The sequence below is a fragment of the Brachycentrus maculatus genome, unplaced genomic scaffold, assembly GCF_059751285.1.
Source record: "Brachycentrus maculatus isolate JH-2025_06_01 unplaced genomic scaffold, ASM5975128v1 h1tg000039l, whole genome shotgun sequence".
NCBI classification, from domain to species: Eukaryota; Metazoa; Arthropoda; class Insecta; order Trichoptera; family Brachycentridae; genus Brachycentrus; species Brachycentrus maculatus.
Window position 1 is genome coordinate 422,011 of NW_028280793.1, and position 253,359 is coordinate 675,369.

The window sequence follows — 253,359 nt, forward strand, 5'->3', positions numbered from 1 at the left end:
CATTCCGCATCCATATAGAGGGAACCTTTTCTTACTTATCATTTGGTAAAGGATATTTTGGTCATTATTTTAATTGGCATTGCTTTTTCACACATTACAGAAACCAATCGCAGCAATGGTAACCATCTCATCCCGCCGACTGAAAAGATAGCTGACGATCCCATGGATCCCACAGAGGTGTTGAATGAGGACGGAGACAAGGACGTGTGCGATAATTTGCAGGAGGAATTGCGAGAAAACATGCCCGAGGACATTCCGGAGAATGTGCGCGGGGATATGAGTGAAAATGTGCACGAGGATATGGGGGAGGATGCGCGCGAGGACATGCAGGAAGACGTGCGCGAGGACACGCAGGAAGACGTGCGCGAGGACACGCAGGAGGTGGTGCCGGAGGGACCGTCCCTGGCCATCAAGCGGGAGAAAGATGACTCCTGCCCCTTGCCGGAACAGGAGTTACCCATGACCCCCAAGAGGGACCCGGAGAGCCCCATGGATACATCCTGTCCCGTTGATCCCCTCAAGGTACTGCACTCCTTATATTTACATTACCACACATTATTTTGTAAAAAAAAAAATCCGACAAGTATTCCATTTCAATTGATATTCTTTTAAATCTCTACAACTGCTTTACAGCGACTAAAACGCAGCGATAGTTCTTTACCCGCCTCTCCCAAGTACCTGTTGGTGGCTGCATGGTAGAGTAGGTCCATTGGTCCATTTAGCTGTTAATAAATCTCTGTCGCAAAAGTAGAATAATTGCTTGTACCGGGGAAAATGAGTTGTGCTCTTGTAATATTAGTGACTTCATCCGATAACTAGTGATTTTATAGTAAGGTTTAAATACTTGAAAGCGGCCGGGTCAGGAGTCATAACAAAAATAAAGCACTATTTTTTTTATATGCAAACTGATACGCAGCAACTTCCTAAGTACATATTTAATTTTTTCTTTAAACAAAATTGGAAAGACATTGAATGAAATCAGAATTTTTATTTAATTATTTTTACAGAAAGGTTTTTTTTACATGTTTTTTTATGTTTTGTATGAAAAATCATTACAGTGACTTAAAATTGGAATTATTTAAAAATTGTAAATAAAGTTGATGAAATGAATGAGATTTGACTGTGACTGTGTATCAGGAGGAGATGAAGGAAGAAGAGAGCATGTGGATCCCGCGCCTGGCGGAGAGTTCGCTGGCGGAGCTTAGCGTGCGCGGCGCGGTGGAGCCGCTGCACTGGGGCCCTCACCACGTGCAGAAGTTCCTCTCCGTCAACGACTGCGAACCGTACGCGCCGCACTTTGGCCACGTGGACGGGCCGCGTATGTTGCAGCTCTCCAAGGACGACATCCTGCAGCTGCTGCAGATGAAGGTCGGGCCCTCGCTCAAGATCTTCCACCTCATTCAGCAGCTCAAATGCAAACTCAAACCCGCCTCCAAGCTGTACTAGTTGCCGTCGGGGAATAATTTGTTACGGTGATGACGCTGAATAAATCCCTATACAATTTGTAAAGCCCGATTGCTGCCATAACACTTTGTATTCCCTGTCCTCCGAGTAACCGGGAACGTGGCCGACCTTCCTATCGGTCCGCTCTGTAAATATGTATCACCGATTGTATTATGTATACCTCTGCGCGGCAAAGTGGCATCGCATTAGTTATATATAATAAAACTGGCTCGAAGAGCGTTACGCCAATTTTTGACAGATTTTAGGTTAATGAATGGACACCGATCCAGATTTACTGTGTTCTGCCACTATATTGCCTGAGAGAGAGGTATTCTTTTGGATTTACCGTAAAGATTTTACTCGTGTCTTAGTGTTTTTTTTTTCTTTTGTATTAAATTTTATTTCAACTCCAAAAAAAATGATCCTTCAAAATATTTATATATTTCTTTCTCGGCCAATGGAGTATAGAAGCAGTCTGCCAAAAATATATTTATCAAGTACACATTCAGACAGTTATACATGCGCATGGTACTACAGTAAAAGCTTTGTTATTCCAAAGTGAAGGGAACAGAATTCAAAAAATGTTTCACATTTTGAATTGGTCAATTTCAAGGAAGAAATTCCCCGTTCCCCAAATTTAATCTGATGGCAAAACAACATTTCAAAACTAATAAGTATTTTATATATCGGTAATTTTCATTTAAAAGAAAAACTTAATGTTTATTTTTAATGCAAATTATATGATCATGAGTCAATTAAAAATACTTTGAAACATTTCATCTTTATTTTTCAAAGATGCGTTCACTAATTACGGGCACTATCAGAGTACATGGTGCAAGCCGTCTAGTAGAGCGGTAATTTGCTTATGATTTTGCATTGAAAATTTTATTTATTGAATTTTTGTGTGTAATTACAGCAAAATGTTTTTTTTTTAACTATCAAAAGTTTTATATAAAATTTATATTAAAGGGACCAGAATTTTGTAATATTTTTTTAATCACTGGCCGAGTTTGTAAGTATGTATTTGGCAGAGTCAAGAATTATATAGACATTTAACATTCGATAGCGTTGATTTTTATAAATAATTTTACACCCAATGAAACATAATCGGAAGGCACATAATGGATCGAAGTTGATTGGAAAATCCTCCTATACCATTTTAAGATTACATAAAATGTCAATAAAACATAGATGACATCAGTCTTACTGTCGATGTTTCTAACTAGAATAAGGATCTCTTTAGAAAGAAGGGATTTTTTAAAGACTTATAAGACTTATTTGATAACTGTCCTGCATGTCCTAATATATAAAACCTATCCGATATAAAGCTCGTGTTTCAGCTGCCAAATACTACATTCATATTATGATATATATATATATCATATCATATCATAGCCTATGGACATGGATGTGTTTCAACATTTCTGGGATTTGCAGTACTGCACCTTATCACCGTAAAGAAAAGAAAATGAAAGAGATTTATCAATATTAAATGCAATAATTTTTCTCAAAACCATAGAACAATGTTTCATCAATGATTGCATTAAAATTGCTTCATCAAATCGACAATGATATCAAAGAAAAACATACCTTTATTACAGTGCCTAAATACTACAGCTTGTTTTAATGACGATGACGTCGCTGACATTCTGCATGTTGTGAAGAATTATTGACTTCTGTACAAATACTAATCTTGAGAAATCGGTACTCCATAGAGGCGATGAAGATGTAAGAAGTGAAACCTTGAGACGGAAATGAATAACATTTGTACAAGCTCGGGATATAATGGACAATTTAGTAGATTTTTTGGAAGCAAAGAGCAGATGAGACTTTTAATGCTTTAAGTACTTTAAGGGAAAAATTTAAAAAAAAGTTAATACTTAAAAACCGTCATTAATTTGTATTTGTGGACATTGTATTATTATTACATAATATTTAATTAAAAATAAAATTATTTTGTATTCCCGTATTTTGTTTCATACACAATCATAATAAAACTTATTTGAATCAAGTAACATATGGGGTAAAGTTAAGTTGGCAGTTTATTTGGATTCCTGGCATATGAATGAGCTAAGTAATAGTTTTTGAGAGCTAAATAGAGTCCCTTATCCATTAAAAAAAATATATCTATTAAATTCACCTTACATCTCATGTAACATAACATAAATGACAATAATTAGAAATTTGGAAAAACTATGATTTCCTTATACTTTTGATCATTTAAAATATATCAGTACGACATTAGCTTTAGTTAAATTGTTATTATTCATCTTTTTTCTTCTTCATTAGAACAAAAAATATTGTTTTATTCTCTGATAATGTGATACACGTTACACCCATATTGAAATGTTTGACGCTCGACATAACAGGGATTAAAAAAAATCAACTTTTATTACATGTAAACGGACTTCATAATGAGTGAATTACCATTACCATTGTAAAGCCAAGTTTGAACGTACATATATTGATATCTATCTACATGAATGAAATCTGATAGACCGTACCACGCATGTATTGTCTAAATCATTCTATAAAAATTTGATAAATATTCATTTTTGGAATCGGGGAGAAGCCTTCTAATACTCCGCAGGTTTGAATACATCTAATCAATCAAAGTCTACCTATTATTGCCTTCAAATTGCAAGCGGAAAATTAATACCTTTTAGTTATTTTAATTTGGCATTAAAATAACTAAAAGAACTACCTTATTACCTTTTGGTATTTGTTATGTGAATATCCAACACTGAGCTATGTTCAATCTGTCTACTGGAAGCAATACCTGTAGCAGCTACGAAATTACCATTTCCACTTGCATCTTTGCATGCCGTTTAATATAATTTAGGTTATGGTATGCTTATTAATATACAATATAGAGATCCTGCCAGTGAGGATGATCACTATTTCCAGGATTCACTATCAAAAGGCTGAATACGTTTTGCAAAGCATACATTTTGGTGATCACTTATACCATTTTGCGTAAGTTACGAATTAATTTATTATTTTTTAAATATTTCACCGAATTACTGGTCCATTGCAAGGATGATTTCTTGCTTTTACTTTCTGTTAAATCACTTTTTTATAATTATAACTTATTAATTTTACAAATTTATTATAGATTAAAATTAATTGTTATCTTGATTACTTATGAAGTGAATGCAAGGATCAGTCCTGCGCTTGAGGTATCTGGTCAAATATGATATTACAGTATAATTATGAATAATAAGTTTTTAAAAATCATGTATTTTGCCCCAGGGCCTTCTTCGCAGTATTTGAAAACACCAACCACTACATACACAGGTGGAAAAGTGCATTAGTTTTGACATTTAAAATTACTATGTTTCATATTCTCGCAATGGACCGTCAATGTAATAATTTTGATATAATTGCTTATTAGGTTTTACTATTTTGCAATTTCTGTAAATTGTATTTTAGAAATAATTTTTAATTTTTGCCATCGTATTTTAAGAAAAATTATGTATATACTCAAAATAATATAATTTCTTAAAAAAATATATAATTGTTTTTCTTACTGAATTTTTGTTTATTTACACTATGGAAGTCGGTTCAACATCAAAAGTTATCCCGATTGCCCGAGGAAATTCACAAATAACTTTATTGTATTTTTTTCCTTAAATATTTTTTATCTAAGTCCAGGGGTAAGTTGAAGGTTTTTTTTTATATAAAAATTCTAGTGGTGTGTTTCTCTCATCGGCGTTCTAGGTCTCTGATGCATGTCTTATATGTATAAAAAATATCAGACATGGGCAAATGCCTATGTCTGATAGTTACCATTTGGCCTCCCGTAACATTGTAAACGTAATACTGCAATAAAGTAAATAATCTGATGCTTAACAGTCCACTCACCAAATTACCTTTGGAGATTATTTTATCAGTCTTAGGTAATTTTGATTTGGTAATTGTAATGAGAGATTTAATCCTCAACTTCTGGTCCACGCCTTACACCATGTATAGTGAATGATACTTTCAAAAGGAAGATTTCAAAAGTATTGCTGCACAGCGGATCCAAAGTGCAGTATTTACCTTTTTTAGGTAAGTTTTAGTCAATTTAAGTGCATAATGCATTCTGAATTGATATGTAGACTCTTTATTCTACCTAATTATAGTATTCTTAATATGTAATTACAAAAATACAGTCCACGATCAAATGGTGACAATATTTTCATTACAAAGTAATAATTTTGAAATTAGATTCTATTATTTTGTAACAGCCATTGTGTTTGTCAGTAAAAATACTCAATGGTTTGTATCACAAGGTTTATTCCCAATATAAGCGCCATACGATTTTATGTATGATCTACATTGGTCTCGATCCAGGGAAGAAGTGCGGGTTGCCGACGGTTGTTTTCTAGTACACATGCTCCAGGCAACATGGCGGGTATCCATTGGCTGACATCATTCCCCACTCAATGTTGTCATGTTACAATTTCATTAATTGATTCGGCAATCCCTCCGTGGTAATACCTATCCATTTTTAATATAAGTTTTACTTGGTAAATACCACTAATACGGTGTTTGCAAACGATGCGGAATGCATAGAAACACGATGATACATTTTAAGAAATAGTGGTATTTACCAAGCAAAACTTAAATTAAAAATAAATTCTATTAATACTACTGATTTCGGGTAGCTAGGAAAAAAGAAAAAAAACAATAGTTTCCTCTGATAACATTTCTTATGTGTATTTAAAATTGATTTCGGGTAGCTAGGAAAAAAGAAAAAAAACAATAGTTTCCTCTGATAACATTTCTTATGTGTATTTAAAATTAATACAATATTTTTATTACAAATAATATATGACACATTTTCTATTTTACAATAAGATTTTCACATACAAAAGTAGCTAAACGAAATGTTCATCATGTTTCGAGGGAATTTATGAAAAACACTGGGAAATAAGGAAATGTTTAATATAAATTCTAAACTATACTTTTAACAGATCTCTTCATATACTATATTTATTTTGCCGAATTGCATAAACAAGTCGGACTTCGCGTGTGCACGGACCTTTGGCGAAAAATGGGGGTGATGGTTGAATGAAACTTTTTTTTTTCCACCTTGTGAGGTGTGCGGAGAAATTTAGTTATCACTCACGGGTTAACTTTTTTTCAATCTATTACTAAAATAAAAATATTATCGTACTATGGAAAATTTTAAGAGCAAATTGATGACAAATTTGTATCTCGTTCTATATGCAAGTACATATTAGACAGCGAAATAACTAATCTGTCTCGACTCCAATTTTAGAGAGCTCTTTCAAATCATGCTAGTTGATAAATGTATCAATACTATGAAACACCAATGGAAGTATATTCTAGTATCAGAAGAAGTAATCCAATTACAGATATACTTTCACTACAAAATATGTATGTAGTTATAGTAATTGTAGAAAGAAAATAAACGTGGTTTAGGTGAAGTCATAAGATTTTAACCCTCCTAAATTATTTTTGTACATTTTTCATATTTGTAAATATGACAGATTAATAAATAGCTCATCAAATTAGGTGGAAACTTACTTTTATATAAATTTAAAACTAAAATATATAATATGAAACAATTTTTATTGGAAAGTTTGAAATATAATTAATATTGCACTAGATTTCCGGTTAATGAATTCCTTTCTACGCTGAAGTCAACCCATAATAGGCAGCAAAAATTAAGGCCCTTACCCCTAGCCTGCATGGTGGTTATTTGTGTTCATAAAAAAATTGATACAAAACACTGTAAAGCATTTTTAAAATTCACAAAGAAAAAAAAACCTTTCCTAATTGTAATTTTACCTGTTATTAAGTAGTTTTTGTTAATTTAACAACTTTCATGAATTTAATCACTCGCTACCCTGTATTGATAACACTGGTCGAAATAAAAATAATAAACAACTTAATGATTATGCGTCTTTTTACAAGATTTAAAAAAAAAAACAATACATTAAAAGAAAGGTCATGACCGTTTTATGACATTCATGTTTTAGGTAATATTTACAAATAGATCTCGCAAATTTAAATATTTGGTAAAAAGTGTAATTCTTTTATCAAGTATTGTAGAGAAGGCTTTGTTTTACTAGTTTAACCTTTTTACTCGAGTGATGAGCTGGATGCTCGAGACCAAGGGTCGCCTACAGGCTCGAGGTTAAATGAGATAACACAATGTGCCAGCTACTGCAGAGGAAATCACACTAAGGTCCCCAAGCATGTCGGCAAAATGCACCAGCTACTGTTCTACAGCGTGGCAAGGTAGTTTCATTAACTGGAGATCCGTATAGAAAATAGGCCACCAAACATGTAGCGCTATTTTTGCAACCTAATGTAAAAAAAAGGTCTGTGAAATTCTAATGACATAATCTTGGATTAAATTATATTTTCCAATAAATGCGAAACAACATAAAAATACATGGCGTAATTATAGAACAAGTAATCGCCATTTCTTTCTCATTTCTATAACCCGCCGATTGGTCCATATGAATAGCCGTCAAATTCACAAAGTAAACAGTTGTGAAAATTGAATTATAATATCCAACTTTATATTATTTATATATTTTTATTATACGTATATCCTTCCATCGCGGGAGAGGTAAAAAAAATGTAAATAATCAAATACACCAGTAACTTATTAAAATTTGAAAAACGTCTCTTATTCTTCTAAAAATTATAAAACTCTTAAAAAATTAAATAAAGCGTTATATTTTTTTTGCATACATCAATGCAAATCACATACAAAATAAAAATAATATTTACATGTTGATTACAATCACATTATGCATTAAGAATCAGTATCTTGAATGAAATGTTCACGGATTTTCTACATTTTCAGTGAGCTATTAGAATATTTGAAGCACACCACTATGACTTAATATAATGCACAGGCACCCCCCGCGAACTCGCCTTGGATTTGCAGCTTGTATTTACCTACCGCATTTAATAAATTATCAAAATCATGTCTATAAATTTGATATTCAGATATATGAACCTATAATACTAAGCAGTGGAGGTCATCCAAAATGCAGACTCTTCACTCAGTCGATTTTAATATTTATTAATTTACTTAGTATTCCATAAAGGTTTCGACCCCCTCCGTAGTGTAGTGGTTAGTGCGTTTGGGCACTGTAAGGGAGGATCAAGTGATTTTCCATTCTTATACTTATTTGATTTTACCTGAAGTGCGGGACTGACTACCTTGTCTCAATGAAATTTAAGATCAAGATAAGGCTCCATTAATATGATGCATTGCCCTGTGCAACATTGGGTAGGAATCAAATGGGACATCCCAAAATTTTAATATTTTAAAATGCAGTGATAAGACAATAGTCAAAATATAAAAAATTGAAAAAAACCTGAGTTACTAAGTGTGTTTATCACATCTTACGATCTATATGTAGATATATTATGAAATATTGCTCTGATCCAGCAGATTTTGATCAGATTCTTTACATTTTAATGCAATGATTATTCCCCTTAATACTTCAATGGATCAATAAATATTCCATTTTAAAGAGTATGGAGTGTAAAAATATACCACTCTACTTTGTTTACCTAGTAGGTACCGTTTAAACTTGCAAATATATACAAAATTGCAGAGTCGAGAGGAGTGTTCCATACTCCATCTCTTTATAGTAAATTCGTGGTAAAAGTGTACAAATAGAAGTCTATGCAATCAAAGGTTTTTATTTCAACCCATTGATCACCCGGGCGGTTGTAGAAATATCAACAACAAATATTTTTTAGAAAATATGGATGTCTAAAATTAATATTTTTGTTTTTAACAATATAAATAAATTCTGAGATATTTATGATAACTAATAGTACTAAAGGTGTAGTACGGTAATATTTTCAATTATAATCGTTAAAATGTTTGCGCAAATTATTTTTCGAAAATAGTACATACAACTGATATATAAAAATGGAGCTAAGAGATTATCCTCAAAGCACACATGTTCCTATTAATTTGGAATACTTTTTAAAATAATTTTTTCATTGCAATCTTAGCGCATGTCAATTACTATGTTGCAGGTTTTCTTGCAACACATATCCTACATCTTGGACAGACAGCGGAAACTTTTAATCGATTAGTACATAATTTCTGTGTAGTCAGATAAATCTACGCATAGTAATCAATGGGTTAAAATATTTTTTAAATAAATAATTTTATAATTTCCATTAAATTTTGTTTACTCAGGTGGAAAAGTTCATTCTCAGATTGAATAAAGCTTTGTTATAACGTAGGGTTAACTAAGATAACCTTAAGTTTTCGGAGATGCAACGAAATAATCGAGGGATGCCTGACATTTCTACAGCACAATACATATTAAGATAATGAAAATTGCACAAACTGATGTGTAATTTGATGAGCTAATACTGAATACACGGACTACTGAAGTAACAACGATTCATGTCGAGAGTGATCATCTCTAAATTTAAATAAGTCACAATTTCTAGAAAAAGAATAGTACAATGATTTACGCCCCGACACAGAGAAGGATCGAAACACGAAACATAATAATACCGACACCGGCAATCTCTCCCTAGTTTTGTTGGGCTAGAATAATAATGGGTAATTTATAAAACACGTAAGACAAACGGTGAGAGCGTAAACACTAGAATATAAATTTAAAACAGATACATACATAATGTATATATTTATCACAATATTGGTACACCTGTGGCGGGTCAGCGAGGGCGCGAAGTCGGCGGTGAGGTAGTCGTGCGCGCCTCCGGCGAGTCGGTACACCTGTGGCGGGTCAGTGGGGGCGCGGGTGCGCCTCAGGCAGGCCGAGCGCCGAGAGCGGCGCGAACACGGGCCAGCACAGCTTGGTGGTGAGGTAGTCGTTGTGCACCTCGAGCGAGTTGGACGCGTAGTGCAGCACGAGGTCCTTGAGCGTGGGGTAGATGTTGTACGGCTCGGCGAACCCGTAGCCCTTGTCGGTCTTGTAGATGATGCAGTGGTACAGGTTGCTCTTGCAGTTGATGGAGAGCGCGAACTGGCCCGTGCTGTTGGGGCGCACGAGGAAGGAGCCCGAGGGCCGGCGGTGCAGCAGCCCCTCGGCCTGCACGCGCGTGCACTCGCGCAGCAGCCACGTGCTCTCCTCCTGGTGCGGCAGCAGCGCGTGGTCCAGCTCCTGCTCCTCCTCCTCGTCCGGCGGCGCGCACAGGTTGCAGATCTCCCAGTCCCTGAGCCCGTGCTTGAGCAGGCACTTCTTGTGGGTGTCCAGCGACTTGTCCAGCGCCCGGATGTCCGGCTTCAGGCTGGCCATGTCGCGCTCCAGGGCGCGCGTGTGGTGCAGCTGCTCCCGCACGTTCTCCTCCAGGCTCGACTTGCTCTCCGACAGCAGCTTCAGCCGCATGCGCAGCAGCTGGCAGTTCCCGATCAGCGCCGCGATCTCGTGAGGCTGAGTCTCCTTCTCCAACTTCTCCTGCAGGCGGATCTGCTCTTCGAAGATCTTCACGCCCTGGTGGAAAGCGTGCAAGGCCTGACTCTTCTGCTTGGTTTCCTCCTGCAGACAGCTGTACATGTAGGAGACGTCGTGATAGCACTTCATTTTGGCCGAGTACTGCTCCTGTATGTCTCGGAAGCGCTCCTTGAGGCTGTGCAGGTCCTCGGTGGCGGATAGTTCTTCTTCGCTGAGGGTGAGAGGGAACAGCAGTTTGACGTCCAGACTGTTGTTGCAGTGTGCCAGGGAATTCTCCCTGTAGTGATTGACGAGTTCCACAACCGAGTTGAAGATGTAGGGTTCGCAGAAGCCATATTTTCCATTGTAGTGAAATATCTTAATGAGTTTGCTGGCGCCGTCCTTCTGCACAGTGAGGGTGTACCCGCTCCCCTTGTTGGACGCATTGCGCACCAGGAATGTGCCATCGCAGGAGTTCAACAGTCTGTCGGCGACCTCTTCCCTGAAAGCGGAACAACAGTGAGCACGGATGCGTATGCACGGATGCAGTAGGCGGTACCGATAGAGTGATTGAACAGTTACCTGGTGATGTCTCCCCAGTACCAGGGCGAGTCCTCTAACTTGACAGTGTCGGCAGAGTAACCCGAGTCTCCTGAGAAAAAGCTGTTAGTTTCCTCGCTCATCCTCCTCTCTCACCTTCGGTATGCAGACTATGCTATGTACTGAAACAAAATAATCATTCTCAATCACTATTATTAATCCATAATCGCTATTATTCTTGGAAAGTTATTACTAAAACCGGACTGCATGGCAAAAATAGTAGACCACGGGATCCTCGATACAGTCAAGGGAGCAAGATAAATGACACAATCAATGTCAAATGTGACGTAAGTGCGAAAGTATCAACTGTGAGCATGTGCAGAAAGTAGGGGGATAAGCCTAAAGACGTTTTATGGCGAAAGCGTGGACAATTATTGGCATACAAATGATACAAACTGAAAGAGATAATTTCCTCAAGAGCTTGTTGCAAATTTAGTAACATCATTGTAAATTGTATGCTGTTCTATTGCCAACTTATGCAAGCAGTTATTATTATTTAGGTCAATCAAACAGTTATCAGCTGCTACCTCAGGTATATGATAACACTTCAGATAATGCTAAATATAAATTTCATTTTCATATCGTCGTATTACGAGCAAAATCATTACACCGAAAATGTTTATTTTCAGATTAGCAGCAATTTTTTTTAACCCTTATCCGCACCCCTACGGTGCATAAGGCACTGCATCATATAAACACAGTGTTATCTTGATTGTTAACACATGAAGGAGAGGTGATCAGCCCTCCGCTTCAGGTACCAGTCCAGGTAATATTGAATAAATACTAGAGTGAAAAAATCACTTTTATTTATTTGACCCCCCTCCCCGGGAATCGACCCCCGGGACTTCCAGAACAGTACGGTAGCCGAGTGTGCTGACCATTGCACTACGGAGGCGGATTTAAAATACTATTTATATATTCAAACATCTTAAATGCACCATTTTGAGATATTTGCATCAGACCAATTATAAAATCAATAAAAAACCAAACATTGCATTCAGTATCTTTTCTTATTTTTTTTATTTTATTTCATTTCTTCGGGAATCGTACAGCTTACATATAAAAAAATTATATAATAAACAATAGTTACACTAACAATTATAAACATAACATTACATTAACAAAAATAGTTACGTTAAAAAAAAGCCAATTAAACAATTCCACATTTATGTTATAAAACTATTAAAAAACATTCAGAGATTTAAAAAAAGGGTATGGTATAAAATAATAGATTTAGCAGGAAGGAGAAGGATTATAAATAAAATATGGAGTTGTAAAGACACTGAATAGGCCAAATTGGTAACTGTCACAAATTATTCATAAGAGCGAATTTGTTCGTCCACCTCCGTAGTGTGATGGCTCGCTCGGCTACCGTTCTGGAGGTCCCGGGTTCGATTCCCAAAGGGGGGGTTCAAATAAATAAAAGTGATTTCACTCTAGTATTTATTCAATATTACTCTGGATTGGTACCTGAAGCGGAGGGCTGATCACCTTTCCTTTATGTGTTAACAATCAAGATAACACTGCGTTTATATGATGCAGTGCCCTATGCACCACTGGAGTGCGGATAAGGGTAAGAAGAAGGAAGAAGAATTTGTTATGCCACAAAGCTGACCCTGTCTGCCCTCATAACTTGCCAAAAACAATTTTTAATTATGCCACAAACTCACAAAAAAAACAGCCATTACTACTATTCTCTTTTCTCCTACCTATTATTCCATTTCTATTCATTTTCCATGTCTTCGCCCTCAACTTCTTCACTTTCTTCATCTATATCCCCTCAAATACATCCTATTCCTTAATTCAAGAATATGGAGCAATCACCTTCATACACAGTCGAAAGCATGTCGACTCGACGCAGTGCCCTATGCACTATCTAGGTGCGGATACGGTTCAAAGAAGATTCACTCAAATTGCTGACAAATTTGGGATAGCTGAAGCATCACAAATCATTTACACAAAACCGGGTGCATTAAATAAAAAAAGCCCGATAAAAACTCATTCATCTGTCCGCCTCCGTGGTGTAAAGGTTAGCGTGTTTAGCTACCATGCTGGAGGTCCCGGGTTCGATTCCCGGGGAAGGTGAAAATAAATATTTGCAATTTTACATTCTAATATTTATTTCATATTACCCTCGACTGGTCCCTGAAGCGCAGGAGTGATTACCTTGCATTCATATAAGCAACAATCAAGATAACATTGTGTCAATATGAGTTCCCTATGCACCATTGGGTGCGGATAAGGGTTAGGAGGAGGGGAGAGGAGAAAAATTCATTTTATAGTTCAGCTAGCTAAAATTCCAATGTTTACATTACTTAATTCATTTATATAAAAAATATATATTTAAAGTTTTATTTTGAATTTATCTGGCTCAAAGTTAAATTTACGTTAGATTTGCGGATGTTAAGAGTTGATTAAGTTTTCCAATGAAGACTGAATATGGAGGACCTTCAGGTGTCACCGTATTTCAGTAGTCAAGTAATTTTACACGAGATGTGTCCTCTTTTATTCGGCCACATATAAGTGGGCTCGTCTACTAAACCGGAAATATTTTGCAAATACATATTTCGAATCTTATAATCCGGCAAATAATGCACACATGTGTTTCTGGGGCAATTTTATCGATATTTCGAGAGCAGTAACCGGCATTAATCAGAGTTATTAGTTATATACGTACCCCATTGACAATTCGCCGTCCATCAAGCCGATACGTGTTAAACAAAGAAACTGCTGTTAATTTTCAATATTTCTTTATAAAACTTACCCAAAATATCATTTTAAATATTACCCGACTATTAGCATACATGCCGATAAAATATAATTGGCCGAGAGAGGCAAAAAGACTAATCTAAAAACCCATTCTCCTTATGTCAGGCACTCCAACTTAGATTATAATATACATCAGCGGTTCCAAACCCTGTATCCACGGATCTAATAGTGTGCGTCCGTGTATCGAACAGCGATAAAATATATCGAATGTATAATTTTAACAATAATATTTTTTACTTAGCATGAATTTATACAATACAAATCAAGATGATTTTAATATTTTTAAATACATTACAATATGAATCGAAATAGAATTTTTGATTTAACACAAACAAATATCACACCTTTTTCGATAGCATTATATCCCTTCCTTCGGTGTAATTACGAGTACTAATTAAACTAAACATGTCATCGTATTTTAAGCTATAACGGATAATTTATTGCTAGTTGTTTGTAACTTACATACATATTTGATTTTCTAATAATGGTAACAAGTAACAATGGTCACTAAGAAAATAAGTTAACAAAATTTTGAGTGTGTCCAAATACTTGTTCACAAATCTGTATTATCTCCAATTATAGGAGTTATTTCATTTTATTTTTTTACATCTCAACAAAGATGAAGAAGAATAAAGTGACCACTCAAACCAGCCTTTGACGGTCGTAAGCCCCGTAAGCGCCCAGACTTCCATATTCTTCTTCATCTTTGTTGAGATGTCAAAAAATAATAAGTAAATAAGTATTATTTTTTGACATCTCATCAAAGATGAAGAAGAATATGGAAGTCTGGGCATTTACGGGGCTTACGACCGTCATAGGCTGGTTTGAGTGATCACTTTACACACGTGTAACATTCACCAATTCTACCCATTATTGACAACCACACTACTCAAATTCTAAAAAAATTCAAATTCGGGGTCGTAAGCCCCGTAAATGCCCAGACTTCCATATTCTTCTTCATCTTTGATGAGATGTCAAAAAATAATATGAAATAACTCCTGTAATTGGAGATAATCCAGATTTTGTGAACAAGTATTTGGACACACTCAAAATGTTGTAAGTAAATAAGTGTTTAAAATAAAATAAAAAAGGAAAATATCGCAATTGCCCCAAGTGTGTAAATGTTACAACTCATTCGAAATGCGCTGATCGGGCTAGATATTTTTCTTCCACATTTTCTTCTTATTGTAATGTAAAGATTTATTGTTACGAAATATGAATGCAAGGCTGAGATAAGAATTAAAATTAAGAAAAGTGCGTTGAGATGGTTTGGGCATGTGAATGAAATGAGTGGAGGAATAACAGTACAACAAATTTATGAGGTGAATGTAGTTGGTAATAGAAACATAAGAAGACCGGAGAATATTTGACTTGATCAAGTATTTGAAATACTTGAAAGTAGTCGGGTCAGGAGTTGAAATAATCGGCGGGTATGTATAAGGAGATGCATGAATGTGGAAGCAGGCGAAGATAGTTTGTAAATAATCGTCTGCGGGGAAGAGGCGTGATGGATAGTTAGTTATTTATCAGTTTTTATTTTAAATGCACATTTAAAAATGCCCTCAGTCCCATAATAGTTGCATTTAAGCCCGTCGCGACGACGCTGAGACCGCTGGCATCGCCTACTGATGTCTCAGTCCAGAATGAATACCACTCAGCACGTATTTATGCGCATATTTATCCGCGAGCGCACCGCACTATTTTCCTCAATGCCAGCGCCGCGCACCGCCCGCCTTGCCCCGCCCGCGCTCTAGACTTCAAAAGGTTTAGAGCCACTGGCGTGCATGGTAAATGTACCTATTGAGGGGTATGGCGAAAAAGTTTGCCTGGAGTGGGGGGGGAGGCGGTGTTCAGAGACAATGTGTATGTAGTACCATAGACGTTGGAATACTACAGAATATAACAAATGTTCTCAGTACCTAAATACCTATCGCACAACTGAAACAGCTTGCTTGTTATTGGGTTGATGCAAAAGTAATGACCGTTTTTTATGATCCCAGGTAAAAAAATTTTTTTCATAAATTATGAATGGTATCTTCTTTTTTTATGATTCCATTGTATAAAGGATGCTTTCCCTCTACTTTCTATTCAGTTTTGGCCTAGCCAGAAAACAGTAATGACCCCTTGTATTTTTTCAAAATGTCGTTCGATAAAGTGCATTTACGTCATTGTTTACTTTATGAATTCCGAAAAGGCAATGCCGCGAGTATGGAAACCAAAAACATTTGTGAAGTGTATGGAGCAGATGTCATCAAAGTTCGACAGGTACGAAGATGGTTTACAAAATTCCGATATGGAGATTTTTCACTCATTGATAAACCACGTACCGGGCGGCCATTGAAGTCTGATGACGACAAGTTAAAAGTCATAATTGACACCAATCCACGTCTAACCATCAGAGAGATTGTGTCAATGATGGGAGTCAACCAAACAACCGTATTAAGACATTTGAAGCGTGTGGAAATGGTTTCGCGGTACGACGTTTGGATACCTCATCATTTGTCGGCTGCCAATTTATTGGATCGTGTTTCAACGCGCGTTGCTTTGAGTGCGAGACAAAAACATGAACCTTTGTTGCATCGTTTGGTGACGGGAGATGAGGAATGGGTCGTGTACAACAACGTGACAAGAAAAAGACATTTGACTATATCTGGACAAGCCCCATTAACAACTTCGAAGGCCGAAATCCATAAAAAAGTTATACTTTGTGTTTGGTGGAATAATAAGGGTATTGTGTATTTTGAACTCTTAGAACACGATAAGACAAGTACAACAGAACGATATTGTCAGCAATTATCCAAATTGAACATGGACCTTCAAAAGGATGGACCAGAATTGGTAAACAGAAAAAGGGCAGTGTTTCATCACGACAACGCACGACCACATGTGGCTTTGATGACCCAACACAAGCTAAATGAGTTAAATTGGGATGTTATCAAGCATCCACTGTATTCTCCAGATCTTGCTCTTTCTGATTTTTATTTATTCCGATCACTGCAAAAAAAAAAAAATGATGAAAAAAATAATTCAATAGAGCAGGTAAAAACATCCCTTACTTCATTTTCGCATCAAAATCCACGGAATTTTATATTACTGGTTTTAATAAGTTGATAGAAAGATGGGAGAAGGTTATAAGAACTGATGGAAATTATAAAATTTATTAAATAAATAAAATACAAAAAAAAAAAAAAAAAAAAAAATATATGTAAAAAACGGTCAAAACTTTTGCATCAACCAATATATATTTTGAAAGGTATTGTGTTATGGAAACAGTCTCTATTGTGACCTAAAAATAAAACGAAGCTTTTCGTCCCAATAAAGGTAAACCTTTTATTTTAAGACCAGCTTAGGTTAGCTCTTTGGGTCAAAAAAGATGGGCGTTGTTTATTTTGTCATTCATACATACAATACAATCTTCAATTCCTGGTGAATCTACATTCATTGTATGATTTGTATCAGTATGTATGCCTGTCGGAATTTACTTTGCGACGTTACACCATCACTTATTCTTCTTCTTTCAACCCTTATCCGATGCCCAATAGTGCAATGGGGTCTGCATCATATAAACGCAGTGTTATCTTAACCGTTAACATATGAAGGAAAGGTGATTAGCCCTCCCTTTAAGGTACCAGTCCATAGTAATGTTTTATAAATATTGTAGTGAGAAATCGCTTTCATTTGTTTGATGCCCCATTGGGAATCGAACCCAGGACCTCCAGAACGGTAACTGAGAGTGCTGATCATTACACTACGGAGGCGGACACATCATCACTTAGAGCCACAAATGTGAACATGCTAACCATTTCAAATTGACATATTCAGTAATTTAATTTAGATTTTTTTTTGTAATTACTAAGTTAGACCCTATTTCAGGATGAAACATTTTTAAAAGCTACGTGAATTTTTTTCTCCGATTGTTTAATTGTCTATGAAAATTAAGTGTATTTCAATCTATTTCTATGCTACCCTTTCTATTTCGTTGATTTCTATAATTCTGTATTTTCTATTGACAAAATAAAAGCAAAAAATAGCCATTTATTTTCGTTTTGCGTATTTCATTCTGTTTTTAATCCCCGTATTTTGCATAAATTGTATTAGAAACGAAGTCAAAAGTTTTCCGGTGTATCGTTAAGATAGTTTAAAAAAATAATGTGACTATCTCGGGATATTGTGTCAGAAGCAGATATAATTAGTGGTCTGTGAGTAGCAGTTTCCTTATTATGATCTTGCTATGAAGTCATGCTAGTCTCATTACTCACTGTCTAAATATTATTATGACTCCTAAAAAGAAATACTATTTATTACTTATAATTGGATTCGTTCGGCTCGTTTACTGCGAAAATTTGGATTCTGAATTTGATTACAACAATGAGAGTTACGAAAGAGAAATAAGACATATTTCCAGCAATGAATCCGAATATTATCTCAAATTCACCAAGGCATTGAGCAATCATACGGAATCTGTCAAAAAAGTATTTACCTTAAAATGCGAAGTTGTCCTGTCGAGTTATTCCACGGATTTGATGAACTCGACCTTAAAGTATGAGGATATTCAAAATACTACGGAGAACATACTTCGTAAGGTAAAAATTCGTTGGTTGAAAAATAAAACGCCGGTCGAGAGCAATAGACGAATCACAAAGAAAAAAGCCGTGGAAAATGGAACTGTTTCTTCTTCTCTCCGGTTTCGGCCTCTGGAAATGAGCGATAAATCGTCGTATTCGTGCATCGCCGCACTCGGCAAGAGTGAAATACAATCTAGCGGTTATCTGGATATTCTGGACAATCTGGAAGATGAAGACAAGGTGCTACCGCCTTACAAACCATTGTTTACAAATGCTAAAACCGATCGAGATACTACATTTCCATCGGGAGTCACCGAAGTATTCTCGGGCTTCGGATTTACAAAACAGCAAAACTTCACCTTGTCACAGTCTGCGGATGATGATAATGCCGATGAGGCCTTGACGAAAATATCCAATATCGATACTTATTCAAAAAAACAAGCCACCGTCTCTTACCCTACCCAAGGTATATGCCAGCTCTATACGGGGCTCACTTGCGCTCAGTTCCTACTCGAGGAATTTGTCTTCATCCCTTATCCCGCTACCCAATCCGCGTTGGAAGAAAAACTAACCATGGCCTTTAAGGTAGTATCGTATTCCAACGAAATAAGTCCCAGTTGTAGGCATTACGCCCTACCTAGTTTGTGTTTCTCCACATTCCCCATCTGCCAATTTCCAAATGAAACTAACACTTTATTTTTCCAACACTTCCAAGAACTGAGCGCTTCGCAAAATAGAATTGTCAAAATGCATCCGAGGATCGGAGAGGAAGATGACGAACTTTCCGTCCTCAATGTGCACTTTGAAAATATGCCCCGCGGCGGTCTGCCTCCGCACCTCCGCCCCGCCGCACCTACACCGAGTTTATCCGAGAAAGACAGAGATTTGGGCTTACGCGGGAAAAGGCACGCCTCTCCGGATATAGAATTTCACATCGACACAAGAACAAAAAAAATAGTGCAACACATAGTACCCGCCGCATCGGACCGGCTCCCGACGCAACCTCCCCGAAAGTTCACCGTCTCCCGATCGACCATTCCGCTCCGTCGAGTCTGCCGAGATGACTGCAATTACCTGGAGAACGAGCTGTGTCAGAAAGAATACGCCATAGCCAAAAGGCACCCCGAGATCGGACAAAAGTTAACTTTAGAGGAATGCGACGACCTTCCGCTGGATTCCAAAGACTGCCTGAAAATCGAAATAGAGGAGGAAATAAGCTCGGAAACTTGTTACTGGGAAAACGGAAAGAGCTTTCGCGGAAATGTAAGCGTTTCCAAATCGGGCCTCGAATGTATCAAATGGTCGGACCAATTTATCCAAAAAATTAGCAATCATCCGGAACTCATACGGGCGCACAATTACTGCCGTAATCCGGGGGGGAAAGAAGCTCAACCTTGGTGTTACGTCGCCGGAATGGACAACATTCACGAACAATTATGCGACATTCCGAAATGTTCCGAGAAAATCTGGCTGTACATCATATTTAGCATGATCGGGGTTTCTCTATCATTTCTGCTCTGTCTCATATATGTCTGTTGTCGGCAGAGAAATTCCAAGCACAATACGGCGGCTATCCGAAACATAAATCTACCGAACGCCGATAAAAATATATACGGAAATTCCAGATTAAATTCTCCCATCGAACTGAACGAATTACTCGCGGGTCAAAATCCAAACTCTCGTTCCAACGGAATATTACGAGTGCCGCAGTTTTCGATTTCGCAGATAAAGCTAGTGGACGAATTAGGGGAAGGGGCTTTTGGGAAAGTTTACAAAGGAGAGTTGTCCAAAGATAATGAGAAAATCTTCGTGGCTGTCAAGGCTCTCAAGGAAAATGCGTCGCACAAGACTCAACAAGATTTTAAGAGGGAGATCGAACTGATTTCCGAGCTACGTCACGAAAACGTCGTTTGCATTCTCGGCGTGGTTTTGAGGGAGGAACCCATGTGTATGCTGTTTGAATTCATGGCCAAAGGAGATCTGCACGAATTCCTGATGAAACAAGCTCCTCCCGAAGGGCCGGGACTGTCTCCTACCCAGTTCCTCTTGATCGCTAAGCACATTGCTTGCGGTATGGAGTACCTGGCGGCCCATCACTACGTGCACCGGGACCTCGCCGCCAGAAACTGTTTAGTGGCTGACAATCTTGTAGTCAAGATATCGGACTTTGGTCTGTCCAGAGACATATATAGTTCCGATTACTACAGGGTGAGTACTTTGATGATAAGTTTAAATATTGTCACTTTACTGAAAGCTCTTGGCCGCTGATTCACGGCACTGATTATACCACGCTACGGATTCATTTCTCATTTCTCTTCTACCAATACTCTTTGTATTATATTTCCCATTCTCTTGTATTATATTCTATAGTACTCTTTGTATTATATTCTTCATCATATTTAAAGGTTCAATCGAAATCGCTGCTTCCTGTTCGCTGGATGCCTCCTGAATCTATTCTGTACGGGAAGTTTACTACCGAGAGTGACGTTTGGTCATTTGGCGTTGTCTTGTGGGAAATCTACAGTTACGGTGTTCAACCTTACTATGGGTATGTATAACCCTCTCTTCTAATTCTCAATACCTGTATTCAGTTTCTATACAGAGCCACTGGTTGCTGTGGCTCAGTCTCGTTAAATAAAAAAGAAAGAAAATAGAAAGCGCACATTTCTAATGTTTAATTTCTCAGTGCTTGTGAAGCAATGGAAATATTATAAATCTTTGAAACAACAAAGCAATTGAAGACATTGAAAATTCCATTGTTGTCGTAGTTGTGATTTCGCAACTATCAAGAATGTTCACCATGAGCAATGTTTAGTTTTCGTTTTACTTTTATGTTTAACAGATGGCGCTGCCATGTAAAGTAAAGCTGTTAAAAAAAAAAACATGTTTTTACCTGTAACAGGTAAAAAACCTGTCGCAGGTATATATAAAAACACGTGCAACGAATGCAATTATTTTGAAAAATTCCTAACCAGTCGGTGAATAGCGTCGGGAGATTTAGGATTTTGAGCATATAAACATTTGCGTTCATATAAAAATTGTTTTTGTTAAAAATTATTGTCAGGCAATTTTTACATCAACCCCGACCCTAAATATAAACAGATAGTCTGCCGCCCGACCTTCAGTATACTAATCACAAGTAACCGCAAACCCGATTCCAATATGTTTTTTGGCGTCTCTCGCGCTCTGCTAAAAGTAAGCAAATATAATTATAAGCGTCTCCCAACAGTATGACGCTTTTAAGCGTATCCGCAAACAATGTGTTAGTTAAATATTGATCTGTAAAATAAAGACAGGCGCCGTGGCATAGTTGGGTAGACGCTCGACTGTGTCGCGGGTTCGATTCCCGTTGCAAAATAAGCTCAAGAAATATTTATTTTCAATTGGTCTGGGTGTTTGTGATGCCTTGTGATGCCACATTTACCTTCCCTGTCCTTACTATCCTACTTGCAGACAAGCCTCTAAAATAGAGGCTTTGCAGGTTATTCCTTTAAAAGTAAAAAAATCTCGTGAAAGTAAATTCAATGGTTATGAAATCTTTGTTTTCAAATTTTAATTAATTTACAACATTTTGAGTGTGTCCAAATACTTGTTCACGAAATCTAGATTATCTCCAATTACAGGAGTTATTTTCATATTATTTTTTGACATCTCATCAAAGATGAAAATAACTCCTGTAATTGGAGATAATCCAGATTTTGTGAACAAGTATTTGGACACACTCAAAATGTTGTAAATAAATTATCGGGTCAAATTTTAAGCTTAAATAATAAAAAATGAAAATGGTATTTTCTGGCATTTCTTATGTGTGTGATTATAATCCAGGATTCGGACCTCACATACTAATATAAGAGTTTCTGCTTAGTAAAAAGCTTCTTTACATCTCACCAATAGATGTCTCTAGTGAAGTTCTAGTAATTCAAGAACAAGGTTTCTAAATTGGTTCAAATATATAGAACTTAAGAGAAGAGTAGTGTGGTCGTCAATAATGGGTAGAATTGGTGAATGTTACACGTGTGTAAAGTGATCACTTAAACCAGCCTATGACGGTGGTCAGCCCCGTAAATGCCCAGACTTCCATATTCTTCTTCATATTTGATGAGATGTCAAAGAATAATATGTTAATCAATGTTTGTTCATGCCCTTCAGTTACAGTAATCAAGAAGTCATATCACTCGTTCGGGGGAGACACTTCTTACCATCCCCCACAGACTGCCCGCCCAATGTGACGGCTCTAATGGCGGAGTGCTGGCACAAGACACCCTCTAAAAGACCCAATTTCACTTTGATAACACAAAGGTAATTTTAAAAAAAAAATAATAATATTCATATCGCTCACTCCTTTCAAGAACGTCATAAACCAAAAATCGTAAATTTTCAGTTGTACATGTTTTCGGAATGCCCAGAAAATGTACTATATCCCAGCAAAAGATATATTAAAAGGCATATTTTTAACTTAATATTTACCCGCTACAGGGCAGAGTGCTGTTTTTACATTTTGAAGAAAATGTATTGCTTAATTTTTTTTTATAAATATACTAAATATTTTTCAAATGGAGAAAAAACCTTCAGGTTTTACCTAAAAAGATCTGTTGCATAGTAAAAAGTTCAATAAGTGACTTGATATTAATTTTAAAAACGTCGTATTATATTTTTAAACTTTAAAAACGTTCTCCTGAAAAATCAAGTATTTTGATTTATGACGTTCTTGAAAGGAGTGAGTGAAAAATATTTTTTTTTAAATACCTGACTTTGCCGTAATTTGGATTCTTGTGTTATTTTGCAAGTCTGCAGGTTTCCACATTATTTTGTTGTTGTTATTATTGAACAGCAGAAATTGCTTTGGGACAATGAATGAAAATTCCTTAGGCAGGGAAAATAATATCAAATAATTATAAAGCATACTAACCTAAAAATAAGGCTGACTTTCGGTCTTTTGAAGGGTTAAATTTGGGTTTATTAGCACACTAAGGACTGGAAAGGTATTTCTACCCGTTCGGTCTGATGCTTAAGGACGGGAAGGGTATTTTTACCTTCTACACCGGCCTCATTTTAAGGTCTGAAAAGAAGGTATTACGTATTTAATGTTTTTATTTGAATATTATTTACCAATCTCTTTGTTAAGGTCTTAACTATATGTACAGAATTATTCATAATTATCAAATCCTGTCGCCAGCGGTCCCCGCAGGCGTAAAAAATAACCGTCCGAAACGTGTTAGGATAGTTAACCATTTTGCGTTGCGCAGATTGTCAGGTTGGCTCCGCCCCCTCGGCGGCGTGTACAGCGACATGACGTCGGAGTCCTCGTGCAGCCAGCGCATGGCGCTGTGCGTGGCGGACCCCCGCGAGCGCGTGCCCCTGGTGGCGGGCGCGCACTCCTCCTCCAACGGGTCCCTGTGCACGCTGCCGCGCAAGCACAGCGCGGCGGGCTCGCTGCGCAGCCACGCCTCCGCCCGCCTCCTCGTCTCCAGCTCCGACGTCACCTCCGGCTCCGACAACTGCGACTCCAAACTGAAGAAGTCCAGCTGCGCCTCTCTTCTCGACCCCTCCCCCTCCTCTTCCCCTTCCGAGCGACCCCAGAGGGATACTATCGTCAAAATTCCCACTCTGTCTCAACCCTTCGATATATAATCAAGTTGTAGCTACAAAACTACAGTGGAACCTCTTATAACATGCTACTCTCATAATGAGTAACTTAACGAGCAATGTTTCGCATAACGAGTTACAGACAAAGGTCAAGTCCCTTTATCACGACATTAACCTGTGAGACAGGAACTCTGCGCCAGTCCAAACAAGAAATGATTAGCATTATGAGTGTTTCCCTTCACGAGTAAGATTCTGGAAATAATTATGCTCATTATGAGAAGTTACATTGTATCTATACTGATAGATTCTAAAAAATATGTTTGCATGTTTGTTATTATATTATACTCTTTTTTTTTTAAACCAAGTGTTTCCGGGAGTTTTTCCTAATATAGGATTATCTCGGTTTTCAATTTCGAATCTTGCTGTATTGTATTAAATATTTTAATATGTTAATGTGTGAAACTTATCGGATGTTGTACAATTTTACGTGTGCAGTATTACCTGTTTATTGCTATCTATCTAGCAACTGTCAACTGGTGTAGCTACCACGTACTATGTAGAAGTTATTTGTAAATACTTCGGCAATTTGTTTTCTCAGCTATAATTTTTATGCTAACTTTTTTGTTAGATTTCTGGTTCATTATAGTGTATGATTTAGTATTTTATATTGTGACAAATATGACAATAACGCCCGCAAACCAAAGTGACTTGATCAGTAATTAATTTCTCAGTCCGTAGATGTTCGAAAGTGTTAACATATTTGTCCAACGTGTTTTTGTAAAATTTCACACACTGACATATTAAAATATTTGATTATGTGTTGTGTCGTAACAATTTGTTCACTTAACACTTACCCGTACTAAAAATGTGAATAATCAGAGTGATTGGTGGAGTTGATCAGTCTTTTCTTGTCTATAAACCGGGGTATGTATTTATTGAACGTGTCGCTGTTCCTTTTTGTACTACTCCAAAGGTTGTTTTTGCTAGTCTGTGTCTATTCTATTATTATTATAAGACAGTTAAAGTGACGTGTACACATCTCTGTGAAAATCTTGTTGATAAAAGATTCTGTAAAAACCTGTATTAATGTAGTTATTTGAGTAATTCATAAATATGACCAATTTCATTCATCTTCAAACTCATCACGCACTGTACAAAATGTCCTATAAGTCCCCAACCCTGTGTACATAATTTGTGAAAAACTAGTATAAATCCAATCTGCCGGTAGTAAAGCCAGTATTTTAATGGACACGTGAGGGATCTTTCACAAAGACTGATTTTCGATGTGTTGCATTATGTATAATATATATTCATGCGTAATACGTAGTTCTCTGAGAAAACTTATAGGACATTTTATAATTTAGTAAAAGTCAGCCAAAGATTTGCGACATTTCATGTCTAGAATAATGTGTATCATCAAAGATAGAATATGAGAAGTTGATTCTCGGCATTTAATATTTGTATTAATGGTTATTATTATTTATATTTTCTGTATTTTAAATATTTTACAAAGCTTTCTTCATTATGTTTGTAAAATAGCTTGCTAATATAATGATAATTTGTTGAGAGAAATACATCAGGATACTTGTAGTGAAATAAATGCATCGACATTCCTTTACAAGGGATCAAACTATTCCTCTGCACTCAACCCGTGCAAACGGAAAGACCGCTAATATGTAATTTTCTACCATTATTAAATATGTGAAAGTCTAAAAATTCCTATTGCTTAATAATACCCGGTGTTGAAAAAAAATTGCGCATATTTGATGAATAAATTTTATATTCAGTATGGCATATCTGAAAATGGAAATTAAAAGAGATGGATGTTTTTTTGACTCATCACAAATACTCAAATTGAAGGGCATTCTGGCCACGATCCCGCTGATAATATGGAGCAGTGGAATAATTAAAGTTCTCGGAAGCAATGCAAGTAATCTCTAGAAGGTCTGTTCACCTAGGCTTTATCTGAACCACCCATTGAGTGTACCGATTTTCATGGATTCAATGCGGTGCCCCTAGCATCACTTGTAAAAGTGCTCTTCATTCCTCAACTCATAAAGGTGCGTAAAATAAATTCCCGCAGCAAGTTCGGATCAAAATCTGATATACAAATAATGTATGTGTATTTTTTGAGACACCCTCTGTCCAGAAGCGTAATGTACAAAATAATATTACATTTTTTTCATGACCTAAAGAAATTTAATTGTTTACCGTCCGTTTTTTTTTAATTATTTTAGTTTAAATATACGAAAACGAAACAAATAATTCCGCAATATTGTGAAGATAATAAAAAAATTGCTCAAATGCAAACATATCTGTATTTTAATTGCAATATTATGTGTATATGATTGCCACCATAACGATAATATTAATAATCCCTAAGGTTTATGTATGTGAAATCACTCAGTTTGTGTTGTGTAATTGGAATAAATATGTGTGTGAGAGATTATGCGCAATATGTTTTGCATTTTCCCTATATGATCACTGTAAATATTACCATTTTATTTTATCTTACACGCTTTAATTTTGCACAAACATTAATCATTGTGGATAAGAAGAGGAATATTTATGTTTGACCTCTAACCAATATCAGTTTATTTTTGTTTATGTTTTCCAATGTCACCATAGTTTTTGAAAAAAATTAACATGTGTCATTATTTATCAGAAATGTTTTTTTTTTTTTTAATAAGTATATGAGGAAAAATAAATCAGGCTCAGAATTGCATTAGTTTCCTAAATGATATATTTTTTTAAGTTGTAAAATGAAAAGTCACAATGTTACTTTTTCAAATATTAGTTATATGATTTATTTTCATATGTTTACTTTAACTAAAAAAGGTTTTTTTACTAATCAAGTTCTTAAACTCGTTGAATGGCTATATTTTCCTTCACATATGGAATCTAGTATTATTTTTAACGTAATTTAATTTAATTAGGTTCTTGTATTAAAAAAGACTGAAAATATTTATTTTTTATTTTTCATCTCGTATTATTATCCATAAAAACCACGAAAATGTGAATTAAATATGTTTTAGTTAAGAAAAATTCTTTACATTGTTATTTAACAAACTTCTATTACGTAACAGTATTCAAACTTGTTCCTTTTTTTTGCCTAAGAAAAATTATCATATATGATTTTTTAAAAGAAATTCACTGGCTATGGAAAGACTATATTTTTAGATATTTTATCAAGATTGAGATTATGTTATTTTTAATTTACGAACTTTTGGATTTCAGCAGAATATGGCTGCAAGTATGCCTTTAAAATTAAAGAAATCAAAATTGACTGCGGTCTTTTTGTGAATCAGAATCTGCAAACTTTTTTTAAATATTTAATCTTAAAAAAATACTAAAATCAAACTTCAGTTGGCCGGGAATTAATACTGTATATATATATTTTTTAATCTAGTACCAGAGTGGAAAAAAGCATTTATTTGTTGTAAGTTTTTTTTTGAATCCCATATCTTAAAACGAAATAAATCAAAATTGTGAAAACTACGTTTAAATATTTATTACTGTTGTAACGTATACTTAGACATTTATTTTGTGTCTAATAAATAATTGTTATTAGTAAGTGTATGAATCATGTGGTTTGATTTGTGTTTTTAGGTGGTATTATTTTAGTATTTATAGTATAATACTCCGACATAGTTTACATATTACTACTTATCTACTATGTATACATGATTAAAATATAAATCATTATGTTCTCACATTCAGTTTTTATACATTTTTATATTAAATTTTTTCCGTACTCACTTTGTTTTATTGTTTTATTTTTTCCTAAAACGGGCACTCCGGGTTTGTGGGTAAATGTTAAACCGTAAACTGTGTTTATTCCTTTTGAAATTATGCCAACTTCTTCATTAGAGACGCCTTATTGCCAATATAATTTTTTGCTGGCATTTTCTGATTTATGAGCTCCTTCACATTTGGTCGATGGATATTTTTCAAGAGACATTTTGCCATTAATTTAAAATCAAGCGTGTCGTTGTAAGCGCAACGTATACCAATTTCTGTTATCCGCCCAGTTGTCGAAGTATCGAGATTTTTTTTAGTGATTTAGCATGCTAGTCACTCGGGTGGATGCTGCTGTTAGAATCGAATCCGAGCCTTATACAAAAGTGACCTTTCCTGTGCGTTAAAACATTATAAGCATTGATGATAATGTTATCTTGTAGGCCTAGAGATAAGTTTTTTTTAAACGCATCCACATCGTAAAAACGAATCTAATAACACTGTTCAAAAAGTCCACAGAGGATCACAAAATGCAAGAGTTTACACTTCTTGTGAGCTTTTCATGTGTACATACTTTGTTTTGTGCCATTTATACCTACATGTTTTTTTTTCAGCATCCCTTCTTAAAACAGTCACATAGTCGAGAGAAAACTCAACATAAGCAATTAGAAATTTCATTCGGTGAAATGTCATCGGTGTCAGTCGAATCGAATCGGTGTCAGTCCCCAAGCTTTGCCTTCTAAAGAGTCAATAATTGGATTTGTATTCACTTTTCCAGTGTTTGAATTTCAAGTATTCCATTTCAAAACAAGTCTTAAAAATATATTTGTGTTTTTTTACAACATTCATTTAAAATAATAAATAAGAAAACAGATTGTCAGCATAAAATACAATTTATTGTTATTTTTTAAAGATTCTTCTTGGATGGATAGCACGTATATAAACATCTGATTCATCAGTAAGCAAATATAAGCTTGTTGAAGTAATTTGAAATAGTTTTACATTCTAAGAAAAGTTTTGCAGAAATTATGAATATAAAACACATTTTATAAATTTTAATGTCAGCTTTTTTTCATACTGATCGTTATCCATTATTTTTATTGCCATAAAACAACCTTATGCAGTAGTTTTTTTGTACTAGAACTTTGTATAAAAAGCACTAAACGGATAGATTCTACTTCCACCATAAAATATATATATTTAAAGACTAACCTTGGTCTTTAAGTCACTTTCGGAACACAGTAGGTTTTTAAAGGTAATTAGTATAGGTAACATAAATAACAATAGTTACATTGATATGTATGCCATTAGAGCGATTTCCAAATATTTTCAATAACCAAGTATTGTGAATATGGCAGCTAGATACGATGTAATTACATTTTACAAATCAATTTTAAATAGTGGAACATTTTAATTAATTGAAATTTACAATTAGTAATCAATCTTTTGGTTTTATTATTTTTACTCAATACTCACTCATTATAGCATATCAAAGTTTAAAGAGTTATGGATCTGTGTTTTTTGTTCCTCGAAAATTACTGTCATTTCGAGTGAAACGTTCAAATAGGCTGAGCAAATATGGCAATGGAATGATTATGATTAATTGTATTACATATATTGATGTAAATAATATAAGAAGATAGATATTATTAAAATAAGCCAATTTCATTTACCAAACATCAATTTCATTAAAAATGCAATTGCATTTTTTAAAGGTGAAATGTTTAGCATTCACACAAATGAATATGTAAAAAATATCAATATTGATACCTAATCATTTCGGTGCCAAAGCACCCTGAGGATGGCCCCGGTAATTGTGGCTGAAATGTTGGAAAGATGTACAATAGCTCTATGGCATAATTACCCGGAAATAAGCTATCAACAGTGGTTAATTTAATGGTACTAAATAAAAAGCTTTGAAGTTTACTGCGGAATATAATACGCTTCTTACAATGATTGAATATTTTAGGTCTTAACCCGATTTGGCCGTACAACATACGGGCAAAACAAATGGGCCTTTGCGAATTTGCCCGTACCTGGTACTGGCACAAAAAGGGGCCTTTTCGGATTTGCCTGTACGTAACATGGGCACCCTGGTGAAGAATTAGCTCAAACTGATTTTACCGTAGTAACAGTGGTAGTAGTAGATTATAATGGGAGTCATGAGCTAAAAAACTAGATGGAAAACCATTACGTATCTAAGATCAATTTTAAAAGTAGTTAAAAATTCTCTTAGATTAAACATTCAATAAAGACATTAAAACTGGTAAATATTGTTATTATTTGTTAATATTGTTTTATCAAGCATTAGCTTAGAAATAATGCATTATTGAATTATCAGAAATAATATAAACCTGCCATTTTTCTAAATGAAATCTCCATTAAAATCAGTCAAAGGGTCAACACGGTTAAGTTTGTACGTAAAGAAAATCATAATTTTATGTAACATAATTATACATGTATGACGGGGTAACACTTATCAATAAGTTATAAGACACATTTAATACACAGCTAATATTTAAAAAAATTGAATTTACATTTTTCAAACATACATATACGTAATATCACAAGTTGTGCTCAAAATTGGCGTGAGGCATACGATAGCTAGAGAAGCACTATGTCCGCATGAAGCTGCACTCTCGTTATCTGGTTCATCAAAGCTGGTCTTCATTGAGAACGTCCTGTTCGTCGTACTTATCGGGAAGGCAAACAAAAAATTCTATCAAATTGAGGATGGGCCCCCTAGAAAAGGGGTTTTGATATCTTCCCCTTTTGTCTCTCAGGTACGGATACCTCTTGTAGTTGAACATTTCATTAGTTGTGAGATTCATACAGGCGTGCAGGATCTGGAATATAAAAATTGTTTTTAAAAAATGTAATAAAAAATATAATATTGGCGTAGAGTTTTTAATCAGTACATAAAACCCGAAAGAATAGGATATTAATTAATAAGGTATTTTTACAATGAATGAGTAAAACAAATTTATGTGGCGAATGTAGTTGGAAATAGGAGCAGAAAAATACCGAGAAAAACCAGATAGTCAAATGTTTGAAAGTAATAAAAAAAATAGTTAGGTCAGGAGGATTTTTTTAATATTTGTGTATATATTATTATAAACACAAAAATCATTCCCGACCGAGTGGAGGCTTATTAAATAAAATAAAGAACACAAATATAGTAAGTAAAAAAAAATATTTATTGAACAAGAACGTATAAAATGTACTTACTGATGTGCATGTCAATATCCAACCTAACCCGCAGAAGACAACTGCTTCCAGGAGTCCCAGAATATACAACAACCCAAATCCTTCAATCATCACGCAGTAGCAGGCAAAATAAATGGTGAAGGAACAATTTATGGCTATGCTCATCACAAATAAGAAGAACCACATTCGGTTTCGCAATCCGACACAGTTGTAGATAAACGGACAGTGGTGATCGAAGTAGGAAACGCAGCGGTTGCAAACTCGGCAATGTTTCGCTCTCAGAGGCCTCAAGCATCGACAGCTGTGGCACAGGCGCGATAGCGTTACGTTTCTCTTCTTCCATTTATCAAAATAAGGAATTTGTTTGATCGCTCTGTAGTAAGTATCCGAGTTTAAAGGAATGTATCCCGGATCTCTTCGGTTGGCGATAATCCAACTCAACCACATCACGATATTCCAATATATGAAGCAATAGTGAGACCTTCTAAGACTGTTCCATGTTATTGGAATGCACTGAAAAAAAAAGAAACAATAATAATATTTTGAATGTAATGCAGAATAGAAGTCCGGTCACTCAAAAGATCTGCGTCAGTGGATTTATATCGTTTACATGATCCATTCACTAGAACAGGATCGATCGAATAATCGATCTTCTGTCAGACAAATTGGCGCCTATAAAGGGGAATTTTTGTCACAAATCTAATCGAGGACAGCCGACAACCAAAAATAAAGATCATCAAGACATTTTGCTATCATAAAACTTAATTTTTTTATAAAAAATTCTTAGCACCTTTTTTAAAAACTTAAACTCGCTTCTCAATTACTGACATCTGAATCTGTGAGCCAATAATATCATTGAATCAGTAAGCCAATGAACAAGTCACAACATTCACTCGAAATAGAGATCCAGCCACTCAATATTTATGAACATATTATTAAGACCTAGTTGTTCACCAACGACCCGTGTCTAAAATATAAATGGGTAATTGAAGATCATGTGACATACCCGAATGATATACATGGGGTAACCCCATAACAGTACAGAGATGAGAAACAATAAAAGTGGTCCTTTGGAGTCTCCGGCACCACCGAAGAGAAGTCCCCAGAGCTCGGATATCGGAGGGAACCATCGACTTTTCTTTTTCATTTCCGATTGCAGCATTTTCACGACTTCCGTATGCCGATGACTTTGGGCCAACATGAGTGGAGTTTTACCATTTTTATCTCGTGGCTCTAATTCTGTTTTAATCTGAAATAAAAAAATTATAGAGATAAAACTTTTTTGTGTGCGAGCATTTAAAATCTCTTGAATTTTAAATGCTCGCAATTTAAAATTCAAGATATATATAAACTGATAATGAAAAATATATAAATCGGCCCCTTGTGGATCACTTTGTCTTCATATAAGCAGGAAACAAGTTAACCCATTGTACCAATAATAAAGATGACATAATTTGTTCATACAACACACTATTAAATTTTGACACATTTTTTTATTACAATAACATTTAGACTAAATTACACAAAAAAAAATATAAAACATAAAAACATTATTTTTTGCTGACTATTACGTTTAATTATGAAATTAGTAACCGAAACATGTCATTTTTATGAATAAAGTAATTGTCATTTAGTTTTACATAATGTAAAAAAAAACACTTCAAAAACAAACCGGCGAATCGCCGGCTTTGCGAGTCAGTGACAAATTGACCTTGGCCGGCGATTCGCCGACTTTGTGTTGCATCAATCTAATGCAGTGCCCTATGCACCATCTGAATACAGATCTGGGTTAAGGAAAGAGTCAATATCTCCTTTACACGGGTGCAGACCATTCACATACAATTTAACCAAGAGAGGGTTTGAGTATTACATATATGTATATGTTTGTATTTTACCTTTTCACACAGTAATTTTACGCATGTCAGATTTCCGGAGAGACAAGCCAAATGGAGAGGAGTAGAACCAAAGTTGTCCGTTTTGTGGAGGTCGACTCCTGAGTACATGAGGAGCCGGATGAGGTCGGCGTGGCCTTTGTAGGCCGCCCAGTGCAGGGCCGTGTCACCATTGATGTCTGTCAGATGAGTCAGGGCTCCCATTCCCAGTAGGTATGCTGCAGTTGCAGTCCGTCCATACATGCATGCCGTCATCAACGGAGTCAACCCTACAAAAAGGAAATCATTAAAAAAAAACAATAATATTAAGGCACTTATAAAAAGGAGCAAACCGTTTTCTCGCTTTGAGTTATTAACAACATTTTTGCATGTTCTAATCCTTGTTCACAAGTGGGGAAACCGGTGTTATTCACATTCGTTTGAAAATGCCATAACAAGGCGAAAAAGGCATAAAATTGTCACAATTATAATTTTTAAGTTTTTTAACAATAAAATACAATTAAGTAGACTCAAAAAATCAGTGTTTGATTTTAACATATAACATAAAAATTAAAATGGAGTTCTACAAACTAGATGCTAAATTTATAAATATGTATGATACTTATAATTATAATTAAAATATAACTTCGTTTTAAAAGCACTTTTTGATTTGTTTATATTGAATTTATAGTGATTTTAAAACAAAGTCATATTTTAATTATAAAATAGAAAATCACAGAGTTATTGCCTCAAATATAAATAATATTTATATAATTATGTTTGACCTATGTCAATGCTATGTGCAGTGTCAGCGCTCTGACGTGTGAGCGTGGAATACCTTTAAAGTCGGCGGCGTTGACGTTGACCCCGGCCTGCAGCAGCACCTGCACGACGGCGGCGTGGCCCTTGCGGCAGGCCCAGTGCACGGGCCGCGGGCCCTGCGTGCCGAGGCAGGACAGATCCACGGGCGCGGCGCGGCCCACGAGCAGGCGCACCACGCCCACGCTGCCATCCAGCGCCGCCCAGTGCGCCGCCGTGTAGCCGTGCCGGTCCCGAGCGCACAGGGCCTCCGCGCCCAGCTTCTCCACGAGGCGCTCCATCTCCGACACATCGCTACAATGCAAATATACTTGGCATATGTGAAAACTGTCTGAGCGTGTTTCTTTACAAGGGAAGACCAGTTACCATGGAAACTAAATTATGTCCTAAGACACAGATATTGTCACAGAGTTTTCTCTTTTTGTTTGTAAAATATATAAAAGCTGTCAACTATATACTCGTAGTATGCATTGTGGATAATTTGTGACAATTTGGTTTAGTAAACCAAATTGTCACTATTTATCCACAACAATTGAAGTTAAGTGAAGTCCTAAGGACCATATCTGGTAAGAGCCAACGAGATAGAATAAGGGATACCCGGATAAGAGAAATATGTAAAATAATCCAGGTTGGGATCTAGCATACAAATAAAAGGGTCTCTGCTAAATAAAGCTTCCTAAATCCAATCATGGATGGCAGTTGTAAACTCAATCACGGAACATCATGAGACGTATCATATATTTTTGACTTCCATAACTTTAGTAGAGCTGCCTAAGACAAGGACAATTACTCTCAAGTGATAGTCGACGTCAGGGGGACCTGACATGACATGAACAGAAGAAGAAGAAATTAAAATTCAATAACACTTACCCCGCCTTGACAGCATCAAACACCAGCTCAGAGGCCTGCGAGCCCAGCAGGTGCGACTCGGCGCAATCTGCATCGTGCGCGGCGAGGCGCTCCGAGTCGGCCACCATGTCGCAGGGCGGGGGCAGCGCCCACACGCCGCGCGCCGCGCCGGGGCTCGGGTGCACCTTGCTGCTCAGGGCCAGCCCGCTGCCGCCCCCACCCCCGCCCCACTCCCCGCCCTCCGCTCCACCCACCTTGACGGGGGATGTCTCCGTGGTCACAATCAAACTACCATTAGAGTCTAAAATATAAACAGTTTTTTATTTTTAATTTTTTTTACAAAAATGTTAGTAATATTAGTATACAATCACTCACCGAGATTTTTATGTCGGGACAATAACTACAACAGGACAAAAAATCGCATGTGATAAATATTTTGTGTAGTTGTAAGTTGTAAGTGTGAATTGTGGTATGGATTTGACGGATAGTATTGTTTGCATGATGCTGTAGTGATTGTCCTGACGAAGAGACAGGTACGTCTTGAAACTGGTAGACATAAAAATCTTGTTGAGTGGTTATAAACTAATATTACTAACATTTTTGTAAAAAATATAAAAGTAAAAATGGCTAACCACAATGTAAATACTTTAAATATTTAAATAATGAGAATATTATATTTTTTTAGTATTTCCGATTCCTAAAATTGCCTCCGTGTCTACCTCCATCGTGTAATAATGGTTAACGTGCTTAACTACCGTGCTGGAGGTCCCGGGCTTAATGCCGGGGGTGGAAGTGAAAATAAATATTAACGATTTTACGCTCTTATATTTATTTAATATTACCCTGGAATGGGTCCTGAAGCGCACGAGTGGTCACCTTGCCTTCATGTAAGTAACAATAGATATTATTAGCAAAGGGCACTGCATCATACTGACACCGTGTCAGTATGATGCAGTGCCCTATGCACCATTAGGTGCGGATAAGGGTTAGAAGAATAATACTTTATAAAAAGCAAAAATATAGCTTTATCAGTATATTGCAAAGTAAGCAAATGAAAATGACTATGTTCTATTTCATATCAAGGTTTAGAATAAATATAGGCAATATTTAAAAACAATCTTTTATAGATTTTATAATCTCCATTGTAATATTTTACTGTAAACGGCCTACCAAAGTATAAGTTAATCAGTTATAGATATAGTATTTTACTTCTTCATGCTTATCTCATTAAATATGAATAAAACCTATATAAACGATACAAAAAATACATTGAGATGGTCCGAGCTCCTAATGATAGAGTTAATATAAGCCTGGTTGTGATTGGTCGCCTGGAGGGGAAGAAAGGGAGAGAAAGATCCCCACACGATGGACCGATCGAGTTAAGACAGTAACAGGCACCTCGGTGGTTGGAGCGCTACGTGCAGCGCAGTCAAGGGATAACTGGAGAAGAGTCATTGCTTCCACAAGGGTCACAACCCTCAGTAATGAGGACTAAGACGGAGAAGAAGAAGAAAATGATTATGTATACATAAAATATTATGATCAGATGAAATATTTTATATTAACACTGCGCAGTTTTATTTGCTTTTAGTCGCTTTAGTTAGAATTCTTTATCAGATCATTATCCTTGACACTGAATTTAGGTCAGCATAAACAAATAAATTATTTGCATCACTTAATAAATAAATAGCTATAGTATTTATTTTTAAAAAGTGTAAATTTGCAAATGCTTATAAAAGTTTTTGTTTATTTTATTAAATGTAGTGAAATAAAAATTACAAAAAAACAAATAACATGCAGAAATATAATTTTATGTACATATTTTTTAATTACCACAAAAAGGATTTAACGATTGCCGTGTTTGAATTATTCTATAAATACGTTAACTTCACTCATTCTGAGTAAACTACGAAACGATTTTTTCAAAACAATTTTCTATTTGGAAATACACTGCCTGCATAAATACTACAACCGGAAATGGAAATATATTGATTTTTCCGCGCGGAATACCATAATGCGTCTTTGTCAACATTTGTTGCCAGTTATATTATTTTTTGTCTTATAATGTTGCAACCACACAAAAATTTGAAGTACCTACTGATACTACATACTTTTTTGTATGTTGTCTATGATATCGTTTTTGTCTCTGGTAATACTGTAAACATAAACATGTCATATGTTTTTGGAAAATATTTTTGTAAATAGAATACAAAAACGGGAAGGAATTTCAAAAACTGTTCCGCGTAGCGCGCGCTGAAGTTGGATTAAGGAATGAAAATAACACGATTATAATGTTTTAATTGAGCCGTTGGGCTTTACTTTTTAATTTATGTTATAATAAATGCTGTAGGGCCGGGTCTCGGAATATTCAAATAGTAACAAATTGTTATCCTTAGTTTATTTTTGCTGAAGGCTTCGGAACTACTCAAATTGTAAAAATACGAGTTTCATAATGACTATTCATATTTTGGCTTTGGTAACAGCGAGCGGGCTCCCTATATTTACTAGAAAGAAAGGTGACAATGAAAGCGTAAGTATTCACAAAATCATTTTTGTACGAAATGTATACACCGATTAGTATATAAAAAATTGCCAAAACAAAACTAACCAACTCTTCTGGACTTTCTTCTGACTAATTTAATAAAAAGGCAGACAAAATATTTATCAGACAGACAGAATTTAAATTTCTATAACGATCTTTAATGTTGGTCGTTGCTTTTCATTTGGAAATCTAGTAAAGAAAAGATCAGCTTAAATAGGTACCATGTTTGTGATCACTTTTTTTTCCAGCTGCCGTTTTCTTCCATGGCATCTTTGAATGGGGTCAGTCTATTCAGTAAATGCCAGGATGTCATTCTAAAAAATACCAAGATTCAAAATGGTATAATTGTTTGGAAAGAATTTCTGGGAAGGTACGTGATCGTTTTATTAATTTAATCTGCAATTCACATAGTTAATTATTTTTTGAATTTAGAATTTTTAGTTAAAACTATAAATTTTCACTGTTTTGTACAGGATTTCCATCATAGAAGCACTAACTTTGTGATTTTCCATTTTATAATTAAAATATAACTTTGTTTTAAAATCACTTTAAATATTTTATTATAACTTAATTATAATGTCTACCGGTTAACTTCGAAACCGGTAGACATTAAAATTAAGTTATAATAAAAAATTTACAGTGATTTTAAAACAAAGTTAAAATTTTAATTATTAATTGGGAAAGAAAGCGGGAAGAATAGGAGATAAAGGAAAATAAAATAGCTGCAATGGCTAGGGGACTCGGGATTGCATACTACAATCTTGTGTAGTGTTGTAAGAGTCCATTGGTCTCTTGTTATAAATACTATTATATTACATTATTTAACCATATATATTTAATATTTTGACAGGCATCATGACGTAGTTGGGTAGACCTTCGACTGCGAAACTGGCGTCGAGGGTTTGATTCCCGCCAATTGCAAAATAAATTGAAGAAAGATTTTCAATTGGTCTGGGTATTTGTGATGTGTTCACGTTTACCTTCCCTTTCCTTACTATCCTACCTGCAGACAAGTCTCTAAAAGAAAAGCCTTTGCGGATTATTCATTTAAAAAAATCCTTTGACTGATGAGTTTTAATGAAAATTTTATTTTGAAAAAGGGCAGTTTTTTTTAATTTTCAGATAATTAAATAATGCATTATTGCAAGGCATCAAGTAATAATATTTTACAGTATTTATTTTTTATGGTTTTTATTGAATGTTTAAACTGAGATCATTATTAACTACTTAACTTAACTACTTATAAAACTTAGATTTTCCATGTAGTTTTTGTAGCCTACAACTAAATCATAATTTACTACTGCAACCGTTATTATGTACGGTACATTCAGTTCATCGTGCTATTTCTTCGCCGGGGTGCCATTGATCGCTTAACCTTTCCGGGAGTATGGATGTAAATGAACGTCGGTGCAAATTTTCCTCAAAGAAGTATCGACGTTAATGAACGTCGATACTATCTGTCAGTTGGTATGGTGTAATTGTACAGTAATGACATTTGTGGATATTTGTATTTAACTTTGTCATAAAATAAAACCAACAGATGGTGAGCTTTATTTTTTATTTAAATTATTTATACATAATGTATGTAATGTATATAATCTAATAATTAAAAAAAAAATAGTATTAAAAAATATATAAAAATTGTATTAACATGTTAGTATTCGGCTCAACACAGGCTATGCCTAAAGAGCCGTAATACATATAGTAAATGTATATATGAAATAAATTTGGATCTATGAATGTATCTATGTATTTATGAAATAAATAAAAAATAAAAGTAATAAATAAATAAATAAAAATTTATATCTTCATAATACAAAGATTTTATTTTTAAAAAGTCGGACATCAATTATTGTACTCCTGGAAAGGTTAAACCAGCCTATGATGGTCGTAAGCCCCGTAATGCACACACTTCCATATTCTTCTTCATCTATTTTGAGATATCAAAAAAAAAAAATGTTAATAATAAGTTTATATATCTTTTTTTTCAGCATCACATTGATAGGCATCGCTAGCGGTGGATTGGAGAGTGATCTGAACTCGCTGTTGATATCAATCTTCAACGCGATGGTCATGTTTGTGGGCCTGGACGAGCTGGAGAGCCCCCGCAACCTGGAGAGGCTGAAGCGGGAGCTGCGGCCCGGCTACCCGCTGGTGGACCGGCTCATGGAGTCGCTGGACTCGCAGAGCGCCTCCGCCGCGCACCCCACCCTCCTGCTCAATGCTGTGGAAGCCATTCTCTGCCCCGAGAGTCTCGTGCTCGAGGTAACCACGCATCGTAAGGCCTAGTGCGCCCTTCAGGCAAGGTCTAGTTAGACTTTAACATAAAAAGTCTCACTTCAGACAAAAAAAGCCCAAAGTTACACTTCATCAAAGTCATATTAAAATAGTTTTTTAATAGCACTCCAGTAAGGAAATCCGCAAAAGGCCAAAATAATTTTTTAATAGATTTTTCTGTCTGGCTTTGCAAATCTAATAACAAAAATGGTAAAAATGTTATTTTGAAAATATAATTTTTTTTTAAAGGTTTTGTGCTGACAGTTCTGGGTGAAACTGCATTTTATAAAATAAAGTAACAACTATGTAATTTTTTCCATATTATTTTTTGACATCTCAACAAAGATGAAGAATATGGATGTCTGGGCATTTACCGGGCTGACGACCGTCATAGGCTGGTTTAAGTGATCACTTTACACACGTGTATCATTCACCAATTTTACCCATTATTGACAACCACACTACTCAAATTCTTGGAAGTTCTATATATATGAACCAATTTTGAAACATTGTTCTTGAATCACTAGAACTTCATTAGAGACATCTATTGGTGAGATGAAAATAAGCTTTTTATTGAGCAGAGACTCTTATATTAGTATGTATATAAAACCCTTACCCGCACCCCAATGATGCATAGGGCACTGTGTCATATAAACGCAGTGTTATCTTGATTGTTTACACATGAAGGAAAGGTGATCAGGCCTCCGCTTCAGGTACCAGTCCATGGTAGTATGTGAGGTCCGAATCCTGACTTCTATATTTTTCTTCATCTTTGATGCGATGTCAAAAAATAATATGAAAAATACTCCTATAATTGGAGATAATCCAGATTTGTGAACAAGTATTTGGACACACTCAAAATGTTTTAAAGTCTAATTAGATTTCACAATAAAGGTTACATTAAGATAAAGTCTAGTTAGACTATGCTGTAAAAAGTTACAGTTCAGCAAAGTCTAGTTAAACTTTACCATAAAAGTGTCCGCCTCCGTGGTGTAATAGTCAGCGTTAACACGGTAACCCGTGCTGGAGGTCTCGGGTTTGATTCCCAGGGTGGGGTTAAAATATATAATAGTTATTTTATACTCTAATATTTATTTAATATTACCCTGGACTGGTTCCTGAAATGCAGGAGTGATCACCTTGCCTTCATGTAATTAACGATCAAGATAACACTGTGTCAATACGATGCAGTGCCCTATGCACCATTGGGTGCGGATAAAAGTTGGAAGAAAAATACTTTATAAAAAGCAAAAACATAACTTCATATACTTACGTATATTGCAAAGTAAGCAGATGAAAAGAGCTATGGTGTATTTCATATCAAAGTTTAGAATAAATAAATAGATAATATTTAAAAACAATCTCCTTACAGATTTTGTAATCACCATTTTAATATTTACCATAAACGGGCTAACAAAGTATTAGTAAATTAACTGAGTAAACTAGTTTTAGACATAGTATTTTACTTCTTCATGCTTATCTCGTTAAATATGAATAAAACTTGTATTAAAAATTATATATATATATATGTATAAAAATTACAAAAAAATACCTTAAAAAGATCAGAGCTCCTAAAGATGATGTTAATATAAACCTAAAGGATTTTCATTCATTGTCCCAAAGCAATTTCTGCTGTTCAATAATAATAACAACAAAATAGTGTTGAATAACTTGCAAAATAATACAAGAATCCAAATTAATTAACAAAGTCAGGTAGAAAACTAAATTTAGATATTTAAAAAAAATATATGAATGTTATTCATTTGTAATATGTAAGACAGAAGGTTTAATTTATGCATTAATTTTAAATCAAACACAGATTTTTTGAGTCTACTAAGTTGTATTTTATTAACAAAAAACACATAAAAAATTATATTGTGACAATTGTTTCGCCTTGTTAGGGCATTATCAAACGAATGTCATTCAAAGACATTCGTTTGATAATGCCCTAACAAGGCGAAACAATTGTCACAATATAATTTTTTATGTGTTTTTTGTTAATAAAATACAACTTAGTAGACTCAAAAATTCTGTGTTTGATTTAAAATTAATACATAAATTAAAATGGAGTTCTACAAATTAAACGCCAAGTCAATAAACAGAAGGTTTAATTCAAATTTGTGTGTAATCAGAATCCATTGGGTGTTTCAGTCCGTGTTGGAGCAGTTCACGTCCCGAATGGGAAGCGTGTTTGGGTGCTTGTGTGTGTGGGGGCGCTACGCCTGCGGCACCACCGGCTGGAGGTCCCTCTCGTCCCACGAGAGACAACTTCTACTGCGGCTCATCTCTCTGGACACTGAAGCGTCGCTGAGAGACACTCCCGTTTATTTATGTCACCGAAGTCCTAGAGTAAGGGCGTTTGTGCACTACATGGAATTTTACTGTCCGGCACTTCAGTTAGCGTGATAAAACAATGATTGGCTTGTGTTTTTGTCCATCTTTCTTCGGATCGGTGCTCTTGATCGGTGCGTGAACACGAAGGGCGTAAATTCGATCACGCTTAACTGCCGTAGTCGCTTTTATCTTTAAAAATCTTTATTTTTTTATCATTACATATAAGAATGATCTCATTTAACTTTTTGAATCATTCACCACGTTAAACGAGGTCTTTCTGTCAATGATTTTTAAATGATAATAAATAATATCTTATTGTAAATAAAAGCTCCCTTGATCATAAAACATGTTTCCTGTTAGGTGGCGTTTCGGGCAGTTATTTGCAAACTCCTGTCGGATGTCCACGTGATAGTTATATGTGGCCCGACTCCGGCATTGTCGGAAGTTGACGCGATAGTCTTGAACTCCTGGCAACAACATTCCGACACTTTGAAAGCGGCTCGTCAACGCTATCCAAGAAATTTTCCTCCGAGTATTCAGTTTCCGTCGGGAGTTTTAGGGTAAGTCGTTGCGCACACCACTGGCCGTATATGTATCACACGTCTTAACACACTATCTGCAGGAAGGGTAATTTTACCGTTTCACTCGACTGATGGTGTTCGGCAGGAAGGGTAATTTTACCTTTTCACTCGAGTCATCGTAAATTGCGTGTAAGTTATTTTTACACATGACTTTTGCGGCTTCTTTTGATCATATATCGATGTATACTGTATGGCTAAATGTTATCACTTCTTTTCAGAGATGTTTATCTCTATTATGAGCGCGAATCCGCCCGCAGATAGTGTGTTAACACATTTCTGACGGGTGTTTTTTTACGCCTGTGGACCGCTAGCGACGGGATTTAATAATTATGTGCATATAGTTAAGACGTTAAGAAAGAGATTGGTACATAATATTCATATAAAAACATTGAATATGTAATTCCTTCTTTTCTGATTTTGAAATGAGGATGGCGCAGAAGGTAAAAATACCCCCTTCCCGTCCTTAAGCATCAATCGACCGGATGAGTACCTTTTCCGTCCGAGTGTGTTAAGATCTATACTGTTTACAATTGATTGAATCAATCACTCGTTCAACCTCTCGGTGTAACCCTTTGCTTCTCGGTGTAAAAATTAAAATGATGCAAATAACTAAAAATCATCAACTAAAAACACCAGGTTTTTTTTTTTACTATTATATTTTTCGCAATTAATTTAATAAATTATTATATTTGAATTGCTATTTTACTGCATTCTAAAATGTTTATTTTCACAGGGTAATGGTTGTACAATGTGATGAGCAAAAATATGTAATTTCAAGATCAGTGCAGCCGATTAGTGGGCGCCGTGCCCTCAGTGGGGCTCACCGACTCGACATATTACGGACATTCTACTTGCAGGCTGTGCAGGTAAAATCATACAAATCGTTTGGAATAACCATTTATCAACAAAAACATCTTCAACAATTTCCTAGTTGAGTTTATTTGCAAATTTTTTTTAGCAAATTCACTTAAAAAAACTTTATAAATTAAAACTAATACTGTTTTTAACCACTTTTATTTTTGGTACTTTTTTCCAACTGAATTCGAAAAGCACCTTGTCATCTTCAGGAATGGATATGTACTAAACTTAAAACTGAGAAATTTTAATAGTTAGGTGAGTAGGCGGAATAAGCAGTGGGTAATTAAGTAAGGTTTAAAGGTTGAAGATTTTTTAGGAATAGATAAAATATTTAAAATCGGGTTATTATTTTAATTTACTTGTCAAAAAAACCATGTCGAGATGGTCTGGACATAAGAAACGAATGAATGATGAAAGAATGGAAAAACAAATACATGAGGCAAATGTAATTGCAACCAGAAGCAGAGAAAAACCTAAAAAAACCTGACACGATCAAGTACTTCAAACACTGGAATGTGGTCAAGTCAGTAGTTGGAATAATCGGCGGCGGGTATGTATGAGGAGATGCATGAACGTGGAAGAGACGAAGAAAGTTTGCAAATACCAGGGGTCGCATTCTATTCTTTCTGCTTATTCCTACAATGAAACTATGTGATGGTTAATCTGTTAGTTTTTATTTTTAAGGCCCAGCATTCGTTAAGTAATTAAGTCATTACTTAATTGATTTTTGTTTGAAAAATACCCCATTTTCGCATTGAAGAAATAACTTTTTCTTTGAAATAATTATTTGGTTTTGATAAGAAAAGAGTTATTGAAAGGTAAGATGTTAAAAAAATGATATTTTTTGTATATTTATTCTAAAAAACAAAAAATATCTAATTTACATTCTTAAAAAAAATTAGGCATGAGCAGACGGTGGTCTCCAGTGGAATGAATGCTGGGCCTTATAGGAGTAGTTCTTTGAAACTCTCCAAAATTATTGATATTTCTTGCCTGTTTTTTTTTAAATTTATGTTCAATTGTGTGCATATTTATTTAAGGATTTCTGTATGGTCAATGAAGAAGTTGAATCATCTGAAACGCCAGATCTTGCCGCCGGTGATAATATATCCCAGAGTGCAGAAGGTGACGGGACCATGTTGGAGACGTATTGGTGCTCGGAATACCACAAGTGTCACGCTTACAGGCAGGACAATAGTGTGTGTTGCGCCTTGTATGCGTCGGTAGTGCCAATGCCCACAATGAGGTAAATCCAATTGACTTTAATTTTTAATAAACATAATTCACTTCTTTCTATTATTATTATTACACACTTATAGTCATGCGAATTTTACCCAAAATTATTTACAAATCAAGACCAAATATTCATTGGCTACAAATGCAGTGCGTGTGTGTGTGTGTGCCCTTTTTTCCAAATAAAATTTTTATTAAAACTCGTCATTCCAAGGGTTAAGGAAAAGTTATTTACTATAACTTAAAATATCACGTGTTTATCTTTAAACTCATAGTTTTTAGATGCTGCATTTCTTATGATGGTCAAATTTGAGGAAATAAATGTTTCGAAATGTATTTAGAATTATGTTTTTTTTTTTTTTCAATAAATAATTTTTTTAATAAAAATTTTAATTAGACACTTTACAAATCAAATCGGGCATTTAACAAAACAAATTGGACGTTATATTGTATTTAAAAAAATTGTTTAAGTAGTACTGAAAATCTTGTCTGAAAACTTTAGTGCACATTGCGCGCACAGACTATGACAGCCTGCCGCGCAGGCTTGCCAACTTGACGACTAACGCACTTGCTAGTCTTAAGAATAAAAGATGTGGACAGGTTTTTCTCACTGACGGTATGTGTAGTACTTTCATGAATATATATTTTGTATACATGTTTACTTTGTGGTATGGTAATACATATAACACTGTCCCTATCATTCATCGTTTACTTTGTGTAATATACCATGTGTTATACAATATTCAAAGTGGTATTTCACAAAGTGAAGGATGAATTATAAGGTTTTATATGAATATATTTTTTAAATTATAACTTATTCATAAAATACAATATAATGTCCAATTTGGTTTGTTAAACATCCAATTTGAAGTGAAAAATCTGTACTTCTTATTTTTATAGATGTAGATAACAAATAGATTCTAATTTTTTTGTTTAAATTCCAGGTTGATTACAAAAAATATCTTACAAGATATTTTGTCAGATAAAAACATTCTATGGTAATGCAGGTATACCTCCTGTGGGGATGTTCTCCTTTCGCTGTGATAAAATTTTGCATCGCCCGTCCAAACATTATGTTATATGTATTTTATTAAAAAAGCATAACTGATTTTTTTTAAATATACTATTTTATATTTTTCTAAATAAAATATTTCTTTACAAAAAGGTTTTTACTTTTAAATATATCCTTAATTTGCCTACCAAATTGTTGAGAAAAATTGTTGTCAGGTGTTGGATTCACTTAACATAGGTACACTGAACTCCTCCCCATCAACACGGTAGATACCAGTGAAAAAAATGTGTAAAGAAAGTATATACTAAACTTACTTCATTATTTTAAAAGTTTAAAAAAATATATTTGGCAGTCACCCAGTGAATCATAAAGGCAATATCATTGTATCTAATTTAATAAAAATATCAATTTTATATTTTAGTTACTATAGTAAAAAAAAAGCATGACAATAATAGGTTGCGATCATCCCCGTTGAAAGAACAAATGTATTGGAAGGTTTTCAAATATGTATCTTCCATTTACAGTACTAATGCCTCCTGAAATTTAGGATGTTACGGGAAGGGCTGATAAAATAGTGTCTTTATTAGCTTTTAAAAACAGTGAAAGGATAATTTTTTTACAGTGATTATTGAATATCTTTGGCCTTCACATTAGATTGGGTTCATAGCACGATACATCTTTGTGATAAGAAAATATTGTATTCTGTAGAAATTATTGTTACAATAAAGTCATTCTTTACAAATTATTTTTAACGTCGTCAAATATATATATTTTTTTTATTGATCTTTTTGCATAATCAATAAAAGTTTATTATTAAGAAGTAATATTTTCCAACCACCTAAATATGATTATTTGACATAAATAAATATAATAATTATTGCGGCGTAAACTACTAGTGTTGTGATTTCTTATACTGGTTTAATGGGGGTGGCCATGTTGATGATGTGTAGGGGGAGTGTGGTGTGGCTGGCTGCCTTTGTAATCGCGGGTGCGGTAGCCCCAGGTAAGTGGTAAGACACGGTGGTCTTCAATCCTTAACCCTGACCCTAATTGAGATCCGGTTCATCTCGATATAAATTTGTGCATATTAAGTCTTTCTTCTCCGTCTTATTCCTCATTGCTGAGGGTTGTGACCCTTGCAGAAGCAATGACTCTTCTCCAGTTATCCCTTGACTGCGCTGCACGTAGCGCTCCAACCACTGAGGTGCCTGCTGCTGCCTTAATTTGATCGGTCCATCGTGTGGGGGATCTTCCTCTCCCTCTCTTTCCCTCCAGGCTACCGATCACAACTAGTCGTTCCAGGCTATCCTCGTTGCCACGCGCAACGTGTCCAAAGAACTGGAGAATCCGTCGGGTACAGATATTGGCCAGAGTCAAGCCATCCAGACATATTAAGTAAAAAGCTTGAATTAATTAAACAAAGTATTTTCTGCAATATTAGCTAAAAAAACATCTTTACTCAGAGATTCATCTTGTGATATTCATTTGTAATTGTGTTACCCAAATGTAAATTTCATTAAACGTCAATTACGATTATTTAAAAATACAGTCGAACTCGGTTATTACGAGCATGGATAAAGCGAGATCTCGGATATAACGAGGAAACATTCGTTGAAATTTTGGTTTTTAATTTTTTCTATACATTTATACACGGTTATAGCAAACTAATTCTCAGGTATGGCGAGCAAAAATATTGCCAAAAATCTTAAAACTGTTAATTCGATTTTTTTAATACATCATTTTCAACCCCAAGCAATAAAATCCGACCGGGTAGGTAACTAGACCGATGCCGCCGGGATCAGATGACGTTTATGATAATAGTTGAAATACTAAGTACCTAATTGGTGTTTTGCCGACAACATTGAAAAAGTATCCGAATATACGATTTAATTTAACGGCTAATAATTTATAATTTATGAACGATTTCTGTCATATTATAATATATTGGCTGTATTTGTAAACTATTCTCAAATTTTATGGTAATTGCTCTAACATTCTCATTTATGGTTTGAAACTATTTTCTTAATATGAAAGCATGATTTGGAATATATTATATAAAATATTCAGCCGTGTCTATTCGATTTGAAATTCTTACGACTAGTCAGTTTACTGCGGTATACTTACAATTGTTTTAATAAGGTTTAGACAAATGACTTAAAAATTGTGTTAGATATTTCTTTTAAACCAGCCTATGTTTAAACATTTCATAAAACCATTTCATAAAAAAGAGTAAAAAAAAAAACAATATTTAAAAAATATGTATATATACTTTAAAATTGGTAAATTTGCTGATAACACTAGAAACATTAGATATCTTTTGACCTTTGTGTGTATCAATATCATTCCTACTATTGCTATTTAGAAATATGTACCAATGTTATCTAATTAGGTTTACGTAATTAAGAAAAAAATTATGTCAAGTTATTGCCAATTTAAATATTATATTTCAACTGACATTTTTTTCCGATCCCCTATCCGCTCCCAACGGTGCATAGGGCACTGCATTGAATTAACATGTTGTTAACTAATCAAATGAGGCGAGGTGATCAGTCGTGTACTTCAGATTCTTGGATTAAGGGTATAAAATATGCAATACAGATGACGTAAGTATAGGAGCTCAGGGTGATACTGCTATATGGAGGAAATAGAGAAGAGTAGGGAAACAGTGGTGAGACTAGGACTCTCGGGGTTTTCTTGCATTATTCCTTTGGTGAGGGAAAACAAAACTAATGCATTTTAGAGTTTTTAAATTATATCACACACCCTCCTACCCCAGTTATTATAAATTGATTTCATATGTGAGTATTATGTGATATTAAACACATTGAAATAATATATTACATCACCCGCATATGTTTGAAGAAAAAAAATGATAATGTCTGACAAAAACGACATATAGTATGGACACATCTTGTATTTTAAACCATCATTCATCAATGATTACAGAAATACGTACAACAAATTTTTATCTCGACGTTCTTGATAAGTCCTGCCGAACTGTTCAACTATCTTGGGCAGCCCCCTTTGATGAAAAATCTCCTATCAAGAAGTACCTGATCGAATACAAGAGGTCCAAGGACTCCTGGGAGAAGAATATAAATCGTATACAGGTTTCTGGAAACACCAGTGAAGCCGGAGTGTTCGGCTTACATCCGGGTACCATCTACAACTTCAGAATCGTTTATGAAAATGATCTAGGATTATCGAAACCTTCTGATGTAGTTACGGTCATTACTTCTGAAGAGGGTAAGTCTTTAATGCAGTTGATTAGATTATTATTTTTTTTAAATACAGTTTGATATTAGTATGCACATATAATTCATTTGTCTCCAGCCCCATCAGCCCCTCCCACTGATCTCAACGTAGAAACCCTGGACCAACATAGCCTGAAGGTTACATGGAAACCTCCCCCCCTCCAGGATTGGAATGGTGATATTCAAGGGTGAGGGTCATTACATAAAACTATATATTAAAATTTCTTAATATTTCACAAAATAATTTGTATTTTTTTCAACAGATACTATGTAGGCTACAAATTGTCATCCAGTAGTGGCCCACATATATTCCAGACCGTTGTTATTTCAAACGATTTTGGAAAAGAACACCATTTGCAGATTACAAATTTAAGGTAAATTTTAGCTATTTGACACCATTATGTAGTAATTTGAATAATTACTTCTCAACAAGTATTGCAGGACCTACACTGAGTACTCTGTGGTCGTCCAGTCGTTCAACAAGATGGGTCCAGGACCACTCTCCGAGGAGATGAAGGCATACACGGCTGAAGGAGTACCGAGCGCCCCTCCGCACGATGCCCTGTGCACCACTCTCACGGCGCAAACCATCCGAGTTTCCTGGGTGAGCCCGCCACTCGCTTCAGCTAGCGGAGTCATCGAGGGATACAAGGTTATCTACGGGCCCAGTGACAGTTGGAATGGTGAGCATTGCTAAACTTAACACAATGAATAAAGAAAACACTTGTTTTTTACCACTTGAGTTTTATTATAGACTACATGTTTCAAGGCCAAATTATGAATTATCTTGAAAATTTAGAAATCCAAAAAAACCTAAATTCTAATAATAAATTATTAAATAATATATTTTTTCAAAATTCTTCACCGTTGCTTTCTATTTTTCCTTTGTTTTCAAACTCCGCCCCTTGACTAACCCTTTCCCTTTACTTTCCCCTCTCCTTATTTATAGAACAATTTTATATTTTAGTTATATTATACAGACCTGAATGATGGAAGTTTAACTTCTGAAAAATGTAGTCTATAATAAAAGTCAAGTGGTAAAAAACAAGTGTTTTCTTTAATCATTGTAACATGTCTTACCACAAAGTTAATGCCGAAACAATAAATAAAATAAACTTAACACGTCGGAGCAACTGTGAATATTCAACTTTGGAGTCATTGCCATAGATATTCTCTTTTATAGATGAGAAATCCAAAGACACAAAAAATACCTCAAGCAGCAAAATCATATTGCACGGTCTCAAGAAATATACCAACTATTCCGTGGAAGTGTTGGCTTTTACATCTAGTGGAGACGGGGTCCGGTCTACTCCCGTCCAATGCCAGACTGAACAAGATGGTAAAAATCTTTTTCTTATTCACAATATTTTGACTCCTTTTGTCCAAATATTTTTGCCCCTCTTAGGACCTATTTATACTAAATAAGACTTCTTTTATATCTTAACATAGAATATTGAAGAAGTAAATGAAGAAGAATGAACAAGAATGAAGAAGTAAATTGAGATGAGAATATAGAAGTTTAGGTATTTTCAGATAATTTTTAGACAATCATAAAACTAAAATTATAAAATATTTTAAATAAAGTCTTACCCATTATAGTGAAATTTCTAGTAAATGAAATAATTTGTAAAAGAATTACAACACAAATGCATTGAAAGAGGATTTTTAGTAATTCCAATCATAGGTGTCGCCTATTCTGATTAAACATGGTTGTCACTTGTGACATATATAGAAATTTTCGAAATTTGAGTAATCTGGTTGTCAATCATGGGTAGAATGGTAAATATTATACTGCGTACAAAATGATCACTTGTAGCATCCTATGTAAACCCAGACTCTATATTCCCATCTCATATCAATCAAAATCATTTTATTTTATTTATATATGTAACTAAATTGTAATTTTTTGCCGTCGCAAAAAGGTATGTTAAACTATTTTATATATGTGTTTATTTTTTAATAGTTCCTGAAGCACCGACAGCTGTGAAAGCCCTTGTTACGGGTCCAGATTCCATTCTAGTTTCATGGAGGGGGCTAACTCACTCAAATGGTATTATTACCCACTACACCGTATACACACAAATGGAAGGATCTGAACCTGTCAAAGTCAAAGTATGCTTTCCTAATATCACCGGAATTTAATGTCAAAAATGTTTTAAAGAAGTCAGTTTATTTTCCAATATTTAAGGTTCCTCCGTTGCAAATGAGCTACTCTGCTACTGAGTTGAAGGCCTCCCGCTATGACTTCTGGGTTACAGCTTCCACAGTCATTGGCGAGGGACAACCTTCACCCACCGTGTCTACAAGCCCAAATACAAAAGGTTATCCATCTATTTTCTGAGATTAACAAAGGTTAGGTTAGGTTAGATGATAGTAAAGACTATCATGATTTAAGTGTTTCACTGATCTAATAAAAGGATTGATTTATAACTTGTAGTTCCCGCCAAGGTAGCGTCGTTCGATGATTCATTCACAGCTTCGTACAAGGAAGATGTAGAGCTCCCGTGCTTGGCCGTGGGAGTTCCGCCACCCACCGTTACATGGAAGGTAGGATCCAAATTATATAAAGATGTCGTAAAAGTTTTTGCTTGTTGATTTCGAATACTTTAGCATTACAATTGAATTGCAGGTTAAAGGTGCACTCCTGGAAACATCGGATCGAGTTCGTCAACTGCCCGATGGATCTCTGCTGGTTGCGGGAATCGCACGGGGTGATGCCGGAGACTACACATGCTTTGTTGAAAACCAGTTCGGCACGGATATTGTTACGTACAAACTCAGTGTAAATGGTAAAACTTTAATCACTTTCTTCAATTATTTCCAAATTATTTTGCATAATACAAAACATCTGAAAATATTATTATTTACACCAGTTGTTTTTATTTACAATATTTTGAGTGTCACCACAGTAGACTTTCACATGCCATGTAAAGGTCGCCATATATAATCATCATCATAAATGTTGCCTATGAAGTTTATTCTAGAAAAAATGTTGTGGATATATCGGTACAACATTCCGAAATTTGAGTAATATGGTAATCATGGGTAAACAAGCAAATCTTATAAAACAATATTTTAAACCAGTGGTCTTCAGCCCCCGGCCGCGAGCCGGTACCAACCACTCTTTGCCTTGTTTAAAAATAAAAATAATGTCACAAAAAAGTTGGGCATTCCCAATAAAAAATTTAATACCTTTGACCATAAACAAAAATACCTTTGACCAAAAATACCAAAAACACCAATACCTTCGAAGTAAAAAACACGACTTATTAAATCAATAAACAATGGACTTCCCTCCTCAGTGGGTAGTGATAAAATTATCAAAAGTTGACCTGTCCGCGGGGATAAAAAGGTTGAGGTCCCTGGCTTTAAACCACCCAATGACAGGTCTTTCATAAACCCTTCTTAATAGACTTTTTCATCAAAGTTAAGATATAAATAAAAATCTTGATGTGAATAACTCCTAAGTGGAGTGGAATAAATTCACCATTTATTTTAGACAAAATATTTGAAATAATGTTAATTGGTTTTTCGTGGTCGCTTGTAAATAAATAATAACTTAATTTATTTATTGTAACTGCAGACAGTAAACAAGGTTTATTTGGTTGAATTCTACATTTATTTATGTATTTGTTAATATGTGATGCGTTTCGTCTTCTCGGTGTTTCGTCTCTTCTTAGCGTTTTGTCTTGCGAGTGTTTGATAATGTAAGAAGACGAAACGCGTCACGTATTAACATATACATAAATAAATGTAGAATCCAACCAAATACACCTTGTTTAATTTTGGATATATTACCCAACAATTTTATAACTTAATTACACGACTATGAGTGTAACACACATTTACTTTGCAGCTCCCCCCCTCCCTCCGGGAGTAGATCTTGTGGATAGAACATTATCTTCACTCACTTTCCTCATTCGGCCAACCAATGGCTCTTCTACTGACAACTACACTATCCACTACAAGCAGAGCAATCTTGCAGATTGGGAATCCTATCCGGTACTCTTATAATCACACTACAACACTCGTGTCTCCATTGTACAAAATAACCATACTTACAATTTAATATACTAATTTTTCAGGTATTAAACGCATTATGTACGTTAGAAAAATTATCCTGCGGATCTAAATATAAAGTGTATGTCACTGCATATAACAAGTAGGTATTTCAATAGCATATTATATTTACAATAATGTTATGCAAACACGACCTTTGAGATTTTCCATTTGTCATTTTAGCATGGGAAGAAGTGAGGCCAGTAGCATTCTCATTGGTCGTACACGCGGATCCAGACCTCACGAACCCGTCTCTGCTGACTTCCTAGGTATACATAGCGCATATGTGACTCTTCGCTTAAAGCAATGGAACGATGGAGGATGTCCCATTGATCATTTCGTCATTGAAAATAAAAAGAAGTAAGAATACTTTTCTCTTCCATTCTTCCCACTTAAACTCACAAGGTGCGTAGTTCTTCACAATTTCGCGAATGAGTCCATATACAATAACATTTTGTTTGATGTCGTAAAATAATTTTGTAGTACAAAAAATATTTGACAAATTACTTTTTTACCAATGAATAAATATAAAATTTAAATAATGAAAAATAACAAGTGTTACAACTGTCAATTTTCCTATCCCTTATCCACACCCAATGGTGCATAGGACATTGCATATGCATATATATATATATATATATATATATATATATATATATATATATATATATATATATATGCATAATATGCAGTGTACTAATCCTGGGTAATATTAAATAATTATTAGGGTAAAAAAAAATGACTTTTTTTTTGGACCCCCCTGGGAATCTACCCCTCCAGCATGGTAGTCAAACGCGCTGACCTCTAGCCTTCTATTTACAGGTATAATTTAAGTACTCATAGCTGAAATATAACTGTCATAACAGGCCTTTGTTCTCTCTAGGGAAGCTGTCAAGTGGAGCATGATCTCTAGCAGTGTGCATCCCGGAGGCAACTTCGTAGTGATAGATTTAGAGCCCGATGCTGAATATATCCTGCGCATCACGGCTCACAACAGTGCTGGATTCAGAAAAGCGCTCTACAAGTTTACCACAGTTACATGACGATAACATCCAGCATTGATACCCAAAATACTTTCTATATATCGACTATGCATGTTATTAAGAATACTTACTAGTTAAATATTTCAAGTCCCGAGATGATAATAAAAAGATTTTTTTTATTAAATAAACGATTTTTTAACAAAACCCTTTTTATTACACAAAATAAGCATTTTTATTTGAATAATTTAATTATAATATTATTGGTGGAACTCGTTAGTGGTTTGACCATGTGAAGAATGAGAAAATAAGGCTATGACGCAGCAATCCATGGCCTCAACTGTCATCAAAAAAAGGCGAATCAGTTATCTCTGGCAGTGGTCCTCTACCTTTTTATCCCTGCAGACCGTTCAATGTTTGATCATTGTACCGCGGCTCGCTGAGGGGGACATTTTTTTATACAGACAGATTTATTATATTTTAGATTATCTAATTGAATATGCCGCCTCCGTAGTGTAATGGTCAGCACGCTTGGCTAGCATACTGAAGGTCCTGGGTTCGATTCCCAGGGAGTGGTCAAATAAATATAAGTGATTTTTTCACTCTAATATTCATTATTACCATTATTTATTAATTAATTCATTATTTATTCAATATTACCCTGGACTGGTACCTGAAGCGGAGGACTTATCACCTTTCCTTCATATAACACTGAGTTTATATGATGCAGTACCCTATGCACTATCGGGTGCAGGTGATGGTTTGAAGAAGAAGAAAAAGATTAAACAGGTTGTGTTTTTTTTTTTTTTACTTTAAAGATATTGTATCGGCTGTAACTTGGTGTGAAGGGGATCTCAGCTGATTTTTTTTTATGATTATTTACATTTTAATTGGGTCTGTTTAATTTTTTTTAACATAATTTTTAAGCGGGGGTTGGGGACCACTGTTCTAACGCGTGTACTTTACATGTCGCTCACTCCTTTCAAGAACGTCATAAATCAAAAAACTTGATTTTTCAGGAGAACGTTTTTAAAGTTTTAAAATAAAATACAATGTATTAAAAATAAATATCAAGCCACTTATTGAACTTTTTACCGTGCAACAGATCTTTTTAGGTAAAACCTATAGGTTTTTTCTCCATTTGAAAAATATTTAGTATATTTAAAATAAATAATTAAACAACACATTTTCTTCAAAATGCAAATCAACACTTTCTGCCCTATAGCGGGTAAATATTAAGTTTAAAATATGCCTCTTTTGGTGGGATATAGTACATTTTCTGGGCATTCCGAAAACATGCATAACTGAAAATTGACGATTTTTGATTTATGACGTTGTTGAAAGGAGTGAGCGATGTATGGAATAGTATGATTTTATCTAAATAAAAATACCAATCAGCAGATAAATACTTTTATTGCGAACACATACATAGTTACAAATCTGGAACTACAGAACCAGCTGGAGTTTACCCAGACTCTAATTACATTAAATATATTTTTATTGTCTTATTGCTATTGTCAACATTATATAACATTAGTCATTGGACATTCATATATTATTGAACAATATATACTTATCATTTTAACAAAAGCAGTAAGGTATAACATCTATATACAACAATACACGGGTTGAAAATCAAGCAAAAAATTAATGAATGAAGATATCGTGGGTGGTACTGGCAAAAAACGTTAACTCGAAAATATGCAATTTTGACTTAATGATGCAGTATTATAACGTTTTCAACGTTCTATTTGATAAGGTAAGAAAAAATATAATAAAATAAAATTGTTTTAAAATGTCCCAAACCACATATGGCTAATAAAAGCGACTATATGTTCTAACAACACACACAACATGTAAGAAATACTGATGCATGTAGGATGAAGAAAAAATTACATCTAAATTAGACTGACGCACACTTGGAATAGATAAACTATCACAGCTTGGTGACAAATACTTGGATATAGGAATGAGAACATTGGAATTATGGTACACAGTCTACATACACCCTTTGTAGTCATTAAATTACCCATAAAACTTGACTCAGTACATAACATTACTCAGAGTAGCAAAAATAGATCTAACTCTTGTTCATTACATACATGTATCAATGCACATATGATCCATTTGATTATCAAAAGTTAAAAAGCTTTAAAACATGAAAATAGTATCAACAGGGTCTTATTGTGTATTTTTTATTTAATTATTTCATCAAAAATAAAACTAAATTTACAATGATGACAGCATTTTTTTACGATGTGAAATCAAATTTCTAAGCGATTTACGTTAAAATATTTCTACCCATTTACAAAAAGATATTTCTACTTGCTACAAATTTTATGAAAAGTCACAATATGTAGTTGTCAGCAGCTGGTGCTATGCAAAAAGAAACCAGTCCATAAATTTAAAAATAAAAATAAAAACTAGTTGAAAATTTAATTTTTATATGCTCTTTCATATTGTTAAACAAATTCAGTTCATTCAATTCAATGCAGGTACGTTTTTTATCCAGAAATTTATATGTAACTTTTATAATGTACAATAATGAAGTTAATATTGTGTGTGAGTCAAATGCAGATTGGTTTGTTTCCGCTTAATGGCAATTATTCAACAATCATATATATACATACGCTTGGGTTTTTAAAATTTGGCCGTAATTTAGTATTTTAAAAAAATAATAACTTGAAATGTCTTCAATAAAGAATTATTTTTTTAACTTCCAATATGACTGCTTAAAGCTTTTGAGAAAGATTTGAATATAATGACAGAGTAACAGAGATGGCCAATGAGGAGCCATTTTTTATTTTCTTATTTTTGAAATTATCAATGAAAATATATTTTTTATACATTCATAGTGACATCGTTCGTATCCTAAAAATGCACTTTAAATGTTCAATACATTTTGAAGACTATTTTTGATTTTTTTTTAAAAGACCCTATTGATAATGCTAAGGGTGAAGACTGACCGGAACCATTTCGTCATAACGTAACACGTTAGGTTGCGAATAATTCGTATAGTCAGTACAGCGAGCCGAGCGTCCATCCATAGTTTCGGATGTTCGCTGATGCTTGCCGCGAGCGATGTTACAACGTTGCGTTACGACGAAATGCTCCGGCCAGTCTTCACCTTAATAAAATTATAAGAACGGTAGAACATTGAGACAACACTAAAATAACAATATTCTATGTAGGAACAAATCATGAATGGGACAATGCAATTAAAAGGTACATATAACCTAAGATAATATACAAGTGTCTACTGCTACGATAGAACCTCTTTTTTAAAGAAATATGACTGTTTTAAATAGCACATATTGACGCAACCAACTAATAGATTTGTGTTTAAATTATGATTAAAATTATTGTATTTTATCGACAATTAAAATATTATAAAGTAGTAATTTGGCAAATTTGGCTTTATTCATTGGACATGTTTTAAACACAATTGATAGACGTTATATATTTAATGAACAAACAAATCAATATAACACTGCCTTTATATGATGCAGTGCCCTATGCACCATCAGGTGCGTATAAGGATTTTGAATTAGAAAATTTTTAAATTACATTATAAAACTCAGAAACGAAGTATGTTATAATTTTTTTTTAAATGTTATATTTTATAATAGTAAAAATCTTTGGCTCAGGTGTATAACATTATTACAATATATTAATAGCAACATACATAAATTTTAAACTAATTTATATAAAAAAATCGATGACAACCCATGGGATTGTAATTAAAATAAAATAAGATACATAGTATAATGAAAAATGTGCAATATGTATTCAAATTATGTACCAGGGAGCGGACTCACGCTAACAGAAAACTTTTTGCTGCCAGTCGTAAATATATTATTATATTAGGTTGGCATTTTTTTATGGCAATTGTGGATATATTTCAACTGGTTTTACTATTTGAATAAGGTTTATATGCATCTTAAATACCAATTGATACATAGAATAAATATAATAAAAACTATATAAATCATAAAAAATTCTAATAATTTGCTACTTACTCTAATAATTCATATGAACATTGAGATAAAAGATGATTTTTTCTCCATTATTTTTTATTCCGGTTGATAATATGATAATACGACAATTCTTTTTTATTGTGACTATAGACCAAATGCAACTTTTGAGACAAAATAACATATTTTTTATACTAATAAGCCTACCTTGACTCATATGCTTAACCCAGATTTACACCACAGTTGGCCACTGCTTATGCTACAAGACAATGAGGCGTACAATAATAATTAAGAGAGCTGAAGCTTTCTAAAGCATTGACTACATATAATCATATGAAACAAACTACCTAATATCAAAGGAAACAAACACATTCAATATCACCAAAATAGTATGACAAGCTCCATAGTTAAAAGTACGCTTCGGATATTGGTAGCAGAATGCACAAGTAAATTGTGAAAACTCATTAACTCTTACCACTCTGTAGGCCAGACATTCTGGCCCGTATGATTCTAGTAGGCAGCTCCGTGGGCCACAATGTCTGGCCCACAGCAGGTATAACTTTAATCACTGATTTCTCCATCACCCAAGTATATTGTACCAAAAAAAATGTTCAGATAAATACAGTTAATCTTAATTAACATGGTCAATAAACGATTTGCCAGACAGAGTGACCCAAAACTAGGGAACCAAAATATTTATTTTATTGGTAGAAAAACATCGCAATGTTTTGTTGTTGATCAGAGTGGCTGATCAGTTATGAGAAAAAATGGTCAGAGTGGAAAGGGTCAATGTGGAGAATCCCAGATTTGCAAACAAGAATTTGGACAGACCCAAAATGTATTTTTGTTGTTTGTTTTGTAATATTTTATTTAATTTTATCACCGACATTCAGTAGAGTGCAGAGAATCGATTAAGGTAGGTAGTAACCTAAGCTAGGCACTACTTACTAGGGTAGGAAGTAGAGGTAGGTAGTAAGGTAAGCTAGGTACTACTTAATATAGGGTAGGTACTGGTTGCGTTTTAATATGTCACGCGGGTAAGTTAGGAGGAAAAGGCTATTCTGCCTATATGGAATGCACGCCCTCCCCAATATCCGATCAATAGTAATAAGCTATGGCAGTAGGTGCTAATACTAAATGACATCACAAATAATAAAGCAAAAAATAAATATTTAAAAATGGCAAAATAAATAACTTAATCTATGTTGTACATATTTTATACGAAAAATATTTTGGGATTTCATAAAATTAACTAAGCATATTAAATGCACGACTATCTTAATTGATTTGATGGTTAAAAACACCGTTAAACAAATTTAATTCATTTGTAATTTCTGTTGCACAGATAGCAATACATACCAAATAATTTTTTAAAAATAAAAAACTTTTAAAACAAACCATTTCAGGCATTGGACTGTTACTGGCCATCATTTTTGATACTAGGCTTAAAGCAGAATATGATTAGATATTATTAATTTTAATTAAATTTCAAACAAAACATATAAAAAAATCTGAATAGATAAATTCTAATATACAAAATTCGTTAAGTTATTATATTACATGAAAATTATTGTCTTTCCAACTCACTCCATTAAAATTAACACATACAAATGGTTTGTATACTTATATAAAATTAACACTATTTACCTTACAGCAATAGATATTAACAAAAACTTAAAATAATGTATCTTTAATTTGCTCACATTATTGTGCAAAAGTATTTTTATTTTGTTCATTTTTAATGATACAAGTAGAGACCAGAAAAATTCACAATATTTTGTAAAAATATGATGATTATTCATGAAATAATTTTAAAACATTAATTGATTTGCGAAATTCGCAACTATAGCAGAAAATATATATAAAATTTCTGAGAAAAAATCAAATTACGAAAAATTCAGGTCTCTTATGTATGTATGTATTACATATAAATTAAATATTATATTTTGTGAGATAACTATGAAATAAGCATGTTTTGTTTGACAAAACTGATAATTAAAATTAAATAAATTTAAATAAAGTTTATAAAAAATAAATAAATGTATTTCTTACACAATAACATCTTTCGATGTTATTTTATCTTTTTTTTAAACAAAGCAAAAATATCAATGATGATATTAATTTTATTCTTTTTGTACGATGTTAAATGAACTTTATAAGCACTTAGCGCGTCTTAAATAATAATATTTAAAATTAAATACAAAAGAACATTCTTGCGTGCTATGGAATCAGTGACATAGCAATCGTTTCATTCAGAATACACACAATCTGACATGCTTGTATGTACTGTCTCATGGCAGTAGCTAATCGTCTCTTTCTCCTAATCTCGACACAGAGCAAGAGAGTAGATTGCAAACTGCATATAAGATAAGGTGCCACGATTGTGTTGCCATTTTTCAAAATACCAAACGATTCATGCCTTATTTTCAAAACAGAAGATTAAGATTTGTATGCATTTATAAATACATCATTAGAATAGTGAAATATGCTTTGTATATTTCATTTGTTCAAAACGTATTCCCAATTTATGTAAAGACCCTATTTACGAATCAATAAAATTATCTCCGCGATACGTATGATTGTCTGGGACAGGGATAGCGAACGAAGGACCCGCGTGACAAGTTGTCTAACCCGAACTTTTATATATTATAGTTTACATTTAAAACTTTCACTTAATAAAAAATAAAAAGAAGCCATCTTGGATCGAATCTCAAGTCTCGCCTCGAAATTTACAATAAAATCTGTTAAATCTAAGCCACAAAGTAAAAAGCAAAAAAAAAATACCGGCTTCAATGGTATTTTTTTACTATACACTGTTCCCATAACAGTGTTTGGAAAACGAATCAAAAAAGCTAACCAACTTTACAGATATGTGTCGCCTACTTTCAAAATCCGCCAGATCCGATTTTATAAAATTTTAAAATAAATACTCTTATTGGAATGCCAATTGTGGGTTTTATTGTTTAAAATATTTATATTCCTGAAAAGCCTGCTAGAAAATACTTAAAAACAGCGTTGTATTTCAAATTGCGCTATATTCATGGAACTTGCCTTCTGACCCATATCGGCCAATCAGAGAGCGGGGATAGGTCAAAAATTAAGATGACGTCATTATCGGTTTGTGTCCTGTGTTTTTTTTAAATACTGAAAAAAAAAACTTAAATTTTTTTCCAATTCTCTATTTCATAATATTTTATCTAAAGATAGATAAATCTTTTAAAAATAAATGTTACTTGGAGAATTTAGCAAGTAGGCGACACATATAATGCAAGTAATAAGTAACATAGCGTGGACTTTTATCACAGATATAATGCAAGTAACATAGCCTTTTTTATTATTATTTTAATTACTCTATTTATGTGACCCGCATGATTCATTTAAAAGTAATAAAATAAATAAAATAATTACCCACTTGCGAAAAAGGTTCGCCATCCCTGGTCTAGGACATACCGAAATGGTGAAACCCTTTAAAAAATATATTTCCTTATTATTACTTTATATTATTATTATTACGACTATATTCGCCGATAGATAGCGTGAATGACTCCAAGTCTTGACTAATATGAACTACAAACAAAATTAAGTAATACAAATCTAATTTGGGCAGATTCTCGACAAAACATCTTTGTTGCCATCCATTTTGCACATGCAAATAATCAAACACATTAGTTTAGACAAGTTTATACATAAAATTATTAACACACTCATATAGGCAAAATATATTGTCGCTGCATATAAAACAGGTGTGTGATAATTTCAGTGAAATCGAGAAATATTAATGTCATGGTAATTTTTGTCCCCTGTTTAAAATACCTTCTTCTAACCCTTCTAACCCAATGATGCATAGGGCACTGCATCGTATTGAAGCAGTTTTATCTCGATCGTTACTTACATGAAGGCAAGGTGATCACTCCTGCGCTTCAGGGACCAGCATAATATTAAATAAATATTAAGGTGTAAAATTACTAATATTTATTTTCACCCCCCCCCCTGGGAATCGAACCCGGGACCTCCAGCACGGTAGCTAAACTCGCTAACCATTACACCACGGAGGCGGATTAAAAATATAGACTATTTATATTTTTTTCAAATAATAAATACTGCTATATGTATTGAAATAGACTATGCAATAAGAATTTTGTACATTAAAAGCATTATCTTTGTGGTATAGTAATATAACACTCTCCTTATCATTCATTGTTCACTTTAAGTGGTATTACACAAAGTGAACGATGAATGATAAGGAGAGTGTTATGCAATAAGTATTTTAATATAATTCTTTTTACTTTATCACGTCGAATTTGTTTCTCATGCAGCGACAGTGGGGGAGATTATTTTTAAATTTGCGGATTCAGAATGTTGGCGAGACTGGCGTAAGTGCCGAATCCGAAGCCCGCGAGGCCGAACAGGATGATGGCGACGTCCTTCCACAGGACCCAGTGGTACTTGCCGAGCCGGTCGGGCCAGAAGGTGATGATCTCGATGATGGGAGGGAATATGAGCGCGAGGGCCGAGCTGCTGACCGCGCCCACCAGTGAGATCACAGCCCCAAGGTTGGGAATCATCGCCGCCAAAACGACTGGAATTTCACATCAAATCCCAATATTATAATTATGCAAGATATGGAATTAAGTCTTGGGGACATTCGACAAAAACAAATTTAAAAATGGTTCAAAATCTGCAATATTACATAATCAAAAAAATTGTGCCAAGTCATTTATGTATAACCAAAGGGACAATCCAATCTTGATATATAAACATTTACTGCCGGTACGTGAAATATTGTGGATGAGTATCATCGTTGAACAACAAACTAGACAAAAATATCGAAGTCCTTTAGTACACAACCATGATACACGATTTACACACAACGAAGGTTTGATAGTCCCAAGAATTAACAATAAATATGGGAGTCAAACACTGCAATATATCGTTCCGAACATTTTTAATTTGTTGTCGACGGATGTTAGAGGTCAAAATAAAATATGGAACAGGCAGAATAAAGGAATGGGTAAATGATCATGAGTTAATTTTATGAAAATTGTAAAATGTTTACATTCTTAATTTTTTTCTCTTTTTTGTGTCTATATTAGGTAAAAATCATTAAAAACAATAAAAAATGTATTAAAAAAGAACTCCACCGACAAGACACACAAGGTGGCTTGGTGGGTCTCTGCAAAAAAAAAAGTTCTAAATATGTATAAATTGTGATTTAAATAAATGTATACAAATAAAAAGTAAAAAAAATAATAAAAACCCTCCCTTCCCGATGTTGTGTACCTTGTACAAATTGCTTCTAATAATTGCTCCATCAATATCTCTATAAATATAATAAATACAAGGCTAAGATTTTAGGTATTCCTCCATAACATATTTACGCATTGATTTAAAAAGAATATTAATAATAATCAGAATTTATTGGGTACATCGGAGGTATTTTGTGAATATCGGAAACAAATATGCGTATAAACAGCGCGTTAAGAGTGTGCGGGAAGCGCTACACTATACTCGCATTTCACTCTTGCATTCTTCACTGTGCGCAAGCGCGAGGAGCTCAACTAGCGACAGTCGGCAGTAGCTCTTGGGCTTGCAACTAGAGTGGACCTACGCTTGTTCCGTGAGAGTTGCCAGATGGTTTTTTAATGTTTTTAGCAAACAAATCTAAATTATTATGATTTTTTAATTCATTTATAATTAATTAAGGGGATTAGCTATGAATGTCCGTATTTTTCCGATTTAAAATCAACACCGGAACGTGCATTTTTATTTTAGCACCGTAAGGGAAAGGTCAAATACTCAACTAAAAGTTAACATATTTTTAACTAGCATATAGCACCTTTTTCTAGGTACTAGATTAAAACATTGTACATGCATTTTGCATCAGGATTGATCCGAACATAATACTAATATAAACACAGAGCTTTTATTTTTTTTTCTAACCCTTTACCGTCTGGCATATCAGTTAGCATATAAAACAGATGATTGGCTTGGATTGGCTTGTGCTTTTGTCCATCTTTCTTCGGATTGATGCGTGAACACGTTGTGCATAAATTCGATTAGGCTAAACTGTCGTAGACGCTTTCATTTTTCAAAACTGGACTGCCAGACGTTATAATTCCATGTAGTGCACAAACGCCCTTATATGTAATGGGGCACTGCATATATAAACAGTGTTATAATGATGAATTACCATGAATCACCAGTTCTAGCAAACCGGTGCGACCAAGCACTGGCTATACCTGTGTAGGATTTTTGCTTATGTCGTAAAAAAAGTACATGCATTATTGCAAAAGTACATTAAAATTTGAAAACAAAAATTAAACAGAAAAAAAAGTACTAAATAAAATTAAAATGAATAAACATAAGAAAGAAGTTGAATTGGTGAAACTTTTTGGTATTGAAATTTTAGTTTTTAAAAATATGAAGTTGTAACTTACATGTAAATAGCACGAGTGAGATTCTCAAAGCGTTTTCTCCGAGTTTTTGAGATTTTTCAGATTCGAACTTTGGTTTCAAAAGGGGCCATATAATGTTCATAGGGACGTAGAACTGCAAACAGTACGACATGAAGATCGCCACGGCCATTATTGCGCGAACACTTTGCGCCATGCTGAAATGTAAAGGCGCATTGTAGAAAACTACATTTCAATCACTGGATGAATTGTTAAAAGGAGAAGTGATATAACATTTGGAGTGTGTCCAAATACTTCATAAATCTGGATTATTAAAAAAAGACATCTCAACATAGGTGAAGGATATGGGAGTCTGGGCATTTACGGGGTTTACGACTGTCATAGGTTGGTTTAAGTGATCATTTTACACACATGTAACATTCACCAATTCTATGATTGACATGATTGACAACCACACTATTCAAATTCTTGGAACCACTAATTATATTAATTAATTTCGAAACAAACTGTTTGAATCAACTAGAATTTCACTGGAGACATCTATTATGAGATGAGAGAAGCTTTTTATTAAGCACAAACTCTTTCATTTGCATGTGAGGCCCGAATCCTGGATTATATTCACATACTCGATACGGACAGTTCAAACAGTTTGTTTCGAAATTAATCAATATAATTAGTGGTTCCAAGAATTTGAGTAGTGTGGTTGTCAAGCATCGGTAGAATTGGTGAATGTTACATGTGTGCAAAGTGATCACTTAAACTAGCGTATGACAGTCGTAAGCCCCATAAATGCCCAGACTTCCATATTCTTCTTCATCTATGTTGAGATGTAAAATAAATAAATAAGAGAAGTGATAGTTGTACTTACAAGTCTCCCGGAGGCAGGTTGAGGGTGATGCTTCCCTTCACGGCATTCCCGTACTTCAAGTAGCCGAAGAATCCGACCGCTGTGTACAGACAGGCCACGATAACCATTCCCGTATTCAACACGCCGTTCCAACCTCCGAAATCTTGCGGAGTCTTCATGTTATTCTCCAAAGGAAGAACCTGCAATATATTAAATACTTTAGATACCCTTAAAAAAATATTCATTTAATACGTGGTGGATATTGTTGTTACTAAGTTTTATTTTATTATGTTTTGAATATTAAAAGTATTAACTTTGTGGATCATATTGATTTATTACTTTGAGAAATAAAAAGACTTTGTTTTTTGATCCACTCACATGTATTTTATTAATTTCATTAATTGATTCGGCAGTCACTTTGTTGTAAAATGTATGCATTTTTAATTAATGTTTTACTTAGTAAATATGTACCATTATTTCTTAAAATCTACTGTGACACGTGTTTCGATGCATTCCGCATCATTTTCAAACATCGTATGTGAAGCTAATGATGCGGAATGCATCAAAACACGTGTCACAGTAGATTTTAAGAAACAGTGGTATTTACTAAGTAAAACATTAATTAAAAATTGTATTTTATTGTTAAAAAACACAAAGTATCAATTTTGTGACAGTTGTTTTGCCTAGTTAAGGAATCTTCAACACTTTCGTTTAAAAATGCCAAAACTAGGCGAAACAACTATCAAAACAAAACAAAAAAATTGTTTTTCAACAATAAAATACAACTTAGTAGTCTCAAAAAATCAATGTTTGATTTTAATATTTAATATATAAATTAAAATGGAGCTCTACAAATTCAACGCCAAATCTATAAATATGGTGGAAGATTATTGGTAAAAGATTGCTAGTTCTTTAACTTTGGTTTATTCTATATATAAGTTGCTAGGTAGCTCTAAGTGAGTAAACTTTCTAGAAGAGACTAATCTAGAATGCTGCTTGCCAGACTAGGTTGGTATCTCTAGGATTGCAGCTATACTGATGGCACCTCTATGTCACCAACATACCCACATTCCTTAGATATAAAATGACTATTATAAATCCATCATCGTGGCCTGTTCAATTAATAGGTAGACTGATGTCATAAAACAAAATGTGTTTATTTAGAAGTTACATGTCACACACAATTATCCCAACGGTGTTTCCACTTTTGGAAACAGTCCTGGAACGCTTCTTTTGTGACGTCCATCAGCTCTTTCGTCGCATTTGCCTTAATCTCAGAAATCGTTTAAAATCTTCTTCCTTTCAAAGATCTTTTGAGTTTGAGGAGCAATAAGAAGTCAGGAGGAGCGAGATCAGGTGAGTAGAGTGGGCAGGAAAGAACAGTGAATGAGCTGAAGCGTTGTTGTGAGCGTTGTCGTTTCATCAGGGATTATTTATATTTTATTTTACCGCCTCCGTAGTGTAATGGTCAGCACGCTAGGCTACCATGCTGGAGATTCCGGGTTAAATTCCCAAGAAAGTCAAAATAAATATTAGTGATTTTTCAGTATAATATTTATTTAACCCAAGATAACTAAACTATATTTGTAGATACAATGCCATTTGTGGATCGCACAATATTGACATATACGTAGTAGCTGTGCGGAATAGTGATTTACTGTTACCAGGGGTGTTAGTTGAAGTTTGCCGGTTTTACTCATAGATGTCGCTAGAGATATGTATACATTTCTATGACTTGGCATCTTTGTCATATTTTTCTATGGACATTAACCTTCAAAAATACACAAGTTACATTCTGCCAAAATAATAGTGTCATAGTTGTTTACCTAAGTGAATATGTCGAGTTTCGTTCCAAGTAAATCGCATTTGCGGCATTCGTTGCTTTTCTTATTTCATCAAAAGAAAAAAGCAGTTGAAGCTCATCAGTTGATATGATGCGGAATGCATTGAAACACGTGTCACAGTACATTTTAAGAAATAGTAGTATTTACTAAGTAAAACATGAATTAAAAATGGATAGATTTTACCACAAAGTGACTGCCGAATCAATTAATGAAATTTAATCAATACTTTTGATTAAGTTTCACATTTTTAATTGCGTAGTCTGCATGCCAGACGAATGTTTAGTTATTAAAGGTTAATATGACCCTGGGTTGGTACCTGAAGCGCAAGGCTGATCACCTTAACACTGCTTCTATTGGATGCAGTGCCCATTTCAGTTGTATGCACCATTGATAAGGGTTAGAAGAAGATTATAGAGCACTCACCACTCCTATTCCTTCGAAGGCATACATGGCAGTGCCGAAGTACAGGGGCAGCTGGCTCCAAGAGGAGAAGGCCTTGACGCTGCTCATGCGGGGCAGGTCCTGCAGCATGTAGTAGAAGGTGATGGCGAGCCCCCACACAGTGAGGATGGCGGCCACGAGCGAGACGGGCGTCAGGTACTTGAGGTTCTTCACCAGGTTCAGTAGGATCATCGGGACCAGTATCACAAACAGGTACCAGTGCACTCCCAGGTCGTAGGACAAGTAGTGCGACGCGACGTCCTGTATGTTGGCGGCCACAAACAGGAAGTATACGCAGCAGAAGCCCAGCTGGGTCACGCACAGGAACACATTTATCACATTTCTGAAAAAATAAAAAATATATTTACTGTTTTGGCGTTTAATTTGTAGAACATCATAATTTATATTTTAAATATTTAAAATCAAACACTGATTTTTAGGTAAGTTGTATTTATTTATTTTTAAAAACACATAAAAATCAAATTCAATACAATTGTTATGTAACTGTTGTATCCACAGTAGTTTGATAATGCCCTAACAAGGCGAAACAATTGTCACAAATTTTATTTTTATATATTTTTAAAAATAAATAGATATAACTTAGTAGACTCTAATAATCAGTATTTGATTTTATTTTTTTTAATATTAATTAATAAACGTAGTTTCTCATATGACAGTATGACTTCCCAACAGCAAGCCTTATAAGAATTTTAGAGAAAGAAAAATTATACATCTTTTTTTATGTTTTTTCAATCACAATGTAAGCTTTTTTTTTAATGATGTGATTGTAAATAATATATATTTTGGTATCAATATATTTTTTTCTGTTTAAAAAAAATATATCTTCACAATTTTCACAATCCTACTTGCAAACATAACACTAAACAGGAGTTATGCGGGTTAATCCATATAAATATAAATGTCATAAACCTCCGAAAATTATTTAATGATTGCTTTGAAATTTTGACACAACGTTACATACGCCTATTTATGTATAGCATAAAAAAACTTACTTGATGACTTTGGAATATTTGCGCAAGTTCTGCGGACCAGTTTCGAACGCAACGCCGACCACATCGGAGAATCCCAGCGATGGCATCTGGCAGCGAATGCACAACTCGTGGGCGCACTTCACCAGCATGTGCATGCAGTGAGTGCATATCACCCCCATGAAAAGGGTCCCTAACAAACCTGCAAGACAATTAAAAAAATTAATAAATTCGTAAATCAATTCCAGCAATCTGTTGCGAATCAAAATGATTTTTGAGTGTGTCCAAACACTCGTTTCACAAATCTGGATTTTCTCTACTTAGGAGCTAATAATAATGAATTTGGTTAATTTATATTTTATAGCGCCATTTTCGTAAAATACTACCTCAAGGGCACTTTACTGTGAATGAAATGGGAAAAAAGATGGTGGAAATTATCCAGCAAACAAATGCATTTTTAGTCTTTTTCTAAAGATTATCTAAGCTTTTCCCATTGCAGTTCACAACCCTCTTACACAATTATTCTTACACTTTGACATCTCAACATAGATGAAGAACAATATGGAAGTCTGGGTATTTGCAGGACTTATGACCTGTCATAGGCTGATAAAGATAGGGTGGTTGGCCACACATTTGATCTAAATATTATTTTATTCTAAAATTTCTAAGTAGATGTGTATATATTGAGCGGAAAATAAAATATTTCTACGACAGAAATGTGCGTCATCAACTGATAACATTAAAGAAACAATAAAATTATTTGTAACACAATTAACCACATATAATTTGTTGTCAATTGAAATGTAAAAACATTATTCGTCATCTTTTTTTTCCAACACTCGCAAAGCTACTACTGCTAATTAAAAGTCTTGTTTCATTAATTGATTCGGCAGTCACTTTGTGGTACAATCTATCCATTTTTAATTAATGTTTTACTTTGTAAATATGTACCACTATTTCTTAAAATCTACTGTGACACGTGTTTCGATGCATTCCGCATCATTTTCAAACACCGTATGTGAAGCTAATTCTAAATTTTAGAGTTGGGTCCTTGGGACGTTGAAGGTTGAAGAGAGTTATCTTGACCTATCTTTAATTTCCAAATTTTTAAAACCCATAACTTTGTTAAAAATCAATTTTTGCTTTCTTTTTAAAAATCATAAATAAGTCTATACTTTTGTGTTTTTAAAACAAATAAAAAAAGAGACAAATCCTAATGTTATTCAACACGACTCCCGTATTGAATGGGTGGCTGCAATATTTGTATGGACACGGGAGCCATGCTCGAAGCACAGAATGCGTTAAGTTAATATAATCTAACAAGGAATTAATTAAGAAATTGAAATGAGTCAATTAGTATTTGATATACTCGTATTGCATATTATATCAAATAGAACTAAATAGACAAAGTGACCGTGATCTATTACAAAAATACTGAAAGAGATAAGAAACTATGTAATGTAGGCCAAGATTGCAGTCCTTTCATGATTTCATATTATGTGTAAATGTTGCTAACTTGTTTATCCTTGATTCATCAACATGTACTTCAAACTAGACTTGTTTGTGGTGAGGCTTTTATTCAAATCAATAAACTCCTAAACTACAGGTAAAATGAACTAAACTCCTAAACTAAACTGTAGGTAGCGAGTACTTATTTGATCTTTTTGAGAGTCAATGCATGCAATTCCGGAAATGCATGCAACAGAACGCCGTCTTTGCTGTTATATAAGTAACCACTGCAGTCCAAAAAAATAAGATGCAAAGGAGTATGTTGCGTTCACGCTTTTATTATTTAAATGCAAATTAAAACATAAAACTTTTTATATCTTAATGGGAATTAAAAAATTAAACTGAAAAAAAAACCTTTTAATTTGAAATGTTTTTAAGAAGTGAAATTTTAAAAAACAACTTGGATAATAACTCATTTTCAGCTGAAATCTCCTGGCATTTTTCCAATTTATAGATTATAAAAAAAATATATCTTCTGATTTCATCAGCACGCAATGGTGCACAAGGCATCAGATTGACATGATGTCTACTTGTTTGTTAATTATATGAAGCCAAGGTGATCCTTCTCCTTACCCTTATCCGAAATCAAAAATGCATAGGGCATATATCAGATTGATGCAATGCTAAGTTGATTGTTAATTATATGAAGGCAAAATGATTAGTTTTACGCTTCGGGTACCAGTACAGGGTGATATTAAATAAATATTTAAGTGAAAACACAATATACTTATTTTGACCCCCCTGGGAATCAAACCTGAGACCTGTAGCATGGTACCCAGACACGGTAACCACTACACTATGGAGGTGAATTATTACTATGACAATTTAAAAGAATCAAATGTGTGAGGAAAGAACAGTAAAACTAATTTACAGGGCGAATCTGGTTGGTTATAGAAGCAGAAAAAAACTTGGCATGATCAAGTATTTTAAATGCTTGAAAGTAGTCAGGTCAGGAGTCGGAATAATCAGCGGGTATGTGTGAGGAGATACATGAATGTCAAAGAGGCAAAGATTATTTCCAAAAACAGATTGGTATGGCGTTTCTCTCTGCCTACCTATGCGGGAAGCAACGTGATGGTTTTATTTTTTTATTTTTTTTATTTAAAAAGTACAGTCACTCACCCACGACCAATCCGGCATTTTTGAAAGCATCCGGCATAGCCAAGATGCCAGTTCCAACATTTCCCTTTAACAGATGTATGAGCGTGTCCACATTGGACGTGGGATGTTCCAAGTTTCGGTCCAGTATTGGATTGTAGTTGTTTTTGCAAGTGCTCTTGAAGCCCTCAGAATCGGAGTCACCAATCTGTTTCTTTTCTTCGGTCGTTGAATCGTTGGTCACTATCCCGTCAAACGGGACTACTTCCGGATTCTCCGGGTCACCCGGCCCAATCAGCAGTGGCTGTCTCTCTTCCTTCATTTTGCTCTGTTGAAAAATAACAGACATTTTTAGAATCTCAAAATACATAGATCAATTGGAAAAATAGAATTTGAGCCATAATATACTAAAGTTCAATCTACGTTCAGTTGAGTCATATTTAAAAGAGAACACTTGTCTTTTACTATATGAGTTATATTTATAATTAATCAGTCTTGATAAAGAAGCGGTTAACTTCGAAACCGGTAGACATTATAATTAAGTTATAATAAAATATTTATAGTGATTTTAAAACAAAGTTTCATTTTAATTATGAGTTATATTTGTTTAATTTTAACGATTTTGGAAGCTACAGATGCTTCCATCTTCGTGTCTGAAATATCAACTATATTAAGCTTTGCTTTATATTTAGACCCGAAGATGGAAGCATGTGTAGCTTTCGAAAATAGTCATTAAAATAAAATAAATATAAATCAAGTGGTAAAAAACAAGTGTTTTCTTTTAAATTTCATCTTATCTTACCACAAAATGAATACCGAATTAATAAATAAAACAGTTAAATCACAGCAAAAAGAGTACTTTTTGCTGTGATGTAAAAAAAATAAAGTAAAAATTTGTATAATTTTGTATGAATTAAAATAGAGAATATGTTTCTAATATTTCTTATTACCTATAATAATTATTACAATGTATTTTAATACATTGTTGTCAGGTTTTTTTTTTCATCAACTCTGACCCTAATTATACTCAGACAGTCTGTCGACCCTCAGTATACTAATCACAGGTTACTTGTGATGCAAACCCAATTCCCATCTGTACAGTGTTTTTTGGCGTCTCTCGCTCCCTACCAACAGTGTGTAAAAGACTTTTTTAGCATTTCATACAAGCAATTTGTTTAGTTCAATCAATGTACAATGAATTTAATAATGCGAAGTTGGCAAATCACAGTGAAAAATGTAGTTTTATAAAAAAATCACATCAAATTAATATATATAATTTTATATAAATTAAAATAGAGAAAAAGTTTTTATATTTTTTATTACCTAATATTATTATTACAATATTCTACCATACTGTATACTTAAACATGTCCGCCTCCGTAGTGTAATGGTCAGCACGCTCGGCTACCGTTCTGGAGGTCCCGGGTTTGATTCCCAAAGGGGGTAAAATAAATATAAGTGATTTTTTCACTGTCATATTTATTCAATATTACCCTGGACTGTGGTACCTGAAGCGGAGGGCTGATCACCTTTCCTTCATGTGTAAAACGATCAAGATAACACTGCGTCAATATGACAAGTGCCCTATGCACCATTGGGGTGCGGATAAGGGTTTTATTATTATTATTATTAAACATATTAGGTTTTTTTGTAAAGACTATTTGAATATTAAAAATGTGCATGAATGGATTACCATTCAATATTTTAAATTGGATACTAAATATCAATAACAATAAGAACATTAGTTTGGTAAGTACCTAATTTACGATTTTAAAATGTTCATATCATATGATAGATACACGCCAAAAATATGTGCGTTGATATAATTGCGACCCAGTTTCTCCAGGGTATGCTTGGCTACAATAGTTTAGAGACTAGAAGGAATGTGTATTTGATTACGCATTTTTATCGATTTTGTGCGGTATGATCGATAATCCTGAAATTATCCAGAGCATTGGTCTGTATGTTCCCGATAGTTACCTAAGACAGCGTCGGCATAGATTGTTTCACATTCCTATACACAGGACCAACCTGCCGATGGTTATGCCTGTAGGAAGAGCTACCGCTATGTTGAACAATATCACATTGGATATTGATCTGTTCCATGTGTCCGAAGGAGTTTTCCGAAGCGAGATTCTTCTACACATTTAACAAGAGTCTTCTTGCGTAATTTTTAATTTGTTTTTTTAATGTATACGCCTTAAATGTTTGTTTGTAATATATATATTAATTATTGAATAAATTGAATTGAATTGAATTGAATTGAATAATGAACACCTATCAATATTTCATATTAACAGGGTGTTCTATTTTCGTGTTTAATATACAAATTCACTAAATGTATAAAAATTTCATACACAGTATCATCATCATAACCAAAGTACTCACCTGACAACAGTCTTAATAACTAAAACGTAAACAAAATTTGTGTCAGAGTTCACCTTATCACAAAAATAATTAAAATTACTACTTTAAATTAGCATCTTAAACCACCAATTTAATCAAATGATACACGTGGCATTCAAATGATAATATATATATATATATATATATATATATATATATATATATATATATATATATATATATATATATATATATATATATACTTATTTATATATATATATATATATATATATATATATATATATATATATATATATATATATATATATATATATATATATATATATATATATATATATATATATATATATATATATATATATATAATACCTAATGTTCCCCAACAACAAATCAAAATATATACAATACAAAGTATTTATTGACTTGGCGTTTAATTTGTAGAACTCCATTTTAATTTATGTATTTATTTTAAATCAAACACAGATTTTTTGAGTCTACTAAGTTGTATTTTATTAACAAAAAACACATAAAAAATTATATTGTGACAATTGTTTCGCATTGTTAGGGCATTATCAAACGAATGTTCGTTTGATAATGCCCTAATGTTCGACATTCGTTTGAAATGCCCTAACAAGGCGAAACAATTGTCACAATATAATTTTTTATGTGTTTTTTGTTAGTAAAATACAACTTAGTAGACTCAAAAAATCTGTGTTTGATTTAAAATAAATACATATATACAATACAAAGTATGTAAATAAAAAGATTACAATAATAGAGATATAGTATAAACTGTGATAAGTCATAGAAAAATATTATAAACATGAGTCATTAATTTTATCTGTCAGAACAATACCATAAAATAATTGACCATAAATATTAAACAACAAATTGTCGTCCACAGTCAAACAGTACTTCAATATGGTCAATTATTATCAATTAAAAAATTATTATCATATCAAAGAATAAAATAGCTCACCACTGAGTAGCCCATTGTGGATGTTATCAAAGTATGTAAATGTTTATTTCTTTATGATTCAACACAGGACATGGAGAATGTGTTCATGCCGGCGGACCAAACACAAATGACATAATCTCAGTCCGAAATACTGACATGTTTGATTACATAGTGACCCGTTGTACCATAGTGTAGAGCCATTGGTCACTGAGTCAATATCTTGGTGCAATGGAAAATTTATTAGGTCAGATAATATATATTTTTTTATAATAAATAAATAAATAAATAAATATATATATATATATATATATATATATATATATATATATATATATATATATATATATATATATATATATATATATATATATATATATATATTTATTTATTTTCCATTTATTAAATGGTGATACTTAGTTTATATTTAATGATAAAAAAGACAGAATATTATTTAAATATCTACTTGAATGCATGCAAATATCTTTTTCTTCTTCAAACCCTTATCTGCACCCCAATGGTGCATAGGGCACTGCATTATATAAACGCGGTTTTATCTTGATCGTTAACACACGAAGGAAAGGTGATCAGCCCTCCGCTTCAGTTACCAGTCTAGGGTAGTATTGAATAAATCACTTATATTTATTTGAACCACCCCTGGGAATCGAACCCGGGACCTCTAGAACGATAGCCGAAACATAACACTATGGAGGCATGTAAAAATAGACCATTCCTTTAAAAAAACATGGTCTTCCTAAAAATTAAAACAAAATCTTGAATATATACATACATTTGTATATTCATTTACATAATACGTAATAAATAATAAAAAAAAATGCAAAGACCCACCAAACCACCTTATGTGATTTATCAAATTATTTGCTTTTAGGCAAAATTTCATTAATTTATTCGGCAGTCACTTTGTGGTAAAATCTATCAATTTTTTATTAATGTTTTACTCAGTTAATACCACTATTTCTTAAAATCTACTGTCACATGTGTTTCGATGCATTCCGCATCATTTTCGCATACGGTGTTTGAAAATGATGCGGGATGCATCGAAACATGTGTCACAGCAGATTTTAAGAAATAGTGGTATTTACTAAGTATAACATTATAATTTTTTTATGTAAATTTTGTTCTGTTTGTGTCTAACCTAACCTGGGAAGGAATAAATTGGTTAAGGATTTTTTTTTAAAAAATAAAGTACTGTTAGAATTAGGAGAAAAATAAATACATATAAAACATAATATTAAGTTTTTTGTTACGAGCACAGTTCATTATTTATTGAGAGATGTCTCCTCAAAAAGATAAGGATGCACAATTTATGTAAAAATTAAAACCATTTTCAACAACCATGCATATGCATTTAGAAATAATACATGGTCTTTTAATAAAAATAACAAAGAAACACATATCGCTCACTCCTTCCAAGAACGTCATAAATCAAAAATCGTCAATTTTCAGTTGTGCATGTTTTCGGATTGCCCAGAAAATGTACTATATCCCAGCAAAAGAGGCATATTTTTAGCATAATATTTACCCCGCTACAGGGCAGAAAGTGTTGTTTTTGCATTTTGAAGAAAAGGTATTGTTTAATTATTTTTTTAAATAAACTAAATATTTTTCAAATGGAGAAAAAACCTTCAGGTTTTACCTAAAAAGATCAGTTGCACAGTAAAAAGTTCAATGAGTGGCTTGATATTTATTTTTTATCCATTGTATTATATTTTTAAACTTTAAAAACGTTCTCCTGAAAAATCAAGTTTTTTGATTTATGACGTTCTTGAAAGGAATGAGCGATATCACAAACAAAAGCTAATAATAATATAATAAAAACATCACTGACATACACAGCAAAACAATGATAAAGTGATATTGTAAAAAAAATATTTTTTAAGTTATGATCTTCTTTAGTAGAAAGCTCGACAAGAAGTGAGCTCCGGTACCTATTTTTAAACACAGACTATAAAAAAATTACATTTAACTCTTGAAAGGCAGGTGCCAAAAAATAGCGCTCTTCATATTTGTCATGCAAAATAAATACAGATCACATTTGACATTCCTCCAGAAAATGAAAATAAATTTATATACGTTCATAACAGTAATTTAATATACGTTTTGTTACAAGTGACACACAGATACACATACACAGCGAGTACTTATTGTCAGGCAGGAGGAACTAACACTCACTTTAATTACCCGCAATGGTGTACCATCAACCATTTCCACTGAAATCAATTATATTCAATTTTCTATGAATCATATTTATCAGTAATAAAAAATAAAAGAATAAAAATAAATAATATTTAATTTTTGTAATTTATTTATTAATTACTACCAACACTACATTATTTTTTATTTACTCAAACGGTAACTGTACGTGCAAGACTCAAAAAAGGAATGCCCCATAATTTGATTTGATTTTTGAGTAGAGTTAAGAAAATGTTGGAATTTTATTGGAACTGATCTTCCAAAAATTACACGTGACCTGAAGTGGAGTACCAAAAGACCCCAGTTCATTTTGTATGGAAATTGCAGTACGTAACTCGAAGCAAGTACCAACTCGCCGCCAGCTGAGTCATAGACGGGACGTCTTTTCCAACACGCAGCCAAGTGCCGACTGAGCGAAAGCGAGAGGCTGGGAATCGGATCAAACAAAACCAGAGTAGTGTGATTGTCTCGCTCTCTCCATGTGGTAATACCACATTTATTAGAATGAAAGAATTAACATGTCGCTAGCAGACAAAAAATTTACGTGCTGATATATAAATGCATTGATTTAGCGGTACCGACTGATTGTGCTTTTTATGAAAAACAATATTTTGAACATTTAACAAATTTAAATTATAAAAATAAAAAAGAGAAAATTTTCTTTAACCGCCCTACACATACGCATCTTTTTTCCGCACCATTGCGCTAACTCTGTGCCAAAAATATTTAATGGAGAGGGAACACGCTAACAAAAAAGTACATCAGCTCCGTTCTAAAAGCACCTATTATGCCAAAAAAAAGGTATGAATACAACAAACATTGATTTCATAATTCTGTAAAAAAAAGAGGAATTTTTTCTACCGAATTAACGGAATTACTATACAGTAAGTAGCTCTTATAATACTTATGTTATGGAATTCAAATTCATATATGGGGGATTTTAATCCACTTGTTTAAGCCATCTAGGTTAATATCGATGATTGGTAAATTTAGGATAAACCGGGATGTAACCGCAGACTACAGAAGTTGTAAGAAAGCTTTGCTTACTCTTCCTTTTTTTCTATTAATTACCATACAAACAGACCAGTAGTATTTTCCGATTGGCAGACTAACTGTGGTTGCTATTCTTCAAAAATAAACATCTTAGATAATCCAAGGTGTTTTACTTTAGTCTACCAGATTTCCCCAAATAATCTTTTTTAGGTTCCAAGTCCGCATGAGACACATAACATATTCTTTATATGAAGCGTTGACTCAAAACGGTTGATTTTTGCTATCGGTGTCTAAAATCAGGGATTACAAAATATAACAAAACATATGAATGCTTGTTCAGTAATTGAATAACAATCAAACTTTTATTTATAAAAATTTACTTAGTGAATGCCACTATTTCTTAAAATCTACTGCGACACGTGTTTCGATGCGTTCCGCATAATTTTCAAACATCAGATTTTACCACAAAGTGACTGCCGAATCAATTGATGAAGCAATAAAACTACTGGAAAAGTGTGAAGAAAGTTAATTTTACAACACATTTACAACATATGGACCCCTTTGTGTAGTATCCTAAGCTACAAATTGACAAATTTGAGTTTTTTAATGTATTTAGCTTCAACTAACAAAACAATGTACTTTGCAATAATTCAAAATAAACACAAAACTCAAACGATTCAGGACAAACGTTTCATTCAAAATATTTTAAAATCCTTCTGTAAAATTGCGTTTTATGGTTACAGATAAGATTATCATAGTTTACTACGTGGTCAATGTATTGCAATTCGTAGACTCTTATTTGACTATTATTTAGGAGCAAATACTGGCTTATATTAACATAATGACTATTTTAAAAAAATCTTATAATCAGGGAGTGATCATTTACTTTCAATTTTATTGGAAATACGAGAAAATAGTAATATGAGAAGATATTATTCTTATAAAACAACCACAAACCGATATAATTTCTCAATTGTATCAACGCAAAGTAAACAACCACAAACGTACCTAAACGATTTCTAAAATGACATTACGAAGAAAATTAAGCCAAAATAATTTTGAATGATGAACTAAACTGTCAACAATATATATGTTTTTACACCAGAATAATCAATAAGTGCAAGATAACATCAGTATATTCATCAATTTTTAAATTAAACATATGTTATTTAAATTAATGCGCCTAAGACGTTTCAACATAAGTGCTTTTTCGTTCAAATGTTGAAAATAATTAACGAAATAGTTAATAATCCTTGCATATTGCGAAAATATAGAGCTTAGAAAAAGGGTGAATCAATATGGACAATATTAGTTTCACTCACCCCTAAAATCCAATGTCAACGAAGCAGTAATTAAGAATCTGCTCGTAAATGATCGCTGCACTTACATATAAGGGTTTCCTCTTTATTTTATTTTTTCAAAAAGAGTATGAAAACGTTGAAAATTTTATTGTAATTTTTATCTGTACAATACCCCGACGGGTGACAGATAGAATTATTTAATTTGACCATAGAAATAGAAAGTAGAAATCTCATAAAACATTGCCAGTATGTTAATGTTTCTATATTATCTCATTAATGACTAGATTTAAGTACTCATCCAATAAAATATTAGGGTAAAGATGTACAAAATAAATAAGAATTAGAGTTCACAAATACGTTTAAAAAAACTGGCACCTTTGAATTTCATTTTATACCATTATTTATGTCGACATGTCATATTTTCCTTTTCCGTTGTTTAAAGTTCGTTTTTGTGTATATTGTTTTGATAAGAGGACCCATAAAATTATTACAGTCTTTTGCAGTCAAAGTTCAAACTTTCGTCCAATTTCATACTGATGAAAGAATTAACGATAGCAAAAAATCGCAGTCCCATAAAATAAAGTATTTGTGTTTGCGTATATATCCAGAGTAGAGTATTTTATTTTCTCGTAGATTTTTTACCCCGAAGAGTCAGGACAACCAGATTTTTTGATCAATTACTATTAGCGCGGAAACCCTTTGGACTTATATTAATCAGACCCTAATAGTAGGGACGTAACGTAACACGTTACGATGTGAGCATTCGTATAGTCAGTACAGCGAGCTGAGCGCTCCATCCATAGTCGGAGCGCTCGCCGCGAGCTATGTACGACGAAATGCTCCGGTCAGTCCCTACTATTAAGGTGGAGACTGATCGGAGGATTTCGTCGTAACATAACGTCGTAACATTGCTCGCGCCGAGCATCAGTGAGCATCCGAAACTATGAATGGAGTGCTTGGCTCGCTGTACTGACTGCCTGAATGCTCGCATCGTAACATGTTACGTTACGACGAAATGCTCCGGTTAGTCTTCTCAATATAGGAAGTGGAGGGGTCTAGAAAAAAAACACAAAGTGGGCGGTGGTCAAAATAAGGTCGGATTTGAGCGTGAATGGGAAATTTTCGGAATGCGGGCCGGATCCGGACCTGTACTACTATTAGCTAATGAAATCTCGCGGGAAATTCAAATATCGTAAAGAAGGTTTTTTTTCTCGTGCTAAACGGTACAATTTCGGAAATGAAGCATCTCTTTCGATTCATTGAAATAGGTAGAAATTTGTCGAACCAATAATATAATATTATGTAATTAAAATGGAAAATCACAAAGTTAGTGGTTCAAATATAATATGTATCAATTATATTTGAAGCAATAACTTTGTGATTTTGCATTTTATTATTTAAATGTAACTTTGTTTTAAAATCACTATAAATATATCATTATTACTTTATTTAACAGGGGAGGTCAAATAAATAAAGTTTTTTTTTAAACTCTAATATTTATACAATATTACTCTGGACCAGTCCAACCTGAAGCGGAGGGCTGATCACCTTTCCTTCATGTGTTAACGATCAAGATAACGCTGCGCTTATATGATGTAGTGCCTTATGCACCATTGGGGTGCGGATAAGGGTTTGGAGAAGATAGACAACAGATCATTGTAATAACTCATAAACCATCACGCCGCTTTTTCACAGGGATAGGCAGAGTGAATATAACGTCACTCTACTCTGTCCTTGGAAGCATTCATCGCCTCTTCCACATTCATGCATCGTATTGATGTTATCTTGTTCGTTACTTACACGAAGGCACTCCTGCGCTTCAGGGACCAGTCCAGGGTAATATTAAATAAATATTAGAGTGTAAAATCACTAATATTTATTTCCCACCCCCCGGAATCGAACCCGGGACCTCCAGCGCAGTAGCTAAACACGCTAACCATTATACCAGAGAGGCGGATTGGATAATATATCCTCATTCATACCTGCCAATTATTCCGACTCCTGGCCTGACCACTTGGCATGTTCGAGTATATAAAATACTTGATCATCCTAAGTTTTCCTCGGTCCTCCTCTGTTTCCATTTCCAACTACATTCGCCTCATAAATTTGTTTTACTGTCTTTTCTTCACTCATCCGTCCTCACTTCACTTAAACTATCTCAATATCTTAATTTTATCGATAATGCTTATCTTAGCCTTGCATTCATTCCTTACATCACCATTCGAACATTTATCATACATTCTTTTGTCGCACAATCGTCTGAGAGACCGCATTTTGACTGCATTCAGTCTATTCGATCCATTGAATTTGTAAAAATAATTTCGATGATTTTTTTACTCTAATACTACTACTACTCTACCATCACGCCGTTTCCCCGCAGAGATAGGCAGAGAGGATGGAACGCCACACTCTTCTGTCCTGACATATAGGGTCCGCCATCTAAAGTTTTTTTTTTCAACTAGTGCTTATTTCGTGAATGGTAACACTTAGCTCATGTCTGATTTGACAGATAATTAGTTTTATCCTTCCGCTGAGCGAATATGGTTGTGTATACGCTTGAACAACGCTGGGAAATATTGCGACATTACTTTGAAAATCATGGTAATGTTGCAGAATGTGTGCGAAAATTGCGTACGGTTTTTGGAAGAAGAGAAGCACCGTCAGCTCCGTATGTTCGTTATCTTGTGAAAAAAGTGAAAGAAACTGGCATCCTCATCGATAAACCAAAGCGTGAAAAGCCAAAAACAGTGCGTACACCCGAGAATATCGATGTTGTGGCAGAAAGTGTGCGTGAAGCGCCATCAACATCAATTCACCGTCGTTCTCAACAATTGAACATTTCGGAGACATCATTGAGACGAATTTTGCATAAAGACCTTGGTATGACGCCATACAAAGTCCAATTGGTTCAGGAGTTGAAGCCAACTGACCATCCAATGCGTTTTCGCTTCGCTGAGTGGGCCTGCGATCGACTTACAGAAGATGCCGATTTTGCCAAAAAAATCATCTTTTCGGATGAAGCTCATTTTGATCTTGGCGGGTATGTAAACAAGCAAAATTGTCGTATTTGGGGCACAGAAAACCCGCACGCATACATTGAAAAGCCGGTACACCCAAAACGAGTCACTGTTTGGTGCGGATTTTGGTCCAGAGGCATAATTGGGCCATTTTTCTTTGAAAATGAGCAAGGAGTGGCCGTTACAGTCAATGGCGATCGTTATCGGGCCATGTTGAACGGATTTTTGTTCACAAAAATTGAAGAGGAGGATATTGGCAACATTTGGTTTCAACAGGACGGCGCTACGTGCCACACAGCCGAAGCTACACTCGATGTTTTGCGCCCTGTTTTAAAAAAAAAAAAGTTATTTGGCGGACCCTTTACACTCCCGCCTCCTTCACATCTATACATCTAGTCATACATGCCCTCCGATTACGCAGACTTTTGTCACCTCAAGATTTTAGACTCTGATTGATCTGATCGTGCCAAGTCTTTTTCGGCCCTCCTCGTTCTGTTCTTTCGCTCACATTCGCCACATATACTTTCTTAGTCATCTCTCACTATCCATTCGCTCCACATGTCCATACCACCTTAAAGAACTCTTTCCAATCTTCTCAAGTATCCTTTGTTCAGCCTTACATTCCTTTCTTATATCTTCGTTTTTAATTCTGTAATGATTTTCGACACATTCGTCTGAGGGGGCGCATTTCAACAGCGTTATATCTGCTTTCGTCCTTCCTTTGCCAGTTCCATGTATCACTTCCATGCATCAGTGTCGGTACCAGCACTCCCCTGTGAACCGCCAGTTTGGCTTCCATGGACATATTTTTATTTGCAATCAGTCTGCTCAAAGCACCATTTATTATATTCCCTGCATTCAATCTTCTCTCAATATTTTTATCCACTTTTCCATCCCTTGTAATCTGCTTCCTAGATATAAAAATACTTATTCACTCTATATAATATTAAATCATTCTAATATGTATCCAATACTACCCTGAAGCCCTCCGATCACCTTTATTTAATTCATGATTTTTTAAAAGAAAACACTTGTTTTTTTACCACTGGAGTTTATTTTATAACGACTAGTTTCAGAAGCTAAGCTTCCATCTTCAGGTATAAATCTGAACATGTGGTAAATGTTTAAATATTTATATTTCGACCTGAATATGGAGCTTAGCTTCCGAAACTAGTCGTCATAAAATAAATTCAAGTGGTAAAAAAAACAAGTGTTTTCTTTAAAAGCTTCATCATGTCTTACCACAAAGTAAATGCCGAAACCTTCTTCTTCTTCTTTTTCTAGATTCTAAGGATCTGTTTGTGCCTCCGCTTGTAGCTCTTGGGATGTTGACTCCCAGCTGTTTTTCCACCTTTTTGGAGGTCTGCGTCATTCAAGGATTCTCTGAAGGAAATGCCGAAATAATAAATAAAATACCTTTACTTCATATGTTAAAGATCAAGATAACACTGTGTTTATATGATGCAGTGACCTATGCATCATCGGATGCGGATAAGGGTTTGAAGAAGAAAATTCGAAAAAAAGTCACACTGGTAAAATCTATGCATTTTTAATTAATGTTTTACTTAGTAAATACCACTATTTCTTAAAATCTACTGTGACACGTATTTCGATGCATTCCGTACCTTTTGATACAGTGTTTGAAAATGATGCGGAATGCATCGAAACGCGTCTCACAGTAGATTTTAAGAAATAGTGGTATTTACTAAGTAATACATTAATAAAAAATAAAAATAAAAACAATTTCAGTTGGCCATCCGACGAACAGATGTGACGCCTACATTTAAAAAAATGCAAAAAGGGTGGCAGAGCTGCGTTCGGATACTTTCGGTCTCAGTTCGGTAGAATTCGAGTCGGAAATTGAGATCATTCATCAGCCGAGCGCTCTAGCGTGAGGTTGTGTCGCCCGTCGCCGCGTCGTGTGCGTATTTCGATCCAGTGTTTACCAAAGTGCATTGTCCATTTTATCTTCGGATAAATTACAGGTATAAAAGATTAAGTTTGTGCATCTGATTTTGTATTAATCTCAGTTTAATTCTGTTGATAATGGTGTATTTTGGTTGTGTTTTGTTCGCGGTAAACGCCCGGCTGTCATCGCCGCACTAAAATCGATATGGTGTCGTGGTGTCGAAAGTGCTCTCGTATTTTATATGTCCTGCAAAATGTCAACGTGCTTTTTGATATGATAAATCTAGAATAAAATTGTCATCCAGATATTTCGGCGTTATACCTTGTTTTGTTTCTCCATATAAATTTGTTTATTTTTTAATTTTTATGTATTTAGTATTTACTTTTATTCAACTATTTTTACTGCACATATTTCAATTTCAATTCCATATTTTAGCTTATTTTTTTCCAAAAATGTTTACACTGTGAATGGTCCCGTCTTACATTAAACATCTGCTACCAACAAGTTTAGCTAATTCGCTATACGCAAAAAATGACAGTCCTACCATCCAACGAAATAAAAATTTGGTGCAATTAATACATTGATGCTTCAAATATAAACAAATTTTGTAAGAGTTTGCCTTCGTAGCGTAGTGATTAGCACGTTTGCCTTTATCCGGGTTTAACGTTCGATGCGAACATGCACATATTAATACTCGATATTTTGCGATAGTTGTTTTCATGAAATTTGTAATCAAGATGACGTCGCATCAATACAGATTAAGACAGTGAGCTATGCATCAATGTGTGTAAATAAGGAAATAAGAAAACAAATAGAATATCTGTTAAAAATAGGGGAGATCGAGGTTGATTGTAACACCGGGCAATTGTATCATTACTCGTAAAATAATTTGGAGTAGCAACGTTACACATAATAATAACAATGGAAAAAATCAAACAAAAATAAACCCTATCATATCCGCTTTCGCGAAAGTAACTCTATTAAATCATATTATTTTGATCTTATCTGATCCTACTACATCCATTGCCTCCCTTGTTTTATAAATTTACATTTTCATTAATACATAATTTTGTAATTACTCGTTCATTCATATTGCAAATGATAGTGTTTTTTTTTCTGTTTATACTTATCTATAAACACTATATGCACTCTTATTTTTAATGTCTGTGTAAGTTTTAAACTGATCTACGTTTGACTAGTATCACTAGTCGGCTTTTGGCCGGTTGGAAGATATTGCTTCTTATTGATATTCTTTACAAGAAGTTTAGCAAACAATTTCGCGTAAAACAAATAAGAGTTAATTCTTTAATTTGCTTTCATTTCACGGCAATTGTAATCGCAAGGCATAGGATTATATTATAATTCAAGTCACACGGAATATGAGTCACGCCATTTTAATTTGGGGCAGCGATATTTTGGGGGTTGAAATTAGGTGAAGTTTTCCCTCGAAGCGATGATCCCGAGTCATTTTTCTCTATCATGGGAAAAACAATGGTGGAAAGTGCCGCACCTCCTACCCACGTGCTGTTTGTTCAATGAATGATGATCTGTACCTTTTTAGGTGTGAAGCTGTTTTCATTTCCACCATGTGCTACGCTAAACCTTGAACCCGAAGGGTCCGCCCTCCCTCGCCCACGTGGGGATGAACTGCGCATGCGTTCCCTAATCGTTCCTTATCACGTGTTTCTCTTCCGCGTGTTTATTCAAAATAAAATAATACATTAAATGTATTATAAATCCTATTCTGCATGATCATTATTTAGAACAGCACGATCGATAGCCGGAACACCAAAATATTCACACATCTCTACGAGAACTTCACTGGTTGAAGTGTCCAGAAAGAAAAAAAATTCAAGCTTCGCTGGACAGTGTTTAGGACAATTCACGAAATTTCACTGGTGTACATCTCAGAGCTCTGTGTATATTAGTGTATATTAATTATTATCATTATTGAAACAGTTTCCCCAAAAAAATTATCTCTATCGAGATCTACCAGGTACTCTTCGAACAGGGATTCTTCAGGTTTAAAAAAATTTAAGTTCTTCTAGTGTATTTTGATTAACTTTCCTTATTAATTATATTAATAAATCAGCCAGTTTCATTGACGTAATGGATATGAGTTATGGGAAGACACGTCCAAGTATATATTTGAGGGGTTCGTAAGTTAGGGGAGACAACCTGCATTCTTTTTGTTACCCTAAGTAAGTTACGACTAGAAACGACTACACTCAAGAGGTCTTTTAGTTACAGTGATGTAAACGATAATTTTTAGATTTATACTTATAAAAAAAATGCGTCAGGAGCTATGAGTGTCACTGATTTATTTCTTTTTGATTTAAATTGTTTTAAGTGTCGAATAAACTATAACATTTGGCAGCAGTTTTTGGAAATTCAAAGAAAAATTATGAGTCCTAAGTCTAAACCTTGAGTTACACCAATTCAATCAATACCCTAATTTAACAAGGAACTAACATTTATAACAGCGAGACAATATTATTTGGCTTTTCTTAAGTAAAAAGTATAACTATCTAAGGGCTAGAATCAAAAGTTGATTTTAATATACAGTGTAGATAACTTAAGATTTATTTCTGAACTATTATTTATAACGACTAAGAGATTTGAAAATGATCAGGATTTTCAGGAAGAAAAATCAACGAATATTTTTTTAAATTCTTTTTTGTACCGGATAGAAGTAAAGTAATATCCCCTAAGTCAAAATATTAATTTTCGTTTGTAATTAATACCCAGAATAAGCTAATTTGTCGTTTTTCTTAAAATGAAGTGCAGAAAAGAAAAACTTCTTGAAATTTTCTAGATGATTTGAATTCATGCATATTGATACTGCACAATCTATTAAATGTGCACAAAAGGTGTACGTTTTTAAATTCAGCAAAGTTGGAAAAAAACTCCGAAAAATAGGTTAAATAATCGTTAATTAAGTATATCAATTTTAAATTTTGGTAAATACCACTTTTTCTCAAAATCTAACGTGGCGTGTTTTCGTTTCCGCATCATTTTCAAACGACGTATGGTGCGTAATATATCGAAACATGTGTCACAATAGATTTCAAGCAAAAGTAGTATTTACCAAGTAAAATTAAAATTAAAAATGGATAGATATTACCACAAAGTGACTGCCGAATCAATTGATGAAAGTTAATTATAATGTCTAAAAATACGGAGTTTGAAGTTGCTTTTTAAAATTTATGCGTAGAATTTTGATATTGAATTTTTGGATACCTACTCTAATAACTCGTTCTTGATAGTATTCTATTATTCATAAATATATTTTACTAGACAATATACATAATCGTTATTCTTCCTGGCTTTATCCCAACATATCGTCTTTACTAGACTATTAGGGTCAGCTCTCCTCGTCCTCAGGTTGTAGGTCCTTCTGTCATGGGCAACGTCACCTAGGCCATGTCTTCGAATCATGGTATCTTTCTACAGCATCCATGAATTCTTCGTTTTTTCTCTAGATGTCTTCGAGGAAGATCCACGGCGATTGTCTGGTTCACAATATGATCAGGTTCTCTGCGTCCTATGTGCCCATACCATATTAATTGCCTTTCTTCCTTACTATAGATACCTGTTACAGCCAGGCATCCACGAATGCGTGAACTCTTTATTTTGTCTCTAAGAGACACTCCAGCTGACCATTTATCTTATATATCTGTTTGCATATCCGTTGTTAAATGTATTTTGTTGTTGCAGTGTTTGGCAGAGTGGTCTCTTCGACCACGCCGCCGGTGGTGCCCTGCGCCTTGTGCCAGTGCGAGAAGTTCTCATACAGTGATATATCGTGTTGTGAAGTGCTCAAGTGTCGTGCCAGTGATCTCCAGTGAGTGGTAGTGGTGGTGGTGGCCATGTGGCTGAACTGGAAGATGAGCGGGGGGAGTGTGGCGTGGCTGTGGCTGACTGCCTTCGTGGTCGCCGGCTCGGTGGCCAATGGTGAGACGTTATTCTTGATCAATATTTGATAGAAACTTGACCAGGCACTTGTAATTACAGATTTTATTAAATAGGATATTTATTATTCGATCAGATAATTTCATCGGATTCGTCGAAAACATATCGAAAAAATTATCAATATTGTTTGTTATTTTATGCTTCATTATGCTTATTAATTAATCAATGAAACAACTAGACACTGTCTAGAACGCTGTTGAAAGATGAACAGTCATCCATGAAAAGAGAAGTGGAATCATGTAAGGTTTTTTCAAATAAAAAAAAAATAAGTTAGCAATATATTGTGTATATACAATACAGGGGCGTGCCTACGATATAGGCAGAAAAGCCGAGCCTATCCTAACTTACCTGCGTGACATATAAAAACGCAACCAGTACCTACCCTACCTTATTAAGTAGTATCTAGCTTTTAATTTTTTTAATGATCACATTTCCTTTTCCTTTAGACTTATCATAAAATTTATTTACAATTTTAATTTTAATGTTTGTATTGCGAACTCCCTCCCTAAACACTAGCAGTGCGCTCCTTTAGAGAGGTAACATGTAATTTAAACATACTGTAAAATGTATGAATATTTGTACCGTAAAATAACATGTAAACATTAAGTGTCGGGTTGTGGTCCCGTGGTTAGTGTCGTGTACTCTTTAATCAGAGTTTCTCGGTTCGAACCCACTCTACCACAATTTGATACCTATTTCTAATGATGAGCCGCTTAGGCTCACAGAAATAGTATGAAATTGAAATATTTGTGTAAATAATAAAAACACAAATATTCGTCTTTTCTTAAAAAAAATTAAATTATAAACAAATAAAACAAACTTTTAGAGAAAAAGGATTTTTAGAGAAGTTTGTAATGTCCTTTCATTTATTTTAATCTCCAAAAAAGTTTCCTAGAATACTTATAATGACCGCCTTTGATGAATCACATAACATTAAAAGAATAAAATAAAATAAAATAAAATAAGCCCAACTATTTTGACATACTACACAATTCCACACGCATCTCGGTAAATATGTTACAAGTACCCAAGTATGGACCGTTTCTCTTTTCTTATTTTATAAGTTTATGAAGTGAAATAAACCTCACCTTTTTGTCTACAAGTAGGCACGATATAATGTATCCACCACTATTATTTTTGAATTTTCGTGACTTGGTAATATACAATTTCGGCTTAGCTGATGAGCGATGTATTGCTTATGTACCCACCGAAGTCCCACGGTTCCGAACATATCGCTCACTCCTTTCAAGAACGTCATAAATCAAAAATCGTCAATTTTCAGTTGTGCGTGCTTTCGGTATGCCCAGGAAATGTACTATATCCCAGCGAAATCGGCATATTTTTAACTTACTATTTACCCGCTACAGGACAGAAAGTGTTGTTTTTGCATTTTGAAGAAAAGGTTCTGTTTAATTATTTTTTTTAATATCCTAAATATTTTTCAAATGGAGAAAAAACCTTCAGGTTTTACCTTAAAATATTTGTTGCACAGTAAAAAGTTGAATAAATGGCTTGATTTTTATTTTTAATACATTGTGTTATATTTTTAAACTTTAAAAACGATCTCCTGAAAAATCAAGTTTTTTGATTTATGACGTTCTTGAAAGGAGTGAGCGATATATGAAACCATTTCAAAATATACTACTACTATCATCACGCCGTTTCACTGCAGGGGGAGGCAGAGAGGATGGAACGCCACACTCTTCCGTCCTCGCATACACTCCTAGCCTCCTTCACGTCCATACATTGAATCACACATGCCCTCCGATTACGTAGACTTTTGACACCACCAGATTTTAGGTTCTGATTGATCTGGTCGTTCCAAGTCTTTTTTGGCCGTCCTCATTCTGTTCTCCCGTTCACATTTGCCGATTATACTTTCTTAGTCATTCTCTCGCCATCAATTTGCTCCGTATGTCCATACCACCTTCAAGAACTTTTCCTAGCAAATCCACCATTTTCAGTATAACTTGATTTTTGTTTATATACTCGTATTTATCTTAAATTTAAGATAAATATGACAATGACTAAAGGCTTCTCCTATTGTCCATGTTCCCACTATATTTTTTTATAAAAAAAATAGCTCCTTCATCCTCCACGGTACTAGACACAACTCTAAAATTTAGACTTAGCTTCACAAACGGTGTTTAACAATGATGCGGAATGCATCGAAACATGTCGCTCACTCCTTTCAAGAACGTCATAAATCAAAAATCGACAATTTTCAGTTGTGCATGTTTTCGGAATGCCCATAAAATGTACTATATCCCAACAAAAATGTCATATTTTTAACTTAATATTTACCCGCTACAGGGCAGAAAGTGTTGTTTTTGCATTTTTAAGAAAAGGTATTGTTTAATTATTATTTTTTTTAAATGTACTAAATATTTTTCAAATGGAGAAAAAACTTTCAGGTTTTACCTAAAAAAATCTGTTGCACAGTAAAAAGTTAAATTAGTGGCTTGATATTTATTTTTAATACATTGTATTTTATTTAAAACTTTAAAAACGTTCTCCTGAAAAATCAAGTTTTTTGATTTATGACGTTCTTGAAAGGAGTGAGCGATGTGTCATAATAGATTTTTAAAATAGTAGTATTTACTATACAAAATTTAAATTATGAATGTGCTTGAAACCTAAAATTCAAAACTCTATTTAATCTACGTGTGTTTTAAACTAAAAAAAAAGCATCCGGAATACGGCAGGATACTGAAAATTTTCCGAACGTTCAATCAGATCAGTCATGAAGTGACCAGTCAGCTTTCAGACTCGCGGCAGATGGTTTTAACGGCCTACTGATGCATTTGAGTGCACTGGTAAACACAATGATTAAAATACTGCAAGAAAAGGAGTGGAATGCCGACTGCAATGTAGCCGTGCCGTCTTCGTCCTTAGCTGCAATGTATCTTTGTCAGACGGGAGGAATATCTAATTTAACATACTCAACCTATAAAGGATTGTATTAGACTCGTTTTGTGTTTACAACAGCCGATATAATTAATATTTTCATTCATCATTTTCTTTTGGAAAACTCGCCTTTGAAAAAACGTCATTTTCGTAAGTTGGCAATGAATGACGTCACAGAAACGATGGAGTTGATTTTATATTGGTAGCATTGCTAAATTATTGGCGGCTCTATTTGTTGATGTCTATGGTCCACCCTCCCATCCCCCCTCCCCTCATATTTGTATAACACAAATGGTAGTGTAGTGGTAAACAAACAACCCATACTACTACTATTACATCTCTATAAACCATAGACAATATACCATATGATGTCATAAAACGTTCGATGACGGAAATTTGATGACGTATGCGAACGCACGTTTTTCGTTTTATTAAAATATCTAAAGTTTAAACCTTCATATCTCCCTTATTTCTCTACATATTTCAATAAGAATGCTACCGATAGTCTTGTGATTTTTTATATTAATTTATTAGCCAAACACGTGATATTTATCCATTCTCTCCTAGCCAGGAGAGATTTTATCGACGCCAAGTTTTCCCGCCAAGTAAACACTGCCGCAGTGACGTCACGGGAGGGCGTCCTGCCACGCCGGAGTCACTGACACAGACGTCCAGACTTGAACCGTGTGCTCTGTCTCATCATCCCGGAGGAACGTGAAGGAGAGGGCCATAGTGAAGTCGGTCGGGAAGCGACGGCGATCGATAGAATCCGCCTGCAGGAAACGTGGACAGTCCCGTTTTGAAATGAACCCAATTTAATATTGAATCGTGGGTGCGCTGAATTCATTCGGATCTATAATCCGTGGTGTTATTTTAACAACGGCTAAATTGCTCCATTTAAGGACGAGTATCAATTGTCTCCTAGCCAAAAGGAACTTGAGAAATATCCAAACCTAATATATAACTAGTCCCTCCTACGTATTGTTTGAAGTATGTTTTCATACTGACGGCTAGTAGCAAGACTGTTCTAGGGACAAAGTTATTTCTTGAACGTTTTTCGCAGATACTTTGTGGCACATTTTATAAACTTAATAAAATAAAAAAACACTTTTTATTGGTACACTTTTTCCAACCGGTTTCGACAAGGACCTTGTCATCATCAGGGTTTATGTATTGTACTAATTCTAAAACATTGAAATACTCATAGTTAAAAAAAAGTTACTTGACAAATTTATTTGAGTTGAGAATTTAAAAGAAAACGCTTATTTTTTTACCACTTTACCACTTGAGTAATATTAATTTTATTTTAACAACTACATTCGGAAGCTATGCTTCCATCTTCAGGTCTAAATATAAGCTAGTTTAAAAATATATAAAATAAAATAAAAATGACTCAAGAGGTAAAAAACAGGTGTTTTCTTTTAAATTTCAACATGTCTTACCACAAAGTGAATGCTGAAAAAATAAATAAAATATGAGTTAATAGAATATGTTTTTCCCGCAATGACAGCGCAATACAATATTAAATCAATATCAATATTAATATGTTGAAATACAATATTAAATCTCCTAAATTTTAAATTTAGAGTCATTCACCGGTTGTTAAACAGTTTTCCCGCAATGGCAGCGCCATCTGTTGAACGTAATAGTATCACACTCAATACCAACCATTTTTCGTGACTGTCAGTGTGCTACTTGACACTGCTGTCATTTTCAATATCATTTTTTCAGCATTTTCAATATCATTTTTTCAGCATTTTCAATATTTTCGATTGCAATGTTGCTTCACTGATTTAATATTTTTATTCCTTTACAAGCATTGTAAAATGACATACTTACTCGTATATTAAAAAATTAAGAATTTCTTTCTTTTCATTTAATCGCATTGACCCGCAGCAACGCGTGGCCATTACAATTAAACGATTAAACATTAAACGATATTAGGATGATAACATTAAAAACGTTTGGGATCTCTCGACCTTTGGGTTTATCGACATCGTTCATATCGAGATCAGCGCGGGATCAACTGTAACTGAACTCCAGAAATACTTTCACTCTTATCCAATTAGGTTTATTATTTAACCCTTATGTAACAATAAATTTGAGCTATTAGGCGGCAAGTAGTCGGCTATTACTAGAACTCCCACTCTATTATGGTCAATCAATACAAAATGGTCATTTAACCTCTGAACGCGAGCGTGATCTTATAATGTATGCCTTCCAAATGAAGCTGTGACGTTTAAAATCTTACAGCTATAATTTTAGATCGTTATTTCTACCAACTAAGCGTGATGGTTCACTAAATTTGTTGTAGTACCTTGAGGAGAATTTAACTTCTTGAATTTTAATTGTAATAAGTCAATTGAATAATATTGATATTTTAATATATTTTTTTCGTAAAAAGCTTGACATGAAGTGAGTCCCGGGACCTTGTTTGTTTAAAAAAAAGCCCTGCTTATGATTACTCAATGAAACAAGGACACTCTCTAGAACACTCTCGAATTATGTAAGGTATTTTCAAATATATGTATATATATATATATATATATATATATATATATATATATATATATATATATATATATATATATATACAGTATATACATACATATATATATATATATATATATATATATATATATATATATATATATATATATATATATATAAAACGGAATAATTGGGGGGGAGGGGGTGTCCGTCAAAGCCTAAAGTCCGTTATATAAAAATAGGCTTAAAATACATATATCAAAAAACATATTTTTTGAGCACCACGCGCTTGCTTTCAATAATCCTGCGTTGAAAAATGAATCATGTTTTGCTTGTACTTTTTGAAGTCGGCTTTTTTTATATAATCGACTCTTTAAAATTACGAAAATGTTTATAATATGTTGAACTTTGTTATTTGACGAATAGTCAATAATGTGACTGGATTTTTGTTCGTTATATCCGAAGTTCGTTAAATAGAGATTCGTTATATCGACGTTTTACTGTATCTACATTACGATATTCTATATTTGTGTTTAAAGTGCCTTTGACGGCTATACGACTCTAACGGTTTCGCCAGATTCGACAAATTTTCCAGAGATTTGTCACTTTACCCAAAAGAAAGTAAACCTTCGACTTAACTTTATGAATGCATTGTCATTGCATGTCCTTAAATTATCATATCATTTCGAAGCAAACCTCCCTTGAGGTAGTGTATGTACTTATTACGAAAATGGCGCTACATAAATTATCCAATTGCACTTAGTACTGTAGAATGGGGCTACTTGAACATTGATGTGTTACTTGAGCCCAGTACAAAAAAAATCTGTTTTTGGTCTACAATAATGAACGTATCGATATGATTCATTGTTTCCCTGACAGGTGACACTTATTGTCGCGATACTTCAATCGATACCACGTTCTAAATATTTTTATGTACTGGGCTCAAGTAACACATCAAAGTTCAAGTAGCCCTGTTCTCAAGTTCTAATGCACTATTTGGATAATTTATGTAGCGCCATTTTCTTCGTTCTACGGTACTTAGTTAAACTATTTTACGGAATTACCTAAAGACTAAGTGACTCTGAATTCTAGGTACGGCTTATCATGTCCCTACTAAGGCTTACTTTGCATATCCGATAAACTAACATACCTGCATTTAACGCCAGATTTATTCGGTCCAACTTCTCCTCTCGAAGCACTCTCGCTTTGTAAAGGAATCGCCACGAAGTAGGTTGCCTCCCCGTTCCCCTCCATCCTTTACTCTATATTTAGCGAACCTCTCTCCCTTTCTTTAGTCTTTTCCTAACAGAACTTGAAGAGCGAGCTCAATGGGTCCTCGGCACGTTCTAGTAAATTCTTAGCGAGATATTTAACGGCTCACTGCTCGTATTCTGGAATCACGTTTAACGACAGATTTTTAACATAACATTTTTTCCGACCTGTCTTAAGTCAGATGTAGAGCTGGCGAATTTCTTAATGGTGCCCGTAAATGTTCGATGTATTGAGAAAATTGTATTTTGGCATCGAATATAACTCAGAAATTAATAAAGGGCTAATAAATATCACTAAATAAAATATGATCACATGAATATTACAATATTTCTCAATTATTAATATGCACATATCGCTCACTTCTTTCAACAACGTCATATATCAAAAATCGTCAATTTTCAGCTGTGCATGTTTTCGGAATGCCCAGAAAATGTACTATATCCCACTAAAAGAGGCATATTTTAAACTTAATATTTACCCGCTACAGGGCAAAAAATGTTGTTTTTGCATTTTGAAGAAAAGGTATTGTTTAATTTTTTTTTTAATATACTAAATATTTTTCAAATGGAGAAAAAAAATTCAGGTTTACCTAAAAAGATCTGTTGCACAGTAAACCGTTCGATAAGTGGCTTGATATTAATTTTTAATACATTTCATTATATTTTTAAACTTTAAAAACGTTCTCCTGAGAAATCAAGTTTTTTGTTTTATGACTTTCTTGAAAGGAGTGAGCGACATGAATATCACAATATTTATTAATTATCAATATGCACATATGTTATGTGTGACTAATGATAAACTGTTATTTTTTCGGTTATCCCGGTTGAGAGAGGATTTGCTCCTTATTCTCGGTTTATATTTCTTTCCGAATTCTATTGTATTTTGAGTGGGACCAATTTTTTGTTCACAAATTCTGGAGTTTGCTCCTCTAAGGAGTTATTTATATCAAGTTTTTATTTGATTTATTGATATCTCAACATAGATGAAAAAAATACAAGTCTCCTTGTACGTGAAATACGGGAAGAATCTTATATAAGTACTTAATTATATTTCATTCAGGTTTTTGCTAATAAAAAAACTTTGACTAATTTCAACCATGGATGTCGCCGAAGAAGTAGCACATGGAATCTATTTTCAATTGAAGCATCATATCTAACTTTCAATATTTTGTGAATGTCACGCGTGTATAAAGTGATCACTTGAAACACCCTATGACGGGTCGTAAACCCTGTAAATCCTTAGACATTCCATTCTCCTTCACGTATATTGAGATAGCAATAAGGTTTTGATATAAAATTTTCATATGTATCAGGAGCTAGAAATACGCAACTAAATTTGTGCACCGTCCTGCACGTCCGTTTGTGCACCGTGCAATTTCGTCCGCCTCCGTAGTGTAATGGTCAGCACGCTCGGCTACCGTTCTGGAGGTCCCGGGTTCGATTCCCAAGGGGGGTAAAAATAAATATAAGTTATTTTTTCACTGTAATATTTATTCAATATTACCATGGACTGGTACCTGAAGCGGAGGGCTGATCACCTTTCCTTCATAAGTAAAACGATCATGATAACACTGCGTTTATAAGACACAGTGCCCTATGCACCATTGGGGTGCGGATAAGGGTTTTATTATTATGATTATTATTAAATTTGTGCACTGATTACCTTTGAATGATCGAATTCATATACCGTGTTTAGTAACGACTTCTTTTAAAGTGTGACTTTTAGAGATAAAATAAAAAGTTCACGCATTCGTTGAAGCCAAGGTGTAGCAGACATCAATTAACAAGGTAGAGGAAAGGCAATTGAGATGGTATGGGCACATAAGACGCAGAAAACCTGATCATATTGTGAACCAGGCAATCGCCATTGATATTCCTCGAAAGAAATCTAGAAGAAGAACGAATATATCATGGATACTGCAGAGACAAAATATGATACGAAAGCCTGGCCTAGGTGACGTTGCCCAAGACATAAGGACATACAGCCTGAGGACGAGGAGAGCTGACTCCGACAGTCTACAAAGTCAATAAGTTTAGATGGAGCCAGGAAAAAGTTATTAAATTAATTTTTTGTTATTTCTGGAATGTTTTTCGCAGATACCTACTTTGTGGCACATTTTATAAACTTTATAAAATAAAACAACTTTGTTTTAACCACTTTTTATTAGCACACTTTATCCAACCAGTTTCGACAAGAACCTTGTCATCATCAGAATTTATGTAGTAAATTCTAAAACATTGAAATTCTTTTCGAACCCTTATCCGCACCCCAATGATGCATAGGGTACTGCATTATATAAACACAGTGTTATCTTGATCGTTAACACACGAAGAAAAGGTACTCATAGTTAATTACCCTTCCCTTACCATATACTCCCACGCACTCCATACACTATATGAAAATACGATTTAAAAAATATGATTTAAAAATTGATTTAAAAAAAACTCCTAATTGTTGTTTTTTATTGCGCATTGCGTAGCGAATACGTCAACTCCGAATGACAACTTGTGAGCTACGAATGGAATCAGTTTTTTAAATTCGATCCGTTATGTCTATTTCAGACTGGGTATGCGTTTTGTTAACCGCGCGATGAGCAAAAGATAGATTTTAGATTGCTTTACTGATTCAAGCAGTATGTTTTCTCTTATACTGAAACCCTGCGAAAGGCATTGCTATTGATACGTTGGCATCTCGCCAGAGTCGCCGAATTGAAGCCGGTATATCGCTCACTCCTTTCAAGAACGTCATAAATCAAAAAACTTGATTTTTCAGGAGAGCGTTTTTAAAGTTTAAAAATATAACACAATGTATTAAAAATAAAAATCAAGCCACTTATTGAACTTTTTACTGTGCAACAAATCTTTTTAGGTAAAACCTGAAGGTTTTTTCTCCATTTGAAAAATGTTTATTATATTTTAAAAAAATAATGAAACAATACCTTTTCTTCAAACTGCAAAAACAACACTTTCTGCCCTGTAGCGGGTAAATGTTAACTTAAAAATATGCCTCTTTTGCTGGGATATAGTACATTTTCTGGGCATTCTGAAAACATCCACAACTGAAAATTGTCAATTTTTGATTTATGACGTTCTTGAAAGGAGTGAGCGATATCTCGGCCTACATGTAAACGTAAAAGCCCGTTTCCTCGCAGGTCTATTACAATTAAGTTATTTTCGGTCGATCCAATCTGGGATTCCCATAGTAAAGTGGATTTGTTTTTCTAATATCATTGGAAAAAATAAAAAAAACACATTCTGGACACGCGAGCGTGAAACGAATAACAGGTTGCTAGGAGTGTTTATTTATTTCTTAACTTTGGTAGGTGTTTTTGTTTTGAAATTAAGTTTTACCCTCCGCCTCCGTGGCGTAATGGTCAGCGTGTTTAGCTACCGTGCTGGAGGTCCCGGGTTCGATTCCCAGGGGGGGTAAAAATAAATATTAGTGGTTTTATATTGTAATATTTATTTAGTATTACCCTGGACTGGTTCCTGAAGCGCAAGAGTGATCACCTTGCCTTCGTGTAAGTAATGATCAAGAGATAACACTGCGTCAATTCGATGCAGTGCCCTATGCACCATTGGGTGCGGAAAAGGGTTATAAGTAAGTAAAATATCACTAAATTTCTTAAAATCCATTGTGATACGGTGTTTGATAATGATGCGGAATGCATCGAAACACGTATCGCAATAGATTTTAAGAAATGGTATATATTATATTTACATCTCCTTACAGTAAACAAAGCATTTATTTTTAAATTCTTTCAGACTCTTTTCATTCTTCATACATTCAGGATTCTCATCATACATTTTCAAACCATTATACAATAAGCAATTACGATTTGCGGTGTATACTGGCTTTGAAATATTACGCTTAAAAATCAAGATTTACAGTACATTTTATCTAAATAATTACATTCTTGAATCTTTCAGAGTAACTAGAATAATCACAACATTTTTGAGTGTGTACAAAATGTAAATAAATGAACTGGTTAAATTATAAGCTAAAATAATAAAAATGAAAGTGATATTTTCTGGCGTTTCTCATGTATGTTATTATAATCCAGGATTCGGACCTTACATACTTATATTAAAAAAATCCGCTCAGTAAAAGGCTTCTTTTCGTCTCACTAATAGATGTCTCTAGTGAAGTTCTACTGATTCAAGAACAATGTTTCGAAATTGGTTCATATATCGCTCACTCCTTTCAAGAACGTCATAAATCAAAAAACTTGATTTTTCAGGAGAACGTTTTTAAAGTTCAAACATAAAATACAATGTATTAAAAATAAATATCAAGCCACTTATTTAACTTTTTACTGTGCAACAGATCTTTTTAGGTAAAACCTGAATATTTTTTCTCCATTTGAAAAATATTTAGTATATTTAAAAAAATAATTAAACAATACCTTTTCTTCAAAATGCAAAAATAACACTTTCTGACCTGTAGCGGGTAAATATTAAGTTAAAAATATGCCTCTTTTGCTGGGATATAGTACATTTTCTGGGCATTACGAAAACATGCACAACTCAAAATTGACGATTTTTGATTTATGACGTTCTTGAAAGGAGTGAGCGATATATAGAACTTCCAAGAATTTAAGTAGTGTGGTTGTCAATAATGGGTAGAGTTGGTGAATGTTAAACGTGAGTAAAGTGATCACTTAAACCAGCTTATGGCGGTCGTCAGCCCCGTGAATGCCCAGACTTCCATATTTTTCTTCGTCTTTGATGAGATCTCAAAAAAAACAACAAAAATAACATGAAAAATAAATTTTCTTTTTCGTTTTGACTCGTTAGCATACCATATTGTATTTGAAAAAAATATATACTATGTTAACCTGTAAAGATATAACGACGAGTTATATAATTATTTTACGAGCTAAATATTACACTTGTCAGATTATTGAATCGACTTTCCGTTATCAGTTGACGCCTTTATCGAAACGTCACTTCGGGAAAAGATAACTGTCTTGATGTTGATTAAACATGCTCCAATATCAATAAATTAATCTGGATTTTTGCATTGATAAGTATGTACCTGCAATTCACAATGTATAAATAAATATTAAACATTGTTCATTTATCAGGTTAGGAGTCGTAACAATCGGCGGGTATGTATGAGGAGATGCATGAACGTGGAAGAGGCGAAGAATGTTTGCAAGGACAGAGTGGTGTGGCGCTCTATTCTCTCTGCCTACCCCTGCGGAGAAGCGGCGTGATGGTTAGTTAGTTAGTTAGTTTTTTTAAACATCGTTCAAATTTATTAAAAAAGGACAACTAAACAAATTTGAACTAAAAGACGCCATATAACAGAAAAATTTGTGTCGGGTGTGGTCCTGTGGTTAGTGTCGCGGACTCTTCAAAATCAGAGTTTCCCGGTTCGAACCCACTCTACCACAATTTGATACCTTTCTTATAATGAGCCGCTTAAGCTCACAGAAATAGTATGAAATTGTAATATTTGTTTAAATAATAAACAAACATTTTTCTTTAAATAAAAATAAATACAATTTCAGTAATTGATTCAGCAGTCATTTTGTGGTAATATTTATCCGTTTTTAATTTAAGCCTCACTTGGTAAATACCACTATTTCTTAAAATCTATTGTGACACGTGTTTCGATGCATTCCACGTCATTTTCAAACACAATGCATTGCATTGGAAACAAAATATGTAATGATTATATTCAGTTCTCTGCGAACGACCGCTTGCTTTTCCATTTTTCGCTACGCTAAGCCGACAAGAACTTGCTAGTAAATGTCATGTGTGTTGGAGTATTTGATTTGAGCATGCTTATTTCCAGCAAAATTCATATAAGTATGTGTGTATTTTATGTCTAACGGTTTCGAGACGTACCCGTCTCTTCGCCAGGATAATTACTACAACAGCATGCAAACAATACTACCCGTCACCACCATAACACTATTCACACACTTTAAACTGCACAAAATGTTTATCACATCGCTCACTCCTTTCAAGAACGTCATAAATCAAAAATCGTCAATTTTCAGTTGTGCACGTTTTCAGAATGCCCAGAAAATTTACTATATCCCAGCAAAAGCGGCATATTTTTAACTTAATATTTACCCGCTACAGGGCGGAAAGTGTTGTTTTTTCATTTTGAAGAAAATGTATTGTTTAATTATTTTTTTCAATAAACTAAATATTTTTCAAAAGGAGAAAAAAACTTCAGATTTTACCTAAAAAGATCTGTTGCACAGTAAAAATTTCAGTAAGTGGCTTGATATATATTTTTAATACATTGTATTATATTTTTAAACTTAAAAAACGTTCTCCTGAAAAATCAAGTATTTTGATTTATGACGTTCTTGAAAGGAGTGAGCGACATGTGATATTGAGATAAAATTTTTGTGTAGTTTGTGTGTGAATAGTGCTATGGGGGTGATGGGTAGTATTATTTGCATGCTGTTGTAGTGATTGTCCTGACGAAGGGACGGGTACGTCTCGAAGCCGGTAGACATAAAAATCTCAGTGAGTGGTTAAGTACTACTACTAAGTACTTATATACTAATATTACTAAAAAAAATGTAAAATATATAGTTGTATAAAAGTAAAAATGACTAACCACAAAGTAAATGCTTTAAATAAATATTAATAATTTTGAGAATATTACTTTCAAAAACTTACATTTAAAATTCATCACATTTGAAGGATTGATTTTAGACAAAATGTATGAATTTTTTCGTTAAATCGTATATTGTGGATGTCGAGGTTCCTGACTGACTGGCGTGCATTTGGAGAGGATATTACTCTCTATAATGAATGGCGCCGGAAGTAGACATTCTGCCTACTACGGGTAGGTACCACCGCGCATATTAAACTCCCAGTTTGGTTCCATAAATATTTTCTCAACTTGCGGGCGCTTGGTGTTTATTAATGATGTAATATTATTGTAGTTCTATTCGATCAGTTAATAAAATACTTGTTAATGTTTCCGCTAATAAAATAATCATAAAAGAAGACTGCGCTGGCACGCTCTTAAATAAATTTTGATACCTACATTCATCTGAAGATTCAAACTCACCAAAGAATACCGCTTCTCGGTATTTGATCACGGTTACCTCAATTTTTAGTTCCAGGATAAATGAAATAATGGAATCTGATTCAGGCATTTCTGGATCGTGTCTCTGATAGACATCTCGCTCACTCCTTTCAACGACATCATAAATAAAAAACTTTTTTCAGGAGAACGTTTTTAAAGTTAAAAAATATAACACAATGTATTAAAAATAAATATCAAGCCACTTACTGAACTTTTTACTGTGCAACAAATCTTTTTAGGTAAAACCTTAAGGTTTTTTCTCCATTTGAAAAATATTTAGTATATTTAAAAAAATAATTAAACAATACCTTTTCTTCAAAATGCAAAAACAACACTTTCTGCCCTGTAGCGGGTAAATATTAAGTTAAAAATATGCCTCTTTTGCTGGGATATAGTACATTTTCTGGGCATTCCGGAATCATGCACAACTGAAAATTGACGATTTTTTATTTATGACGTTCTTGAAAGGAGTGAGCGATAAACGACGGTTAACCCTTGCACCAGTGTTTCACCAATTTGTGATACACAAAGTTGTCATGTTTCGCAAAATAAAATCAATCAGTAAAAAACAATTACGCCAACGACTATTGCCAAAATATAATATATTCTACAGTATGGGATTATTGGTTGGGGTGGTACAAGTAATGCATTGTTAAATAGTATTACTGTTGCCCGAAAATCTTAATGAATTTAATAAATAATGAAAATAATACTTAATCTTGATGATGGACTCCTGCACGGGAAATATTCAACAAATTATAACTTATGGCAGCCAAGCAACTATATGCTGAAACAATCCTTACATACGCATTTAAGAATTTCTCTCACATAACACAAGAAAACACCTCTCAACAAAGCACACAAATCACAAATAACACACTTTATGGAAACATATATAGAACTGCAAGATCTAAATCACAAAAACGCATCAAACAAAATCTAACACATACCTCTTTTGGTCAAAAGAACTTTGATTACTATGCAATAAATCTGTACAACCTGCTACTCTCACATAACACAAGAAAGCACATCCCAGCAAAGCACATACATCACAATTAACACAATATATGGAAACATATGTACATAAAACTGCAAGATTCAAAACACATCAAACAAACCCTACCTACAAAAACATACCTCTTTTATAGCTAAAAATTCCCTTACTTTAAACATTCGATAAAAACATAAAAATCATTAAAACTGAAAGATATTATCATTTAATGCACTACAATAATGCGTTATTTCATCATTAGAAATAAAATGAAAATGACTTCCGTTTTCCAAATAAAATTTTCATCAAAACTCATCATTCAAAGGGTTAAACTCCAAGTTCTCCCGAGGGTGTGATTCGAAACACGGTGGGTACCTACCTATTCCGCCATAATGCTCAACGCCCCACAACATATGAAACACGCTGAAAAATGGTTTCATTTTTTAATTGGCATTAATGGAATTGAGGGCGTGTTGGTTGAAAGCGCTGTCATAAACGATGATATTTTTTTCATACTTCTATTCGTTGTTATATTTGAACTCAACAATAGAGGCTTTAAATTGGTCGTAGTTTGCTTTTTTGCATTGCATTTTTGCTGTATGTACCAAACATACATAATACCGTTGAATTTGTATGCGAAATCATTTTAAATATATGTCTGATGTCATCAGTTCACTTATATAAAGCCATGCATGTGTGAAAAACGGTTGAGTTTTTTTGCTGTGTATTTCGAATTTCTTAGAAATATCGTAGAATCCGAACGCAGCAAAATCCACTCGCTCGAACTAGTTGCATCATTTCATTAATTGATTCGTCAGTCACTTTGTTGTAATATCTATCCATTTTTAATTTAAGTTTTACTCGGTAAATACCACAAATGTAGTAAAATCCATTGTGACACGTGTTTTAATGCATTCCGCATCATTTTCAAACGCCATAAGTTTGAAAATGATACGGAATGAATCAAAACACGTGTCACAATAGATTTTAAGATATAGTGGTGTTTACCAAGTAAAACTTACATTTTTTTGACATCTCAACATAGAGGAAGAAGAATATGGAAGTCTGGGCATATACAGGCCTTCGACCGTCATAGGCTAAGTGATCACTTTAGACACGTATAACATTCACCAATTCTACCCATGATTAACAACCACACTACTTATTTTTTGGAACTCCTAGATATATTGATAAAACTCGTGACATAGTACATGTGAGTTCACAACTGCCATCTATGGTGGGATAGGGAAAGCTTGTATAAGGCAAAGACTCTTTCTATTTGTATGCGAGGTCAGGTTAAATTCACATTCTTGAGACACCCGCCTGAAAACATGTTTTTTATGTAGCTTATAATTTTACCAGTTATTTTATTTACGACATTTTGAGTTCATATTTGTATAAGTATTTGGACCCACTCAAACAAGCTTAAATAAAAATTAAAAACGATATTTTCTTGCGTTTCTCAAGTATGTGAATATAATCCAGGATTCGGACCTCACATACAAATGAAAGAGTTTTTGCTTTATAAAAGCTTTCCTTATCCCACGATAGAGATCACTAGTGAACTCTCGCACACTGTATTTCGAGCTTAATCAATATATCTAGAAGTGTCAAGAATTTGAGTACTGTAGTTAAGTAATTAAATAATTAAGTGTATTAAATTTTTATAAATAAATTATCTGGTGAAATTAAAAGCTAAAATAATAAAATGATAAGGATATTTTTTGGCGTTTCTCATGTATGTAATTATAATCCAGGAATCGACCTCACATACAAATAAAAGTGTTTCTGCTTAATAAAAAAAATCTTAATTTTACCAATACATGTTTCTAGTGAGATTCTAGTTATTCAAGTATAATGTTTCGAAATTGGATCATATATACTACTACTCCCAGCACGCCGTTTCCCCGCAGGGGTAGGCAGAGAGGATGGAACGCCACACTCTTCTGTCCTGACATACACTCCTCGCCTCCTTCACATCCATACATCTAGTCATACATGCCCTCCGATTACGCAGACTTTTGACACCGCTCACATGACAGCGATCATATATATATATATATATATATATATATATATATATATATATATATATATATATATATATATATATATATATATATATATATATATATATATATATATATATATATATATATATATATATATATATATATATAAATATATATATTTCCAAGAATTTGAATAGTATAATTGTCAATCATGGCTAGAATTGGTGAAGTTAAACGTTTGTAAAGTGACCACTTAAACCAGCCTGTGACGGTCGTAAGCCCTGTAAATGCTTAACTGTAAAGCAGAGCTTAAATTAAAAATGATAGTTGCATCATTACTGAAGCCGATGAAAGCATAATTGACGGTCCATGCGTTAGTAGATGATCTTCTCGTATATTATTCAAATAACACATTGTGATTCTAATTTGGTTTTGATGTAACGCTGGTCCTCGGGCCTATTCCTAATGACTTTGCCAGATTAGCGTTATGTTTTCTTCTCATGGACAAGACTGTTAAGAATTGGGTACTTTGTAGATGATTACTCTGTAGTATGATAATGACCTCTTCATTTGAAATTGTGCTTGTTTGCTAGTCTGTATCTAGATCCATAATAATTTCATGTATCAGGTGGACCACGAATTAAACCATTTTTTGTAGTGTCGCATTAAAATGAATATTTTTATTTTAATTAATGTTTTACTTAGTAAATACCACTATTTCTTAAAATCTACTGTGACACGTGTTTCGATGCATTCCGCATCATTTTCAAACACCGTAAATTGAAAATGATGCGGAATGCATCGAAACACGTGTCACAGTAGATTTTAAGAAATAGTGGTATTTACTAAATAAAACATTAATTAAAAATGGATAGATTTTACCACAAAGTGACTGCCGAATCAATTAATGGAATATTTTTTACTCAAATTACAAAATAAAATTGGCATTTATGTATTAAATATTAAATCAAACACTGATTTTTTGAGTCTACTAATTTGTATTATATTGTTAAAAAAAAAAACAAATAAAAATCAATTTTGTGACAATTTTTTCGCCTATTTATGGTATTTACAAACGAATGTATTTTTTTAAACAATAAAATACAACTTAGTAGACTCAAAAAATCAGAATTGATTTAACATTTAATACATAATTTAAAATGGAGTTCTGCAAATTAAACGCCAAATCTATAAATATAATTGCCATCATTATTGCTAACCTTTTTCCATCTATTTTGTAAATTTTCAATACCTTTTTCTTGGTGTAGGCCTTGTGGCCTGTTTTCAAGAGGGATTAGCTGTGAATCCATTGGTGGTTTGCCCGGGAGTCGTCTACCTTCCCGTCGTTGAAGTTGGCGTGGAGTGCGATGTGGGGGAGTCTGGATGGTTCCATTCTCCTCACATGCGCATACCATTGTCTTCTTCGTTGCCTTCCCCACTTAACATCTTTGATCTCGCATAGTTCTCTTGACCTTATACCTTTTTTATAAAATGCCAATTTTTCTTATAATCAAGTAGTTTTGAATTGAAATATTAGATGAGGTAATTTTCAACATCGACTATATTTTGGATATTTTTCATCTTTTGAAAAGTGCTCCATAGGCCGAAATAGATGATAATCAGACGAAGCAAAGTCTGGTGAATATAAAGGGTGATGTATAACCTCCCACTTCACGTCTTGGATTTTTTCACGGGGCATTTTTCCTGATTGATGGCGTGCATTGTCTTGATGCAGTATTGCTCCACTTCGGTTTGCTAATTTTGGCCTTTTTTCTCCAGCTTCACGTCGAGTCTCTCCAATTCTCAACAGTAAACTTTTGACGTTATTGTTGAACCCGAGGATACTTCCATATATTCCACCATACTCACAAAATACCCTTTTTTAGTGTTAAATTTGGCTTTGCTGTTGGAATGGGTTATTGATTTTGCTGAAACCCATTGTTCATTCTCCTTACATTATCAAATTTTTCGTCCCCTGACACAAGTTGTGCCAAAGAACGTTTGTCGTGGTAATAGAGAACTGTAAATGTTCACGCACGGTTCTGTGTTAGCCGCGGGTATTTCGTGAGGAATCCAAATAACCATCTATCCGAATATCACTTTACATATCCGATTTAAATAAAACTTCACTATAGACCAAGAAGATCCAAGTTTCTGGCTTAATTCTTCAATAGTTCAGAGTATTTCGAACGCAAGCTGGTTCAAACCTGACCGTTTCAAAACAATGACACGATTCCTGGCCCACCTAATATCAAGGCGCGACATCGTTTTGCGTTTCTCACCAAAATGGGTTTTATCATCGCCAAGGAAGATACTTGTTGTGAGTCATTATTCCCTGCCGCTAATGGAAGTTCCACGCTAAATAACCATTACTACTTCCTGACACTTGCACTAGCGAGGAGTTAAATTAACTGGCGGTATTTAGAGCCGTGACTGGCGACCACACCACCTGCAAACTGGCTGCTGAGACGATTCATTGGTATTCTGGCACTATAGCCTCATCAGCCTTCGTGACTGTTACTACTTACTACAATAGGCCCAGTGACGAGTATTCGATGTATTATTAAACATAGCTTTTAATTTTTACTACCCATAAATAGTCTCGTGTGCGGATATTAGCAGTCCATAATCATCCATCACCCAAAAAGTTTGTAGGATGTCAAAAATCTACAAAATATAATAGTTTTGGCTGATCGTAAATTGTAGTTCTGTGGTAAAGCTTATTAAGCTTCCGTGGTTAGCTGGTAACACCTTAAAGATATTTAACAGCAGTGTATTTACCATTTTGCAACAACATTTGTAAATAACGGAGCTTTTTCATAGGAGTTACCTCTATTCAAGTGGATGCCGCGTTTGCTTTCAGTCGAACAAAAACAACAAATGCGTCGACGATTTGGAGCGCTTTTTCAATGCAATAAAAAAAACTACGATACGATTTTTAGGTTTTAGGATACCTTTTGAATTATTAACCTTTTGAATGATGAGTTTTCATGAAGATTTTATTTGACGAAATGGAAGGATTTTTAAATTTCAAATAACTATATCTTTTTCTTCTTCTTGGTGTAGGCCTTGTGGCCTGTTAGGGGGGATTAGCCTCTTGCGATGTCCATCTCTTTGGAGGTCTGCCCAGCAGTCGTCTACCTTGGGGTTAGCCGTGCAGTGCAAATACCGAGACTTTTATATTCTTCTTCAACAACGTTGAGATGCCAAAAAAGGTGAAATAGTTTTTTAGGAACGTGTTGACCTAGCGCAGTGACCCCGCCCCCTCGGCAGTGCCGGCTCCACACTGCACGCTGCACACCCCTGGCTCCACCCTCCACCCCCGGCCGGCCCACTGGCCGCCAGACACCCCAGACAGCGCAGTGCACCGCCTGCGACTAGACTCGTAAAACTACGGAGATCTTGAAATCGGAGTCAGAGCTACTTGCACTCTCGTTGCGGTTCAGTTTCCTAAGTAGCGCCATTTACACGTGTACATTATCTTACTATACACACATATCGCTCACTCCTTTCAAGAACGTCATAAATCAAAAATCGTCAATTTTCACTTGTGCATGTTTTCGGAATGCCCAGAAAATGTACTATATCCCAGCAAAAGAGGCATATTTTTAACTTGATATTTACCTGCTAGAGGGCAGAAAATGTTGTTTTTGCATTTTGAAGAAAATGTATTGTTTAATTATTTTTATAAATAAATTAAATATTTTTCAAATGTAGAAAAAACCTTCAGGTTTTACCTAAAAAGATCTGTTGCACAGTAAAAAGTTCAATAAGTGGCTTGATATTTATTTTTAATACATTGTGTTATATTTTTAAACTTTAAAATCGTTCCCCTGAAAAATCAAGTATTTTGATTTATGACGTTCTTGAAAGGAGTGGGCGATATGCAAGTACCGTAGAACGGGGCTTGAGAATGTGTTACTTGAGCCCAGTACAAAAAAAAATAGATCTGTATTTGGTCTACAATAATGAACGTATCGACATGATTCATCGTTTCACCGCTTACCATGACCCTACTTAGGCTTCAACTTTTTAAGTTTTACAGCCTATGCCTACTCGTGAGTGGATTTACTCTTTATTTTTAAAGTTACTATAATCTCATGTAATTCATGAATGAAAATTCTAAGCAAAAAAACTCGAATTTTAAAAGTGTTTAATTTTTAAAATGATTGGTCAAATTCAGCGCCGCAACTTATGATTTTAATAGCATCAAAATGACAGTTATGTCAATTTTTCAGCTGAAGCATACGGTGATCAGAATTTTAATAGCCTGGCGAAGCTTTTTCCGCTCAAAACGTGACGCCACTCGTTGTCATAAACTTGATATTCTTCTAAAGCTCTTTCTGGCATGTCGGCGCTGGGAAATAAAGATGGCATCCAAGCAATCATATTAAACACTCGATGCACGAACGTTGCAATTCTAACTTGATGCATCTCAATGACCAAGTGTCACGTGTCACGCACATTTTGGCTTCCAGAATGGCATAACTGAAAATGTCGCTGATTAACTTATAGCCCATGCGTATGGCGACGAATTTGGAATAGGTTCGCATTCGGCATAGGGGCTATTGAATATGCATTATATTTCATCTGTCCGCCTCCGTAGAGTAATGGTTAGCACGCTCGTCTACCGTTCTGGGGGTCCCGGGTTCGATTCCCATGGGGGAGTCAAATAAGTGATTTTTTCACTCTAACATTTATTCAATATTACCCTGGAATGGTAATTGAAGCGAAGGGCTGATTACATTTTCTTCATGTGTTAAAGATCAAGATAACACTGCGTTTATATGATGCAGTGCTCTATGCACCATTGGGGTGCAGATAAGGGTTTAAATGAAAATATTTTATCTGAATTTTCTTTTCAAATTCCTTATTTTATACCACAATTCTACGCACAAAATAAGTAGCACTACACTATTGTTCAATTTCAAATTCATTCCAAATTCGTTTATTCCATTTTCATTTGAATTATCCGTTAAAAATAGTTTTTTTTTAAATGTTCTTGTATATAATGTACGCATTATTCTATTATACAAAATTCTATTAATGAAGATTTAAAAAAAAACCTTATAATTTTGACTGACAATTCAAATAAAAATGGAATGAACGAATTTGGAATGAATTTGAAATTAAATAATGTACACCTAGAGATGTGACTAATACTTTTTCGGTTATCCGATTGGAATTGTAATCGTTACTTTTTCTCGGTGTACATTGTATATGCTGGAGTTTTTTGTGTTAAATTGTCAAATGTAAATACATATTACAAACTAGAAATTCGCAATACGCCAGCAAATTTTGGCATCGATCTGCGTAGTCATCTAAATCACGAATCAGTAAAACAGAACGGTTTATTTAGGATAATTTTTTTTAATGTTCTTTATAATTGTTTTTTTTTTATTAATATTTATTATTCTGTCGATCGGCGATATTTACTCTTGAATCAGAAAAACTGAACGGGTTATTTTAAATAAATCGTTTTTTTATGTTCTTTTTTATAATGTTTTTTTTGTTATTCTATCAATCCGCGTAATTATCTCTTGAATCAGAAAAACTGAACGGGTTATTTAAAATAATACGTAATTTTTAAAATCTCATGCATACTCCAATTACGTTTTTTGTTTGTTTAAAATTCTGATTTGAATTTATGTTTCCAAATGAAAAATGCTTTGGAATTCATTATCTAAACAAATTTAACCTAGATATTATATCTGTACAGGATTTACTACTGTTTATTATTATTATTATTATTATTATTATTATTATTATTATTATTATTTTAAAACACTTTTAAAAAATTAAAAAAAACTGAACGGGTTCTTTTGATCAGATCGTTATTTTTTAATGTTGTTTTGAATAATTCGTTATTTTCTAAAAATTCTCCCATGTCTACTTTCATTACGTTTTTTGTTTGTTTGTTTAATATTGTGAGTTGAATTGAATATTCCAAATGAATAATGCTTGTCCAATTATTCATTATCTAAACACATCTAACTATTCATTATCTAAGCATATAATATAACCTAGATATTATATCTACTCAGGTTTTACTACTGTTTTTATTTTAAAACACTTTTCAAAGTTGTTTCCACTTACTAAATTTGTTTACTGATAACGTAAACTACCGTCAAGTGGCGTTCTTCTGTTTTGTTTACTGATGCTGTTCTACAATACGCGCCCCTCGCGTTGTTTATAGATTCTGTTTATAACGCTTGGGAACTTCATAAGAATTGATTTGTTTATTTTGTTAGGTTATGGCGTTAAAAGTTCATCGCAACTATGTGTGCGTTATCAGCCCGGGATGGGTTAACCACGGAATCCGGTTGGTCGTAAGTCAGTCATTTCGACGAACTTTGAGTCAGTCGTAACTAAAAAAATCGTCAGCTTTAAACGGAACTTTGATACATTTCAACAAAAAAAAAATACGAGTATAATCACATTATGGTGATTTATGATTTATTAAAAAAAAACAACAAATCATCTTTTATGTCATGTCTCATGTTAAAAGACTATTACTGTTATATTTTTATTATAAAATAAATAAATAAATAATAAACTAATCATTTATTGTTTACCATTTAAGTATTATATTTAAACTAGTTTCAGAAGCTACAGATGCTTCCATCTACGGGTATGAATATAAACTTTTGAATACATAAATATAAATATATATATATATATATATATATATATATATATATATATATATATATATATATATATATATATATATATATATATATATATATATATATATATACATATATATATATACATATATATATATACATATATATATATATATATATATATATATATATATATATATATATATATATATATATATATATATATATATAAATATACATATATATATATATATATATATATATATATATATATATATATATATATATATATATATATATATAAATATATATATATATATATATATATATATATATATATATATATATATATATATATATATATATATATATATATATATATATATATATATATATATATATATATATATATATATATATATATATATATATATATATATATATATAACGTGGTAATATTTTCCTTTTGAAAATTAAGTGTAAATAATATGTAAAGTGGGTGTATAATAATAAAATAAACAATGTGTTGCTTTGTAATTAAAGTTTATTCTTAATTTATCTTTATAATAATTTTATATCTATCTATCTATCTATCTATCTATCTGATTCTGACAGTTAATAATATTATCGGAAGTCTTTTTTTTTATTCTGAGCGACGCATGCGGCATCTGGTGGTAGAACTGTTTTATGTAGGTACTTTTTGTAAGTACTTAATAAAATGAATAGGTAGGTACCTAGTTATTTTATTACATCTCCCCCCTTGGGGAAGAAAATTCATAGTAAAATTTTCACTCGTCCTCCGGATCATCTTCTTGTAGTGAAGGGACTGGTATAAGTTTAGTGTTATGATAGTTTTTTTTTTTTTTTTTTTTTTTCTTTCTTTCTTTTTTTCCTTCTTTTTTTTCTTTTTTTTTTTCTTTCATGTTTTTTTTTCTTTCTTTCTTTTTTTCCGTTCTTTTTTCTTTCTTTCTTTTTTTTGTATTTTTTTTTTCTTGACCCTTTTAAAGTAGACACAGTTTTTTTCAATCCATTTGTTTTTTTTCTTTTGAATTCCTTCATTTTTATTCAGATCTCTTAAAGTATCTTCTAATATAACCAAATGTACAACTTTTAATCGTTCATCTGCATTTTCATTCGATTCTAAAACAGGATTCCTGCTTAGACAATCTACTTCTAAATTCTTCTTTCCTGGAGTATATTTTGTTTTATATTTTGTAGTATTTTTTTCTACTTTATTTTTATTTTCATTCTTCAAGCACTGTTTCTGTGTTATTTGAATGTCTTCATTTTTATTCTGATCTTTTAAAATATCTTCTAATTTAACCAAATTTACAACTTTTAATTGTTCATTTGCATTTTCCTTCGATTCTAATACTGGATTCCTGCTCATACAATCTGCTTCGAAATTTTTCTTTTCTGGAGTATATTTTATTTTATATTTTGTAGAAATTTTTTCCACATTATTTTTATTTTCATTCTTCAAGCACTGTTTCTGTGTAATTTGTAAATCTTCATTTTTATTATTAATCTTATCATCCTCTTTTGTTTTAAACCAGCACGTTGCTTCAGAGTGATATCGAGTTCCCTTATTTAAATTTTCACAAATCTTACATGGACTTTTATCTTTAATTTTATCACTAGTTCTTAGATTTCCACGTCTTCTTTGATTATCTTCTAATCGTTTTCTTTGATCATCTTCTAATTTTTCTCTCTCACTCCGAACATATTGTAGTAATTGTTTTAATACATCTAATGTTTCATCATCCATTTCCAATTAACAAAATTGTCGTTTTATAACGTGGTAATATTTTCCTTTTGAAAATTAAGTGTAAATAATATGTAAAGTGGGTGTATAATAATAAAATAAACAATGTGTTGCTTTGTAATTAAAGTTTATTCTTAATTTATCTTTATAATAATTTTATATCTATCTATCTATCTATCTATCTATCTGATTCTGACAGTTAATAATATTATCGGAAGTCTTTTGTTTTATTCTGAGCGACGCATGCGGCATCTGGTGGTAGAACTGTTTTATGTAGGTACTTTTTGTAAGTACTTAATAAAATGAATAGGTAGGTACCTAGTTATTTTATTACATATATATAAGTATATATATATATATATATATATATATATATGTATATATATATATATATATATATATATATATATATATATATAATATATATATATATATATATATATATATATATATATATATATATATTTTAAGACAGTGGTTTTTACCAATCAAAATTAAAATTTAAAATGAAATTATTTAAACATAATTTCAAATACATCCGTTTAAGCCCGAGGTCTAAAGTTATAGTTGTCATGCGATCCTTAGTGCATTTTGGTCCTCGGGTCGACCAAAAACGCATCTGATCAATATTTTGTCTTGTTGTAAGTATGTGAATAGTGCTATGGTAGTGACGCGTAGTTGTTTGCATGCTGGTGTAATGATTGACCTGACGAAGAGACGGGTTCGTCTCGAAACCAGTAGACTAAAATCTCGGTGAGTGGTTATATACTAACATTTTGTAAAAATGACTAACCACCAAGTAAATGCTATAAATGTTGATTTTATTATTATGGATGTTATCAAGTCAAGTTCGTTGACTTTTAATTTAACAAAAAAAACTTTTGTTATAATCTATTACGTAAGTACGTATGATCTTATTTATATCACAGAATTCTCCCACACGTCGTTTGTATATTATAGACCTAATAGACAAAATATCATATTTGGATAACGAAATAGTTTATAAATAGTATGGAACAAGACCATGTGGTGCTATCATATGTACAAAATGAGCGTTTTAACGTGTTTTTATATCATTTTATCGTGATCCAGTGACTCTGAACCTTTTTGAAGTCAGGGAGCACTTTTGATCAAAACGACTTGCCCTACGTAAAGTGCTCTAACTACATTTTTGTTAATTTTGAGATATTTGGTGTATGTTATCAACTGACCTGTATGTTATCTCAAATATAAACAAACAAAAAATATATAAAAAATAAATTACGCCTAGTTTTCAGGCGTGTAAGACGCTATCTACATCGTATTTTCGAAATGAACTGAACTCCTAAAACGCTTACTACTTAATTTTGACAAAGCATAAAGTTTTTGAACGAATAAATACATTATTTTATATAGTTTAGAATTTCAGATAAAACCGTTAATTAATAAAAAAAATACGTTGAAAAAATCTTCTAAGCTCTTTCCTGTAAAGTAACAGATTTGCAGATAGAGTACTTTACGTAGGGGCCGTCAATAAGGAAAATTTGTTGCTACACCAAAACAATAAAACTGTTTTTTTTATAAGACAAGTTAAAAAGTACATGAAATAAAAAAAAAATCTTGAACACTCCATCAAAATGCCGGCCAAAATTTTTGCGGCAAAAAATTGTCGACTTTTACAAATTTGAGCGGTATTTGGTCTAATATTTGATAAAGCTACTCTCATTTCTTCATCCAAATTGCTAAGTTAAGGTTCACAGATCCTTTCAATGGACCTACCATTGATGGAGCACCGTCTGTACACATTCCTACACATAACTCCCATAAATTTCAATTGTTCTAAGTACATATGATGATATAGAATCAAAGATATCTTGACCGCTGTTGCGAGGTGAGCACACACCACTTTGAAAGGGTGCTGCCATCTAGCCATTCTATTTGCAACTCAAATCGCACAGTAAATGAGCCAACATTAAATTTGGGTTTTCATAATTTCGCGGAGCACTTGCAACAAGCTCGCGGAGCACCGGTTAAGAACCACTGGTTTAATCTCTTTTAAGATGATTCATACTGTTGTTATAGTGTTACTATGTTGACGCCGGAAATGGGGAATAAAAGTAAATTACGCGTAATGTAGGGTAGGCGTATCATTATTGGACACTGGCCTGATTATGGACATCCAAAATAGCAGTAATTAAAACATATTTCTATCGAGTTAAAACAGTTGAATCTGGCAACATTTTATTATTTACTGATTTGGCATTAACTTTGTGGAATATCGTTATGAATTCAATATAAAAATAACACTTGAGTTTATTAATGTAAATACGACTAGTTTAGAGACCTGCGGATGTCCTCATCAAGAGATGAAAATACAATTCATAATGTGTATTTTCTGTTTATTTTGAAAAATTGTGTTTTCACCTGTTAATGAGAACATTTGTAGTTATCAAACTATTCGTGTTTATACATAGTAATAAACTCTGAAATGGTCTTATTCAAGTTTTTCATTTTTGTATTTAAATCTGGAAATATTACGTAAATTGTATTTTTTAACGCAGAAATGCATAACAATTCATTGTAATACATTTTAATTTAAAGTTTTCACATTATTCTTTTTTGGGTTTATTCATTATAAATACTTTGTTGAACACGTATGGTTACCATCCACTGGGTCCCTGGTGCATTTGCCGACTGGGTCAGCACGAGTGAATTTCTACTACAACAATTTGATACTAGCACATAATAGACTGTTGCACGCTAGGTTTTCCCTCGGGCTAACGTTGGATGCGACTACCGTTCGTATGTTTGTCGCGCGTAGACATCTTTATTGACATGGAAATTTCAATACAAACAAGCTTTGACTGCCAATGTTATAGGTTCAAATTCCTATACCCACCGATACCTGTCTGAGCGGACGGATGCATGTTTTTAAAAGTAATAATTGAATGAGGTGAATAAGTGAGATTCAATGAGATGGTTTCTTAGACCGACACCGTAAAATTAAGAAATGCTATCAAAGGAAAGCTTTGGACAATTGAATGTGGGTAAGACAAAGAAAGCCGCCGTATTTTCCATATCTTTTCTTAGCTTCTTTCTTACATCCTTAGTGACAAGCCTTTTTAAAATGGCTTCGCGGATTATTCCTTTGACAAAAATGTTTGTAAATGTAGCATAGAGCGCAAGATAAACTGACAGTATACAACGGAATCCTGGTTCCAACTTTAATGTATGCAAGAGAAGCATGGAGTTGGCAAACGAAGGATTAAATTAGGCTGACTGCAGTCGAAATGCGATCAATCAGACGAATGTGCAATTTATGATAGATGTTCGAATTGTGAAATAAAGAAATAATGTTAACCTTTTTAGGTAAACATTGTCGATCAATTAAGAATGGCATATTGGGATTGTGTAGACACAGGAATAGTAAAACAAATATGCATATGAGTTAAAAATAGAAGCAGAGGAAGTTCGTGGAAAACTGTTCGTGGTACGATCAAGAGCTGCGAATACTTGAAAGGTCGGAAGTTGGAATGTGTGAGGAAATGGATGAATGTGCAAGAAACGATTAAGGTTTGCAAAGACAGAATACTGTGGGGAATGAGTTCTATCCTCTTAACGAAGCGACGTGATACTTAGTTAACTTTTAAAAAAATACTATGTTTAAAAAATGTTGACACCTAATAATGACATGTCATTAAACAGTCCACGATCGGTACAACTCCCCTACTCCGTGTGGTGGTTATTAAGCGCTCATTGAAAAATTAATTCCATGTCTAAAATGGAGAGTTTCACCAGAAATGGGTGATTTCGGTTTCCCGCTACGGTCAGGCGCCCGAAACCGCTGTCAAACGTCACACTACCGCACACAGTCACTGGACACTGGCAGGACATCGCGTGTCATTCGACCGCGGGCGTACAGAGACGGACCAACAAATGGCAATTATATTTGCTATCACCATCTGAGTAATAATGTCGGGTCCTCCTGACGAAAACTATCACTTGAAAGTATTTTCCTAAATTTTCCTTGTCTTGGGCAACTCTAAATAGCGCCTCGACAGTCCTGATCCCCGTCCAGTCTCGTATATTCCGGAGCCAGGAGATCTACCTTCTGCCCACACCTCGTCGACCCTCTATTAAGTGCAATAGTTCGTATATCTCTCTTTTAAGCACATGCCCCATATAGGACACCTTCCGGACTTTGATATTAGTCAGCAACTGTCTTCCTTCTCTTGCTTTTTCGAGCACATTCACGTTGCTGACCAAATCGGTCTATATAAAGTGTAGCATTTTACGATGTAGCCACATTTCGAATGCCTTTTAACTGGTTCATATTGCTGGTCTTGAGAGCCCACGATAGTCTAGATTGGTGTGGCGTTTTATTTCTCTTCCTGTCTAGTTGGCTAGTTAGCTTAGTTACAATCTGCAGAAAAAAATAAAGGAGGAATATTGCCTAAAGAAAAAAATCATAATTCAATTCTAATTTTATTTTGATTAAAAGGATGGGAGATTTGAAAAAGTGATCAGCCTTCAGTTGTGATCAAAACTGGTTAGGATTCTAGATAATCCTCGAATGGGAAGGCAAACAGTTACAGACAAGCAAGTCCCAGTTTTGCATCATAAGGGAGAAGACCGAGATTCAACGAGCTGAGGATTTATTTGATCCTTCAAGATAATCTTCCAATCTTCATTAATTGGAGAGGCACCAGAATATGAAATGGCGATTTAATATGCCGTTGGCGGATGGCATTTACCAGGTTTTCATCCTTATGCCGATGACCTAATATGTAACTCGGGAGTTTTCTCCGAGTGTCTCAGCGGACCCTGTTATTTGTTTTTCATCTTCATGTTGATTTGACCTAAAATGTTTTTTTTTTCTGATGGTTTCTCTGAGATTTTCTCTGGGTTTCTCTGAGGCAGTTGGCTCTGATGGTCTTAGCCTGATCCTCTTGCCGATTTGACCTAATATGTAACTCGGAGTTTGCTGTGAGCGTCTAAGCCGACCCTGTCGCGCTGCTATCTGGTTCTGTTGGTCAGTGATCAGCCGTGACACTTGATCTGACTTAATTTTTACAAAGGAAATTACGTCCAGCAGCCACATACCAATCACCAGCCAGTGGTATGTTCGCGACGTCATACAAATATCATCGCGCATTTTATATATGTAATAAAACAACAAATAAATAGTTTTCCCATTTTTATTTTACTTTATTTATTTCATTTTATTTTATTTTATTTCTACTGGATTTCATCCTTCATGTTAAGGAATGGGTAAATGATCAAGAGTTAATTTTATGAAAATTGTAAAATGTTTATATTCTTAATTTTGCTCTTTTTTTGTGTGTATATAAGGTTAAAATCGTTAAAAACAATAAAAAATGTATTAAAAAAGAACTCCACCGACAAGACACAAGGTGGCTTGGTTCAAAATGTTCTAAATACGTAAAATTGTGATTTAAAATAATGTTTACAAAATATATATATATATATATATATATATATATATATATATATATATATATATATATATATATATATATATATATATATATATATATATATATATATATATATATATATATATATATATATATATATATATATATATATATATATATATATATATATATATATATATATACTTATATATATATACGCAACAATGCATGGTTGAAAACCATGATTTTTTCAGATGGGAGTTGCATTTATTATTTACCTTGCTTATTATGTACAAGGTTTAGATCAATTAGTGGATTTTGGTGACTTCTAGCTTCTTTTGTGCGTGTCATGTCAGGTCCCCGTGACGTCGACTATCACTTGAGAGTAATTATCCTTGTCCTGGGTAGCTCGAAACAGCGCCTCGACGGTCCTGATCCCCGTCCAATCTCGTATATTCTGGACCCAGGAGATTTGCCTTCTGCCCACACCTCGTCGACCCTCTATTTTGTCTTTTATGATTAGGTGAAATGGCTCGTACTTGTCTCCTCTCAGCACATGCCCCAGATAGGACACCTTCCGGACTTTGATATCAGTCGGCAACTGTCTCCCTTAATGATATACTTTAAGTGAGACCAATAAAAACAAGACTAAATAAACAAAAAAAGAAGAAAAAAGTCCCTCTCCAAACACAACAGCTTAATATCTTTTTTGGAGAGGCTCAGCGCAACTAAAATTATAAGATTGTATTAAGTAAAAATGCATAGAAATTGTATTAAATTGTATAAAAAATATTAAATAAAAAAAAATACAAAAAAGCAAAAACCTGTAACACATTGTTATCCCCCACATAAATCTCATCAAAAAACCTGCGTTTCTCGTAGTTCAAATTATAAGTTATTATAAATCAATTTCTAATAAATTGAGTAGGTAATTTTGTGCTATCGTCACGGCATGTTGTACTGAAATACTTCCCACACAAATATTGCAATCAAGTGCCTATTTTAGGTCAAACACACGAACGGTCCCTGTTTCCTACTTATTTGTGCATTATCAGACGTGCATTGTGTCGGGATCTTTGTACAGCATACCTGCTAGACTATTCATCTCCCGCACACCTGGCGTTCTTCACTTTTTTCGTTATACCTTCGCCGTCCCACAGTTCTTTCATAACAACATTTTCAGACCGTCCGTTCCGCACTGCGGTTACGTACGTATTAATATTAATGGTAATATCTATTCATTTAAAATTTAACATTAACTTGGTAAATACCACTAATTAATATGCTCTATACCGTACACGTGTTTCGATGCATTCAACATCATAATCTCAGTTCAGTTCAGTGCCTAAAATCGGCGTTTATTATAGTAAATAATACCTATATTCAATGATTAAACAAAACACTTGTTTTTTACCACTTGTGTTTTATTATAGACTACATGTTTCAGAAGTTAAACTTCCATCATTCAGGTCTGTATAATAATTATTATACAGACCTGAATGATGGAAGTTTAACTTCTGAAACATGTAGTCTATAATAAAACTCAAGTGGTAAAAAACAAGTGTTTTCTTTAATCATTGTAACATGTCTTACCACAAAGGTAATGCCGAAACAATAAATAAAATACCTATATTCTGTTTGCAACAGTGAAAAGAGTATAAAATACAATTAAGTAAAATTTAATAATAATGTAAAAAAAAAGCAAAACACTTCTTAATGACCACATTATTAAAAAAACTGGTCTTATACAAGTGTTTTATTTTTATAAAATCATGTTATTCCACAAAGTTAATGCCAAATTAATAAATAATATTAAAAACCAAATAAGACTCTCACTGTGTATCCTCACTAGATATCGTAAATACCTGTTCTAAGGTAAGTAGCATTTTTTTTATTTATTTATAAAATACAGCATATATGTATATTCAAAGTGATTTCTACAGAAATATGGAAATCTAAAAAAAATACACGATATTTAAAAACATAAAAATTATACAAAAATAAATAATGCTTTGTTATACAAAAATAAACATTGTTTTAACCACTTTTTATTGGTACACTTTTTCTAACCGGTTTCGACAAGAACCTTGTCATCCTCGGGGTTTATGTACTAATTCTAAAACATACTCGTTAAAACAAAGTTGTTTCATTTTATAAAGTTTATAAAATGTGCCACAAAGCTGCGAAAAACATTCAAGAAATGCTTCAAATAATTAAAACTGGCAGTGTATGAAAAAATATGTATGCAGAAAAAATAACAAAATGTATAAACTAATAGAAAATAATATGCAAAATAAAAGAACTTTTATACTGAATGCAAAACGCTGACAAAAAAAACTATCACACACAAACTCTCAATTACTGCTCCAACTGGCTCCGTCCCATTTTCAAAATCTAGCTTTGTTTATAGTTAAATATATTTTATATTTCTGGTGCTTGAAAATGATATTTAGTGCATCGAAACACGTGTCACAATACAGTATAAAGTATAATGATTAATGGTATTTACTCTATTAATGGTATTTAATTGTTGTCCGCCTCCGTAGTGTAATAGTCAGCACGCTCGGCTACCGTTCTGGAGGTCCCGGGTTCGATTCCCAAGGGGGGTAAAATAAATATAAGTGATTTTTTCACTGTCATATTTATTCAATACTACCCTGGACTGGTACCTGAAGCGGAGGGCTGATCACCTTTCCTTCATGTGTAAACGATCAAGATAACACTGCGTTTATATGACGCAGTGCCCTATGCACCATTGGGGTGCGGATGAGGGTTTTATTATTATTATTATTAACATTAATTTTTAAAACAAATCTATTTTATTGCAGGAATAAAAAAACATCGATATTTTTTTTTATACGTCGATAATTTTGCATTATATCTTGAATTTGATAAGAAATGAACACACATTTTAATCATATAGGCACATCTAACGAATAACAAGAAACGTGTTTACTGTAACGTCCAACACTTTTTACTGATTTAAGCTTCGTATTATTTTGTTAATTCTTTATTTACGATTATATTCCAATACAGGTATTTTTTTGTATTTGTATTAAACCCTTATCCGCACCCAATGGTGCATAGGGCACTGCGTCATATAAACGCAGTGTTATCTTGATCGTTTACACATGAAGGAAAGGTGATCAGCCTTCCGCTTCAGGTCCCAGTCCAGGGTAACATTGAATGAATATTACAGTGAAAAAAATCACCTATATTTATTTTACCCCCCTTGGGAATCGAACCCGAGACCTCCAGAACGGTAGCCGAGCGTGCTGACCATTACACTACGGAGGCGGACAAAGTCCAAAACGCAATACAGGTAGCTATAAATTAATATTAGTATCCAGATATTCAAGTTTTAAAACGTTTGTATGTCTAATAAATTATGTTAGCAAATAAAGGCGTTTAGCTATTTTTTGGAACAAAAACAGGATTTTTTTAGTTTGCAGTATTTTATTTATTCGAGAAAACAAACAGGTTTAATTCTTTAAAATAAATACCTCGAACGTTTTTTTCTTAGTTAATACATACCTCGTTTGGTCAAAGCAACACAACAAAGCTATATAACATGCTTCCATTATCCATAAAGTCATTAATAAATATTAATGAAACTTAAAATAAAAGACTATTCACGATTGGATAATGGATGTGCGTAGATTTGAAATATTTCGTATTAATCGGCCATGTCATACATGATTGCATGACTCACTATAGACAAATTAATAATCAATAAAAAAGAAACTTACTTAGCCGTAGACGGTGCCGAGAACTCACGTGTTAAAGAAAGTGTCAATTAAAGGATATAATATACAGCTTCTGAAATTTGAATAGTGTGGTTGTCAATCGTGGGCAGAATAGTTAATGTAACACGTGTATAAAGTGATCACTAAAACCCGACTATGACAAGGTCGTAATCCCTGTAAAAACCCAGACATCCATATTCTTCTTCATCTATGTTGAGATGTCAATATGTGTATGATGAGGAATAAATTAAATGAATATTATTTTCTCAATGGATTCAGCAGTCACTTTTACTTAGTAAATAATACTATTTCTTAAAATTTATTGTGACATATGTTTCGATGCATCCCGCATCATGCGGTGTTTGAAAATGATTGAATTGACAATAGATTTTAAGAAATCATGGCATTTACCAAGTAATACTTAAAAATGAAATAAATACATATCGCTCACTCCTTTCAACGTCACAAATCAAAAATATTGATTTTTCAGGAGATCGTTTTTAAAGTTTAAGATTATAATAAAATGTATTGAAAATAAATATCAAGCCACTTATTGAACTTTTTACTATGCAACTGATCTTTTTTGGTAAACCTGAATGTTTTTTCTCCATTTGAAAAATATTTAGTATATTTAAAAAAATAATTAAACAATACCTTTTCTTCAAAATGCAAAAACAACACTTTCTGCCTTTTCTTCAAAATGCAAAAATAACACTTTCTGCCCTGTAGCGGGTAAATATTAAGTTAAAAATGTGCCGCTTTTGCTGGGATATAGTACATTTTCTGGGCATTCCGAAAACATGAACAACTGAAAATTGACGAATTTTGATTTACGACGTTGTTGAAAGGAGTGAGCGACATGTTTCGATGCATTCCGCATCATACGGTGTTTGAAAATGATTGAATTGACAGTAAGTTTTAAGAAATAATGGCATTTACCAAGTAATACTTAAAAATAAAATAAATACATACTCGCATGTACATTGTTGCTCGAACTGAATACTACTTCCAAACTGAGGCCTAGAGCCTATACACCTGAACCGTGACGGCTTGTTCCGTCGTGTTCGTGTTGATTTATCGGTTTGAGGCTGTCATGGCCGCTCATCCTTCCGCGCCGAATAATGGACGTGACGGGAAACACAAACACTTATGGTGCTCGCTGATATTAGGCCACGTTTACATCGACCCAGTAACTGACTTCAAACACAAGGCAAGTGCTGACTCGGTACTGCTATCGTGTAAATTAATTTCACGTGAGTACAGCACTGTCGCGTCAGTGCCGACTTCAACACAAACAATATAAATACCGTAGAACGGGACTACTTGAACTTTGATGTGTTGCTTGAGTCCAGTACAAAAAAAATGTATTTGGTCTACAATAATGAACGTATCGACATGATTCATTGTTTCCCTGACAGGTGACACTTATTGTCACGATACTTCGATCGATACTACGATCTAAATATTTTTTGTACTGGGCTCAAGTAACACATAAAAGTTCAAGTAGCCCCGTTCTGCGGTAATATAAAAGAAAAAAAAGTATTATATCATTCATAGATAAAACGCATTGATTACAAACCAACTGTCAAATTGACAGTCTTTAGAAACAATGTTGCCAGTTGGCAAACTGGCAACATTGTTTCCATTGTTGCCATTTCACCACGAATAGACTGAATGACCATTATGCGCGTCGTAGGTTCGGTGAATGGGCCGAAAACAATATTCAGCTTGATCCTCTTTTTCAACGCAAAATTTTATTCACCGATGAGGCACATTTTTGGTTAAATGGCAATGTCAATAAGCAGAATTGCCGAATTCGGAGTGGAGAAAACCCAGAAGCCTTTGTCGAAATGCCCTTACATCGTTTAAAAGACACTGTTTGGTGTGCTTTATGGGCAGGTGGAATCAATGGCCCATATTTTTTTTATTTGATATTTAAAATTATTAATATTTTTGATATATTTTGTAGTTATGTACATTATTTTTAAAATCCTCATGTTTATACTCGCTTCGAGAGAAGCGAGTATAAACACGAACCGCGCGTGAATGCTACACACAAAGAGAATAGTGAGTTCTAGTATCTACAAATAGAAATTTCATATAACATATTTCAAAAATTTTAAAATAGTATTAGCGTTTTGAACATTTTTTTTGTCAGCATTTAATGATTATCCGCGATATATTAAACGCAATGAATGTGTCAAAAGCGTGTGGTCACCGTGAAATGAACACATCAGCTGATGACTACTTGTAAACAGTGTCAAGTCAGTTCTCGGCGCCAGTACTGGCGTCAGTAACTAGCTCAATGTAAATCCGCCTTAACGGCTCTGCTACTAAACGAATTATCCAAGACTATAGTGTCTCGCAATCGAGTGAAAATGGAGAATCACTTCCGCCCCGATCCCTTCCTTCACCGTCAAGATTCAATCAGCCGCTTCCGAAAAGGAATCTCCGATCATTATGTCCCAAATTTGTTTTTTAAACGCTGTCAGATGATTGTTTGTCCCGTTTGAGTTTCATTAATATTAATTATCCATTATTTTTAAAATGCGTGATTACAATATTAAACACAAACAACTACAAAACACCCTAACATCCTAAATACAAAAGAATTAATTAAAAAATACTAGGTTTTATTAAGTCTACTCTACAGTGAGGAATTATCGGTTGGGGTGGTACAAGTAATGCATTAATAGTATTATTGTTGCCCAAAAATAAATAATGAAAATAATACTTAAAATTCCGAGATGGACTCCCTTAGAGGAAATATTCAACACATTACTATTTATGACAGTCAAACAACTACATAATATGTTATATATTATATGCTAATAATTATCTTCTTTTTCTTAAATATTGGAATTTTAGCTAGCTAAACTACCTACAAAAAAAATTCTCCTCTCCACCCCCCCTCCTTACCCTTATCCGTACCCAATGATGCATAGGGCACTGCATCGTATTGACGCAGTATTATTTTGATCGTGTCTTACATGAGGGCAAGGTGATCACTCCTGCGTTTCAGGGACCAGTCCAAGGTAATATTTTATAAAAATTAAAGTGTAAAATCACTTATATTTATTTTCACCTCCCCTGGGAATCGAACCTAACCTAAACACGCTAACCATTACACCACGGAAGCGGTCTTAGTAAATACCACTTTTTATTGAAATCACATGTGACATGTGTTTCGATGGATTTAGTGTCATTATTAAATACCTTCGATGTTGATGAATGCATCGAAACGCGTGTCACAATAGGTTTAAAGAAATAGTGGTATTTACCAAGTAAAATTTAAATTAAGAATTGTTCATCTACTCGTATTATGTGATAACGATAAACGTATTAAAATGTTTAAAGTGATTTAAAGTGGACCAAATCCAGCATTCGCGAACAATATTTAGATACTTTCAAAATATGTCGAATAAGTATTATCTTTTAGCACTTAAATATAAGTATTTTTATTCTCAAATCTCAAAATCAAAGGATCTCGGATCTTCCGTTCCTGATTTTGACAGGTATACGAGATCGGCGCGCAGCTGTCGCTTGCCGCCGACCAATGGGGCGACAGGATTTCAAACATCTGTTCGGCTGTGATTGGTCCGCTTGCGTGTGTGTGTGTGCGCCTCCGCGAACAGGTGGCGGCTGCACTGGAATCTCTTCCCACTCGAGTGTAATAATTACAAACTGCAATATCCATTTGTCCGCCTCCGTAGTGTAATGGTCAGCACGCTCGGCTACCGTTCTGGAGGTCCCGGGTTCGATTCCCAAGGGGGGTAAAATAAATATAAGTGATTTTTCACTGTAATATTTATTCAATATTACCATGGACTGGTACCTGAAGCGGAGGGCTGATCACCTTTCCTTCATGTGTAAACGATCAAGATAACACTGCGTTAATATGACACAGTGCCCTATGCACAATTGGGGTGCGGATAAGGGTTTTATTATTATTATTATATCCATTTAGTGGGAGAAGTAAAGTAGTAAATAAAGTAAGAATTGTATTTCACAATGACCTTGTGTCCAAATAATGATATCGTATAGTATAAAGTTACATATACACATATCGCCCACTCCTTTCAAGAACGTCATAAATCAAAAAACGTGATTTTTCGAGAGATCGTTTTTAAAGTTGAAAAATATAATGCAATGTATTAAAAATAAATATGAAGCCACTTACTGAACTTTTTACTATGCAACAGATTTTTTTAGGTAAAACCTGAAGGTTTTTTCTCCATTTGAAAAATATTTATTATATTTTTTAAAAAAATAATTAAACAATGCCTTTTCATCAAAATGTAAAAACAGCATTTTCTGCCCTGTAGCGGGTAAATATCAGGTTTAAAACATGCCTCTTTTGCTGGGATATAATACATTTTCTGGGCATTCCGAAAACATGCCCAACTCAAAATTCACGATTTTTGATTTATGACGTTCTTGAAAGGAGTGAGCGATATCACTAATGAGTATGTTTAACCCTAGATAACTAAACATTCGTCCACGTGACGACGCCCTACTCCGAAAACGTCAAGTGCATTTACTTCCCTGCACCCCGCACCGACATCGTCGATCTCGCATATTTCCCTTATCCTGGTGTTTCTTATTTTGTCTCGTAGACTCTTGCCAGATATGTTTAAACAAATTGTACTTTAGCTTGGAAATGTGAAGGATATTGGTATTGATAAATAACCACTTATTAGTCAACTTCGTTTTATAAAATTCATCCGCCAATTCAGCGATGATTTAAAATATGAAAGTGACGAAACAATTACTGGTATTATGATTAATCATAGCCGATTGTCGTCATAATTTAACCACTTTAGTGCCACACATTTTATTCATAAGATTTTACTTTTATTTTTTAAAAACGCATTAAAAATACAATTTTTTCTATAAAAAATAGTAATTTAACATTCTCCTCACTAGGTCTTAAACTATGACAAAAAAATGTGAACAAGGATTTGATCTATATTGAGATGTCAAAATGTTCATACTGTGGTATTGAAACACAAAAATTCGAAAACTTTGTGTTAGATAAATAAAATTATTTCTTCAATGATGCCAACCACACTTTTAGGTCCTAATAAACGCAGGTGATTTGGGTGAATGCTATGTATTTTGTCACTCCTCATCCCCACCGCCCTGTATTCACCACCCACATATCCAGCTCACCCGCGACCGTGTCATGCACCAGTCAAGTTCACCCGCTTCTCACGGTGACTGATAAATACTACGTTTATACAGGGTGTCACAAAACCGGCTGCCATTTTAAGTTCCAAATTATTTACTATAACATTGAACACTGACATTCGACTGTTATCATCAGCAAGCTTTGAGAATTAATCATTGAGCATTTTTCATACTAAAAAAAAAACTCATTTTCAAAAATTAATTTTGGAGATACGTCGTGTTTTTTGAGTGACTATAATGATATTGAATGCATTGAAACAGGTGTCACAATAGGTTTTTAATGAATAGTGGCATTGACCAAATAAAACACTTTTATGGTTAAAATTGGACGCAATGTTTGTTTGTGGTGTTTTCTTCCAATAATACATAGAAAATTGTCACACTGCGGCCAAGACTTTTCCTGAGGTATGTCATCTCGCAAAAAGGGAGAATCTAAGTGATCACCAAAATCGTATGATTTAACACCATTAGACCTTTTCTCTGTGGACTTTTGAATGTGAATAGTGTACGCAAATAATCCACAGACCATTTCCAGATGAAAACGAAAATTCGACGTGTTTTAGCGAAATTTTGCTGTAATTATCCCAAAATTTTATCAGAAATCAGCAGCAAAAAAAGAGTTCACGTTCGCCAAAATTACTACTACCATCACGCCGTTTCACTACAGGGGTAGACAGAGAGGACTGAACGCCACACTCAAATGTACTGACATACGTTCATAGCTTTTTTCACATCCATACATCTAGTCATACACGCCCTTCGATTACGTAGACTTTTGACACAATTAGATTTTAAGTTCTGATTGATCTGGTCGTGACTTTTTTGGCCATCCTCATATTCTAGAGCATATGTCAAATATTGTATTCCACACGTTACCTCCATATCCATATTCTGTATCAAAATAAAAGCATCTTCACATTTTAATTTTAATATATAGTTACTTATATTTTTTTAAATAAAAGTGGTAGCGTGTTTTAAGACATTTTCTGTCATTGATTCTGTAATCACTTTGTTGTAAAATCTATCCATGTTTAAAGTAAGTTTTACTTAGTAAATACCACTATTTCTTAAAATCTGTTGTGACACAGGTTTCGATGCATTCCGTATTATTTTCAAACAACGTATGTGAAGTAAAATAAATTTTTTTGCTACTACAGTTTTTAAGAAATATTGGTATTTACTTAGTAAAACATAAATAAATGTTTTAAGACACCCTATATATGCGTTAAGTGACACGCAACTAGACTCTGTCGACGTGCATCAGTGATAATACTAGTATTTATGTATGTATCAGGTGTCTGTGAAGGTACGACTATGCTATTGGCGTGAAGACACGACGCGACGTCTACTGTTACTGCATACAAGATATCGATACAGTCCTGTAGTCGTATGCAGTTGGACTAAAAATCAAATGGTAATAAAAGTCTAAAAGTATTAGGTATTTTGATCCCTCTACTGGCAGAATAATTAATTTTTTGATTAAAATTTTACTCGGTAAATACCACTATAAATAATAATAACAATAATAATAAAACCCTTATCCGCACCCAGTGGTGCATAGGGCACTGCTTCATATAAACGCAGTTTTATTTTGATCGTTTACACATGAAGGAAAAGTGATCAGCCCTCCGCTTCAGGTACCAGTCCAGGGTAATATTGAATAAATATTACAGTGAAAGAATCACTTATATTTATTTTACCCCCCCCTGGGAATTGAACCCGGGATCTCTAGAACGGTAGCCGAGCGTGCTGACCATTACACTACGGAGGCGGACATAAATAAACTTGGTAAATATCACTTTAAATGTAAGTGATTTTTTCATTCTAATATTTATTCAATATTACCCTGGACTGGTACCTGAAGCGGACGGCTGATCACCTTTCCTTCGTGTGTTAACGATCAAGATAACACTGTGTATAATTCAGTGCCCTATGCACCATTGGGGTGCGGATAAGGGTTTGAATTGAATTGAAATACCACTATTTCTTAAGATCTATTATGACACGCGTTTCGATGCATTCCGCACCATTTTCTAACACTGTATGGTGTTACTTACGTTTATGTACAAGCACTATCTGCTCATTTATTTAAGACAGCTGTATAAGGAACAAACCTTGACCAATATTACTATATATATATGTCTGTTTTTAGTGGGTTGGTAGATATTGCGTCATGGGCGTAAGGCTGCCAATGTAAATTTAATTTGTAGAGGAAGTTATTTTAATATATTAAGTCTACCTTAGAGTCTATTAGAGTCCATGATTTTGTTTATTAATATTTATATTGTACATAGTTAAGTCATTTTGTTATGTTGTATTTTTTGTCTTCTGGTGCTTTTCCGATTGCTGAAGCTTGTCCGCCATATTGGACTTTGTTGAGAGGATGAGTGTTTTTTTAAAGGAGAAAAAGTCACTACCGACAGACAGGAGGTTGTTGAGATCCACTGATATAAATTTGCATTGTGTGTATATTATTCAATTTCAAATTCATTCCAAATTCGTTTATTCCATTTTCGAGGTTTTTTTCATTCTCCATGTCTGAAATATTATTTTACAAAATTCTATTCATTAAGATAAAAAAGAACGACAATTCACATAAAAATTGTATGAACGAATTTGGAATGAATTTGAAATTGAATAACCTACACACACATTTGAACGAATTTGGAATGAATTTGAAATTGAATAACATACACACACATTTGAACGAAATTGGAATGAATTTGAAATTGAATAATGTACCGCAAACAGTTTAAATCGGTGTTTCTCAACCACCTCGTGTCTGTCGCCAGCCAAATTAAACGTTTATAAAGTACACGGTGTGCTCAGTATTATTCTGTGCATAGCTAGCCTATATATTACAGATCAGATCAGGTTTCTTTAGATGTAAAAGGATTGCTTTGAGTCATCCGATGAAGTATCTTTAGAATTCAATTTGCGTTCTCGCTCTGTTCTGCATACTGATTTAACTAGAATAAATATGGTATTGTACAATAGATTTTTATTTTTAAACAGTAGTGATGTGCAATACGACTACCAATGTGGATGACCGCTTATGGAAATAAACAATCGATAAATTATAGCGTAATCTCTTTTTTATTGGTTAGTAAATTCAAACAGAAAAAACACAAAGTAACCAAACCATTCGCATCTCTGTATGTCAACATGTTATGTATATTATGTTAACAATAGATCTGCTACTGATATTTCAACATACCCGTAGACGAAGAAAAATATGGAAGTCTGGGTATTTATAGAGATTTTGGCCTGTTATAGGCTGGTTTATGTGATCTTTTATACAGTGTAACATTCACAATTCTACCCATGATTGACAACTACATTACTCAAATTTTAGAAGTTATATTTATGCTTCAATTGAATCAACCTTAGCAAAATATAACTTCCGAAATTTGAGTAGTAAGGTTGTCAATCGTGGTTAGAATAGTGAGTTTTACACGTATATTACTTAAATTGGCCAATGACAGGTCGTAAGTCTTGACTTACATATTTTTTACCCATCATTAGGAACCACACTACTTACATTTTGATTTCAAACATAGTGCCGAGAAGTAGCATGTTAATAAAGGTATCAATCGAAGCATAAATATAACTTCGGAAATTAGTTTTTTGTCCGTTTATTTCAAGGCTGATACACACACGTAAACGCACGTGTCTGACTACCCTGTACTTTCAGAATTGCAACCTGACAACCATGAATATAGTATGAATTGCCGATTGCCAACCTGACAAAATCACAGAAAGTTCACTTCACTTCACTTTGGGTCGCCATGATGGTAAACAAAAATAACGAAAAAACGCGACGGCATGATATACGATAGAGATCCAAAACCGATATTGGCCGCAAAATGCACAGCTGACGGAAAACGCTACACACAATAATAACAGACAAAAAACGTATCGTTTATAAACATGCATATCGCTCACTCCTTTCAAGAACGTCATAAATCAAAAAACTTGTTTTTCAGGAGAGCGTTTTAAAATTTTGATAATATAATATAATGTATTAAAAATAGAAATCAAGCCACTTATTCAACTTTTTACTATGCAAAACATCTTTTTAGGTAAAACTTGAAGGTTTTTTCTCCATTTGAAAAATATTTAGTATATTTAAAAAAATAATTAAACAATACCTTTTCTTCAAAATGCAAAAACAACAATTTCTACCCTATAGCGGGTAAATATTAAGTTAAAAATATGCCGCTTTTGCTGGGATAAAGTACATTTTCTGGGCATTTCGAAAGCATACACAACTAAAAAAATTTACGATTTTTGATTTATGACGTTCTTGAAAGGAGTGAGCGATATGTGAAAACATTCGCCTGTGTGTAGAAGCCATAAGACAACATTTTATCACTCAATATATTTATGATGTCATTACTCTAGCTTGGTCAATAAATGCATTCGGCTTCAAGGCTATTTTAACTTATTTAATTGTGAATTGCTTGCAAATTATAAAAGATAGTTTAAGATAATTCAATTCGAGTTTTTCATTCTCAACAAGGTAAAGTTGTTTATTGAGATGTGAATATGAATGTCATTACACAAAGTGAACGAAAAAGGATAGTGTTATATTACCATACCACAAAGTTAACAATGGTTTAAAATGGTTCAAAATCTGCAATTTTCCACAATGAAAAAAATTGTACCCAGGCATATATACAATCAAAGGGACAATCCAAACTTGACATATATACATTTAAAGTTACAACATTTTGAGTGTGTCCAAATACTTGTTCACAAAATCTGGATTATCTCCAATTATAGGAGTAATTTTCATATTATTTTTTGACATCTCATCAAAGGTGAAGAAGAATATGAAAGTCTGGGCATTTAAGGGGGAGACGACCGTCATAAGCCGGTTTAAGTGATCACTTTACACACGTGTAACGTTCACCAATTCTACCCATTATTGACAACCACACTACTCTGGGTAGAATAGGTGAACGTTACACGTGTGTAAAGTGATCACTTAAACCAGCCTATGACGGTCGTCAGCCCCGTAAGTGCCCAGACTTCCATATTCTTCTTCATCTTTGATGAGATGTCAAAAAATAATATTTTATGTTACTTCCGGTACGTTAAACATATTGTGGACGAGTATCTTAGTTGAACAAAAACTAGACAAAACATCGAAATATTCTAGCGTGCTGACCATTACACTACGGAGGCGGACAAGATTCTTAAATTATATCAGGAGATTATTTATTTTGTAAACGAATTTAATCTTTATTTGTAAGACACAATTATAATTTATTTTGAATATATGTATAACATATCGCTCACTCCTTTCAAAAACGTCATAAATAAAAAATCGTCAGTTTTCAGTTGTGCATGTTTTCGGAATGCCTAGAAAATGTACTATATCCCAACAAAAGCGGCATATTTTAACTTAATATTTACCCGCTACGGGGCAGAAAGTGCTGTTTTTGCATTTTGAAGAAAAGGTATTGTGTAATTATTTTTTTAAACATACTAAATATTTTTCAAATGGAGAAAAAACAGTCAGGTTTTACCTAAAAAGATCCTTTGCGCAGTAAAAAGTTCAATAAGTGGCTTGATATTTATTTTTAATACATTGTATTATATTAAACTTTAAAAACGTTCTACTGAAAAATTTATTCTAAAAAATTAATTCTAAAAAAAAAGTTTTTTGATTTATGACGTTCTTGAAAGGAGTGAGCGATATAGGCTATGTATTAAATAATCATGTTAGATTGTTCTTAGAATTTTGACACGGAACCTAACCTTATATCGTCTATTCTATTTGTGTTCACATTACGCCGATTTCTTTATATCAGTGTCTCTCGTAACAGAGCCCCGGCGTAAAACGAAGTTTATCCGTATGTACAAAATTCTACTTAACATTTCAAATGCTCGTTTGGATTGAAACACCATACACCTATGTATCTGTGTATGTATGTATGTGTACATAATAAGATTAAGGTTCGGGCATCCAATTTGGGTAACAATGTAACTTGACAATCATTTTCTTCTCGGATTCAATTCTGTAATATGTTGACTCGCACTTCGCGTGACTCAGGTATGTATAATATAATATGCATTTTTGTGTAAGGCGTGGAATAATTCCAAGGAATCTCAATCACGTTTTAAGTGCTCTGTGAATAGGTTATATACCTCTACAGAATGCCATGGCGTTACATTAATCACCATAGATACTAGTGATCAATCAGATAGTGTAGACTCTACGATCTTCTTTAAAATTATGATATGATGATCTGGATGATCGCAGAAAATCAGCAGATGTGATCCTATTTTATAAATTGCTCAACGTCCTTAGCTGCAATGGATCTTTGTCAGACGGGAGGAATATCTAATTTAACATACTCAACCTATAAAGGATTGTATGAGACTCATTTTGTGTTTATAACAGCCGATATAATCAATATTTTCATTCATCACTTTCTTTTGGAAAATTCGCCTTCGTAAATACGTTGTTTTCGTAAGTTGGTAATGAATGACGTCACAGAAACGATGGACTTATTTTAATATTGGTAACATTGCTAAATTATTGGCGGCTCTATTTGTTGATGTCTATGGTCTTTTAAATTTTACTTCATTTAACAAATTTTAGTATATGTTATTTGAATATATGAAATACAAGTATATATGGAATTTTAACGCTTATTTCAAGTACAAATTCAATCATATCATATATTTTCCAACGAGTTTATAAAATACATAAGAATCATTAAGTGTGACGTATAATATTACAGCGAATTGGGTGTGCAAGTATATCAGAAATTTGCATAAAGTATTCAAGGTTTTACAATTATTTACGAGAAGCCTTTCCTTCTTCCTGGTTCCGATATACTTATTACCTAACAATCTATAAAATAACAAACTGAATGTTCATTTGTTCAAAATCTTAAATCTTCTAAACCTATTCACCGATCGCTGTGAAAATTTGCACCACATTGCATTTAAATACGTGCGTATTTTTATATCTATTTTGTTTTTACGATATATCTGTTGGTGTTTCTGCCTGTGCTAGATAAAAATATTATGTTTTTAAAACATTTTTATTGCGATGGTAGCGCCATTTGTTATCAACACATGCAATACTAACATTGCTCATGGCAGAGAGCGTGCCACTTGACTTTGCTGTCACTAAGCGTTTTCGTTTTTTGCATTTGTTTTTTATTGCATTCTTGTTTTGATAGATTTTTTTAATCTTAATATTATATTTTTTTACAATTTTTTTAGTAATATTAGTATATATATATCCACTCTCAGAGATTTTACCGGTTCTACCTGTTTCGAGACGTACCCGTCTCTTCGTCAGGAAAATCACTACAACAGCATGCAAGCAATACTACACGTCACTACCATTGCACTATTCACACACTTATAACTACATACTTAATAATAACAATCATAAAACCCTTATCCGCATCCCACTGGTGCATAGGGCACTGCTTCATATAAACGCAGTGTTACCTTGATCGTTTACACATGAAGGAAAGGTGATCAGCCCTCCGCTTCAGGTACTAGTCCAGGGTAATATTAAATAAATATTACAGTGAAGAAATGTTGATCACATGCGATTTTGGTCGGCCTAGTGCATGTTGGTCCTCGGGACATTTGCATTATTAATTATTAACACCGCATACAAATGAAATTAATACGGAATACACCAAAACACGTGTCACAATAGATTTTTAGAAATAGTGGTATTTACAATGGATAGATATTACAACAAAGTGCCTGCCGAATCAATTAATGATGTTAATTTTGGGATGGTATTCGTTGCTTTTTATCGGTCAATATTTCTTTCCAGCTAATGTTTTTGATGGCAAATTATCAAATATACTAGACGCTAGACACAGTTATAATTTACAAGCGATATTACGTACAAATAATAGTTATTTTGCACTTTGTTTCATGTTGATGGCTAAAAATTTAATTTTATTCCATTCACTTATACTTAATCGTCCATGAAAACCGTGTCGAAACTAATGTGCTCGTCATTGCATACATAAGCAAGAAGTATGAAATAACGTTATATTTTGAAAATTTGGTCCTAACTTAAAATAAAATTGACACTTAGTAAATTATTTTACCGTATTAATTACGCACTCAGCGTACACCGACTTTGAAATATTTAAATTAATTAATTTTAATTAATTTGGCGACTGGGGCTGTTCTAGCTGCCGGTCATGTAAAAAAAAACTTAAAAAATTGAACGAGACAATTGTGTTTTAAAAAAATATTAAAAAAATATTTTCTAAGTAACTTTAACCGTAGTTTAGGTGAAAATAAGATTCGTTATGTTATTTTTTGACATCTCATCAAAGATGAAGAAGAATATGGAAGTCTGGGCATTTACGGGGCTGACGACCGTCATAGGCTGGTTTGAGTGATCACTTTACACGCGTGTAACATTCACCAATTCTACCCATTATTGACAACCACACACACTACTCAATTTCTTGGAAGTTCTATATGTATGAACCGATTCAGAAACATTGTTATTGAATCACTAGAACTTCACTAGAGACATCAATTTATTGGTGAGATGAAAAAAGGTTTTTATTGAACAGAAACTCTTATATCAGTAATTGGAGATAATCCAGATTTTGTGAACAAGTATTTGAACACACTCAAAATGTTGAAAATAACATAGGTTATGTTAGTAACATCCTGTGTTTTTAAATAATTATTTAAAATTTACAACATTTTGAGTGTGTCCAAATACTTGTTTACAAATCTGGGTTTTCTCGCTTATAAGACTCCTATATTCTTCATCTATGTTGAGATGTCAAATATAAATCAAAATTAAAAAATCAAAAATAAAATGTATACAGGATTAGAGTATGCTCATAAGCATGCTCAATTAGTAGCAAGACTATCTTTACCTTAACCCTTTCCACTCTGATCATTTTTTCTCATAACTGATCAGCTACTCTGATCAAAAAAATGCGACGTTTTTCTACCATCAAAATAAATATTTTGGTTCCCTGATTTTGGGACACCCTGTCTGGCAATTCGTATGACCATGTTAATTAAGATTAACTGTATTTATCTGAAATATTTTTTGGTGGAATATACTTGGGTGATAGAGAAATCAGTGATAAAAGTTATGCCAGACGTTGCCCACGGAGCTGCCTACTAGAATCATACGGGCCAGAATGTCTGGCCTACAGAGTGGTAAGAGTTTACAAATACCACAGGATGCAGTGCCATATCGTTCCGGTATAAGATCAGTATTCCGACATTTCCACGGTTACGCGGTCGGATAGCTTTGTTGACACCTCTCCCGAGTCCCCTTCCCGCGACACTCTGGCCCCGAGGACAATAAATGAAGCATGCATTGTTTAAACACCACTCGTCCCCCCAGTGCGCTGTATGCGCCACTTGTTCGAGTAAATAATGTGCTTTATCATTAAATGAGCAATGCTTTCATAGCTGAGCTATTGTGAGGACATGCCACATACCGAATGCCGACTAGAGGTGTGACTAATGCGTTTCTGTAATTTTTCCCATTTTTTATATTTCTTTCTAGTTCTTAAGGGTGTACTCTCAAATATACAAAATCAGCACGCGACTTTTTTTATTACGCGAAAAACTTGTTTTTTCAGCACAAAAATGGTGTTATAAGGGGGTACTCTTTTAAGTATACAATTCAGTAAGCGACAGACGTGTCTCCGCGCACATTTTTTTTTGAATATATATTAGAATTCGTTTTTTTATAATATACATAAACTGATTTTTTTAAACTCCTTATTTGTGTAACTCTTTTCTTTTCGAAACCATGTATTTATTTCGAAGAAAAATTTATTTTTTCAATACTAAAACGGTGTTTTAAATTACGTCAAATGTTACCAGGATTTAAAGCGTATAAAGAAAATTAAGTTGCGATTTATGGAATACTGGGTTTACTCTCACATATACAAAATTATTACGCGGCACATACACATACGGTGTTTAATAATGAAGCCGAATGCATCGAAACACGTGTCAAAATATATTTTAAGAAATAATGATGCTAACCAAGTAAAATTTTAATTGAAAATGGATAGATAATACAAAAGTGCCGAATCACGTTAAATAATGACATTAAATATGCATAGCTTATTGAATATCGTCTAGAAACGAACTAATATTTTGTTTCTTTTTAAAAGGTTAACTTAGGTTAAACATAAAATGGCTGCAGAGTATCTAAAAGAGCTGTGCATTCCAAACACATTGGTCAATAGACGTCTCACGCTTCGATCGGCTACAACTGATATAGGTAGTGTGATATTGCCTTTGCTGTTGTGGGACCGATGGCATGGAGTGCTCTTCCACCAGTAGTTAGTAACAGTAAGAGTGAGATGATCTTTAAGAAAAAAAAATTAAAAACGCATTGGTTTGCTAAATCCTTTTCACAATGTCCTTTTCCTTAATTAAATTACAATGAAGCGCCCTTGAGGTAGTATTTTACGAAAGTGGCGTTATATAAATTATCTAAAATTATTATCATATAACGTGTATTTGGTTGCAACTTTGTGTATAATTTATAAGCAAGATAATCGTGATTATACTAGATATATATGTATAATTTATGGGAGACAACAGTAGCTAATGGGGGATGTAGGTATGTACCCTTATATTTATTTTCTGGGAAAGGAAGAATTTATTGATATGGCCATATTTTAGAGAATTATTATTTTAAAGCTTAATACAATTGTTGGTAATATTATTTTTAAGAATTTATATAAGTAGATGTAATTATTAGTTTATCCATAACGCATCATTAGCTACTGTTGTCTCCCATAAATTATTGCTGCACGTGTTAAAACTGTCACTTAGAATTGTATAGCTACATAAGGACCGTAGTCCATTTGATCTTCACATTCGTTTGATAATGCCCTAACAAGGCGAAACAATTGTCACAATATAATTTTTTGTGTGTTTTTGTTAATAAAATACAACTTAGTAGACTCAAAAAATCTGTGTTTGATTTAAAATGAATACATAAATTAAAATGGAGTTCTACAAATTAAAAGCCAAATCAATAAATACTAGATATAAATGACCGTCCAGTTTATGCTGCGAATTTTTTATATCCTCAGTAGCCATAAATACATGCTAACGAGGTCGAGCATCGACTTCGCAGTTTTTTTACGCTGGTCGGTTACCTCATTATTTATCTTACGAGTATAGAAACTTTCTTGGACAAACAAACCAACATTCCCATGTATAAAAAAGAAATAAAATAAATTAAAAAATCGCTAGGGAATTATTAACATGAGCAGAAAAAAGCTCTATGTTTGCAAATTTAAAAAATCAGACACTGGTTTACACATTTGTTTGCTAAATCATTTCCACTATCTTCTTTTCCCCAATGGATCATTGTCAGACGGGAGGAATATCTAATTTAAAATATTCAACCTATAAAGAATTGACTCGATGTTTATAACAGCCGATATAATCAATATTTTCATTCATCATTTTCTTTTGGAAAATTCGCCTTCGTAAATACGTTTTTTTCGTAAGTTGAATGACGACGTCACAGAAACGATGGAATTACTTTAATATTGCTATCATTGCTAAATTATTAGCGGCTCTATTTGTTGATTTCTATGGTCGACCTGGTGTAGAGCTTGTGACCTGTTTTTAAGAGGGATTAGCCTCCTGCGATGTTGATTCCCAGCTGTCAATCCATCTCTTTGGTGGTGTGCCCGGGAGTAGTCTACATTGAGGTTGGCCGCGCAGTGCAATGTGGGGGAGTCTGGATGGTTCAATTCTCCTCACATGCGCATACTTGTATATGTACATTGTCTTATTCGTTGCCTTCCCCACCTAACGACATCTCGTGTTTCTTATTCTATCTTGTAAACTCTTGCCAGATATGCTCCTTAGAGTCCTAATCTCTGTAAAGAATGTTGGTATATTGGTGTCAACAACATACTAAAAGCTGTAGAAAGGTATTTTTTCTCCACAGAATATGTGGCCTAAGTATGTGGCTTTTCGTCTTTTGACAGTTAAAATTCCTAAATAAAATAAATAATTAGTAGCGGAATTCATTATAATGTGTGTTTTTTGTTGTGCAGTGTTCGCCGAGGACGAGACGGTGGGGCCGATCTTCGTGAAGGAGCCGCCGAACAGGATCGACTTCTCCAACACCACCGGGGCCGTGGTGGAGTGCCGCGCGCGCGGCTCCCCGGCGCCGGACCTCATCTGGGTGCGCGGCGATGGCAGCGCCGTCGGCGACGTGCCCGGACTGCGCCAGGTACGTTACGTTCCAATCCTGCCGATATTAACTGTACATTATTCTATTTATGAAAATTAAAAAAAGAACCGTTTTACTTTCAACTGACAATTCAAATGAAAATAGAATAAACGAATTTGGAATGAATTTGAAATTGAATATTGCACACATATACAATGCAAGTTTAAATCGGTGTTTCTCAACAAATTTAGTTACTTCTTCTAAAGAAATCCATGCTTCCCGCTCAATAAATTGAGTTATTGGAGAGGCAGTAGAAGAAGACTATGACATAAGAGGTTATTTGGTTAGTTATAATTTAATTAACTAACTAAACATCGCGCCGCTTCGCAGCAGGGGTAGGCAGAGAGAATAGAGTAAATGCTCTTTGTTTGCAAACGTAACAAGTTGTCCTCCTACTGCCACTGTGGTGGCATTTTGATCAAGCAAGTTTTACTTACTTACTAAGCAATTTCGTAAAATAAGTACTTTTTAGCATCTTGGCGGCATTTTTAACTTGGCTCTTTTTAAAACCTCATGGGGGCTAAAATATGGAGAGGGTAAAATAACATAATTCTGTTATGTCGTTCGTCTTCTGTATATCGTCGTATGTTAAATTTGAGTATTTTTAGCATACGTATTGCGCGCATTTGTCGTTTTCGGCATGTAAAACGATATATTTTCATCTACTCGTAACATTGCTCAGGAATTAAAAAAGTTGAACAAAACCGACTGTCAAACTGACATTTCTTGAACGGACGAAAGTAAAGAGAAGGTGCAAGAAATATAGAAAGAAATTTCTCTGTTATTGTCCCTGGAGATTTCGTAAATCTATATTGATTTTAAGTACACAAATACGGAGCGAGGGTAGTTTACGTATTAGATATTTGATAGTTTATATTTTGAATATTAAAATCAGGAAGCGTTTAGGCTTTCCGACAAACCCTTTCTTGCAAAGTATTTTTTTTATGACTAGGTTGCGAAAATTATAGAAAATTAGGAACAAACCTGATATCCCGATTTTACTGTAAATTTACATTTAACAGCTTTTAACGTATTTATTGTTTTGGTGTTTGATTTGTAGAATTCTATAATTTATATTCTTAAATAAAATCAAACACTGATTTTTAAGGTCTACTAAGTTGATAATTTACTTAAAAAAGAAAACAAAAAACATAAAAATATACAAATTGAAAGTTTTAACTGGATGAGGGTAGTATAAAGAGGGTGAAGATCATCCTATCCTCTTTTTTCTTACAAGGTCAAATATTAACGGGATTTCTGAATACGGGTATAAGTACTACAAATTTGTAAGTATTGTCATTTAAATCCACACAATATTTATTATGTTAGGTATATGCATATTCTAACATATGTAATAAATCACGGATGAGCCATGAGTCATTCACAAAACACCTTCTCAAACCTTTGTGTTTTTAAAAATAGTACTTGAGTTATGAATATAAGTTTTTACTTACATATCGTATGCGCAAGTATTACGTTTTCCATGCTTCATTGGTTTTGTGGGCCTTGCCCGTTACCGGCACAATGGCCGCGTCTAAAAAACTGAATTCTTTGGAATATTATCAGATTATCCTACTTCTGGGAATAAACACGGTGTTCCAAAAGTCTTTGACACACTTTTGGTGAATTTTTAAATGGCGTTTAACGATCGGTTTATATGGTAACGAAAAAATAGACTTATAGCAAACGCAACCCTTAACGGCGTGTTATCAGCTGTCACCTTTCGTGTCGTACTAGTCAGGAATTTAAAAAAGATATAAGTATTTATTATATATTTATTTACACATAATTACAAAGTACAATAATGTGCCCTAATAGAGTTTTCTCGCGTTGAGGGCACATTTTGCAATACGTATTTATGAAACTATTATATATGAAAGAAAATTGTTTATGACATGCAATCAAGTACGACATGGCCGAATGATGCGATCTATTTCAAATCTATCCACCTTCATTATCATCCACTTATGAATAGCTTTTGTATACTTAGTTTAGAATTTTAATGACTTTCAACATTGATCATGTATTTCAAATACATAGGAGTCAGGAGTCGGAACAATCGGCTGGTATGTATCAGAAGATGCATGAATGCCAAAGAGGCGAATAATATTTGCAACGATACAGTGTTGTGGCATTGTATCCTCTCTGCTTACCCCTGCGAGGGAACGGCACGATGTTTAGTTAGTTTTTGTTTAAAAACCATTTGGTTTGATATTTGGACTCATCTTAATTCATTGGCTTCTCAATCATCACGAATGCACGAATTTTTGTGTTACCCTGTAATAATCTCTAGAGATCTCTTCATATTTAATGTTCTAACTAAATATTCTGTGATTAATGCTCATTTTACCTTGGCTTTTGACATTAGTTTATTAGGAATGTCCGTTAGCCGTTTGCTTTGAAAATTATTTGACACATGCTTTAAGATACGACATCAGATATGCCTTCGTTCCTCGGAGCTTTTGTTGTGGACTGAAGGATGCTAAACACGTATTTTCCTCCATACAATATGATGGCTTATTAAAAATGCATCTGTGCATAACGTTAAGAATGTTTCTACAGTCTTCTTCTTTGCCAGCCTCTTCTAATTCCTTCCAGACTTCTCTCGTTTGGGCTTTTTCAATCCACTTACTAACCGCGACGGGAACTTTCACATATTTTCTGGGGCCGGCCTATCCCTCTCTTCATGTCCCATGATCTCCACCGCAGAACTCTGAATGCCCATTTGTCCATCCCTGTCTCGCAATATGTCCTGCCCATTGCCATTTTAGTCTGGCAATATGATTCATCACATTGACAATCTTTGTCCGGCGTATGATTTCTTCATTTCTGATATCTCAGACTCCTAGAAATTTTCTCTCCATAGACCACTGTGCACATCTCAATTTATGTATGGCCTCAGTTGTTAACCCTTTGAAATTTTCGAAAGAATTATTGCAGGGTTCCTTCCTAGGCGTGCGAAAAAGCTCATTAAAAAAAACACTCGAAAGATATAAATGGTACAAGAAATACGCAATTTTTAAATGTGTTTTCCCAACAGCAGTGTCAAGACTGGCTTAACATTACCAAAAAAAACAAACAACCATATTTTTTTTTTGTAATCCGTTTGTAGTCGAATACCTATTTTAGAACTTATCTTGAGTGTGTCCAAATACTTGTTGACAAATCTGAATTTCTCCGCTTAGAAGTTATTTTTGCATTTTTGACATCTCAACAAAGAGAAGGAAGAATATGGAAACCTGGGTATTTTCAGTACACTCTAAATGTTGTGAATAAAATAAGTGGACAAATTATAAGCTGCATAATTTGTTTTTAATTATCATGTTTTCAGGTATTTGCCAGTAGGTATGTAAAATAATCCGGTTATAATCTTGCATACATCCTAATACAAGGGGCTAAATAAAAGTTCATTCAGCTAACGAAATGCATTTGATTCTTGCACTGGCTGAGATTTTCTTGGTTTAGAAAGACGGCTTACTGTATTGTGGCTAGAAAGTTCAAGTTTGGATCGAGTTTTTAAGAGGGGTGTTTGACACGCGATCTCACGCTTTTAGGAATTTATAAATAACACGCTGTTTCAGCCACACAAAGATGGATATCTAAAATTAATATTTCACTATCCGACTCTCTTTTGGTGTAGGTTAAATATGGTGCAGTAAATATTATATTAAGTAATTTCAGTAAAACTCACAGTATACTTGCACGCGATGTGTTTAGGTATTCTACTAAAACCATTTTTTAAATTGTGACTGAAAACACTTGTTTTTTACCACTCGAGCTATATTTATTTTAACGACTAGTTTCGGAAGCTACAAATGCTTCCATCTTCTGAATATAAACTAAAGCATAAATAATTATCTGTACCTACTGTAAGTGAGGACTTGTCCGCTTAGGTAGTGTAATGGTCTGCAAGCTCGGCTACCGAACTGGAGGTCCCGGGTTCGATTACCAAAGGGGGGGGTCAAATAAATATAAGTGATATTTATTCAATATTACCCTGGACTGGTACCTGAAGCGGAAGGCTGATCACCTTTCCTTCATGTATAAACGATCAAGATAACACTGCGTTGGTTGGAAGATATTGCTTTTTGGCAATAAGCCTCCCAATGTACTTATTTCTTTTCTATACATGACATTTAAATAAATAAATAATACAAGATAGAAGTAGCATTTTTTTAATTTACTGGTTTATTAAGTAAGTTACGGCGTGGTTTAAATGCTGTAATTGATATGTAACGTGAATATACAAGTTTATTATGATATGTAAAATACCTACATTGTTTTTTCATATGTCGTAACGGTTTTTGGCTGGTGCATTAATAAAACTAATAATGTGAACAAAGTTCCTACGCATAGGAAAATGTATGGTATATGTTCGGGTACAAAGAACACGTTCCATAGACCCCACATACAGTAACGCGATGGGGCATAAGATAATATGGATCCAAAATACCGTCTCGTGTGTACATATGACATGCGTGAACCTCAAAACAAACATTTTAATAATAAAAAATTTAATGTCTCAAACGCTGTGTCAAGAGAGTAAAAGAAGGAGAAATAAACGTATCGCAGGAGTTCTAAAGAAATACATGTTTGGTCTGGAACAGTGTTTCTTAAACAGTGGTCCGCGTAACAGCAGGGGCAGGCGAAGGCGCATAAAGGGGTACGAACAGCAATCTCTTGACTAAAATAATATTAATTTTATTTTATTTATTTGGATTAACAACAGCAACACATATAAAACAAAACATTAAAAAAATATACAGGCGGACCTCAACTTTCGCGCATGATTGGTTCCTGAAAATGTGTGCGAAAGTTAAATGTTCGAAAGTAGAGGGTTAATTTTTTTTTAAAAAACACCAAAAATTGTACATTATAATTTGTTTTTATGAAAAAAACAACTACTAAGTACATATTGAATAAAAATTATATTTTCTTAATAAACTTGTCAGTTGTATTTTACTATTTTTTTTCTTTTCTTTCTTTTGTTTTGAAACAAAACATTTTTGTATTATTGCTAAAAAAAAATTTTTTTAAATGTGCGAAATAGCGAATTGTGCGAAAGTCGAATGTGCGAAAGATGAGGTCCACCTGTACATGAAATAGAGCCAATTACAGTTAACCACAGAAACACAAAAATATTAGTACAAAAGATCTAGTGTAGATCTAGCAAATGAACGCGTATCTATGAGAGGGTGAATGTGCATGTGTGAAGTGTGTAAGAGGGTGTGTGTGTGTGTGTGAGAGAGAGATGTTGATTCTACTGAAGACATACATACAATGCAGAGAAAATTAATCAGTCATATGAATTTTGATGGTTCTTCTTCGTGAGTTATATTCTTTGTTGAAACCGGTGAGAGAAAAAGTGTACCAATAAAAATGTGGTTAAAAACAAAGTTGTTTATTTTATAAAGTTTATAAAATGTGCCACAAAGTATCTGCGAAAAACGTTCAAGAAATTATATTCTTTGTGATGATTAGTTTGCTTCTTTCATGGTCAGTCTTCAACCGTCTCTTCAACTCGGCATACAAGATATCCAAGATAATTTGGTCTATATAGGTTAAGCGGGTCGCCTTCTGTAGTTTGTGCCTTCGCACGTGCCTTCTGAAATCGTTAGAAGCAGGCCTGGATGTCTTACCATATATTATGGCATATCCATTTGGCTCGCTGTTGTGTCACTTTATTTAGTGAGCATCTCTAGACTCCCCAGCCCTGCTTAAAACCTCGTTGTTCCCTACATGAATCCCCAACATGCGACTGTAGCACCACATCTCAAACGCCTCCAGCCGCACCCGTTCTGCCTGCCCGATAGTCCACGTTTCGCTTCCATACAACAGTATGCTCCAGACTAAAGTTTTGATTAAGGTTTTTCTTATTTTTATACTTATATATTATAAGTATATAATTTATATTTGAAGCACTAACTTTGTGATTTTCCATTTTATAATTAAAATGTAACTTTGTTTTAAAATCATCATAAATATTTTATTATAACTTAATTATAATGTCTACCGGTTTCGAAGCTAACCGGTTAAGTTAGTTACATTATATTATTAGATTTAAAAAAAAGTCTTATTGAATGCTCGGGTGTCCAAACTCAAAACACGCTTCTTACTGTGTTCGTGCGATTCTCGCTTGTTTTATCCGGCTATTTCTGATTTTGATCGACCATCGTTAGTAATTTTGCTGCCTAAATAAACAAATTCCTTTACTTGTTTGATATTTTGACTAAAAATTTTCATGGTATTAAATGTTTAAAAACTGATTTTTGTTTGTTTTTTATTTATCATTCCCTCAATAAGGGGTAGGTACGCAAGTTTGAGGTTTTTCTTGAAGTGGTGCACAGGAAAAACTAATTGGGAACCACTGGGCTAGAACAGTGGTCGGCAAACCCATAAGTAAACAGATTCAAATATTCAAAGTACGTTAAATCGGTGAATGTTTACTTTGAGAGCTAAATTTCATTAACTTAAAATTAAATAGGTGGGAACACTGTATATTAACTATTCAAAACTTTTAATAATGTTTTAAATATTAAATTAAGTTTAAGTACATTGAATCAAACTTTATATTATACGGCATACTTATGCTGTACACACTTGTGGTTCGTAGAGTTTTAAAATAGTTTAGAGACTAGAAGGAATGTGTATTTAATTACGCATTTTTATCGATTGTTGCGCGGTATGATCGATAATCCTGAAATTATCCGGAGCATTGGTCTGTATGTTCCCGATAGTTAGCTAAGACAGCGTCGGCATAGATTGTTTCACATTCCTATACACAGGACCAACCTGCCGATGGTTATGCCTGTAGGAAGAGCTACCGCTATGTTGAACAATATCACATTGGATATTGATCTGTTCCATGTGTCCGAAGGAGTTTTCCGAAGCGGGATTCTTCTACACCTTTAAGTCTTCTTGCTTACTTTTACTTTTAATATATACGCCTTGAATATTGTTTGTTATGTATATATTATTTTTATTGAATAAATTGAAAATTGAAATTGAAATTGAAAATGGCTATGAAATTCTTTTTTACAAATATTTTATGACGTCGCTTCCAGAGTTCTTTCAAATACCATACTTTGAGTGTAATTTTCAAACAGATTTGTTTTAAAATAGCATTGAACAGTATCATTAATGTACAGAAAAGAAATCCGAGCGAGCTTCTGAAATTTTCGATGTTTATAGTTTTATAAGATTTATTTTGTTTTCAATGATATTCCGAAAAATTATAAGTCCATTCATAAATCGATGAATCGATAAATCTGTGAATCGGAAACCGGTGAAGGGGTCAGCGTTAGTGAACGAGATTCATTTAAAATTGGAATCCGGTCACTCATCGATGTAAATGAACGGGTCCTTAAGATCCGGTTGTTCGCAAATGACTCACGTCTATATATGTGATCTGAATCAACCGAGATGAATCAGCGAGTGTTTTGCCTAGAATTTTCACTCATGAATTCCATGAAATTATAGTAATTTTAACATAAAGAGTAAATCATTAACAGTTCTTTGACCTTACTTGCAGCGATACGAGTTAGACGGAAAAGGGTCATAGAGATAAGCCCACAGTTAGTGAGATTACATCATAATTGTTTATCTCACATTCTTCTTAAACTATTTTCCTAAGCTAGTTTCATCTTAAAATTCGTGGTGAGCAATGAAGGATTATTTTATTTTATTGTATTAGATCTATCGCTGCTCAAAAGCTATTCGTCGATATTTTCTTATAAATGGTCATTTTTACATGTAACTAATCGACTAACCATCACTCCGCTTCGTGAACGCCACATCAACCTGTCTTTGCAAACCATCCTCACCTCTTCCAAAATCATGCATCTCCTCATACACGCTAATTATTTCGACTCCTAACCTGACCTCTTTCAAGTATTTGACATATCTGATCGTGCCAAGCTTTCCTCTACTTCTATTTTACTAGAAGCCCAAAAGCCCGGCTTGCCTAACAACTCCAAATAAAAATGACTAAATCTAGACCAAATGATTAAAAATACATAATTAATGTATGACTATTTTTAAATTATCGCGCGCTTACATGATTATTAAACACTATGCATGCCATTATATTGTGATGGTACTTATTGGTTATGGTTAATATGTGAAGAAGATATTTTATTGTAGTTAACATTTTCTTTATTTCAAGGTGATGGCTATACCTTACAAAAGTTACATGTTAGCATATTTTTACAATGATTACAATACATTGTTTTTATTTATAATACTTTCTGGGTGATTACTATACTGGGAATGAAATGAGGTGAAGAAATTATAGGTACATCATGTATTCACGAATGTGAAAAATAATGGGCTTGCCTTGCTGGTAAACCCTAGGCACGCCACTGATTACCAACCACATTCGCCTCATATGTGTGTGTTTTTAGATGTGGAAATAATATACCTATTAATAATAACTAATTTAATTTTATTAATTGATTCGGCAGTCATTGTGGTAATATCCAGGTGTTTGAAAATGATGCAGAGTGCATCAAAACACGTGTCACGATAGATTTTAAGGAATAGTGGTATTTACCAAGCAAAATTTAATATATTATTAGATTAAAACCAATATTTTTAGCTTTTTCCACTTTTTTTATTTGACCAGCGACCGGGTTTCGTCGTTACCGACATCATCAGACTGGTGGGAGGCTATACAAATTGTTATGTTATATATAAAACAAGGCAGGAGTTGATAACCATGATTTGATATAATTTTATTGAGAAATTAATTTCTTAATAAGATTATATCAAATCATGGTTATCAACTCCTGCCTTGTTTTATATATAACATAACAATTTGTATAGCCTCCCACCAGTCTGATGATGTCGGTAACGACGAAACCCGGTCGCTGGTCAAATAAAAAAAGTGGAAAAAGCTAAAAATATTGGTTTTAATCTAATAATATATTAAAAATGCAATTCCATCACGAAGTGTCGGTGGATAATATAAATCTATTAAGTAAAATTTAAATTAAAATGCATAGATATTACCACAAAGTGACCGCCAAATCAATTAATGAAATTGAAAAAAATGAAACTTTAATCGTTCGTTTAAAATTATCTTACTTAATAATTAATTTTCTTGTATTTTCAATCATTTAAAAAATATATTAATGAGGATACGATCATAAATGTGTATTTAAATAAAAATTCTTAGTTAAAATCTCGCAATGAATCGAATGTAGAGTGAATGCAGTCGAAATGCGATCTCTCAGAAGAATGTGCGACAAAACGATGTATGATAGATGTTCGAATGGTGAAATAAGGAAAGAATGCAAAGCTGAGACAAGCATAATATCGATAAAATTAAAAAAAGGTGTGTTGAGATGGTTTGGACATGTAGAACGAATGAGTGAGGAAAGAACGGTAAAACAAATTTATGAGGGGAATGTTATTGGAAAAAGGAGCAAAGGAAGACCGACAAAAACTTGGCACGATCAGGTATGCCAAATACTTGAAAGCGGTCAGGTTAGGAGTCGAAACAATCGGCGGGTGTGTATGAGGAGTTGCATTAACGTGGAAGAGGCGAAGAATGTTTGCAAGGACAGAGTGGTATGGCGCTCTATTCTCTCTGCCTACCCCTGCGGGGAAGCGGCGTGATGGTTAGTTAGTTAGTTAAAATCTCCCAGCTTTCGCGATGGCTCGCAACATGGCACGATCAGGTATGCCGAATACTTGAAAGTGGTCAGGTTAGGAGTCGTAACAATCGGCGGGTATGTATGAGGAGATGCATGAACGTGGAAGAGGCGAGGAATGTTTGCAAGGACAGAGTGGTGTGGCGCTCTATTCTCTCTGCCTACCCCTGCGGAGAAGGGGCGTGATGGTTAGTTAGTTAGTTAGTTATTAATAAATAATGCATATTTTTCTCATCACATGCTAATTCTCGCTAGTATCCGTTAACTTATAGTATATGGTCAAGTGAACACAGGGTTTACATTTTCGCCAAAAAAAGAGGCCAATTACATATTTTCTATTCATCGATACTTATAGTATGTATGTATTTCTAAACCCCTCGCGTTTTGGCAATATTGTAAACGTATGTACTCGTATACCATATCCTGCGGTCCGCTTTGTTATTTATTTTGTCCGAGGGGGTGTACATAACATTGTGTGCCTAACCGGTTTTGATTAAAATGATATGCCACGGTAAGAGGGTGAGCGTTATTGTATAATAGACCATGTAACTACATAGTACAAATACATGGTGACGTGGAAATAGGTAGGTGCTGTTTTAAATGCAATTCAGAATAATATAGTATGCGCTGACTCATTATATTCTAATAACAGCGCTATATTGTATTCTAAGGACCATAAGACGCACTTTTTTCTTTAAAAAATTGCACATATTGTGTGTTATAACTTAATCAAAATGAATATAAAATTTATTGACTTGGCGTTTAATTTGTAGAACTCCATTTTAATTTATGTATTAATTTTAAATCAAACACAGATTTTTTGAGTCTACTAAGTAGTATTTTATTAACAAAAAACACATAAAAAATTATATTGTGACAATTGTTTCGCCTTGTTAGGGCATTATCAAACGAATGTGAAGATCAAATGGACTACGGTCCTTATGTAGCTATACAATTCTAAGTGACAGTTTTAACATGTGCAGCAATAATTTATGGGAGACAACAGTAGCTAATGGGGGATGTAGGTATGTACCCTTATATTTGTTTTCTGGGAAAGGAAGAATTTATTGACATGGCCATATTTTAGAGATTTTAATACAATTGTTGGTAATATTATTTTTAAGAATTTTTATATGTAGATGTAATTATTGCTGCACATGTTAAAACTGTCACTTAGAATTGTATAGCTACATAAGGACCGTAGTCCATTTGATCTTCACATTCGTTCGATAATGCCCTAACAAAGTGAAACAATTGTCACAATATAATTTTTTATGTGTTTCTTGTTAATAAAATACAACTTAGTAGACTCAAAAAATCTGTGTTTGATTTAAAATTAATACATGAATATAAAATGTCCAGTGATTGGTTTCAAATTCGCGCCAGACTTAAAAATGGCCATTTATTCGATGCCGCGGGAAACCTATTTCTATCTGGTAACACTGTAGTGATTGGAATCGTACAATAAAAATGTTTTTTTGACATCTCAACATAGATGAAGAAGAATTAGGAAGTTTAAGTATTTACAGGGCATTCGTATACTGGTTAACCAGCCAATGACAGGTCATAAGCTCTGTAAATACTCATATTCTTCTTCATCTATGTTGAGATGTCGTATACTGGCTAACCAGCCTATGACAGGTCATAAGCCCTGTATATACCCATATTCTTCTTCATCTATGTTGAAATGTCAAAAAATGTAAAAATAACTCCTAATTGGGAAAAACCAAGATTTTTGAACTAGTATTTGGACACACTCAAAATGTTGTTGATAAAAATGTAGTTCACAACACGTGCATCTGTGGTACACAAAAACACACTACAATTGTGTAATGTGATGTTTTATGATGATGAAGAGGAAGAAGAAGAAAGTTCCGTGTTTCGCTTCCGTACATTAGGGTTGGTACCAGGACTCCGTTGTTCATTTTTAGTTATTTATTTAATTATTATTATTTTAATCCAAACATGCGTCCTACATAATTAATCTATTACTATGCAATATCCTTCATCATTAGGCCATATTTGTAAATGCTAATGAACAATTAATTTTATTCAAACAGTTGTGTCATCAAATCCGTTCAACTAAATCTACAAAATATCATATTATCATCGTAGGTATTTTTGGAGCAATGGTTTCTTTCTCAAACCTGTTTGTTTTTGTAAAAATGTAGATGTCAAAATTATTTTTATGTCTAGGTTCTGCCAAATGGAAATTTGGTTTTCCCGCCATTCCGCGCCGAAGATTACCGCCAGGAAGTCCACGCTCAGGTTTACATCTGCCTCGCGCGGAGCTCCATGGGATCCATTCACTCCAGGGATGTCAACGTCCGAGCAGGTACTTTCCTTTACGATTTCTTTGGTGTAGCAAGGTTTTGAGAAGATGGCAACATTTATCAATTTGGAATTACATGACTGGAAACAAAAATATTTGAATTTGGAAATGTACGTGTGACTAGAATTGGGCCTAAATTTGGGATCACATGACTAGAAACTTGTTTAAAATCCGATTTACATGACTGGAAATAAATATATTTAAAATGTTCGTATGATTGGAAACGCGTTTAAATTTTGAATTACATGACTAGAAACATGTTGAAATTTAGATTTAAATGACTGAAAATAATCATAAATGTACGTGTGACTGGAAACGAGTTTAAATTTCAAACTACATGACTAGAAACATGTTGAAATTTAGATTTACACGACTGGAAATAAACATATTTAAATTTGTAAATGTACGTGTGACTGGGAACACGATTAAATTTAGAAATGTACCTGTGACTAGAAACACGTTTGAATTTGAAATTACATGACTAGAAAGTGTTATATTTAATTTAGTTAGAAATGACTAGAAACACGTTGAAATTTAGAATTAAGGTAAAGTAAATATGTTTAAATTTGGAAATACACTACTCCAAATATGTACAATGTTAGAAATACGAGTATGTACGCTACTGTACGTACTGTAATGACTAAAAGAGTACATGTATAAACTTCGAAATATCATAAAATAATTGTGAATTTTTTTCTTCTCTTGTGCTAAAAAACATAAACAGCAGTGAACAATTTTTTTATTGCCTTTATAAGGAGCAAAATATCTACCTTTGTTCTGGGTAGATACTCAGTTTTTTGTACCCTCTGTTGCGAAAGTCCAATTAAAGTCGTTCTATAAATACAATAGATACCTAGTTATACTCCCTTTGATAAAATTGTATAATTCTTTTAAATTATGAAAATAGAAGCAGTCCTGGTAACCCGAGACAATGATATTGTTTTATACAATGTAATATTCATAGATTTTTCTCTCATTTACTGATCGATCAGTGCTCGCAGGAATGCAAGCGCGCACTTGATATGGAATAACTTTCTATGAGAACATTTTACTGCCTCATTTCACTTTTTATAATAATGCTATTGTTTCTCCACAGCTCACTTTTGTTCCAGGTCGCCGAAGGTCATTATCGCTATTGTTGTATTACTTGATGTTGAAGATGTTGTATTATGATTAATTTATTGTTGAATAGTTGTGTCCCAGCACTACGACACGGACGTGAACAAAGAGTACGCTATAACCGGGAACAGCGCTATTCTGAAATGCCAGGTCCCGTCATTTGTGGCGGATTTTGTCACCGTTTTGTCCTGGCACACCGATAAGAACGAAGACATTTATCCGGGAGATAACTTCGGTCTGTTCCTTCTACATCCGTCTGGTTTAATCCTCTTCCTCATTCCATCATCGGAAACCTCTCCTTCCCGCGTTGTTTCCTGAACTTGTAGCTATTATTTCAATACCACACGATTTTTCCATCAGTTGTCCAGCAATTCTACGAAGCCGAAGTCAACAACGAGTATGTGATCCGAGGCAATGCCGCCGTCCTGAAATGTTCCATTCCTTCTTTCGTTGCCGACTTTGTGTCTGTATCGTCGTGGCAGGATAACTCCGGGAACACGTTCTCCATGGATTCCGATTCGACTTCTGCAGAGGGTACCTTTCAATATGGGTTATTTTTGTTTAGTCCTTAGTTCCCCGTCCTCTTCGCTTTCCCCGTTCCTTTCTTTATTAAACCCGAGTTTTGATTCTTTAGTGGTTAACCAGTATTACGAGGCCGAGGTGGTATCGGAATACGTGATTCGCGGTAACACGGCCGTTCTGAAGTGCAACATACCTTCGTTTGTGGCCGATTTCGTGAAGGTGGAAGCGTGGGTCGGGTCTGACGCATCTGAGTATTTGCCTACGCAGGATATTGGTAACGCACCTAGTTGCTCGTTTTGTCGTTCCTCTTCCTCGAATCCCATCCACAACTACTCCGATCATTTTTTTAAAACATTTTATTTAAAATTCGCAGTTGTTAACCAGTTCTACGAAGCGGAGATAATGACTGAATACGTTATAAAAGGGAATACAGCTGTGTTGAAGTGTTCCATACCTTCGTTTGTCGCCGATTTCGTAAAAGTAGAGTCTTGGATCGATGAAAAGGGACAAATTCTAACAGTGTCCGACGATCTTGGTAACGACGAATCTTTAAAAAATACTAAATTTTTCCCTCGATTCCTTCCACTTTCATCCTGACTCCTTTTCCCGGATTATCTTGAATAAATATAATTTTGTTATTTCAGTGGTTTCGCAGTTTTTCGTTACCGAAGCCGAGAATGAGTATGTGATCAGGGGCAATGCGGCTGTCATGAAATGTAAAATTCCTTCGTTTGTTGCCGATTTCGTTTACGTGGAATCTTGGATTTCTAACACTAATGATATTTATACTAGATCAGATTCCCAAACGGACTATGGTAATCTTCGTCAGTCGTAATAAAATCCCAGATCCTCTCCAACCTCCCGCGAATCCTTTTGAAGAGAGACAAATGCTTTGAATCCTATTAGAGAAACAAACTATTTGAATCTAGTTTAGATTTGATGTACCTAGGTATTCAGTAATGAGTGTTATGAATCGCAGTGGTCGCTCAGTCGTACGAGGCCGAAGCGGACAATGAGTATGTCATCCGAGGGAATGCGGCTATAATGAAATGCGAGGTGCCGAGTTTCGTCTCGGACTTCGTCAGCGTCGAGATGTGGACGGATTCTCAGGGGGGCACGTACTATCCTGGTGCCGATTATGGTAACACGCGCGCACTTCCAACACCACTCCTCGTTCCCCTTCCAGGACTCTCCTTGTTTGGTTTGTTATTGCGCCAATTAGTCGGGCTGTAATTTATGCAGAGAACGCATTTAGATATTGATTTAGTAACATGTACTCCTGGATTTATTCAGCTGTTCACCAGTTCTACGAAGCGCGTGTTAACGACGAGTTCGTGCTGCGGGGTAACACGGGACTTCTCAAGTGCATCGTCCCTTCCTTCGTGGCCGACTTTGTTCAAGTAACTAGCTGGGAGACCAACGATGGCGCTGTATTTGTGGCTAATGACACTAACGCTGACGATGGTAACACGTGAACTAATCGACACTGACTTCCACCGTCCATTCCGTACTCCTATTCCATGTTTAGTTTTTAGCAAGGCCATTCTGTATCATCGCAATGTACAAAGGCGCGGTTGCCTCCCAAATTGTAATCAGTTTATTATAATTTTTAGTTGTTCATCAAACTTACGAACCTCGCGTTATTGACGAGTACGTCTTAAGGGGTAATACGGCCATCGTGAAATGTCTGATACCATCTTTCGTGGCGGACTATGTGCAAGTAGTGGAGTGGATAATGAGTGATGGAGAAACGTACAGCTCGTCTGCCTCACACGACGGCAAGCCTGATGACGGTAAAATGGCGACATCGACTTTCTTCGTCCATCGTCCTCTTCCTCCATTCCTTGTTCTCCTGTATTTCAGTGTCGGGGCTTTACGGGATACTTGGTGTCTAGCTCTCTAACGGGTTGTAATCTTGGGTTTTTCCAGCCGTAAACCAATATTACGAAGCGCAGGTGTACGATCTGTTCGTTATCAAGGGGAACGCCGCAGTTTTCAAATGTCATATTCCGTCCTTCGTCAGCGATCACGTGGAAATCATTTCCTGGCAGGATACCGCTGGAGGCGAATACTCTAATCCTTCAGACTACGGTAGACGCTGGTTGCTATTTTAAAAATAAAATATCCATCCTACTTTCACTTCCTTTCTTCCTCTTTCGGCTAACCCCTTTTTACGTGGCGCGATCCTACAGCGGAGGTTTTCTCGTTTTTATTTTTAGTATTCGCATTGTTGGCGCCAAATATATTTGGCACATCAATATTTTATATTGGTTTAACAATGTTCTACCTTCTAAAAAATTTATCAAATACTTTAATGTGTTTTTCAACATCGTGAAAATACCTGATTACTTTACTTACATAAAATGCTAGTTTCGTGTTATCTATCATTTTTAATTTCCCTTACGTAAATCATACCATCTTTAAACGCTCTTAAAATTACGTTTTCACTTTTTAGTAATATGAAGCACTCACCGAGATTTTTCTCTACCGGTTTCGAGACGTACCCGTCTCTTCGTCAGGACAATCATTACACCAGCATGCAAACAATACTACACGTTACTACCATAGCACTATTCACACACTTACAACTACACAAAATATTAATGCAATGTATATTCTAAAAAGAAATTGTGCGCGGACAACACGTGCAGCATATCGCGCAGCCGGTCGCGTACTAAATTATATATTTGCAAGTTACACCCTTAATGTATAAAAAAATAGATACCTTGAAATACTGTATAAAAATTAATAAAAGTCAAACTTTGTATTCTATAAAAGTATCCATCCATCCCTGAAGATGGCAAGGTATGTCGAAACTGGTCGGAAAAATAGCACCAAAATAAAACTAGTTGAAAAAAAGGTGTTTGTCGCGTACTGACTTTGTATATTTGAGAGTACACCCTTACGTTGGAGAAAGAGCGCGCGGGGTTGGGCCGTTTCGACCTCACCTGTTTATCTATAGTCCCGAAATATTTCCTTTCCAGTTGTCGCTCAGTCTTACGCCGTAAGCCTCATGGAGGAGTACGTTTTGCGCGGGAATGCTGCCATCTTGAAATGCCATATCCCGAGCTTCGTGGCCGACTACGTGTCTGTGGTTTCGTGGATCGACAGCGAGGGGGGCGTCACTAAGGAAATCTTTCCCGACCCCAAAGCGGATCCTAACGGTTCATTTTATTTGGCTATTTAAAATTAGAGAGCGCAGATCTCCTTTTCATCCCGCTTCCGAGTCGTTCTCGAGTCCTTTCGGGAGCACTTTTCACGAAATTCCTAGTTTCTCTTTTATGTACGTTATTTTTTCAAGCTCGCTTTGTGGCAAAATTACTATTTTCAGCCTCCCTATCGCGTCATTCAAACTCATATAATGATGATCTGATTATTGTTATTGTATTTTGACTGAATGCAGTCGAAATGCGTTCTCTCAGACGAATGTGCAGCAAAACGTTGTATGATGGATGTTCGAACAGTGAAGGAAAGAATGCAAGGCTGAGATAACCATTATTTGTGCCATTAAGCAGTGTGGTCCCGTGGTTAGTGTCGCGGGCTCTCGAGTCAGAGTTTCTCGGTTCGAACCCACTCTACCACTATTTGATACCTATTTCATTAAAAATTATTATTATCATTATTAAATGAGCCGCTTAGGCTCACAGAAATAGTATGAAATTGAAGTATTTTTGTAAATAATAAAAACACAAATATTTCTCTATTTTTTAAAATAAAAATAAAAATAATCACTTAACTTAATAAAAGTGTGTTGAGATGGTTCGGGCATGTGAATCGAACGAGTGAAGAAAGAAAAGTGTAACAGATTTATGAAGCGAATGTGGTTGGTAATAGAAGCAGAAAAAGACCGAGGAAGACTCATCAAGTATTTCAAATACTTGAGCGTGGTCAGGTCAGGAGTCGGAATAATCGGCGGGCATGTATGAGGAGATGCATGAATGCGGAAGGGGCGAAGATTGTTTGCAAAGCCAGATCAGTGTGACATTCTAATCTCTCTGCCTACCCCTGTGGATAAGCGGCGTGATGGTTAGTTAGTTAGCATTTTGATCGATACAATAGTCCAATATATCGAAGTTCTATTATTTTTGGTAACATTGGTATTTATAATCAATATTGAAAGTATAGTTCATATTATTCTATGATTCACATCTAACGATGCATAGGGCACTGTTTATTGTTTCGAAAAATGATGAGATATGTATATTTTTCGCGATGTATCTACAAAATAACATCGGTGGAAGATAGAGGGTTTTATATTGAATAAAGAATTTCGGGCTGTGTAGTTAGCTTTTGGAAGTTAAATTCGGTATTTTTTATTTGGTCTTAGGATTATTCAATTTTTTAGTTCCCAAACACTTATCCAAGATTTCTTTTCGATTCCTCTCTTTCCACGGGCTTCACGGCCTACCTCACTCCTTTCTCCTTTCTTCATTTATTTCTAAGTGCATGCTCTGAAATATTTAAGCTATTCTGTTGTTACGGACGAATGATCTTGTTTACATATTATGCAAATACTATGTGGGTAACAATTCTTTATTCTGAAAGACATTTTCACATCTCAACAAAGATGAAGAAGCTTATGGAAGTCTGAACTCATGACCGTAAATAAAGGCTGGTTAAGTGATCACTTCGCCTCCGTAGTGTAATGGTCATCACGCTCGGCTACCGTTCTGGAGGACCCGGGTTCGATTCCCAGGGGGGGTAGAAAGAAATACGAGTGATTTTTTCACTGTAATATTTATTCAATATTACCCTGGACTGGTACCTGAAGCGGAGGGCTGATCACCTTTCCTTCATGGGTAAACGATCAAGATAACACTGCGTTTATATGACGCAGTGCCCTATGCACCATTGGGGTGCGGATAAGGGTTTTATTAAGTGATCACTTTACACACGTGCATCATTCACCATTCTACCCACGATTGACAACCACACTACTCAAATTTTCGGAACTCCTAGACACAGAGTTCACAACAGCCTTCTATGTTGGACTCAGAAAAGCATTTATTTAGCAGAGACCCTTTAATTAGTATGCTAGATCCGAACCCCGGATTATTTTAACATACTGGGAAACGTCTGATATACAAGCTTATATATAGCATTAATTTTTTAAAATTCCCCCATTAAAAATAGAAATTTGGTGTTTCTTTTAATGTGCCCTAGAGGTAGTGTTTTAAGAAAATGGCGCTGCATAAATTATCCAAAATTATCATTATTACTATTATGTTAATATGTAAATACCATCACAAGTCCTAACAACTTTTTACAATAAATTAAATTAAAAAAAAATGCTTGAGAAATTAAAGTAATTATTTTAAGTGCATTATATATATTTAGACCGTCCAATTTCTCGTGTACTAAATACTATGTTCTTTTACTTCAGAGGGCAAATATTTGGTACTCCCTTCGGGAGAGTTGCATATAAGGGATGTCGGGCCGGAAGACGGCTATAAATCCTACCAATGCCGAACCCGGCACCGCCTCACCGGAGAAACTAGGCTCAGCGCCACCAAGGGCAGGCTAGTCATCACAGGTAAGATTTACTTTCAATACCACACCCCCACACTTGAATTTGATGCGATAATTACTAAAACTGACCAATGGCGGTATACACATTAACCTTTCTCATATGCAGCATAAAACATTGGGAAAATTCCCAAGCGCGTAAAATTTGTCCTTACTTCCTGTTTAACCGTTAGTGCTAAGAATCAAACAAAGATTTGGACGCACTATAAATATTGTGAATCAGTTCTTTTCACTTGAAATAAGGAAGGAATGCAAAGCTAAGATAAGCATTATCGATAAAATGAAGTCACCGTGAGTGTAAGTCCCTCTCCAAGCGCAAGAGCTCAGTCTCTTGTTTGGAGAGGCACAGCAAAACTAAAATTATAAGTTTGCCATATGTATAAATGTAAAGAAATTGTATTAAATTGTATTAAAGAAAAGTTAAGAAAGGTGTGTTGAGATGTTTGGCCATGTGGAACAAATAAGTGAGGAATGAATGGTAAAACGAATTTATGAGGCAAATGTAGTTGGAAAAAGGAGCAAAAGAAGACCGAGAAAAACTTTGCACGATCAGGTATGTATGTCAAATACTTGAAAGCGGTCAAGTTAGGAGTCGAAATAATCAGAGGGTATGTATGAGGAGATTCAAGAATGTGGAAGAGATGAAGAATGTTTGCAAAGACAGAGTGGTGTGGCGTTCTATTCTCTTTGCCTACTCCTGCGGGGAAGTGGCGTGATGATAAGTTAGTTACATCTTTTTACTTGATTCTTGAATTTTAAAAGGTTTTTTTTTCTTCAGAAATAATCAGCCTTTTTTCGTAGTCTTACACAGAATGTTAGTTGAATTTTGTAGGGGCCGCATGGTTCGGCATACCATTCTGAAAACCTGGTATTGGTATCATAGAAGATGGCTAAAGAAATTGTATGTACCGAAATTGTACGTACCAAAATTGTGGCATATTTATCTTTTGTACATCATACATAAATATGGTATCTGTTTGATTTTCCATCCTCATTGAGAGTAAACTTTCACTAATAACATGTCGCTTCATCATAGTATTCATTTAAAGGGGGATAGAAATTTATGGGGTATATAATTGTCACTTATATCATAGTTTGGGGCCACCGGGTCAACTGTCAAGACCAATAGGTTAATCTTTGATAATCGTGTCTCATAATTTACCAAGTGCATTATTTTAACCTTTGGGTGCATTATTTTAACCTTTAATGATTAAAAAAGTGGGTAAAAGTCCCCAGGTTTTTTTTTCATTAGATTTCTCACTTATTAAAATTTAACAGATATAAATATAAATGTCCGCCTCCGTAGTGAAATGGTCAGCAAGCTCGGCTACCATTCTGGAGGTCCCGGGTTTGTTCCTAGGGGGGGGTCAAATAAATATAGGTGATGTTTCACTCTAATATTTATGCAATATTACCCTGGACTGGTACCTGAAGTGGAGGGCTGATCACCTTTCTTTCATGTGTTAACGATCAAGATAACACTGTGTTCATATGATGCAGTGCCCTATGCACCATTGGGGTGCGGATAAGGGTTTGAAATGAAAAAGTATATAAATATTTTTAAACAATAGACCTAATTAATGATTTTTTTTATTGCCTTTGCAAGTTAAAGGCTCTCAATATAAGATGTCGCTGTGTATTTTTTTGTAATAATATCCTATTGAATATATTTACAAATAAATTTTGGAATGTATGTATTGAGAAGTATGCGAGATCGAAGATGTTAGGTGGGGAAGGCAATGAAGAAGACAATGGCATGCGCATGTGAACCGTCCAGACCCCCCCACATTGCACTGCACGGGCAACTTTAAGGTAGATGACTCCCGGGCAAACCACCAGAGAGATGGATTGACAGCTGGGAATCGACATCGCAGAAGGCTAATCCCTCTTAAAAACGGGCCACAAGGCCTACACCAAGAAGAAGAATTTAATATCGCTCACTCCTTTCAAGAACGTCATAAATCAACAAACTTGATTTTTCAGGAGAACGTTTTTAAAGTTTTAAAATATAATACAATGTTTTAAAAATAAATATCAAGCCACTTATTGAACTTTTTACTGTGCAACAAATCTTTTTAGGTAAAACCTAAGGGTTTTTTCTCCATTTGAAAAGTATGTAGTATATTTAAAAAAATAATTAAACAATACCTTTTCTTCAAAATGCAAAAACAACACTTTCTGCCCTGTAGCGGGTAAATATTAAGTTAAAAATATGCCTCTTTTGCTGGGATATAGTACATTTTTTGGGCATTCCGAAAACATGCACAACCGAAAATTGACGACTTTTGATTTATGACGTTCTTGAAAGGAGTGAGCGACATATCAATCAAAATAATCTCGACATATTCCTTAAATGATGTAGCCAGCAATATCAACCTCGAAATATTAAGTGCGCCATATGATGTATTTGTATGCCGTAGGGCGTGTACAATCTGATGTATCACAAACGTTTCTGTGGTTACGTGTATATTTTTTGTGCCTGAACGTATGGGATACAGCTTGTTGCATTCAGACAATAATATAGCCGATGTAAACATACATTCGTATGGGTAGGCTAGTAAATTTGCTAAACTCACGACTTGTTCATACGTTTCTCATAATCCTTTTGAGCTGTGTAACCCATCTTGGTCAGTTTTGATTTGTCGCTTATAATCTTTGTGATAAATGCAATTATATTCATAAAAATCATAATTTTCTTTTGAACTAATTAATTTTTAATGAATTTTGAGTAATTGATTATGAAATGATTGCATTTTGATCGTATTGACATAAGGGAAATGTTCAGTGTTGTCACTATAATACAGTAGAATCTCTCTCATCTGCTCTCGGCTGGTCCGCCACTTCGGTTGATCAGACCGTGCTTGAACCAATATTTTAAAGTAATTTTATGAGACAGGCTACCTTAAATTTTTATACTTATGTATATTTGTACATGTATTGTTATAATAACAGCTTTTGTGTGGTTTATCGCAATGTTTTTAATGTAGAGAACAATACATACAGCAATTTTTGAATTAATAGATTGTTTATTTGACTGTAAATCCATATTTTTCTGTATTTTCTGGTAATCCGACCTTTTTGTGTTCCGACCATAGTCTCAAAGTTGACTGATTAGAGGGTTCTACTGTATTTTAATTCCTTTCATTGATGATAATGACAATTTTTAAAATTATTATTTGTCATATTTTTCCATATTCCATTATTATTCAATATAATTTAATAAAAAATTCAATTATTGAATAAAAAATAAAAAAGCTATAATTATATAAAATATAATTATGTCCAGCTCGATAGTGTAGTGGTTAGTGCATTTGCCTACCATGCTGTAGGTCACGGGTTCGATTCCCAGGGGGGTCAAAATAAATGTACCTGTAAGGGTTTTTTTACTCTTATACTATATTTATTTAATATTACCCCGGACAGCTTTCATAATGTATGAAATGATCAAATTAACATTGCATCAATCTGATGCAGTACCCTATGCACCATTGGGTGAAGATAAGGGTCAGTAAATAAGGAATAAATAATTATTTTTATAATTACATTAAGTTTTTTATAAAGCTGAACATTTACCTTTGATACCAAATTATAATATTTTCTAAACGTTTTATTTTATGCATATTACGTATTTAAAAATCTCTAAGTATACCTTTTTTTGCATAAAGCGTATTATGTGCACAAAATGTAAATGTTTAAAAAAATCAATCACTTATTTATTAAAATTAACACATTTGCTGCATTCCTTTTTTAATACATCTCTCTAAATACAAATATATGATATTTCTATTTAACGAGAATTTATTCAAATTGTAAAATAATGTTTATATATTGTCATTCGTCCGCCTCCGTAGTGTAATGGTCAGCACGCTCGGCTACTGTTCTGGAGGTCCCGGGTTCGATTCCCAGGGGGGTCAAATAAATATAAGTGATTTTTTCACTGTAATATTTATTCAATATTACCTTTCCTTCATGTGTAAACGATCAAGATAACTCTGCGTTTATATGACGCAGTGCCCTATGCACCATTGGGGTGCGAATAAGGGTTTTAAAAAAAAAAAATTGTCAGCAGATTTGTTAATTTTAACTTATACATGTTATTCATTTGAATTTTGAGATTGCGGACTAAAAAAATATTTTAATAACTCTTTGACATCCTATTTTCTATGAATAATATGATTTTTTTTTAAAATAAATCCATATTTGATTAACGTAATATTTTTTTAGTCCGCAACATTTTGAACAAACAAACGTTGCCTGAATGTTGGGATAGGGTACCCTGCAAAATTGACATAATTCAAAAAGTAACATTCTCTCGATACTAAGCAAAGGCTTTATGCCTAGTTTCAATTAAATTTGATCCGAAAATTCTTTGCAATAGTGATTCAAATAGAACAATACAGATCCTTTCCTCCTTTCGAACGCAATCCTTTCTTTGACACGTTGAATTGGTTTAGTCTGGAATGTCGGTCAGTCTCCTTGTCGGGGTGAGTGGTTCTGGAATAGTCGGTAGCCATTTGGTTTAGACAAAGGTAAGTGTTTGTTTTATACTACTGTGGCTTTGTTTTTACCCTCTCCCAACATTTGAACAGAACCAGTCGGCCGAGTTCCCCCGAAATTTCCCAACGCCCAAACGACGAGTGGCTTTCGAAGCCGAATCACTGACAATGTCACGTTACTATGCCCGGCCCAGGCTTTCCCCGTGCCCATGTCTCGGTAAGCCCTGCCACAATTTTCATCTCATCACTTCTAAAACTCTCCTACGGACGATGACTCCTTCCAGTCGAGTTAGGCTCTGCGACTCCGGTACGTTATTTAATTTTCTTTTAATTCTCCTTTACCCTAGAGCCCATGGGACGAGTTTCTCCCAAGTTTGCTTCGGTTTTAACTGGAACGATGTTTAGTGCAAAAGTAACCGAGGCTTTCACGTTACTGTGCCCGGCGCAAGCGTATCCTGTACCCGCATTCAGGTACTAACTCTTAAGTACTAATAAATACGTAAGATGAATTAAAATATTCCCTTAACTGTTTGGTAATTTTTACTCAAGTACTTAATCATGAGAAATTAAGTATTCTTTGTTTTTATTACTGGCAACCCCTTATCAGTATAACTGTGACTGTATTCAAGTTGTTATAAAAATATTGAATGATTCTCTCTCTTTCTACTCGTTAATTCTCATTGGTTGCCTGATCTCTGGATCATTATACTACTTTGACCAAAGTGTTATTATTATAATATATTGGGTGATACCCCAAATTGTCTGTATACACAGTTATGTACAGTTCACATCTGAAGATAAACCATCTCTTGAATCAATCATTGTTTCGTAGGCACGTATCCCTGTGAAACAATTTTATGAATGTGAGTAGCGTCTCAAGATACAAATAATTTTTCCTTCATCCAAATTTCTACACAGAACCAATGGGGAGAGTTTCGCCCAAATTTCCTACAATGGAACGAGGACGGTTGTTTGATTTCCCATTTAACTCAAACGTAACGCTCTTGTGTCCGGCTCAGTCATTCCCTATTCCCGCATTCAGGTAAGAATAATCTATCAGTCTGCGCTGCGCTCATTAGTTAGTATCTCTTACTATCCAGAACCCGTCGGCCGAGTCCCTCCAAAATTTGCTTCGGTATTGAAAACTAGCGGATTTGATACTAAAATTGGCGAAGGGTTGAGTATTCAGTGCCCGGCGCAAGCTTTCCCGGTACCAGCACACAGGTTAGTTGAATTTTTATATAAACCTCTCCACCAATTTGGAACGTCCCATCTTTTTCCGGTAATGTAAGAGTGCGTAAATTATAGCTATTATGTATTCCACCGAGTGTGCCACGACATCGTAATAGAAATAAGCTTCGTCGTTTCCTTTAGAACCAGTCGGCAGAGTCCCACCAAAATTTCCCACCGGAGACACGAGTAGGGCCTTCCGCAGCTCCCAAAATGAAAGCCTCACGCTTATGTGCCCGGCCCAAGCATTCCCGGTTCCGGCATTCAGGTAGCAATTTACAACTTATTTTTGATATTTCAAAAATCTGTGTTTTGGCCAATAGAACCGATGGGTAGAGTCTCGCCGAAATTTCCATCGGTCGAAGTCGGGAGAAGCTATGTTTACGATTACGGCAAGAGTGTAACCTTACTGTGTCCGGCGCAAGCGTTCCCCGTTCCGGCGTACAGGTAACGACTGTTTTATTTAATGGTAAATAGTCTTCGTCCAATCCCAACATTTTGAGTGATGTTTGAATAATCGACTAATTGGATCGAGTTGATTGTGTTTAGAGCCGGTAGGCAGAGTATCGCCAAAGTTTCCTACGATGGACAGAACTCGAGGATTCGACGTGGCGATAGCCAGCAGTCTCACGCTTATATGTCCGGCGCAGGCGTACCCGGTACCAATGTTTAGGTATAGTAACTTTCAAGACCTAAATTTACTCTATTACTCTATTTAGAACCTGTAGGCAGAGTATCGCCAAAGTTTCCCACGATGGACACCACTCGAGGATTCAAAACGGCGATATCCAGTAGTCTCACTCTCATATGTCCGGCGCAGGCGTACCCGGTACCGATGTTTAGGTAGAGTAAAATGCGAGTTTCAAATTTACTTTGTTGCACTATTTAGAACCCATCGGTCGAGTCCCCCCGAAGTTTCCCACAGGAGACAAAAGTCGAACTTTTGACGCAATCGGCGGCAGTAGCTTAACGTTGATTTGTCCGTCTCAGGCCTATCCCGTACCAGCATTCAGGTCAGCATTATACAGTTTATTATCAAAGTCATGTACGTATTTTTGTCACACCGACACTCGCAGAGCCAGTCAGCAGTGCAGCCCCGAAGGTCCCGTCGAGAATAATAGATTTAATAGAACATCCAGTGAACTCCAGTATTCCCGTTTTATGTATGGCGCAAGCTTTTCCTGTTCCAATATTTAGGTAAATTTCCGCAATTAATTTCATCGCAGTTAGCTGTACATCTTCCTTTACAGTCCATCATAACCCCGAGTAATTAATTTGTTAAAATTTCTTTCTCAACCGCAGAACCTGTCGGTTCGAAATCGCCATCATTCACTACGGACTCCAAACTTGCGTGGTTTGTTAAGAACATTAATCAAGGATTTGCGTTATTGTGCCCGGCTCAAGGTTTTCCCGTTCCACTATTTAGGTAATTAAACAATTTATTGCTTTTGTAGAATTAGCCGCATCAGGGTATCCCCGCGAAGTTCAAATGGCAATATATATTTGAAGACATTATTATCGCTATTCCAGAACCGGTAGGCCTAAAATCACCGTCATTTTCGACAGACTTCAAACTTGCATGGTTCGTAAAGAACGTTCATCAAGGATTTGCGTTGCTGTGTCCGGCCCAAGGTTTCCCCGTTCCGCTATTTAGGTAAATTTTAATATAAATTAGAAGTAATTAGTTGAGAAATTCCCGGAACGTAGAAAATGGTTTATTTGGTACTCGAATCCATTTATGCTATTTCAGAACCGGTAGGATTGAAATCGCCGACATTTTCTACAGACGATAAGCTAGCGTGGTTTGTGAGGAATCAAAATCGAGGATTCGCTTTGCTTTGTCCCGCCCAAGGATTCCCTGTTCCTTTGTTTAGGTAACATCGATCTCATAGCCTAAATATTCTTAAACATTCATGTCTGAACTTGTAGAACCGGTTGGCTCAAAATCACCCACATTTTCAACCGACAATAAGTTTTCATGGTTTATGAGAAATTATGGTCAAAGTTTTGCGATACTCTGTCCTGCCCAAGGATTTCCAGTACCCTTATTCAGGTAACTTACTGATCCAGTGCTTTTTTCCTTAAAACACTATATTTATTTCCTATAGAGCCGGTCGGTACAAAATCACCCACATTTTCAAGCGACGTAATGTTTTCGGGAATATCTAGAACACTCGGATATGGTTTTTCCTTATTATGTCAAGCCCAGGCGTTTCCGGTTCCACTATTCAGGTTAGTTCTGTTTGGCCCTCTGTCCTAATTTTGGTAGCATTTTCATACACATTTTTCACCGTTGACCAGAACCCGTGGGGGGCAAGGCACCCACACTGTCCAGTGACGTCAAGCGATCCTGGATAGAAAGGCAACTCGGCCTGACTTTTGCGTTATTTTGCCCGGCTCAAGCGTTCCCTGTCCCTTCATTCAGGTAAAACTCAATCGCAAAGTGAACTTTTAGTAATTTGATTTTATCGTTTTTCTTTAGAACCGATCGGCGCAAAGGCCCCGACATTCTCATCGGAATTTAAAAGCACCGCCTTGTCGAAAGAGCTCGGCCTCAATTTCGTTTTACTTTGTCAAGCTCAGGGATATCCCGTTCCATCTTTCAGGTGACTAACGGTTTTAAAATCTTTCAAATATCCTCTGGTGGAGTTATAGCGCTTATTTAAGATCGCCCATTCTGAAATTGTGCGCAGAGCCGGTAACTGCGCGGGCACCTGCGTTTCCATCTGCAGCCACCTCCTATTCCCAAATGGTCGCCGCCTTCGGTGGTATGTCCCTTTTGTGTCAGGCGCAGGGGTTTCCTGAACCGGCTTTTAGGTGTGCATATTATTTTAATTACATTCTTCCCATATTACATTACATTTGTATTAACTCGAGGTTGTGTCTCTTGATAATCAGATGGATTGTAAAGACTACTATATTTTTTCAAAGGAGGTGGTAACAAGCACTATAAACGATCAATTTTTGTTCAGCTAATGTTGGGTAATAGATAATGGGTAATATCTAGTATATGGGTAATTATAGACAATAATTTGGGTTTTTGTAGAACCCGTTGGTGTTAAAATGCCAACATTTTCATCCGAATCAAAAGGCAGCATTTTTATCAAAGATCGAGGACAAAGCTTCGCATTACTATGTCAAGCGCAGGCTCTTCCTGTCCCCATATTTAGGTAAGAAGCAGTTTATTCCTTTGGCTTTCTACATGTGTCATTGTTCTTGTACCGACCAACAGAGCCCATGGGATCAAAAAAGCCAGCATTTTCAAGTATTTCCTCATCTTTTTCGTATACTTTTGAGTCAAAGTCTGGATTAAACCTATTATGCCAAGCGCAAGCATTCCCCGTTCCCGCATTCAGGTAAGATATACATATTTATTCTTACTTTATTATTACATATTTATAGTTACTGTATGTTCGTGGCGGCCATGATCTACTATATCCCAAATTCATCGGTTAACGTTTGTCTTTTATAATTTTTTAAATAAACAAGTTCAAAGTTATTGTTACATTTTCGTTTAGAGCCCGTTGGAGCTAAGGCACCAACCTTTTCCACCGATTCTTCTCTCTCTCGAATAAGGCGTTTAGAAGGTCAGAGTTTTGGTATGTTGTGTCCGGCTCAGGCGTTTCCTGTCCCTCTATTCAGGCAAGTTATTTGTATATTGGTACGTTATCTTAGATTTTTTTACCCCAGAACCGATCGGCGTTAGGATACCTACATTTTCCACCGAATCCATGGGAAGTATTTTTCGTAAGTCTCAGGGCCAGGGATTCGCTCTCCTGTGTCAAGCTCAAGGATTCCCTACCCCGTCATTTAGGCAAGTTTTAGCTTTTTCTCTGTATTCCAACATGACATTTTGTTATCTTTAGAGCCGATGGGTTCCAAGGCCCCTGCATTTTCCACCGATGCCGCAAGTATCACATTTATACGGTCTGTGAACACTGGATTTGGTTTGTTATGTCAAGCGCAAGGTTTTCCGGTCCCATTGTTCAGGCAAGTCTTCCGACTCACCTTATAATTTTTACATCAAATATTATTTTGGAACAGAACCGGTGGGAGCTAAGAAACCGACATTTTCAACTGATTCTAAAAGTATTACATTCGAGCGTTCAGTAGGACAGAGTTTCGGTTTGCTTTGCCAAGCTCAAGCGTTTCCCGTTCCATTATTCAGGTAATTTTTATATATCTTTAACAGTAGTATTCGCGGAGTCTTTAACCATTTTGAAATATTCAAAATTGTTAAAAAGTGTGATATTCTACTCCCGCATTGAGGCAAGTTGACCGTGTGTTGATCTTTGTAAATTATTTCTTAAGTCTTTGTGACTAAATTTATTTAGAGCCGATGGGGTCTAAGGCTCCGGCATTTTCTACTGATGCCACGAGTATCGCTTTCCTCCGCTCCGTGAAGACTGGTTTTGGATTATTATGTCAAGCGCAAGGGTTCCCTCTACCGCTGTTCAGGCAAGTCCCTTTGGAATCCTTAATATTTAGAACGAGCAATTTGTCTAGTCGCACACAGAGCCGGTGGGAGCGAAGGCGCCGACTTTTTCAACAGATTCAAAGAGTAGTACATTTGTGCGCGCCATTGGACAAAGTTTCGGGCTGTTGTGCCAGGCACAATCATTTCCAGTTCCCTTATTCAGGCAAGTGTTGTTATAATTTAATTTTACTATTTACCGTAATGTCTGCGTATCGAACGGGAAGCAGTAAGATAAAAAGGAAAATAGTATTTCAGGAAAATAGTATTGAAAAAGTTTTGCAGGTTCCTTTTTCCAATGTCATATTTGGGGTAATTACTACAACTATGTAACTTCAAAATTCAAGTTTTCATTATTTTCTGGTATGTATATGTGTCAATTATATATCATGTCATGAAGAATTTATACGTTTATTCTACAGCATAAAAATACAAAATACCGATTTATTAAGCTCACATCTTGGTTGACAATTTCCTAACAAAGCTCAAGCTCTTTATCTGCCGGATGGCATAAATATGGCTGATCTCAGTTTTTTTTTTAAATTTGACAACCCTTTGTATTAGAGACACTTGTTGACTGTCATGCAAAGCCTTTGGGTAAATCTCTTTGAAATCAGTAATATAAATAAACTGTAATATCGTATTATTTATTAATCGTCCTAGTAGATATCTTCCATGTTTTAGATTATTCGAATTTGTACTAGAAATTATTTAAAAACAGACATAAACTGCCGCACAGGAACAGCAACTGAGAGCGAGTAAACTCGCTTAAGACACCTGACCTAATCTTATCTAACCTACCCTAACCAATCAAGGGTTACCTAGTTATAGTTATTACCCCTCAATATATATTCCATTAGATTTTCGATCTGTTTTGTCAAGTGGCCGGATTATTGTTTTCAGAGCCAACAAACAATATTGCTCCTAAGCTTGTCGGGGAGAAGTCTCTAGGAAAAGTGTTGTCCGCTAAGGCCCTTGGTAATATCTACTTGTTGTGTCAGGTTATCGGATACCCTTCGCCTATTTATAGGTTAGTTTATCGCAATTTCATTATTCTACGCTTTGCGGGTACCTTCTCCTATATTTAGCAATATTTAAATGTTCCCTTTTTGCATCTTTTCCTACCCCTGTATTACAGAGCCTACAAACAATATTGCTCCTAAAGCCCTCGGTGATAAATACGAAGGTGGCAAACTAATGAGTCCTCGGCTCGGGGACCAGGTTTTTATGATGTGTCAAGTCGTTGGCCACCCTTCTCCCATTTTCAGGTTGGTACAACTTTGTAGTTTTGATGGACCGAAAGTGTTGAGCAAAATATTTAAAAAGTTTGCTTTGTAAGGTTTGAGAGATGGAGGTATTTTTGCATCCCAACATTCGGTGACTATCGAAGAAATTATTGTCTTCTGACCTTGCGGTTTTATACGGGGTTTTCTTTTTCGCAGAACCAACAAACAACATCGCTCCAAAAAAACAATTGGGCGATGTTTTCCAAGGATGGAAAATTATAAGTACTCCGATATCGAACACGGTTTACTTAACTTGCGAAGTGGTTAGTTATCCGGCGCCGTTGTTTAGGTTTGAGAAATTATTAATTTTTTTTCTTTCTATCCAAAACCGCCAAGTTATCAAAATGAGAATCACCAATTTGCTTATTTGTATCTACATATTTTGAAGGTAAGTTGATACGTACAGATTCAACTACGTTCCCAACATTCAGGTGTGCTTTGTGCCGAAGTCTCTTCATGCAAAGTTGTGCATTTTTGGAGAGTAGAATAGAACCGGTAGTGTTTTGTCATTGCAGAACCGACAGGTAGAACCGCCCCAAAGATAACCGGTGATGGTCTTAATAAGAACGTCGGTCATAATGCAACTCCCATTGTAATGTTGTGCGACGCGCAAGCTTTCCCCGCTCCAAATATGAGGTATTGCGTACGCACTTATCCATTTGATATGTTGAATTTTGAAATACTGCCATTTTCATCCACCTTTCCTTTTTGTTTTGAGCACACGGATGGTTTTTTAAAAACGCCATGCTGTTTGTATTTACCTTCCTGAAAAAAATTGAACCATTTTCCCGTTTTTCCTAAATGATATCACACGCATTCATCTGATCATTACATTTCGTTTGAATAATGTGAAAAGTTTGTTATTTTATTAAGATTTCACACGGTTTTCATAGAGCGTAAATATGATTGCTTTAAATAAAACATTGTGTGGTGTGTTCCAGACACTACCGCGTGATTTGATGAAGGCGTGATGATGTCTCTTCCCTCAGACTATAGCCCTTGGGCTCACCCTTCGGTAAGTGAACGGGTGGTGCTTTAAGCTTTTTTGCCATTTTTAAATTGATTTAGCGATTCTTTGGTGGAAGACTTTTCATCATCATCAGCCTCATACAAATGGTGTTGAAAATACAGTAGTTTCTCATTATTCCCTTTTCTTACACCGAGAGCTTCAATATCAAATAACTTTCCCCTTTTATCATACCGCTTGTAACCCGCTCACTGCTGTATTTTATTTATCACATATTTAATGTTTTATTTTTTAGTTAAAACCCGGTTTGTATATACATTTTGAATTGCTCTAGACAATGGTTCATTTTGTGTTCACGTTTTCTCTAATATAAAATCATAGATTTTTAACATACTCTTACCCCGTAAGTATCTCGAGCTTCTTTAATTATAAGCGCTAGTCTTACCTTCTCAACATTCACGGCATTGTTGCAACAATCTGGTATCACTTCGGCATAAAAATAGTTTTTCCTTTTATGCGTAAAAAGAGCCATCTAGTAGCGTCGGTCCCTCATTGACCGGCGGTCGTCTGCAAGAAGTCGTGATGAGTTTGGGATCGTCCGGAGCGATTCTGAGTCTGAGTCAAGCGTTTCCCGTTCCGAGTTTCAGGTATTTATGTACACGTTTTAGAATTTTTTCATCGCCCCAACAAAGTACAAGAAAGTTACAATAATTTAGACTTTTTTTGCGGTACTCTCCGACATTCAGGTGTGTATTTCTTCTCTTTGATTTTACTTAATTCAATTGGTATTTTAAAGAGCCTACCAGCAGCGTGCCACCTAAATTATCTGGCGATCGACTTCAAGAATTGTCGATAACGGTAAAAGAACCCGGGCCAATTTTATGTCTTAGCCAAGGATTTCCAGTGCCAAGTTTCAGGTAAAAAAATCGCAAACATATAACTATTCATTACATTTCTCAAGAAGTTTGGACCAAATGAATTATAACAAATTTTGTATTTTGTGAATGATTTTCCATTCAATGTCAAAATGATTAATGATTGATGTTATATGTTTGTGTTCGTAAATTGCCTAAAAAAATAACCTCAATGATTTCTGGTGACAGCGAGGTATGTATGCTATATATGTACTTATGTATGTTCCTGTAAACAATGTACTTTAATATTTCTACTAGGAAAAATACATAGATAAATAGACTTATTAACTTGATTTTAACAAAGTAAATTCAATATTATTATAAACTATTAAATAAACAATTATAATCATTTTAAAATCCTCTATTTTTATATTCTTTAAAATACAACTATGAATCCATTTCGATACCCGATTCTTAGTCAATATTTAAATTCATTAATAGAAATTGATACAAAAGCAATTAGATTTCACCATTATGGCATTTTGATTGATTTAATTAATTTTAAATGAGGTTTTCTTTTGTTTCAGGTGGTATAAGTTCATTGAAGGAACATCCAGGAAGCAGCCTGTTACTTTGGATGATCGTGTAAAGCAAGTCTCGGGAACTTTGATTATTAAGGAAGCATTAGTCGACGATTCCGGAAAATACCTTTGCGTTGTTAACAATTCCGTTGGAGGTTAGTAATATCTCACATTACTCCTACAAGCAGGCAAATGTTTTCACAAATGCATACGACGCAGGATACCTTTTGTCTCTATCTTTTGGTATTATCTACAGTGTTTCCTGTTACCCAAGTGGCAGAAATCTGTCTGTCTCTGCCATATGTCATACCGTCATATGTTTTTGTTATTTTTGTTTACAATTCATCATGACGGCTCGAGGTAAAGTGGCCTTTCTGTGATGTCGCCAGTTTGGCATTTTTTACTAAACCCATGATTGCCAGGTTGCAATTCTGAAAAAGCCGGTTGTCCAGCCATATGCATTTGTGTTTATGCAAGAGTTCTTTTTTTTTGTTGCTTTCAGTATATTTTTCACATTCAATGAAAGAAATTTTTAAATGTGCTCACTTAAATTATTGAATCCAATATTATTTGACTATTTTTTTTCTTTCTTTTCTAAATCAACTTAAAATACATTTAACTTTTTGAGATCATCCGGATTGATATTTCTCGGTGTGATTCCATTGTTTATAGCATTCTGTTATCGGAATAAAGATTAATAAATTATATTTTTGATCAGGTGAATCCGTCGAGACTGTTCTTACCGTGACTGCACCATTGAAAACCACCATTGAACCTGCAACCCAAACAGTCGATTTTGGAAGACCAGCTCTTTTTACTTGCCGTTTTGAAGGAAATCCAATCAAGACCATCAACTGGCTTAAGGATGGAAAGGACATCAACCATCACGACGCTATTCTCCGGTAAGTTCATTAATTTTTTAATGAAAAGAAAGGCCCACTGCCTTAAATATTTTTAGTAATTTGAGCTTAATGAACTAGCCCACAGATGGTGATAGTGCATGCTTCAACATAGTTTGAAATGGCACACCTAAAATGTCTTTAAATCGCGTTCACCCAAAAAGTACTGCAGAAAATGTTTGCGTGCATTCAAGATTTAAAAAAAAAATCACTTTATAAGCACTATTATTTTTTAAAATCTATTGTGACATGTGTTTAAATTCATTCATCATCATTTTCATGACCATTAAAAACCACGGTGTTTGAAAATGATGCAGAATTCATCGATACAAGTGTCACAATAGATTTTGAGAAATAGTGGTATTTACTAAGTAAAATTTAAATTTAAAATGGATGGATATTACCACAAAATGATTGTAAATCAATTAATGAAATGTCAAAATTTTCTTACCTGGCTGAACGATGCGATCTATTTCAGATCTACCCACCTTTATTATCCATTTATGAATAACTCTTTTGTACTAAGTTTCGATATTTAGTGACTTTATAGGTAATGGAAATAGCTTGTACGACTTTATTGCATAATAATCAAAGATCTATTGACCAAAAGAGGTACCTATGTGTTTTGTTTGATGTGTTTCTATAATATTAAAATTTCAGTATTGATTCCGTGAAGAAGGAAGATAAGGGAATGTACCAATGTTTCATCCGGAACGATCAAGAAAGTGCAGGAGCCAGTGCGGAACTCAAACTCGGCGGACGATGTATGTAAAATGATGTTATTTTGACATGTTACAAAATATATTTTAAGGATATCGCTTTCTCCTTTCAACAACGTCATATATCAAAAAACTTGATTTTTCAGGAGATCGTTTTTAAAGTTTTGAAATATAATACAATGTATTAAAAATACATATCAAGCCACTTATTGAACTTTTTACTGTGCAACAGTTTTTTTTAGGTAAAACCTGACTTTATTCTCCATTTGAAAAATATTTAGTATATTTAAAAAAATACTTAAACAATACCTTTTCTTCAAAATGCGAAAACAACACTTTCTGCCCTGTAGCGGGTAAATATTAAGTTAAAAATATGCCGCCTTTACTGGGATATAGTACATTTTCTGGGCATTCAGAAAACATGCACAACTGAAAATTGTCGATTTTTGATATATGACGTTATTGAAAGGAGTGAGCGATATGTTCCTAACAGGACAATGTTATTTTAGTTGAGCCGCCACAGATTCGTCACAGCTTTGGAGAGAGGACTCTGAACCCCGGACCCGCCCTTGAACTGAAATGCATCGCCTCCGGAAACCCTACTCCCGAACTGTCCTGGGAACTTGATGGCCGTCGCCTGCAAAATACAGAGAGGTTCCAGGTACAAGGCAGATTTCTTTTTCCAGCCTATGTTACTACATATAACAAACATAACTTACAGTAGAATATAACAATATGTTACTATATTAACCTGCCCGGGAGTGACTTTCTGCTGACAAAACTTTATCTGGGGATAGTTTTTTTTTTAATATTTTTTTTTTACTTTTTGTAATTTCATATCATAGTCAATGCTATAAGCAACATATCGACGTGCCCTACGTAAAGTGCTCTAACTACATTTTTGTCAATTTTGAGATATTTGGTGTACGTTATCAACTGACCGTTATCTACAAATATAAACAAACAAAAAATATATGTAAAATAAATCACGCCTAGTTTTCAGGCGTATAAGACGCTATCTACATCGAATTTTCGAAATGAAATTAACTACTAAAACGCTAACTATTTAATTTTGACAAGGAATGAAGTTTTAAAACGATTTAATACATTATTTAATCGTATTTTTGAATGTATAATACTAGTTTAGAATTTCAGATAAAACCGTTAATTAATAAATAAAAATACGTTGAAAAAATCTTCTAAGCTCTCTCCTGTAAAGTAACAAATTTGCAGATAGTGTACTTTACATAGGGGCCGTCGATATTATCTTGAATAAAAATTTAAAAAAAACATTTATGCCAGTAAACAGGTTTTCTTTGACAATATGATTACGAAGGCGTCACACAAGCATTGTTTTAAGTAAAATGTCGTGGGTGAAACCGAAAAATAATCTGAAACATAGTTTTTGTGTTTCAATGCAACCACAGATGGCAGTACAAGTGCCATTTTATAAATAAATACCACTTGGCTTTAGTTATAAGCACGGCCATTCATGTATGCCAATACTCCTTCTTTGTGTGTCATGTCAGGTCCACTTGACCTCGACTATCACATGAGAGTAATCATCCCCATTTCGAGCAGTTCTGAAAATACTCCTTCTAGGAATGTCTTGGAAAGTGGAGAACCATGTGCGGTCATACTCCCGGACAGGTTAAAGTCACCGCATGTTACCGTGACAAATTCACCATATGTTACTGTAACAAACTTGCCATATGTTATTGTTACTTGCACACTATGTATATAACAAACACAAATCATCACATGTTATTGTAACAAACACATCTATGTATAATATATAATTGTGACAAATACACCGTATTTTACCGTGACAAATCTACATTTAGTTATTATGATAAACTTACCATATACCTTTAACAATCTACCCCATTTTATTGTAATAAATTACCCTTGACACACTCACCCTCTATTACGGTAACAAACTGGTTTCCTGATATTATTGTAATAAACTCATTTTTATTAAATATTCTTTCCTTTTCAGGTTGGCCAATATGTGACCGTTGATGGGAATGTGGTTTCTCATCTGAATATTTCCTCTATTCACACAAACGATGGTGGTTTATACAAATGTATCGCTACTAGCAAGGTAAATATCACTCCGGCATAACCATTAACCCATTGCAACACAAAGCTGGCCAATCGCCGGCCAAGGTCAATTTGTCACTGACTCACAAAGCCGGCGATTCGCCAGATTGTCTTTTAACATCAAAACTAAACAACAATAATTTCCACAACTTTGAACTGAACTACCTGGGGATGAGCCATAATGATCTATCTTACCAACTAACAAAAAATATGCTTATATGTTTTTCAACTCCAAAATTTAATACTAAACACCTTCAAATATTTAGAAATTAAATACTTCAATAAACTCCATAAAGAAATAAACAAATTTAGAAGATATCAAAATTCTTAAGAAAAAATTAATGCCTATTACATGTTAATCTTCAGAAAATATATAAAAGAAAAGAAAAAGACTATTATACCATTAATCAAATAAAACAATAAACCTTGAGTGTAAGTCTCTCTCCAAACACAAGAGCTCAGTCTCTTTTTTGGAGAGGCACAGCGAAACTAAAATTATAAGTTTGTATGTATAAATATACCATATGTATACCATATGTATAAATGTATAGAAATTGTATCAAATTATATTAAAAAATGTAACAAATGTAATAAATGTTTTACCATTTTTATTTTGTGTTTAATTTATTATTATTTTATATTTGGTAAAAAAAAAGTGTCAAAATCAAATAGTTTGAACAAATTATGTCATCTTTATTAGTGGTGCAATGGGATAATTTTGATAAAATTGATTGAAGCTGTTTACCGTCCTTTTTGTATCAAATAGGTTGGAAGCGCCTCGCATTCCGGACGAGTGAACGTGTATGGTCTGCCTTTCATCCGTAAAATGGACAAGCACTCCATCGTTGCCGGAGACACCCTCATTGTGCACTGCCCCGTGGCCGGTTACCCGATCGATTCCATCGTCTGGGAGAGGGACAACAGGGTGCTGCCCATCAACAGGAAGCAGAAGGTCTTCCCCAACGGGACCCTCATCATCGAGAACGTGGAGAGGACGAGCGACCAAGCTACCTACACGTGCGTTGCCAAGAATGCCAAAGGATACAGCGTTCGCGAATCCCTCGAAGTCAAAGTAATGGGTGAGTTAATCCAGTCCATTTAATTCTAATGACTAGTTTTTCTCGGAACATATTGCATCCTTGTAACGCGATGGTGACATGTCCACAAGACCTCATTGTTCAGGGAAGGAACGAAGGGGGGATTTTAAATGGATAATTGAATTGGACATATGGAGTGATTAGATAATGACTTATGTTTGGCAAATGTGAACGGAAGAACAGAACGAGGTTGGCCAAAAAATTTGGCATGACCAGATCAATCAGAATCTGGCCGTGTTAAAAGTCTGCTTAACCAGAGGGCGTGTTCTTAGATGTATAGATGTGAAAGAATTCCATCCTCTCTGCCTAACCCTTCAGGGGAACGGCGTAATGGTAGTAGTAGGATTTTAAAACTTACAACATAATTCAGCTGTTTTAAATACAAAACAAGTAATGAAATATGAAATTAAGTATTATTCAACGGTTTTTGTTTATTACTGTTTTGATTGTATTGTATTTTCAAAATGAAAAGGATATATAAAAAACTTCTAGCTAAATCTTTTGTTTGAATAACGGAAGTTTTATTTGGAAATTACCAATAATCTATATAAGAAAAAAAATAGGAATAAAAGCCGCATTAATAAAATTAATTTTAGACATCTTTTGGACATGTTACTGTTGTGTTTTTACGATGCTTTTGTAAAATATTGATCAAAGTGGTTTTTTTCTTAGATGTCTGTCACGGTTCCAAGTAAATTTTGCATAAACCACTTCTTGTAATGCTTTTTATATTTATTAAAATGGGTTCGATTCCCACTAATTGACGACTCATTGAATTTATAATATGGAATCAACAACATTTTACGAATTAAAAAGTAACTAATTATAATGAAATATATTTGATAACAGCTACAACCAGTTTCAATTCCTGTTTGTGCCTGTTTTTAAACATACTCGAGTTTATTATATAAGTTTAAAACAAGGATGAAGAGAATCATTAACTAAAACATGAGTTTTGTACTGTTTTCTTAAAATTTTTTTTTTTTTAACAGGTACTTTTTATATACTTCCAGCTCTATTGTATTTTTATACTGTAAATTTTTCTATTTCAGATGACTATTTTATTTTCAGATACTTAAATTTTATACAATTTCAGAGGTGCTTCCAGTTTCACAAGAATTGCTTTAAACTGTGCTTTTTTTTACAGATATGGAATAGAATTTAGGTTTTTAAAAAAATACGACAAAAACAAAATTATGTCCCGCCAAAAGTGTATGAATTAGTGAACATTTCGACCACCTACTTTCCAAAATGTAGCGTAATATTTTAGTAGCTAAATACATATGTATATTGTCGAAGTTATTCACAGAAATCCTTCACTCACTACTTGTTTTTGTGCTAGTTCCACCCCAAATCATACCGTTTGAGTTCGGGTCTGAGCCCGTGGATGCTGGAGATATGACCACTGTGCAATGTGCAGTTAACAAGGGAGATATGCCTGTAGACATATCCTGGAGTTTGAATGGAATCGTTATCACGCAAAATAATATACCAGGAATTGTAATAACGAAAACAAATAAGAAAGTTTCTGCTCTGAGCATCGATTCAGTAAAAGCGGAACATCGTGGAATTTACATTTGCGCAGTGAAAAATATTGCCGGAACTGCAAATCAGTCAGCAGTATTAGATGTCAACGGTAGATTCGAATCAATTTAGTTTTATCCATAAGTAGCTTAGTGTTTTGATACAACGTAAAATAACATTACTATAATTTAAATCCCGACATCCCTTAGTTTCTCCTCAGGTCATGCCTTTCTCTTTCGGGGAAGAGGCTTCTAACGCCGGCGACATGGCGGCCGTACAGTGTATGCTCACCAAAGGCGACATGCCGATAGACATAACTTGGATGCACAATGGGAACATACTGAAGTCTGCAACTAGTGGCATAAATATAGTCAAAATGAGTCAAAGGCTGAGCAGCCTCAGTATAGAATCGGTGTCAGCCGCCCACCGAGGAGTGTATACTTGCGTTGCTAAAAATACCGCCGGGTATTCTAACTTCTCTGCGGAACTTTCTGTTAATGGTACTTTTTACAGCCTCGATAGATTAGTGTTTGAGAGTGTATTTTTGTATTATTATTTTATACACATCCTTTTCATTACTGAGGCATCATGCGTGAATTACAATAAACGTGCCACGAGAGAATGCGTAAACAAATATTAATTTACCCCTTTATTTCACATCAGTACCTCCATCAATCCACCATTTCGATTTCGGAGATGATCCTATCAATTCTGGTGACACGGTCTCCGTTCAGTGCACGGTAAAGGGTGACTTGCCACTCTCCATACAGTGGATGATGGAGAATACTCCGCTGAAACACGGAGACTTGGGAATATCCATCAATAAAATCAGTCAAAGAATTTCCACTTTGAGCGTTGACTATGTAAAAGCTGAGCACCGGTCCTCGTACACTTGCGTCGCTTCCAACGGCGCCGGCCGGGCTAATTATTCGGCTAACTTGGCAGTCAACGGTACGGTACAAATTTAATGCGAATGATACATTGATAAACTGATTGCTTAACTTTTTATCCCCATTTTTATTTGTTCCTTTTATTATATTGTTATCGATATGTATATTATATAATGGTTTATTTATTCAGTTGCTCCACAAATCAACCCGTTTAATTTTGGTGATGAGACATTGAACGCCGGTGAAACTGTTTCTCTGACGTGCACAGTCAGCAAGGGCGACCTGCCTTTAGACATTTATTGGGCCTTGAACGGGAACAATATATCCTCTGGAGATAGTATAACGATAGTCAAATCGGGGAAAAGAATTTCTATTCTGAGCGTAGATTCCGTACAGGCGATTCACAAAGGAAGTTATACTTGCATCGCGAGCAATCCGGCGGGCAAGTCGGATCATACGGCGCATCTTTATGTCAACGGTAGTGTAGAATAACCCTCCCATATTGAAACTTTAGCTGTATAATAGTTGGTGCCTTTTCTGTTTTGGTTTATACTATTATTCCTATTATATTTTCCACACTAGAGAACAAGAGTAGTCGAGTTTTCAGTATTATAACAATATGTACTATTCGTTACACGCAGTCGCTCCGCAAATCATGCCTTTTAACTTCGGCGACGAACCCGCAAATCCTGGCGACATGGTGTCTCTGCAGTGCACCGTTAGTAAGGGAGACTTACCCCTGGAAATCAACTGGTATCTGAACGGAATCCAAATTAGCCAACAGCACGAAGGAATTTCCATTATAAGAACGAGTAACCGAGTGAATACAATGAGTATCGAGTCGATCAAAGCGGAACACGGAGGCCTGTTTGCTTGCGTAGCATCCAACAAGGCCGGTTACGCTAATCACACGTCCATGTTGATAGTTAACGGTACAAAGTTGGATAATATGTATTTCAGTTCTTAATTTGATTTACTCCCGTCTTTTTTATTTCCCATCCCTATAGCTTCGCCCCGGATGAAACCAGTTTATTTACATTTCCCATCCCTATAGTTTCACCCCAGATGACACCGTTCGATTTTGGTGAAGAGATTCTCAACGCCGGAGATACGGTATCACTAACGTGTACAGTCAGCAAAGGCGACCTCCCACTCAACATCTCGTGGGAATTGAACGGCCAGGTATTGACTACCGGGAATGGAATAATGATAGCGAGAAGTAGCAAAAGAATTTCCATGCTCAGCATCGACGCAGTCCAAGCGATGCACAGGGGAAATTATACTTGCTTGGCTAAAAATGAGGCAGGAGGCGTGTCGCATACCACACATCTCAATGTCAACGGTACAGATTTAAGAATGCATCGCTTTCAGCGGGACAGTTTTTAGATATATTTTATGTATTTTATTATTATAATTTGTTAACTCTTGTATCGATCCCTCCAGTCGCCCCGCAAATCATCCCCTTTGACTTTGGCCCCGATCCCGTGAATGCGCTGGAAATGGTGCTGGTAACATGTACAGTCAGCAAAGGAGACCTCCCTATCGAAATAGCTTGGTTTCGCGGCGATAACAGAATTCTAAATGGCCAGAATGGCGTATCCATAGCGACGTCCAAACGCTCGAGCCAACTTAGCATCGAGAGCGTAGCCCACGATAATCAAGGCCTATACACGTGCTTCGTTAAAAACGTGGCCGGTTCTGTTAATCATTCGGCAGAACTCGCTGTTAATGGTATTTTTCCCGCTTAATTTTACTGACGTTAAAATTACGTAGCGTATTTAGATTTGTATAATGTTTTCTTAGTTTCCTTTTTCGCATCCCTACCTCTGCAAATTTGGCGGGACATCTGAGACAATTGGCAATTCAGTCGACACGATTTGTTTTATTTTACGCATTGCTAAGGTTTTAACATCATTTATCTCGATTGGACAGGAAGAGGAAATATCTTTAGGTATAGCGTAATGGTACTTTCAAATTGTTCTTCGCAGTCGCTCCCATCATATCGCCCTTTGAGTTTGACGAATCAGTTTTCTACGGCGAATCGGTTCAGGTCAATTGCCATATTCCTAAGGGTGACAAACCGCTGGTGCTCACGTGGAATTTCCACGGAAGGGAGATGTCCTCCCACCTCGGCATATCCACCACCAAGGTGGGGGACCGCTCCTCCGTACTCACTATTTCGTCCGTAATGGCGGGACACAGCGGTAACTACACGTGCTCCGCCGCCAATTCCGTCGGCACCGCCAGCTACACGGCCACTTTAAACGTTCAGGGTATACTGCACTATATTGCTTTTATATCTATATTTATTTATTTATGCTTTTATTATATGTTGTAATTTATTTGCATGACCTTGTTTCAAAGAATTTCGTTCAGTTTTTCCGATACCTTCGACTGAGGGAAATGTTTGCTTAGTTCGCTCGGAATAACACCTTTGACATCATATTTCTCGATCAGTTTTACCGCACATTGTCCCGTTTGAGCTGGAGGACATGGTGTACTCCGGAGAATCCGTGCAACTCCAATGCCACGTATCGAAAGGGGACTTGCCCCTTCAAATTTCTTGGAATTTTCACGGAAGGGAACTGTCGTCTCATCTGGGTATAACGACTATGAAAGCCGGAGATAGAACTTCTTTGCTAAGCATTTCGTCGGTAACGGCTGCTCATAGCGGAATCTACACCTGCACGGCGACCAACAGGGCCGGCGCCACCACCCATTCTGCAGCCGTCCATGTAAATGGTACATCGCACTTAGGCGTCACCACCCCGCTAACTGACTAACCCAGGCTTTGTTAACTGCACTCGCACGCTTCTCACATCCCTATATTATATTCTGTCATACTTGTCACTTTGCAATATTTATCACATTTTCATATACCACAGTTGCACCTTATATCGTCCCGTTCGAAGCCGACGGCTCCGTGTTTGCGGGGGAGTCCGTGCAGTTAAACTGTCACGTGTCAAAAGGCGATACGCCCATAGACATTTCCTGGAATTTCCACGGTCGCGAAATGTCCTCGCATTTAGGAATATCGACGACAAAAATGGGCGATCGGACTTCGTTCCTATCCATATCGACTGTGACTGCCGGACACAGCGGAAACTACACTTGCATCGCCAAAAATAAGGCGGGCTTTATCAGTTACACAACCTCATTACACGTGAATGGTACAAGTATTTGCATATGTGTTCAATTAGTAACGATGTTTTAGTTGTTTTTTATTATTTTGTTATTCAAGGATAGTTTGGTTGACGATTATGTTTTATGCGATCCTGTATTTGATATGCACCTTATGTATTTTCTACAGTTGCACCGAACATATTACCGTTCGACATAGATCAGGCTTTGTTTTCCGGGGAGTCTATTCAGCTCTCCTGTCACATTTCTAAGGGAGATATTCCTCTCGACATATCTTGGAACTTCCACGGTTTGGAAGTATCCTCTAATTTGGGAATCGTAACCACCAAGTTGGGAAGTAGGACGTCCATTTTGACAATTTCCTCCATCACCGGGAGCCACAGTGGAAATTACACTTGTGTCGCTAAGAATAGTGCCGGAACGGCCGCTTACTCTACGACTTTACACGTCCACGGTAGTGTTTCCATTGTCATTACTGCACCTTTATAGGTTTATGATTTTTACGTACTTTTGTTGTTGTTTTAATTATCTTTGCATTCCTCCCCAGTTGCTCCCCACATAATGCCCTTCGAGCTCGAAGAATCGGTATTCTCCGGAGAGTCGGTACAGATGACTTGTCACATAACCAAAGGAGATACGCCGCTCGATATCTCTTGGAACTTTCACGGCCGAGAAATGTCCACCCATTTAGGCATCACCACCACCAAAGTCGGCGACAGAACTTCCCTTCTCGCCATTTCACCAGCGATGGAAAGCCATAGCGGGAATTACACGTGTATTGCTAGAAACCTTGCTGGAATTGCCACTCATACTACGACACTTCGTGTTATTGGTATTTTTGCATATTGAATATTCGTAATATCGCTTATAAAGTCTTATTATAACAGAACACAACCAGAACAGAGAACATTTATTGGTTTGATTCCCCGTATTTTGCACGGGTCACAATAAATAAATACACACAGTACTGTCGTGTGTACATATAACTAATGCTTATCCTTTGCGACCAATGCCGTCACATCCAACCACCAGAACAGATATACATCCACATATCATTCCTCTCACATTTCATCGACGACACTCCGAGGTACATAAGATTGTTCGTTTTGTAATGAATGATTTAGCCAGACTTATGTTTTTATTTTCATTTCTGCAGTTGTTCCTTACATAACTCCGTTCCAATTGGATGAAGCCGTTTTTGCGGGAGAATCCGTCCAGCTAAACTGTTTCGTATCAAAGGGTGATAGCCCTCTTAGCATTAAGTGGGTTTTCAACGACGGTGTGGATCCGGCGAGACTTGACATAGTCACAGCCAAAGTAAATGATAAAACGTCTCTAATCACTATTTATTCGGTGACTGGGAGGCACAGCGGGAATTACACTTGTATTGCGTCCAATGCGGCCGGTGCAACTCAACACACGGCCCATCTTCGTGTCAATGGTATTTGCACTCCCGCCATGTTTAAAACCCCTCCGAACAAGCTTTATTTATGTTTTGCATCGCCCTCCCCGTAACTGATTCATTTTTCCCCCCGCAATATTTTGAGTGAGTCCATCTTAAATCTTTGTTCACAAATCTATTTTGTCCACTTCATAAAGAAGAATATTGAAATCTGGGTATTTACAGGCATAGGCAGGTTTAAATGATCACTTTATACATGTTTAACATTCACCATTCTCCACACATGATTAACAATCACACTGATCAATTTTCGAAAGTTGTATATATATACATACTTGACTCCTTTTTTGATATGCGAGTTCTCAGCAGCGTCTACGGTTGAATTAAGTAAGTTTTATTTTCAGAGGCTAAAAACTAACTAACTAACTAACCATCATGTCGCGTAGGCAGAGAGCCACCTCCTTGTACATACCCAAAGAGTTCGGAGATCTTTATGAAGAAAAAAATTCTAACCCCAACCAAAGATAATGCCGACAACTAGTACGAGTGTCAATTGAAGCATAAATATAATTTCCCAAATTTGAGGAGTGTGGTTGTCAATCATGGGTAGAATGGTGATGTTACACGTGTATAAAGTGATCATTTTAACTAGCTTTTGATAAGTCATAAGCCTCCTGTAAATACCAAGACTCCTCTTCTTCATCTACGGTGAGATATCGATATGAAAAAAGTAATATTTGTTTTTTGTGAGCGCAGTTCCGCCCACACTGCAACCATTTTCGTTCGGAGAGAAGGCCCTCAACCCCGGGCAGGTGGTGACCCAGCCGTGCTCGGTGATAGAAGGCGACCGGCCGCTCAAGCTCTTCTGGCTCTTTAATCACGAGCCCATCAAGCCGCACCTGGGCATCACCGTCATCAATATCGGGGATCGTAGCGCCATTCTGAGCATAGGGTCGGTATCCGACACGCACGCCGGCTATTACACATGCAGGGCAGAAAATATCGCGGGGAAAGCTAACTTCTCTTCGGAATTAATCGTTAATGGTATTTTTACGATTTCATTCATCGATTCGGCAGTCACTTAAAACTTACTTGTGTAAAATATATCTATTTTTAATTTAAGTTTTACTTAGTAAATATTACTACTTAAAATCTATTGTGACACATATGGTGGTTAAAAATGATTAAAACACGTGTCATAATAGTTTTAAGGAATAGTGGTATTTACTAAGCAAAACTTAAATTAAAAATGGTATTTTTACAATTTATTATTTAAAGAGGCTCCGTTAAAATTAGTTTATTTAGTTTTTTAACTGTTCATTTGATCCACTGACAATTCCCAATCCTCTTGTGTTCTTCTTCTTCTCCGTCTTAGTCCTCATAACTGAGGGTTGTGACCCTTGTGGAAGCAATGACTCTTCTCCAGTTATATATTGACTGCGCTGCACATAGCGCCCCAACCACCGAGGTGCCTGCTGCTGTCTTAACTTGGTCGGTCCAACGTGTTGGAGATCTTCCTCTCCCTCTCTTCCCCTCCAGGCACCGATCATAACTAGTCGTTCCAGGCTATCCTCATTGCCACGCGTTACGTGTCAAAAGAACTGAAGAATCCGTCGTGTACAGACATTGGCCAGAGCCTCTAGTGTTATTTTGCAGCTAAAATTGAGAGCGTATACATATTTAAATATCTTATCATTTTTCTTATTATCTGTATGAGAAGAAAGAAGATTAAGCAAATGATTTCTTTTGAAAAAATCCTATAATATATATGGTTCCTAATGTATGGAAGTGAAGCGTGGAGTCGGCAAAAGAAGGATGAAAATAGACTAAATGGAGTCAAAATGCGATCTCTCGAATGAATGTGCGGCAAAATGATGTACGATAGATGTTTGAATGGAAAGAATAAGGAAGGAATGCACGAGTGAGATACTTATATTATTGATACAATTAAGGAAGACATGTTGAGATGGTTTGGGCATGTGAATCGAATGTGTGAAGAAAAAAACAGAAAAACAAATTTATAAGGCGAATGTGGACGTATAGAGGCAGAGGAAGTGGCGATTGTTCCAACACTGCAGATGTACAGCTTTCGTAAATTAATACAATATGGATGTTCAATTATGGGAAGAATGGTGAACGTTGCACAGTGTATAAAGTAATCGTTTTAGCCGGCCAGTGCCAGGTTATAAGTCCTCGGGTATTCGGGCTTCCATATTCCCTTCATTTGTAAATGCTTTGTATCTGTCGAGATACCTTTAATATATATCTGAAAACATTTTACTTGATATTTTAGGTTAGTTTGCTTATTTCTTGTCATGTTTGGCAGTTCCCCCAAAGATTGTCCACTTCTCTTTTGGGGACGACCCCTCCCACCTCGGGGAGTATGTCCAAGCGGCTTGTACCGTGACCCACGGCGACCTTCCCATTAGCATCTCCTGGAGCATAAATGGCAACCTCATATCTTCCCGCAACTCGGCCTATTCCATATCCAATTCCAAAAGAAGCAGCATATTGGTGGTGGATGCCGTCTCGGCCAATCACGCCGGGAATTACACGTGCGTTAGTGAGAACAAGGCCGGCAAGGCAACGTATTCCGCCGTTCTCATCGTTAATGGTTTGTTAGCTTAATACTTAGGTCTTTTATTAGGATTATTACTGATAAGTGTCGCTAGTTTCTCGCAATAATTTATTTTAATGTTTTCTTTTCTTTAGTTCCTCCTAAAATAGCACCGTTCACGGCGGGAACTGATCCCGCATTTCTCGGGGACTTTTTCACGCTCCAGTGCTCTATCACGCACGGAGACCAGCCCGTCAATATTTACTGGTCCATCAACGGCCGAGCTGTCACTGAGACTTCCGGCGTGAACGTAAATCAGATGAGTTCACGGAGCAGCGTCCTTCTAATAGATTCAATAACGGCCGATCACGCCGGCAATTACACTTGCGTCGGAAAAAACAAAGCGGGTCTCGCTACGCACTCGACAAATTTAATAGTAAACGGTTTGAATTTTTCCTTAAAATTTCCACTAATATTTTTTTTAATAATGTTTATAATTTTTTTTTCGTAGTTCCTCCATTGATAGTACCTTTTACGTTCGGGGATGTCGCGTTCAATCCCGGAGACGCCGTTCAGGTTAACTGCCTCGCCACCAAGGGAGACGCCCCCCTAGACATATCTTGGACGTTCAGTAGCGACATAATGGACTCGTCGCTGCCCAAGGACATAGTGACCACTCCGCTGGGTCCGAGGTCTAGCGTGCTGATGATTAACGCGGTGACGGCCAATCATCAGGGGAATTACACGTGCATAGTCAAAAATGTCGCCGGAAGAGCGGAATTCGCTGCGACACTCGTTGTAAATGGCATGTGTTCTATTTAATTAACACGACCCTGACACATTACGACTCATAACCAATATACACCTGTTGATTAACGTCACCTCAGATTTTGTATCCAAAGGGCACATAACCAATTATGGCTGATGTACTAATATTTATGATTTCTCTAAGCACTAATCATCATCGGGGCACAACTCCGCAGTAATAGTTGATCGTTGGCGCATTGTATGAAGCGTGTATTTTCTTCTGTAATCGGGACACTGTTTTGTTTCCAGTGCGCCCCCGAATCGTACCGTTTGAATTTGAATCTCCGATTTTCGCGGGTCAAGCCGCCCAAGTGACTTGCCTCGTTTCCGAGGGTGACCTTCCCATGGACATCAGTTGGAGCTTTCAAGGCTCCCACTCCGGTTCGCAGAACGGAATCACGACTAATAAAATAGGAAACAAAGCTAGTTTGCTCTTGGTAGATCCCGCCAACTGGGGGCACAGTGGAAATTACACGTGTTCCGTGAAAAATCACATCGGGATTGTAAATTATACCGCCAGTCTGGAAATTCACGGTACTCATTTATTCTGAAACATTCGCGGTATCACAAACATATGTATGGCTTAGTAAATGCATGTTAAAGTATTTTTATTTCAAAATTAGGTCTGTTGATGAAATCGAACGAGCCGATGCTGAATGAAATAATAGATCCCTAACATCGGTATAATCCGAAACATCCGTGTTCAGTAGTGTGTTAACCCTGTTTGTTTGTATACTCCAGTGCTGCCAGAAATAGAGCCGTTTAGTTTCCACGCGCAAGGAGTGAATGGCGGAGCCTCGCCGCGCGTGATGTGCACTATTCTGGTGGGCGACCTTCCCCTTCAGATTTATTGGTTAAAGAACGGGGAAATCATCCCGGCCGATTTCAAAGTGACTAAACGCCTCGACGATTATACTTCAATCCTGTCCTTGAGGCAGGTGAGCTTGCTCGATGCGGGGAATTACACTTGTGTCGCTTCCAACGAAGCCGGAGAGTTCCGCTATTCCGCCATGTTAAAAGTCAAGGGTTCGTTTCGTGACAGCTTTCTCGCTTACTTTACCGCACTTCTTTTGTGATTTTGATTTTCGTTCACCGGTAGCTTTATGTGAATAATCATGCTTTGGAAATATGTGTCCCGCCTTCGCAGAGTTGCCTCAGACGCAACCGATGTCCTTTGCGTCGGAATACGCGTCCGAGGGAGATTACGCGCAGTTGACGTGTATCGTGACCAAAGGGGATTTGCCATTAAAGTTCCACTGGTTGCTGAACGACAACGAGATCTCGCCGTCCTCGGGGATAAGCGTCGCGAGCGTCGGTCAGCAGACCAGCTTGCTGATGGTCCAGAGCGTGACCTCGCGCCACGCGGGTCGCTACGCGTGTCGGGCTTCCAACCCGGCCGGCCATTCTGTCTCTACCGCTTCACTAGTCGTGAAGGGTAAAGTTTCTTCATCGTTCCTAGACATTTCTCAAAGTTCACATTTCGTTTCTTTTTGTTATTTTGTTTAACCGGCCGGGGCTGATGTCGCTTCATCTGAAACAGAAGACTTCGGGTTGAATTAGAATATCACCAAAATTAGAATACGATCGATTGCCAGCAAATTGAAAACATATCTTAGTACTGTTGACTTACATGCTACTCATATGATGTCAGGGTTTCCTTCACCTCCTCTTCCCTTTATTTGTGTTGACATTTGTATACTTAATGCTCGCATGCGATTTGTCTATAAACTAACATTAGCCTTTAACAAAGTAGACCTTTATTTACCTTTCACCTAACAATGTGTACGTGTCTCTGTGTCAGTTGATAGACAATAGCTTCTTATTTCTATATCATTTCATTCCCATTATAGTTTATCCCATATTTATTTTTTGGTTTTATTTTTGTTACATATTTGGTGTATGTATTGCAAATAAAACTTTTGAAGTTAAACTATCATCCGATACTTATCAATATTGATAAGACAATATCTATCATTATTGGAATCATGTATGAATAAGTTTTAAATTACATTAATGGAATACACGATTAGTGTGCATTTTTCAGAGTTTGCTGATGTTATTTAAATGTTAACGATGGTGGAAGGATAACTTTGCTTTATTACGTCTTTTAAGTACACCATTCAATGAACACATCTCAGTAGCTTTTTTATAATCTCATTAATATAGCAAAATATCGCTTTGCTTAATTGCCAGAATTCGTATTTAATTTTAAAGTTTTATTTGCAATTTATCTTTTGATGTTTGCAATATATGAAGGGTGACTTATTTTTTATTATTGTCATAGATAATAATACAAATATATATATATATATATATATATATATATATATATATATATATATATATATATATATATATATATATATATATATATATATATATATATATATATATATATATATATATATATATATATATATATATATATATATATATATATATGTATATATATGTATATATATATATATATATATATATATATATATATATATATATATATATATATATATATATATATATATATATATATATATATATATATATATATATATATATATATATATGTATATATATATATATATATATATATATATATATATATATATATATATATATATATATATATATATATATATATATATATATATACATATATATATATATATATATATATATATATTTTTTTTATATATACAGCTGCTAATACAGTCGTAGTCAAAAGATAAACATTTACATATTTTTTTTAAATGGAGGAAATAATAATACATTTTTGTATCAGAAATAAAGTAACAGTCTGCTCCGGGATTTGAATTTGGGACCTTTGAATGTCGCGTCTGTTGTTCAACCAATTGAGCTAAGCAGTTTGTAGAGCAGTGGGCGCAACATCCAAAGATCATGGGTTCGAGTCCCTGAGTAGGCAGTTACTTCATTCTAAGATATATATTTTTTTGTAATTATTTCTCCTATATTTTTTGTTGTTTGCTTATTTTTCGCTAATTAAAGAATCAGTAATCCTTCATAATTGTTTAGTAATTAAATATCTTGTAGCTAGTTCAGGAAACTCAATAATTTTAATATACCGTCCAGTTTTTGAAATCTAATATTTAAAAATAATTATTCACACAGATTTAAAAAATTATTTTAATAGTTTCATGTTTTTCTTTGTAAATTTAACTCATCAAAAATTTTCATTTTCATTAAAAAAATCTTTAAACTTCTAACTAATGGTGCATAAGTCACTGCATCATATTGACACAGTGTTACCTTGACCATTATTATTACATGAAGTGCCACGCTTTAAGTACTAATCCAGGACAATATAAATAAATAACACTGTGATAAATAACTTTCGGGAATCAAACCCGGGACCTCCAGCATGGTAGCCAAACGCGCTTACTTCTACACTATGGAGGCATTATTGTTTTACTATTTTCAACTAATAAATTATTTTAACTGATATATTAAAATCACCAGCTATAGGAATAGGAATCAAATAAAAATATTGACTGATTTATAGAATATAGTTCAAAAATCAGTATCTCGGATTTTGATAATATTACTGAAAAATATAAGATTTTAGTAAATTACTAGAAAAGAAAAATCAGTCAGTATTTTTAATTATGTGCATTACACTGTGTTGAAAAATACGGTTCTCTATAGCATGGTTGAACATTGCAGTGCCACCTCGTTGGATTCTTGAACCGACTGATAAAGCTTTTGCTCAGGGTTCAGACGCCCAGGTGGAATGTAAGGCTGATGGCTTCCCGAGGCCCCAAGTCACATGGAAGAGGGCCGAAGGTATGTTTTTTAAATCTTGTAATATACTAAAATATTAACATATTAAATGTTAAAATCAGTGTTTGATGTTAACACATTGTGTACGGTGTGCACATATTTGTGCGTTTCAGAAACCTTGTGTGGTGGCGGGGTGCACATTTTTGTGCATTTCGGCTACCTTCAATTTAGTATACAAAAAACACGTCATAAACTTCTAATCTCTTGGCCTTTTTGCTTTTGTTATGTAGTGGATAGATGTCGTTGTAATATAAAAAATAATACTGATATTTACTGCTTCAAAACATAGTTAATGGTCGTAATCTGTTTTGAAGGAAATGTTACAAATTAACTTTAAACAATGGATACAGATGGTGCGTTTTTTTCTTTGTCCTAAAATGAAATAAAATACAAAGATCATTGTCCTTTACTTAAGTCGGCAGTTGGTACTTACAAAGCAATAAACGCGTGTGGGGAAAGCCCATAAATCATTTTTTATTCGCAGATTTTGAGTTTTCGGCGGTTGTTAAACTGTGTTGTTATTTTCTAATATTTTATTAGTGTTTTTAACATTTTTTTTACTTTTGTGATTTGTGGACTAACATGATTTTATTTTGAGACGTTAGAGACCATTTAACCGTTTTTGTATTGTTTTCGAGTTCAACCTCAAGTTCAAAATATGAAGTTCACTGACATATTTTATATTTCCGGACAGCTGTCTAATGTCGCCCGCCTCAAGATACAGTTTTATCAAAACATTGCCGTAACTAATGTGTTAACATTTAATATATAAATTAAAATGGAGTTCTACACACGCCAAATTTATAAACTTTTGTGTTAAAATTCCTACTAGTTTAAAATTTATGACCATTTTTCTAAACCAATGCATTTTTGCAGATGTGCAAAATTGCCCCTTCACATTTAGTAATTTTAATACAATTTTACCCGATGCTAAAGTGTTAACATTATTTTGTAACTTTACAGGAGACACGCCTGGAGATTACAAAGATCTGAAGCCAAATAACACAAACATTAAAGTGGAAGATGGTACATTGTCTATTTCCAACATACAAAAAACCAACGAAGGATATTACCTATGCGAAGCCGTTAATGGAATTGGATCCGGCCTGTCCGCTGTTATTTTGATAAGTGTACAAGGTAATAATATATTTATTATTAACAAATCTAATATTATCTTTATATAAAAATAGTATAAAATTGTTTAAGGTAACACTGCGTTATGCTTCAATTGAAAAGATCGAACGTGTGATACTCTCAATATTATTAATATTTAAAGCATTTACTTTGTGGTTAGTCATTTTTACTTATTTATTTTTTTACAAAAATGTTAATAAAATTAGTATATAACCACTCACCGAGATTTTTACGTCTACCGGTTTCGAGACGTACCCGTCTCTTCGTCAGGACAATCACTAACACAGTATTGTTTGCATGCTTCAATTCACATTTAAATTTGAAACTCGTAATAGTAGATGAAAGATATTTCTCTTAAAAAGAGAAGGGTAAAACTAGACTGCAGTCGAAATTTGCTCTATCAGACGAATGTGCGTCAAAACGTTGTATGATATTCAAATTATGATATAATATACATATATGGTATACAAGGATTTGTATTCCATAAAGGTAGAAAAGCAGCACCTATCCTAACGTACTCGCGTGATATATAACAACGCAACCAGTACCTACCCTACCTTACTAAGTAGTACCTAGCTTACCTTACTACCTACCTCTACTTCCTACTCTAGTATGTGGTAACTAGCTTATTTACTATTTGCAATCAATTACGACATAGTCGAATAATGCGATCTATTTCAGACCTATCTATTTTCATTATCCATTTGATAAAAGCTTTTTTATATGAATAATGGAAGCAGGTTGTACAAACTTGTACAAAATCAAAGTTGTTTTAGCAAAAGGTGTATGTGCTAGGTTGTGTTTGATTTTTTTTTTTGAGTTTTGGATTTTATAATTATATGTATGCTTCCATAAAGAGTTTCAAATTGTGAATTGCAAATTTGCATGTTTCAATTCACTAACACAGTATTGTTTGCATGCTGTGTTAGTGATTGTCCTGACGAAGAGACGGGTACTTCTCGAAACCGGTAGACGTAAAAATCTCGGTGAGTGGTTATATACTAATTTTATTAACATTTTTGTAAAAAAATAAATAAGTGTGATACTCTTTCGGCAACATAATGTCGCACAAATATACAACAACTATAGGGTTGAAATAAAAAAATTATATAGCAGTCAATGCTATAAGCAACATATTTTCTTGAATATTTACATCAGTAAACATGATTTATAACAAAATCATCCATGTTTTATTGCCTGCATTTTCTTTGACAGCGTCATTACGATGACGTCACGCAAACTTTAGTGGGTTGAATAGATAAATAATCTGAAGTGTAGTTTAAGTGTTTAATTACAACCACAGATGGCAGTACAAGTGCCATTGTAGAAATAGATGTCTTTAGTTATAAGCACGGCTGTACATGTATGTCCATACTCCTGGACAGGTTAAAAATAAACAATTTGGTTGCTCGCAGCTCCACCCCAGTTCGACATCAAGCAGAGGAACCAGACAGCCCGCCGCAGCGAGCCCGCCGTGCTGCAGTGCGAGGCCCTCGGGGAGAAGCCCATCGGCATCCTGTGGAACATGAACAACAAGCGCCTGGACCCTAAGAGCGACAGCCGCTACACCATCCGCGAGGAGATCCTGCCCGGGGGCGTGCGCTCCGACCTCTCCATCAAGAGGACCGAGCGCGGAGACAGCGCGCTCTTCACCTGCGTCGCCACCAACGCGTTCGGATCCGATGACACCAGCATTAACATGATTATCCAAGGTCAAATTTACATATTTCAATTAATAATTAACCCGATCCCAACGCGAACTATCTTTAGACATTCTGAAAAATGCCCCATATGCGGCAACTGTCTTTAAACATTTTCGACTTTATAGGCTGATACTTTGATAAATCCACAACAGGAGAAATTCGTATTAAAATATTCCCTGAATATTTGTTGATAAGCAACATAAGTGACACAAGGCCTTGCGTTATGTTTGTTTAAATCATAAAAGATTTGAATCAGAGTGACAGTTTTAAAATTCCCGCCCAGCATTGACGTGTCCATTTGCTTGGGTTTTGTATTACCTTGTCTGTATGTAACTGTGAAACGCATGATTTTATTGACTGAGTGTTATTTTTCAGTGTCATAAGTTATATAATTATTGAAGTTAAGATGTAGAGAGATAACAAAACCATAAATTATACGAATAATGGCGTTTAATGGCATATAATCACATAAGCATATCATTCATGATAATAATAATTAAATGCATTTAGATGGTTTGGACCATCCCTTAATTCCTGTGCACCGAATGCTCCGCTCATGCAACACATGGATCAAAGTTTCATTATTGTACATTTTTGACGATTACAGAGGTACCTGAAGCAGCTTATGGTCTTAAAGTTCTGGACAAGTCTGGCCGAACTGTGCAACTGTCGTGGGCGGCTCCCTACGATGGAAACTCTCCCATCAAGAAGTACCTGATCGAATACAAGAGGTCCAAGGGCTCCTGGGAGAAGGATATCGACCGCGTGCTGGTCCCCGGAAGCACCACTGAAGCCGGAGTGTTCAGCCTGCACCCGGCTACCACCTACCACTTGAGGATTGTGGCCGAAAACGAGCTTGGAACTTCCGAACCTTCCGACACAGTCACCATTATCACAGCTGAAGAACGTAAGCATTAGAAGAACATGGTTATCCCTCCTTCCAAAACACAGAATAAATTAAAAAGAGTTTTTAGCTAGAAGTAACCAAAATCCACTAATTGATCCATAAACCTTGTACAGAATAAGCAAGGTAAATAATAAATGCAACTCCTATCTAAAAAATCCTCGATTTGATCACATCTAGTGGAGAATATTTCGATCTCTTCCATGATCATCAACTTATCGAGGCCGAAAATCTGAAGGTCTCTTTTCAATAGTCTGTCATCTATATTTAGCTCGTTTAAGATGGAAATACTTGTCCTTCTCGCGGTCTGGGGAATTTGGAGCAAACGTCTCCAACACCACATCTTGAAGGCGTGAATTCCTTAGTCATTAAGTATTCAGGTTTTATTACTTTGGCATACTGCAATATTTGACTATTTTCTTATGACTCAAGCTTTATAAGGAAATCCATTGTTTATCCGCTATTTTGACTACATGTTGGAATAATTGATAGTCCCTCACAATATTATGTCTTCCATTTCCAGCCCCATCTGCCCCACCCACTGATCTCAAAGTAGAAGCCCTGGACCAACACAGCCTGAAGGTCACATGGAAACCTCCCCCACCCCAGGACTGGAATGGCGACATCCAAGGGTAAGAGTTACACGGTAACAATAGCATTGTAGATTGGGAATTGGTGACTTGATATTATATATCCATCAATCAATTGTCTCATTGATTCACCACCCTATAGTTTGGAGGAGAAAATCGTCGACATTTGTCCGATGTGTAGTCCGATATGTGAACCAATTTCTCAATGATTTCTCAATCTCACTTTAATTTATTTAATTTTGTTTTAAAAAAAAATCTATTATGTATTACTTCAGATATTTTCTTTAATATTAGTTAATTTTTTACTCATTATCTAGTTTCACTTTTTCACTGTATTTCTTGATATTCAACATATTTTCTGGTTTTAAATTAGAATATATTAGATACCCACGTACAGTGGGATACAATATACATATGTACTATGTACTAGTTTTGTTTATGTTATAAATGTATATAACTGAATCCATGTATCATAAAATAATGATATGTGGAATGTAAACAAAAATTTATGCATAAATAAATAAATAACACCTTAATTTATGTATTTATTTTAAATCAAACACAGATTTTTTGAGTCTACTAAGTTGTATTTTATTAACAAAAAACACATAAAAAATTATAATCGTTTGATAATGCCCTAACAAGGCGAAACAATTGTCACAATATAATTTTTTATGTGTTTTTTGTTAATAAAATACAACTTAGTAGACTCAAAAAATCTGTGTTTGATTTAAAATAAATACATAAATTAAAATGGAGTTCTACAAATTAAACGCCAAGTCAATAAATAAATAACACCTTATTTCAAATATCCATTATTTAATTAAAAATAAAGATGAGGTTTGGGTTGATAACAAACTGAAATATTTATTTTCATTTATTTTTTCAGATACTATGTAGGCTACAAACTCTCATCCAGTGACAAGGCATACGTATTCGAGACTGTTGATATTTCAAAGGAAACAGGAAAAGAGCATCATCTGCAGATTGGAAACTTGAAGTAAGTCATCACCACCGATACATTGTAACTTGTACCTCACAAGAACTATTGTATAGTATATAGAGACATTGTAACTCGTACCTCACAAAAACCATTGTATAGTATACACATAAATCATAATATGTACCTCACAAGAACTATTGTATAGTATACAGATACATCGTAACATGTACCTTATAAGAACCATTGTATAAAACATAGATACATCGTAACATGTACCTCACAAGAACCATTGTCTAGATATATCGTAACTTATACCTCACAATATTCATTTAATAATTATCCATCAAATAATTATTGCAGGACCTACACTCAGTACTCCGTGGTCGCCCAGTCATTCAACAAGATGGGTCCAGGACCAATATCCGAGGAAATGAAAGCATACACGGCTGAAGGAGTACCGAGCGCCCCTCCGCACGATGCCCTGTGCACCACTCTCACGGCGCAAACCATCCGAGTTTCCTGGGTGAGCCCACCACTCGCTTCTGCTAACGGAGTCATCAAGGGATACAAGGTTATCTATGGGCCCAGTGACAGCTGGTATGGTGGGTATCGCTAAACTTGACACATCGGAACAACTGTGAATATGCAACTTTGGAGTCATTACTATAGGCATTCTCTTTTGTAGATGAGAAATCCAAGGATACAAAAATTACCTCTAGCAGCGAAACTATATTGCACGGCCTCAAGAAATATACTAACTATTCCATGGAAGTGTTGGCTACTACATCCGGAGGAGACGGAGTCCGGTCCACTCCCATCCACTGCCAGACTGAACAAGATGGTAGGATTCTTATGTTTATCATACGTGTCTCAAGTTGAGATGAAGCATCTATCGTTTTTATATCGCTCACTCCTTTCAAGAACGTCATAAATCAAAAAACTTGATTTTTCAGGAAAACGTTTTTAAAGTATAAAGATATAACACGATATATTAAAAATAAATATCAAGCCACTTATTGAACTTTTTACTGTGCAACAGATCTTTTTAGATAAAACCTGAAGGTTTTTTCTCCATTTGAAAAATATTTAGTACCTATATTTAAAAAAAATAATTAAACAATACCTTTTCTTCAAAATGAAAAACAATATTTTCTGCCCTGTAGCGGGTAAATATTAAGTTAAAAATATGCCTCTTCTGCTGAGATATAGTACTTTTTGTGGACATTCCGAAAACATGCACAACTGAAAATTGACGATTTTTTATTTATGACGTTCTTGAAAGGAGTGAGCGATATGGAATAAAACATAAGTCTAAGCATCCCAGGCCTTACGACCTGGCATTTGGCTGGCCTAAGTGATAACTTCTGCCCATTCATTTTTTTGGAACTTGTATATATGCAATGGTCTTAGAACTAGTATATATGCAATGCCTTTCACATGTAAGTAGCAGTTCAATAGATTTTGAAGTATGGCTAATTGTGGTGCCATCGCTTGAGAAATTTGCGAAGTATATATTGCTCACTTTATTTAAACATAGATGAAATTCATTCCGAATTAGTACAAATATTTTATTTCCCTTTAGGACAGAGCCCGAAATAATGTTTTTATTAAATTTTTTTATACTTCTATTTGATTAGTTGATTATTAAAAACTTTATTAAAAAGTGTTCTTATATTTATCCCAACGCATATCATATTGCATTACTCGTTTTATAAACTATTTGCATCTGATTCTTTCAATATTTTTCTATAGTTCCTGAAGCTCCGACAGCAGTGAAAGCCCTTGTTATGAGCCTGGATGCTATTCTCGTTTCATGGAGAGCCCCCACCCAACCTAATGGTATTGTTACCCACTACACTGTGTACACACAAATGCAAGGATCTGAGCCTGTCAGCACCAAAGTATGTATAACTTTTATAAGTCACCTCTATCACCTCTTACTTTGTCCATTGCCAAGCCAAAGCGCGGCTGTCGATATACCGACAATGAGATCAGTGTATTTTGGCAGTTTTTGGCATATATTTGAGAAAAATATTGTTCAATTCGTAATTAAAACCACACCTAATTAATAGAGCCATTTTTACAAAAAAAATCTTCAGTAATTTTAGCATACATATAAGAAAAAAAATCTCAGCACTAAAACCGTTAATGGTGAATCATTTTTAGAAATCATAACACATATTTTTATAATTTAAGGTACCCGCACTGCAAATGAGCTATTCCGCTACCGAGTTGAAGGCCTCCCGTTACGACTTCTGGGTTACAGCTTCCACAGTCATTGGCGAGGGACAACCTTCACCCACCGTGTCTACGAGCCCAAATACAAAAGGTCATCTATCTGTTTTGTGTGATTAACCTTTACTATCATGATTTAAGTATTTCACCGATCTAATGAAACAATTGTTTTATAACTTGTAGTTCCCGCTAAGGTAGCGTCGTTCGACGATTCATTCACGGCTTCATATAAAGAAGATGTAAAGCTCCCGTGCTTGGCTGTGGGAGTTCCTCCACCCACCATTACATGGAAGGTAGGATCCACATTGTATAAAGATGACTGAAAACTTGTTGCTTGTTGACTTTGAATACTTTAGCATTACAATTGAATTTTAGGTTAAAGGTGCACCCTTGGAAACATCTGACCGAGTTCGTCAACTGCCCGAAGGATCTCTGCTGATTGCGGGAGTCGCGCGGGATGATGCTGGAGACTACACATGCTTTGTTGAAAACCAGTTTGGCACAGATACTGTTACCCACAAACTCACTGTTCACGGTATGATAATAGCATTACATGATACAGTTTTACTTGTTTTTAACCCGATGGTTGCCAGAGACGAGATATCTCGGCAAATGGCGGAGTGCCCGTATGGCCAGAGACGAGATATCTCGTCAGTACTTTTGATGACGTATTACTCCGCAGTTTTAACTCATATTGACAATCTGTCAAAAACGGAACATACATTGCCATCAGTTGAAGTTGTCACAAAATATTTTATAAAGTTTTTAAATACTTTTAAGTGATTTATCGGTATCACTTTCAGCTGACAGTTGACAGATGTCATTAGGGCTACCACTCAAACCACTTGAAATATTGATTATTTTAATCGATTGTTTTGAACGCCAGGGGTTTTTATTTTGCTCAATTTTTTTGTGTTTTTCTTATTATTTTAAAATATTCCATTGATAAATAATAGTTGTGTGTTAATATTAAATTTAATAAAAACTTGCGTGTGCGACTTAGTGTGACAACCCTGAAAATTTGAAACTGGTTTAACTTCAAGAATAAAACTCTAACAATCGATGCGGGATATAATATTTGGTAAGTAAATTATAATTTAATAAAAACAACAAAAAAAAAATCTTTAGACAACTTTTTTTTTTCAAAAAAATACTCGGCCTGTTGAGCACTGCGGCGTAATTTATTTGCGGCTATGAAAAGGTTAATATCTTATGTAATGTGAACAAGTCGAAACACGCGAGCTGTGCCCGAGTTAGAGCAACACATACGCCGTCTGGGAACAATGCTCGTTCAAAAGCATTAAGATACTTACGCATTTTTTGCGGGAAATGCTTAAAAGCGCTTTTACCTACTGTTAGTAGAGCGCGAGAGATGCCAATAAACATTGGACAGATTGGAATTGAGTTTGCGGTCACTTGAGATTAGTATACGACCTATAACTATGTCCTGTATAGTCAGAGTTGATGAAAAAACCGCCCAACAACAATGTGTTAAGACTTATATCATGAAATAACAATATAAAGTGATGGTATAAAAATTTATTTATGGTAATTTGTTTGTCTTACAGCTCCGCCCTTCCCTCCGGCCGTAGCTCTCGCTTCCAGCAGCGTATCTTCCCTCTCTCTCCGACTTCGTCCTGTCAATGGCACTCCTACTCACGGCTACACTATCCACTACAAACAAGAGTTCGGAGACTGGGAAACTGTTCCGGTATGCTCAAACTCACACTCAAATGTTTCATGATCATTTTACCTAAGTACAAAACAAGTTAACTGCATTTGTTCTGATTTTTCAGGTATCCAGTCAGGCAACAACGTACACACTGGAAAATCTGTACTGTGGATCTAGATACCAAGTGTATGTTACTGCATACAACAGGTATATCATTTTTGTACTTAGCTATTATTATACGTACATCTTTTAGTGATTCATATAACAATACATATATGTATTGTTTTATATATTACAACAATACATATACTAGACAGTTTTTTCTACCATTATTTTATTTGATCAGTGACCAGGGTTTCGTTGTTACCGACATCATTATACTGACGGAAGGCTAGACAAAATTGTATGCTGTATACACAACAATGCAGGGGTTGAAGACCATGATTTTATATAATTTTGCTGACAAAATGATTTTAAATTGAATGAATTTAAGTAGTAACACCTGGCTCCTGTGTCCAAATATTGCAGCCACGCGTTGACGGGAGTCATGTTGAATAAAGACAAGGATTTGTAGGCAGTTTTATGTGTTTTAAAAACACAAAGGAATACTCTTATTTATGATGTTTAAATAGAAAGTAGAATTTGATTTTGAACAAAGTTATGGGATTTGAAAAATTCGCTAATTTAAGTATATCTGTATGACATTATTTTATACGCAGTGAACGTGTTAAACAAGATTTTATAGAAATGAATTTTTGCAGCTACTTTTAAATCATGTACTTATGTTTCTAGAACTATTGATTGATAACTCCTATTGTATATGTATTAGTTTTTATAAATATCTATCTATAAATATTGTTTCTTGTACCTTTTCAGCATTGGAACTGGTGAGGCGAGTGATGTCCTCAATGCCCGTACTCGCGGATCCAAGCCCATAGTACCCAGAGCCGCCGACTTCATGGAAGTATCCAGCGGAAGTGTGACTCTGCACCTCAAGCAATGGCAAGATGGAGGATGTCCCATGACCCATTTCGTTGTTGAAAATAAGAAGAAGTATGTGCCTATCCTTCATATGGAAGAATTTCTTTATTTCATAAGCCCATATTCAACATGGAAGAGTTTCCTTATTTTATCAGCCCATATTCAACATGGAAGAGTTTCTTTATTTCATGATAAACATACATAATAACAAATAACATATTACAATATTGTTGCCGTTAGTTTTCCCTTACCAAGGCCACATTTTACAATATTTCTTTACAAAATCATAGTTAAAGAAAATTATTTTTGTAACCAAATACGACATGGCCGAATGATATAATCTATTTCAGATGTACCCACTTCCATTATCCAATAGTAAAGTGTTTATTATTAATGTGTATGATGCTCTCTTCAGGGGTGCAGCCGAATGGAACCAAATCTCCAACAGCGTGAAGCCCGGAGGCAACTTTGTCGTATTAGATTTGGAGCCAGCCACTTGGTATCTTCTGCGAATCACCGCACACAATAATGCCGGATTCAATGTTGCCGAATACGAATTTGCCACTTTGACCGTCACCGGAGGTTAGTGCACAATAACGATTAAACGCACCTTATTTCCAAACGAAAAATAGTTATAATTTTTCAATTTACACGATGTTGAGTTAGTTTTATATCAGATTGTTGTATAATCCAATCTTTGTCACGCAACCGTACCTGAATGAATTCATTTCCGATAACCGCAAGCATTATCATTCGGCATGGACCCTTTATATCCATTTTTAATTTGGATTCAGGTGCCGTTCGAGATTGAAATGTTGTTGTTGTTTAGCTAATGCGGTGTGAATGAATTTCAGGTACGGTTGCACCGGCTCGCGATTCTCCCTCCCTGACTACGGAGGAGACCATACGGATACTCCTTTCCAACCTTAACCTGATCGTGCCCGTCGTAGCGGCCGTGGTGGTCATCATAATAGCCATAGTGGTGATCTGCGTCGTGCGCGGCGGCCGGGACCCGGGCAAAGGTTAGAGGCTTACTTACTTGTTTAGGGACTATCTCCCCGCTTCCCGGCGGCGGGATCGCGGGCATCGCGGAGGGGCAGATCCCCGTGTGGCTCAAGGCGTGGCTGGAACCCGAGGTGCTGGTGCCCATTCTGGCCACCATCGTGGTGCTCGTGGTGGGGATAGTGGTGATCTGCGTGACCCTGGCCCGGAGACACCAGCCGCACCGCCTGCGAGGTCAGAAGGACGTGTACTGTATGTATGCTGTCGCATGGCGCCTGCAGCTTTTTCTTCCTTTATTCATCATTCACCGTGTTCATCCGTACATGAGAATATTAATATCAAACTAAATATTGTTTTTCTTCTAATTAACACATTTCGGATGGGTGTTTTTTTACGCCTGCGGACCACTAGCAACGGGATTTGATAATTACATACATATAGTTAAGAACTTAAAGAGATTGGTACATAATGTTCATTCAAAAACATTAAATATGTTATTCCTTCTTTTCTGCCTTTGAAATGAGACCGGCGCAGAAGGTAAAAATACGCTTCCCCTCCTTATGCATTAATTGACCGAATGGGTAGAAAAACCTTTCCCGTTTGAAGTGTGTTAATTGTTATCCATGTTTTATTCAAATCTAATTTCTATTAAACCTGTCCAGGAGTGAGTTTTTTTTAAAAAATTTCTTTAACTTTTTAGAATTTTTCATCATGGCCAATGCTAAAAGCAACACATTTTCTTGAATAATAAAAAAATACACCAGGAAACATGTTTTATAACAAAATTATCAATGTTTTATGTCATGGGTTTTCTTTGACAGCGTCATTACGATGACGTCACACAAACCTTGTTTTGAGTAAAATGACATGGGTAAAACAGAAATCTGTGGTTTTAATGTTTAAATACATCCACATGGCAGTACAAGTGCCCTTTTAGAAATAAATATCACCAGGCTTTATTTTTATAACCGCTGATGTTCATGTACGCCTATACTCCTTTGAGGAATGTTTTGTTTAAACGACCATGTGCGGCCATACTCCCGGACAGGTTAGTCATGGTATAAATATTCTCATAACATCATTTTACTATATGAGAAAAATCTAATGCAAAATTTATTTAAAAAAAATGAATAATCACCATTAATGATTTTGGACATAAATATTTAAATATTAATGCAACGGATGTTACAAAATTTATGTTATTCCGCATTCGTTAAATTGTCAAATTTATTAATATAAAAGATCAAGAACTATACATTTTTAAACAAGTATGTATTATTATTTTTGCTGCTTCCTCCATAGTCCAGTGATTAATTTATTTGACTGCCATGCTGGAGGAGCGGGGTTCGATTCCCACAGGGGTGAAAACAAATGCAGTGATTTTCCACCATAATATTGATTTAATATCACTGATACCTATGGCGCAAGACTGTTCACTGTTAGGACGCAGTCTCCTATGCACCATTGGGTCCACGTAAGAGTTAGAAAAATAAAAACACTACTTGTTATATTTTGATAAGGAATTGAAAAGAAATTCAAATAACCGTGGCTTTTTTAAAAACAGTTTTTAGTTCTATTTTCCGAAATTTTTATTTTTAAAAAGAGTAATAAAATTAATAAATTTTGCATTAGGTTTATGAGCACTTATTATTCTGTATGAATTATTTTTATAAATTAATATGAAATAATTTAGTTCAATTAAATCAACGTAATATACAGTCATTATTATTATTATTATTGGTATACATACATGACATGTGGAGTGAATGGACAACGAGAGAATGACTAAGAGAGCATATTTGCCTAATGTGATTAGGAGAACAGAACGAGGACGGTTAAGAATGACTTGCTACAACATAATCAATCAGGTCTTCGTAGTCTGAGATTGTGTATGACTGTTTATAAATATATGGATGGATGTTAAGAAAGCTAGGAGTGTAAGCCAGGACGGATGAGTGTGACTCCACCCTCTCTGCCCGCCCCCGCAGTGGAACTGCGTGATGTTAGTAATGGTGGTCATTTACAAAATGTCTAAATTTAACCCTTCACTGCATAGTGTATCAAATTTGTTACATACCCAAAAGTTAGTGTTAAAACATTCTTTAAAAATATATAAGCAACCATTATTTGTTGTTACTGATTAGATACATTCATAACTCAAGTATATAGTTTATAATTTAGCCAAAAGACGCGCTATGAACGCCTAAATAATAACATCACTTGTCTCTCGAAGACGAACTGTCATGCAGTCATGTAAAAAAAAGTCATGCAGTGAAGGGTTAATTTCATAAATTAATCCGCCATTCACTGTGTGGTAATAATATCCGTCCATTTTTAATTTAAATTATATGTACTTGGTAATTACCACTTTTTCTTAAAACCGAAATGTGATCTCTCAGAAGAATGTGCGACAAAACGATGTATGATAGATGTGCGAATAGTGAAATAAGGAAGGAATGCAAAGCATTATCGATAAAATTAAGAAAGGTGTGTTGAGATGGTTTGGACATGTAGAACGAATAAGTGAGGAAAGAATTTTATGAGGCGAATGTTAGCGGGAAAAGAAGCAGAGGAAGACCGAGAAAAACATGGCACGATCAGGTATGCCAAATACTTGAAAGTGGTCGAAAGAGTCGTAACAATCGGCGGGTATGTATGAGGAGATGCATGAACGTGGAAGAGGCGAAGAATGTTTGCAAGGACAGAGTGGTGTGGCGCTCTATTCTCTCTGCCTACCCCTGCGGGGAAGCGGCGTGATGGTTAGTTAGTTAGTTAGTTCTTAAAACCTACTGTGACACTCAAATCCAACTCTCTACGATAATGGTGCTGAATGCATCAAAACACGTGTCACAATAGATTTTAGATAATAAATTTTTTAATTAAAAACGTAGAAAATTTATTTACATTGCTTTTTTTATCATTATTATATTAATTTAAGAATAATCAGTGCCCATTCTCATGTTTAACCATTAACATTTTAAAATCTAAGTGTCTAAAATTTCATTTTTCTATGTGTTAGTTGTTTTAATACATCAATTGTACTTACAAAGTTACTCAAATTTAACATTATCTTGAAGAAGGATTTTTAGTTAAACCAAGATAAAATCAGACAGTTTAGTTATTATAAAAAAAATTAAGGAATAAAATTTATTGAATTATTTTTTAGCATATTCAACTTCCACTCTATAAATATTCAGTAATTTACATTTCTATGTTCCGTCGTATTTTATTTACTGTCCAAAAAAAAAGTATGCTCATGCAAAAATTAGGGAAATAAATTGGCAACAATTTTTAACTTATTGTATGTTTAATTTGAGAAATAAATAGATTACTTTGCAAAGCTCTCAACAGATGGCAGCACCATCTGTCAAAATTTCACATAAAATACAAATGGTATGTCAACACTGCATATATGCAAGTTTCGAAAATGAATACAATATGGACAGAATAGTGAACGTTATACAAGTGTAAAAATTAATCACTTAAGCCAGCCAGTGCCAGGTTGTAAGAACCATGAGATGCTCAGACTTCCATCATCTCTTCGTATATAAAAAAAATACATGCTTTATCTCTGTCGGACACCTATTATATATATCTAAATAAATCAATATTTTAAAGTACATAACGCAACTTAAAGTTTAAACATGACAAAAACAACATCGTCAGATAAAACACTCAGCATTACGCAATAAGTATATATATTTTTACTGTTGAAACTGATTTTAAGGTAAATACAAATTACGTTAAATAATTGTGGTTTTCCATTTTATAACTTACAAAATTACATTGTTATAAAATCACCATAATTTTATTATAACAGAATTACATATTTTGTACGTTATAAACTCGAGTTGTTTGTAGAGAAATTGCAATTCAGTTTTCTTTTCATCATAATTTTTCTTTAGTGATCGTTTCTCTTCATCCTAACTGTTTTGCTGCATTTAACCCATTGTCTCTAAATGTTTAATATTATTTCAATGTAATTAACATCTAACCTTTTTATTATTTGTAAATAACCTCTCTGTTAATGTGGTATAGTTTCAAATAGAGTTTTGTTGGTTCCATTCAACTCTTTCTCATTTTAGAAATCTTAGATTTTTTTCATAAAATTGTTACTTTCAAATAGCGTTTATTTCAACGTAGGTAGTTTTACGTTACTATCTAGTTTTTTTTATTTTTAAATAGGTGTCATAGTTTAATTTTTTCTAGGAAACATTATTTTAATGTGGATATGACAGTTAATAGATATTTCTGTAATTTCATTGATATATTAGTTTTCTGATGGTTTTAGTTATTTAATGTTGTGAAAAAGTTCCAAAATGATTATTTTTACAGGTATATTTATACTTACTAGAACTCCATGGATGTTTAAATATTGATTGTGGGATCTTTTGAGGTATTAAACTGTATGAAGCTTAATAAAACCAGAAAAATACTATCATATTGCCATTTGTCATTCTAATGCATTTGTAATAAACTCATTATAACTGTTAATAGCTATTTTTCTCACCCTAATGTGATGACCTTCAGATGATGTTGTGTACAACCAATCTATGATGAACCCTTCGGGAACTCTGGACAAGAGGAACCAGTCCCTGCGAGATGAGCTGGGATACATCGCTCCCCCCAACCGCAAGCTGCCTCCCGTTCCCGGATCCAACTACAATACTTGCGACAGAATCAAGCGCGGAGCTGTCATCAGTAAGCTGCTAACTTAACAATTTGCCTTGTCCTGTTCAATTAACCAATCCTCATTTTAGGTTAGGTTATTTTAGAATCGAATCAATCGTGGAGTTACTACTAACCACAAACATTATGCATCTCTTTTTCATAGAGTAAAAAGTGACAAACCTACATTTGACCGTTTGAAAAAAAAAATTTAGACTTTTTTTTTCCTTCTAAATTTGAATAGTATTTATAAGTAGATACTTAAAGCATTTTCAGTAACTAAATATTGTAAAAGGAGATAAATTATAGTTCATATTTTTTCCACTTTCGCGTCTTTTACAAATTGTATTAAAATTACTACTGTGACGAGGGTTTTCTTTTCGTAAAAAATCCATTGTTATTAAAAAAACTACCACTTCTATGAATTTTAGAACAAAAGTTTGAGACATATTTTTTTTATAACCTCAAGTATTTAAATAAAATATTTTTATAGAGGTCCTTCATTTGTATTCCTTATATTCTGGGTCACATGTTATCTTGATCTGGTTGATAATATCCTTCTAATGGCATCTGTGGGCAAAATCTTAAAGTAATATTGCTCTGATCTTTTTTACATTCAAAATACAACATACAGTTGACCTGATAATGGAGTGGTTGTTCCGAAACCGGTATTCATGATGTAGTATTACACAAATAAAACATGAATGATAAGGAGAGTGTTATACATATTAACTTTATTTTACGCATTTGTAAAATTGTCATCAGTGGTCTTTTAGATAAGTGATTGTAAAATTGTATTATTTTATTGTATATTATATATTTTAAACTAACCATTTTGTATAACATAATGCTTATACTAACAAAATTAAAATGTCACTATACATATGGATTGTGGTTTGTGACATTATATATTATAGATTTAGATAAAAATCTACTGGATTACATTTATTCAAAATGTAAAAATAGTCAGCTGATTTTACACTATTTTTATTTTTTCTGTTAATTTTTTCATTATACATACTTGTTGTGACTGTAGTTCTAATTTAATAAAAATCATATATAGTAATATATAGCCCACTAACTATTGTTGATGGATGAAATCGCAAATAAGGTAAAATGCATGATATAATATTTTTTGGTTTTTAAAATACATTGTATATTCTATTAAAGTAGTCTTTTTTTTAGATTAACATGTAGTTATTCAGTATTATTCCATTAATTCGGTATTTTTTTTTATATCAATATGTATGTTAGCCCTTACAGTTACCCTTAGCTATATGTAGGCCAAAAAAAAACTAAAAATATTTTTTTTAGTTTTTAGTTATCTGTTTTATTTAAATTTATGTAGTATACTATAATAATTATAAAAAAAATTAATGCAGAATTTTATATCAATTTTATGACAAAAATGGGATGTTTACATATACATATATTTATATATGTTTATTTGTACATATTTTTACACCCATCTGTTGAAAATTCTTTGAAAGATTTTTGTAATTTTTTTATTTTCATTCTTCTTACCGTATGTAAAAATTAGATTTCATTCACCTTTTTTTACACAAAGTATAAGAACTTCTTTTTTCTTTATTTCTGCTAAATAGAACTATTTTATCCTATTCTTTTTACATTTCAAAAGTGTGGCAACATGGCTTTTTTTATTTTCAAAATGTCCATCTGTTTATTTGTTACCTATGAGCTGTGAGTAATGTCAATGTCATGTGATTTCACTTGAGGCGGTTTTCACAAAACGCTTGTGAAATTTTCTTGTGACAGACAGACTTACAGACAAATTGTTACTACTCATGTTAAAATCTGTGAAAAAAAATGAGGCACTTTTAAATTATACTATCTTTTTAATTGTAAGAGAGAAAAATATAATTTGTGACATCATCAAGTGAGATCTCATTACTTGTTTGGACTGCAAGAGTCGGCATCGCAAAACTTGCGACCTTTGCTACCGCAGAGTTCTACATACAATCTTGACAAATGACGTACTGCATATCAGCATTCAGCTATGATATGAAGTATTTAAAATAGAAACTAAAAGAAGCCATGTTGTTATATTATCCTTTTGGTATGTAATTCCCATATTATTGATGTTGTGTTGCCTGTTATTTAGTTTTGGTTGCTCTGATAATTGTGGCATTAGGTAACTCTATGAGGTCTCCTCACTCCACTTGGGATCCGAGAAGGCATCATTACGAAGATCTCCGCAGCTCCGGAAGGAATATGAGGAAAGGACCCGGTGATTGTAGACCAGGTGATGCTTATCATTTTACAAAGTTTAAAACTTTACTTTTGAATTAAAAAATATACAGTTGGTTCCGCTTAATGGGGACAAACTGGCTCTGGCACATTTGGCCCAATTAACTGAAGAATTTTAAATAACTATAATGTAAAATAAGTGGTCAAATTACAAGCTGCATAAAATTAAAAATTATAGTTTCTGTTCTTGAAATTTTGACTGTCCCAATCAACCAGTGTCTCTATTACGCGAAATTGTCTGTATATTGAATGCATGATGATGATGATCAGGTTAATGCTATCTGGAAATGTTTGGTGTCCTAGAATTTTCATTTTTTAACTGAACAAAAATGTGTTATTCAAAATATGTTTATCTATATAGCTGATGAGAACTTTTAACAAAGCTTTATATGCATATCTAAACGTATAAACTTTGTATTCTTTTTCAATTGAAAATAACCGTACATCTGGACAATTGTATTTTCATACAAGTAAGTGGATTTTCATACTGTAGCATAGTACAATTTTTATCATATTATTTTTGATTTTTTACCCTTTACCTTTCAAATACACGGCTTAATGTAGTATATTCCATGTATTGTATTCATAATCATCATCACCTCATCATTTATTTTGTTCTTGTCTTTAAGCTGACTATTTTTGCAATAGTACCATAACTATGTATAATGGACACCATCCAACCTTAAAGCCACATCAATTCATAATATTATTATATACAGTTTGTAAGACCTATCAAGTGGTCATTTAGGCCATTTTGAAATTCTCATGACTCTAGAAACATCTTCGGTTTTGAAACTTTGTACATTATGTTTTCCTTCAGTTGCAAGGTATTGTTCTGATATTAACTTGATTTTGTTAAATCATACTCTTAAACTCTTAATTAATCTGTGTGCGTGATATAACAGCAGGTATGGAAGATGAGATCTGCCCGTATGCCACTTTCCATCTGCTTGGTTTCCGAGAGGAAATGGACCCCGCCAAGGCCGGCTTGAACTTCCAGACTTTCCCCCACGGTAACGGAATGCCCCACGCTGGCACCATGGGCCCCACACACCACAACTCCCATAACATCCACTCTCGCTCCGGATCCCAAAGCATGGTAATTACTTCACCAACCTCCTAATCGTACTGTGACAACATGGATCCGATCTGACTATCAATTATTGATTTTCTAAACGTCATGAGAGGTCAAAGAGTATCATGCTGATTCCCAGTGTTCAAATTGAGGTGAAACATTTTAAAATATGCATTTTATCCCTTTGTAGACTGGTGGGTAAATATTTAGTCTTTGAATATGACCACTGGTGCTCTAAAGTGACATGTTAACTCTTGGATGCTGGTTTGTCCCTGGACCATTAGAAAAAAATATTTGTTAAAGGTTTTTTCAAAGAAATTTTCACTATTCAATCCAAAGCATTTGCTTATGAAAGGCGTTGATAGTATTTATATGATAGTTTTATACATACACAAATATTTCAGATTTAAGAGTGAAAAATGCCTTAAATTTTTTTTGGTTTATGGGAGAAACAAGTACTCAGATTATGTGTTAAATTTACGAAGACGGTCAGTAAACTATACAATTCTCATGTCATTGATGCAATCACCATGTTGGCAGAGGTAATTCCAGCGATTTCTTTTTCGTGACTTATTGTTAGTGAATGATAAAAATTTTGAATATTCATATTCATTATATTCACACACTTGATACATTTGACAAATGACTTAGTATTTAACAGGGAACACTGATTTCTTGAACTGCTGGTCAATACTTCTCTTAGAGCTAGTGATGGCTGATCAGCGCGTCGCCCCCTAGATGCCTGTGATGATGTTGTCACTTGTGAAATCTTTTGTAATAGTGTTATCTCTGATTTAGGGGTGGCAGTGTGCTTACAAACAAGCTCGGAGGGTCTGAAATATATTTAGACTTGTTTTTTTAGATTTATATTTTTTCTCATATTTTAATGTTCATATAATTTATGCTTTAAAAGTTTTATACTGGTGAGTAATCATATCTCTGATGTTGTTGACAGAAATACTGTATAGTACATGCGGTTTCTCAGTATGTGCATATGTGCAATACACTACTTTGAGACACACAATTAAATTTACCAATATCTGTGATTCTGTTTTGACATCCAGTATTTTTTGTATAAAGAAAGGTTCCTTCTAAAATTATAGCCAACTATTTTCTTTACCTCCGGGCACGCCCAAATGAGTTACCGTGCATATTTTAATTTGCACCTAATTCTGTACTCTATCTGAGAATCTTTCCATTACTCGAGACGGTGACACGAGGGAGACAGACTACGCTGGAAGGGGATAAATCATGCATTAGAACAGTGAAGAAAATACATCTCATAGAAGTGCCTTGGCACAAGTCACTTTAAAGTGCACAACATAATCTCTGATGCGTAAGCAATGCATTATGGAATTTAATAAATGTAATGTGTCATGTTAGCGCTACTAACGGACAGTAAACGCACCCACACATATCAATGTGACTGGACTATCTCGGGAAATTCAAAATTAAATGGTTATTTAAAAATGTGTGGAACAGAAAATATTGCAATGAACGTCGATTGAGCTATAAGAGGGTAAAGTGAAAACAACTATTTTCGAAGGTGTTTCTTAGAAAAACCAAAACGATTAATTGGATACGATTTTATATGTTTGTCACGTGAGAATTTTATAGTAAAAATTTGAAGCAGACCTATTTATGAAGTGAAATGCACTGCCAGCAATTTCAGTCACTGGGCGCCTCTGCTGCCTAGCATTTGTATTCAGTAAGCTTGCTTTAAAATAATGAAACATTACATCATAATCATATTTAGATGGCTTTTTTTTGCGTAGAATATTTTTTTAGTTTGTTCGTATCGTTTGATTCAAGGATTGATTAATTTTTCATTTTCCAGCCGCGACAGAACAATCGTTATGCTCGTAAGAATTCCCAAGGCGGTAATAGCTCCATTTATACCCCCGCTCCTGAATATGACGATCCCGCTAACTGTGCCGAAGAAGATCAATACGTGAGATTTTCCGCTTTCTCTTTTTCCAATTTAGTATAAAGAAGACAGAGATGTTATGATTTCTTTTTCAAATTAGACATGTCGTGTGTTTATGTTTGTATTTATTAAGTGTTTTATAAATTGTTACTTTAAACGTAAAACTCACTCTGTTAACTTTTGGGGTCACCCGTCAGGATACAGTCATGAGACTTTTTCTCGATTAATTTAATTATTAACTTAATAACTTGTCCGTGACTTATTGATGGGATGCCTGACATTAGACTGGATAATGGAGGTAAATATTTGCAAGATCCAAACCATATACAGGATCTTACAATAACTAATTATTTTTTGGAATATTACGCCATGTTATCATGGACTAATTCTATTGCATTGCCAGATAGTCAAAAAACAATTTCATTTTTTCGCTGTAATAATTGAATATCTTTGAGTTGACTATAAGATGAAGCGTTATAATGATTACATTACCTCAAGTAAGTAATGAAAAAGATAAAACTGTTAATCCAATGCAATAAAGTGTGATGAGAAAATCGGATAGTAAAGATTTGATAAGATCTAATTTTCTTTAATGAATTCTCTCTCTTATTGTACATTAAATGCAAATAATGATAAAGGATACTGGTAAAATATATTCCAGAAACGCCATAGTTTTTAACATAGTCAGTTTTACTTTTAAACTCTCAATATTATCTTTAGGTTGTTGTGTGGATTGTAACACTACATCAACTAAAATTAACAATTTGCTAAGTGAAAATGATTGGAACTCCGTGAAGCTGCGCAAATGTTAATTTTAGTCGGTAGTACTTAGTAATATGTGTTTGTACTTCCCCATTTTTGTTCAGTCCAAAATCACCATAAGACACAGCGCCAAAAATATTTTGAAAACACAAACAATGACATCCACAAACTGGTTGCCAAAACAAAAATATTATCTGTTTATTTGTTTTTTTTCTTACTGTAAGTTATAAAGCGCTATTACGGCACATTTGTCCAATGGTGATTTTAGCCTGAATGGGGTGATATGTTTGTGAATGAAGTTGATAGTCGGTGTGTTGTGTATAATCAGATAGGTGTTTGTGATTTACGTTGAATTATATTGTATATTTGCAGCGCAACCGTTACTCTCGCCCCGCATATGGCCGCGCCGGAGGACCCGAATACGATGACCCCGCATCTTGCGCCCCGGAAGATGATCAATACACCGGACAGTATGGCACCCCCTACGAGCACTATGGATCCAGACCTAGCTTCGGTGAGTGTGGAAGACAGTACTCTCGAGAGACCATTAGCTGAATTCTTTAGTTTGAAAATGTTTGATTGAACAAGAACAGTATGTAGTGAACACAGGATTTGTTTTCAACTCTGTTAATTTTCTTAAAAATATTGTTTTTATGCATGTTTGGCAATTTAATTAATTATGTCAAAAAAGGAGTAAGATACTTACAAATATACAAAAAAGGAGTGAGATATACTTAAAAGGTCAGGTCAGAAGTCGGAATAATCGGCGGGTATGTATGAGGAGGTGCATGAATGCGAAGAATGTTTGCAAAGACAGAGAGTGTGGCGTAAAAGGAATTAAATTGCGATAAAATCATGTCCATTTTTATTCAGGAGCAAGCGTCTCTAAATGTCTAAATATTTCAGAAGGAAAACCGCATCATTTTATTAACTTTAAATAAATATTGTAGCATAAACAGTATTTTAATAAATAAAAAAATACATTTTTGTCGGGCAATTTTTTCATCAACCATCAACTAATCACAAGGAACCACAGCTCAATTCCGACCTGTACAATGTTTTTTGGCATCTCTCGCGCTGTACCAAAAGTAAGCAAATATATATAAGCGTCTCCGGCTTTCCACCAACAGTATGTAAAAAACGCTTGTTTCCCGTAAACAACACATGTTCATTTTAAATAAATACTGTAGTAAAAACATTATTTTAATTAATTTTTCAGTTTTAAAAAAGAAAATCCTTCACATGTTGTCTTCATTTGTAAATGTGTCACCTTCCATTATTTCTTCTCCGGTCGTTTCCCTCATTGCTGAGGATCGTGACCCCCCTGCTGGCTTCCTGTGGAACCTCGGACAACAATCCGCCATTGGTCCCTGCATTGTACCTTACATTACAAATCACCATTATTTGTAAATATGTCACCGGGTGATCAATTGTTGACCTTCCAGCCGGATCCGGCCGCAACCTGAGCGCCTCCCCCGAGCCCCCACCGCCGCCCCCCCGCAACCAGCACCCCACTCCCGGCGGCGACCCCAACGGCTCCTCCTTCAACGACTCCAAGGACTCCAACGAGATCTCCGAGGCCGAGTGCGATCAGCCGCGCGCGCTCTCAGGTAACCAGACTGCCGGGGATACGGACACTGCCACTTATGACCATTTCTGGCATTTATCCTACCAGTCCATCGCGGTTATTGCGCCGCAAGCTTAGGAGTTCAAATCTATCACATTTTTAGAATTTTTTTAAAGAAAATCATTGAGACAAGAGCTACATAAAATAACAAAAAATTGGTTTATATTTATACTAAACCTTTTTGCTGTTGTTCATGTGTGTATCTCGTTTGCTAAGCACAGTTTGATAATGTCCTTGCAAGACAAAACAGCTGTCATAGAAATAAAAACCCAGTATAATAATAAATCATGTTTCGATTCACGTTAAAAATTAAAGACAGTAATGTAGAGGTGTAACTGCCAATAAGTAACTGCTATTTTTTCGGTTACTCTATTAATATAGTATTCATTACTTTTTCTTTTTTCTATTGTTTATATTTGTATCCACCTTAGATGTCAAATTGTCAAATATATTAAGAGCTAGATATACACAACTAAATTTGTGCACTGATTAGCTTCGAGTGATTGAATCCAAAAACCAAATTAAGTAACAACTTTTTTTAGAGAAGTCATTATTTAATTTAGTTTTTTAATTCAATCGCCCATGTCTAGTTGATAGTATAAATTGGCAGTTATTTTTTTTATATGATAACTAAAAATGCTAATAATTTTACTTTTGTGGAATAACAACGATTTAAATATAAAAATAAAACACTTGTATAAGGCCACTTTTGAGTTTATTAATGTAAATACAAATATTTTTGAGAACTGCAGATATTCTCATTATATTATATCTCAAACGGTAAAAATACAAACTGTTTAACAATGTGCATTTATAAACTCCAAAGTGGACTAATACAAATGTTTTACTTTGTACTTAAATAATAAAAAAAACTTTTTTTTTTAATTATTTTATTTTTTGCATAATTACTTACGATTTTATATGATTAATGACTGGCTTATTTAATTTATGAAATATATTATTTCATATATATACCATACTCAACACACACATTTTATTATAACATCAGAGTGCTTTTATATTTTATTCTAAAATTATATATTTTTTATGATTTCTATTGGGAAATATTACTATTAATTATTTCTTAATGATAGTAGCATTTTATATGTGTTTGTGACTAATGCATGGATTTCTCAGGCGCAGGTTAAGTAAGTGTTTATTTTACTTAACAAAAATCCTTTTTTAGGGCTTTTTCCACTTACATATCTGTGCCTGCTATTGTGTTTTCTAAAACTACATTATTAAAGAGCAACATTTTCATACTAAGTTATGTTAAATTATTAGTGTTTGTTTTTGGTTAATAGGAACGATTTGTATTGTTTTTGTTGGCTTTTTGTAAAAGTGAAAATGCTATTTTTTTTTATTTTTGTGTCATGTGTCATTTTTTCATGAAAAGTACACAATAAAAATAAGCTTCTTGGCCTTCTTTTATACTTTGATAAGTACATACAAGAAAGATTTTCTTGCTTTATTGTGAAATATTTTCAAGGTAAGATGCTCAAATTGTGTCTTTTTTGAGACTAGAATAGAACTGAGCATTTTGTAAGTGACATTCACAAAAACCATGCGTGGTCCTTATGTGTCGCCTGATAGTAGGATGAAAAATATATGAATTATGAGGTCAGTCATAATAAAGCCAGACTTACAGGGGCCATCTTTAGAAAACCAACTATGTACATATAACAACTACCGCTGACCGCAGTCACTGCTCTCAGCTTTAATGCCGAGGTTGTGATATATTTCTAGCTAGCGATCCTGATGAATTTTATCATCAGAATTTTTTTCATTAATGGATGGAAGTCTGTTTGTAGTAATATATATCCATTTTTGATTTAAGTTTTACTTGGTAAGTACCACAATTTCTTAAAATGTAAACTTATATTAAATCCTATTTTCCAACAAACAACGGTCAAATCTTCTTTACACCTTTTTGTATTTCGTCAATAAACCTATTTTTGTCGTGTACTGTAATTATTATACGTCTTAAGGTAGCTAAAATCTCAAAATGATTGCTTTGAGAACAATATTCATAAATATATAATATTACATTTCAGTAACCTTACCAATTCATCAACGTTATCTATGTATGTCAACATTTTATTATTATTGACATTTCAATATAGATGAAAAAGAATATGAAACTACGGGCGTTTACAGGGCTTACAACCTGTCGTAGGTTGGTTTGAGCGATCAATTTAAACATGTGTAATATTCACTATTCTACCCACGATTGGCAACCACACTATTTAAAATTCTGAAGTTATATTTATGTTTCAATGTGCTACTTCTTCGGCGACATCTGTGGTTGAAGTTTTTTTATTAACAGTTTAACAACCATCAAAGTGATCTATTAAACCGGCCTATTACAGGTTGTAAGCCATGGAAATACCCAGACTTCAATATTTTTCTTTATCTATAAAAATAAATGGTCCTGTCGGGTTGTGGTCCCGTGGTTAGTGTCGCGGACTCTTAAGTCAGAGTTTCTTGGTTCAAATCCACTACACGACAATTTGATACCTATTTCTAATAGTAAGCCGCTTATGCTCACGGAAATAGAAGGAAATTGAAATACTTGTTTAATAATAAAAACACAAATATTTCTCTTTATTTAAAAAAATATATATTATCCATTATATCAATAAATAAAAAAATAAAAACTTGATAGAAATAACTCCTAACCAGAGCAAAATCAAAAATTTGTGAACATATATGCACTGTTGTTGTATAAATACAATTCCAACACAAGCAAAAATAATTTTTGAAATAATTAGAATTTAAAAAATATTTATATGTACTTTTTAAATTCTAAATATTTTCGCCATTAGTATTATATTTAAGCAGTGATATTTAGTAAAAAAAATATATAAACTGTTTTAGTGTATTAGTTTTGGCAAAGTAAACTGCAGTCGATATATGGATTCTCAGTACGGTACTAGAGTACGGCTAGAGCGGGTATTACCACTAAATTACAATAAAATTACCATTAAACACGTTGATAAGTTGATGAGGTGAAAATAAACTGTTAATTTTAGTGTATGTTGTTTATTTTATAGTATTGTAATGAAATCTATTTTGTGATGTTGTAATTTTACAGTAAGAGCGCACAATCCCAAGGATGGCATGACCACCGAGGAAATGCGAAAACTCATTGAAAGGTCAGTCAATGTTGACAACCTTTCCAATCTTTCTTCCCGTTACCCCCTTTTGCTATATCTAGTGCCACAGATAAACGTGAACTTTTGGTCACATTAATAAATTGATACCGAGAGAGATATTACTTGGTCTGACTTGATAACTGACAGGCCATTGGTTTGGACTAAACGACTTGCTGCCATTGATAAAAGTTTGGCTAACCGTGATACGATATATTGCACTCTTGATTTTGAACTGGCTGAATTTCAAATTGACAGAAACCGAGTTACATATCTTTATAACGCCTTCTTTGATGATAATTATCTTACATAACAAATTTATATTGTTTTTGGGAACATGATTTTCATCACAGATACATGGAGGGCATTACAAGATACACATGTAACTGTTTGCAAATTTTTAATTTAATCAGTTTGTTATTGGATGTGCAATGTAGTAAATATGTATTACGTTTCGTCGTAATATTTCTTTTTATAAAATAATTAAAGTACTCAGATTATGCAATTAACCCTACCCGATAGAGCGTAGAACGCTGTATCATATTGAAACAGTGTTAATTTCATGAAGGCAAGTCCTGCGCTTTAGGTAGCAGTCCAGGGTGATATTTAATGAATATGTATTTGTAGTGAGAAATCACATGTACAAATTTCTTTTTACCCCTCTGGGAATCGAACCCCGAGCCTCCAACATACCACTACACTAAGGAGGCAGACAAAATATTATACACCCAAAACAGTTTTAAATATATCAATATGATTTTTATTGTTATTATACATTACCATCGGATAATATTGTTTTTTTTCCTCTCATCAAAAGTACATTGGTTTTGGTCTATTCATCATCAGGACACTTTACACGCTACTTATTATTTATACACGCTACAGCTGAAGGGAAAGAGAGAAAAGATAACATTGTTATTTTGCTTTAATATATCCCATTCTTAATACTTTTTTTTCTTTCTAGGAAAAACTGCATAGTAAAATTGTCTGTGCGACATTAGGTAAAGCAAAATTTTATTATATTAAACACAACGTTCCATAGACTTTTAACCGCGAAATAGCAATGACTAAAATTGACCATTTTAGTAGTGCAATTCATTAAATGACATCATATCATGATAAAATTTGTTGAATCCGATAAATCAAAGTTATTAATGGAATATTTTGTGTTTGATAATAATAATTAGTGAGTAGTTACATAATTATTACTTATTCCTATAATACTTGTGTCATCTTTTATTATCTTTGGTTCCATGACAAACCATTCAAGGAAACCGTAAGTCTAAATGTTGCATGCCGTAACCAACTTAGCCAAGTATTTCCCCAAAGTTTTTTGTTAATTTATTTTATTTATACATACCTAATAATCATATAACATATATTAAATGACCTTTCAACATCCAAATCCCTATTAACACTGTGGTATTATTGTTTATATGCCTTTGTTGTCTATTATAATATGTATCATATATCATCATATTGTATAATCAATATTTAACACAATTAACCTACAAATCCTTATTAACACTATGGTATTGTTGTTTATATGCCTTTGTTGTCTATTATAATATGTATCATATATCATCACATTGTATAATCAATATTTAACGCAATTAACCTACAAATCCTTATTAACCTATGGTATTATTGTTTAATCTGCCTTCGGTGTCTATTATAATATCATATATCATCATATTTGAAACACAATTAACCTACATAACATATATAATCTAGCTATTAGCATGATATTGCCATACACAATTTGTTTTTTCTATAAAATCTACAATATTATACTTGTAGATTCTATTTCAAACTATAATCAATCTCTCAGTCTTTTAGCCAATATAATTTAGATAGATAACCTGTTCAGGTCAATTGGTAGATCGATATAATTAATTAAAAATCCAAATTATCAAAAATTGACATTCATTTATGCGACAAAAATTTAATTATCCATTTACACTAAACTCCCTTTTTACACAATTTTGACAGTGCAAAAAAATATCGAACATTCATTTAACAATGCGTAATTTGGAATTTTCCACATCCTTCGCATGTACTCATTACTCAGTATATGCGCAGGGGAATACGGAAAGGGGCTAGGTGAATAATTTGCCCTATCTTTGATTTTTTTTTTAAATATCTTTAAAAAAATTATGAAACAACAATAGAAATAATGAATTGAATTTTTTGATATCCTGAATTGATTTTTATACAAGAAAACTTATAACTTTATTATCTACTTTAAAAATATATATTTTAGTATACTTTTCTACACAATATAATATGGAATGCTTACCTGTCGCGTAAATGCGGAGTTCAGTGTGCATTGATATGATAAATGGTTCAGTTGTAAATATAGTTAGCTATCACAAAAAATAAATAAAAGTAAAACCAACAGTTTAAAACCCCCTTTAAAAGTTAAAGTTCAAAACTCTATGCACCCAAAAATTGGCAATGTAATTACAGTTTATTTTTTATTCCAACTCTTTTCGCACCAAATGCTGTATGCTGATTATAATCACATTAGATAAATCAAGCCGAAAATAATAATCAATGCTGTATACTGTTTGGTGCGAAAATGAGTTGGAATAAAAAGTAAACTGTAATTACATTACCAATTTTTGTGTGCATAGAGTTTTAAACCGTTTAAAGAGGATTTTGAACTGTTGGTTTTACTATTAAATTATTATTTTTATAACTAAACCATTTGACATTTAGCATGAAGTTAGGTCATATATCTTATGCTTCAGTTGGCAGCTCCGAGTACCATTTTAAATCAATTTAGTGTGGAACCTAGGGTTGCCAACTTAAGCCCAAAATATGCCATCTTACTTTGGTGTTACTATGGTATAAGTGGTTGGCAGCCCTGGGTACCATTTTAAATCATTTTAATATGGTAACCAGGGCTGCCAACTGAAGTGGTTTAGTAATAAATATAGTTATGATTTTTTTTATAGAAAGGTAAAACCAACAGTTAAAAGTCCTTTTAAATGTTGAAATTTTGAACTAAAAACGATGGGTTCTTTGGGATAACATTTCTTGCATTGCATGTGTTACGTTTAGCGGCAAACCAACTAGTTAAAAATGTTTGAAACTGCTTTTAATTAGTTTAAAAAAAAAATTGATGGAACCAATTTGCTCAATGAGTCAATAATTGGGGCCTTTGTCTTAGAATGTATCTATATTAGTTCCTATTCTATGTTTCTAACGAATAAATGATGAAATATTCAACTAGGACTTTTTTAGGCAAACTTATTTTGATTATCTCAATATTTTTAAAATCATATTCTTTTATTTCTTCCATTTTACTTATTGTATCAATTTTCTGACAGAAACATCGCCATTTATTTACTATTTTATTACTGCTTGTAAAAAAAAAAGATAGGAATAGAAGAATAGTTACTCGCGTAAAGTAGCATTCCCGAAAATGCAACGGATAGATCTAATTGAAACACACATCTACCAATTGACCTACCTTCCCAATCCTTAGAATTAAAGTGCACCGTGGGAGCACAGCACACCACCTGGCTTTGTACTGGAACTCACAGCTGGATAATGCTATTTGGTGTAAGAGGAAATTGCGTTGTATCGTGCGATGAATGTTTCCAGAAACGAAGCAACAAACCCCCACCAACAATTCCAAAGCAGCGGGGGACTCACAACCTACGATACTGTGGCAGTGTAATCTGTAAGGGAGCCAGTTTCCTCACCTTGCGCCGCCGGACCGGACCGCAGATCTACCGCACCAGACCGCGCTCTTTACAATTTACCCCTCGACACGAATGTCTAACGTTCTGTTGAAAATGCCACGTTATGTTTTAAGTATTATTTGATAATTTGCTAGTTTCTTTCGTAGCCGTTCTCGCTAATCTTTCCAAATATGATTTGAAAATTGTTTCATTACGACATGTAATGTTAATTAATATTATCGGTATTATAAGATATACCTATAACCATTTTGAACTAATATCTAGTCTCTCTAAACGTAAATATTTGTCTTTGCATCTTAATGTAGTGTATTCATCTTTGTATCGATGTATTCACTCTTTGTAGCCAAATATGGAGTAATAACCGTTGCGACGGTAACGTAGCGAATCGTGATAATTCTTCTTCTACAGTACGAAGCGAAACACTTGTCCCTGCGAGATATGTTACGATATTGGAGATGGTTGTGTATGGCTTTCCAAAAGCGACATTTTGTTATACTTTACGGTTAGTTAGCTTTATTTACCGAGTGGCATTACGCACGAGTGAGAGCGCAACTCCTATTTCAAGTTGTGCCATACTTTATGTTGTATATTTTGACAAAGATAAGTTTATGTAATTTTATTTCCTACCCCGTTTTATGTTAAGATTCGATACGCCATTGTATATTTGTTCTCGGGTGCTTATTTTGAAGAGTGGGAAGGGTAATTGTATAAAGATGACGTGGCCAAAATAGCATTATTCTTTTCAAATCTCGGAGTAAAGTCTCACAACCGGTGACCTTGGATTTTACTTTCGGGAAAGCTCAGTACGTATTTTTTATTTGTATTATCGACGTAAAATTGAGTAAACTTATTTGGATTAAGTGAGAATTTTGGCCAAATCATTATGTAACAATTTATGTAAAAATTAGGAAAGGGTAGCGTGATTTATCATCCGAGATAGGGATTTTAAATTCGTACGTATATTTATATGGTTAGTAGATGCAACCTCGTACGATAAAGTAAGTCAGCTTAGCATTATACATACTTAAATATTCAACGTATTTCTCTCTTTCTTTGTACAAATTGAGCTCAACATTGAACATGTGATATTTTCATTCAACTTTAGAGAACTGTCACTTTAGAATTCACCGAGCCGCAAGTTGCCGGATAGCGACTCTCTATTCAGGAATCCCCGATTACATTTACTCTTTCCGATATTGTTTTACATGTAAAATTAGGAATAATATACGTAGAAACCTATCTTACTCTAAATAATATTTGTAGCTTACCTATAGCCGGAACGAGTTATACGTATAACCGGATTATACGCTCAGGATTACACTACTCGGATTTGTTTTCGGTAATAGTTCAATAGATTTTTCTACCAACCGCGATTGACAAGATTTCGTCTGTCACTACAAACTTTACAAAGTAACGTTGCATTTATGTGAAAATGAATTTTAACTATTAGACTAACCGAGTTATTGAACATGAATGCTTACCGTATTATAGTTTAAAGCGAGATATTCGCATAGGTTAAGGATTAGCAGTAACACATGCGGAGATGCATGCTTTGTGTATAGAATAAGAGAATCCTCAATCCCCGTTGGGTGAAGTGGTCAGGCGCGGGCGTCCCGAGCGGAGCCCGTCGCCAACGAGAAGTCTGAATGAATTGCTCTTTCATAGCTAGCTTGTCCGATAACTCTGAAGAAAGAAATGAGGTTTATATATTAATTCTAATCACTTTATTCCTATTTTAATCTCTTAAATAGCGACATTAGCTAAGATATTAATATTGTATGTCATAAAATATACTATGGATGTCAAATATACACAAATAAATGTTTTTCAATGAGTGTTTTGTCGTAGATGTCGTAAATGCTTGCTATTTCACGTGTATTCTTAAATTAGATATTTATTACCTTTGTATATTATTTCTCGTTCCTTAATATTTACGTTGCTATTGATATTAATACTGAGAGGTATCTTTTAACCTTTTCATTTCACTTTGGATACGAAAATAAATGTCAACTCTGTACTGAATAGTGTTCAATAGACGAGATCTCATTACCTCCACAGATTTCTTCCAAACCCCGTATTTCCAGTCACCGTGTCTGAATGTGATTTGTAAACCTTTTACGCAATTTGTACCAAAGTGTTTTTGTAATTTTATTTGTCAATAAATCAATCAAATTAACCGATGTTTTATTTGAGGAATGAATCATGGTCGCCGCACACAGAATGGGGGATACAGTAAGGAGTAAAAAGAAGCGATTTAAGTTAAACAATAATATATAATATTTTGATGTACGCTATGTATGGATTTACAGTTGGCTTAAAAGAATCGAGGATGGTATTTACGCAACAGCTTTAATGATTTCCTCAGCGACTTCTACGGCAATGGCTGCTTCAGCCTTGGCCTGAAAAAAACATTTTTTTGTATTTTAAAACCATTCTCCTTATCATTCATGGTTCACTTTGTGTAATACCACTTAAAAACTGATTCACGAATAACTGTTTCGGAATAACCTATAGTCAGTTCCACTACAGATTTGGAAACAAATAAGCCCACTCTATCCTTTATTCAGATATAATTATTTTGTTGTTTTTCAAAAATCCCTCTCTTGGTCAGCTTGGTTATTACCCGCCTCGAACCATCCAAAGCATTGATCGGTGCCAAAAATATAAACATGGATTATCTTCAAAGCTAACAACATCATCTGTTAAACTTGATCAAAAGTGGTAGAAACTACAAGAAAATGAAATTTTACTTGAGAATGAATGTGATGAGTTTACTAGCTCAATATGAACTGTAATTGATGACAAATTCTTAAATGAAAACTAATGGAGTCATGCTATTTTTATGCTTTTTATATGCATTTTAGAAAGAATTTTACATAATGGACTAATCTGTTTTTTTTTTTTTACTATTTAAATTTTAAGTACTCTATCAAACATTGGATTTTTATACAAAATATGACATATCAGGATATATTATATATTATAGGTGTCTCAACAGAAATGAAGAATCTATTTTTTATGCATAGGGAATATGGAAGTCTGAGAGGTCCAAAATTTAGGTAACAAACTTAGTATCAAACGCACATCGGGCATCATCAAAGGCATCACAGATTGTGGAGTGAAGAGTTCAAAACAAAACATTTTACTACCAGTTCAGATTGAAGTACATGTATACTTACAATATCTGTCGAAGCCTGGCTCAGTTCTTGTTGAGCTTTGGACAGGGTTTCTTGAGCGGCCGAGCGGTCAATATTTTCAATGGGTTGGGCTTCTTCCGCTAGTACCTAGAATTGTATTTCTAGAGTTAACATACGTTACTTTTAAACAAGCATAAAATTAAAATGTAAGTAACAAAATGAGTAGCTAAAATGTAAGTAAGCTGCTCGGATAGTTTGCGACTCTGGCTTTGCTAAGTGTTGCTGCCATGCTTAATGGCTGCTCTCTTGGTCAGTACGTAGGTATGAAATAATTTGGTTAAATGATAGATAAGTGTTGGATGAAGGAAGTGAGGACTTGGGCACTGTACAAAACCTAAGATGAGATTAAGACTGGCAGTAAATTTAAACACAAAGGTCATGGTAAGTAATAAGTCATGGTAAGTAATAGTTTTAATTATAATACAACCATAAAATAAAATAAAAAACCTACAAAACAAGGAATTTGAAATATTATTCATTAAAAATGATGGAGATACATATATCCTTTTTTATTGCTATTGATATTCAACATTTAATTTTAGATAAATAAATACAATTAATAATCACCCAATAATTTATAATTTAAATTCTATATTTAAAAATTCATACTTAAAACAGTTTTTTGGTCTAATATTACATGTTAACACATTGTTTGCAGGAAATGCTTAAAAGCATCTTCTACATACTATTGGTAAAGAGCGGGAAATGTTTATAAGCGTTCTATTTGCTTACTTTTGGTAGAGCACGGGAGACGAAAAAGCATTGTACAGAAAGGAATTGGGTTTGTGGTTACTTGTGATTAGTATACTGGGGGTCAGGCGGCAGACTGTCCGAGTATAATGAGGGTCGGGGTTGATGAAAAAACCCAACAACAATGTGTTAACAGTTTACAAATTTTGAGTGTGTCCAAATCAGGATTTTCTCCACTCCGGAGTTATTTTTGCATCTCTACAGATAAAAAATATGGAATATGGTCAAATTACAAGCACAAATATTGAAAATGTTTTCAGTTGTTTCCCTGTATGTAAAAATAATTAAGGGTTCAGATCTTGCATACATCCAAATAAAAGGGTCTCTGATAAATAAAAGCTTTCTCGATTCAATCATAGATGGCGCCAGTGAACTAGTATGTCAACAACTATATACAGTGTCATGAGATTAATGATATATGTAGGAGTTCAAACAATTAAGAGTACCGTAGAATGGGGCTACTTGAACTTTGATGTGTTACTTGAGCCCAGTACAAAAAAATTATTTAGATTATTATATCGATCGAAGTATCGTGACAATAAGTGTCACCTGTCAGGGAAACAATGAATCATGCCGATACGTTCATTATTGTAGACCAAATACAGATTTAATTTTTTTTTTGTACTGGGCTCAAGTAACACATCAAAGTTTAAGTAGCCCCATTCTACGGTAATGTGGTTGTCAATCATGGGTAGAATGGTGAATGTTGCACGTGTCTATTATGATCACGTAAAGTGATGACAGGTCATAAGTCCTGTAATTACACCGGATTTTAATATTCTTCATCTTTGTTGACATGTTAAAATTTTTAACAATTACCTGGACAGAAGAATCATCGTTGATGGTAACAGTTCCGGATGAAACAAAGATTTTGTTGACTTTGCCATCATTTTCATAGATTGTCACAACACCGGGCTTTAACACAGCTGTAAAAAAATACATTGAAAATATTAGATATTATGATAATTATGATAATTTCCAAAACGCAAAAGGTTCCTGTACAAAATTTGACAAATACATAAATTGGAAGTGTTACCTTCCAATTTCTGTTAAGAAATAAGCACTACTCCCTTGCCCATTATTATAAACACATTAGTATGAACACATTTCAGACGGGCGTTTTTTACGCCTGCAGACCGCTGGCGATGGGATTTGATAATTGTGTACATATCGCTCACTCCTTTCAAGAACGTCATAAATCAAAAATCGTCAATTTTCAGTTGTGGATGTTTTCGGAATGCCCAGAAAATGTACTATATCCCAGCAAAAGAGGCATATTTTTAACTTAATATTTACCCGCTACAGGGCAGAAAATGTTGTTTTTGCATTTTGAAGAAAATGTATTGTTTAATTATTTTTATAAATAAATTAAATATTTTTCAAATGTAGAAAAAACCTTCAGGTTTTCTATTTACCTAAAAAGATCTGTTGCACAGTAAAAAGTTCAATAAGTGGCTTGATATTTATTTTTAAAACATTGTGTTATATTTTTAAACTTTAAAATCATTCTCCTGAAAAATCAAGTATTTTGATTTATGACGTTCTTGAAAGGAGTGGGCGATATGGTTTAGACCTCAACAAAGAGATTGGTACATAATATTCATTTAAATATATTAAATAATTCCTTCTTTTCCGACATTGAAATGAGGCCGGCGCAGAAGGTAAAAATACTATTCCCGTCCTTAAGTATCAATTGACTGAACGGATAGAAATACATTTCCCGTACTTGGTGTGTTAAAAAAGAAACCTAAAATACAATCAGGTGCAAAACTAACAAACCAAGTATACATAATATGCACGTGGATTACTGCTGAATACTAGTAACCCGTATTATATGTATGCACAGTCAAATTAAATTATGCCATAAAGCTGCCTTAAACCATATGGTGTATGATTTTTGTATAAAAACACCCATCGGGCATATTCAGGAATGTTTTTTAGAACATTGGTCCTTTCGACATTGTTGACGTGTCTTTCGAGTTAACTGGCTTTTTGCAAACATTTATTGTATTAATTTTCTTTTGCAAGTAATTTCATTAGCATAAATTTATAAAAATTCTCCATGGACTAAAAAAACGCTCTGTATGTGTTTGTTAGTTGTTAGTTTTCTTAATAGTTGTTATTGTTCGCTCTTCTATTTTTAGTGCTATTTATTTTCTGTTTAAGTTTCATTTGCCCAGTGACCATCAGACTGATGACGTCAGTAACGAAAAAACCCGGTCACTGGTTAAATAAAAAAAAGTGGAAAAAACTATAAAAGTACATAGTTCTTTTATCATATGGTCAAATCACTGCCAAATTATGGTAAAATTATATATTAGTACTGAACAAAAAATAAATCTATAACATTTTGAGTGTGTCCAAATACTTGTTCACAATATCTGGATTATCTCCAATTACAGGAGTTATTATTTTCTGACGTTTCTCATGTGTGTGATTGAAATCCAGGATTTGGACCTCACATACCAATATAAGAGTTTCTGCTTAGTAAAAAGCTTCTTTACATCTCACCAATAGATGTCTCTGAAGTTCTAGTGATTCAAGAACAAGGTTTCTAAATTGGTTCATATATATAGAACTTCCAAGAATTTGAGAAGTGTGGTTGTCAATAATGGGTAGAATTGGTGAATGTTACATGTGTGTAAAGTGATCACTTAAACCAGCGTATGACGGTCGTCAGCCCCGTAAATGCCCAGACTTCCGTCAAAAAATAATAAAAAAATAAATCATTGAAAGGTTAAGTTTTGGTCAAATTCCACAATACATTGTAACAAGGACATAATAAAATAAAAACTTACCAAGTGTAGGCACGTGTTTAGGGAGAATACCAAAGGCTCCACTGAATGATGGGACATCCACTTGCTTTACACTTGCACTATCATAAAATACCTAAAATTAAATATCAAATTTTATCCATATGCTATGTTGCACTATAGTTAAACTGACCATTTATTTCTATGCTCAAAACGAGAGATCTACCAATTTTACGTAATAGTATGTATATTTAAGAAATCACATATTTTTTCATAGTTTTTATGTATTAATAAATTTTAAAAATGTTGATAAGGATAATAAGAGGAATAAATAAGATAAATATGAAAAAATTATATTGTTTTATATTTTTCTGATGAACGAATTTTCTTAAGTATAAGTGGGTTTGCTTTTAAATAAGAATGGAATTCTTGGCATAATTTTTTTAAATTTATCTTAACCAACAACATCACTTTTTAGTACTCTGACTTGTAATTGTGTTTTTTTCTGTCATCCACAACTTATTCAGCTGTAGCCATATGCACCGAAATCAAGCTAGGATTTGTACAGCAAAGTTATATGAAACGGCTATACTACAAACTACCGTTGATTTTTGAACTTTTTAAAAAAAAAATTGTTACTGCGTATTGCTCTTTTATTGAAAAATGGACATTTCGACGTCCCGAAATTTTACTTGGGGACAACGGGAAAGGCTATCTAAAAACGGGACGGTCCCGTTCAAACTTTAACTAAAGTATGTGTGATGTATATTGTTTTATTGTTGACAGCATTCACTGTTTGGAAGCTACTCGCTGTCTGAGCGCTTTTATTTCAAAAATAAAGTTTAGTAATGAAGGATTTTTCTTTTACCTGATTGGCAGCGGCGAAAGTAAAGGACATTTCATCGGCGTATCCACGACTTTGAATGGCGCGGAAAGCGCCAGCTCGCCCTGCCAGTAACCGAGCTCCACGGATTGTAAAAGCCATTGTAAATCTGCAAACAGAAACCATTTAAGTTACTGAATGATCAAATTATATTTGTCCAACAACCTTCAATAGCTGGATGATGATAACAAGAAACAAATTTGTTTGAAAAATCAATAATTTTACCTTTTAAACAATATCACCCATTATTACAAAAATAACACAATGTGAAAGAATACAAAATTAAACTTTTAATAGTACAAAATAACAATGAAATCAGTTATCAAATGAACACTACATGCCTAAAAACTTCTCGTAAATCGTTATGTAATATAATTTTAAGGTTATGTTATGAGCGCAGATTTTGGCAACAACGATCAGTAAGCTTCAATTTGAAGAGTTTTCACTTATTTAATTAATTTAAGAAGAAATTGCATTCGAAGTCACGAAATGAAAAATAACCTACCAATTCCAAAAAAGCCCGGTTGACAGGAAGATGAAAGATGGCGTAGTAAGTCGTGAGGTTAGCAACAAATCGCGTCTCGGAATTTCCGAATACCAACTGATGAAACAAATCCAGTGATTGATATGGACAAATTATAGTTCTTCCCGCAAATAAAGTTCTTACTTACGAATAAATTTATTTTAAAAATGCAAAATTTATAAATGTCAATGATGATATTTTTTTTCTAATGCCTTTCACTAACGAGTCATCTGTATCCCAACAAATATTTCAACATTCCTCTGCCATATTTAAGAATTTGAAGAGTAGGGCTGATTATGATATTTTTTGTATAAAATTAGCGGTCAGTCGTCCTGAATGAGGACTATCAATTCATGTATTCTGTTCTTCATGGTACTGATTTTGCTGTGCAGATTTTTTCAACATATACACTTTTTCAAATAGATATTTGAACATTATAAATCTGAAAACTCAAAAGAAAACAGTATTAATGATTGAGAAAACTCTCTTTTGAAAGTTCAATTACTTCTTTTATAAAATTTCCGCATTCACAAGTAGTTTTGCCTTCAGGTGACGAAGTTAAAACCACATCCATCCAATGCAGTGCCCCGTGCATTATTTAGGTGCAGATAGGGGTCAAATAAAATGAAAGATATTGTTGATATATTTTACATAAAACATGAGGGTTCTCATTTAAAATAATTTAAATACATATACAGGTAGTTGGGTAATAGAAGTAAAGAGTATAATTATTACGAATTATTGGTTCCAAATGTTCTTTGCACCTGCACGCCATCAATTTATCTGAATCAGGTCAATAACCTATAGAAACTAAAACACTTACACTTTTGTCGGACTTAAAAACGCTCATGTACCTACAACTGTAGCATGGGCGATCGAATAAATAAAAACCGAATTGAATAACGACATCTTTAAAACAAGTTGTTACTGAATTCGGTTTTTACATTCAATTATTTAAATCTAATCCCGCTAATCAGTTGGATTCGATCGTTTTAATCTAATTCTCTCATATTTTTTTTGTTGTTGATATCTCAACATAGATAAAGAAGTCTTTTTGGGGTGGGTATATGGGAGTCTGGATATTTACAGGGCTTACTGGGTATAATATTCATCATTCTACACATAATTGACAACCACGTTACTCAAATTTTGGAGTCATATTTACACAAGACCCACGCCGCAACAGCAGCTACTAAAAAGCTGATTGAAACTTAATTTTCTTTAAACCCGGTAACATTTAACTTTATTGAATTCTTTGCTTAAAACACCGTTTCTGGATTGACAAAACAAGTTTTTCTTTGGAATAAATATATGGTTTTGACAATAAAAGAGTTATTGAAATATAAGGAGTTAAAAAATGTAAAATCTACTTTTTTAATATGTATTCTTAAAAAAATCCAATTTCAATATTTATATTCGAAAAAAAAAATGTGCGCGGAACACACGTATGGCTTCTAGCGCAACCGGTCGCCTACTGATTTTAATATTTAAGAGTACACCCTTGCTTTCTTTTATCATTTTTGGGACTTCACTATATATAAGTGGAAAAATGATGCAGACACACTGGAATATTGTCTTCAAATGTTTTCAAAACTGTTTTCAAATAACTTCAAAAGTTTTCCATTTTCGACACATTATCCTTGGCTTATTAAATAAAGGATTTCATATAATACACTGGGACTCATGAGCAATTTTGAACAGCCTTGATGTTTATTTAATTTATTATATATGTTATAACATATTAATAAAGCTGTCGGTTTGTAATATTGAAATCGTTACAAATTGAATGTCTGCAGTCTACACATGCATTATATGTATTCAATTATAACGATTGAAAGGATTTTTTCGGCAACCTTCAATATCTTCTTTATTTGTAGAAAAGAACTCCGGCACGTTTTGATGTGTTTAATAAATCATGAACACAATTTTTTAACGACACTAACTTTATAGACAAAATATATCATCGCACATCAAAAAATTGTAATTAATTATTCTGTCAGAATTAAACGAGTCAAATGATCATGACGAACTTTATAATTTATAGCTGTTGATTTTCATTATGTACTTATTAATAATAATAAAAAACCTAAAAGCGAGTTTGAACTTATTTTCCTTTTTGGATTTAGTTTTGTGTAAACAAAAGATTTTCATAGAAACTAAAATGATATCATACGGTTTTGTACATTTTTGGATACTCAAAAGTAATTCTAGTTTCCCCCAAGAATTTACCAAACATTTTTCGAAATTTGTTGTTCTATTCTATGAAAATTATCTGTGATTATTTTTAACATAAAAAAATCATTAAAAACACAACCCTGTTATATCACTCGTGTTCGATATATCATCCTAGCTCAAATTTTCGCAATTTTTACCATAGCTATCGCGCATGTTTGACATTTTCAGGGAGAAAAACGATATATTTTCATCTAGGTATCCAAAAAGTTTAATAAATATAATCTGATATTTCGTGAACAACGAAAGCTCAGAGAAAGTTACAGCGCATATTTTTTTCGGGAAATTTTGGGAATAAAAGGGAAAACAATTAAAAGCGTTTTTTTTTAAAAAATATGTCTAGAGTGCGGCACTGTATAAAGAATTTTCTACTTTTGCTCATTGTGACTCATAAAGCAGAACTATAAAGTAATTATGTTTAAATTAATCACTACTAAACCTAAAAAACTTATATATTTAAAGTATGTAGTACAGTAATGCCTCGCATAACGTACTTTATTCGTTTAAGGAACTAAGTTCGTTATGTGAAACGTGTTTTTCTATAAGAATACATAGTAAAAAAATCGTTCTGTAGCATAAAATATGGTACTGTAAGATTGAAAAGATACTCACGTCTTTTTTTATTTATTTTTGTGACAGTACCTATCAGATAAAGGGGAGTTTACCGAGGCTTGCAGGGTTAAATCCTCTTGTTCCATCCTTTGCTTTTTGGCTTCTGGCTTTTTGAAAAAACCTTCCAAGGTTGTCTGTTTATCCCTCTTCTTCAACATCTGACAGAAATAACGGGCAAGGGTTCATTCTAGAGATGGTTGATCCTGTTGGCCACAGCTGAGTTTGGATAGTGAGTGTTGGTAGAATCCTGAATCTCTACCTATTTTACCAGGATGTCCTTGATGGTAGCAGTTGGGATTGATTGATTTGATTGCCTTTCTCGTTGTCAGATGAAGCTTCCCTTTGAGCTTCATCATGTATGTTCGTACAAGTGCATTGCCTTGAAGCGTTCGAACGCCAAGATGAAATACGATATAGTCCGTTGTGTGAAGCGAGGTTCATTAAATGAGTCGTGTAATGGAAGATAAAGTTCGTTGTGCGCAGCGTTCGTTATGTGCAGTATTCGTTATGCGAGGTATCACTGTAGTAGTATCAGTTACCTTTTTTAGGAATTGAACCACAACAAACAAAGAATATGCCATACACCAATTTTTTGCTGATATATCCATGTTATGTCAATCATTGGAAAGGCGGATTTGATTGTGAAATAATACATATGTACGCTTCTTTTGCAAATGAAAATGTTTGTGGATCGAAATGTGAGGATTGTGTATTCGTGTTAATAAACCCATAATAAAGATAATCTTTATTCCACGTAATAAATGGGTTCTCATGTGTGCACACGTTATTTCCATCTTCGAAATGTACACGTTTCGTGATATCATGTTTTACTACTCTTGACTGTCGTGACATTGTAAATATTAATGCTATAATAATTGACTTGCGAATGTCAAATGATACCATATCATTATGTCTACGTCAAATGCGTTAGTTTAAACTTTGAACTTCAGGTCAACAATGCCAATTACTTTACATATATCTTATCGGTAACTAGTAACGTAATTTATAAATTATGGGAATTCATGAATAATCTTATATACATTTCATGAAAGTTTCTTTTAATAAAAATCTTACTAAATTCAACCATAGTAATGTAAATAAGTAATGATTGTCACAAGATGTTTTAAACTGAAGCATAAATCTACATAACCAGGGTTTTTTTTAACAAAAAAGGTTTCGCAACTCACTTCATGTCAAGCTTTTTACTAAAAAAAATATGTATTTAAATACCATTTAAATATTCATTACAATACCATATTTTATCATTATGACGAATTAAATAAATACCTAAATATTGTAATTACGTAACCACAAACATTGTTTCGTTTACAATCAATATTTTGAAAATTAAAAAAATGTATATGCTTATATCCGTGAAAAAAGGTGCCGGAACACAGTTCCACCGTGTTACATGGAAAAAAACAGCCCTGCATATCTATTGAAATTTGATAAGTGTGGTTGTCAGTATGGGTAGAATGGGGAATGTTACACGTGTATGAAACCACCAACTTAACAGGTCTATACACAGACTGGTTTAGGTGATCACTTTATATACCTTCTCTTTACAATTACTCCATACTTCTATTACCTATAAAACTCACTCAACTCTACAGTTACAATGATGGTGCTAAAAATTTACATGTGAAAGAAGGTGCGAATTAACGGATATATTTGAGTAGTGCCTTTGTCAATCATGGGTAGATTGGTGAATGTTACACGTGTATAAAGCGATCACTTAATATGTTGTCCACCTCCGTACTGTAATGGTCAACACGCTCGGCTACCGTTCTGGAGGTCCCGGGTTCGATTCCCAAGGGGGGTAAAATAAATAGAAGTGATTTTTTCACTGTAATATTTATTCAATATTACCATGGACTGGTACCTGAAGCGGAGGGCTGATCACCTTTCCTTCATGTGTAAACGATCAAGATAACAATGCGTTTATATGACGCAGTGCCCTATGCACCATCGGAGTGCGGATAAGGGTTTTATTATTGTTATTATTATAATATGTTTCACGTGTATAAATCGATCACTTATATGACAAGCCGAAAGGCTTGTATTATGTGTTCAACAGCAAAACAGATACTGTTTTTGACCAATGCTATGTTTTAAGATCTCCAATATGATTGGAGATGCTTCATTGAGAAACGAATCAAAATAATAAGCAAAACGCACATATAAGAAAATTGAATAGTTTTGATTTAATCTGATTCTTGGCCATGCTATCATACAATGACCTTACTGATGAATCACGAAGAGTCGAGAATAATTTATCAAGGACCTACTCAGTACATCGAACTGCCGGAAGAGAGACAACCAAAGGCACATTGAAAGTAAACATCAGACACTAAATACAATAATTTAAAGGCATTAGTAAAAACATACTATTTTTTATATACTGCATAAAACTACACGGAAAACACTCTTTAACATTCAATTTGCAAAAGAAGGATGAAACGATAGTGAACGCCACTAAAATGCAATTTCTTGTGAGAATATCTGGAAATTATAATTTTAGTTTTAATGGGTAAATACCATTATGACAGCGGTATTTACCAAGTAAAACTTGAATTAAAAATGGATAGATAGTTTTACTTGGTAAATTACCCTAAAGTGACTGCCAAATCAATTAATGAAATTAATTAGAATTAGGTACTATAAATTGTAATACGCCCTTGAGGCAATTTCTCACAAAAACGGCGCTGTATAAATTGTACCATAAATAAATAAACAAATGACCAATTAGAAAAATATTAAAGCTGAGTTTAGGATAATTGAAAAGTATAGCGATGTTCAATTTGTACATAAATACCGATTTAAACCCACCCCTACATGTATAAAAATATATGAATATATTGTCTAAAAATTCATAAAATATCGTATATTCAATCGTTTCCTACTATGTAACCATACTATTTTTTGACATCTCATCAAAGATGAAGAAGAATATGGAAGTCTGGGCATTTACGGGGCTGACGACCGTCATCGGCTGGTTTAAGTGATCACTTTACACACGTGTAACATTCACCAATTCTACCCATTATTGACAACCACACTACTCAAATTCTTGGAAGTTCTTTATATATGAACCAATTTAGAAACCTTGTTCTTGAAAATAATATGAAAATAACTCCTGTAATTGGAGATAATCCAGATTTTGTGAACCAGTATTTGGACACACTCAAAATGTTGTATGTAACCATACTATGAAAACGAAGGATTGAACTCTTATCCGCACCCAATGATGCATAGGGCACTGGATCCTATTGAAGGGATATTATCTCAATCGTTTATTATATGAAAGCAATGTGGTCAAGGTCCTCGATTCATGTCAAGTACCAGTCCAAAGTAATTTAAAGGGATTTAAATAAATTTTATATTGAAAAATAGCTATAATAAGTTTGACCCCCTGTGAATCGAACCCGAGACCCTCGACACAGTAGCCAAATGCGCTAACCACTACACCACGGAGGCAGACGAAGCACTGCTATTTAACATAACTACTTGTTTTTTTAGCTCTACCGTTTAAAAAAAATCAAAAGGTGGCGCAAGTGTATAAAGTTACATGTATAGTATGTATAAAGTAAAGTAGTATAAAGTTCCATGTTTAATAGTGTATCAAGTTATTATACAATTGTATAATAAACCAACCTAGATCGTAAGCCCGGTAATTTACCAACACTTCCATTCCTTCTTGCTATCTATATTGAAATGCAAAAATGTACAATAGTTTTAAAATCAGTCTAGATCGAAATTTTCCTACAGCAAATGGATATCCGTAAAGTGCAAAACGAGACTTATCGATCCCCGAATGCCAAATTAGCCTTTATTACACAACGTGTTTTGATCGGTCCGTTTGGAAGTGGAACAGAATTGGTTTTCATAATACGATAACACATTCGCAACAGGCCTGAGAACATTATTACATACTGGATTCGCGAGCAGCGTGACTTTTACTTTTGTCTGGTCCAAAATAATAGCCGTTGCCAAACTTTGGCTATGAATTATCGATTCCAGAAATCACTCCGTCGCAATTATGTTGCACACGCTATTAAATGATCGCTGAAATTTGAACACGTTTCGATTCATCATTCTACCCGTGATTGACAACCTTCTTCTCCGTCTTATTCCTCATTACTGAGGGTTGTGACTATTGTGGAAGCAATGACTCTTCTCCAGTTATCTCCCTTGACTGCGCTGCACGTAGCGCTCCAACCACCGAGGTGCCTACTGCTGCCTTAACTTGATCAGTCCATCGTGTGGGGGATTTTACTCTCCCTCTCTTCCCCTCCATGCTACCGATCAAAGCAGTTGTTTCAGGTTATCCTCATTGCCAAGCGCAACGAGCCCAAAGAACTGAAGAATCATTGGCCAGAGTCAAGCTATCTATGTGTAGTTCCTGGCGAATGGACTCGTTGGTGCCTCTAGCTGTCCATGGAATTCGGAGCATGCGCCTCCAACACATTTGGAAAGCGTCAATTTTTCTCCTTTTCTGCTGCTTTTATGGTCCATGTTTCAGCAGCATAGAGAAAAATGGATTGGACCAAGCTCCTGACAAGCTTTATCTTGGTGTTGTTACTCACACCCCGGTCTTTCCAGATTTTGTCTAGTTTAGACATGGCACTTTTGGCGATGGCTATACGATGTCTGATCTCTCCTTCGCAAGTTTCTGCATTACTGATTTGAGATCCAAGGAACTGAAACTCGTTTATTATCTCTAAACCTTCTAGTGAGATCACCAAACTTCTTAGATCGATCGGGTGCAGATAAGGGTTATAAGAAGAAGATTATAAAATGGTATCGTATTTAGATTCCGTAGATGTTTTCCGTTAGGTACCTACTGATGGTTTTTATTTTTGTCCAAAGATTGCGCGCTCCTTTAAGCAGATCGAATTGTGAAGACACAAAAAAAACGTCTCGGATATTGCATGACGAGGATAATTAATTCGGCTGAGTAGGAATGTCCAAACAAAGAACCACCAACTCCGTGAATGAACGTGACACATACTGCATACTAGACACGGGTCGTTCGTGAATGACCCGATCTTAAAGACCTGTTCATATACGCTAGTCGAGTGAGCGGATCCCAATTTTGACTGAATCTCGTTCACGAACTTTGACCCATTCAGTGGCGTTTTACAGATTCACTGATTACTGATCCTTTGATTCAATGATATTAAATGATTCAGATTTCAGAAATAATTAGGGTAGCAACTAAAAAAAAGCCCATTGATTGATAAGTTTTAATGGAGATGGAAAAGGGCAGTTTTATTTTATTTTGTATTTCTGATAATGAAATAGTGCATTATTACCAGCCAATTCTTCTAACCCACATCCGCACCCAATGGTGCATAGGGCACTGCATAGTATTGACAAAGTGTTATCCAGATCGTTACTTACATGAAGGAAAAGTGATCACTCCTGCGCCTCAGGGACCAGTCCAGGGTAATAATAAATAAATATTGGGGTGTAAAATCACTAATATTTATTTTCACCCCCCACTGGGGATCGAACCCGGGACCTCCATCACGGTAGCTAAACGCGCTAACCGGCGGATTGCAAGGCCACTGTTGGGTTAAACCATCCTATGACATATAGTGGCATCTATGTCTGGTTTAAACCAGGCTATGACAGATCGTAAGCCCTGTAAATACCCATTCTTCCACATTCTTCTTCATCTACGCTTAGATGACAATATAAATAACTCCTGCGTGGATAAATACAGATTTGTGAACAAGATTCAGACACACTCAAAACGTCTTGGGTCGTCGTTTTTTCCATATTTTTTTTGTATTTTTGTTTATAATGAATAATTTTGAAATAAAGAAAGGTTTGTAAACTGTAGCTGTCTAGTTTACAGATGTCTAATATGATTGACGTACAACGCCATTTGCAAAAATTATAACATCTTCCGATAGGATGATTGATTTTGCGCCACCGTGTACAAAATCGGAATTACTTGACGCGTTAGTCACCAACTTGTCTCCGTTTGTTCTCGGTGCAGGTTGATAGAGAACAATTTTGAGCGCATTGTTATGATTTGCGTCACGCCTAAAGAGGTGTCATTATTTCCTTTTGTTTAGTTACAACAATGGCTTTTGCATTTGTGGAAACATTTTTTGCGCAGTAGCGATATTTTAAATTAATAGTTGCATATTATTCAACACGGTGGGGCTGAGATTATTTGAACGGACGTGCATTGAACTCATTAAAACCTACAGCGTACGAAATAAACGTAATAGCGTAATGACTAATACCGTTTAAGACCACTTTTTGAGTTTTTAATGTAAGCACATCTCGGCTGTCCGAACTTAAAACACAGTAAGGGACATTTTTTGTAGTACGTTTTTTTTGCATTTTTGGACTAATTAGAATCTACTTAGTCCAAAAATACAAAAAAAACGTACTACAAAAAATGTCCCTTACTGTGTTTTGAGTTTGGACAGCCGATCTAATTTCGAGAACTACAGATGTTCTCATCGACAGGCCAAAATATTCAAATTCAGGTTCAAATTTAGGTTTCTCCTTAAGTTATTTATACCTTAAAATAAAAGGGTCTGTACTAAATAAAAGCTCGCTCAAATCAACCATAGATACTGCCGCGATTTCACACATGAAGGGAAGTGAGAATAATATGATATGTGTATCAAATATGTCGCTCACTCCTTTCAAGAACGTCATAAATCAAAAATCGTCAAATTTCAGTTGTGCATGTTTTCGGAATGCCCAGAAAATGTACTATATCCCAGCAAAAGAGGCATATTTTTAACATAATATTTACCCGCTACAGGGCAGAAAATGTTGTTTTTGCATTTTGAAGAAAAGGCATTGTTTAATTACTTTTTTAAATATACTAAATATTTTTCAAATGGAGAAAAAACCTTCAGGTTTTACTTAAAAAGATCTGTTGCACGGTGAAAAATTTATAAAGTTGCTTGATATTTATTTTTAATACATTGTGTTATATTTTTAAACTTTAATAACGTTCTCCTGAAAAATCAAGTTTTTTGATTTATGACGTTCTTGAAAGGAGTGAGCGATGTGTGTTTCAAATATTTAAACACTCTCAAAATGTTTTGTGAATGTAAATGTAAATGTAAAAAAAAAATAAATACAAGCAATTAAAACAATCATGTATTCATGTATGTAGTCTCCTTTCGGGAATTTTATGTTTTTGTTTTACTTGGTATACGGGAATATCACATTTTCTTTTAAATAATAAATTTAAAGAAAAAGTGATATTTCCCAAGTAAAACTTCAATTCAAAATGGATAGATATTATTACTAAGTGACTGCCGAATCAATTAATTAGGGAATATTTGGGTAGTGTGGCTGTCAATCATGGGCAGAATAGTAAATGTTACACGTGTATAAAGAGATCACCTAAACCAGCTTATGACAGGAAATAAGCCTTCTAATACCCAGACTTCCATATTCTTCTTCATCATTGTTGAGATGGCAATAAGATAATTAGATAATATCGATATATCCCTCTAAATCTATCCGCCTCAGTAGTGTAATGGTCAGCACGCTCGGCTACCGTACTAGAGGTCCCAGGTTCGATTCCCAGGGGGGGGTCAAATAAACATAAGTGATTTTATCACTCTTATATTTATTAAATATTATCCTGGACTGGTACCGGAAGCGGAAGGCTGATCACCTTTCCTTCATGTGTTAACGATCAAGATAACTCGTTTGTATGATGCAGTGCCCTATGGACCATTGGGATGCGGATAAGGGTTTGTATGAAATATATAATATAATATATATATATATATATATATATATATATATATATATATATATATATATATATATATAAATATATAATATATATATAAATAAACTCCCTAAAGAAATAAAAAAAATAGATGATATAAAAATCATTTAGAAAAAAATTAAAGCTCTATACATTTAAATCTTAAAAAAAAAAATTAAAAAAAACTATTATATCTTTTATTATATAACATTAAACCACGAGTGTAAGTCCCTTTCCAAGCACAAGAGCACAGACTCTTTTATGGAGAGGCACAGCGAATCGAAATATAAAAGTTCTCCATATGTATAAAAGATTCAAATGTTATTATGTTATAAATAAAAATGTAAATATATTAAATGAATAAAAAAAATAAAAAAATATCCAGGATAGCAGTATATCAGAACCTTAGAACTGGAAAAAGTCAAAGGCAGGAAAGTCGCCTTAGGTACATGCGATTGAAGATAATCACGTTCGACGCAGTGCCCTATGCACCATTGAGTGCGGATTGATTCCAACAAGAATAACAATTTTGCAGTTAACATCGAGATAACACAAAGAGGTGTTATTAAGATCACGGATTCGTGGTTCATCGCATGAGAATGATATTTAAAGAAATATAAGTGTTACAATTTTTTTAACAACCTGTTTGAATATTTCGAAATAGGTAATGTGTTTTGAAAGTGGAATACCACTTGTGTGAATGGAGGTTTGCCTTTTGGTATTTTATTGAGAATCAGTTAGTAATTGACTAGGAGGTATCAGTTAGGTTTATTTATTATTGATAAGTTTGAGAGTAAACCTGAGATTACGCTACCATACTTGCTTGTATCGAGAATAAAACGGGTTTTTTAAAAAATTTTAATTAAAAAAAGCGCTTATTTTTAATCACCCATATTGCACAGACGTTAAGAAGTATAAAGAATGTATGAAATGAAAAAATACGATGGTAAAAAAAGCTGTGGAATTATTATTTTTTATATCTTGATACACACACACACACATATGAATATGTATATACATATATATATATATATATATATATATATATATATATATATATATATATATATATATATATATATATATATATATATATATATATATAAAATATTTTTTTATTCTTTTGACTGATCAAGACTCAGTACGAGACCGGCTGCGCGACAGGTAACAAATTGCCAACATATTGCCTGTACACATGTTTTTAATGAACATATATTGGAATTTAGAGAATAAATGTTTTTTAATATCATTTTTAAATTCCTTACCTTTCAATAACTCTTTTCTTTTCAAAACCATATATGTATGTATTTCTAAGAATTTTTAATCAATACAATAACGGTGTTTTAAGCAAAAAATGCAATTACGTTAACTTTTACCAGGGTTTAAAGAAAATTAAGTTGTGGGCCATTGATAATCTAACATTAAAGTAATATACTGTAAACAAATCTGTATAGTAAGTAATTTATATTTGAAGCACTAACTTTGTGATTTTCCATTTTATAATTAAAATGTAACTTTGTATTAAAATCACTATAAATATTTTATTATAATTTAATTAAAATGTCTACCGGTTTCGAAGCTAACGCAGTCTTGACAAAGAAGCGGCACTTTTAACTTAGGTATTTTTAAAATCTCATTTGTGAGATTAATGAAGGAGAGGGTTAAGTTAGTTTCTGTTTAGTAAGGTAAAGTATGTACTGGATGTGTTTCTATATGGCACTCAAGTAAATAGGTAGGCGCTGCTTTCCTACCGATATGGAATGCACGCCCCTGATTGTACTAATATTTTGTAATAATTATAGATACATATATACAATAACACTGGCGTTAAGCGTAAAAAATATTGAATTCAAGATAATAAGGGGTTTTTGAAGCCATTTTATAAATTTGGATAAATTATATATTCGAAATATCATAATGTTCGCAAGATTAGAAAAAAATATTCACCTTAAAGTAATTCGTGCGGGTAGTACAAAAAATATAGAAATATTACAAGTTTGTTATAATTTCGGGTTGTAAACGATCATCTTTGATTATTTATCACATACGAGTATCATGAACATAATCGAAACTGACGAAATCACATGAAAAGGCTTCGCATTCGTGAGCTATCCGTCTTCCATTATTCGAGTAATCAATGAAATGGTTTAATAGGACACGAAGGTACGCAGAATGAAGCATCCGCGACTGTCACTCTCGCCTAGGAAAATGACAAATAGTCGAGCCTACCATACTAATCGTTCCCGCGTGAGACTATCAATCAGGATATTGTCAAGAGTTTTTCAACCTCCTTCGTTGCTTTATTTTTAAATGGCGATAAATATCCATTTTGGTTAGTTTCGGAAAGGAAATCGTGACCTCCCGAGATACCACAATACTCTGCCGCTCATTGTTGGCTCTCCTCAAGGCTGCCGGAACGCAGATCGCCTGAAAAAATGATTATCCATGACTTTAATTGAGCGCACTGCTCAATAAATTAAAATATCACCACGGTGGCTGATCTCATGACGCCAGAGGTCCGGGGCGATCGATGAAAAAATGTAATTGCGAATTTATTTTGGAAATCGCGCAAAATTAATGGTTATCATAAATTCCAAGAACTGGCCATGTTTCGTGATTTTTAAATTCTACACAAGTACCTAATTTCATAGGTCTCATCACTGATGACAGGTTTTGTCTATAGCTTGTGGAGGGTAATCGTTGAAAGAATTTAATTGCGAATTTATTTTAAAAATCGCGCCAAATTAATGGTTTCAAACATGTTCATAAATTTCAAGTACCTACATACTGGCAGTTATTTCGTGATTTTTTGAACAAAGTTTTTTCTATACAAGTACCTAGGTTCTATTAGAAAATCTGATATATATATATAATAATAATAATAATAATACCTCTTTTTTCCAGTCCGCCTCCGTAGTGTAATGGTCAGCACGCTCGGCTACCGTTCTGGAGGTCCCGGGTTCGATTCCCAAGGGGGGTAAAATAAATAGAAGTGATTTTTTCACTGTAATATTTATTCAATATTACCATGGACTGGTACCTGAAGCGGAGGGCTGATCACCTTTCCTTCATGTGGAAACGATCAAGATAACACTGCGTTTATATGACACAGTGCCCTATGCACCATTGGGGTGCGGATAAGGGTTTATTATTTTATTTATTATTCCAGTTTATATGTATATATATATATATATATATATATATATATATATAACGTGGTAATATTTTTCTTTTGTAAATTGCGTGTAAATAATATGTAAAGTGGGTGTATAATAATAAAATAAACAATGTGTTGCTTTGTAATTAAAGTTTATTCTTAATTTATCTTTATAATAATTTTTATATCTATCTATCTATCTATCTATCTTATTCTGACAGTTAATAATATTATCGGAAGTCTTTTGTTTTCTTCTGAGCGACGCATGCGGCATCTGGTGGTAGAACTGTTTTATGTAGGTACTTTTTGTAAGTACTTAATAAAATGTATAGGTAGGTACCTAGGTATTTTATTACATCTCCCCCCTTGGGGATGAAAATTCATAGTAAAATTTTCACTCGTCCTCCGGATCATCTTCTTGTAGTGAAGGGACTGGTATAAGTTTAGTGATATGATAAAGTTTTTTTTTTTTTCCTCCTATCTTTTTTCCTTCTTTTTTTTTCTTTCTTTTTTTCTTTCGTGTTTTTTTTTCTTTCTTTCTTTTTTTTTCTTTTTTTGTATTTTTTTTTCTTCTTGACCCTTTTAAAGTAGACACAGTTTTTTTCAATCCATTTGTTTTTTTCTTTTGAATTCCTTCATTTTTATTCAGATCTCTTAAAGTATCTTCTAATATAACCAAATGTACAACTTTTAATTGTTCATCTGCATTTTCATTCGATTCTAAAACTGGATTCCTGCTTAGACAATCTACTTCTAAATTCTTCTTTCCTGGAGTATATTTTGTTTCATATTTTGTAGTATTTTTTTCTACTTTATTTTTATTTTCATTCTTCAAGCACTGTTTCTGTGTTATTTGCATGTCTTCATTTTTATTCTTATCTTTTAAAATATCTTCTAATTTAACCAAATTAACAACTTTTAATTGTTCATCTGCATTTTCATTCGATTTTAATACTGGATTCCTGCTTAGACAATCTACTTCTAAATTCTTCTTTCCTGGAGTATATTTTATTTTATCTTTCGTAGAAGTTTTTTCTACTTTATTTTTATTTTCATTTTTCAAGCACTGTTTCTGTGTTATTTGAATGTCTTCATTTTTATTCTGATCTTTTAAAATATCTTCTAATTTAACCAAATTTACAACTTTTAATTGTTCATTTGCATTTTCCTTCGATTCTAATACTGGATTCCTGCTCATACAATCTGCTTCGAAATTTTTCTTTTCTGGAGTATATTTTATTTTATATTTTGTAGAAATTTTTTCCACATTATTTTTATTTTCATTCTTCAAGCACTGTTTCTGTGTAATTTGTAAATCTTCATTTTTATTATTAATCTTATCATCCTCTTTTGTTTTAAACCAGCACGTTGCTTCAGAGTGATATCGAGTTCCCTTATTTAAATTTTCACAAATCTTACATGGACTTTTATCTTTAATTTTATCACTAGTTCTTAGATTTCCACGTCTTCTTTGATTATCTTCTAATCGTTTTCTTTGATCATCTTCTAATTTTTCTCTCTCACTCCGAACATATTGTAGTAATTGTTTTAATACATCTAATGTTTCATAATCCATTTCCAATTAACAAAATTGTCGTTTTATAACGTGGTAATATTTTTCTTTTGTAAATTGCGTGTAAATAATATGTAAAGTGGGTGTATAATAATAAAATAAACAATGTGTTGCTTTGTAATTAAAGTTTATTCTTAATTTATCTTTATAATAATTTTTATATCTATCTATCTATCTTATTCTGACAGTTAATAATATTATCGGAAGTCTTTTGTTTTCTTCTGAGCGACGCATGCGGCATCTGGTGGTAGAACTGTTTTATGTAGGTACTTTTTGTAAGTACTTAATAAAATGTATAGGTAGGTACCTAGGTATTTTATTACATATATATATATATATATATATATATATATATATATATATATATATATATATATATACATATAAATATATATATATATATATATATATATATATATATATATATATATATATATATATATATATATATATATATATATATATATATAATATATATCGCATTTCCTATGCGGAAATTATTATTACCGGAACTATGAGTTTTCTGCCACCCAATATAAACTTTAGCTTCAAAAGTAGACCTGCTTATCGCAAATCTAACCCATTAAATCAATTTAATGTATTTAAACTTTTCATTCACTTAAACATATAAGGAAAAGTATAATGTCTGATCATGGGCAATAATTATGACTCATCTAAAAACGTACGTTTATCGTTATAAAGTCATTTGTATTTTGCGTGTATTTTATAATAAGATAATGGTTTGTACCTTTGAAACATCGCTGCTCAAATATTCCATTCAATCTCAAATAATTCAATAAAAAATGATTTACATTTTTTGGTTAGATTTAAAAAAAGTAACGTCATAGAAATGATGGTTCCTTTTGTGATAAAGGTTCTTGAACAAGATTAGGCGTAATCTTACTTTCAATTTGTATTACATGCACTTAGCATTACTTCAGTGACTATAGGCAGAAGGTAACGTTATATTATAGGTACAAACAAATCTAGGATAATTGGTGTAAGCGATCGGCAACTATTTATAAAAATCGATAAACTCCTAAATATTGTAATTAACTCGTTTATGATATTAAACTAACGCATGCATAATACATCTATATTAGTAAAAAATCTAAATGTTTATTCATTTAGAATCATCCAAAGTAATTCACCGTTTGCTTTGACATTTTGACACAACGTTGCATTCGAATACGCAGGTCTTTTTATTTATCTTAATTAATAAAAAATGTAAATGCTCGTGTGGCATTCAAATATTCATCTTACGCATTTTCCCAAAAGTACAGTTTCATTTAAACCTAGGTTTAAATGAAACTATACTTTTGGCCAAGAAGATCCGAGACAAAATAAAGAGTTCACGTATTCGTGGAAGCCTGATTGTAACAGACATCAGAAGTAAGGTAGAGCAAAGGCAATTAAGATGGTATGGGCACATAGAATGCAGAAAACCTGAACCAAGTAATCGCCATGGATCATGGATCATGGAAGTCCAAAAAATCCATGGATTCTCTAAAAATTAACAGGAATCGAAGGCACGGCCTGAGCGACGTTGTATATGATAGAAGGACCTACAACCTGAGGACGAGGAGAGCTGACTCTAACAGTTAACGAAGACGATAAGTTGGGATGGAGACATTTCATTCATTGATTCGGCAGTTACTTTGTAGTAATATGTATCCGTGTTTAATGTAAGTTTTACTTGGTAAATACCACTATTTTAAAAAGCTATTGTGACACCTGCTTCTATGCATTTTGCGCTATTATTCAAATTCTATTTTTATGCACACATAATAAATATACATTGGAGGGCTTTTCGCTCGCCGATGGATGGTTGTCGAGACCGACCTGTGCCTGAGCATGCACACCACACGTCACATTACACACCGTGTGTGACCTTGGAAGCGCCAATAAGGAAATGAACATCTCGCAATTTTAGGAAACGTCGATCGTGACTCGGGACCAGTGAATAAAGACACCATACAGTTTACACAAAATCCTCAGGATGACTAATTACCGCTCATTCACGATCGGAAAAAAAACATTTGTGTAATTCTTTGGGTAAATTGATTTTTTACTCCATATATGATGGTTATTATGTTATATACAATATTACCTGTACTATAACATGTTTCTTAGGTACGTTAAGGTGGAACGTTCTCATGAATGCTGGTAAATTTGATTTTTTAACTTTCTTGAATGTTGATACTTTTTGGCACATTTTATGTACTTCATAAAATAAAACTCAAATTTTGTTTGTAATCATTTTGTTTGCAACCTTTTTCCAACCGGTTCCGACAAGCACCTTGTCATCTTCAAGGATGGATATCTAGGGTCACTAATATACAGGTGTATTGCATGGAATAAGTGTGGGGTGGATGAAGTTCTGATCCGTGACGGGAGCCCTTTGTGACTAAAAAATGCCAGCCAAGCTAAACGGAAAAGTTTATGAAACCATTTCAGACTAGCACTTCTCTATGGCTCCGAATGCTGGACGATGTATAGAACGATAGAATGGCTACTAGAAACTGCTGAAATGCGAATACTTAGTTGGTCACTGAACAGACAAAATAAAGAGTTCACGTATTCGTGGAAACCTGGGTGTAACAGACATCAATAGTAAGATAAAGGAAAGACGATTAAGGTATGGAAACATAGGACGCGAGAACCTTAACATATTGTGAACCAGGTATTAGTCATGGATGGAGGAAGAAAAACAAAAATTATGGATGCTACAGAAAGATAACATGATTCAAAGGCGTTGCCTAGGTGACGTCGTCCATGCTAGAAGGACCTACAACCTGAGGACGAGGAGAGCTGATACCAACAGTCTTCAAAGACGATAAGTTATCACGGAGCCAGGAAGAAGAAGAAAATAATATTTTCTTACATAATTCGATCCATCCTAATGTATTTTATATATACTATTATGTAGATTCATATAATATTTACAGCATAAGCATTCGAGTGCGTTGAGTACCGACAAACGCGTTTTTTGTGGAAAATCCGTCATATTTATTTTCAACATATGTTCGTACAATTGGGTATGCGTGTAAAAATAGGTGTGTAAAATTTATTAATCATAGTTGGTATTTGGACGCGTGTAATTATTTATAATTCTATGCTGGTATATGAGTTATATATAATACATTAAAATGATACACATAGAAGCATAATAAATATTCCGACACTTTGGGAAAATATAAAGTTTAGAAGAAATAAATACATGTTTTGTATTTGATGTTTTTTTTAAATGTAATTATTTTAATGGGTGTTTGGGTGTGATGATATTTAAGAAGGTTACATTTGTTACATGATCCAATGGTCTTTTAACCTTATGTTTGAAAACACGACCAAATATTGGCTTAGGTTAATTCACACCATGTTTATTGTCAGATAGAATGGCGAATAAAAAAAGCTTTTACATTTTATTTTCAAATAAATGAGAATTATAAATGATTAAACTTTATTTGAAAAGGAGAGATTTTTTTAAAAATTACCTAACGTCCAAGTGATTCATAACTCTCTAGCTACAGCCTATGCAACACTTATCATGTTCCTGCTTAGGCTTTGACTTAGTTTTAAAACAGATTCTTACTTGTGAGTGGGTTTACTCTTTATGTTTAAAGTTACTAAAATTTCATGTAATTCATGAGTGAAAATGTTAGGCAAAATCACTCGCTATCTTGTTAAAGGCATGAGTTTATACAATTCAATGATTATAAGTTAGCAATGATGTTACTTAGGTGATTTTAGTTCTATGAATTTACTTGTGAGTTAACTTATGGATATGAGTTAACTTATGTACTCGGTATAAACAATATTTTTTAATATTTCTATACTTAACTATCATTACACTTAGTTCTTATAACTATGTAGTTAGCTTCCGGGAGTGGGCTGAGAAAAAATGTTTATGTCATTACGAATTTTGAAAATTTCTTGATTCCCAATCATGAGCCTTGCGTTCTCTATAACAGCGGTACACATGATTAGTCGAAATACCCTTATTCGCGTCTTGCATATATTAAATAATAAGATAAGACATCGAACCCGGGACCTCCATCTTGGCAATCAGACACGCTAACCATCAAACTACGGAAGTGAATATAGTAGTAATAATAAGATCAGAAAAATAAATGTTGTTTGAGGATATAAATCATTATTTGAAAAAATCGGAAACAGGAGCCCGCAATAAATGTGACTTACAATCAGGTATCTACAATATTTTATAGTAAGTACTCGTATATCGAATAAATAATTCATGTTTTATACCGGAAATGACCCAATCCATGATCTTTGCTTCGGATTAATTTAGTACTAAAAAACTATATGTAACCAATTGATAAATTAAAATTAATTTAATACTTAGATCGTCTGTAAACAAATAAGCAATACACAAAGATTATGACTTAGTAATTAAGGCACTAAATTACACATTTTGTGAAGTAGCTATGTACTTATCATATCGCTCACTCCTTTCAACAACGTCATATATATAAAAAAATCATCAATTTTCAGTTGTGCACGTTTTCGGAATCCCCAGAAAATGTACTATATCCCAGCAAAAGCAGTATATTTTTAACATAATATTTATCCGCTACAGGGCAGAAAGTGTTGTTTTTGCATTTTGAAGAAAAGGTATAGTTTGATTATTTTTTTAAATATACTAAATATCATTCAGGTTTTACCTAAAAAGATATGTTGCACATTAAAAAGTTCAATAGGCGGCTTGATATTTATTTTTAATACATTGTAATATATTTTTAAACTTTAAAAATGATCTGAAAATCAAGTTTCTTGATATATGACGTTGTTGAAAGGAGTGAGCGATATGTAAGATTCTTTCCGAGTTATTTTACATATTTCACAAATTACTAACTAGCATTTCCAATAAAACAAGCCTCACTAACAGAAATACAGTGGAAACTCTCATAACGAGCAAAAAAAATCTGAAAAAGCTGTTCCCTTAACGAGCGACATTTCAGATAACGAGTTACAGAGAAAGGGCAGGTCCCTTTTTCACGACATTCACTCGTGAGCTGCGACGAAAAAATGTTTCGCTTAACGATTAAGATTCTGGAACGAATTTGACTCATTATGAGAGGGTCCACTATACTAATATTTACAAACAATGTTAATTAAAAAATAACTAGACACTGGCTAGATACTCTTGTAGGGTGAATAGCCATAAAAAAGAAAAAGAACAATGCAATTTGTTAATGTCACCTCATTATTCGGTTTTACTTGAATTATAATTATCTTGCAAGCGAACTGCAGCCGTGACAAGGACTTTACGCGCCAGGAATAACTTTAATTATTGTACCGGAAACTTGCAGAAAATGTATCCCGTGTGAGCAGTTTCCGCTTCTCATTATTTTCATGGCTAATTATTTATCTCGTCGAGTTTTCCCTCTGTTTAAGACGAACCCTGTCATCGCCATTACTTGACCTTTATAAAGTGATATTAAAATACAAGCCAGACAACTTTAATGGCGAACGTGATTCATTATAGTACCTGCTATTTATCAAAACGATAATAACCACTTCCGATTTTAACCTTAAATTACTTTGAAATGGCACTAACTTGGAACCTTTCCAACGTTACAAATTTTAACTTATATAATTTTTGATTAGATAAAGTAATCACCACACCGCTTCCCCCCAGGGATAGGCAGAGATAATAGAACACACACCAAATTGTCTTTGCCTCTCCCAAAGTCATGCATCTCCTCATACAAACCTACCGATTATTCCTACTCCTGACCTCACTTTCAAGTATATTAAATACTTAATCCTTACTGCATCTTCCATTTTATACCATACCCTTACCCTTTATTCCCACCTTCACATACACGCACGTACACAAACACACACACACACACACACACACACACACACACACACACACACACACACACACACACACACACACACACACACACACACACACACACACACACACACTCACTCACACACACACACACACACACACACACACACACACACACACACACACACACACACACTCACTCACACACACACACACACACACACACACACACACACACACACACACACTCACTCACACACACACACACACACACACACACACACACACACACACACACACTCACTCACACACACACACACACACACACACACACACACACACACACACACACTCACTCACACACACACACACACACACACACACACACACACACACACTCACTCACACACACACACACACACACACACACACACACACACACACTCACTCACACACACACACACACACACACACACACACACACACACACACACACACACACACACTCACTCACACACACACACACACACACACACACACACACACACACACACACACACTCACTCACACACACACACACACACACACACACACACACACACACACACACACTCACTCACACACACACACACACACACACACACACACACTCACTCACACACACACACACACACACACACACACACACACACTCACTCACACACACACACACACACACACACACACACACACACACACACTCACTCACACACACACACACACACACACACACACACACACACACACACACACACACACACACACACTCACTCACACACACACACACACACACACACACACACACACACACACACACACACACACACTCACTCACACACACACACACACACACACACACACACACACACACACACACTCACTCACACACACACACACACACACACACACACACACACACACACACACACACACACACACACACACACACACTCACTCACACACACACACACACACACACACACACACACACACACACACACACACACACACACACACACACACACACACACACACACACACACACACACACACACACACTCACTCACACACACACACACACACACACACACACTCACTCACACACACACACACACACACACACACACACACACACACATACACACACACAACCACCCTATCTTCTCTTTTTTCCTCTCAATATGCAATAGTATTTATGACTTTTACTTATGTGGAATTATTTAATTGGCTTATATCATGGTCAATCTAACTATAAAAAACACGTGAAAGCTTTACAATTCCCAAATAAGTCCAAAAAAAAAATTATATACCTTTTTAGGTACTCCGGTCTTACTTAGAACATCTCTGTTCATCACCATTAATAATAATTATAATCATAACGCCAAATCATTTAAGTTTTACAGCATTTAGAGTAAATAGACCCAAGGTTCCATCCATTAATCACTCATGGAAGCTGTACCACGCGGCTACATTTAATGTCCGTACACGCGAATCATGTACCGATGCTGTTTCCATTAAAGATGAACGGTGAACGGTGATATAATTATTTTCTTTCATCAGTTTGATTCGTTCATTGTCAGACGAGTCATTGAGTTTGGGGCATTAGCCCAATTCGGCAAGTTCATCCAGCCAACTTATAAACCCATCAATCTCATGTGTTCTCTAATTTGACAGGCGTTTTGATAATCCAAATATTTTGGCATTTTAATTATTTTATTTTATTTTGTCCGCCTTCGTAATGGTCAGATCGCTCGACTGCCGTACTGGAGGTCCCGTGTTCGATTCCCTGCGGGAGGGTCAAATGTATATTCAATTCAAACCCTTATCCGCACCCCAATGGTGCATAGGGCACTGCATCATATGAACACAGTGTTATATTGATCGTTAACATACGAAGGAAAGGTGATCAGCCCCCGCTTCAGGTACCAGCCCAGGGTAATATTGAAAAAATATTAGAGTGAAAAAATCACTTATACTTATTTGACCCCCCCCCTGGGAATCGAGTCCGGGACCTCCAGAACGGTAGCCGAGCGTGCTGACCATTACACTACGGAGGCAGATAATATTATAGGTATAAGTGATATTTTCAGGGCTGGGGAGTCTAAGTAGATTCTTACTAAATACAGTAGATCAACAGTGAGTCAAATGGATATGCTCAATCCATAA

General features: G+C 34.4%; 9 protein-coding genes and 1 long non-coding RNA gene across 63 annotated transcripts in view; 5 read left to right on the forward strand and 5 right to left on the reverse strand.

The window, feature by feature from the left end:
- The window catches only part of LOC148312455 (polycomb protein Sfmbt-like), a 6,121-nt gene extending 3,548 nt beyond the window's left edge, over positions 1 to 2,573 (forward strand). For both annotated transcript variants that reach the window (XM_088276813.1, XM_088276819.1), the window contains exons 4-5: positions 101 to 522; positions 1,138 to 2,573. In XM_088276813.1, the coding sequence (XP_088132939.1) occupies positions 101 to 522; positions 1,138 to 1,446 (731 nt within the window). In that variant the 3' untranslated portion in view covers positions 1,447 to 2,573. The remainder of the gene's footprint in view (positions 1 to 100; positions 523 to 1,137) is intronic.
- Positions 2,298 to 4,949, reverse strand: LOC148312456 (uncharacterized). Its single transcript, XR_015839177.1, has 2 exons — positions 4,156 to 4,949; positions 2,298 to 4,102 (listed from the first exon to the last, which is right to left on the reverse strand). It is a non-coding gene; the product is annotated as an uncharacterized LOC148312456 (long non-coding RNA).
- A 3,941-nt stretch (positions 4,950 to 8,890) lies between these two features.
- Positions 8,891 to 14,347, reverse strand: Pi3K21B (phosphatidylinositol 3-kinase regulatory subunit alpha). 2 transcript variants are annotated; one of them, XM_088276834.1, is made up of 3 exons: positions 14,122 to 14,347; positions 11,427 to 11,566; positions 8,891 to 11,346 (listed from the first exon to the last, which is right to left on the reverse strand). In XM_088276834.1, exons 2-3 carry the CDS (start codon positions 11,525 to 11,527, stop codon positions 10,197 to 10,199), a joined length of 1,251 nt encoding a protein of 416 aa, XP_088132960.1. In that variant the 5' UTR covers positions 11,528 to 11,566; positions 14,122 to 14,347; the 3' UTR covers positions 8,891 to 10,196. The 2 variants fall into 2 exon arrangements, with proteins under 2 accessions (XP_088132960.1, XP_088132963.1); XM_088276837.1 differs by having other exon boundaries at positions 9,610 to 11,346; positions 14,209 to 14,347.
- A 3,871-nt stretch (positions 14,348 to 18,218) lies between these two features.
- Ror (Tyrosine-protein kinase transmembrane receptor Ror) lies at positions 18,219 to 25,538 on the forward strand. The gene is made up of 4 exons (XM_088276830.1): positions 18,219 to 20,986; positions 21,184 to 21,326; positions 22,928 to 23,077; positions 24,025 to 25,538. The coding sequence occupies exons 1-4, from the start codon at positions 18,488 to 18,490 to the stop codon at positions 24,407 to 24,409; spliced, it is 3,177 nt and encodes a 1,058-aa protein (XP_088132956.1). The 5' UTR covers positions 18,219 to 18,487; the 3' UTR covers positions 24,410 to 25,538.
- A 3,438-nt stretch (positions 25,539 to 28,976) lies between these two features.
- On the reverse strand, positions 28,977 to 35,232 carry Patsas (palmitoyltransferase Patsas). The gene is made up of 6 exons (XM_088276845.1): positions 34,870 to 35,232; positions 34,019 to 34,293; positions 33,205 to 33,470; positions 32,316 to 32,558; positions 31,331 to 31,822; positions 28,977 to 30,948 (listed from the first exon to the last, which is right to left on the reverse strand). The coding sequence occupies exons 1-6, from the start codon at positions 34,974 to 34,976 to the stop codon at positions 30,757 to 30,759; spliced, it is 1,575 nt and encodes a 524-aa protein (XP_088132971.1). The 5' UTR covers positions 34,977 to 35,232; the 3' UTR covers positions 28,977 to 30,756.
- A 1,769-nt stretch (positions 35,233 to 37,001) lies between these two features.
- fy (fuzzy planar cell polarity protein-like protein) lies at positions 37,002 to 45,809 on the forward strand. Its single transcript, XM_088276846.1, has 8 exons — positions 37,002 to 37,378; positions 37,639 to 37,760; positions 39,382 to 39,655; positions 41,819 to 42,016; positions 42,362 to 42,561; positions 43,316 to 43,448; positions 44,481 to 44,686; positions 45,618 to 45,809. The coding sequence occupies exons 1-8, from the start codon at positions 37,301 to 37,303 to the stop codon at positions 45,673 to 45,675; spliced, it is 1,269 nt and encodes a 422-aa protein (XP_088132972.1). The 5' UTR covers positions 37,002 to 37,300; the 3' UTR covers positions 45,676 to 45,809.
- Positions 45,810 to 46,382: 573 nt separating this feature from the next.
- Positions 46,383 to 54,185, forward strand: LOC148312461 (cell adhesion molecule Dscam1-like). The gene is made up of 14 exons (XM_088276865.1): positions 46,383 to 46,688; positions 48,632 to 48,931; positions 49,019 to 49,127; positions 49,203 to 49,313; positions 49,381 to 49,622; positions 50,123 to 50,278; positions 50,903 to 51,051; positions 51,128 to 51,260; positions 51,377 to 51,486; positions 51,569 to 51,728; positions 52,796 to 52,941; positions 53,025 to 53,101; positions 53,182 to 53,358; positions 53,882 to 54,185. The coding sequence occupies exons 1-14, from the start codon at positions 46,607 to 46,609 to the stop codon at positions 54,039 to 54,041; spliced, it is 2,112 nt and encodes a 703-aa protein (XP_088132991.1). The 5' UTR covers positions 46,383 to 46,606; the 3' UTR covers positions 54,042 to 54,185.
- A 7,185-nt stretch (positions 54,186 to 61,370) lies between these two features.
- On the reverse strand, positions 61,371 to 79,127 carry LOC148312462 (proton-coupled amino acid transporter-like protein pathetic). 3 transcript variants are annotated; one of them, XM_088276850.1, is made up of 8 exons: positions 78,945 to 79,127; positions 76,609 to 76,646; positions 71,118 to 71,421; positions 68,511 to 68,688; positions 67,480 to 67,840; positions 65,234 to 65,412; positions 64,390 to 64,562; positions 61,371 to 62,531 (listed from the first exon to the last, which is right to left on the reverse strand). In XM_088276850.1, the coding sequence occupies exons 2-8, from the start codon at positions 76,639 to 76,641 to the stop codon at positions 62,290 to 62,292; spliced, it is 1,470 nt and encodes a 489-aa protein (XP_088132976.1). In that variant the 5' UTR covers positions 76,642 to 76,646; positions 78,945 to 79,127; the 3' UTR covers positions 61,371 to 62,289. The 3 variants fall into 3 exon arrangements, with proteins under 3 accessions (XP_088132976.1, XP_088132981.1, XP_088132986.1); XM_088276855.1 differs by lacking the exons at positions 76,609 to 76,646; positions 78,945 to 79,127 and adding an exon at positions 74,440 to 74,546; XM_088276860.1 differs by lacking the exon at positions 76,609 to 76,646 and having other exon boundaries at positions 62,156 to 62,531; positions 78,945 to 79,118.
- Positions 79,128 to 83,789: 4,662 nt separating this feature from the next.
- Dscam1 (Down syndrome cell adhesion molecule 1) lies at positions 83,790 to 224,064 on the forward strand. Of its 50 annotated transcripts, XM_088276979.1 has the most exons (41): positions 83,790 to 83,925; positions 87,567 to 87,803; positions 139,380 to 139,558; positions 151,408 to 151,546; positions 154,798 to 154,977; positions 158,568 to 158,717; positions 170,049 to 170,178; positions 172,605 to 172,753; positions 173,317 to 173,500; positions 174,158 to 174,261; positions 174,726 to 174,877; positions 176,216 to 176,320; positions 177,086 to 177,398; positions 179,150 to 179,440; positions 179,604 to 179,891; positions 191,416 to 191,535; positions 192,496 to 192,669; positions 194,082 to 194,378; positions 194,977 to 195,276; positions 195,797 to 195,905; positions 196,753 to 196,863; positions 197,167 to 197,408; positions 197,492 to 197,647; positions 198,559 to 198,707; positions 199,003 to 199,135; positions 199,225 to 199,334; positions 199,417 to 199,576; positions 200,610 to 200,752; positions 200,838 to 200,920; positions 201,590 to 201,766; positions 202,110 to 202,276; positions 202,742 to 202,948; positions 207,227 to 207,397; positions 209,517 to 209,627; positions 210,538 to 210,731; positions 212,545 to 212,658; positions 213,769 to 213,910; positions 214,842 to 215,006; positions 218,118 to 218,178; positions 219,140 to 219,176; positions 221,788 to 224,064. In XM_088276979.1, the coding sequence occupies exons 2-40, from the start codon at positions 87,719 to 87,721 to the stop codon at positions 219,174 to 219,176; spliced, it is 6,282 nt and encodes a 2,093-aa protein (XP_088133105.1). In that variant the 5' UTR covers positions 83,790 to 83,925; positions 87,567 to 87,718; the 3' UTR covers positions 221,788 to 224,064. The 50 variants fall into 50 exon arrangements, with proteins under 50 accessions (XP_088133105.1, XP_088133066.1, XP_088133056.1 ...); XM_088276940.1 differs by lacking the exons at positions 154,798 to 154,977; positions 219,140 to 219,176 and adding an exon at positions 152,736 to 152,897; XM_088276930.1 differs by lacking the exons at positions 154,798 to 154,977; positions 219,140 to 219,176 and adding an exon at positions 153,023 to 153,196.
- A 77-nt stretch (positions 224,065 to 224,141) lies between these two features.
- ATPsyndelta (ATP synthase, delta subunit) lies at positions 224,142 to 230,023 on the reverse strand. Its single transcript, XM_088277109.1, has 6 exons — positions 229,977 to 230,023; positions 229,457 to 229,580; positions 228,634 to 228,724; positions 226,655 to 226,761; positions 225,068 to 225,172; positions 224,142 to 224,287 (listed from the first exon to the last, which is right to left on the reverse strand). The coding sequence occupies exons 2-6, from the start codon at positions 229,571 to 229,573 to the stop codon at positions 224,225 to 224,227; spliced, it is 483 nt and encodes a 160-aa protein (XP_088133235.1). The 5' UTR covers positions 229,574 to 229,580; positions 229,977 to 230,023; the 3' UTR covers positions 224,142 to 224,224.
- Between the last annotated feature and the right edge of the window lie 23,336 nt (positions 230,024 to 253,359).

Coding starts and splice junctions, on each gene's coding strand:
- Ror (XM_088276830.1), top strand. CDS start 18,488: ATGACTCCTAAAAAGAAATACTATTTATTACTTATAATTGGATTCGTT. Junction 20,987..21,183: donor ATAGTTCCGATTACTACAGG/GTGAGTACTTTG, acceptor TCATATTTAAAG/GTTCAATCGAAATCGCTGCT. Junction 23,078..24,024: donor TTCACTTTGATAACACAAAG/GTAATTTTAAAA, acceptor TGCGTTGCGCAG/ATTGTCAGGTTGGCTCCGCC.
- ATPsyndelta (XM_088277109.1), bottom strand. CDS start 229,573: ATGGCTTTTACAATCCGTGGAGCTCGGTTACTGGCAGGGCGAGCTGGC. Junction 225,173..226,654: donor ACGATGATTCTTCTGTCCAG/GTAATTGTTAAA, acceptor ATACAATTCTAG/GTACTAGCGGAAGAAGCCCA. Junction 224,288..225,067: donor GCCAGGCTTCGACAGATATT/GTAAGTATACAT, acceptor TGTTTTTTTCAG/GCCAAGGCTGAAGCAGCCAT.
- LOC148312462 (XM_088276850.1), bottom strand. CDS start 76,641: ATGGTTGATGGTACACCATTGCGGGTAATTAAA. Junction 65,413..67,479: donor CCTTCGAAGGAATAGGAGTG/GTGAGTGCTCTA, acceptor AATATATTGCAG/GTTCTTCCTTTGGAGAATAA. Junction 62,532..64,389: donor CTCACTCGTGCTATTTACAT/GTAAGTTACAAC, acceptor GTGAAATTCCAG/TCGTTTTGGCGGCGATGATT.
- Patsas (XM_088276845.1), bottom strand. CDS start 34,976: ATGGTGGCCGACTCGGAGCGCCTCGCCGCGCACGATGCAGATTGCGCC. Junction 33,471..34,018: donor CAACGCCGCCGACTTTAAAG/GTATTCCACGCT, acceptor TCCTTTTTGTAG/GGTTGACTCCGTTGATGACG. Junction 30,949..31,330: donor GGATATTGACATGCACATCA/GTAAGTACATTT, acceptor TTTATATTCCAG/ATCCTGCACGCCTGTATGAA.
- LOC148312461 (XM_088276865.1), top strand. CDS start 46,607: ATGGGGGTGGCCATGTTGATGATGTGTAGGGGGAGTGTGGTGTGGCTG. Junction 49,314..49,380: donor TTGCAGATTACAAATTTAAG/GTAAATTTTAGC, acceptor CAAGTATTGCAG/GACCTACACTGAGTACTCTG. Junction 49,623..50,122: donor GCCCAGTGACAGTTGGAATG/GTGAGCATTGCT, acceptor TCTCTTTTATAG/ATGAGAAATCCAAAGACACA.
- Pi3K21B (XM_088276834.1), bottom strand. CDS start 11,527: ATGAGCGAGGAAACTAACAGCTTTTTCTCAGGAGACTCGGGTTACTCT. Junction 11,347..11,426: donor TACTGGGGAGACATCACCAG/GTAACTGTTCAA, acceptor TTCCGCTTTCAG/GGAAGAGGTCGCCGACAGAC.
- Dscam1 (XM_088276873.1), top strand. CDS start 87,719: ATGTGGCTGAACTGGAAGATGAGCGGGGGGAGTGTGGCGTGGCTGTGG. Junction 139,559..151,407: donor ACGTGCCCGGACTGCGCCAG/GTACGTTACGTT, acceptor TTTTATGTCTAG/GTTCTGCCAAATGGAAATTT. Junction 212,659..213,768: donor GTGCCGAAGAAGATCAATAC/GTGAGATTTTCC, acceptor GTATATTTGCAG/CGCAACCGTTACTCTCGCCC.
- fy (XM_088276846.1), top strand. CDS start 37,301: ATGACTATTCATATTTTGGCTTTGGTAACAGCGAGCGGGCTCCCTATA. Junction 42,017..42,361: donor TATGTCACCGAAGTCCTAGA/GTAAGGGCGTTT, acceptor GTTTCCTGTTAG/GTGGCGTTTCGGGCAGTTAT. Junction 44,687..45,617: donor GTGCCAATGCCCACAATGAG/GTAAATCCAATT, acceptor TTTAAATTCCAG/GTTGATTACAAAAAATATCT.